General features: G+C 53.7%; 3 protein-coding genes and 6 long non-coding RNA genes across 45 annotated transcripts in view; 5 read left to right on the top strand and 4 right to left on the bottom strand.

Moving 5' to 3' along the window:
• Positions 1-15,504: 15,504 nt before the first annotated feature.
• Positions 15,505-20,226, bottom strand: LOC147366504 (uncharacterized). The gene is made up of 4 exons (XR_015132516.1): positions 20,059-20,226; positions 19,285-19,568; positions 18,660-18,929; positions 15,505-16,981 (listed from the first exon to the last, which is right to left on the bottom strand). It is a non-coding gene; the product is annotated as an uncharacterized LOC147366504 (long non-coding RNA).
• Positions 20,227-30,147: 9,921 nt separating this feature from the next.
• Positions 30,148-43,987, top strand: FRMD1 (FERM domain containing 1). Of its 3 annotated transcripts, XM_086316717.1 has the most exons (14): positions 30,148-30,355; positions 30,717-30,818; positions 30,953-31,068; positions 36,041-36,131; positions 36,594-36,673; positions 36,945-37,027; positions 37,807-37,993; positions 38,449-38,604; positions 38,849-38,914; positions 39,011-39,079; positions 39,672-39,846; positions 40,138-40,443; positions 41,692-41,774; positions 42,038-43,987. In XM_086316717.1, exons 3-14 carry the CDS (start codon positions 31,000-31,002, stop codon positions 42,239-42,241), a joined length of 1,569 nt encoding a protein of 522 aa, XP_086172843.1. In that variant the 5' UTR covers positions 30,148-30,355; positions 30,717-30,818; positions 30,953-30,999; the 3' UTR covers positions 42,242-43,987. The 3 variants fall into 3 exon arrangements, with proteins under 3 accessions (XP_086172843.1, XP_086172845.1, XP_086172844.1); XM_086316719.1 differs by lacking the exons at positions 30,148-30,355; positions 41,692-41,774 and having other exon boundaries at positions 30,715-30,818; XM_086316718.1 differs by lacking the exons at positions 30,148-30,355; positions 30,717-30,818 and having other exon boundaries at positions 30,851-31,068.
• A 6,244-nt stretch (positions 43,988-50,231) lies between these two features.
• KIF25 (kinesin family member 25) lies at positions 50,232-98,414 on the bottom strand. 4 transcript variants are annotated; one of them, XM_086318747.1, is made up of 15 exons: positions 94,545-98,414; positions 86,708-86,773; positions 82,302-82,418; positions 79,552-79,690; positions 78,861-78,967; positions 76,603-76,691; positions 74,904-74,940; positions 67,814-67,881; positions 61,732-61,806; positions 59,272-59,421; positions 54,492-54,668; positions 53,137-53,309; positions 51,874-52,068; positions 51,338-51,493; positions 50,232-50,466 (listed from the first exon to the last, which is right to left on the bottom strand). In XM_086318747.1, exons 1-15 carry the CDS (start codon positions 95,133-95,135, stop codon positions 50,327-50,329), a joined length of 2,280 nt encoding a protein of 759 aa, XP_086174873.1. In that variant the 5' UTR covers positions 95,136-98,414; the 3' UTR covers positions 50,232-50,326. The 4 variants fall into 4 exon arrangements, with proteins under 4 accessions (XP_086174873.1, XP_086174872.1, XP_086174870.1 ...); XM_086318746.1 differs by lacking the exons at positions 82,302-82,418; positions 86,708-86,773; positions 94,545-98,414 and adding an exon at positions 79,921-80,151 and having other exon boundaries at positions 50,232-50,930; XM_086318744.1 differs by lacking the exons at positions 82,302-82,418; positions 86,708-86,773; positions 94,545-98,414 and adding an exon at positions 79,921-80,151.
• Positions 80,127-82,164, top strand: LOC147366502 (uncharacterized). Its single transcript, XR_015133460.1, has 2 exons — positions 80,127-80,256; positions 80,696-82,164. It is a non-coding gene; the product is annotated as an uncharacterized LOC147366502 (long non-coding RNA).
• A 3,802-nt stretch (positions 98,415-102,216) lies between the features above and the next one.
• On the bottom strand, positions 102,217-215,052 carry AFDN (afadin, adherens junction formation factor). Of its 24 annotated transcripts, none has more exons than XM_086318718.1 (35): positions 214,714-215,052; positions 181,505-181,700; positions 178,357-178,472; positions 176,430-176,593; positions 174,279-174,439; positions 170,378-170,535; positions 165,039-165,150; positions 163,600-163,767; positions 156,070-156,164; positions 155,164-155,426; positions 150,670-150,739; positions 149,303-149,421; positions 146,399-146,460; positions 146,091-146,296; positions 144,133-144,153; positions 143,259-143,404; positions 141,259-141,353; positions 140,557-140,822; positions 138,336-138,479; positions 136,776-136,974; positions 134,440-134,543; positions 131,323-131,409; positions 121,463-121,528; positions 121,242-121,315; positions 120,755-120,873; positions 119,189-119,383; positions 118,506-118,597; positions 118,041-118,226; positions 115,875-116,783; positions 113,944-113,979; positions 111,581-111,628; positions 109,090-109,224; positions 106,451-106,889; positions 104,896-104,980; positions 102,217-104,107 (listed from the first exon to the last, which is right to left on the bottom strand). In XM_086318718.1, exons 1-35 carry the CDS (start codon positions 214,816-214,818, stop codon positions 103,954-103,956), a joined length of 5,595 nt encoding a protein of 1,864 aa, XP_086174844.1. In that variant the 5' UTR covers positions 214,819-215,052; the 3' UTR covers positions 102,217-103,953. The 24 variants fall into 24 exon arrangements, with proteins under 24 accessions (XP_086174844.1, XP_086174846.1, XP_086174845.1 ...); XM_086318720.1 differs by having other exon boundaries at positions 176,430-176,590; XM_086318719.1 differs by having other exon boundaries at positions 178,357-178,469.
• Positions 200,889-207,325, top strand: LOC147366500 (uncharacterized). The gene is made up of 2 exons (XR_015133459.1): positions 200,889-201,307; positions 206,851-207,325. It is a non-coding gene; the product is annotated as an uncharacterized LOC147366500 (long non-coding RNA).
• An 11,538-nt stretch (positions 215,053-226,590) lies between the features above and the next one.
• Positions 226,591-233,412, bottom strand: LOC147366498 (uncharacterized). Of its 2 annotated transcripts, none has more exons than XR_015133458.1 (2): positions 233,062-233,412; positions 226,591-227,874 (listed from the first exon to the last, which is right to left on the bottom strand). It is a non-coding gene; the product is annotated as an uncharacterized LOC147366498 (long non-coding RNA). The 2 variants fall into 2 exon arrangements; XR_015133457.1 differs by having other exon boundaries at positions 233,069-233,412.
• Positions 233,413-267,332: 33,920 nt separating this feature from the next.
• LOC147366497 (uncharacterized) lies at positions 267,333-267,963 on the top strand. Its single transcript, XR_015132514.1, has 2 exons — positions 267,333-267,530; positions 267,668-267,963. It is a non-coding gene; the product is annotated as an uncharacterized LOC147366497 (long non-coding RNA).
• A 13,823-nt stretch (positions 267,964-281,786) lies between these two features.
• The window catches only part of LOC147366496 (uncharacterized), an 8,164-nt gene continuing 6,504 nt past the window's right edge, over positions 281,787-283,446 (top strand). For all 8 annotated transcript variants that reach the window (XR_015132512.1, XR_015132511.1, XR_015132513.1 and 5 more), the window contains exon 1: positions 281,787-283,446. This exon is cut by the window's right edge and continues 270 nt beyond it. This is a non-coding gene — a long non-coding RNA (uncharacterized LOC147366496).

Below are 283,446 nucleotides of genomic sequence, written 5' to 3'. Positions count from 1 at the left end.
TGGCGTCCCGTTCTAAAGGCCTGGGGTTGGGTCTGCAGTCCCTGCTTAGCACCAAGGCAGGGGGCAAGCCCTGCTCTCACTGTGAGGAGCAGAGGTTTTGGCTGCAGAAGGCGGGGCTGCTCTGGCCGGCTGGAGGGTCTCCTGCGGGGCAAGACTCCTGGGGGGTAAGGGGGGGGTCTCGGAGGGTCTCCTGGGGGCGCGGTTCCTGGGGGCGGGGCGGGGTGGTCTCTGCTCTGTGACCAGCGCCTCCCTCCGTCTGCAGCCGTGGGGCTGCTCCTCAGGCGGGGCGGCGGCCGCGCTCCCACATGTAACATAAGGCAGGGGCACCTTCAGCCAGCGGTGTCTAAGGAGTTTGCAGATTTATTTCGTGCAGGGTTGGGTTGGGGGATGTTGGTCCATCCACAGAACTGACATTACAGCGATGAGCTTTGTAAAGTTTTAACTACGTTGGAGGATGCCTGGAGGGCTTCCTTGAGGAGAAAATGGCAACCCAGTCCAGTGTTCTTGCCTAGAACATTCCATGGACAGAGGAGCCTGGCGGGCTGCAGCCCTGGAGTCACGAGGATTTGGACACCACTGGACGACTGCACTTGCTTGCCTTCGTGCATGGAGGACCCCCTACTGATAAAAAGCCAACGCTCGTCTCGGTTCACCCAGGCTCCCATAGCCTCAGACACACGTTTTTCTGAATCCCCCCGTCCTCGCCTCTGAAAGAGACCTCTCTCCTGGAGCTTTCCTGCCAGCTCTTACTCCTGATAACCACAGCGGGCGATGCTGCCAGGCACCTCTGCGCTTCCCTGCCTTACCTTCAAGGGCTGAGAGGGAGAGGCAGCCCCGTGCCCGGGGTGGGGGCCAAGCCGTGAGCAGAGGCGCGCCAGGGAGTGAGTGCGCAGGGACCCCGGTGCCGAGCTGGAGGGCGCCAAGGGGACACAGGGGCGGAGCGCAGGAGGGGCCCCAGCCCCCCGGGGAAGCTGGGAGCGGCGCCCACGCTGTGACTGGTACAGGTGAGTCAGCAAGACCGGGGGAGAGGTGAGCTCCTGACGGAGAGGCGGAGAGGCGCAGGCAGCAGTCTCCGGGGTTGGGAGAACTGGGAGGGGCGCTGGGCAGGTACACCCCGAGCTGTCCGGGACACCCGGGAGGAGCCCGGAGAAGCCGTGCAGGGAGGAGCATTCGCATAACGCCCAGGCCATGTTTCCAGAAGGGACTCTTTCACTTAGTAGTGATCGCCCTGGAGCAAAACCTGTGTCCTGTGAATCATCTGCAGGCTGACCCCAGACCTGCTGGGGCCGCAGGGCCGAGAAGGAGATTCGGAAAGCAAGCTTTTGTGGACACTCACCCGCGAGTGGCCACACTGAAGGGAGGACTTTTTGCTACTCGTTCAAGATGGTTTCAGTCACTCAAGCCAGACTTATCCAGTGGTATAATATTTTCCCCCAAGAACCACCCTGCGAAGCTGAGAAATGAGGCTAGAAGTGATGTCATAAAGTTTAGACTGGAGACATTGGAGGTAAAGCTCAGGATGCTTGGGGAACTTTTTCCTTGAATTCATGCAGTCCAGACAGACCCAGGACGTGGACACTGACCAGGTGACGAAGCCTCCAGGATACAGGGCTGTGATGAATGTGTCATCAGTCAAAGGACTCGCCGTGCACCTGGCTAGGACATCAGACAGAAAATGCAGCAAAAATCTATGGTCGCCATATGGCTGCAGACTGCCTGCCACCTCATCCACATCCCCCTTCCTCGTGGTCTCTCTGAGGGGGCCCAGGAGACTCCATGCCCACCCCTGTGCAGGTAGCCATGGCGTCCTCCATGGAATGTCCCTCTTCCTCTTTACACTTTAGAAACTTCCTCAATCTTTCCAGACCCACCTCTTTCCAGGTCTCCCTTTCTCGCCTCCCACCCTTCCCCATCCCCCCAGTCCGGCCCATGCCTTTGGAGTTCCCCAGTCTTTCCCAGTCCACAGGGCAAGGTAGGTCCCTCTTCATCCTCAACTACCGTGGTGGGAAACGGCAGACCTGAGAAAATCAGGCAGCGGCCCTCCCTTACTGCGGGGCCTCAGCCCAGGGGGACTTCTGTTTCTCCTCTGCCCTCCAGGCTGTCTCCTCAAGTGGGCGGAGACCTCCTTCCACTCCCAGCATCCTCATGCATTTTCCCTTCTCTTTCTTTTATTTCATGTTTTTTTGTTAAAAGTTCACCCGTGAGCCGGCGGCACTGAGCCTCAAGTGAAGGAGTGGAGTGTGAGGAGGTGTTTCAGAGCCTGGAGCGCTCACTGCAGCTTGCAGCTTGTCGAGATGCAGATCTTTGAAAAACCAGAGACGCTACAGACTCTCTATCATGCTTGCTAAGTTCCTTCAGTCGTGTCTGACTCTTTGTGACCCCAGGGACTGCAGCCCGCCAGGCTCCTCTGTGCATGGGGACTCTCCAGACAAGAACACTGGAGTGGGTTGCTATGCCCTCCTCCAGGGGATCTTCCCGACCCAGGGGCGGAACCTGTGTCTCACGTCTCCAACATTGGCAGGCGGGTCCTTTACCACTAGAGCCACCTGGGAAGCCCGTCTACCACTGTAGATTTTCCCGTATAACTAAACCCAGAAAGCGCAAGGAACAGTGCTGTCCTCCTGCTGAAGGCAAGTCCCCCATGGACCGACCTGGGAGGGACCGCAGCAAACTGCAGGACTTCGTGGGTCCTGGACCGGTAGAGAGAACCCCGCGCCCCGAGAGGCCCCAGCACAATGCTATTTGCAGGCTTGGACTGCCACCTGCTGGAAACAAGCAGAAAGACGACAAAAGGAAAGTAGGTTCTGCCCAGAGAACCTTCCACTCTGGGCCTTTTGTCCTCGGAAGCCTGGCACCAAGGTGACAAGTGCACGCGCCAGGACTTGTGGGACGGGGAGGGGGCCCGGCTCAGAGCTCAGAGAGACACTGCACCGCCCTACGACTCAGCCCAAACGCCAGGCCAAACGACCAACCGAGCACGAAGAATCCACGAGGAAACCGATGGCCGGATAATCTTGTCACACGGGGAAATACCACAAGCCACACGGACGTGTGTCCTGCGTAAAATCTAAGCACGTGCGTCTTTAGCCTCAGCAGTTTCTCGTTATATGGTGGCCTTTTGTAACCTACTGAGGCGTTTTAAGTACCCTTAGAAATAGGATCCAAATGGCACAATTTACAAAATTCCCAGCAAGCACCTCCTTTACCCTGAGATTGAGTTCTGGTGGAGGGTGGGGGGAAGGTATGACAATGACGATTCTGGCCACAGTGGCGGCCGTTTGTGAGAACTTCTTCGGAATTGCTAACATGATGAAGGGGCTGCTCCTGGGGTTATCTCCATTCTATAGATGAGACTGTTCAGTCACTAAGTCCTGTCCTCTGAGACCCCACGGACTGCAGCATGCCAGGCTTCCCCGTCCTTCACCAACTCCTGGAGCTTGCTCAAACTCATGTCTGTTGAGTCGGTGATACCGTCCAACCATCTCATCCTCTGTCGTCTCCTTCTCCTCCCGCCTTCAATCTTTCCCAGCATCAGGGTCTTTTCCAATGAGTCAGTTCTTCTCATCGGATGGCCACAGTATTGGAGTTTCAGCTTCAGCATCAGTCCCTCCAATGACTATCAGGGTTGATTTCCTTTAGGACTCACTGGGTTGATCTTGCTGTCCAAGGGACTCTCAAGAGTCTCCTCTACAGGTGAGGAAACAGGCATAAAGGAACTAAGAAGCTTATCGACGGTCCCGCACTCCTTGAAGTGGCAGAAAGGGACTCTCCACTTTGGCTAAATTTAGTCCTGGAGCAATTTATAATTTTCACAGGTGTGTGAATCTGAGAATCACGATGTTCCCAATCTGATCCAACACTTCGGAAGATACTTTCCCAAAAGAAGACAACTTGCAGAATGCATCTCCAAATCAAATACAGGATTTGCTTACCTGTGCTGTTTAGGTGAGGGACACTTTACTCTTCATCAGGGAGGGGCTTGAAGTCCACTCCAGAGCTCTCCCCAGACTCACAGCACAGCCCAGCTCTGCATCGCGTCACATCTGAGTGTTTACGTTCTGGGCGGGAGGGGTTAGGTTCACTTCCTTTGATATCCTCACTTAATCTTCAAAGCACTCACAGCATTATTCAATAGCTTCTAAGACACTGCTTGGCAGTTCTATTTAATCCAAGAAATTTAATTAATTGAGGGTTTAGGGTTTGTGGAGACTGGACGAGCTGCGCTATTTCATCTCAGGTGGGAGGCAGTGCGAGTGCCCCACGGAGGCCACACCGTGGGAATGTTTTCTCACTTCCCATTTCCGAAGCAGGAACCTCACATCCTGTTCAGATTAGGAATTAGACAGGAGCCTGCCACGGAGCTGACAGCTCTTGTGCTTCTTAGGAAAATGTTTGGTAACCACTTGGCAGCCAGAACGTACAGAAAAAAGTCATTTCAGCCCACCTCTGTGTTCTCCACCATCCCTGCTGGGCACCACAGAGAAACCAACCCCAAGAAGACCCACGTCTGAGCTCACACCAGCTCGGGCTTGATGGGCTCATCGAGCAAAACTCCCAGCCCCATGCTGGACCCCCAGCCCTCTCTGCAGAGCTGCACCACAGCCTCCCACGTACAGGAAAGGGCCATGCGTGTGACAGAGAATGATGGACGCTGAGGGACGACGAGACTGGGGGCTCGTGTGAGCTACAGACTCAGGTGCCTCCACCTCTCGAGGGCCGTGTGCTCTGGGGCGTGGGCGCACAATGAACGAGGCAGCCCACAGCCCCCACTGCCTGTGCCTCCCTGCCCCATCTGTAAGCCCAGCAGCAGTGGGCCTTCCGGGACCAGATGGTCAGCCTGAGGCCGGAAGTGGACACAGTGTTCACAGGACAGACGAGCCGGGGCCCAAAGCAGATCACCAAGAGCCAGGGAGAAGGGCGCCTAGGCCAGGCTGTGCAGAGGGAAGAGGCGACCCCTGGGGCCACCCACGCTGGTGGCAGGAAGGAACCCAGGGTAGACACAGAGCGACCTCTGGATAGGGGAGTACCCGGGGCCCTGCAGCCAACAGACAGCTGCTCTGCAGCCCAGTACACGGGGGACACCCTGCCACCAGTGCTCTTGGCCCAGCAGGGAGAACAAGTGTCCCAGCTCTTGTCCCCTGAAAGTCTAGAGGTTTCTTTCTCCATCACTGGCTATCCCATGAGAACACATATTTGAGTTTGAAACAGAAGCTATTTCACACATTTGAGATGTGCTAAAATTATTGGTGGATAATGTTGGCAATTTGATCCCTTACTCCTTGGAAGAAAAGCTATGACCAACCTAGACAGCATATTAAAAAGCAGAGACATTAGTTTGCCAAAAAAGGTCCGTCTAGTCAAAGCTATGGTTTTTCCAGTAGTCATGTATGGGTGTGAGAGTTGGACCATAAAGAAAGCTGAGCACCGAAGAATTGATGCTTTTGATCTGTGGTGTTGGAGAAGACTCTTGAGAGTCCCTTGGACTGCAAGGAGATCCAACCAGTCCATCCTAAAGGAAATCAGTCCTGGGTGTTCATTGAAAGGACTGATGGTAAAGCTGAAACTCCAGTACTTTGGCCACCTCATGTGAAGAGCTGACTCACTGGAAAAGACTCTGATGCTGGGAAAGACTGAAGTTGGGAAGAGAAGGGCATGAGAGAGGATGAGATGGTTGGATGGCATCACCAACTCAATGGACATGAGTTTGAGTAAGCTCTGGGAGTTGGTGATGGACAGGGAAGACTGGCGTGCTGCAGTTCATGGGGTCACAAAGAGTCGGACACGATTGAGCGACTGAACTGGATAATGACTCCTCTGTGAAGAATGTCACATCTCAGCTTGGATTCTGCAGCTGCCCCCTCCCGTGTCCTGGGGTCTGGGTCATGGCAGCACTTTGCCCCTTCCCCGCCCCCCTCCCTGATGGGCAGGTTCTGAGCTGTCCAAGGGGTCTAGATGTGCAGAGCCCATGTTTCCCGCAGCCCCGGGTGAGGTCAGCAGCAGACTGAAGGCTCTGTGCCCAGGTGTGGGGGAGGCATGTGCCCGGCTCTATAGTCAGCTCCGTTCACGCGGCTCCCTCTCTCTTGTCCTTGCACTAATTCCTCCTTCCCAGTAGCTGCGCTGGGTTTAAGAAGCTCGTTCAGGGTAAAGGAGTACGTCAAGGCTGTATATTGTCACCCTGCTTATTTAACTTCTATGCAGAGTACATCATGAGAAATGCTGGACTGGAAGAAACATAAGCTGGAATCAGGATTGCCGGGAGAAATATCAATAACCTCAGATATGCAGATGACACCACCCTTATGGCAGAAAGTGAAGAGGAACTCAAAAGCCTCTTGATGAAAGTGAAAGTGGAGAGTGAAAAAGTTGGCTTAAAGTTCAACATTCAGAAAACGAAGATCATGGCATCCAGTCCCATCACTTCATGGGAAAGAGATGGGGAAACAGTGGAAACAGTGTCAGACTTTATTTTTCTGGGCTCCAAAATCACTGCAGATGGTGACTGCAGCCATGAAATTAAAAGACGCTTACTCCTTGGAAGGAAAGTTATGACCAACCTAGATAGCATATTCAAAAGCAGAGACATTGCTTTGCCAACAAAGGTTCGTCTAGTCAAGGCTATGGTTTTTCCTGTGGTCATGTATGGATGTGAGAGTTGGACTGTGAAGAAGGCTGAACGTCGAAGAATTGATGCTTTTGAACTGTGATGTTGGAGAAGACTCTTGAGAGTCCCTTGGAACTCTCTGAGTTCCAACCAGTCCATTTTGAAGGAGATCAGCCCTGGGATTTCTTTGGAAGGAATGATGCTAAAGCTGAAACTCCAGTACTTTGGCCACCTCATGCGAAGAGTTGACTCATTGGAAAAGACTCTGATGCTGGGAGGGATTGGGGGCACGATGAGGAGGGGATGACAGAGGATGAGATGGCTGGATGGCATCACTGACTCGATGGACGTGAGTCTGAGTGAACTCCGGGAGTTGGTGATGGACAGAGAGGCCTGGCGTGCTGCGATTCATGGGGTCGCAAAGAGTTGGACACACTGAGCGACTGATCTGATCTGATCTGATCTGATCAGGGTGACTGTGCTTAAACGTTTCCATCAGCGTCTCTAAGGTCCCCTCTCCTTAACCTCTCAGTATCAGTTTGGAAAGTGGCCCCTCACTCATCTCCGAGCCGTCCTGGGGCCTCCTGGACACCGGACAGTGGTCCAGGGAGCCGGGGCTCCGAGGAGCCACAGGACGAGCCCGGTGCCCCGCCCCCAAGGCCGGCCCCGCCCCCAAGGCCCGGCCCCGCCCCCAAGGCCGGCCCCGCCCACCTGTGCGTGCAGCCCTCCAGCCACTCTGTCCCCTGGGGGCTGCAGTGGCCATTGACGCAGCTCCCACTCACACCTTTGGGCCCAGCAAACCTTCCCGGCTCCTCCCAGGCCCGAGCCCCGGGTTCCTGTGAAGGTTGGAGACCCAGCAGGTCCCGGCCTGGTGCTCTGAGTGAGGTGGGGTGGTCCGACCCTCAAAGGGAAGCTCGCACCCCCAACAGTGCATCCCCCCATCCCCCATCCTGGGGCTGGAGGGACCACAGCCCTGTGGTGGGTGGGGCCTCACTCCCTGGTCCTGTCCAGTGTTTGAAGGAGAAATTCTGGGACACAGGGAACAAGCTTGCAGGACGTGTGCAGGGCATCAGCTTCCGGGCTCTGGTTCAGGAATGCCGCCCGTTTGACTTGTTCTTTGCATCCTTATCGAGCACTTTATTGAGACACTGCAGGCTGAGAGAGTCTGGGGTGATAGAGTTGCAAAGGTGAACAGAATGCCCTGGATCCTGGCTGGGGGTGAGACCGACACTTACCAAACCAAACATGGAACTCAGAAGGTGGAAAGTTCTGGAAGGAGGCAGGAGGGACGGGGACATGGACAGGACCGGCCTTCAGAGCCCGGTGGCCCTCCCGCCTCCCCTCCCCTCCCCTCCCTTCCCCTCTCCCCTGCCTTCCCTTCCCCTCTCTCCTCCCCTCCTCTTCCCTCTCCCCTTCCCTCCCTCCCCTCTCCCCGCTGCCCCTCCCCGCTCCAAATGGACCCTCCCCAGCTTGCCTGTCTGTCCCTGTCTCTCTTTCCTCAGCGCCAGGCCCCTGGCCTTTCTCTCCACCCTAAACCTCTCCTCTCGCTTCTGGATGTACTGTGGACCTGACTATGGCTTTACATCCCCAGTCAGGTGTCTGGCCAACTCCTCAAACAGGGGACGCAAGGAAGTCCCCAGACAGAGCCCCGGACCTGCTGGTCTGCCCCCTGTGGCACTTCTCCCAGCTGCGAGGCCCCCAGGAGGCAGGTTCTTCCACGGCTGTTGATTGTTCAGCCGGAAAGGAGGCAGGGGTGTGGGTCAGGGTCTGAGAGGCTGGCCGTCTGGAAGGAGCGTGGTTTCCTAGAGCCTTGCATGTCAGTGCTGGTGCCTGAGGTCGCTCTTTCTTTTCAAAGCTGCTCTCCTTTCTCTTGGGTCAGGTATTCCACAAGAGAGGATGGGGATGTGGACCCCCAGGAAGTGGGCCCGCAGAAAGGGACTCAAAGTGTGGACTGTGGGGAGAGGGAGGCGGACACGTGGACGTGGACCCAAGAGAGAAGAAAGTTGAAAAAAATCCCCAGAGTGGGTAAAGAATTGGCCTGCAATGCGGGAGACCCAGGTTCGATCCCAGGGTCAGGAAGATCGCCTGGAGGAGGGCATGGCCACCCACTCCGTTACCCTTGCCTGGAGACTCCCATGGACAGAGGAGCCTGCGGGCTGCAGTCCACGGGGTCACAGAGGAACGCGGCTGAGCGACTGGCACTGTCAGTCTTCCTCAGCTGGCCTGCTGCCACTGGAGGGCCCGCACCCACCCACCTGCTGGCTCTAAGTGTGATCCCGCTTTTGCAGCCAAGCGGCGAGTCGAAAAGAGCTGGCTGGGTCTCTTCCCTTGCAGGAGCTTCTTTACCACTGAGCCACCAGGGAAGCCGATGGTCGACTTCAGTGGTGGGCGTTTGGGTGCTTACGGGAGATTTTCTCTTTGTGTATCATCTGTGGATTTGTTGTCGTTCAGTTGCTAGGTTGTGTCCCGCTCTTTGCAACCTCGTGGACTGCAGTACAGCAGACTTCCCTGTCCTCCACTGTCTCCCGGAGTTTGCTCAAAGTCATCTCCGTATCTGTGGATGATCGTGTTAAAAAACCATTTTCAAGGTCTGTGGATCTATGTAAAACATGAGGACTTGTTGGAACCACGCTATGTGTAACTGAAATTTTCTAAGAGAGCAGAACTTTATTGTTCACCAAAAAAGAGAAAAATACGTGAGGTGATGAATGTGTTAATTAATTAGATTTCTTGGGGGGCTCTTTTCACAGTGCTTATGTTTAAAAAATCATGCTGTATACTCTAATATCTTACAGTTTTATTTGTCAATAACACCTCAATGAAGCTGAAAAATATGTATAAATGGGAAAATGTATACATTCCTATGAACCAAAAAAATAATAATGATTTTCAGAGGTTTGAAGGCAAGTGCTACTAAGCTGCCTTGATTTCAGAGTTCTATGTCCGTTTTGAATGCATTGGTATGAACCTAAGGATTTGAAAAGAAAGACATTTTTGTGAAAATCCATGTTGACAAACACTGAACAGCAAAGTTGAACTGTCAGCTAAAACGCATGTCTAGCCTCTGGTCACCTGCCGTCACCGAGGCCCCGGCCACCGTCCATCCGGCTTTCTCCCCCGTGCAGGGCCCGGCCGGCGAGCTTTCCTGGACCAGCGCCTGGAGTCAGGGCACAGGCAGCCCTGCAGGCCGGTCCCAGGGGCTCCCATGTGACCTGAGTCCACCTGCGCCTTGGGGAGACTGGGGCCATCTGTCTGTCCATCTGTCTGTCTGTCGGGCCGGCGCTCCTGTCTTCTCACGGGTGCCTGCAGGTCTCTTCCCAGGATGACAGCCTGACGCCCATTTCAGGGCCTCCCCCACCAGCCTCAGCGGAGACGGGATCTGAGCGGGGGGCCTCAGAAAAGACAGGTTCCAGAGCCTCAGGCCCTGAAGAGTCTGACCAGCGGCTGTCCTTTCTCAGTGTTCCGCAGACCCGAGGAATCGTATGAGACGCTGGGGAGCGACCGGGGCTGCAGTGTCCATGCGCTGGCCACCGCCGGGCTTGCGGCTTTTCTGAAGGGCTCAGAAAGCAAACTCGAAGCTAAAGAGACGTGTCTGCAGGCTGTCCCCCCAGGACCCCCGGCCTGCAGAGGATGGTTCATCCGGCCCCCACCCCGCTCGGCCTCCACGGACCCTGCCTCTTCTGGCCAACAACCACCTTCACTGAAAAGAGGGGTCGGAACTTGTGTCACTGCAACCCAGCAGCAGGGCCTGCGACTCTGGCTCACCTGCCTCTGCAACGGGGGAGGTGCCTCCAGGACAATGGAGCGCTGGGCAGCAGGGTCCACCTGCGGGCCCGTCGCCCCCGCCACCCCTGTGGCCTGCCACCTGCTCCAGCCAACTGGGCCTGGCTCCAGCGGCCTCTGTGGGTCACCAGGTGGCACTCCCCTCCAGGGAGGACGCAGCCCAGACATGTGTGGGGCTCAACCTGTGCCTTTGGGGCTGGAGGCAGCCTTCAGGTGCCGAGCCGCTGGCTGGCCCACGGGCTCCAGCCCTGGCCGAGGCCCCCAGGGTGGTGCCCAGGGACCCCCCAGGCACCGGGAGCTGCAGGAAGCAGCCTGCTGTCCCCACCCTCTCCCCTGCCCCCCTGTGCTGGCCACAGGTCCCAGGAGTGGCCCAAGTGGTAACATCTGGGCCAGGCCTGGGCACCTCTGGATGGACAGAGCGGTGGTGTGCTGAATCGACCCCCGGGACCTGCCTGTCCTGAGTGCTCACCCCCTTCCTCTTTCTTTTCAGCACGTCCTTAGAACTCCCTGCTGCTCTGCCAGCCCCTTAGGAGACACCACACCCCCACCCCAGATGTCTGAGCCATCCTCTAGGTGGGGAGCCCCCCGCCTCCCGCTCCCATCTCCCTAGAGCTGGAAGCAGCTCTGGCCCTGCTCTGCTCTGGCTTTACCCTGAGATCCTCTGCTTGCAAAGCTCTGGTTTAGAAGGCTGAGTGCCAAAGAATTGATGCTTTCCTGTTTTGGTGCTAGAGAAGACTCTTGAGTCCCTTGGACTGCAAGATCAAACCAGTCAATCCTAAAGGAAATCAACTCATATTCATTGGAAGGACTGATGCTAAAGCTGAAGCTCCAGTGCTTCAGCCACCTGATGCAAAGAGCCAACTTATTGGAAAAGACCCTGATGCTGGGAAAGACTAAAGGCAGGAGGAGAAGGGGGTGACAGAGGATGAGACGGTTGGATGGCGTCTCTCAATGGACATAAATTTGAGCAAACTCCAGGAGTCAGTGAAAGACAGGGAAGCCTGGCGTGCTGCAGTCCAGGGGGTCGCAAAGAGTCAGACACGATGTAGCGACTGAATAACAGCAATGAATAGTTCACCTGTTTTAAAAGCTATTTTTTTGTGATTCCTCTAACCCGGCATTCGTATTTGAGACTTCTAATTCTACCCTTGGTATCTCTACTTTTCTTGAGCAGCTTGTATTTCTTTACTCCTTCCTGCAGACTCCTGAGGTCTGTCTTCATCTGATTCCTACTTTATTCCTTCATCCTGTATCTACCTGTGATATTGTGATTCATAATGAAAAATAAGTATTTGGTCTATTCCTGGCACAGAGCTCCTCAAGCTCTTGAAGATCCCTAAGTGATAAACTGTAAAGCTGTCTTTTGTTGTTCAAATTACTTGACTTTAGCAAAGCTTCTAAGGGTGTGGGCTGGTTGCCAGGAAATCAACCAAGTGATTAGAGGGTTAGAACTTTCAGTTCCGGAGGTAAGAGTCGCTGGAGACCCAGTTCAGTCACCAATGGCCCAGGACTGAAGGAATCCTGCCTGTGTAATGAAGCTCCCTAAACCCCAAAGGACGGATTTGAAGTGTCGGGGTTGGTGACCCCCTGGACGCAGGCGCTGGGAGGGTGGGGCACCTGGGCGGCACGAAGCCCCTCCCCCAGCCTAGCCCAGCCCATCTCCTCTGGCTTTTCCGAGTTACAGCCTTTCTTAATAAACCCAGGAATCTCGTCAGTTTCCTGAGTTCACTGGTCACACCAGTTTAGCCGGTTTCCTGAAACCTTGCGCTACTCAAGCAAATTAATAGAAACCAAGAACAGGGGTCCTTGGAGCCCCAGATGTATATCCTGTGGGTCAGAAGCACAGGTGAGGAATTGGTGTCTGACGTGGGGGCCGGGGGAGTCTCCTAGGACTGCGCCCTTACCCTCGCCGTCTGCAGGCTGTCGTTCAGCGGCTCAGATGGTGCCAGAACTGAGTGGAACGGGACCCCAGCTGGTGCTGGGGAGGGCTGGTGGAGGACGCTCCCCACCCCAGGAGCTGGGACAGCTCTCCCTTCCCCAGCAATGCTACCTACCTGTTATTACAGCAGCTGCATTTTCCCACGCCAGGTTTCCAGTCAGGCCTTCCTATGGTTTCTTGGTTTTATATCATTTTGATATCTCTTCTTTATCTGCTTTGATACATTTAACATAATTATTTTAAATCTTTGGCCAATCCACTTTAATAATTTTGATTCAGATCACACTATTGTCTGTTTCAGGGTATTGACCAGCTCATCCTGTTTTGTGAATTTTAAAAGGCAAAACTCTTTTTCAAGTAAATCTTGTCCTATCAGTATATTACTTATTTATCAACAATTACTATAACAAAATCAATTTGTATAATTGTACACTTGTTAAGCATGAAATAATACAAATTTAAATTTTAATCACAATAATTAGAAACTCCATGCCACTAGATTTATAAAAATATAAAATAAATATTAAAATATTTATTGAAATATGCTTTGCTTTGGCTGAGAAAATGTTTTAAGTGCATTTCATTACTTCCTGGCTTCAATATTGCATCTTATAAAATGGCACTTGATTTGAAAGTTTTTATGATGCTGTGGATCACAAGCAATTTTAAGTAAATTTTGAGAAGCTATACTTTCCACTAGCAAATGATAGCTGTATATGTCCCGACAGATTCAAAATCATCCAGAGATATATCCAATAAATCACTGCTGCAAATAGGTCACAGTACTTTAATGGGAGTCATCCGATCTTAGAAAATAGCCTGAAACTTTTAGATTCCCATACACAGCTTGCCCCTCTCCCTCCCCCCCACCCCAGTCAGTGTCATCCTCCGTGTTCAGCCGCAGATTCAGTATAGACACACTTTCTGATCTGGTGGAATGTCAATTCATCCAGTTTCCAGATTTCATAAGTCATCTGGAAAACTGTAAAGGCCATAAAATTATTTCAGTATTTTCAAAACCTTATTTCACAATTATCATTGCTTCTAATATAGAAAAAACTTGATTTTTAAATTTTCTTATGTTTCAGAGATGCGCTGAATATAGGTAGAAAGAGCATTCCTTTTTCTTTTTCTATTATTTTCTTTGTTGGCACATTTGGCATGAAATGTCAAGAGATCTCATCCTCTTTATTTCAATATTGATAGTATTTTGTAAACATGATCACTTTCCTTTCACTGAAATAATTTCTTGTCCATTCAGTGATTTTCAGTGCATTAAAGTTTGGTTCCTGCATCACTTTGCTATAACATTAATTTTATTTAGAATATTATGCCAGATCAGCAGAGAACAAATGAGAATGAGTAAAAAGGTATGATTTTGACTTATGTTACGGAGTCTTCATTTTCACTAATATCAATAAATTCCAAAGGAATGGTGGACCCTGCTTCCAAAAAGCATCTCAGAACGACACGCCCTGCGGTTAGCTCCCGTCTCAACACATCACCCGCCTGCCTCCTCACTGCACGGGGCAGCCCACATCCACGTGGCCCTGAAGCTGGGGAACAGCACCCTTGATTCCTCCTGGACTCTGATCAGTTGGCGGGTCTTTGCACTCTGGCCTTTCCTAGCTTGACTTCCCATCCACTGGAGGCTCTGAGTCTCTAAGTCAAGAGTCTGCCAGATTTAAGCATTAACCGAGGTGTGAATTCACTTACAGACCAGGAGGAGCAGACTCGCCAGCGACTCCTCACCCTGCAATGTCTTGTCACGCACTCAGGGGTGCGTTTCCTGCCCTCTCCCCGCTGGAGGGCATGAGCCCCCCGCCCCCCCCCACCCCCCCAACCCTCCAGGCAGAGAGACACGCCAGGCAGTCTACAAGGACCATTCCTAAAGGGATGACCTTCCTGAAGCTTTGACCTGTAGCGACCAGGCGTCTACAGCGAGGCGTCTGCTCCCCATAGCACCCGGGTTCCCAGGGATGCGTTTCAGCACCCTTCTGAGCCCTGAGGGGAGTTTCCAGCTGGGCTCCATCTGCTTTGTTCTCCGAGGTCAGTGAAACCCCATACGCTGGTCCCGATGAGGTTGCTCTTTGTTTACTACGGAGACAGTGAAATGGTCTCTCCACCTTCGTCACCCCAGACTGGAGACACGGAACGCCGGACTTAAATTTCACTTTGAAGCCTGTGCCCTTGAAGGCTGACACCCACTGGTATCCGATGGTGCCGATAAGGCTGCTGTTTCTAAGCTGGACGTTCACCCAGGCTCCTGGTGGCACCAGGGGACAAGCAGCCACGCCACTGAGAAGGTCTTCTCTCTGTCATTGCTACAGGTAAGACCACCAGAGCTCCTCCCTGTAAGACCAAAGGCCTGGGCTTTGCACAGGCTTTACAGTGTTGCTTTGTTTAACTTCTACAGTGCTGTGTTGGTTTCCGCCATACAACAATGGCCATAATTATACAAATGTTCCCTCCCTCTTGAGTCCCCCTCCTTCCCCCCACCCCACCCGACACGGTCATCGCAGAGCCCCAGGCTGGGCGCCCTGTGCTCAGAGCAGCTTCTCCCCGATCTCCATTTCGCACACAGCAGTCTCTCTGCGATGGTCTGCACTGTTGCATGTTGCTGTGTCAGGCAGAAAAAAGCAGAGAGACCAAATCTCATGGAGCCCTTACATGCCAGGCAATTTCTGAATGTTTTACAGATATTAACTCAATTAACCCTCAAACTCCTCCTTAAGTTCTATTATTACCCCCATTTTAAGCAAAGAGAGATTAAGTAGCCTCAGATCACATAGCACGAAAGTGAAAAAGACAGAGTTTGGACCCCAAAAGTCAGAATCTCTATGCTTAGCCATGGCATAATACCTTCTCTGCCAATTTTCACTTTGGCCAATTGCATGAGAGGTAAGGCTGTTTTGAAGGGGCTTCCCTGGTGGCTCAGTGGTAAAGAATCTGCCTGCCAGTGTAGGAGATGCAGGAGATGTGGGTTCAATCCCTGAGTTGGGAAGATCCCCTGGAGAAGACAATGGCAACCCACTGCAGTATTCTTGCCTAGAAAATTCCATGGACAGAGGAGCCTGGCGGGCTGCAGTCCATGGGGTCACAAAGAACTGAGTACGTGTGCGTGAACACACACACACACTGTTTTGAAAGATATTAAAGTTAAATAAATGTAAGGGAATAATTTATAATGATTTGCTAATCAATTTATTCAACAGGTTTCTGGCTGTGGAAAAGCCTGCTTCCTCTTTGCTGAGTGGTGCCACCTCCCAGAGTGTTGATCTGCTTTGGCCTCAGAGTCCTCCTCTGTAAAATGGGAAGGCTGGTCTCTGCCTTGCAGAATTAAGCACACTACTGAATACGCAGCAGAAAACCAGCATCGTGAAAAAACAGCTTGTCCTCAGCCAGCAGGCTCTCATGGTAGAGTTGGGGCTTGGTGGGGGAGTAGTTCAATTCAGTTCAGTCACTCAGTCGTGTCCGACTCTTTGCGACCCCATGGACTGCAGCAAGCCAGGCCTCCCTGTCCATCACCAATTCCCGGAGCTTGCTCAAACTCATGTCCATTGAGTTGGTGATGCCATTCAACCATCTCATCCTCTGTTGTCCCCTTCTCCTCCAGCCTTCAATCTTTCCCAGCATTAGGGTCTTTTAGAATGAGTCAGTTCTTCCCATCAGGTGGCCAAAGTATGGAAGTTTCAGCTTCAGCATCAGTCCTTTCAATGAATATTCAGGACTGATTTCCTTTAGCATGGACTGGTTGGATCCACTTGCAGTCCAAGGGACTCTCAAGAGTCTTCTCCAGCACCACAGTTCAAAAGCATCAATTCTTTAGCGCTCAGCTTTCTTTATAATCCAACTCTCACCTCCATACATGACTATTGGAAAAACCACAGCTTTGACTAGATGGACTTTGTTGGCAAAGTAATGTCTCTGCTTTTTAATATGCTAAGTTGGTCATAGCTTTTCTTTCATGGAGCAAGCATTTTTGAATTTCATGGCTGCAGTCACCATCAGCAGTGATTCTGGAGCCCCCCAAAATAAGTCTGTCACTGTTTCCATTGTTTCCCCATCTATTTGCCATGAAGTGATGGGACCAGATTGCATGACCTTAGTTTCCTGAATGCTGAGTTTTAAGCCAGATTTTTCACTCTCCTCTTTCACTTTCTTCAAGAGGCTCTTTAGTTCCTCTTAGCTTTCTGCCATAAGGGTGGTGTCATCTGCATATCTGAGGTTATTGATATTTCTCCCAGCAATCTTGATTCCAGCTTGTGCTTCATCCAGCCAGGCATTTCTCATGATGTACTCTGCATAGAAGTTAAATAAGCAAAGTGACAATGTACAGCCTTGACGTCCTCCTTTTCCTATTTGGAACCAGTCCGTTGTTTCATGTCCAGTTCTAACTGTTGCTTCTTGACCTGCACACAGATTTCTCAGGAGGCAGGTAAGGTGGTCTGGTCTTCCCATCTCTTTAAGAATTCTCCAGTTTGTTGTGATCCACACAGTCAAAGGCTTTAGCGTAGTCCATGAAGCAAAAATAGATGTTTTTATTGAATTTTCTTACTGTGATTCAACGGACATTGGCAATTTGATCTCTGGTTCCTCTGCCTTTTCTAAATCCAGCTTGAACATCTGGAAGTTCTCCATTCACATACTGTTGAAGCCTAGACAAACAACAACAACAATAAAAATCACACTGCAAATGAATCTGTGACATACATAACCCAGATCTGAAGTGAGCACGGGCAGAGTCCCAGGGAAGCCGAAATCTTCACCCCAGTGGGCGGTCTTCCTGTGGCCCTGAGGCAGAACAAACAAACAGCCATGGGGTGCCAGCCACTCCTCCAGGTGTTCGAGTTTCAACAGCAAACAGAAATACCCGCTACCTGATGGAGCTTACACTCTAACCGGGGGACTCCGTCAAAATGAAAGTAACTGAAATACTAGAAGCCCACACGAGCTGTGTAGAGAAGCGAGGCTGGGACCTGGTGATGCTGGGCTTCGGGGTGCACACTCGCAGGGCCCTCACCTGCTTCTCTCCGGATCACGACCCCTCCCCTCCCCCGCCACCTTCCTGCGGGCCCCAGAGCAGTGCCCAGAGCACGGAGCCGCGCGCATCGCCGAGCGGTGGCACCCCGCCTCGAGCGTCCCCCCGAGGGAGCCAGGCTTCCCGGACCTCCTCCGCGCGCCTCCGCGGTCTCCGCTGCGCCTCCAGTACCAGCCGAGGTCAGGCGGGACCTTTCCACTGGGCCCCCCGGTGGGCCTGGGCCCGTGTGACCCCGGGAGAGGGGCACCAAAGACCTCCGACCCCGTGCACCTGCAACCCTGGGAAAGGGCAACAAAGCGGACTGGGCAACCTCAGGAAGGTGGGCGGAGTGGGCCGGCGAGGGCGGGGCCTGCCGAGGAGAAGGCGGGCGGGGCGGGGGCGCCTGCCCCTCCCGAGCCCAGGCCCCTCCCCCAGGGTCGCCCCCAACCGCCGCTGTCCCCCGCGGGTTCCACCCTGACTTCAACCCAGCGGCGGCCAAGTTCACGCTGCCGCCAGGACCCGGACCTGGACTCCCGCCCTGACCCTCGGCCCCCCGACCCGGACCCAGATCCGGACCCGGACCCGGACCCGGACCCGGACCCAGACCCTGACCCCGACCCGGACCCGGACCCGGACCCTGACCCCCACCCGGACCCCGACCCGGACCCAGACCCGAACCCGAACCCTGATCCGGATCCGGACCCAGACCCCCACCCAGACCCCGACCCGGACCCGTGAGCCCTGCCTGGACCCAGACTCCCATTCCTGCAGGTGAGCGTGCCAGGGAGCGAGAGGCGCCCCTTCCTGCGCCCTGGCCTGGACCTGGCCGATGGCTGTCGCCTCCGCTGCGACTAGCTGGGTCCAGAGCCGAAGCCTCGGGACCGCCCCGGGGCCTGCTGTAGAGGCGGATTGGGCCGGCTCTGCTGTGGAGACGGGGTCGGGCCGGGCTTGCTGTAGGGGCCGGGTTGGTCTGGCTCTGCTGTATGGACCACGTCGGTCCGGCTCTGATGTAGAGGCGGCTAGGCGCCACCTGCCCTGCGGTCCTTCGGGAGGAGCCCCCGGCCCCCGCCCCGGCTCCCCGACCTCCACTCCCCTGTTGTCTCCTCTCAGCCCAGCCTCTGCTCCGTCCCCAGTACCCCGGCCCCCACCCTCCATCCAGGGGTGGCCTGAAATGCGGGTTTTCGGAGCCTGCTCCTGAGGGCTAGACTGAAAGGGCAGAGATCGTCCTGCAGAAGGGGCACCCAGGTTCTAGGCAGAGTTTCCTGTCTCTTGTTGCCCCCAGAAGCATGCAGAAGGAAACGCGGGGTGCAGGGTACCTGCAGGCCAGGAGGTCGGGTGGTCTTGGAGGTTGTGCATGGTGCTGGGTGCGGGCAGTGAGCAAGGCTACAGAATGACTCAGGCAGCAAGTCGCCAAGCGGAGGGCTTCGGGGCTCCCCTGGCTGTCCAGAGCCCGTTTCTCCTTCAGGTCCCGGGAGACGGCGGGGGGCTGGCAGGCTCTGTGGCCTGGGGGCTGAGGTGAGCGCAGGGGTACAGGAGGTGGTCTGGGGTCTGTGGGCCACAGTCCCTGCTTCCACCTGCCAGGTCTCCTTGAAAACAGAGGGGGCTTTTCTAGGACACTGTCAGCAGGGAGCTGGGCCCTGAGCCTTGAAATGGTCCTGTACCCCCGTTTCTGTGGAACCTTGCCCCCCCCCCCCGCCTCCATTAAAATGTGCCTGGAGACAAAGTGTACCCCACACCCACCCACCCAATCCTGGCGTGGGAGGGGCAGGCGGGAGGGGGAGGGGCGTGCCCAGCCTGTCCCCCCAGAGGTAGCCAGGTGGAGGGCACCCACATGAAGGCCCCACCTATGCTGGGGGCTTGGTCTCACCTGGGGGTGGGGGCTGGCTGTGGGGGCCAGCTGCTTGTTGACAAGAGGAGGCTCCCTGAGTCGCCCCCGCTTACCATGGCCGGGTCTGGCTCCTTCCTCCTGGACTTCCAAGGGTTTTCCCGCACCCAGGATCCTGGTGACACAGGGCACAGAAGCCCCGGCTGCCCGCTGACCTGGGTGTGGTTAGGCAGAGCGGGGGCCTTGGGGTTGGCGTTCTGTTGCCCCCGTTCCTGGCCCTGGGTTGGGCCGGGTGCCAGTGGGGCTGGGGGCAGCAGGTGCTGGCGGAGCCTTATGCGGTTCCTCCGAGAGCAGCTATCATCCGTGCTCACCCTCCTGGACATCGGTCTGGCACCATTCCCTTCAGGGGATGAGAGAGGTGAGCCTAACCTTCAGGAGACCCTCGGCCCCCAAGACAGGCCCCTGGGACCTCACTGTGCTTTGCAGCAGGATGAGGCGGGTGGCAGCCTGCCGGCTGCTTCCAAGGGCAGGGCCTGGTCACCCGCCACCTGACCCCCCAGCCCCAGGGTAGCCAGGACTGGTCTGCCCCACAAGGACTGCTGATGGCACCCTGCCGTCCTCCCAGAAGGGCCTTTCTTCTCGAAGCAGTAACTGCCCAGGAGCCTAAGTCCGCCAGACCTTTCTGTGCCATTCTGCTTTCAACAAGGGTGGGCTGAGCACCGGCCGTGCGGACAAGGGGCAGGCCTGTGTCCCCCAGGCCTCGGCCACCTGACCCCCAGGGGATGCTTGTGTGTCGTAGTGGGCGTGGCTGGGGCTGTCTGGCAACCCCCCCCCCCCCCCCCCCCGCCTCCCCCAGCAGAGGGCTGACCCTGTGCTCGGGCCTGGCAGACCTGCTCCTGTACTCCTGCCCCGTCTGTTTCAGGCCTCGGTATTTTCAGGAAGGTGGTTGTCTTGGAAAAGTACAAGAACTGGCCTCCCCAGAGTCGCTGGCTTCCTCCAAGTGTGGCGTGTCCTTGGCACGCCGACCGGGCACTTTGTACTTGACAGGACCTGTGACCGGTGTGCAACGTGGCTGGATTATGAGGGAGTGGTCGAGTCTCTGGTCTCACAGGCAGGACCTGGGGCTGGGACGTTCTCAGATGACACCTGTTGTCCCAGGGCCGGTGTCACTCAGGAGAGGGTCGAGGCTACCTGATCCTCCCCTCTCCCCATCCTTAGACCCGAGCAGCAGCCTGGGCCAGAGGGTGGGCGGCAGGTGGGGACATCTCTGACTCTGGGAGCCTCGCATTTCCCTGCACCCTTGGGTCCGGGCTCTCCCTCGTCCCTCCCCCTGGGCTCCGCCCCCTTTCCCCTGGGCTCAGTCCCCTCCCGTCCTTCCCCACTGGACTATGCACCCCGCCATGTCCCTCCCCCCTGGGCCCCGCCCCCTTCCCCTGGGCTCCGCCCCCCCGTCCCTCTCCCTGGGCTCCGCCCTCTCCCCTGTCCCTCCCCTCTAGGCTCCGCCCCCCGTCCCTCCACCCTGGGCTCGGCCACCCCCCTTCCCCGTTCCTCCCCGCTGGGCTCCGCCCCCTTCCCCCGGGCTCCGCCCCCTCCACTGTCCCTCCCCTCTAGGCTCCGCCCCCTCTCCATCCCTCCGCCCTGGGCTCCGCCCCTTCCCCTGTCCTGCACCCGGGGCCAGGGCACCGCTGCCCTGCGGTCCACGCCCTCCTGGTCTCCTGCTGGGAGGCCCTGGGCGGCCCGGGGCAGGGGGGGAGGGGGGTTGTTCGGTGAATCAGCTCAGTGAGCAAGCGGGAGGGCGACCGAGGCCGTCACAACACAGACGCGTGGACGACCGGGAGGAGAGCCGGGTGCCCAGCGCCTGGCCCAGCGCTGCAGGGACCGCAACCCTGTGGTCGCTGCACGACCCGGAAGCGGCCGGTGGTCCTGCTCACTGCCCTGCCATGGAGCACCCCAGCGCCCCAGCTGCACCCGCCAAGAGCCCTTAGATGGACACGCGGTGGCCACGACCACGTCCCCTCTGGACTGGCCTTGCGGGCGGTGGCATCACCAAGGGGGCTGTTCTTGGGGTTATTTCACTCAATAACGTAAGGAGGGGGAAGGAGCAGAGGTTTGCAGGGTGCCCATAGGCACTGGCCCCCCAGGCCCAGCTGTCGGGACACGGAGAGCAGGACCGAGACAGTAAGTGACACCGCGAGGCACACACGGGAGGGAGGCCAAGCCTCTGCAAGGACGCGCGCCCCCAGGCCCGCCCCCACGGCGCCACACCCTGCCCCAGGGGACCCTGCCCCCAGCTGTTTCCTCCTTGTCCTCCGAGGCCTCCGCCAAGACCCACTGGAGGCAGCCCCCTCCAGACCCAGCCGCCAGGAACGGTCCGGGGCAGGTGAACAGCACAGTGGATGTTGCCAGTCAGTGCTTTCTTTGAGGGAATCTCCCGGGGTGCACGCCTTGTGCCAGGAATGGGGTGAGCGGACGCCGCTCTGGTGAAGGAAGCCATGGGTAGTTGGTGACAGTACAGCTTGTTTTCCACCCCCCAGAGAGTGACATGGCCCCTTGGGCCTCACACGTGTCCACCAAGCAGCTGGGCCCAGGCCCACTGAAACAGTGGGGCACGGACCTGTGCAGGGAGTGTGGGGCGCTAGCCAGGAGACCCGCCCCTGGGACACGGGAGACACAGAGTCTGGGACACAATCGAGCCCCAGTGTCTGCGAGGCACAGGGTCGGGCCAGGGTGACCGGCTGGGAGAGGCCAGTGGACCGTGGGAAGGGCTGCTGCCGGAGGGAGCGTGTCCCAGGCCAAGGGGACGGTGCTGGGGAAGGTGCAGAGAGAGGTGGGGTCCCCGAGGTGGGGGTCTCGGTAGAATTCTGGATGAGGAGGGGCTGGGCAGGAGAGAGGGAAGGTGAGGTGATGGAGACACGGTCAAGGTTAGAGGCCCCGGGGGGGCAGGGGGCGTTAGGAAGGTTTGCCTGGAAGTGACTCCTCATCCGTTCTCAGACGTCCGGGGTGCGGTGAGAAGGGAGGGGTGTCGGGGAGCAGCCGCTCTGGTGACCTGAGTGGGGAGCTGGGGGCACAGGCCGGGGCTGCGGGAGCTGAGTCAGCGAGGGCTGTGTGGGGAGCGCGGGCTGGTGCAGGGAGAGAGCCGGAGGAAGCCTGCGAGGGAAGGAGGGAGGGGTCTGCTCCCTGGACCAGGCGGGCTCTGGACCCAGGAGGAAGGAGGGCAGGGCCCCCGCCCCGCGCTGTTCCTGGCATCACCAGGGAGCAAGGAGCGTCCCGGGTGCGCACAGGAGGTGTGCAGCAGGTGGGCGGTAGGCAGGGTGCTCTGGAGAGAGAACCAACGGGAGAGACAGAGACAGACAGACAGACAGACGCACCTCGAGCTGGCCCACGTGACCGTGGGGCTGGCAGGTCTGGACCCCACGGGGCGGGCGGCTGGCGCTGCAGCCCAAGTCGGAGGCCGTCTGGGGAGGGGCGTCCTCTCCCTCCAGGGGCCTGGTCTTTCCCGGCCTTCACCTCCTAGGGGGCAGCCCACCTGCGCCGTGGAGGGTCATCGGCTTTAGCTAAGACCAGCTGATCGCGACATCTGAGAATCCCGTCACAGCAGCACCCCGCGCCGGGCATGTGGGCCTGCCGGGAGGACACACAGGGGCCACGCGGCCACGCGGCCGGGCGTGGTCCTGAGCCCTGTCGGCCCCTGCAGGGTTCTGGGCCCTGGGGTCGCAGGGTGCTGGGCCCTGGGGTCGCGGGGCGGCCAGCTAACGTTTGTGACTGGGCCCTGATGAGGTTCCCGCTGCCCCCAGCGGACGCCCACAGATCGGGAACAGCGATGAGGGGAGCAGCACTCTCCACCACTGACCACGCTTTGCTTGGTTGGTTCGCAGTCTCGGGAGTTTGCTGGGTGAGACTTGGACCGGCTCAGTACACGGAGGGCTCGGAGAGTCCCAGACGGCAGGCTCACTTGATAAGCGGGGGACTCAGATGCCGCGCTCGCCGTGGGCAGCAGCAGGCGGGACCGGCCCGCAGCCCACGAGCTCAGGTCCACACAGAGGCCGTAAAGGGCTCCGTCGAGGTCACCTCCCGGCCGTCTCAGCCCTGTGGAGTTGCTGCAAGGCCACCTCCCTAACATGGTCCCCGGTGCGCAAACGGTGGGCAGAGGCTGCGTTCCGAAGACAGGGGTATGGACGGTCTGGGTCCAACCGGTGGTCAGCCAGCAGTCACGCCCTCCACCACGGGGGGCCCGCTGGAAGCCTCACACTCCCTGACAGCCCACACGCATGTGCGTGACCTGGATCATGGAATAAACGGTGTTCTTCCAAGGGCCATGACTGACAGGCTGGCCCAGCCCTGGAGGTCGCCAGGCAGGGCCAGGCTGGGACTCAAGGGAGGGCGCCCCTCCCATAACCTTGCAGGTCCTCGTGGTAGATGCAAAATAAATGGTAATGGAGACCCTTTGGGAGAGGGCACAGCAACCCACTCCAGGATTCCTGCCTGGAGAATCCCACGGACAGAGGAGCCTGGCGGGCTGCAGTCCACGGGGTCACAAAGAGCTGGACACAACTGAAGCTACAGCATGCGGCATGCAGGCCTTTGGGTCCCCCAGTGTAGGAAACCTCTGCTTCTCCAGCAGTCACCCCGCTGTGGGGGTGAGGTTCCTGCTCCGTGGAGCTTGGGCCCTGAGCCCTCCCCTGCCTGGGGGCCTCTGTGTCCTGGGCTGACCCTCACATTCGCTTTGGAACAAGCATGTCAGGATAGAAGCCCCGGTGTCCACCGTGTGGGCAGAGGGCTCAGGGGCAGCACACGCCCTCAGCACATTGGGGCGCCCCCATCCCCGGCAGCACCATCGCTGATAAAGGAAGGCAGGAAGGAAGGACGTGTTACAGGGTCTATCTCAGGGCTTTGGAAGGCCTGGCAGGGTTCCTCCAGGAAGCCTGGGAACCTTGAAGGCAACAGCCACTCCCCTCCCCTCCCCATCCTGGGGACCCCCCCACCTTCCCCCAGGGATGCTAACCCCCCCAATCCCCCCTGGGGCTCCATACAGAATCAGGCCTGCCCCGTGGGGTCCAGGCACATCCTCCGGGCACACCGGCCAGTGGGGACAAGTCACCTAGCTCGCTGGAGGTCCCTGCCAGCAAGTGGGGGGCAACCTGATGTGTCGAGGGTCCCACGCGGAACGAGGGGCCCTGGGGTCACCGCACACGGTGCAGGGACGGCAGCCTCGTTTCACGCCACCCGCCCACAGAGGGGCCCGTCTGTGGGGTCCGCCCGCACCAGAACTCGGCTTCCCTGGGGCAGAAGCAGAAAGCGCGGGAAGAGCGTCCACCCGGGCGGCCGTTCCGAGAGGCTCCTCGCAAGGGCGGGTCCAGATGACTCCGTGGTCTCTGCTCCCAGCGCGTGCGGTCAACGAATGGAGGGTCTGCGAAGCGGCTCTGAGTCCGTGTGATTCGTGTCTCTCGTGTCCTGCTGTGACCTCGAGCAAGTGGAAACCGTGGGTCAGTCCAGGAAATCCGAGGCACCTTGTAAAAGTCGAGAAACCATAAACTCGGAAGGATCCTGGTCAGGGTCTACAGTGACGTACTCCTCGGGGCGTAAGTGCAACGCCCAGCGCGTCGGTCCACCGCCTCTGACAGGGCTTCTCTTCAGCCGGAAGAAAGGGACACGGGAAGCGACCAGACGGCCTTGACCTTGAGTCCTGGGGGGCACACGCAGAGGTCCAGGGGCAGAGAGCAGACAGGGACGGCCCTCGGAGGGGCTCAAAGGCCGAGGACCCCGCTTCTCTCTGGTGGGAGGTGGGAGCCTTTCTCGGCTAGAGTGTGTGATATGCCCCATTTCTGCAAGAACTCAGGGCTGAGGTGTTGAGGGTCCTGGGGTGGGGGGAGCTGAGAGATGAGGATCTGGGAGCCCCCCCGAAGTCCACACTGGAGGTGAGGGGGCTGTGGACCGGGAGGTGTGAGGGGAGCATGGCCTGAAGGTGAAGCCCTGAGCATTTGCTGCCCTCTGGACTTGGGGTGGGAGAAAGACCCCAGGCGAGCCCTGAGGCTGCTGTCCTGAGCCGAGGGCAGGAGGGACGGGGTGCCCAGGCCAGGGGGGAGGGGTGGCCGCAGGAGGGGCGGGGCACCCAGGTGGGGGGCGCGGGAGGGGCGGGGCGCCCAGGCCACCCCCAAGGCTGCTGTCCTGGGTGGAGGGCGGGGTGCCCAGGTGGAAGGGCTCGTCTTGTTTTCCAGTAATGGATGGCCCTGCGGGCTCCGCAGAGGCCTCCTGAGAGAATGAAGGAAGGACCCGCCAGGCGTGGGGCTGCTCGTATCTCCTCCCCGGCAGGCACCACGTGTCCCGAGAATTTCCTTCTTCGCCGAGACCCTCGCACCGGTTTCAGGGCAGAATCCTGCTTTCAGATGAGCAGGCCCACTGTGGCCGGGTCTGCCCTTGGTTCTGCTCAGCCCACGCGGGACTCCCCCAGCCTCACAGGACCCGCGAGCAGGGGCCGCGCCTGCCGGGCACTGCTGAGAAGTGCCCTCCAGCGTGCAGAGGGCTCAGAACCAGCAAAAAATCATGCTACGCCCGTCTGCTTTCAGTTCACCCTGCACAGAGTAAACGACACGCCCCTCCCTGCCTCCCCCTCTGCCCCACACCCACCGGGTCACTTAGGCCAGGACCTGTGGGGCCTCGGGGACCCAGGGACCCCTCCCCACTCTCTCGCTGCCGGCGGCCAGTCTGGCTTTGAACCAGCGGCCAAGCGCCAGCTCCGTGCCCAGTGCAGCCTCTGAGACCAGACAAGGCCCCAGCATGAGGCCCTGGCACCTGGCAGCCTTTTGCCAAAACCCAGGGCACTCTATGCTGAGGGCAGGGGGCCCCAGTGGGGGCAGGGGCTTACTCTGGAGAGCTGGGCAGCGCCTCAAGCTGGAGAGAGGCGCCCAGCCGGCAGACACAGGTGCCTCACGGCCGTCTGTTTGGATAACTCGCTACTCGAAGCTCTAAGCCTTTGCTAATCTTCGCTGACCTTCCCTGTAGCTCAGACGGTAAAGAATCTGCGTTTAATGCAAGAGACCCGGTTTCTGTCCCTGGGTCGGGAAGATCCCTGGAGAAGGGAATGGCAACCCACTCCGGTATTCTTGCCTGGAGAATCCCATGGACAGGAGTCTGGCGGGCTACAGTCTGTGGGGTTGCAAAGAGTCGGACACGACTGAGCAACTAACACTACTGCTAACCCTCACTAAACGCGGGAGAAGGCACGTGCTTCCGCAGCGGAGGGTGTGCCAGACGCCCGCAGACCACGGGCCTGGCTGACCTGCCCCCAAAGCGCCTCGCCCCAGCTCCAGCTCTGTGCGGTTGGGCAAACTGCCCTCTGCACACAGCTGGCCTTTTCTCTGGGTGGGGAGGGTGGGGTCATCGCGGCTCTAAATCCTAGGTTCACGGTCCTGGCTGGGTCAGCCGAGAGGAGGCTCCCAGAGGGAATTCTAAGAATCTGCTATCTCAGCTGAAGGGCAGCTGGAGCCGCGGGTGGGCCCGGCCACCGCTCGGGGACGACCGCTGACTCATGTCCTTTCGGCACCTCCCTGCTCCCGGGCTGCATTGCCCCGGGGGTCAATCCCAGGGGTCCTCCGCCATCCTCACGGGGCTGGTGAGGGTGATGGGCGCTGGTGACTGGAGTGGTCGCAGGCCTGAGCACACCCGGTGTGCCCCCTGCCGCCTTGGCCCCCGCACCCCCAGCTCCCCTTTCTCAGCCTTGGGGGTCGGGCTGACATGGGTGGGGAGTAACTGAGAGCCTCGGGGACCCCCTGCAGCCTGGCCCCCCCGCCGCCTGGCCCCGCCGCCCCCCGCGCCCCTTTCTCAGCCTCGGGGGTGGAGCTTGGGGTCTCCACCCTGTTTCCCCCGTCAGCGCCCCCCCACCCCCGGTCCCCGCCTGCCGTGCTCCTGCGAAACTGGGAGACGGGAAGTGGGGGTGGGTGTGCAAGTGCTGCTCAGGGGACAGCGGCCAGGACGTGGGAGGGGCCAGGACCGACAGGCCCCCAGGACCGCATTCTGGAAGCGGCACTGCCAGGCTGAGTGGTGGGGGGCTGGGCGGGGGGCCGTGGGGAGGGGGCAGCAGGGGGCAGTGATCACGCCCAGGGGCTCCATCCCAGACGTGGGCCCAGGCCCTTGGTGGGGTGAGCTCTACCCGACCTCAGGGGCCCCGCCTGTTAGGGCCCTGCCCCCTCAGCCAGGAGAGCTACGCTCTGACCCGGGCGCTGCCTCTCAGGTCACCTCTGCCCCCGCTGACCCTGTGCCCCTCTGTTTGCTCTGCCCTCGGTTCCAGGCCCCCGTTCCTGAGAGCTGTGTGGACTGGAAAAGGCACGTGCCCCCATCACGGGCCCTCGACCCAGCTCTGTCACCCAGCCCAGTCAGGGCGGGTCCAGGAGTGGGTCCACCTGGGCCCAGGTCCCTTCGCTCGCGGCTGCTCCCGGACAGGGCTGGTGGGACCCGGAGGAGCTGCAGGCCCGGGCGGGTTACTGGGGTGGCAGAGCATCGGGTGTCTTGGGCAGCAGCCCCTGGCGTGTCGTGGGCAGCGGCCCCTGGCGTGTCGTGGGCAGTGGCCCCTGGCGTGTCATGGGAAGAGGCCCCTGGCGTATCATGGGCAGCCATCCCTGGCGTGTCCAGGGCCATCCCTGCCGCTGTGATGGGCATGACCCTCGCCCCAGCGTGTACTCTGTCATGGGGTCTCTGGCTCCGTGGGTCCCCTGGGCCCATGCCTGTCACCGTGGTGTCCCTGGATCTCAGCCTGAGAGTTGCGCCCAGAGGTGCCCTGTGATGTGCCCTGCAAGGGTGGCGGGGTGAGCCCAGGGCTCGCCTCCACCTGCAGGGGTGGGGAGCAGCCCCCCAGTGAGTAGCGCTGATGCTGAGACGTGAGGAATTCCAGCGCGTTCCTCCCCGCAGGGCCCACGGTGGCGCCTGGGCCGGAGGTCAGCAGAACAAGAGGCGGCTTGTGCGCCGAGCGAGTGGACGGCAGGTGCTCTGCCCTCACCCACGCCGGGGCACTGGGTTCTCACTGAGGTCCGGAGGCATACGGGCGCGGGCAGCGGGGAGAGCGCCCTGTCCCTGCCCTTCCCTCCCTCCGGCCGGCTCTTCTCTTCTCCTCAGCTGCAAATGCAGACAGTCCTGGGCACCCTCGGGGCATCCCGCCCGTGTCTCATCACCAGGTCGGGGCTGCTGGGGGTCCTCAGTTCCCAGCAGGGATACATTGGGGAGGCCCCAGCACTCTGCACGCCCCGCATCCGGCAGCAGTGAGACCCCTGTGCTTCCCACCAGGCTGAGTCTGCCGCTTGGAATTCAGAGCCGCCCTGGACATGCGGTGAGAGCTAGCGCACGTCCCTGAGTCTAGCGAGGTCTGCAGTGGGGGTCTCAGAGGCACTGGAGCAGGGGCCTCTCTGCCTCAGGCTCCCCACGGATAGAGTCAGCAAGCCGCATTGCCTCTGGCCAACTGCCCCTCCAGGAAAAGTGGGAATAAAAGTAGCAGCTTAAGCAGCAGCAGGGGCTGGACCCAGCTGCTCACTGGACACGGGGTGGGTCAGGCAGGTGACCCTCGGGGGGGCAAATGCACGTGGCTGGGCTGGGGTGGGGGGTGGGGGCGGGCGGGGCTGTCACGGCCACTCAGCCAGCAGCTCCTCCTCCGGACTCAGGTTCCTTGTCCATAAAGCAAGCCGTTGCGACCATCAGAACCGGCTCCCTGAGGGGCAGGTGAGGCGCTGGCCACAGGCGGCGCTGACTCGTCTCACACACACACTGTCACACTCGCAGACAGAGGGCACGCACACACACGCTTCAGGCACGCTCACGCACGACACACACACTGTCACATTCACACACAGGGCTTGCACACACACTCACTCACAGGGCTTGCACACACAGTCACACTCGCGCTCACAGTGCACACACGCACGCTCTCAGGCACACATCAGGGCACACAGACGCTCACTCTGTCACACTCGCACACGCAGGGCACACACAGGCACACACGCCTGCTAAAGCGGCTTTCCTGGCAGACGATCGCATTGTATTCTGTGCACCTGTGGAAGGACTTTTTGTGGTTTTCTACCATTTTATAGCGTATTTTAATGGCATGATTGAGGTATGATTTACATGTTAAAAATACATTCAAATGAACAATGGAGTGCCGTGCCCCCGCGTCTGACTGCGGCCCGTCCCCGCCTGCGGCCGCCTCCAGCCAGGCAGCACCGACCTGCTCTCTGCCTCCGCTGTGGCCTCGTGCACGTGTCGCGGACTCGTGTAAATCGTGTTCTCCGGTTGGCGTGATTTTTTGACATCTGTCCACAAACCAGCCCTTTGCTCCTACTTACTGCTGAATGGTTTTCCTGAGTCGTTTTGTGAAACCTGTACTTCATGGGCCTGTGTTTTGGAAGCTTTATTTCTGAAACACTCTTGGCAGGCCCATCTCGTCGTAGAGGACGCGGACCAGGATCCAGAACCCGGGGCAGAGCCCCTGTGCTGTGCTCGTTAGCTGCCCGGTGGGGGCTGCCATCCATTCCCGGCGCCTTCCCTGGAGGAAGCCCCGCTTCTGCGCCCCTGCCTGCACCCCCGCGGGTTCCTGTGCGTGTGTGTCCGGGTGCGTGGCTGCCGCCGCTCGGACACTCGTGGAACGGGGCCGTGCCCGTGTCCGTTCTTCCGCATGGCAGGACCATCTGTGGCTCACAGGGCATCACGGGCGGTGAGTCGGGCACCCAGGCGAACGTGCAGGGTCAGGGGGCAGCGTCTGCTTTCCGGCTCTCCAGCCATCTGAGACATCCTCAAGTTGCAGGTTAAAGGGACACACATCTTGGAGGAGAGCAGGGCTGCATTGACCCTGGAGACAAAAGGCAGGGCAGCAGGCTGTTCAGATTCCCTTGACCCCCACAGTGGGCGGGGGCAGGGTGGGCAGGGAGGGGCAGACAGAGCCCAGGCCTTTGCATCTCCCCGCCCACGGCCCATGCCTTCCAAGCCCTGGGGGGCGGGACGTAAGGACAGAGGGAACCAAGTTCCCCGGAACGGCCAGCCACCCTCCGGGGCCTCCTGTCTGTGGCCTGGAAGCCTCTCCCAGCCCCACTCAGAGGGGCAGCTCAGGGCCCCCAGGCTCACCCGGGGTCAGACACTCGGCTTGCTGGCCGGCGGCGGGGGCAGAACCCACCTGTGGGCCCGCCCGTTCCCTGCGCTCCCAGCAGCTGAGAGGTCAGGAGCTCCACTCTTCAGGGTCTCCGGCCGGCACGGGACAGTGATCCCGGCCTGAAGGCCAGGGCGGTCTTCGGGGAGACCTTGTCTGGGGACTGGCCTGGCTACCTCTGGGTTCACCTCCCTCCAGGTGTGAGGGCAGGCGGGGAACCATGGAGACCTGGGGCACCTGCCCCGGGGATGCCCCTCCAGCTCCTCCAGGCTTCCCCGCAGTGGCCCTGGGTCTGCGGTCCACGTCGGGGGCCTTGCGGCCACGATGGGGCCATGCCCAGTCCTCGACCTGGAGGAGGAGGTGGTCCGCCGGGGAGAGGGGTCAGCGGGAGCAGGGTGGAGCTAGCCTCTGTGTTTATTTGCATTCCAGGCATCGCAGCTACTTAGGAGCCTGGACCTTGGCCTGGCCCCATTGCTGGTGTTTTCCCAGCCAGAAGCTCACAGGGCGCTCGTCCCCGGAAGCTGGCAGCTGGTGAGTCTGGGTGCGGCGCCCTGCCTGCAGCCAGACGGCAGAAGAGGGCCCTGTGCGTGGGGACACGCAGCCCCATCCCTCTGGGGGCACGCCGGCTGCCACCGCTTCCTGGCCCTGACGAGTCCTCCCCACAGAAACAGACGGAGGACGCTGGTCCCGAGAACTGTGTGCACCCAGAGGGATGACAGCAGAGCTCCGGGACGTCTTGGTGCTGCTGCCCACGCGGGAGCAGCTGCGGCTGGCTGTGGGGGTGAGCGTGGAGGGGAGCAGGGCCTGGGGACGGGGGGCCGTGAGGGTGAGCGTGGAGGGGAGCACAGCCTGGGGTCAGCAGGGGCCGGGGGTGAGCGTGGAGGGGAGCAGGGCCTGGGGATGGGGGGCCATGGGGGTGAGCATGGAGGGGAGCAGGGCCTGAGGTCAGCAGGGGCCAGGGGTGAGCGTGGAGGGGAGCAGGGCAGGGCTCTACCTGGGGACAGCATGGGTTTGACCTACACCACTGGCCGCCCCACACCCCGGAGAAATGGACTCTGGCTCGAGCCACCTTCATGGGGCATGTGTCCCTCTCGCTCTGCAGCCCCTGGCTGTGGCTGAGGTGGAACACAGCCTGGAGCCCGTGTCAGGCTGTGTCCTGGGGCTGAGAGCTGCCCTCTCCCCCTGCGGTGCCCGCGTCCTGCCGTCTCCCCCTGCAGTGCCCCGCGTCCTGCCCTCTCCCCCTGCGGTGCCCGCATCCTGCCCTCTCCCCCTGCGGTGCCCAGCGTCCTGCCGTCTCCCCCTGCGGTGCCCGTGTCCTGCCCTCTCCCCCTGCGGTGCCCAGCGTCCTGCCGTCTCCTCCTGCGGTGCCCTGCGTCCTGCCGTCTCCCCCTGCGGTGCCCGTGTCCTGCCCTCTCCCCCTGCGGTGCTCCGCATCCTGCCCTCTCCCCCTGCGGTGCCCGCATCCTGCCATCTCCTCCTGCGGTGCCCCGCGTCCTGCCCTCTCCCCCTGCGGTGCCCGCATCCTGCCCTCTCCCCCTGCGGTGCCCGTGTCCTGCCCTCTCCCCCTGCGGTGCCCGCGTCCTGCTGTCTGCCTCTGTGGTGCCCAGCGTCCTGCCTGGTGCCCCTGCAGTGCCCAGTGTCCAGCGTCCAGTGGGCTCATTTTGTTCCGAGGGTCCCATCCCTTCTGAAGCCTCATCCTGGGACCTGGAGGGGTTGGGGTGGACTGCAGGCAGCTGGGTCACAGGTCTGGAATAAGCACAACAGCTGGTCAGGGGACCAGGCTGAGACCTGGGCGATGAGAGTCAGGCCCCTCCCGCCCTGTCTGTGAGTGACCGTGAGGTCCTGCCTGGGGGAGGAGACCGCGGTCAGTCCTCCCAAGAAGGGGGGAAGTCGCGTTTACACAGCAGGTGTCCTCCCCAGACCCCAGAGCCTCCTGACTCTCAGAACAGGTGCCGTCACAGGGCCCGGGTCCTTCCTCCCTCCAGCCTTCACTGTCCACTCCCGGCGTCCCTAGTGGCCAGGCTTCCCCCGAAGTCTCATCCCGAGTCTTCAGGGAGGGGCTCTCACACGAAGCCCCCCCAGCCCCCCCTCCGCATAGTCTCGCCCTCCTCAGCGATGCCCACCGTGCGGGCCTCCTGTGGACACGAGGCTCGGACCCTGGAGCCCCCGCCTTCCCTGCGAAGGGCAGCCCCTGCATGCTGGGCCGGGGGCGTGGGGCAGGGCTCCATCGGACGGTGTCCTGGGGCTCTCATGGCTCAGGCCGTCCTCTCAGGAGCCGTGTGCGCTGCCACTTATGAACGCTCAGCAGGCACGGGGGCACAGCGGGCGCGGGCCCCGGGCGGAGGCTCTGAGGCAGCGAGCAGCCCGTGGGCTCCCAGCAGACGGCCCCGCCGTCTCAGGCCGAGAAGCCGCTGTCTGTCCCCGTGGCAGGGGTGATGTGCGCTGACGCTGGGTCACGAGTCGTCTGTGAGGACCGGCACAGCCCTGGGGACCAAGCTCACCTCCCCACCGCCTGCCCCAGGGACCCTCCGCAGGCGGCCTCGGAGCCCTGCGGGCGGCCAGCACCGGGCATGCAGGCGGGACCCTGCTCGCTCCGCTGTCCCTGGAAGGGGCTCCTGGAACACAGGAGGGACCGGAGCCCGCCCCCAGCGCCCTGACAGGACGCTCCGGGCAGCGGCTGGCGTGCGGGGCGCGTGGGGCCTGGTCTGAGCACACTGGTCTGAGCTGGGGCACGCTGGGCAGGTGGCCGTGGCAGACTCAGAGCCGCCCCGGGGCCTCCGGCGCTTGGCGGCTAGGGGGTCAGTGACGGGCAGGCGGTTCCAGCCGGGACCTTGTCGTGGCTGCCATCGGGACGGGGTCTCCCACTCGCCCTGGATGCTGCCTTCAGGTTCTTCTGCGCCCCGTGTGGCCCTCGGGGCGGCCGCTCTCCCGGGGGTCTGAGCTGCAGGCCCCTCTGACCCGTCCTCTCTTCACCGTCCGGCCCAGGGCAGCCCCTTCCGCACTGACCTGAGCCCTGCTGTGTCGGGCTCTGCCCGCTTCCTTCGCCCTCCCGACACGCAGCCCAGGGGCCCTCCCCAGCACTGGTGTGACTTCCCAGGTGGGGAAACTGAGGCCCAGGGTTGGGGGGAACTGGGAGCCCAGCTGGGAGCCCAGCCCTGTCCCGGAGCCTGTGTGCGAGCTGGCTGGTGCAGGCCTGGCTGCCCCTGCCCACAGGGCAGGGCGGGAAGCGGGGCGGGGCCCCGCTGCGGTGGGCTGCTGGGGAGGGAAGGGGCAGCCCTCACCTGGCCAATGAAGGGATTGATTCTGATGGCCATCCCTGACCGTGAGGAGGAAGCTCCTGCTTCTGTACCTCCTTCCTGGGAACGCGGGGTGGAGGGGGCATGGGGGACGGGGGTGCAGGAAGCTGCCGTCCACAGGGACGCGTCTGTCTCGTGAGCTCAGCTGGCACGGGTGTTCGGGCCCCATCCATGGACTCTGTCTCTCTTTCCTCGCTGCTCCCCTCGCCGGCCCGGCCTGTCTTAGTCAACTTTAGAGGCACAGAGACGTGTCTGGGGAGCTGGCTGCTCCCTGAAGGCTAGTCCTCAGGGAAGGGTTTTTGGTGTTGGTGGTGTTCAGTCGCTCAGTCGTGTCCGACTCTTTGCGACCCCATGAATCGCAGCACGCCAGGCCTCCCTGTCCATCACCAACTCCCGGAGTTCACTGAGACTCACGTCCATCGAGTCCGTGATGCCATCCAGCCATCTCATCCTCCGTCGTCCCCTTCTCCTCCTGCCCCCAATCCCTGCCAGCATCAGAGTCTTTTCCAATGAGTCAACTCTTCACATGAGGTGGCCAAAGTACTGGAGTTTCAGCTTTAGCATCAGTCCTTCCAATGAACACCCAGGACTGATCTTTAGGATGGACTGGTTAGATATCCTTGCAGGCCAAGAGACTCTCAAGAGTCTTCTCCAACACCACAGTTCAAAAGCATCAGTTCTTCAGCGCTCAGCTTTCTTCACAGTCCAACTCTTACATCCATACGTGACCACTGGAAAAACCATAGCCTTGACTAGACGGACCTTTGTTGGCAAAGTAACGTCTCTGCTTTTGAATATGCTATCTAGGTTGGTTGTAACTTTCCTTCCAAGGAGTAAGGGTTCACTGTGTCCTTAGAGCTGCTGCAGACCGTGGGGAGGAGGCAGCAGGAGGACCTGGGGGAGGAGGGGAGGGAGGTGCTAGGTGTGGCCCCGCCCATGTGAGCCTGGCTCCACAGGGACCCTCGGGGGCAGGTTCCCTGGAGGACGCATGTCTAGAAGGAAGGTGAGCCCGACAATGCAGACACGGAGCTCGGCTGTGGCGAGCCCCACAGGCTCCCCGCCCGGGCCTGCAACCTGGGGCCAGCTTAGTTCCAGGCACGTGCACGCCGGGCTGAGCGCACGGGCGGACCCCGTGTTTACCTGCACTGCGGCTTCACACCGAGCGTCAGGAGACAATGGCTGGGAAGACCCAGATGGTGAATCACCATCCTGGCAGGCCGAGGGACCGACCCTCAACAAGTCAGATGGACAGTGGCAAGGCCAGGCCCCCAGGAACTGACCACTAAGAGGCGGGACGCCCCTCTGAAGACGGTGTGGGTGCCCCGATGACAGAGCTTCCCGACGTCCCAGGAGCCACGGCCTCCCCAGGAAGCCTGCAGCAGCATCCTCGGACACCCCGGGCCAGGCCCCACGCTCAGCACGCAGGGCCACTGCACTCCAGCCCCACGGCCGCCCTAGGGTGAACGGGTCCCTGACCTGCGGCCTCCACAGCCAGCCTCCCACGCACAGACTCAGCGCCACAAGGTAGCTTCCATCCGTCGGGCCCAACCACCAGCCCGGGAAACGCAGACGGAGGCCCAGAGGCACCCAGGAGACATGTTGGCCACGGGGACAGCACCTGGGTGCCCCGAAGTCGAGGCCTTGAGCTCTGTCCAACCAACAAAGCAGGAAAACGCTGACATTCGTGAGACCACTGGAAATTTAAACCTGTGGGATGTTTGGTATAATGGGCTTTTTAGGCGGACTAAAGTGTTTTTGGACTGAAGGATTTTTGGACAACGGAAAGCAGAGCGAGCGAGCGCACGCCCTCCTCTGGGCACACGCGGGTGAAGGGCCACTTGGGTTCTGACGGTGCAGGGTGGACACATACCCAGGACGGGCCGCGCGGAGCTGGGAGGGGTGGGGAGGTGGCAGGGCTGGGGGCTCAGCCTGGGCCTGGAGGCCAGCAGGAGGTGCCTGTGGCGGGAGTGCGGCGGGGGGAGCCACAGACCACCCCCCCACACCAGAGGCTCCTTTCAGGGGTGCCCAGGAGTGGCCTAGCGACGTTGGCTTAGGGTGGGGAGGCGTGGGGGCACCCAGCCTCCATCCCTGGAGGAGACGGGCTCTCTCTGGGGTCGGGAGGTGTCGGGGGCACCCAGCCTCTGTCCCTGGAGGAGACGGGCTCTCTCTGGGGTCAGGAGGCATGGGGGCACCCAGCCTCTGTCCCTGGAGGGGGCAGGCTCTCTCTGGGGTTGGGCACCCCCTCCATCTTTCACAGGAGGCCCACTGCATGCAGGGACACCTGGTTGTCAGCCCGGGAGCCTCCGGGGACCCTGAGCGCTGACCCCGCTGGGTGGGAAGCCCCTGAGCCAGGCCCCTGCGCACCAGCTCTGCTCGGTGGTGGAGCCCCTCCTTGCACCCCCGCCCTCCCAGGGCTGCCCTGCTCTGCGCCCTGAGGGCCTCCTGCCCCTCCCACAGGTGCAGGCCACCGGGCATGAGCTCCTTCAGCAGGTGTGCGACCAGACCGGCATCAGGGAAGCCCACTTCTTCGGCCTCAGCGTGGTCAGAAGTAAGCAAGCACCGCCCAGCGACCCCGGGACCCCGGCCCGTTCCCAGGGCAGGGGTGGCGGGCGCTCGGGGCAGACGATCCCCGGCCTCTGCCTGGTGCCCGCCGTGCCGTGCTCCAGGGGCATGGGGGGATTCCTCCTCACTGCATCAGAGCACACACGTGCTCACACAGGCAGTCACACGCACACTTGCACACATAGTCACACACATACTCAAGTATCCACATGCACACACGATCACACTCATGCACACCATCTCACGCTTACATGCTTCTACATTCATACCCATGCACCACTCACACACTTGCATTATACTTATATGCACATACTCGCATGCACACACTCACACGTGTTTACACATTCTTACACTGGTGCACACAGGCACACTCATGGTGGCACTCATGTGCACGCACACACTCACACAGTCCCAGCACGGTCTGCCCAGGCCCCGCCTCTCTTCGTAGACAACGAGCATGTCTTCATGGATCTGGAGCAGAAGCTCAGCAAATACTTCTCCAAGGACTGGAAAAGAGAGACACGTGGAGTAAGTCAGCTCCGGGGCTGCTGGCCCTCGAGTGGCCCGTCCCCTGGGTCGTGGCATGGAGTTAGCCCTGAGGGTGCAGGCGAGTGCCCCGACTGTTCTGGACACTTGCTTTCCCTTCTACCAACGTGACATAAAGCCACGAGCAGCCCGCAGGACGCACGTGGGCTCGGGCTGGTCTGCGGGGGTGGGGGTGGTGGCTCCGTCCGGCGCTCCAGCCGGCGGTCAGCCCCCACCCCAAGGCCTCACTGCGGCCTGCGCTCCACGCTTCCAGCCCCAGGGCCGCGGCAGGCCGGGCGCCCCCTTCGTGGCCTTCCTCGGGGTGCAGTACTACGTGGAAAACGGAAGGCTTATCAGGTAGAAGCTCGCTGTTCTCATGCCGTCCTGGAAGGTGATGAGGTGTCAGGCCGCGGCCGCTGAGGCTGGAGGGGAGGGTGGGGGGCAGCCGGCGTTTCCAATCAGATGCGTGTGAGGACCAGGGTACAAACGAGCGCATTTCAAGCGCACATGTCTTTATGCCCTGGGCTTAGGCTTTTCCCCAGGGGGTGGGGCAGGGTCGGAGGGTTCCTGCACAAGTAGGGGGCTGCTCTCCTGCCGGTGCCCCCCCGGGTGGGCACACTGCAGGCTCCTCCTGAGCTCCTGGGCTGGGTTCCTGAGAGAACCCCCTGGAGCCTGTGTGGGGTAACAGGGGCCCTGGAACCTGGGCCTAGGCCTGGGGGTGAGCAGGGCCTGGGTCCAGGAACCACCCCCCAGCGTGTGAGCTGGGCCCCCACGAGCCTGCCCAGGTGTGCGAGGTTCTGGAAGAGAGGGTGCGATCAGGCAGGTGGGGGGAGGGAGGGCGGCCCTGTGCCATGGGGCCAGTCACGCCAGTGGTGTTAGAAGTGGACTTGGCCCTGGGTGCCCTGCCCCCTGCGGTGCGGGGAGTGAGCAGAGAAAAGGGGCCCACCCTGGGGCGTGGGCGGCTGCAAACCCATCTGCAGGCCGGTCCCTGGGCCCTGCTCACCCGGAGTCTCAGGAGCCGCACGTCCACCTGTGCCTGCCCCGCCGCCAGGCCCCGAGGGCCCGGGGTGACCGGTCGGGGTCCAGGAGGCCGAGGGACGCAGGGGTGGCCCCTGAGCCCGCCCGCCCGCCCGCAGGGACCGCGCGGCCCGGCACCTGTACTACCTCCAGCTGAAGGAGCGCGTGCTGCGCTCGCAGTGCGCCCACCGCGAGGAGGCCTACTTCCTGCTGGCCGCCTACGGGCTGCAGGCCGACCTGGGCAACCACCGCCGGTTAGCGCACGCCGGCCGCTACTTCCAGCCGCAGGCCTACTTCCCGCAGTGGGTGAGGGTCTCTCTCCCTCCCGGGGGCGGGGGTCCACGGGAGGGGGGGAGTGGGGGTGAAGGGCAGGGGAGCGGGTGGGGGTCGGGTCCGGGGAAAGTTCACGGAGGCGGGAGAGTCCACTGGGGGCGGGGGAGGTTGGGGGTCCACAGCGGGGCGGAGCCCATGGGGGGCGGGGTCCACCGGGGGCAGGGAGTCCACAGGGGTGGGGGGGCAGCGTCCACGGAGGCGGGGGTGGGAGGATCACGGGGGCGAGGGGCGAGGGGGGAGTCCACCGCGGGGGGGGCTGGGGGTGGAGTCCACGTAGGTGAGGGTATCCACTGGGGGCGGGGTATCCACGGGGGGCGGGGTGGGGCGGGGAGCGGGAGGAGTCCAGGGGGGCAGAGTCCACCGGGGGCCAAGGCGGTTCATCGGAGAGGGGCGGGCGCAGGCTGGACCAGGCTGCGGTCTCCCCACAGCTCATCGCCAAGAGGGGCAGCGCCTATGTCCTCAGACACGCACCCGCCCTGCACCGCGAGCAGCGCGGCCTGAGCCCCCGGGAGGCCGAGCTGCGCTTCATCCGGGAGGCTTGCCGGCTGGAGGACGTCCCCGTGCACTTCTTCAGGCTCTACAAGGTCCCTGCCGGATGGGGGGGCACGCCTCCCCAGGGCCAGGACAGGCCGAGCCACCGGGGCCCACCAGGACGGGGGAGGGGGGGCAGTGTCCCCACAGCCATCCCAGGACCATGACCCAAGGCCAGAGGGGAAGCGGGAGGAGGCCTGGGGACCCCAACTCAGCCCGCAGACTCCCCGATCCACCAGTGAGGATCTGTGGGGAGGTCCGCGGGCCTCGACCTCACTGACATCTGTGTACCTTTAGGATAAGAAGGAGGACCGACCCACCGTCGTCCTGGGCCTGACGCTCAGAGGGCTGCAGGTCTTCCAGGTGACTGCAGGGGCCCCTCCCCCGGCCCCACCCCAAGCGCTGGCCTTGCCCCTCCCCCGGCTGACTGTGGACGCGGCCGACTCTGCTGTCTTGCAGGAGGTGAACCGCACCCCACAACTGCTCTACGACTTCCCCTGGCCCCACGTTGAGAAGCTGGCCTTTCTGGTGCGTGTCCAAGGGTTAAGGTTAGGGGGTGGGCCTCTGCCCCCAGGGGAGCCTGGCAGACGCTTGTCCTAAAGGGCATTGACCGGGCACGTCATCACCCACGAGTGCAGGCCCAGCCTGAGGTCTGCGTTGGGGGCGGGGGGTGGTCAGGCCTTGTAGACAGCACCCGCCCTGGAAGCGCCCTCCTGAGGGGCCAGCTGCCCGGTTCTTGTCACCAGGAGAACTTCTGCCTCCTGGGTGGGGACAATAAAGGAGTCAGCAAGGGGCCATGGAAACCCTGTACCACGGGTTCCACTTCTAGACCTCACTGCTGGGCCTGCACCCGGCGGGGGCGTAGGGTGGGCACTGGGGGCCGGCGGGCCATCGGCTCCTTCTCAGGCCTCAGGCGCCCCACATGCCGTGGGCCCAGGGGTCCAGACTCCCCCAGCCCAGAGCAAATGGCCTCACGCTACAGTTGCTCTCAGCCCCCCACCCTGCTCCAGGCGAAAACGGAGCGAGACAGAGACTGGGAGGGAGCCTCCCAGCACCAGGCCTGGCGATGCCGCCGCCTGGTTTCCTCGTGAAGTCACAGCCCGGACTCCTGTCTGCTCAGGGCAAGAGGTTCGAGCTCTGGCCACACGGGCAGCCCGCGGCCCGGAGGCTTGTGTACCACACGGGCTGCGCCTGGCGCTCCCGCCACCTGCTGCGCCTGCTCCGTACCAGCCACCAGCTGCACCTGGGCCTGCAGCAGGCGCGCCAGCAGCTGCAGCTGCTCGAGGAGGCGGAAGGTGGGTGCCATCCCCGCCCCGCCTGCAGGCCCTGCGCGCGAGCATGCGCGGTGCGCCTGTGCGTGCGCTCAGGCTGAGACGCGAGAGCCCTGGGGCAGAGACGACGAGGCCGGGTGACAGCTTCCGCCTGGGTTGCGGGCGATGACGGCGGACACGGGGGCCCTGCTCTCGGGTGGCACTTCCCTCCCCCCCACCACACCTCCGGGAGGCCTTGGCTCGCAGGGCCTGGCGGCGGGCTGGACCCCAGGGCTTCCCGCGCTGTTCTCACGGCCGCTGCCCCTCCCCGCACAGAGAAGCCGTGCTACCGGGAGTCCTACGTCAGCGACGCGCGGGACGGCAACCAGGACCCGGAGCCGGCCGGCAGCGGGGACCACGCAGGGCCAGACCAACGTCCCCCGAGTCTCTGCTCGCTCCTCTCGGCCGGCAGCTGCTGCAGCTCCCACGCACCGGCCTTCGAGGTCCACCCCCAGCGGGCGGGGCCCAAGGAGCCCGGGGAGATGTCGGTGGACGAGCCCGAGGCGGTCGCGGCGCTCCCCACAGAGGAGCCCCCCTGCAGCCCAAGCACCAGCCGGAGCAGCCCTGGCTGCGGCGGCAGAGGTGGGCGCGCGGGGTCCCCCCGGGGCCAGGGGAAGCGGAGCCTGCCACCTGGCTAGACCCGGGCTGAACCACCGCTGTGGGCACCACTGGAGGCCAGGGTGTGCGTGACCCTGGTTCCTGGGCACTCGGTCACATGGGAGTCCCTGCACCAGGGGGCGGACGGGGAGGGGCAGGGAGGACTGGGGCTCCCTGCAACCATGGCAGGTGGCGGCCCCTGCCCCCCTGCAGCCGGTCCCTTGTAGGGAGCCGGGCCCGGCCATCACCCCTTGTTAAAGACCCCACCGCGGGAAGGCGTTCCACCAGCTTTCTCTCTTGCTGCCCCCAGGGTTAGCAGAAGTCACGTGAGGGGAGGCCACTGATCATACTCCGCCACTTGTGGGAGTCCCGGGACCAACAGCCCACCCAGCTTAGCATGGTCCTGGTCCTCAGAGATGCTTCCCCAGTAGGTCTGGGAGTGGGGGGCCCTGAAGGGGTCACCCCAGGAAGGTTACACAGACTCTGCCAGTCCCTGGGTGTCTGTAGCACCTTGGAGAGTGGACGTGATGAGTGCAAGGGCCCCGCCACCCGGGTCCACCTAGAGTCACCCAAGGTTAGGCAGGGCACCCAGCACCACCCAAGGCCACCCAGAGTCACTCAGGTCCCTAGGGTCACCCAGCATCATTCAGGATCACCCAGTGATCACTCAGTGTCACACCCAGGGTCACACAGTGGGTTTGCGTCAAGCCGCCCTGTCCACTTCACCTTCTGAGGGTCTGGTCCTCCGGTAAAGGACAGACTGGCCCCATCCCTGAGGTGTTGTCCGAGCGTGTGGTCTGTGACCCAGCGTGAGCAGTAATGTTAGTAATAGTAACGTGGCATCTTCCTGGATGTCAGAGCTTGGACAACCTCAGCAGCCAGTGTGGAAGGATGGGCAGCGGGAACTGGCAGGCGGGCATGGGGGTGGGGGGGGCTCCTGGGGAACCATCTGAGGGGAGGAGCCCAGGTCGCCCACAGAAACCATCGTTTCCTAAAGGTGCTCTGACCCCTCGCATGGGGAACACGTGTGATAGTCTTTGGGGTTGCAGGTGACCTGCAGGAGGGGTCCGAGGTCACAGACTGCCGCTCTGCAACCCCAGGCCTGGGGGTGGGCGGTGTGTGAGCCACAGACGTGCCCAGTCTGGTCTCCGAGGTGGGTCCTGGGGGAGGCCCCCCTCTGCCGGGAGCAGGGGGGTGTCCCCAGGCCCTGTTCACACCCCCTTGCCCCCGCAGCCTCCCCGCAGCAGCCGCTGGCCGTGGTGCAGGTCACGCTGGTCAGCATGAGGGCCCCGAGCGCAGAGGCCACCCTGCACCAGGTCGGTCCCGCCGTGGGCCAGGCAGCTGGCTCTCTCCCTGCTCTCCAGTCAGGCCAGGGGCCCCCCAGAGGGCCTACGGGAGACTTGGTGGGCAGTGGAGGGCGGGTGAGGCTTTGGGGGCGAGGCAGGTGGGGGACTGAGAGCTTGGCCTGGAGTATGGGGGTCTTCCTGGGTGTACGTGTGAGTTAAGGGGGCGGGGAAGTGGAAGGGATCCGGGCCGCGACAGGGCAGCTACGGGACAGCCTCGTGGTCTCTGCCTGCAGGTCCTGGAGGCCAAGGCGGCAGCTGGACACGCAGACCAGCACAGCCGAAGCCTGGGCCACACGCGCCCTGAGCCCGCCCCGCGCCCAGCACCCCGCAGCCGTGCCCTCGGCCGAGCGCTGGACTCCGGGCCGAGGGGGTCCGTGAACTCCCTGTCCCCCAGCCGGCTCCAGAAGGACCAGCTCCCGGAGGAGTTTGTGGTGTAGACGCCTCCAGGGGCTGCTTCACCACCGCGGGGCTCAGTCCACGCCACCCGCTCTACCTGCCTGGGGCTCTGTCCCTGCAGCGCGGCTCTATCCACTCAGGGCTCCACCCACCCCCCGGCTCAGTCCCTCTGTCCATCCGAGCCGCCACCCCGAGGCCCCCACCTCCCTGGCCACACTGAATGCGGCCTCTGGCGCTGCCCCCTTCTCCTGCAGAGGTGTGGGCCACCTCTGACTGCCAGGCCTGGAGGTGCCCAGCAGGCCTCACCTGCCCTGCTGTGGGGACCATGGCCAGTCTGAGCTCCTTCCATCCGCCTCCAGGAGGCAGAAGCCAAAGCTTGGGGGTCTGGTCCCTGCTCAGTGGGGTGTGTGCTGACTCCAACCTGCAGGGAAGGGGTCTTAGCAAGCTTCCCAGGAGCCTGGAGCTCAGGGTCACTGTCGTGGTCGCTGCACTGGCCACAGGCTCCCCAGCCCACCCTGTCTGCAGCGCCTGCCACTCACAGTCCTGGGCCCGCTGGACAGAGGCCCCTGGGGGAGGTGTGGGCCCAGCTACGTAGGCCCAGACCCCCAGCGGACCCCACCCTGTCTGCCGTGTGTACACAGGAGGCACTGGGCCTGGAACCGCAGGGCTGTGTGGACACTGGTCCGGGAGCTTGTGAATCTGGCGACGGGAAGTGGGAGGGACAGGCTCGACCACGGTCCCCTCTGAAGGCACGGAAGGAATGTTCCAGAAGGGAGCCTTGAGTGTCCTCCTTTCGCGTCACAAGTCAGGCTCTGAAGGAGCCAACCCCCCCCTCACCTCCAGCCCCAGTGTCCGTCCGGCCCCAGGCCATCTAGATGTCAGGCAGCCCCGGCCTCTGGTCAGGTCAGCCCCGGTCACCACCACCCCTGGGCCGTTTGTGGCCACCGCCCCCTCCCCGCATCAGGAGGCCAGGCCGGAGGTTGGGGGAGATGGAGCGAGACCTTCCCCTGAGCTTCACCACCTCTTCGCTTGGCATCACTGGCGGCTGAACGGCTGAGTGGAGTTTCACAGGGATTTCTGGAAAAGCACGCTGAGAGACTTTGATCCTCATTGGAGGCTGCACTGTGGGTGTCTGAGAGGCAGGTGAGGCCCAGCGTCCTGCTTGGGGTTGGGCCCGCCGGGTGAGGGGCGCCGGGAAGGCGGGCTGCAGGTGTGCTGTCTCCCGTCAGAGTCAGGGCGGCCGCCCCCGGGCTGAGATACAGCCCCTGCCATCCCACCCAGAGGGCCCTGCATGTGTGGGCCCTTCTTGAAGCCGTCCACCTGAAGGCCAGTGCAGAGGGGCTGGGCTGGGCCCAGCTGGGGCAGGGACCCGCCTCGTGCTGGCGTTCTGTCTTCCCAGACGTTCTGGTGCACGTCTCACCTGCCTCCTCACCCCAGATGGGCCCCTGCCTCCCTTCCAGAGGCTCTGGGGGGCCGCTCTGGGGGGTGGGACTCCACGGGCAATGCCAGCCTGAGGCAGGTGACAGGCACCTGGGTGCGGGCGGTGTGGCTTAACCCACCACAGGTCCTCCGGCCTTCCCCCTTGCAGCCCTCTGCCCTCTTTGGTTGCACTGACCTGTGTGGTTCCAAGCGCTGTGCTCCAGATGGCACCATCCCCCCAGTTCAGGATGGAACCTGAGCCCAGGGGGCAGAGGGTACAGCCCAGTCTTAACTGGGCCTCTGGGTCCTTTCTGTGAAAGCAATCTTGTTTGTGCACACACCGGGCACAAATAAAGAGCTGAATGCTGGCCCGTGTCTGCACCTGGACGGCCCGTGCTGGGTGGGCAGGGAGGCGCGGCCACACTGGTGCCCAGTTGCCCTGATGAAGGTTCCTGGGCTTCACCCTGTGAGGAACCAACTCTGTGTGGCGGAAGGAGCTTGGCAGGAAGGCCAGCCCTCGCCATTGGAGCTTACATTGACCTATTTCCTTTTTTGAAGAAGTGTGACAAGAAACCCACCCTCACCTGTGGTGTGGGGTTGCTCAAGGAGCTGGCCAGCAGGATGACCTGGGCCAGTCAGGGCAGCCTCTCCCCTAGGCGGGGGTCACCCAGGAGGTCAGCTGCAGCCCAGGGAGGTGGCACACGGGGGCAGCCCTCCCAGTGCGCAGCGTGGTCAGCACCAGGGTCCGCTGTGGTGGGACTGGACCTCCGGGGCTGCCCGTCAGTCCTGGGAACAAGGGGTGCCCACACGCCCGGCTGGGCTCCTGCAAACAGGGCTCCCAAGGACACCCATGCTGTGGCCACACGAGCAGGCGGTGAGGACGGTGAGGCGGGGCACCCGGAGCCCTCAGGTGGGGGCGCAGCCCCGCTTCTCTGCGAATTCCTGAGGTCACACCAGGACGGTCCTCGTGGTAGAACACGAGGCCACATCTGCCCTGATCCGGGGTCCACGATGATCTTTTTTCCTTTAAAGGAGCTTGTGGGAGCGAGAGCCCAGCCGGATGAACTGCTTTGCTGTCGCGCAGAGCTGAGTGTCAGGTTGGGGCCAGGACCCACACACACCCCTAGGCGTGCCCGCGTGTGCACACGAACGCAGGCACACGTGATGAGTGGACACGGAGCAGAGAGGAGGAAAGCCCTCTTTAGAGCTTCCGCCCCAGCACGTGGAGTGGGGCCGCCGGCACAGGGCGCTGCGGCCCTGGGGGCGGGGCTGCCTTGGAGGGGGCGTGTATGGGCAAAGGGGCGGGGCTCGGGGAGGGGGCCTGTTGGGGGCGGTGCTCTCTGCCGAGGGGCGGGGCCCGGAGCGGGACATGCTGGGGGCCGGGCTGCCTTGGAGGGGGCGAGTCTGGGCAAAGGGGCGGGGCTCGGGGGGGGGGGGGGTGGCCTGTTGGGGGCGGTGCTGTCTGCCGAAGGGCGGGTCCCGGGGCGGGACCTGTTGGGGGCGGTGCTGCCTGGGAAGGGGGCGTGTCTGGGCGGAGGGGCGGGGCCTGTTGGGGCCAACGCATCCAGCCTGCCCTTCTGTTACCCTGATCCAACCCAGCCTGGCGGAGGGTGACCAGCGCCAGGGCCGAGGGAGGCCGGCCCAGCACCCTGTGTCCTCGCAGACGGAAGCACCAATGCTGACCCGGAAACCACCAGATCTCCGTTCCTATTTCTGCGCTCCCTCTGGGCCTTGTGGAGACTGGGCAGAAAACTGTGCCCAGTGTCCACTCAGCAGCAGGCCATCTGTGGTGGTTGGGCAAGTACGGGATGTTCAGAGGCCAGGAGGGGCCTCGCTGTGGTCGCCAGCCCCTCCCTCAGCGGCCTCCCTCCGTCTCTGCCTACCAGGGGGCAGCAGAAGGCCAGGGCTGGAGCAGGAGAGGAAGGAGGCCTCTTTAGGACATCAGAAAAACCATCCTTTCATTTTGCCTAAATTAGACCAAAGGCCTTTCAGGCAAAGCAGATACTGGAGAGACCCAGGAAGACAGCTGTGAGTGGTGGACGGGCTGTGGTCTTCACAGAGAGCCATCAGGGCTGCTGGTGGACCGACTCACCGTCACCCGAGGGCTCTGCGGGCCCCAGGGCTGTGGCGGGGGGCTTCCTCACATGCTTCCCTCCACACTTGTCAGGACAGATAGGGAAGCCTCCAGGTTCCTTCTGGACCGTGAAGCATGGACAGATGGCTCAGGAAGTACAGGCCAGACATGACCACAGCTCCCCCAGCCCTGCCAGCTCGCTTTTGATGGAGGCAGAGGTCACACTAGCAGGTCATCCTCACGAGAGACCCTAGGGCTTGCTCAGGGCTCACTCTCGGGCCAGCCACCAGCTGCTGGGGCCTGGCAGCCTGCATGCTGATGATTCCTGCCCATTTCCCCGGGGGAAGCGGCTCCCCAAGGTGCCGCCCCACGGGAGAACTGGGAGGCGTCCCCCAGCTATGCTCAGGGGACTCTGGGCAGCCATCCCCCCACCCAGGGCTCCTGCGGTGTAGACTCCCCAGAGCCGGCAGGCGGGGCAGGGCGGGCTGACCGCCAGGCCGGCAGGGCTGGGCCTTGGGCCCTGCTGGCATGTTCACGGGGTGACACCGTTTGGAAAAATTTGCAGAACCAGGACTTTTCTAACCATTAAGTGATTAGGCTGGCTGTGTCTCCACCTAGCTTGCATTCCATGACCCTCCCTGTGGTCACAGTTTGGTGGGAAATACCCGCAGGGTTCACAGTGACCGCCAGGAGGACCCCCTGGCCGCAGGCTTGGCCAGGGGATCTGGGTCACGTCTCGTGAGGACCTTGACCTCTGGTGCGGGGCTGGAATGGCAGGAAGGCAGGCCCTCCCCTGGGGGGTGAAGGGGGCCGGCCCAAACCTCAGCATCAGGAGACTCGGGAGAAAGCAATGTTTTCCTGGGTCAAGGACTTGTCAAAGACACACCAGAAAGGGCGAGGGTGCGGTCAGACAAAGTGGTGGAATGCTGTGCTTATTTGTGCTATTCGAAGGCTTTTTAGAAGCTTTGACGTTATGACCTGATGCTGTCAAGCTTTTCTCTGTGTCTGCATAGCCCGTTCTCTTCCCGCAGGAGGCCGTCACCCTCCATTTACTAACGTGAGATCAGGGGCAGGCCCAGACCCCCGGGCCCACCAAGATCCCGGCTCTCAGAAGGGATGGGTCCCAGTGCCTTCTGCTCCCTGCTTCCCCCATGGGGCTGGATTCCCGTGAACACAAACCCCACTTTCCCCCAAGAGCAAATGTAGAAACATACCCACCATTCATAGACCTCGGCCACTGGGAACGGCCACGGCGCCTCAGGAAACTCATGGCCGTGGCTGGAGGTGGGGGCTCGGGGAGGTGGGGTGGGGCAGGGTGGGGTAGGGTGCATCACAGGACTTGGGCACCGGGCGGGCAGCTCGGCCTGGCACTGGGGGAGCGTGTCCAGGAGGCAGGTTCCCCAAAGTGATGACAAGGCCCCGAAGCAGGTATCGGCATCCTGAGGGTGGGCGGCTTCTACCTCAGCCGTCCCTGCGCCAGGCCCTCCCGGGACGGCAGGACGGGGGCATCTGGGTCTAAGGGGAGGTTCAGTGGACACGCCTGCTCTGGTGTTCGCTGTGCCCTGTGCCAGTGGAGGCTCACTGGGAGGGTCACTCAGAGCCTGGCCCAGGGCCACGCTGTCCCCTGGGGGCACAGACCGCCTTGGCAGCCCGGCCCCGAGTGTGTTCTGTGGGCGGCTTCTTGGCCCCGCGGGGCCCGGGGTAGCTTGTCCCCGTCTCCGGGCGCCTGCGGCCCCAGCTCCCCCTCCACAGCAGATGCAGGACCGGCAGCAGTCTTGCCTGGGAAGGCTTCCAATCCGCCCTCAACCCCTGGTCCCACTAGTGGGATTCCGAGCCTTGGCCAGCAGGCAAGGAGCCGCGTGAGAACCAGGCTCCCTGGAGTCACTTCCACCTGCTTAGGGCCGAGCCTCGACGCCTTCAGGGCACGTCTCAGAGCCGCGGGCAGGGGTCTCAGGCTGGTACCGCGGCAGGGCTGGGGTCCTAGGATCTGCAGTGCCAGGAAGGCCTGTTCCTCAAGCCCACCGCCTCTCATCCACACCCGCTGCTCACACCCCACCGGACACTCCTGGGCGGCGACCGTGCAGGCGCTGAGCCCGGGGCACCGCCCTGCAGGGTCAGGCAGGATCACGCCCGCCGCTTCAACGCCATTCTTGGCAGGAAGGCCACCGTCACGTGAATCAAGGGAAGCTGACACGAGTGTACTTGTCACCGTACTGAGTTTTCACCGTTGTAGAAAATTCTGTCTCCGTGGCTACACTGCTCACGACGCCTGAGTTGTGAACATGAAACTCCCCCGTGGCGCTCTGCTTTCGTAGCCACATTTGTGCCGATGCCGAAAACAGAAGCACATCACGCAGCCCTTCTGTGTAAACTGTCCCGTCTCACCGATCCACCTCCCGTGGAGCTGACTGTCTATATTAAAAACCGCGAGTGCAGACTGGTCCCTTCAGTTCCAGCCCAGCCCCGCCACTGGGGGCGCCTTCTCCCCAGGGCACCCCGGCTCCCTCTGTCCCGGTGCCCCTGTCTGTCTGCCCGCTGCCCTGAGTGGGCCTGGCCTGCTGGCCGCCAGCTGGGCGAAAGCACAGCCTGGAGCAGCAGCAGGAGGGCTGGGAGGCTGGTCAGTGACCTCGCCCTGGGCCCGGCCTGTCAAGCCTGGCATCCTCAGGCTGGTAGCTTCCATCAGGGTCCCACCAGGCACACCCGCACCCAGACAGGCTCAGACTGAAACGCTTTCCCCGACGCTCAGCGGGGACGGGCTGGAAGCAGGACGCACTGCAGCCATTTGGGCCACCAGGGCCACCATCAGCCGTGATAGCTCCAAGCCTGTTTGGGCCTCACATCCACGCCAGAACCCACCGCAGGCCCAGGGCTGGTGGTGTCTGCGATTCCCCTGGGCAGCCCCCTTCCGCCCCCAGCGCAGGCCTCTCCAGTCCCCGGGGAGCCATGTCCTGGCGGCCGGGACACTCGGGAAGCAGCCCCTGGCCGTCGCCTCCAGCGGCCGCCACCCTCCCGTCATGGGAACCCTGGTGGGGTCCAGCCTGAGACACTGGGGGTCACTGTGGAGAGGAGCCCCCCTGGGCTGGGCCAGTGTGTGCCCCCTTCCCGGAGGTGCTGGCTGTGCCCGGCGCTGACCTGGGTGCAGGGAGCGAGCTCCGCCCGTGGCAAAGGTCATGAGGAAAGAGGCTCGGCATACGCAAAGGTGGGATCAAGCCTCAGGAGTCTCCCTGGGAATTCTCGAGCAATCTATCCCCAAAACCAGAGTCTGCCTACTTTCTGCTTTGTGCTCTCACCTACACCTCTGACTTTACGGGGGGCTGTCCTCCACTACCTCTCTCTGAAAAAAGAGTTAGCTTACAGCTCCAGTTAATAATTCCTGGGTGTGACAGTGTTTAACCTATAAACTCCTTTGGAAATCCTCTAGCCTGCCTGAATAGGTTTTTCCGGCCACACGTGATTGTTCAGAGCCTCCCAACTGTGAGAGGCAGGAGATGTTCTAAACTGTCTAAATACAGATTCCTTTGAGCAGTTAAAAGATTGATTAGAAATTGTATTGGTGAAGGGATTTTCACTTGTTGGGCCAATGTTTGCTGCTAAGTTTCCATATCCCTTACCTGCTGTGTCCCTGGCAGTGTATTGATTAATATAACTGGTGTAAGTAGTAGCTTTAATGTTTGTAACCTGGGACCCTTGAGTTAATTTTTTTTTTGTTATAGCCCACCACACCTTTGCTCTGTAGGAATGCAACTTTATCTAATGCTTTTTGGAGGCTGGCGCCTGACTTTAGAATAATCACCTTTAGAGAAAAAGGCCTCCGGGCCAGAAGATGATGCAAATCACCTAAACTTTTGCATATGATAAGTTTGCAGGAAGAAAGCCTGGCTTACTGCATGACTCTACCCCTTCCCCCATTATCCTCTATGCATAACTTAAGGTATAAAAACTACTTTGGAAAATAAAGTGCGGGCCTTGTTCACCGAAACTTGGTCTCACCATGTCGTTCTTTCTCTTACCTTCTGGCTGAATTATTCAGCCTCTTTTCTCCACTGAATTTCCTCACTGAGCTATCCTTATTTCAGCCTCTTTTCTCCACTGAATTTCCTCACTGAGCTATCCTTATTCCATTACTCTTTATATCCTTAATTAAAGTTTAATTAAGCAGTTGTTTCCCGATCCTCGCCGACGCCGTCCCCGCTTCGAATTCCCTGGATCCACCGGGGTTGGACCCCGGCACCTGGGCCCACGTCAACCCGCCCCCGAGCAGACACAGCATCTCTGCCCGGCCGTCAGCGTTTCACCCCATCACTCTCCCGTGAAGAAAAGGGTGCAGATCTGAACCAGAGCGGGACTCCTTCTGGCTCTCAGATCCCTCTGCCCCAAGCCTGGCAGCCCTTGAGGGGAGGGGTTTCTTCCCACCTGCACGCCCCTCCCCCCTCCCCCTCCCCTGCCCCTGCCCCTCCCCTCCCCCTCACCCCCCTCCCTCCCCTGCCCAGACTCCAGCTGCCTCCATGGTTTGTCCACACTTGGCTCAACTTCACAAGCACATTCAACGTGTTTATTTTTACAGCACGTACATTATAAGGAAAAGCCAGGAGCACATTTAAGGGAGAAAGGCCCTGAGCCCGTCACTGCTCCTTCACCTGAGCTTTCTGGGGGCTGGATGGCCTCGCTCCACTTGCCTCGCTCGGGCGCCAAACCCCAGGCTCTGCAGCGTCTCGGCCATGTGCCTCTGGCCTGGGGACACGCACACGATCACCTGTAACTTTGCATCACCTCCTTGGAGAAAGAAGTGACAACGTACAGTTGGGAAGAGCCCCAGTGAAAGAAGAGCATCTCTGAAGCCCAGCTCCGGAGGGGTCGGCCCAGCCCCCCGTGGCCTCCACACAAGCGCTGAGACAGAGGCCTGGGTGCAGGGAGGCTGGGGCCCCGCCTGGTGCTCTGCGGGCCCTGGGCCCCCTCCAGGCCCTTGGGAAGGGGCACCTGGGCTTCTCCCCGAAGTGGAAGCCCCTTCTTGAGTTGCTTGAAGGGCCAGCAGTAGGGGAGGCAGTTTAGAAAAAGACCTGAGATGGGAATAACAGCAGCGAGGCAGAGGAAGGAGGGAACCGCAGCTCGGCCGTGGAGATGCGAGCATGGGCTGTGGGTGCCCACCCCCACCCAGCCCCGCGCACCCCGCGGAGCACCAGCCCCGGTCGGCGTAGATCAGGGGCAGCAGCAGAGCTGGAAGCGGCCCCTTCCTCATCCTGTGGACGGAGCAAGAGGAGACCCTGAGACCAGAGGTGGAGCCGCGTGGTCCCACGGCTCAGAGAAGCGTTGCGGGGGCCACACCCGGGGAACATGGGACCCAGCCCGAGGGGCCGGTGGTGCCCACGTTCCACAGCCACCGGGTCACACAACCCTTGAGACAGCCACCGTGTTAACAAGAGCTGCGAATCCCGGGAGGGAGGCAGAGACCCCCAGAGCCAGCCAGCCCCCTGGGCAGTGTGGCAAGGAGGAGCAGGCCCAGGGGCAGGGGACGGGGGCAGGAGGGAGCAGGGGGCAGGGTAAGGGGACAGGGGCATGGGACAGAGCAGGGGACAGGGGCAGGGGGCAGGGTAAGGGGGCAGAGCAGGGGGCAGCGGCCCCCCGGGCAGCCGTGGCGCAGAAGTACCGAGTGCGTCCTGCAGGAGGTGGGTGAGCCGGCTGTTGCGGTAGGGGATGTGGCCTCTGCCCTCCGCCAGCGCCCCCAGGACGTCCGAGAGGGCTGCCAGGCTCCGGTTTATGCAGGAAGTCTCCCTCAGGGCTGGCCCCGTCACTCCAGACACACCTGGGGGATGCAGAGACCCCTCATACAAGATTCGCATGAATCCTTGCTGACATCAAGAGGCATCAGAAAAGCAAAACAGAGGCAGAATGGGGAGACTGCACTCTGCAGGGCTTCGTGGAGGAGACCCTGTCACTGGACGTCCCCCCATGATGACCTGTGGCCCCGGCAGGGAAAGCCCTGGGGGAGCCGGGCTCCCCTCCCTGTCGGGAGCCTGCGGGGTGGCATGTGAACTAACACTCTGGGCCTCGGTGCTGAGACGGCACCTGGAGGGAGGGGCGAGACTCAGAGGGCATGGGGGGGACGCCACCCCTGCGAGCCCCGCCTGCTCACGGTCAGGACCCCGAGGCCTGGCCACCCAGGGGCAGGCTCCCCGCACTCACCTGCACACTCGCTGCCCGCCAGGTCCACGAGCTGCAGGGTGGCACGCACCTGCCCCAGGCGGTCCGGGGCTGCCCGCCCGAGTCCGTGCCCGCGGGTCCTCAGGGGCACAGGCGGGCTCTGCCTCCTCCCGGTGGCCGGTGACCGGGGTCCAGGCTGGCAGGGCTCTGCGGACGCTGACCGATCTGACCGTGGAGCTGCAGCAGGGGTGTGAGAAGAGACAAGAGACGGTGCCCAAGCTCCCTGGGTCTCTCCCCAAAGGCGGGAGCCCCCCAGTTCTGCCTCGCAGGCCTGCACCTCACAAGAAGTGAGACTCTTCCTCTTGAACATGGACAGGAAAAGGGCCCAGAGACCCTGAAGGGGTCAAAACGTGAATTAAAGTCTAACTCTGCGTGCTCAGTCGCTAACTCACATGACCCCGTGGACTGCAGCCCACCAGGCTCCTCCGTCCATGGGATTCTCCAGGCAAAAGCACTGGAGTCGGGTGCTGTGTCCTGATCCAGGGAATCCTGCACTGGCAGGAGGATTCTCTACCACTGAGCACCCATGAAGCAATGCCTAATCGGTCCCAAGGAAACTAAACAAGCTTTCTTAGAAAGATTTGGTAATGCCCTGTGTTTCAAGTGGCCTCGGGACAAGCTGGGTCAGGACGGTTTCTGCTCCCTGGCCTGAGTCTGGAGTGTGGACGCCCTTTGGGGGTTAGCCCCTGGGCCCTGGGCTTCTCCGTGGCCTTCGTTCCTGAGCACGGGGGCAGCCCTCCCCCAGGACGGATGGTCCTCCACAGGGCGCTGGCTCCCTGAACTTGGAGAAACGTGTATTCAGGGCTCCAGCCCTGCCCCGGGGCCCCGAGGGCGGGAGAGGTGGGGGGCAGGAGAGGGTCCGCGCTCCCACCGGCTCCGCAGGTGATGCCAGCGCCCTGCCCTAGACCTTCTGGCCAACGAGGACCTGGCAACACGCGCGTTATCTTCTTACACGGCTGGAACCCTTTGTATACTGGCGCGCGCCTCTATACCAGCGTGTGCCTGTACACTGGCGTGTGTGCCTCCTTAAACCCAGGTCACAGTCAGAGTGTCATTCGTGATGAACATGTCGCGTTTCCCAGGAAGACGCGCAGTATGTATCCTGGGCCCCCTCGTTCTCGGCCTGGGTCCCCCGGCTCCTGGAGCCCGGCTCCTGCAGACCCTCCCCGGGCTCTGGGTGTGGCTCAGAGCCTGCAGCAGGCGGGCTCCTCCGGCCCTACATGCATTTTTACCATGGGCACTGACCGGGCGTGGACGGCCGCCTGCTGGGCCCGCGGCGGGAGGCGGCTGTGGCCAGGGTCACGGTTATCACCAGGTGGGATCGCGAGGACTCGGCATGCACCGCAGTGGGCTGCTTCGCCCGCAGCTTCAGACCCCCGCCCACGAGCGTCAGGAACTGCGCGGCACTGCGGACCGACCTGCGGGTGCACGAGCGGGTTATGAGGGGCCGGGGGTGGTCAGGGAGGCCCGCCTGCACAGACGCCTCTGACATGAGCCACGTGTACCTGGCTCAGGAGAGCAGTGCGTCTGAGACAGAAGAAAACATAAGAAATCCAGCATTTCACTTAACGAGGTCTGTTGACTTATCTCGTCTCATTGCTTTACCCTGAAGTAATCAGCTGTTTTCGAACCAAATGGAGCTTCCCAATCTTCTCAACATCAAGCCTACTTGAATTTATGGTGTCCTCAAGGACTCCGAGATTTTAAAATATTTGTCTATCAAACCAAATTTCATCAAATTTATGAAATGCAAACTTAATTTACTTTCTTCTTCTAATTGACGAGATAAGCAGAACTTCTGATCTGCAGGAGAAAACGTTTTGATCATGACATCTAACTGATCGTGTCAGTTATCATGTCATAACTGATCATGACATCAGTTAAAAGTTGGCAGTTTGGGTTAGCTCGCGTAAACTTATGGTCAGAGGCGCGACTTCCTTTAGGCTTTTTCAAATGTTAGAAATGACTTGCAGCACGGACATGTGTATGGCCGAGGCCCTCTGTCCACTTGAGACTATCACAACATTGTTAACTGGCTACATGCCAATACAAAATGGCTTTTTTTAAAAAAGAAATAGTCTGAAGACCCTTCCTCCGCTGACTTTGAGACCCCAGAATGGGCAGCATGACCTTGACCTTCGTGCCTTCTCCTTCACGGGGGTCAGTCAGGTGACCCCTGCCCAGAGCAAACCTGATTCCTGAACGTGAGTTTAAGAACACGGAGCTCTGGAGGAGAAGCTGATTCCTTGGTGTATTCGGTAAAATTCTGATATGCCAAGGGACCGAAGGACACTGGTGTCTAACCGAGGGCCTCTGGAGGGTCCTGGGGCTTCTCCACGCCCGTCCCTCAGCCGAGCCTTGGGGATAACGCCTGTCCCACCATCTCTTAAAGAGGATATTTTAAGGCACCATCTAATTTGTCTTCATTATGACTTTAAAAGATCGTTTCTAAAGCAAATTGAAAGTGGAGAACCACACCCTGGGCAAATGAACAGTGAGCCCTCTCTCGGGAGGAGCTCCGAGTCCAACGCCCCGCCCGGCTCTCCGTGGGTCCCCTCGCAGCTGCTGCCACTCGCAGAGCTCAGCACCGGCTCACTCACTGGTAGGTCAGCCCGCAGACCACCGTCTTTCCCTGCTGGGTGGGCAGCACCTGTCGCTTCGCCCCAGATGCCGCTCGACAGCCGTCCTTAGCCAGAAGGTCAAAAATGTCGTTGTTGTAAATTTCCACTATAGAAACGCCCACCTCCGGGCTCCTGGACGGATCTTCTGAAATAAGCCTGGAGGAGGGTGAGACACACAAGGTAACTAAACCGTCAGAGGAACATAGATGACCCCGGGGAGGCGGGGGTCAGAGAGTGACTTCCAACATGTGGCAACCAGAGGCCGAGAAACGGGCTGCAAAGCTCAGGATTCAGGAGCACTGGGCGGCGCCTCACTGGCCACGCAGGAAGAAGGGAACATCCTCTTTAAACTGCAGAGAAAATGACTGTCTTGGGAACACAGTTATTTTATCTGAGTTGTACCTAAATCAATGCTTTCTGCCCTCAAACTCTAAATACACTGTAAAGACGCTTGAGGAGCCCACAGTCGTGACCCAGAAGTCACCACGCCCAAGCCGAGTCCCACACAGAAGCCCAAAGCAGGCTTTGAGCCCTGGTCCAGCAACCAGGCTTGTTTATTTTTAAATCTGTTCCATTTCAGGAAGCTTAAGCCCATGGTGTTGAGTGAATCCCCCTCCTACAATGCCTTTCAACTAAGCCCTCCCCATGACCTCTCTAAAACCCACCGAGCCGCTAAAGAAAACCACCACTCATCTTATTTTGTTTCAAGCTTTAAAGTACTGCATGCAGACTGCGGATTCATGTAAAAGTAAGGACAAGATACACTTGGAGCGAAACCCACGGTCCCACCCAGGAAGCAGTGCCTGCTGAGCCCGGCTCCCTCCCAGCCCCAGTGTCCTGGCTCCGTCCCTTGGACCTAACGCCCCACACCATGTGGTCACTGAAGACCAGGCGGTCTTCTCGGGGCATGACCGTGTCCCTGGCGCAGGCCCAGGAAAGCCAGTCTGATTCTGACTGTGTTTCTCTTGTAAAGACACTCTGAGCCCTGGCCTGGGCGAGTCTTCCATAAGCACTGCTAGATGGACTTTGCATCCGCATCCACAAGACGTCTAAGGATAAAACCAGGATTAGCCTCGTCTAAAGACGAACAGCTAAGGAGATGAAAAAGGAGAATGTGAGCTAAGCTCTCTCGTGAAAGCAATCGCTGGCAGAGTTCATATCTGGATAGTTCTGAGCACTAGGTTTTGCTGAGAAAACTCTAAGCGAATGTCTGAAAAGTGAAAAACCAAGGGGAGCTAATCTACAGACTGTGTGTCCCTCCCGACACGTCAGGAAAAACCCACGTGGCTCCATCTCTCCGAGGGGCCCCAAACCGGAATGAGACGTCTCATCTCTACAGTACCCGGGAGCTCACGGAAACAATTTTCTTCTGTTTGATTATTTGATTTGTTTAATGCATTGATTCACTTGTCCCACAAGAATTACTCAATTGGTGGCAAATTTCAGCAAACAGTGTTAAAAGCTAGTCCTCAGTCTTGGCTTCGAAGAAACAAAGTGCTTATAGGCAAACGACTCCAACGGAGCATGATACGCTTCATATAAAATACGAATAGGCTTCCTGACACGGCACTGCCGGGCGGTCGCTGGGCCCAGAGGCGGTGGAGAGAGGAGGCGACCCCCGTCCACAAGCGGCCCTCCAGGCCTCCCGGCTCTGTGTCCCGGGCTCTGTGTCCCGGGTGTCTGTTCCCGCACGTGTGCCCCTGGGTCCTGACCGCTTCCATTCTGTTGAGGGCTGAATGCGCTCACATGCACGGTTCATATTCCCTGTGCCTCCAACGGTGACTGTGCATGTTAGTCGCTCAGCTGTGTCTGCCTGTTTGTGACCCCATGGACTGTAGCCTGCCAGGCTCTTCTGTCCATGGGATTCTCCAGGCAAGAATACTAGAGTGGGTTGCCATTCCATTCTGCAGGGGATCTTCCCGACCCTGGGATCGAACCTGTCTCCTTCATTGCAGCCAGATTCTTTGCCACTGAGCCACCAGGGAAGCCCTCGGCGGTGTCTAGCAGGTAGGAAAGTGAAGTGAAAGTCGCTCACTCATGTCCGACTCTTTGTGACCCCGTGGATTATACAGTCCATGGAATTCTCCAGGCCAGAACACTGGAGTGGGTAGCCTTTCCCTTCTCCAGGGGATCTTCCCCACCCAGGGATCGATCCCAGGTCTCCCGCACTGCAGGCAGATTTCTTACCAGCCGAGCCCCCAGGGAAGCCCAGCAGGTAGAAAAGCCTTGCAAATGCCTTTGCTGAGAAGGGCAGCTGACCTTAATGTGGAGGGTGTGGAAGGAGGTGGGAGGGGAGGGCGCGGAAGAAAGAAAGAATCCCTCCGGACTTTATTGAAAATACCTGGGACACTTTCCTTTGGTCCCGTCCGCAGTTTTGGATTAGTTATTTTAGGGCAAGAGGTCATATAAACACCCTCTGACGCCTGAGGTCGGGGTGGTTTTGTGCTGGGTTTGGCCTCAGGCCCAGACTCACCCGCCAACATGGCTGCACGTGTTCCTTTCCGGGGTTTGTCTACTTCTGATCAGAAATCAAAGAGGTAGAAAACTTCCCTTGTCTGGACCATTAGTCCTATTTTTGCAAGCGATGGCAGTGAGTCCTGGGCAGGGGGCAGGGGGGCGGGCAGTGAGCCATGCCCACGGCCGCCACTCGGAAGAAGAGTCAATGCTGAGCTGGAAGGCTCTGACTCATTTCATTCCCAAGACTCAAAACGTAAGAAACCCGCTCTAGAAGCAGGTGATTTAAATGCTCGTCGATGGGAGGCCACCATCAGGCGAAGCCGTGTGTCCTGTCTCTGGAGACGCTGACTGTCTGAGCGTTGTCCAAACAGCCTCGCTCCGGCGTTTCCAGGGCCCGCCGTCCTGCCCTGGGCCCCAGGCCTCTGCTTGCCACCCTTGGGGATGAGCTCCGAGACTTGTCAAGGGAACACTGCCCACGCTGGACTCGCGGGACGTTGTGTCTGCAAGTCCAGCTTTGGCCTGGACCGGACCCTCAAGCAGGCACGTGGCTCGCACTAGGATTCAGTGAAGGCAAACTCAGGGGAATGCCGTCGGCCCATGTCCCCGCCGGTCAGGGCTTTGCCTGCCCCCTGGGGCCCCTGCTCAAGAGCGTGGCGGGGGCGCGAGGCTCAGAGCGGGCGTCTCTGACTCCCACTGTCCTGGCCCCATTTCTGGCCTGAGGTCATTCGATCACCTCCTCTGTTTCTGGGCCTTGAAGGTAGGCTGGGCAGGGAGGCATTGCCGGTCGATGGTTTGAGGCCTGCCACAGCCACGCTGTCTCCACGGGTCTGGATGGTTGTCTCAGCAGCACAGGTGCAGCCGCTTTAAATGTGGGCGGGGGAGTCGGGGGCTTCTCCCCAGAGACCTCTGGTCCGCACCGCCCTCCCACCCACTCCCCACATCTCCGGGTCCCTCTTCCAGGACGCCCAGGAGAGCCACGTGGTCCTGCCTGGCTCTCACATGGCGACGCCTGGCTTCCAGCCAGCTGCCTGCTGCGGGTCCCCAGGGAGGGACCAGGAGACTCCCCTGGCAGCCCTGAGGCCTTGGTCTCTCGAACTAGTAAGAAACACTTCACGTGGTCTGTGTCCCCAGAAGGAGGCCTTCGCCCTTGAACCGTGAGCCCTGTGTCTGCGAGAGCGGCTCTGCTGTTCACAGATGTCCCGCCCGCGGAGCTCAGGCCTGGCCGTCGCCTGCCCGGGCTGATGAAACAGCATGGGGTCCCCCGAGCTGGCCTGGGTCCCCAGGCTTTCCCGTGTGCTCTGACGGTCGCCCGAGCAACACCCTTGAGGGCCGCATCCCATGGATACCTGCAGGACGCTTGTGACGGCTGCGGCTCCCCATTGCTGACAGTCTGACCTGCTAGGAAATGGTCTCATCCTGAAAATCACAAGGGGCAAGTGGAAAACGAGAACGACCAAAAAACTGGGAAATATTTTACCAAGGTTTACTTTCAGAGAGGGTTAGTAGAAGCGAATCAACAAGCGCATCTTTTCTGTGCGCTATAATGAAAGAATGCTGGTTCCAAGAGGCACCAAAACATCTGGCTTTTGTGGGAGTTACGTTTCGCCTGATTTTGAGACACTGGAGGATGCCGCAAGGAGATACGGAGACAAAACCTCAGTTCCAGGGGTCGGGAGCTCAGAGGGCACCCGGCCGCGCGGCTCCCTGCTGCGGGAGACGCCTTCCTCCCGGGACTGACGGCGTCCCTGGAAACTTAGGGCGCATGCGCAGAAGCGAGGCCCGCGGCGCACACGGGGCTCCCGGGGCAGGCGGTCACAACGCGCGGAAGGAGGCGTCCGACACGGTCTCAGCCCCGGAGCCCTGCCCCCTGGGCCCTGCCCCCTGGGCCGCTGGGGCCAGCGTTCCCGGTTTCTCCTCGGAGCAACGGTCGGGGCAACCCCGTGACAGCGCGGAGGATGCGGCTCCGTGACCCCCGGGCCTAGTGGGACGGGAGCCTCTCCAGTCGCCCGCGAAGAGGACCCGCGTGTCTGCCTCCCCGGGCGGGGCGGGGCGAGACCCCTCAGCGGCAGAACGGGAGCCCACCTCGGCCCCCCGACGCAAGCAGCTGGCCAGCCGGGGAGCCCTTTGAGAAGCGTTGCCTTACTTGGAACAGTCAGCATTACTGACAGACGTGCCGTAAGGACTCGCAGCGTCTGCGGTGTGATGCCCCGTTCTGACGGGTCCTAAGGCAGGACGGGAGTGGCCTCCCGTCTCAGGCCCGTGTCTGCCGCACCCGCCCTGGTCCTCGCCGCCCGCCCGGTACCTGAAGAGCTCTGCAGCCGCCCTGGGGACGATGCCCGTGTCGCCGCGGGGTTCCGACGGCAGGGCCAGCTCCTCCTGGCAATGCGGGCCCAGCATGGTGAAGCTCTTCCCGCTTCCCGTCTGCCCGTAAGCCATGATGCAGACATTGTACCTGAAATGCAAGCCAGACTTCAGGGCAGAAGGACACGCGGAGGGCCTGGCGCCGCGACCGGACTGAGAAGAGTGTCCGTGTGAGTGATTGCCTCTGAATCCTGCTTCCCGAAAAGCCCGTCCTGCGTTTAACTACACCTGTCTTCGGCATAACCCGCCCCTGTGGCTGTCTGGGTGCACACGGATGGTCATATCCGTGTTCACACACACATGCATCTCGGGACACCTGTGTCTCCTAGGCAGCTCTGCAGTTCCTCACGGGAGACCACGAGGAGACCACAGCCCGCCCGAGGAGTCCTTCCTGAGCCAGGCCCTCCTCCCAAACTCCACTCATTGCAACGTCTGGAGTCACCTGAAATAAGTTCATCTTCATAAAATCAGGCTAACGAGAATGCACACGAAGTTTGCATCTTTGCCTTTGATGTCTTAAACATATTTTCCCCGTTACATTTTAAAAAATAATTTTGCTTGTTTTTGGCCCTGCCGGGTCTGCACTGCTGCTCGGGCTCTTCTCTGGGGGGCTGAGCCGAGGCTCCCTGCTGGGTGCGGAGCGCCGGCTCCTCCTGGAGGCAGCTTCTTGAGCAGCAGAGCTCGGGCTCAGGGCGCATGGCCTTCAGTACTTGTGGCCCTGCGCTTGGTTGCTCCGAGGCTCGTGGGACCTTCCCGGAGCAGGAATTGAGCCTGTGTCCCCTGCATTGGCCTGGGAGGGCCCTGAGCGGAGTTGAGCGGCGGGATCAGAACCTCCGAGTGTGGGGCCTGCCTTTGGGGTCTCCTCCCCCCGGAGGTGGATGGGAGTCTGGGCTCAGCTTCAGCCACTTGCGGGCCAGGGCCCTGCACCTCTGCGGCCACGCGTGTAAAGCTACAGCGCAGACTGACTTCACGTATTCCTCTAGACGCTTCCCCTCTTCTCACGGACCTTCTGGGCTAACAGTACAGGCGGAAGAAAATGTTGAGATCCTTCAGTGGCCCTCGTCCTCTGTGAGGCCACGTTCCCTCAGTTGAAAAGACGATGGGAACCAAATGCGAGGTCGAAAACCCATCACGGGCCTCTCTGCCATCACCCTGCGTTTCTCTTCTCCCAGAGCCGAGAGGACTCCAGGCATTTGTAACAAACCCCCCGGCATCCCACCTCTCACACCTTCCCTGAGAGATGCGCGTGTTTGGGGGTGGGGAGGGGAGTGCCTTTGCTGGGACAGAGGGGCATCTGCAGGGACCTTCCAGACCACTGAGGGATAGAGAGGGGAGACACAGCCCAGGACTCGACATGCGCATCTGCTTCATATTTACAACAGGCAGAGACCATGTTAACCACGATGACATTTTTTATTTCTGGAATCTGCTTACTTGAAAGATGCCTACTTAGGAAAAAAAAAAAGAGAGAGAAAAAGATTCTCCTGTCGTTTCCAACAGAAGAGCTCTTTTTGTCAGATGGACAGAAAAACCCCAGTGCTCCAGCGGGTGGGCCAGGTAGGCGTGAGCAGTGGGCGACACGTGGCTTCTGCGCTGACCTGACTGTTGGGGTCACGGGTCTCCCCACACCCCCTGAGGTCAGAGGCGGCCACACTGTGGCTGGGTCCCACCCTGCCATTACAGTCCCCATTTCACTGGTGCTGGGCAGGCACAGATCTGCCTTCTTCCGGATGCTAGATGTCAACTTCCACATCAACCCCAGATTCCTCAAAATGCCCTGAAGTGGAAAGTCTTGCTCTACTGGGTCTCAGCTAAGCCGACAGAGCTGTGCACGGCACTGCCAAAAGTGACCTTTGTCCCTAGGTCATGGCCACTGCCTTGGGAGCCAGCAGCAGTGTCCACGGGGAGACGCTCCTTCCCACCGGGACAAACCCCTTGATTTGGTGTCAGCCTCCTTAACAGACTTTACAGGAGGGCTGAAATGCACAAAGAATCCTGGAGAGAAGGCAGCTGCCCTCTCAGTCTGAAGACAACACGTGAGACACGTGACTTGAGGGGAGGATCGTCAGTGTTCCTGCCTGGAGGATCCCGTGGACAGAGGAGCCTGGTGGACCACGGGGCACAGGGTCTCAGAGTGGGACCCGACTGAGCGTGTGCGCTCTGCATGCGACGTAACGGGATGATCATCTGGACCCAAAGCACCGTGTTCCTTTAACAGTTACTCCTCCAATCATGTCTCCGCCTCCTCCCAGGAAAGGGCCGTGGGTGCTGGGCCGTGGGTCTGGTCTACACGCGCACAAGATACTCCGACACCAATGCCAGACCCTCATGTAGCAGGGGTGAAATCTGCTGCCGTTGACCTCCCACTGCGATAATCGGCCTTGGAAACGTTTGCACTCACCCATCCAAGAAGGACGTGAGAAGGGGGCACACGTCCTCAAACACCGCTCTCTGAGACTCCGCTGGGCCGTAAACTCTGAGAGGCAAAGGGAACATGGTGCATTATTGGAAGAAAATGTAAGTAAGTAAAGCAAGTGTGAGTCAGTCAGTCACGCGCAACTCTTTACGACCCCACGGACTGTAGCCCACCAGGCTCCTCTGTCTGTGGGATTCTCCAGGCAAGAATACTGGAGTCAGTTGCCATTTCCTTCTCCAGGGATCTTCCCAACCCAGGGGTCGAACCTGGGTCTCCTGCATTGCAGGCGGATTCTTTACCAGCTGAGCCACCAGGGAAGCCCTGAGCTTTACTTTATTATCCAAATACAGAAACCTGAGAAAAACATCCTTGCGTACTTCTCATAGGAATCCCAACACAGTCAATATTCTTTTTTTTTTTCAGCAATAAAAGATTAATTTTATTACTTTTCAAGCTAACAGAGGTTAAAGAAGAATGAGAATTGCTTCCTCTGTTATAAAAATGTAATAAGCATAAGCAAAGTTATAAAGGCTTGCAAAGCAGAAAGAAAAGCAAGCAAGAAAAAAAGGATATCATATAATTATCGCATAACTAAATGAGTTCCACTTAAGTGGGTCCAACAGTAAGGATGTAAAAATCATACTGTGGAAACATTTGATATGTAAAACTTAATTTTTACGTTCACGCTCTTAAAAATGTTTTCCTAGGCCTCAGGTTGGATCAGCTGAACGTTAATACACAAAATGGGACTGGAATGCTGGCTATGACAAGGCAATCCGGTGCGGTTATGTATTTATAAACATGTACGAATAAACCAAAGTAGGAAGTGACTTCCAGAAACCGTGGTTCACTGCACAGCATTGAACACAATGGGAACAGCGCGGGCTGGGAGAGGCAGGGCCGGCGCCCAGAGCTGACGAAGCCACGGTGGGTCGTGCGTGAACCAAACGTGCTTGGCTTTTAAGCTTCGTTTTCTGAAACACGGGTTTTTATTTCGCTGGAACCAAAGCTTTCTCTTCTTTCACTTTCAAACTGTGTCCTAATGCCCAGTGGAGCCAGTTCATCTCTAGAAGCAGGGCTGGTTTTCCACTTCAGGGGCCTTCCTCATAAAACGCTGCTCGCTGAGCGCGAGGACGTTTAGAGCAGTGGACCGTCTGAGCTCTTACTTGTCACCCCAAAATCCCACCAAATAGCAAAAGCAGGAAGAACGGTGAATGCGTCCAGTCTGTGCATCGCCAGCTCCGACAGTCACCCGCCTCCTGACCTCATCTGAACCCCGCCTGGAACCCTCTGCAGCTGACTCAGGTCCAGCTCGTCCATAAGCGCTCCCTGCCTACCTCCGAGGGATGACGACTCTTCAGTAAGTCATCACAGTGTTACCACCGTCACACTTGTAAAAACTAACACTAACTCCTTAATGTCATCCAAGAGGAGGGCAGTATACACATTGCTCCAGTGTTCTGACGGTTTGTTTTTCCCATCGGTTTTTAAGTGTCATTGCAGCTGGTCGCACAGAGTCGGACACGACTGAAGCGACTTAGCAGCAGCAGCAGCAGCAGCAGCTGGCCGAATGTCTTCACAAATGTTCATGGGTGGCAAAGTCCTTCTGAATGGGAAACATTTTAGGCTTCATGCACATCTTATTTAAAGAGACACTGGAGTCCTTCTCACGAAGGAGGAAAGGCCTCTCACAGGCCTGCTGCCTGCTCCGCTACTCAACATAGTACTGAGCCCTGTCAGCTAACTTAGGGACCCTCAGATCGCTGAGCAGAAGGACACGCTGGCTCTGCTCAGAGCCGATTCGGCCAGACATCCCAGCAATCTGAAGCTGAATGATGAGACAGTTACCACATCAACAAGAGGGTTTAGTAAAGTAGCAAGTGGTGCAATTCGTGAGCAAAAACCAACAGCATTCAGGCTTACTAACTAAACGAGCTCCCAGGTATAACGGGAGAAAGATGGTACACGAGATAGGAAAACGAAAATTTAAAAACCCTAGGCAGGAATTTGAAAAGAAATGTCTAAACCCTTTATGAAGAAAACATGAACCACCCCTGAAAGACACGTAATTCCACGTGAATGAGCGAGCAGGCATTCGGCACTGTGTTCTTGGCTATGAAGTCTCACCATGGAGATGTCCCCACCTCACCCAGTTCACTGGGTCCCGTCCCAAGTGGGTCGTGAGATCCGATCCATGTAAGAAATCGGACCGTGCAAGTACCAGAGCCTGTGGGCGTATTCCTGTGTGACCCAGGAGGCTCCCAACTATGATTACGATAAAGGGAGGCAAAGACCTTTTAGGTGGCTGAACGCTATCAGGCGCGAGGAAAAAGATACAAGTGACTGTGAGGGAAATAGAGGCAACTCAATCACAGACAAAAGGTTGATTTCCCTAATATATAAAGTGCCCCTAAAAATAGAGAAGAGCAAATTTAGAATATAATAGAGCATTCCTTAAACTTCTAATCAATTCCTTACATTAGAAATCCTTTCTATACTTTCATGGAAAAACAGCTAGAGATAGGAAGACTTTGCAGAAACACGTCAGAGTCACAGGAAGGACGTTGGACCTGACCTCCAGGGGCACAGAGAGATGCCGTTTCTCCCCACGGCCAGCAGCCAACCTGGGGCCCACACGGGCTGGGGACACGGAAGGTCAGAACGGGGGTGGAGCGGGGGGCGGAACGCAGGCCGGGGTGAGGGGACCCTTCTCTGCTCCTGGCTCCTCCCGGTCAGCTGGCTGTGGAGGCCCAGGGCCTGTGCCTCTGCCCGCCCCGCCCTCCCCTGAGCTGGACGCTGGCCGAAGGGACGGCCTAGCCTCGTCCGCTCCGTGGGTCCCAAATAGCGTCTTGCTCGTAATGGGCTCAGTCGACGCTGGAGCGGCTACACCTAGAAACTACTGCAAATATGTTGGCAGATACATCACAGCATAAAGAGACACACAACAGACAAGCACAGCCAGGAGGCCTCAGCTGCCTGCTGCACAAACTATCCTCAAACAATAAAAGTGACCGATTTTTCCCACTGCATTTTGGGTCAGTTCCTGTCACTTTAAAAATAATACTATTTTCTGTACTCTGGAGAGACCACTTTCTCCCGACCCTGGGTCCACTGACAGTTTCCTAAAAGGCAAGGAGTTGAGTGGGGCTTCCCTGGTCCCGTGGCCAAGACCCTGCATTCCCAGTGCGGGTTCCATCCCGGCTCAGGGAACTAACTCTCACGTGCTGCGTGCCTCAGTGAAGACCACGGATCCCACGTGCTGACTACAGCCCAGCACAGCCAAATAAATAACTGGACGTGACCCTGGAGCCAAAAGCAGCTGCGTCGGTGCCCTCGCAGTGTCCTGGGTCAGAGCCGGGCGGGGCTGTGCGCCTCCCGGTGGCTGATCCCCAGGGCAGCATCGTGCCTGCGTGCTCCCGGGGTCTAAACACCCGAGGAGCCCTGAGCAGACAGCACGGGGACGCCCACCCTGAGGGCCCCTCACCCCCGACCAGACAGCAGGGAGACCACCACCCTGAGGGCCCCTCACCCCTGAGCAGACAGCACGGGGACCACCCTGAGGGCCCCTCACCCCTGAGCAAACAGCACGGGGACCACCCTGAGGGCCGCTCACCCCACCCGAGGGAGACGGGGAGATGCTCCCCTCCCACGTCGTGAGGGCAGACGTTTGCGCTGAGCCCCGTGTCCTCGCCCGTCCAGTGGTGACAGAGATGTGCTAGCATCTCTGTTTACAGTGACAGATCTTTTTGACTCTCCTTCAGGTTCTGCCACATTCGTCTCTTATTCTGAAGCTCTGTCACTTTCAGGGCTGTGAGTCCTCTCAGCGTGGACTCCTTTGTTATTAGGAAATGACCCTCTTGCTCCCGGGTAATATTATTATTTATCTGAAATCAAGCCAAGAGGAAACAGACAGCCTGCTGATGAGGGCGAAAGAGGAGAACGGGAAAGCTGGCTTAAAACTCAACATTCAACAGGCTGAGATCATGGCATCCAGTCCCATCCTTTATGGCAAATAGATGGAGAGACAATGGAAACAGTGAGAGACTTTATTCTCTTGGGCTCCAAAATCACTGTGGACGGTGACTGCAGCCATGATGTCAAAGATGCTCGCTCTTTGGAAGAAAAGCTGTGACCAACCTAGACAGCATATTAAAAAGCAGAGGCATCACTTTGCCGATAAAGGTTCCTATAGTTAAAGCCATGGTTTTTCCAGCTGTCACGTACAGATGTGAGAGTTGGACCATAAAGAAGGCTGAATGCTGAAGAACTGATGCTTTCAGGCTGTGGTGCTGGAGAAGACTCCCGAGAGTCCCTTGGACTGCTAGGAGACCAAACCAGTCAATCCTGAAGGAAATCAGTCCTGAACACTCACTGGAAGGACTGATGCTGAAGCTGAAGCGCCAATACATTGGCCACCTCATGTGAAGAACTGACTTCTTGGAAAAGACCCTGATGCAGGGAAAGACTGAGGGCAGGAGGAGGAGGAGGATGAGAGGGTTGGACGGCACCACCGACTCAGTGCACACGAGTCTGAGCAAGCTCCGGCAGACAGTGAAGGACAGAGGAGCCTGGCGGCTGCAGTCCGTGGGGTCACAAAGAGTCAGACACGACTCAGCAACTGAGCAGCAACAACTTTGATATGAATAGAGTCACTCCAGCATGATTTGTTTTAAATGGTTTGTTTATTTGATTAAATCAGGATCCCCCTATCACAAGTGACAGATAGGTGTGTTAAAGTCTCTCTGAAAAAATGTCTGGTATTTTAAAAGTCCTCCAACAGTGCAGTCTACTTTCTGGGGCCGCAGCCCTGTGCCCGCCGACCAGCGCACTGCGTTGCCGCCTGCCCGGGAGGGCGAGCCCTCACTGGGAAATGCCCCAGCAGCCCCGGCAGACACACCAGCCCCGCCCCCACCAAGTGCTGCCCTGGCGGTAAAGCGTCTGCCCGAAATGCAGGAGACCCGGGTTCAATCCCTGCGTTGGGAAAATCCCCTAGAGAAGGAAATGGCAACTCACTTCAGTATCCTTGCCTGGAGAACCCCATGGACAGAGGAGCCTGGCGGCTACAGTCCGTGGGGTCACAAAGAGTCGCACATGATGGAGCGACTGACATTTTCTCCCCCATCACCTCCCAGCAGCCACTAGAGTTCAGTCTTGTCCAGAACGTCTGTAAAGGAACGAGTCCCAGTGAACCTCTGGGTCTGGCCTCCGCTGCCCACGACGGTGGTCTGTCCTCCCTTTGGGCTGCAGTCCGTCCCCGGGGCCCTCAGGCTCCACCTCCCACCGGCTGAGGACAGCTGGCTTGTCCCCGGTTTTGTCGGTCGTGAGTGAAGCAGCTGTCAACACCCACTGTCACGGTTTGTGCAAACATGAGTGTAAACATTTCCGTGAGTCTTGGGTGAATGCCCGGGAGAGGCTGCTGGGTCCAGTGGTCAGGGGTTTACTCCTCCGCCTGCCATCGCCTTGGGCTGTCAGCGCATTTCCCACGTAACTGGACCTTGAGCCTCCGTCCTTGGAGTGATGTCTGTTTGGGTGTTTTGCCGGCTTGTTCACTGGGCTGTCTGTTCTCTGATTTTCCAGGGTTCTGTGTGTATTCTGGATCCGGTCCTTTGTAAGCTATGTGATTTCCAAATATTTTCTCCAGTGTGTGGCTTGTCCCCTCATCCTCTTAACAGTATCATAAACAAAATAGAAAGTTTAACTTCTGACTCTCTCATGGATCATGCTTTGGGCACGTTTCTGAGAACCCCATCTTCACCCAAGGTCACGAAGGCTTCCTCTATGCACCTTCTAAAGCTGGTGGTTTCAGGCTTGACACTCAGCTTCCACTTTACTTCATTTTTGCCAAAGCTGTGACATCTGCACAAAGACCCTTTCATTTCTGCCCGGGGACGTCCAGTTGTCCCAGCATCACCTGTGGAAAAGACTGACCTTTCTCCACTGAACTGCCTTTGCCCCTTTGCAACCAGTCAAAATGATAGGATGAATTGTGCCTTTTGTTAACCAAACCCTGGTGCAAGGTTTCCATTCGTGTGACTTTGCTCTACCTGTCGTCTCGAAAAGCACTTACCTTTCAAACGTGTATGTCTTATTAATCAAAGCGTGGCCAGGCCGGTTGCACTCCACCAGGACAGTCTCCTAGTAGAAAAGAGTTAAAAAAAAGCAAGCTGTCGTCCCCGAAGGGCTGCATTAATAGTGCTGAGCAGAGGGGGCAGAGCGCGGCCCCTGGGCCAATCGGGCCGATGGCCGCTGCTGTAAACAGGTTCTGCAGGGACACAGCCCGCCCTGTCTGCAGACGGTTTGTGGCTCAGTTTTCCTCCATAGAATGAGTAACTGAGACACAGGCCAAATGGTCCCAAGGACGGTGAGGTTCACTCTGGTTTTTTAGAGGGAAAGCCTGCCAGGCTCTTGATAGAAGCGAGTCAAGTCTACAGAGAGACTCGCACACCACTCCTCCTCTGCCCCGGGCCTGGGCAGCCGGCCCCGGCGGCTCTTTCAAGTGAGGCGGCGTCAGACTTCCCGGGGCCAAAGGAATCTTTCTCAGATATTGTTATAATTCAGTTACGACCGGTGGATTGTTGTTCAAACACATCAACTTTTGATCTGGCTAAACTATTTTCTTACACAACATCCTGTACGGAGAGAAGCCAAGGCGATCTGTGAGCAAGAAAGGAACCTGAGTTTCTCTCGAGCAAAGGAAGGACAAGCCACTGGAGCCGGTTCCACTTCTAAAACAAAACGTGAATCATGCGAACACAACATAGAAAAGGGAAGAATGAAAGCCCCAGAGCTGCAGGGATGCGAGGCCCGGGGGCACCTGAGGTTTCCGTGACAGCAGTCAGAGACGCTAGAGGGGGGCGCGCTCCAAGTCTTACTGACATCGTCTTACCAGTATCACCAACTAACATCAGTGTGCGTGGCGGCCGACTCACGCAGTCGGGTCCGACTCTTTGTGACCCCGTGGACTGCAGCCCGCCAGGCTCCTCCGTCCATGGGATTCTCCCAGCAAGAGTACTGGAGTGGGCTGCCATTCCCTTCTCCAGGGGGTCTTCCCTGACCCAAAGATCAAACCCAAATCTTATGCTTGGCAAGTGGATTCTTTACCAACTGAGCTGCCAGGGAAGTATACACACACGTTAATATTTATTTTAGTAACGCTGGTGTCACACCTATATACGTGTGTGTGTCCGGGCAAGAGTGCTGGAGTGGGTGCCATCGCCTTCTCAATACACATCCAAAATGTGGCCTATTTGGGTTTTTTTGCAGGCCAAAACGGTTTGCCTGTCACCCCGGCCACTGGACCTGGAGTCTGCCCAGCAGCCTGGGCCCCGAGCCCCCGCCCTGCGGCAAGCCTTCATGTTCCTGCTCCCTGACTGTGGGGCTGCTCCTTTAGCACCAGCCAGAATGAATCCCGGTGCCCCAGGAGGTACGGTGCAGGCATGCCCCCCGTCTGAAGACAGGCTGAAGTCTACAAATGCCTCGGGCTTAACCACACAGAATTGTGTGAGAATTGCTAAGGTGTACAGTCTCACCCCAAAGCTCCAGGTCACCATCTGAGGACCATACAAAGCCATGAAGACCACCCCTTCCCCAGGAGGTCCCATGACCCCTCAGGATGCCATCCCTGGGCGTGATCGCTGGATTTAACCAGCATCCGAGAGGCCGCCGAGGGCAGGGCTTCATTTTCGCAGTCGCCGCGTCCGAGTTCTCCCCAGCCTGTCCTACGTTGTCCCCTCACGACACCGCACACCCCGCCTTCTCACAAAGAAGCATCCAGAGTAACCCCTCGTATCCAAATCCTCATGCCCTTGAGCCTTAGACATCCTCTCGAGTCCAGACACCAGGGTTCATCCCCAGAGCTCACTTCACAGTCCCTGCCTTGTGCAATCACAAGGCTCCAAAGGAACAGCATGCTCAGCGTCAGCCATCAGTAATGCTATCTCCCTTACATTCAGCTGCTTCATCATCTATTTCACTTGGATGCAATTCCCTAGGAAGCTTTCAAAGCATATAGGGCGTAAAATTCTTACTCATCAACTCGGTCCTGTAGTCTTAGAGCTAACAGCAAATTTTAATTGTGCTCCCACGTTTTACAGAAAGAAATCTGGGGCTGAGAAGGGTCGCCAGGCACATTCAGGAGGGAAGCCAAGCCTCTGGTTCCCTCGCCGCTTCCCCCCGACCCTGGCCGCTGTCGGGCTGTGTGGGTGGTTTCTAAGCCTTGGACACCTTTCTCTCCAAGGTCAGGGGTCTTCAGTCACGCCCTGGCCCCCCTGCAGCAGGAAGAGTGAGCCCACACTTTCTGGGACGTCACGGCAGATATTGGGGATCCCCACTGCACAGCACACGGCCTCGTGTTTGGGGGTGCTGCTCCTTCCCCTGTGACAGGCCATGAGTCTGCAGACCTGGAGTGACAACCTCTCCCAGGAGGGGACACAGGGTACCTTGACCCCCAAAAGACGGCCTCTGTCACCTCGCCCGTGCCGGGCCCCCTGCACCAACAGTTCCTGCACTCATGTGGCCAAGTCTCAGCAAACCCACGAGGCTAAAATACAGCTGAAGCCAAGTAGCGACTTCCTGGGAGCAAATACAGGCTGGTTCGTACCAGGTGATAGACTCAGAGAAGCTCGGGAATTAGTGAAATAAATACGCAGGCACAGATGCTGAATCACCTTAAATCTCCACGTTCAAAAACAGAGCAACCAGATAGCAAAACCAAAGACCCACAAAACTCACTATAAAAGTGAGAGACAGGCTTCCCTCCAACCTGCAGGCCCCGAGGGGGTGGAGAGGGGTCAGCTGGACGTGAGCCTGGGATAAATCCACGGCAGCAACAGGGTCCTCCCTGAGACTGGACAAGCGGGACCTGAAGCAGCTCCCGGTGGACAGAGATGGACCGGTCGGGCTCCAGGAGGCCAGCAGCGCATGAAAACCCAATGACACGCTTCCCTCCACACGCTCACGACCTCAGCAGGAACTTCACCGGTGGCCTCCGCAGGACGCTGGGAGCTGCCTCTCGGCTTGAGAGCCGATCAGTTACAGGGAAGGAGCAGTGCATCATCCAGCGTCCCTGGTGGAGGGCACCGCCGGCCGGCCAGGAGTGGGGACAGCGGCTCGGTCAGAGGCTCCAGTGAGAGCCCACAGCCCCAACCACCACCTTCTTCATCCCCATGCTGCCGCCCCACCAGAGCCCCACCAGAGCCCCCGTCTCCTGGGATCGAGCTGCCCAGCCAAGCCTGAGGTCCTGACGTCCACTCCTCGGACGTGCAGAAGATACAGCGGTGCGCTGGGCGGCAAGGGCACGCTGTCACGTGGACGGTGGGAGAAGCCCAGGCCCTGGGCCGAGACTGCTGGACAGACCAACGGTCAGGGAGAGGGGGAGACGAGGGAGGAGACTCAAAGGCCAGGCGGCTCGAGGACTCGGCCTGAACGCGGGCGAGACTGAGCCGTGGGGTTAAGGGAGGTGCCTTGGGCAGCAGAGCACAGGGACCCGGAACCAGGCGGGCCGGCAGGCGGGTTTGTAGGAGCTGGACCTGCACGCGGCTGGGGAGGCTGCCCTGCCGGAGCCAGCTTCCAGCAAGGCTCGCCTCAGCTCCGCCAGCACTTCCTTTCTTTCGTCCCCCTTGCCTGGAGCAATGCACAATCAGGCCAGCATGTTCGTATTATGTTGCTTTGTTTTTAATCTTTCTTACTTGGTCCGAGACACGTGAGATGCTCCCAGGCCAGGGATGAAACCCGTGTCTCCGGTGTTGGCAAGCAAGTTCTTTACCACTGAGCCTCCAGGGAAGCCCTTGCAGTGTGTTACTGCTTAATTGGCTTTTTAAGAGACATTATCCTGTATGTGAAGGGCTTACGAACCCATTTGCATTCCCACGGTGAACCTGGGTTAAGGCCGATATTGGCAAAAAACTGTCTCAGTCTCTGAATACAATCTGCCCAGAAGCAAATCAAGCTGGAAACGCGCTTCCACCTCTTCATCCCCTCACGACAAGTATGTTTGGAGAGCTGCCCGAGCCGGAAGCTGAACGGAGCCTCCAGGGAGCAGAAGGGACGCGCGCCTGCCTGTCTGGCAACACAGACGGGCTTCACCACAGAACTGCCTGAAATACCACAAAGAACCTCCAAGAGAAATACAGATGCGGTGAGACTGCAAGGGAGAGCGTCCTCGTGAGGCCGGACAGCAGGAAGGGCCTTCCTGAGGCCGTGATGCTCACACGGTGTGCTGAGGATGTGTAGGGGAGCCAGGTGGGGGTGGGCATCAGGATGGGACGGCATGTGCCAGGCCCTGAGGCGGTGTGGGGTGGGGTTGACGGCCATCGGAGGGACAATGAGAACCCTCTCTGGAGCATTTGTGTTTGAGACGCAAATGGGCCATCTCACGCTCTCCCGGCCAAGCCAGAATCTCTTCCTCCACATCAAACAAGCAAACCAAGCAAGAGACACAATGGGCAGCCCTGGCGACCCAGAGCCGGCACAGAGGCCGACTCCGTCTGGGACGGGCTTTATTTGTAGGCTGAATCCAGAACCCTGCAATGTGGAATCGGATCGCAAATCAAAATCAAGCGCTAAAGGACTTCCCTGGGGGCCAGCAGTGAGCAGTCCGCCTTCCAATTCAGGGCACACGGGCTCGGTCCCTGGTCCGGGGACTAAGACCCCACCTGCTGCAGGGCACGAGCCGCCACAAACACGCAGCTCAGCCGAAAGCAAGAAACGCAGAGCTGCACCACACGCCCACGACAAATGCAAACTCGCGCCGGACTCCTGGGAATAAAAGCACAACGCGGGAGCCCAGAGGGCCAGGGTCACGGGCAGACCACTTGCGTCCTCAGCACCTTCAGTGGCAGGAAGGCCTTTAACAGACGGGTCAAGTGAAGGTGAAGCGTGACTTGGATTCTGCCGGTTTCCTAAAGCACAATCCGAAAGGCCCCAGTGGAAAGAAACTTTATCTCATCTTGATGGGTAAAACATTTTCCTAAACCCTCCAAGTTCCGAGTGTGAAGACTCAGTGGAGTCTGCCAGGACGGGCGGGGACCACGAGGAGGATGAAGATGTAACCAAACCACAGAGGGAGCCCCGTCACTGGGGGCGGGGCTGGGGGGCGGATGTGCCCCCACAGGAAGCTCCCCGCAGGGACCAGATGCCCTCAGAGCTCGGGAGACGTAGGAAAGGCAGTAGCTTAACCACTTAGAAATGGAGGTGGGGGCCGTACGGTCGTCCCGAGGACTCCCTTGACTCAAACTCCTAATGATGAGGATTAGCTGGTCTTCTGCTCAACCCCACGACACTCATACTGAAAGCAGCCTACAAGGCACCAAACAGCAGAAGAAAAGTACTGAAAACAAGGAGTTTAAAATGCTTATTTTATACGGAATTTCATAATCAGCTGCAACAATTTTCATGGTTTCTTTATTTTAAAAAATTAAGCTATCAATCCATTAACTGAAACTACTTTAAAAAGAGTTGCTGAGACTTCCTGTCAGTCCCGGGGGCAGGGTTTGACCCCTGCTCAGGGAACTAAGATCCCAAATGCCTGACTGTGAGGCCAGCAAAAAGAGTATATTTTAAAACAATAAAATAAAATGAAAACAAAAGAGTTGCTCAAGTTTATAATATGTTTTCACAATAAGACTGATTCAGACAACGGGCCTGGCAGACAAGCGCCGAGCCTGAGGGCAGTCAATGCAGCCCAGGACTGGTCACCTTCCAAGAGGCCGCTGTACTCTAAAGGGCCTGGACTTTCACGTTCAATGACAATGGTCAATAACGGAGCTAAAACTGTAGCAATTCATTTTGTGATGGTCATAATACAGCTAGGACATCTTTTAAAACTTTAATTTATGGAGACTTTCAGACACACACAAAATTGGATAGGGCAGGACAGAGGACCCTCACCCAGTATCTTTGGGCTTCCCTGTGGCTCAGACAGTAAAGAACCCGTCTGCAATGCAGGAGACCGGGTCCAACCCCTGGGTCGGGAAGATCCCCTGGAGAAGGGAATGGCTACCCACTCCTGTACTCTCGCCTGGAAAGTTCCATGGATAGGCTACAGTCCACGGGGTCGCAAAAGAGTCAGACACGACTGATATTTTTCACCTCCAGGATGCGTTCACTAGAATCTCCAGTGAAGAACTTTCCCTCCTCAGTGATGCGTTTGCCCTGAAACGAGTTCATCAGGAAGGGCCACAGAAGGTCTCCTTCTTTCTTTATCACGTCTCAGAGTAAAGGACCCACATGCCAGTGCTCTCCCAAGCTGGTCAACGAGATCTAAAAATAGTAATAGCTGTGAACTGAAGGTTTTCGTAAGAGCATGTTATTTTGGTCTGCGTCATTCACCCCCTAAGCTCCACTGTTCCGTCTGACACCCGTGGGTGCTCTGTTAAATAGGCTCTGAGTCCTCCAGCAGGAAGTCCTGACCCTTCCCCTTCCCCTGTCCCAGGCTCGTCAGGACCTGTGACCCATGACCCCTTAAGGAACCCCACCGCCCTGCACCCACTGCTGCTTCTGGCCTTTTCAACAGATAAATGTGAGCAAAGAAAGTGAAGTGAGAGTCACTCAGTCATGTCCCACTCTTTGCGACCCCATGGCCTACACCATCCATGGAATTCTCCAGGCCAGGATACTGGAGTGGGTAGCCTTTCCCTTCTGCAGGGGATCTTCCCAAACCAGGGATCAAACCCAGGTCTCCCGCATTGCAGGTGGATTATTTACCAGCTGAGCCACCAGGGAAGCTCAAATATGAGGAAAATTGGGCTTTAAAGGGAAAAGACAATTATGAGTTCATAACAGAAGTGTCTGTTTTAAATTTACATGACTAAGTTCATTCTTAACTATTCGTTTTATACTTGCACTTCTTTCCTGCAAATGTTAGGACTCACTCATGTGCATGGATTGACGTGGGGGCTGGAGAATTAATGAAAGGGGTGTGGCTTCCCTCCCTTAGAGCTACAGGCGAACAGCCTTATGGGCTCACATGGGACAGGCACCCAACGCCTCACGAATTCCACGTCTGATAGAAATCAAGAAACAGAAACATTAACTAAGAAAGCATCAATAAAGGAAGAGGTGCTTCCTATTCACTCAGCCTCCGAATCACTCAGCGGTGGCATATTTGAACCGTCAGACGGAACGCTCCCAGATATAAAGTGTAAGGAAGATTCACTCACGTCATCGACTGCGTGGACCACTCCTCCGGACACGGAGCTGAGGGATAAACAGCATGGAAGACACGCGTTACGATGGAGCTCCTGCCGCCCCCGTATCCCAGACTTCGGGCTCGCTTCCGGCTCCCCCCTCTCGGTCCCTGGCGTCCTGCGTCTGGGTCTCGACTTCTCTGTCCTTCCCTCCGCTCCCGCTCCCCTCCCCTTATCTTGGCGCATTTTCCCCACACACCTCCGCTCTGTTGGGTACTTTTGCATTCTCTAGCTGTGCTGTGGGACACGTACGTCTACATGTAAACGCCTCCTACACAGACAGCCCGAGTGGGGAGCTTGGGGTGACCGACACAAAGAAAGGCCTGCCGAGGTCTCTGCCCGCAGGAGCCCCAGTTCGCAACCGCAAACCCAGAGAGAGGCGACACGCGCCAGCGCTGGAAGTGAGTAACCGCAAATGACAGGAGAACGTGAAACCCAGTTCACGACGCCTCTCGGGAAGCTTCACCACGCTGAACAGCCCAGGGCGGTGCTGTCTGACAGACTTCTGTGATGATGAGCCGTCCAGCGGCGCACCTGAGACGTGGCCGGAGCAGCTGAGAAGCTACGCGTCCAGATTACTTAACTTTAATTCATTTAGTCACAGACCACCTGAGGCAGGGAGTGACCCCGTCAGGCAGCACAGAAGCAGATTAGTAATGCGACGGGGCCATCCGCAAACAGCACCCAGAGCACATTCACGGAGACGCCACGTTTCGGGACCGCTGGCTGCTGGACCGCGCTGCAGAGTTAGACACTCCACCACTTGTTTCACACGCAGGACTGACCGAGGGCTTCCTAAAGGCCCTCCAAGGCCAAGCGCTGCACTGTAGCTCGTGCAGAGAGCAGAGCGGACGGGCCTTCACAGAAGAAGGACGTGCGGGCGGGGCACCGGGAGGGCCTCGGTGAGTGCAGTCACAGGGGCGGGTGTGAGCGGCCACCGCGAGCCCTCGGGCGGGCCTGGCCCGACCCGGCAGGGCAGAGGACGCTGTGGGCTGAGTGGGACGCGGGCCGGGGAGGCCCAGAGTCAGGAGCTGCTCCGACGGGCCGCCCTGTGGAGACGTCCACCGGGCATGTGTTTCATCGGAGAAAGAAGGGAAAGTCAGGGTTATGATTTTCAAGGAAACGAACTTCAGGTAACTTGATGTCACCCGTCACCACGGACACTTTCTCTCAGTCGGGAGCTGAGTAGTGACCACCCCTGATCTCTGAGGGGCTCTGGGGGCAATCAGAGGGCAGGGACCAGCAAGAGCAGCCTGCACCACTAAAGGCTGCCCGAGCGCCTGGGCAGCAGGGCCCCTACGAACCCCTCTCTTTCTTGCTCAGATGTTTTGGCCGCGTTCAGGCACATTCCAGAGAGACTGGCAGCCACTCACTCACTCTTAGCAAGTCAGCTCCATCCAGAAAAGGGCCTCATCCAGAGACCAGAACATAGGAGGCAGGTGCCGCTTCTGTGCTCTGTCCCTAAACACACACATGTGTGTGCACACAACACACAACACACATGTGTGCACACAACACACATGTGCAGACAACACGCAACACACGTGTGCACACAACACACCACACACGTGTGCACACAATGCACACGCACACAACATACACACGTGTATGTTCACACACACAAATACACGTGTGTGCACATGTACGCACACAGAGTGAGGAAGCAGGTTACCTGTCTGGTGAGACCGGCTCCTGAGCCTCGTCATCAAAGGGCAGCAGAGGGCGGATCCGACAGTGGACTCTGATGTTGCCCTTCAGCTCCTGAAGCAGCAGGTTTCCTGTGAGCCTGGGAGCGCGTGGAACCCAGGGACCATTTCCTCGAAGAGCGTCTGCTAAGGACTTTCCCGAGACGTGAGCGCTGGACTTTCCCACAAGCCTCAACGAGTGAGAAAACCCCGCGGAGCAGGGAGTGTCTGTGTCACCTCAAATGACACAGACGTTTTTAAAAATTCACTCTTACATTTGCTCACGTGGCAGATGATTACCATGGGGCTGTGCACATCGAGAGGCTGCCGTGTAACCGCGCCCCGGGCTAATCTCTCAGGGATTCGAAAAGGCTTCTGAGCGGCTTGTCACCCAGACCCTCCCAGGGGTAGATGTGAGGAGACGATGCAGAAACAGAGACGAAGAATAAGCCCCTGAACCTCCACCAGCACAGCCCGGGAGCCACAGCTGCCTGCACCGGGACTCACAGAGTTGAGGCACCCGCTATCTTAGGAATTCACAGCAGGAGCGTGTTGAGTTTAGCCCCGTGGACATGGCCACGTTTCCACAGGGCTGTGCCTGGGTCCCTCCAACAGGGAGCTCCTGTCTCCTGGGTGAGCTCTGAGTCACCACTACACGCTTCTACTGGAGCCTTTGACCCGCGGCCCTTTGACAGCTTTGGGGCCACACTGAAGGGCCCTTCCTGGAGCCTCTGACCCTCGGCCCTTTGACAGCTTTGGGGCCACACTGAAGGGGCCCTTCCTGGAGCCTCTGACCCGCGGCCCTTTGACAGCTTTGGGGCCACACTGAAGGGGCCCTTCCTCTCCCAGCTTGTTGGAAGTCCTGCTCCTGCCTCCCCTGGAAACCTCCCTGCCTGCTCACCCTGCCAGCCCTCGCTTCTCCAGGGCATGTCCACCGTCCTCCTGACACGGCTGAGATCAACCCAGCCCTTCCGCGTCCTTCCTGAAGCGTCGTGTCGGGGACAAGAAGCACGTCTCTAGGCAGAGGGAGCCCCCTCCTTCTCGGAGGGGGCTTCTGTCTACACCACTGGGTAAACCAATAGCTTCCTTGGCAGCCATGGACACGAATGGCCAGCCCCCACCAGGACTCCACGGACACCCCGTGCCTTGGTGCCCAGGGGACTCTGGAGCCATCAGCTCCTCCTCCTCAGCTCCTCAGCCTTTGGAGACAGTCCCAGAAAGCAGGAGAAATAGCTGCAGGCTTGCCAGATGCCCACAAACATCCCAGGCCAGAAATCCGGATGCGGGGAAGAAGCCGCGGCTTCTCAGGGAGCTGTGCGGACCCTTGGGACCCAAGAGGCCTGGGGAGAGGTGGCCGCTGGACGAGGTGGGGGATGCCCGGAGGCGGCGGCTGAAGGGAGACCACCAGTCATCCGGGGGTTATCACAGCTGCGAGTGACAGGCGCGACCTCCCAGGACAGGTGGGCAGCCAGAGGCAGGTCAGAGGAGCCTGGAGGCCAAGAGACAGCGACCCCGGGGGACTTGTCACCCGAGCTTGGGCTGCAGGTCGGCCAGAGGGCCCACGAGTAGCCACAGTAACGGCGGCTCAGAGGGTGGGGGGACGCCGGCTCTAACTGCTGGTCTGCCTAGAAACGGACCTCGGCCCAGCCAGGTGGTGCTGGCGCTGGCGGGGCCACACCCGTCCCCACACAAGTGCCCGGTGTTCCGGGGACAGGCCAGGTGCAGCCTGCTGAAATATCTTGCTGTTCAACCTGTCTGCGATCAATTCCTTCCAAACTGGTATCTTCAAAGTCATCAATCTGCCTGCTTATTTCTATCGTCACATGTAATTAGGGCCCAAAGAGTCCGGGTCTGGACGGAGGCTGGAGCACATCCCCAGGCCTTGCCCAGCTGTCACCTCTGCACAGACACTGGCTGGGTGGACAAGAACTGGCGAGGAGGCAGGGCCTGCCCCCTGTGCCCGCGAGTGTCTCAGAGGCGGCTCAGGCTTTACTGGGCTCCTGTCCTGCTTGGGGGTCTCCGCCTCTGCAAACTGCTTCCCCATCCACGCCCGCCGGCCCGCCCGAAGGCCCCCCAGGTGCTGGGTGGTCAACTCCCACCACCGCATCGCCCAGCCTGGCCTGGGGGCCCAGCCCTGCCCCCGACAGAGCAGCCAGAGGACTGGGGAGGCGGCGGCCCCTGCGGGGGGACAGGGACCCCCACCCACACTGCCGCCGTTGTCAGGGTCGGGCGGAGGGTCACCCACCGCCAGGGCGTCCTGCAGCCGCCGCCGCTCCCGCAGCTCCTGCTGCCAGCGCTCTGTCACATCCCTCAGGGACTGCTCCAGACGCCCCGCCTCCGCCGAATAGGCCGCTGCAGGCAAGGTCACCCCGTCGGAGCAGCTCCCGAGGGCCCGGCCCCTTCCACCAGCCCTGGGTCCAGTGCGCTGCGGGCTGGGCCCTTGGCAGCCAGGGCACCAAAATACAGCCTGTGCCAGCCTCAGGGAAGGCCCTGGGTCTCAGGACAGCGGCCATGGACGCTCATCTCCATCCTGATGGCCTGTACCATGGTCTGGACAAGGGTGGGGGGCACAGGGTGGGTTCCTGGGGTGCCATGGTGGGGCAGGGGGCACTATGTGGGTTCCTGGGGTGCCATGGTGGGGTGGGGGGTACTAGTGGGTTCCTGGGCACCATGGTGGGGTGGGGGGGGTACTAGGTGGGTTCCTGGGGCACCATGGTGGGGTGGGGGGTACTAGTGGGTTCCTGGGGCACCATGGTGGGGGCCCTTACACAGAGGGCCCTGTTCAGCCACAGGTTAAGGTCAAGAGGTCAAGCGGTCACCCAGAGAGCAGGGACTCGGCCCTGCCCGTGAGCTGTCAGGCCCCCAGCACTGAGGGGGCTGGATGCCCAGGCCCCAGGCGGGCTGCTCGCGGCATCTTCGGTCGGGGTCTGTCTTACCCAGCAGAGCCTCGCAGTGGAGCTGGGCCGTCTGGACGGCCTGAACTATCTCAGAAAGACAGTCCCGATACTCCTCCTGGTAACTCTGGAGAAGACCCCGAGAAGAGGACCGAAGCGCCTCCATCTCTCGTTTCAGCTTCTGCAAAACAAGGACCCACACGACTAACATGATGGGCATGGCTGCTGCTCATCACAGCGCACTCACCGGACTTCCACAGGGTGAGGACACAGCCCGCCCCGGCACAAGGCACAACCACACACGGTCGATCAGACCCAGATCTGGTCAGGCCGTTGTCCTCAACCCAGACCCAGGCACGCTCGCCAGGCACACAGACACGCCCTGGCTCCCTCCCAGCACTGAGCCCAGACCTGGGGTCTGCACTTCACAAAGCAGCCTGGGTGGCTTTACACACTTGTGCAGCTGAAGTGCTTAAGAAAATCAGGTCTTTCACCAGCTTCCGTAGGAAGCGCAGCCCATGGCCCAGTGGAGAGTTCGACTGTAACGATTTTCCGCCTGCTGTTTACTTCCTGCGACAGGGGGCTCCCCTCCCGGGAACAAAGCTCTAATCTACTCCCCAGGCGTGAGAACAATGCCCGCCTGGGTTATAAACGTGCACAGCGGAATTCCAGGCACACAAACACTGGATTCCAGAGCCCCGGGAACAATGCGACAGCCCAGCTGAACAGCACTGAAATAACTTGGAGGTATGCTGGCGCGAAGACCGGTCCATGAAGTGAAAGGACGGAGGTGCTGCCCTTTAATACCAAACGCTTAACTCATGGACCCCTACCTGGGCTGAAACACACGTTCTTGGTCCCTTTCCTAAGTCTTTCTGGCTATAAAGTGGGGACCGTTTCAGTGTGTTTAGGAAACATTTTCATAAAACATCAAAACTAAATTGAATTAAATTATTTTCACTTTGTGGAACGCAGATAAAGTTATATACTTCACTGAAGGATGGATTAATTTTACCCAGTTGGAAGAGAATGAAGAATTAATTCCATACAAACCCATTCTAAATAAACTAATGCAGCTCATGCTGGGGGCGGGGCGGGGAACCACCCCAGGGCAAACTAACCCTATTAACAGATGGTGCTTCTATTGCTGCAATGATGATCTTTTTTCCTTCTAATCTTTACCCAGGTCACACTGTTTGTAACAAAAGGGGAACAGCGCTCGAAAGGCACCCACCCTGGAGAATCGCCGGCAGACTGTGTGCCTCGCCCCCCGCTCCTGCCAGGAGCCGCAGTGCTTTAAAGGAGGTGCTCTCTTGGATAATCTGCTGTGCTGCTGCTAACTTGCTTCAGTCGTGTCCGACTCTGTGCAACCCCATAGACGGCAGCCCACCAGGCTTCCCTGTCCCTGGGATTCTCCAGGCAAGAACACTGGAGTGGGTTGCCATTTCTTCTCCAATGCATGAAAGTGAAAACTGAAAGTGAAGTCGCTCAGTCGTGTCCGACTCTTAGCGACCCCATGGACTGCAGCCTACCAGGCTCCTCCATCCGTGGGATTTTCCAGGCAAGAGGACTGGAGTGGGGTGCCATTGCTGTACAAACACCATTTAATGAGATGTGTACGAGCCAGTTTTCTAACATTTGACGCGAAGCGTGGGTGAGAGCAACTGTGACGTATGAAATTCCACAACCAGGAGCATGCAGCACTTCGCCTTGCGGCCAAGACGCGTTTCCTTCCTGTCTCTGCATGAGGCCTCAATCGGACTCTGAGGTTTAGCCTTCTCTTTAGTTTCGGAAAGCAGAATGCCCACGGTGAACTGCGTCTACTACTGATTATAAAAATGGGAATCATTTTGTCGTTTAATAAACAAGACCACGCAGTCGCCTCTAATGGAAAGTCCACACGTAACACCCTGTGGGGCTTTGCTTCCTGAAACGAAGGCTGCTTGTGATTCCATGAGAGTGGATCGTCAGGCTTCCCTGGTGGCTCAGTGGTGGAGACTCCACCTGCCAGTGCAGGAGACAAGGGTTCGATGCCTGCCCGGGGAGGATCCCACATGCCGCAGGGCAGCAATGTCCGTGAGCCACAACTGCTGAGGCTGTGCTCGAGAGTCTGGGAACTGCTACCGCTGAGCCCCTGAGCCCAGCTCCTGGGGCTGGTGCGCCCTGGAGCATGTGTCCACAGCAGGAGAAGCTGCTGCAACGAGGAGCCCGAGCACTGCAACATGGACTCCGGCCTGAGCTGCTGGTGGGGAGGCCAGAGGCTCCCATGGTCTCTGGTGGGGGAGGGCCCACTTGCCACAACTGGAGAAAAGGCCGAACAGCAACAAAGACCCAGCACAGACAAAAATAAACAAGGAAGTTATTTTAAAAGAGCAGATCCACCGTGATAAACCACAATGGAAAAGAATATTTAGAAACCCGAACGTGCGAATGTGAGTGAATCACTTCTCTGTACAGCAGAGACTAACGCGACATTGTCAGTCAACTAAACTCCCATAACACAAACGCCGCCACGGCTGCTGCTGCTGCGTCGCTTCAGTCGTGTCCGACTCTGTGTGACCCCATAGACGGCAGCCCAGCAGGCTTCCCCGTCCCTGGGATTCTCCAGGCAAGAACGCTGGAGTGGGCTGCCATTTCCTCCTCCAGTGCATGAAAGTGAAAAGTGAAAGTGAAAGCAGAGCACATCTATCTTGACCCGCACGACTCACACAATTCCCCAGAAAATAACCACTCTCTCGACTGAACACAAACGCTCCTCCCGCGAGTGAAGACGGACCCCAGGGAGTCCTCACCTGGGCAGCGAGGCAGAGCCGGGTCAGGGCGGAGAGAGAGTGTCCTCGCCAGGGCATCTGCTCCCTGAGAAGTGCGTGTGTCTCTGCCCTGCGGTCCCTTCCGGTCACTTCCCAGGACTGTGGCCCAGAAGAGAGGAAAAGACAACTTAGAGCATTGGGACAGACACAGGGGCCTTTTCTCTGACGGAGACACTTCCTGATTGTCCGCAGGATGCCAATCTGCCCACCAGGAGCCACTGCCCAGGCCACAGGCAAGCTCAGGGGCCACAGGGCATCAGTTTAGTCGCTCAGTCGTGTCCGACTCTTTGTGATCCCATGGACTGCAGCACGCCAGGCTTCCCTGTCCATCACTAACTCCCAGAGTTTATTCAAACTCATGTCCATTGAGTCGGTGATGCCATCGAACCATCTCATCCTCTGTCGTCCCCTTCTCCTCCTGCCCTCAATCTTTCCCAGCATCAGAGTCTTTTCAAATGAGTCAGCTCTTCGCATGAGGTGGCCAAAGTATTAGAGCTTCAGCTTCAGCATCAGTCCTTCCAATGAACACCCAAGACTGATCTCCTTTAGGATGGACTGGTTGGATCTCCTTGCAGTCCAAGGGACTCTCAAGAGTCTTCTCCAACATCACAGTTCGAAGAAATCAATTCTTCAGTGCTCAGCTTTCTTCATGGTCCAACTCTCACATCCATACATGACGACTGGGAAAACCACAGCTTCAACTGTACAGACCTTTGTAGGCAAAGTAACGTCTCTGCTTTTTAATACGCTGTTGAGGCTTGTCATTGCTTTTCTTCGAGGAGAAGCGTCTTTTAATTTTATGGCTGTGGTCTCTGTTTGCAGTTCTCCCCAGAACTGCCAGCAGTGATTCTGGAGCCCAAGAAAACAAAGTCTGTCACCGTTTCCATTGTTCCCCATGGATTTGCCATGAGTGGTGGGACTGCAGGGCACCGGCCACCGAAACAAGCCTGCAAGGACCAGGCTGGGCGAGCAGGGCCCAGGTCAGCGCTGCTTCAGGGGCAGGGCGGGCGCAGCGGGAGCAGCAATTAGGAGGCCCCGGGGTGAGGGGAGCAGCCCACGGCCGGGGGCCCAGCGGGGGAGCCCAGAGGCCCCCACCATCTCCAGCGGGGGCGGGGCCTGCGGGCGACTCCCTGGAGGAGCCACAGGTGGTGGACGTCGAGGAGGACTTGCAGCCCAGGCGCATGTTCTGAAGGCTCACGCTGGTGCCTGCTGGGAGGACGGGGGGAAGGGGACAAGGCGCTCAGACTGCGGACGGCGGGCCCTCGTGGTCTGGACGTCAGAGCATCACCGTGTGAACAGCGATGGGTCAAACTCTCAGGATGGGACGGAAACACGGGCTCCGGCCTGAGCCGCTGGCGGGGAGGGCAGGGAGGCCCTGGGCACAGCCAGCCAGCTTGGGCTTCCCTTCGTTCCATTTGACTCCCACGGGCTTCTCTAGGTGTTCGCGCTCTCACACTACGTCCTCACGAGCCAGCGGACGCTGCAAAGTTTCTCCGCAGAACAGCAAGCTCACGTCCCCACGCAGTGAGAACGCGTGGTTAAACCACCCATGACCCCGCCTTACCACCTGCCTGGGAGACAGACACACAGCTCAGAAGCCACATGAGAGGTGGGCGCGCATTCCACTCCATCAGCGGAAACCGCTGCTTGTCTTCTGGGGCCGGGCAGAGGGCAGAGGAGATGGCCGGGGGTCCGGTGGGGCATCCCGGTGAGGACACAGGCCCGTCCTGTCCGGAGAGTGTGCTGGGGGCCCACACCCGGCTGGTGGGACTCCAGCCTCTGGGCAGGGGCACAGGGGACACTGGAGGTAATGCCATTTGCAGGGGGCACCAGGACAGAGGCCCCGAGGCGTGTGCTTGGAAGAGGGCACATGGACCCCGGAGGCCAGGCAGGACCGAGCGAGGGCGGGACCAGACGCTGAGCTCTGGGCAGAGGCCAACCGCCCAGGGGATGGGGCTTGGCAGCTGAGCAGCCGGTCTCGCGGGAAGGGCAGCCCTGCCCGGAGCGCCAGGGGACGCAGCCGACACAGTGTCAGACCCCGGAGGGGAGGAAGCCCCCACTGACACCAGAGGCCAGCGCCCCTGCCAGGACGAGGGGCCAGGTGGCAGGGCTGGAGGAGCAGAGGCTGGGGAAGAGGGAGGAGGTTTCAGATGTTTCTCAGGGAGGGCGACCCCCAGGGAGAGGGAGAGAACCAGGAGTCAGGCTGGATGAAGACCAACACGAACACAGGGCCCCTCTGGCAAAGGACATGCGGCTCGTCCAGGCGACTGCGAAACGAACACGGGAGTGAGTGTGAATCCTGGGAGGGCCGCAGTCCCACCATCGGGACGACAGCTGTCTCGGCCTGCACGGCAGGGGGTGAAAATGAGACCACCGTTTCGTGGCAGGTCCTTGAGTGCTGGACACACCGGCGCAGACACAGAGTCTGCTCCCACCGAGGCCGGGGGCTGAGCCAATGGTGTCGGATGCCGTGACAGTATGGGGGATGTGGGCCACAGAGACTGAGATTTTTCTGTCAATTTTCAGACAAGAATACAGGGACTCATAAATGCTCGAAATTTTACAGGCTGTATCTGACATTCTATATCTAATGATCTTACATGTAAAACAAGCAAAAAAAATTGTCTCAATGACAAACTGGAAAAATGGTTGGCATTCCGAAGCTCTCCCACTGGTGGGACGAGCTGTGGTTTGGAGAAGACACTTGAGAGTCCCTTGGACTGCAAGGAGATCCAACCAGTCCATCCTAAAGGAAATCAGTCCTGAATATTCACTGCAAGGATTGATGCTGAAGCTGAAGCTCCAATACTTCGGCCACCTGATGCGAAGAACTGACTCATTGGAAAAGACCCTGATGCTGGGAAAGACTGAAGGTGGGAGAAGGGGCGACTGAGGATGAGATGGCTGGATGGCATCACTGACTCGATGGACCTGAGTTTGAGCAAGCCCCGGGAGCTGGTGACGGACAGGGAGGCCTGGCGTGCTGCAGTCCATGGGGTTGCAAAGAGTCGGACGCGCCTGAGCAGCTGCAGAACAACCACTGGGGCTGATGGTGCAGACACATGTGGAAACCCCAAACACGCGCCGGGAGTTTATTCTCAGGTGTGAGCAGCCCCGGCCACAAGGGGTTCCAGGCAGTGACCTGCCGGGGCAGCCTGAGTCCAGGACGATGAGGCCGGGGAAACGCCGCAGAATGAGTTCAGGGTGTCGCCTTCCATCAGTTCGGGCCAGCTGGAGGCCGAGAGAAGCCATACAATAAGTGTGCTCAGAAGCTCCAGAAAATCACAGACTTGAAGGGGAGCTAATAAATTAATATGCGCTTTGTTTAAAGCTAGTGTGACTAGCCCTAAATTAACAGGCAGTTTTAGTGTGACTACATTTTTTCAGTGAAACAACAGGGTTATCTGCAGGGCGCCGGGAGCCTGAAGCTTGCTTCCCCCGGGGATGGTCGGGGGCCCTCCAGGGAGCGGGAGTGATTCAATGGGGGTGGGTGGGTTTTCTGTCGCCGCTGTAACAGCGCACCCCAAGCTGGGAGGCTGGACTGCGCCAACGTTTTCCTCCCGTCCTGAGGCCAGCCTTCCAAGACCCAGGGCAGAGCTGCGTGCCCTGCGAGGCCCGGGGGACCCTCCCCTCCACTGGTCCTGATGTCGTCAGGCCCCTCTTCTTGAGTCTTCCGCATTTCCCTCCTTTGTCCTCTGTCACCGCTGCCTCCGTCCTACAAGGCCCCACCCCAAATCCAATCCCGTCTGCAGAGGTCTTATCCCTGGTCAAGGTCACGTCCACAGTGTCCAGAATTAGGAGGGAACGGACATCTCTGGGGGCCACTTTCCAGCTGACCAAAGGTGGCCACAGCCAGTCACGTAGGAATAAGCAAAGCAGGATCCGCCAGCGTTCCCCATGTGTCAAAGCGAAGGACAAATCTGCAAGAGAAGTTGGGCAGCACTGCTTTGAGCGCTGCCTCCTTTTTCTCTGGCTGTGGTGAGGGAGGCAGATGACGCGGGTAGAATCACACACAGGTTCATCTTCGGGGCGGACGGGAGAGGTTGACAGCTGACTGCGGTGCTGGGATTGTAGCCGCGAGCTTACTGAACACCGGCCCATACGTTTCACCCGAGTGAATGTCTGGTACCTGCGTAAGTCCTCAATAAAGCTGGCTTTAAAAGCACAGGCAGCTTGTTAATTTATTACTTCCTAAATACTCATGAGCACGGAGATAATAGGAAGTCAGACCTACAGATGGTTCAGCATAAGATACTTTAAAGGGTCCTTGCTGGGGGAAGAAGAGCATCTCAACACTTTCTTCTGCAGAGCCTGAAACAAATCTGGATGCTGAGTCACCACACACCGGACATAATCCATCCCAACCGCGAGACAGGTAAGAGTATTACCTCCGCCAGTTTCAGGTGAAGAAGAGCGTTCTCCGTTTCCAGCTCAACTATTCTCTCCTCTTTGGCCTACAACCAAGGATCCAGAAAGCAAACGACCAGCGTCAGTGACAGTCACCAGCAGCTGCCTCCACCCCCAGAACGATGGCTCACACACAAGGCTGCAAGCTCTTGGCCGGCAAGGAGGGGAGCAGGCGGCGGCGGGGGCTGGAGGGCCACCCGGGGCCCTGGTGAACCCCCGGCCCTTGTCTGCGACCCCAGGGCTCACGTGAGAGCCCCAGACCAGCAGCTAGGGGCTTGCTAGAAGCCCAGAATCTGGGACCCTCCCATCCCAAATGGACCCAAGTCTGCATTTCAGTAAGTTCTCCAGGTCACGGTGGGCACACGCAAGCTGGAAAGGCAGGGCTCCACAGACGCTGCTCATCAAAACCCACTGCTTCTTTCCTTTTATTCACTTACTCAGAATACACTTGTTAGAAACCGATTGTGTGCCAGGGGACCTTCCAGGGGCTGTGGAGTCAGCACCCTTGTGGGGTAACTCACACACCCGTGGATGGAGCCGGTGAGCGGAGAGAGTAGCAGCTCCGCTAGAACTGAAACAGGCAATGTGAGCTCGGACAGGCCACTCCCTGGAGGCGGGCGGGTGAAGGGGGGAGCCCGTGCAAAGGCCATGCGGCAGGAGTGAGCTTAGCAAGCGCAGGCACAGAGGGAAGGCCAGTCAGCCTGGGGCACGGCAGCGAGGGTTCCCTGACCCCTGGAGGGAGGTGTGAGCAGGCAGGAAGGAGCTGCAGAGCTCAGGGCGGAGGAGTCTCAGTATTAGCCACGCACGGATGCTGAGAGCAACAGCTCCTTGGGGGTCTGGGGGAGAGGACAGTGCCAGCTTCCGGGAAGGCGGGCTCAGGCGGGACCCTCCCGCTGGGGAGCCTTCCTTCCCCCAGGCTTTGACGAGCAGCTCACAAGGAACCCGGTCAGTTCAGGACATGTGAACTTTGTGGACATGTGAACTCTATGTGACTGCTGAGAAAACCCGAAACCTGGAGCCATCTAGATTTCTGTTATCCAACGCAGTCAATTTTACCTCTTAAAAAATAACGCCTCAAATATTTCCCTGAGAGTTCGCTTAATCCTAAGATCCCACCAGCTCTTACTTCGACAGGTGCAATGGTCAATGCCCACCCCCAACTGCAGCTGTCCTAAGCGACAGCTCACACACCACTCGCCCAGCTGAGTGGACGATTCAGAGACTCTTAAGTACATTCATAGCTGTGCGACAGTTGCCAAAACTAACTTCAGAATCTGTTGACCACCCCCAAAAGAAACCCACATCATCACCCCTGACTCGCCACACCCAGCGCTGGGAAACCACTCACTCACTTCCAGCTCCTGCATTTCTGCCAGTTCTGGACACTGTAAATAGAGTCATACGAAGTGGGGTCCTCTGTGACAGGCTTCCTCCCCTCAGCACACGTTTTTAAGGCGTAACTGCATCGTGGCATGTTTCAGCATCTCGTTCCTTTATTGCCTGATACTATCCCATTGTTTGGAGGGGCCACACCTGTCATTCACCAGCTGAGGGCCAGCGGGGCGGCCTCCCCTCTTTGGCTGTGATGAACGGGGCTGCTCTGAGAGTCCCTCCCTTTGCTGAGGACGCTCTCCTCAAGCTTGTGCGTGCCTTAGGACTGGCACTGCACGCAGGACCCGTCTGCAGCCGGTGGAGGAAACGCCGGGCTGCATTCATTTCACACCCCCACCCGCAGCGTGCGTGAACTCCGGCTCCTCTGGCCCGCCCAGCTGCCCTCTGTTTTTCTGGTGACAGTCCTCCAGGGAGTGCGCAGCAGCACCTTGCTGGGGTCTGGTCTGGATGTGCCTGGTGGCTGGTGGCCCCGAGCACTGTTTCAGAGGGCAAGCCTTACCCACCCTCAGGGGGCAAATTCCCTCCAAAACATCTGGTCATCTTTGCTGATACCGCTCACTGCTATGGAGTAGAAACACCACTGACTTCTGTGTATTGACCGTGTGTCCCACCACCTTGCTGAGCTCATCTTGTTCAGTTGCAAAGTCATGTCCGACTCTTTGTGACCCCATGGTCTGCAGCACGCCAGGCTTTCCTGTCCTTCACTATCCCCTAGAGCTTCCTTAAACTCATGTGTATTGAGTCGGTGATGCCATCCAACCATCTCACCCTCTGTTGTCTCCTTCTCCTCCTGCCTTCAATCTTTCCCAGCATCAGGGACTTTTCCAATGAATCAGCTCTTCACATCAGGTGGCCAAAGTATTGGAGTTTCAGCTTCAGCATCAGTCCTTCCAATGAATATTCAGGACTGATTTCCTCTAGGATGGACTGGTTGGATCTCCTTGCAGTCCAAGGGACTCTCAAGAGTCTTCTCCAACACCACAGTTCAAAAGCATCAATCCTTCAGTGCTCAGCTTTCTTTATGGTCCAACTCTCACATCCCTAAATGACTACTGGCAAAACCATAGCTGACCTCACTTTTTAGTGCTAATAGTTTTTTAGGTGTTTTTTTGGTGGGGGGACGTGTGAATTCCTTAGGGTTTTCTGTGTATGAGATCATGTCATGTACAAACAGTCTTCTTTCCTGATCCACATGCCACCCCCCCATTATCTTATCTAATCATCCTGACTAATGCTGCCAGGATGAGGCTGGACACAAGCGGGGACAACGAGCACCTTCCTCTCATTCATCATTAAGGACAAGGCCTGATGGTCGCTGTGGGTTTGCATGGGTGCCCTTTATCAGGTTGATGGATTCCTCTCTGTTCCTAGATGGCTGAGTGCTTTTTCACGAAGGGGAGCTGAATATTGTCAAATGCTGTTTTCTGGGTTGATTGAAATAAGGGTGGAGGTTTTGGCCTTTATTCTAGTGATGTGGTTTATTACATTAACTGATTTTTGTTGCTAGACCAACTCTGCATTTGGGGATAAACCCAATTGCAGTTTAGTGATGATGTATAACCCTTACCCTTTATGTACACTGCTGGGTTCCGTTTGCCAATGTTTGTTAAAGTTTGAATCTAGATTCGTAAGAGACTCTGATCTGTAGATTCCCTGAGGTACTTATGTGTGGCTGTGCTGTCAGCGTGATCCTGTCCTCACGGAGCAGGAAGAGTCCCTTCCTCTTTTATTTTCTGGAAGTTTGTGAAAGACTGGAGTTAGCTCCTCTGTAAACATTTGGTAAAAATTGCCATTGGAGCCATCTGGGCCTGGGCTTTACTCTGTGAGGGTTTTTTTCATTTATTAATCTCTTTACTTCTTCCAGCTCTGTTGACATTTTCTAGTTCTTCCTGAATCAGCTTTGGCAGTTTTGTCTTTAAAGCATTTGACCATTTCACTCCAGGTATCTAATCAGTCCGCAGTGCTGCTCACAGTATTTTCGTATAATCCTTTTTGTCTCTGCAAGGTTGGCAGTCAAGCCCTCTTTTATTCTTGATTTTATTAACGTGAGTCTTCTCTCCATCAACCTAAAGCCTTGTCGATGTTGTGCATCTTTTCCAGGAGCTTCTGCTTTTGATGATTCTCCCCATAGCTTTCCTTCTGTCTATTCCTCTTATTTCTGTTCTAATCTTTAGTGTTTCCATCCTTCTTCTAGGTTGGGTCTCATTTTCCTTATCCAGTGTGTCCTGAGGTGAGGTTAGGTCATTGGCACGAGATCTACCTTCTTTTTAAAATATAGGTGCTTAAATAAATTTCCTTGTAAGCTCTGCTTTGGCTGCATCCCATAAATTTTGGTGTGTGGAACCTTAATTTTCATTCATCTCAAAATATTTCCTAATCTCTTTTTGGATTTCTTCTTTAAATTGTTGGTTATTTAGAAGGTGTTTTTAATTTTTACATATTTGTGAATTTATCAAAGTCCTCTCTGTCATTAATTCCTGGCTTCCCTCTATTGCAATATGATAACATACTGCATCTGATTTCTGCCCGTTTCAATTTATTGAGGCTTGTTTCACGGCCTTGCATGCCGCCAGTCCGGGGCCCACCCTGCCCACCACACAGCCCCGCTAAGGTCACCCCCAGGGCAGGTCATTCCTGAACCCCTGACCCCACTCGCACCTCCCCAGGACTTGGTTCCACCTGCTCCGAGGAGACACTCTGGACCCAGGTGAGGCCCACGGTGGCTGGACCAGAATGGCCGACCACACCCTGGAGCCCCATCAGTTCCTTTCCGAGCTGACATTTACTTTGTGAGTATGAATTTAACTCAGATGACCATTATATCTACCACTGTGGGCAGGAATCCCTTAGAAGAAATGGAGTAACCCTCACAGTCAAAAAGAGTCCGAAATGCAGTACTTGGGTGTAATCTCAAAAACAAGAGAATGATCTCTGTTTGTTTCCAAGGGAAACCATTCAATATCCAAGTCTATGCCCCGACCACTGATGCTGAAGAAGCTGAAGCTGAACGGTTCTATGAAGACCAACAAGACCTTCTAGAACTAACATCCAAAAAAGATGTCCTTTTCATTATAGGGGACTGGATGCAAAACCAGGGAGTCGAGAGACACCTGGAGTAACAGGCAAGTTTGGCCTTGGAGGACAAAACGAAGCAGGGCAAAGGCTAACAGAGTTTTGCCAAGAAAACACACTGGTCATAACAAACACCCTCTTGCAACAACACAAGAGACGACTCTACACATGGACATCACCAGATGGCCAATACTGAAAGCAGATTGATTATATTCTTTGTAGTCAAAGATGGAGAAGCCCTATACAGTCAGCAAAAATAAGACCAAGAGCTGACTGTGGCTCAGATCATGAACTCAGTAAGGAGTTCAAAATTTAGACTTGAAGAAAGTAGGGAAAACCACTAGGCCATTCAGGTGTGACCTAAATCAAATCCCTTATGATTATACAGTGGAAGTGACAAACAGATTCAAGGGATTAGATCTGATAGAATGCCTGAAGAAATATGGACGGAGGTTCATGACATTGCAGAGGAGGCAGTGATCAAGACCATCCCCAAGAAAAAGAAATGCAAAAAGGCAAAATGGTTGTCTGAGGAGGCCTTACAAATAGCTGAGAAAAGAAGAGAAGTGAAAGGCAAGGGAGAAAAGAAAAGATATACCCATCTGAATGCAGAGTTCCAAAGAATAGTAAGGAGAGATAAGAAAGCCTTCCTAAGTGAACAATGCAAAGAAATAAAGGAAAACAATAGAATGGGAAAGACTAGAGATCTCTTCAAGAAAATTAGAGATACCAAGGGAACATTTCATGCAAAGATGGGCTCAATAAAGGACAGAAATGGTATGGACCTAACAGAAGCAGAAGACATTAAGAAGAGGTGGCAAGAATACAAAGAAGAGCTCTACAAAAAAGATCTCAGTGACCCAGATAACCATGATGGTGTGATCACTCACCTAGAGCCAGACATGGTGGAATGTGAAGTCAAGAGTGCCTTAGGAAGCATCACTACAAACAAAGCTAGTAGAGGTGATGGAATTCCAGTTGAGCTATTCCAAATCCTAAAAGATGATGCTGTGAAAGTGCTACACTCAATATGCCAGCAAATTTGGAAAACTCAGCAGTGGCCACAGGACTGGAAAAGGTCAGTTTTCATTCCAATCCCAAAGAAAGGCAATGCCAAAGAATGCTCAAACTACCGCACAATTGCACTCATCTCACACGCTAGCAAAGTAATGCTCAAAATTCTCCAAGCCAGGCTTCAGCAGTACATGAACCATGAACTTCCACATGTTCAAGCTGGATTTAGAAAAGGGACAGCATATTAAAAAGCAGAGATGTTACTTTGTCAACAGAGGTCCATCTAGTCAAAGCTATTGTTTTCCAGTAGTCATGGATGGATGTGAGTTGGAGTATAAAGAAAGCTGAGCACGGAAGAATTGATGCTTGTGAATTGTGGTGTTGGAGAAGACTCTTGAGAGTTCCTTGGACTGCAAGGAGGTCCAACCAGTCCATCCTAAAGGAAATCAGTCCTGAGTATTCACTGGAAGGACTAATGCTGAAGCTGAAACTCCAATACTTGGTCCACCTGATGTGAAGAACTGACTCATTGGAAAATACTCTCATGCTGGGAAAGATTGAAGGCGGGAGGAGAAGGGGGTGACTGAGGATGAGATTTCGGTGTTGACCATCTGGTGATGTCCATGTGTAGAGTCTTCTCTTGTGTTGTTGGAAGAGGGTGTTTGCTATGACCAGTACATTCTCTTGGCAAAACTCTATTAGTCTTTGCCCTGCTTCATTCTGTATCCCAAGGCCAAATTTGCCTGTTACTCCAGGTGTTTCTTTACTTCCTACTTTTGCATTCCAGTCCCCTATAATGAAAAGGACATCTTTTTGGGGTGTTAGTTCTAAAAGGTCTTGTAGGTCCTTAGAACCATTCAGCTTCAGCTTCTTCAGCGTTACTGGTTGGGGAATAGACTTGGATTACTGTGACATTGAATGGTTTGCCTTGGAAACGAACAGAGATCATTCTGTCATTTTTGAGATTGCATCAAAGTACTGCCTTTCAGACTCTTTTGTTGACCATGATGGCTACTCCATTTCTTCTAAGGGATTCCTGTCTGCAGTAGTAGATATAATGGTCATCTGAGTTAAATTCACCCATTCCAGTCCATTTTAGTTTGCTGATTCCTATGGCAGAAAGTGAAGAGGAACTAAAAAGTCTCGATGAAAGTGAAAGTGGAGAGTGAAAAAGTTGGCTTAAAGCTCAACATTCAGAAAACTAAGATCATGACATCTGGTCCCATCACTTCATGGGAAATAGATGGGGAAACAGTGTCAGACTTTATTTTTTGGGGGCTCCAAAATCACTGCAGATGGTGACTGCAGCCATGAAATTAAAAGATGCTTACTCCTTGGAAGAAAAGTTGTGGCCAACCTAGATAGCATATTGAAAAGCAGAGACATTACTTTGCCAACAAAGGTCTGTCTAGTCAAGGCTATAGTTTTTCCCGTGGTCATGTATGGCTGTGAGAGTTGGACTGTAAAGAAAGCTGAGTGCTGAAGAATTGATGCTTTTGAACTGTGGTGTTGGAGAAGACTCTTGAGAGTCCCTTGGACTGCAAGGAGATCAGCCCTGGGATTTCTTTGGAAGGAATGCTGCTAAAGCTGAAACTCCAGTACTTTGGTCACCTCATGCGAAGAGTTGACTCATTGGAAAAGACTCTGATGCTGGGAGGGGATTGGGGGCAGGAGGAGGAGGGGACAACAGAGGCTGAGATGGCTGGATGGCATCACTGACTCGATGGACGTGAGTCTGAGTGAACTCAGGGAGCTGGTGATGGACAGGGAGGCCTGGCGTGCTGCGGTTCATGGGGTCGCAAAGAGTCAGACACAACTGAGTGACTGAACTAAACTGAACTGAACTGAGGATGAGATGGTTGGATGGCAGCACCGTCTCGACAGACATGAGTTTGAGCAAGCTCTGGGAGTTGGTGATGGACAGGGAGGCCCCGTGTGCTGCAGTCCATGGGGTCGCAAAGAGTCAGACATGACTGAGCGACTGAACAGCAACAATATTCCTCTTCCTCAATTGCGTGTCCCCCGAGGGCCGGGGAGACAGCCTACTCCTCTTGCCTGATCTCTGACATTTAGCCCAGGGCTCAGAAGACAGTCAGTAAAGTGGTGGTGGGGCGTGGAGGGAGAGACGTCCCTGGAGGGGGGACACTGAGACCCTTCGGGGGTGGGGATGGGGAAGGCAGTGAGCGGGGAGGCGGGGATGCCCACCGCTGGCCCCAGGCGGGGGTGGAGCTTCGGCGGCGGGGCGGGGCTCAGCGATCAGCCAAAACCGGCTGGGGCTAAGTGGTGCCTTGAGTTGAGGGGCGGTGGGGTGCAGGTGGCCTGGGGTCCCGGGTCCCTCACCTGCAGTTGACGCTGCAGCTGCCTCGCCCGCAGCTCCCAGAAGCACCCCCAACGGCTGCTCCGCACTGGCATCGTCTTGGCCTGTGGGCCGTGGGTGGTTGCCAAGGCGATGTGGGTGCGGGGCGGGGCGGAGTGAGTGGGGTGGGAGGGGGGTGCGCGGGTGGACGTGTAGGGGTACCGGGGGCGGGGGCAGTTTGGGGGGGCGTCCAGGGGGGCGGGGGTCCTGGCAGGAGGGGCCCCGGGGGCAGGAGGGGCCCGGGCTCTGTGGCCCACACCTGCCCGGAAGGATGACGTGCAGTGACCGTTGGGCGCAGGGCCGCGTGGATGGAGCGCGGAGATGTGTCTTCTGGCCCCAGGGCCCGGCGGACAGGGCTCGGAAGGCTCTGGGCCGGGCCGGGTCGGTGGGGACAAGGACCCCTGCCCCTCACCTTCTGCGCGGTGACCTGCCTCCAGCCCTGCGTCCTGAGCACTGCAGCTGCGGCAGCTCCTGAGCAAACTGCTGCCCCCGTGGCTTGGGGGCGTCCCAGCCCGAAGGGCGTCTCCACACACAGCGGAGATGAGCTGGCCACCGCTGGACTCTGGGCCCTCCATGCTGGGTGCCCCCGGGAGGGTGACTGCCAGACGGAGGCCCTCCGGAGGCCGGGCTCAGCTGGGATCCCAGGTGAGGCCCCGCCCAAGGCCGCCAGACCCTGGCCCCACCCACCGGCCCCTCTCTCTGCTCTGATCGGTGGGGAAGGGGGTCCATGGTTCCTTTGGCTGCCGCAGGAGACAGGGCTCCTTCCTGAGAGGAGACCGGGATGGAGAAGATGAAACTGCAGCAGCGGGATTTTTCAAGTATCTCATTAAGCAGCTGTCACTACCAGGAGAGAAACACATCACACTGTGTCCAAAGACTGGGGGGTCTGGGCTTTCATGGTCCTGGTGGCTTAGCTGGTACAGAATCCACCTGCAATGCAGGAGACCCTGGTTCAATTCCTGGGTTAGGAAGATCCCCTGGAGAAAAGAGAAGCTACCCACTCCAGTATTCTTGGGCTTCCCTTGCAGCTCAGCTGGTAAAGAATCCGCCTGCAATGTGGGAGACCTGGGTTCAATCCCTGGGTTGGGAAGACGCGCTGGAGAAGCGAACAGCTAGCCACTCCAGTATTCTGGCCTGGAGAATTCCATGGACTGGGTAGTCCGTGGGGTTGCAAGTCGGACACGACTGAGCGCCTTTCACTTTGCTTGAGTTACCTTCAGTTACCCAAACCGTGGTCCTTAAACAACAGAAATCAGCACAGCCAAGGCCCAGCCCCAGCCCCTTCACCTCCCAGTCTGGCTCGCCTGGCGGGGCCTGGTGGACAATCTGCTCACCTCCCAGTTCTGGCTCGCCTGGCGGGGCCTGGCAGACACTGCTCCTGACACTGCCCTTGTGTGTGGAGCCATCCTCCTGCAAAGAAACGTCTGCGGCTGGGGGCGGTGCAGGGTATTTTTTGGCCGCACTTTTCACCTAGTGTTTTTCTCTGTTAAATGTTTTATAGTATTAAAAAAAAAATTCCAGTGTCCACTCAGCTGTATTTAAGAGTGATCATCAACAAGGACCTACCACCTACTGATGACACAGGGAGCCCTACTCAGTACTCTACAGTGAGAAAGGATCTGGAAAGGGAACAGGTACATGTGTGTGTGTAACTGAACCACACTGCTACCCCTGAAACTAACACCACAATGCAAACCACGCTTGTTTGTTCACCAAGTCGTGTCCAGCGCTTTGTGACCCCAGGAACTGCACCACGCCAGGCTTCCCAGTCCTTCACTCTGAGTTTGCTCAAACTTATAACTTATGTCCGTCGATTCGGTGATGCCATCCATCTCATCCTGTCTTCTCCTCCTGCCTTCAGTCTTTCCCAGCATCAGGGTCTTTAATGAGTCAGTTCTTCACATTGGGTGGCCAAAGTATTGGAACTTCAGCTTCAACATTGGTCCTTCAAATGAATCTTCAGGATTAATTTCCTTTAGGATGGACTGGTTTGATCTTGCTATCCAAGGGACTCTCAGAGTCTTCTCCAGCACCACAGTTTGAACACATCAATTCCTCAGCGCTCTGCCTTCTTCATGGCCCAGCTCTCACATCCGTACACGACTGCTGCAGAGACCTCGGCCTTGACGGCACAGACCTTGGTTGGGAAAGTGATGTCTCTGCTATTTTCTATGCACCATCGAGGTGTGTCATTGCTTTCCTGCCAAGAAACATCTTCCAGTTTCATGGATGCAATCACTACCTGCAGTGATTTGGGAGCTCAAGAAGAAATCTGCCACTGTTTCCATTGTTTCCCCATCTATTTGCCACTGGAGAAGGGAATGGCGAACCACTTCAGTATTCTTGCCTTGAGAATCCCATGAACAGTATGAAAAGGCAAAATGATAGGATACTGAAAGAGGAACTCCCCAGGTCAGTAGGTGCCCAATATGCTACTGGAGATCAGTGGAGAAATAACTCCAGAAAGAATGAAGGGATGGAGCCAAAGCAAAAAGAATACCCAGCTGTGGATGTGACTGGTGATAGAAGCAAGGTCCGATGCTGTAAAGAGCAATATTGCATAGGAACCTGGAATGTCAGGTCCATGAATCAAGGCAAATTGGAAGTGGTCAAATAAGAGATGGCAAGAGTGAATGTCGACATTCTAGGAATCAGCGAACTGAAATGGACTGGAATGGGTGAATTTAACTCAGATGACCATTATATCTACTACTGCGGGCAGGAATCCCTCAGAAGAAATGGAGTGGCCATCATGGTCAACAAGAGAGTCAGAAATGCAGTACTTGGATGCAATCTCAAAAACAACAGAATGATCTCTGTTTGCTTCCAAGGGAAACCATTCAATATCACAGTAATCCAAGTCTATGCCCCAACCAGTAACGCTGAAGAAGCTGAAGTTGAATGATTCTATGAAGACCTACAAGACCTTTTAGAACTAGCATCCAAAAAAGATGTCCTTTTCATTATAGGGGACTGGAATGCAAAAGTAGGAAGTCAGATGTCCTTTTCATTATAGGGGACTGGAATGCAAAAGTCAAGAAACACCTGGAGTAACAGGCAAATTTGGCCTTAGAACACGGAATGAAGCAGGGCAAAGGCTAATAGAGTTTTGCCAAGAAAATGCACTGGTCATAACAAACACCCTCTTCCAACAACACAAGAGAAGACTCTACACATGGACATCACCAGATGGTCAACACCGAAATCAGATTGATTATATTCTTTGCAGCCAAAGATGGAGAAGCTCTATACAGTCAGCAAAAACAAGACCAGGAGCCGACTGTGGCTTAGACCATGAACTCCTTATTGCCAAATTCAGACTTAAATTGAAGAAAGTAGGGAAAACCACTAGACCATTCAGGTATGACCTAAATCAAATCCCTTATGATTATACAGTGGAAGTGAGAAATAGATGTAAGGGCCTAGATCTGATAGATAGAGTGCCTGATGAACTATGGAATGAGGTTCGTGACATTGTACAGGAGACAGGGATCAAGACCATTCCCATAGAAAAGAAACGAAAAAAAGCAAAATGGTTGTCCGGGGAGGCCTTACAAATAGCTATGAAAAGAAGAGAAGTGAAAAGCTAAGGAGAAAAGGAAAGATATAAACATCTGAATGCAGAGTTCCAAAGAATAGCAAGAAGAGATAAGAAAGCCTTCTTCAGTGATCAATGCAAAGAAATAGAGGAAAACAACAGAATGGGAAAGACTAGGGATCTCTTCAAGAAAATCAGAGATACCAAAGGAACATTTCATGCAAAGATGAGCTCGATAAAGGACAGAAATGGTATGGACCTAACAGAAGCAGAAGATATTAAGAAGAGATAGCAAGAATACACAGAAGAACTGTACAAAAAAGATCCTCAAGACCCAGATAATCACGATGGTGTGATCACTGACCTAGAGCCAGACATCCTGGAATGTGAAGTCAAGTGGGCCTTAGAAAGCATCATTACGAACAAAGCTAGTGGAGGTGATGGAATTCCAGTTGAGCTATTCCAAATCCTGAAAAATGATGCTGTGAAAGTGCTGCACTCAATATGCCAGCAAATTTGGAAAACTCAGCAGTGGCTACAGGACTGGAAAAGGTCAGTTTTCATTCCAATCCCAAAGAAAGGCAATGCCAAAGAATGCTCAAACTACCGCACAATTGCACTCATCTCACACACTAGTTGGAGAAGGCGATGGCACCCCACTCCAGTACTCTTGCCTGGGAAATCCCATGGACGGAGGAGCCTGCTAGGCTGTGGTCCATGGGGTGGCTGAGAGTCGGACACGACTGAGCGACTTCACTTTCACATTTCACTTTCATGCACTGGAGAAGGAAATGGCAACCCACTCCAGTGTTATTGCCTGGAGAATCCCAGGGACAGAGAGCCTGGTGGGCTTCCGTCTATGGGGTCGCACAGAGTCGGACATGACTGACGTGACTTAGCAGCAGCAGCAGCACATGCTAGTAAAGTAATGTTCAAAATTCTCCAAGCCAGGCTTCAGCAATACGTGAACCGTGAACTTCCTGATGTTCAAGCTGATTTTAGAAAAGGCAGAGGAACCAAATTGCCAACATCCGTTGGATCATGGAAAAAGCAAGAGGGTTCCAGAAAAACATCTATTTCTGCTTTATTGACTATGCCAAAGCCTTTGACTGTGTGGATCACAATAAACTGTGGAAAATTCTGAAAGAGATGGGAATACCAGAACACCTGATCTGCCTCTTGAGAAATTTGTATGCAGGTCAGGAAGCAACAGTTAGAACTGGACATGGAACAACAGACTGGTTCCAAATAGGAAAAGGAGTACGTCAAGGCTGTATATTGTCACCCTGTTTATTTAACTTCTATGCAGAGTACATAATGAGAAACGCTGGACTGGAAGAAACACAAGCTGGAATCAAGATTGCCGGGAGAAATATCAGTAACCTCAGATATGCAGATAACACCACCCTTATGGCAGAAAGTGAAGAGGAATTCAAAAGCCTCTTGATGAAAGTGAAAGTGGAGGGTGAAAAAGTTGGCTTAAAGCTCAACATTCAGAAAACGAAGATCATGGCATCTGGTCCCATCACTTCATGGGAAATAGATGGGGAAACAGTGGAACCAGTGTCAGACTTTATTTTTCTGGGCTCCAAAATCACTACAGATGGTGACTGCAGCCATGAAATTAAAAGATGCTTACTCCTTGGAAGGAAAGTTATGACCAACCTAGATAGCATATTCAAAAGCAGAGACATTACTTTGCCAACAAAGGTTCGTCTAGTCAAGGCTATGGTTTTTCCTGTGGTCATGTATGGATGTGAGTTGGACTGTGAAGAAGGTTGAGCACTGAAGAATTGGTGTTGGAGAAGACTCTTGAGAGTCCCTTGGACTGCAAGGAGATCCAACCAGTCCATTCTGAAGGAGATCAGCCCTGGGATTTCTTTGGAAGGAATGATGCTAAAGCTGAAACTCCAGTACTTTGGCCACCTCATGCCAAGAGTTGACTCATTGGAAAAGACTGATGCTGGGAGGGATTGGGGGCAGGAGGAGAAGGGGAAAACAGAGGCTGAGATGGCTGGATGGCATCACTGACTTGATGGACGTTGAGTCTGAGTGAACTCCAGGAGTTGGTGATGGACAGGGAGGCCTGGTGTGCTGCGATTCATGGGGTCCCAAAGAGTCAGACACGACTGAGCAACTGAACTGATCTGATGAGACTGGATGCCATGATCTTAGTTTTTTTAATAGTAGTTTTAAGCTGAGTGTTTCACTCACCTCTTTCACCCTCATCAAGAGGCTCTTTTAGTTCCTCTTTGCTTTCTGCTATTACAGTGGTATCATCAACTATACTCCAACATAAAAAAAAATTTAAACTAATTACAACATAAAATAAAAATCCAACACTGGACCATTGTTACCATTTTAGATTTGGACCGTTTTTACCTGTATTCTCAGTAAAGAATAAGACAGAAGCTCTTCAAGAGCAGGAAAACAGTCCTAACCTACTGGAGAGACTGCGGTCCCCACTTTCAGTCAGCGGCACCCCGCCCCCCAGACCTCGGCTGTGCCCCATCTCCACCACCAGCCCGCGGGCCAGCTGGTTGTTCATGCTGGAGACCTGGTGTGGGGAAACCCCAAGTATGCAGGCAAAGCCCTGGCAGACACTGACCCCCTCCCTTCTACCACGGGGGCCAGAGCCAGGGGAAGCTACGTTCGCCCTGAACCCCGAGCTCCCCACCGGGGTTGGGGGCGCCCTGACCCACTGCTCGGAGGGCAGCAGCCTTGCCTCTGTCCTCTGCCTGCTGAGGTCTTTTCTCCCAAAGGGAGGACGGTTTTCTTAAGTCTGCCATCTCCATGATTGTAGCGGGTCCTTGTGGTAAACCTGCCAAGTGCCCAGACATCCTCTTTACCCAGATCCAGTTACTGGGTTTATGTAATGAACAGCGCGTCTGTCTCCCACTCTGCTTTGGAGTATCTAGTGGCCAGGTCTCACAGAGTAGGCATTCATCAGGTGTATTTGTTGAAAAAACTGTGCAAGGAGTTGGCTTTTATATCCCAATTTCAAGTCAGATATGTTCCTGGGTAGCTCAGCTGGTAAAAGAATCCAACCGCAATGTAGAAGACCGTGGTTCAATTCCTGGGTTGGGAAGACCTCCTGGAAGAGGGTATGGCAACCCACTCCAGTGTTCCTGCCTAGAGAATCCCCGTGGACAGAGGAGCCTGGTGGGCTGCAGTCCATGGGGTTGCAGAGAGTTGGATGCAACTGAGCGACCGGGCACGTCTGTCTTTCGGGGTTGAGAGTTGGACGCGACTGAGCGACCGGGCACGTCTGTCTGTCGGGGTTGTGTGGGTTTAGATGAGCTGCACGGATGCAGGCATGGAAACTGCTTTTTGTGCACAGTTCCCTCCCGCAAGTCATGCCACCTCAGCTTTGCTGGGGCAAAGTGTTTCCTTAGATGTGTAAATCCCCGAGACCAGCCTTCCATGCACAGAGCAGGGAGGAGCCCCCTTCCCCATGGCTGCCCCGGAAAGCTGCCCAGCGCAGACCCCACTGGCAGAGCCATTCCTGCCACAAGGGCAACAGAGCTGAGCAGCCGAGGATGAAACCAAAGCAATGCTAACACGGTCTCTAAGTCTGTCCTCCTTTCTGGGCGTTATAATACACCAAACACGAATGCTTGCACCTCCAGCGTGGTAACCCCTGGCTCTGCGTGATCTCCAGAGTTTCTACGACCTGAGACCCCCCATTCCTTCATCAAAGTCTTTCTTGAAATCTGACAGCCCCACTCAGAGGCCGTGAAGGTGAATGGCTGTGGGGGTACCTGCTCGCCGGCCCACCCCACCCCCAGCTGGACACACAGGCACCCAAACACGTGTCCCCTCGGTGCAGGGACGGGGCTACCTGCCCTCACGCACGTCACAAGGGCACCCTATTGACACAAGGGGTGATCAGAGGATAGCCTGACACCCAGCGGCTGAGCGTCCAAGCAGCAGCCAAAGGGACTTGAACCCTTCACTCGCGTGTCTGTGCGATCGGGAGAGGGGACGTCCCCAGGGTCTGGGGACACTGCCTGTCACAGCAGTGATGCCCGGTGGGCTGATGAGTGGATGGGAAGGGGAGGCGGGAAGGGGGGTTCTGTTGCCAATGAGTCTGTGAACACTGTTAATATGATAGCGAATACCCTTAAATACATACAAAGTTTATTAAAAATAGGCTGCAAATGAAATACAGTAGAAATGGAAAACTACAGCAGGTCTGATGTCGTCTCCATAGTAACGCACAGTCATGAAAAGCACTTTACACATATTCACATTTGACCTAATTGTCCAAGGACGGCCACATCCACGGGAACGGGCTTACAATCACACATAGAGATATCCCTGCGTGTAAATATTCACACGTATTTGCATGTACTCATGTGTGTCTGTTTTCTATATATTAACAGGATAACAGTTCACCTGCATCTTTCTCTTTAAAGAAGCTGTGGATTCAGTCTCCATAAGGCTGCCAGTGTTCTGAGACGTCAGGAGGCGCAAGCATGCAGATCCTTCATAAACACTTAGAACTGCTTACTCTCTTACTTGACGAGGGAAATGAGAGAAGCACACTTCCAGATACGAACCCTGACGGACACAGAAAATATGTACACGCGCGCTGTAATGAGTTATCTCACAGCTCTGAGGAAAGTGACTTCTAGGGCAGACGCCCCCCCTTCTGGAAGTGTGCGTATCTTCCTAACACACCTATCGTTAAGAGAACAACACGGTGAAGTCACCTAGAGCCGCAGCAGGGCTTGTCATATAGAAAATCTGCTCATGATCACAAAATCACTGACTGTTTTAACATCACATAATACAAAACAAAGTGAGGTCCGTCTCCCCAACACCAGCCACATATTCACAGCTGAGGAAGTGACAGTGCTAACTAATAATTCAATACATGAAAATTAAATAACTCTATTCGAATGTAAAAAAATAGCCTGAACTGCCACGAGTCTCTCTTACAGTATTTCAGTTACAGATGCCATACGCAATGGACCCTTCCTTCCCTGACAGCAGATCGGTATAAATCCAGTTCTCTTCTGAGTTTAACTTTCTGAGGGACAGCCGTGCGCGAGCGTTGCCTACTGAGCTCTCATCCTTCTCAGGTACTTTGGTTCCCATTCACGCCAACACTGTTAGCAGACATCCTCCTTTACAGATTCCCTTGGAAGAGTTGAAACATTTAGCTAACTTTCTAACTTACGCGCCATCTTCAAAATCACTAATGACTTATTGGCATAATAATCATCTGGTATTTATAAAAATAAAATTTTCTAAGCTTAAATCCTCAAAATTGTCTTCTTGGAGAAACTTGTTTTAATCGAACACTAGAGCTGATTTGGAGGGCTGCCCGTGGGGATGGCGCCGCAGCAGTCACGCTCAGGCCCGCCTGCCTCCCAGCTGCGGGCACGGCAGGCCAGCACTCCTTGGCAGGCGCACGTCCACGCGTCTCCCTGAGGCCACGCTGACCCTCCTGCAGCTGCCGCTACATAGCGCGAATGACAGTCTGCGGAGTTCAAGCTACTCTGATTAGTGAACAGCAAGTTTTAGAAAAAGAACAGAAACAGGACTTCTTTGCGCTCCTTGGGGGGAGACGGGGGCGAAGACACATCTCAGGGTCTTCTTCTGCCCCTTTCCAAACCCAGACTCTAAAGAGACTGACTAGAAAGCTACTTTCCTGGGAGTCAGGTCATTAAGAAGACAGTGTCTAGAGACCGTAGAAACGACAACCTCTTGGGAAAGTAAAGCGCGATTTCTTAGTGATGGAGCTCTTCCACATGCCAAGCCTTCCAGAAGCAGGCTCCCTGGGACCTGGGTCCTCAGGCGGCACTGTCACCAGGACCCCGAGGGGCCGGGCTGGGCACAGGGCCACCTCACTTCGTGTTCAGCTCGTTCTCCAGCTCTGTTAACTTGCGAGAGGCCTTGACTTTATTGGAGACGTCGTGGCCTTGGGAGAAAAGGCGCTGGCGCTCCCTGAACGTCAGGTTTTCAGGGGCTCCGGGACCCCCGGGGACATCTGCTTCGTGGCTGCAGGAGGGACAGGCACAGGGTTATTTTTCAGAGTGGAAACCACCCATCAGCAGGTAGCTTGGCTCACGTAAAGGCAGTTAGGTAAAACTTTCTAAGGGAGAGGCTCATTCTTTATTTCATTCCGTCATAACCCTGCCGGGGATGTATTCAAACCCATATGGGAAAGGGCACAGTGTTCTCCTTAATTAATGTTCACTTTCTCCAGTCACACCTGACTCTCAAAAAGCTAGTAACATCAGTGTTAGCAAGCAGACAATCCTTAGCAATTAAGTTTAACTGAAGAGGTACAGTTTTAAAATCCAGCACTTTAATGAGCCCCACCTGCATCTGACAGGCCTCTATCAACATACTAACGGACGGTGGTAACAAGTTACCCTGAGATATTAAAGATGTGTAAGAACGCTTTGGGCATCAGTAGTTCTGACTACACCTAGCTGAGGATGTCTGCTGAACTGCAGGGGGCGACCCTGCCTGGTCCGGCAGGACACCGGGGCTTTACCCGGGGCATCTTGCTCCTCTGGGTGGACGCAGACGGCAGTGCGTCCAGCTCCTTCCACAGTCCCCACCAGAAACCCTGGGGCCCGCGCACCACCCGAGGCAGAACCATACCAGCAACACCAAGTAAACAAAGCCTCTGTGCTCACACAACTCTGTACAGCGAGCAACGCCTGAGCTGACAACCAAGTCTCTGAAATTTGAGTCCAGCCTCACAAAAGGTAGTGCGAGAAAAGAAAAGCGCCCTCAGTGACCATGAGACAGCCGCACAGCACAGCTTCAGCGAGTACCTCTTAGGCGGTCTCTCTCTCGGGTCCCGATAAACATCATGGGCTCCAAAAACTGTCCCAGCAGGTCCCACGTAAGAGTTTGCTCCTTTTCCGTAAAAAGAAAAAGTCACAGTTAAAGTACCTGCGCTATTTCCAGAACCACACTCATGATGAAGATGCAGTGCTCAGGACCTCTTAAGTCCTGAAAAAGAAGCAGCGAAAGGCTCTTCGAGTCAGTGGCAGACGCTCAATGGAAACCACATCCCTGGGTGGCCTGAGCAACCCCCTCACGGCCCTTGCAGGTGCTGAGAACCTGGCCCTCGGCCTTACTATTAGGGGAAACGTTAAGTCTAAGGGAGTAATAACTAGAAAGTTCAAATCAGGTAAAATGTGTAACTGACATGAATTCACAATAAAAATCCACAGACAGCAAAATTTTTCAGATACCCTGACACGAAGAACTTTCTCAGTGGATCACAGGGAGCAAATGTTCTTTTTCAGAGCAGTTACTGAATTCTCCCCACAAAATAAATGGCTATAATTCTTAAAACATTTGGGGGGGGTGGTGGGAAGAAGTCCTAAAACTCCCTAAGGTCTGATACTAATGCCGCAGACACAAAATCACTGACCAGAAACGAGGCCCGAGGCAGCACGGTGTGACTGTCAGACGCCTGGCCTGGGGCCCCGCGCTGCAGGTCAGTTGGCCAGTAACTGTGGGTGAGTGACGCCACCTGCCCACTTACTGAAGAGTACTGTCCAAGATCAAAAAAGGTGACGCCCGTAAAAGCGTTAAACGCATCCCAATACAAGTGCACTAATGAAGACGGGCAAAATCGCAGTGCAGCCCATCAGTGCTAGTGTGCGTCTGTGAACTGCAGTGTCAGCAAGAAAATCGCACACTTCGGAGATCATAACCCAGGTCAGGGTGATACACGCTCCAAACACTCAGCAAACACGGACGGTGCTGCACACTGGGCTCAACAGGCCAGGAGGGACCACAGCACGTCAGGGCTAAAGTGACCCTTCTGCACAGGTGGCAGCGATGAGCCTATGCTTCTTTGCTCCCTTATAAAGAGGTGTCTTTTCCACGGCCGTGTGGGGTGCATCCCGGCACCCCTCCTGGCACTGCGTCTTGCTCGTGAGTCAGCTGGGGTACCCATAGCCAGGGCACAGGAGGGGTCCTCCGCCAAGACTCAAAGATGAAACAGAAAGACCTCTCTTGATAAATTATTGGCAGAGGGAAAAACTTTCCATTTTAATTCTATGTTTTTTCTTAAATTTGCCTTAAAAACGTTGTGTTTCATCTTTTGAGTTTTGATTGAGGAATGCTTGCTTGTTGCCACTAGTAAAAATCAATTGTTGAAAATTTTCAGAATTTTTGATCAGAGTATCAGACAGTCTGGGCTGAGTGCCGCCCACAGATTGGAGAAACGGGAGTTGGAGGAACACAGACAGCAATCACCCCCCACGCCGTGATCGGATCCGGATTCCAAAGCCAGTGCTGATCAGAGGGGACACGCTAGTGAGGGCGCCCTGGTCGGGCAGGCGGTGGGGGGCTGGGCCGCCCCGGCTTTACCTCGACCTCTGGAGTGGCTGGGCCGGGCGGGGCCGGGTTTGGAGGGAGGGGGCGGGGGCGAGCCGGCCCTGGGCCCGGTCCTGCTGGCGCCGGGCGGGGGCGGCCGGAATGGGCCGGCGAGGAAGATGCCATCTGAGACCGGGCGCGCCCTCCGCCCGGAGGGCCTGTCCTGACCTGCCGGCTCGTCGTCCTCGTCCTCCTCCTCATTGTAGGCCACGAACTTGGCGGTGTAGAGGGCGTCCGGGGAGAAGGCCTGCGTCTGCAGGTAGGAGGCGGTGCGCTGGGGCGGTGGCGGCGGGCCGGCGGGCTCATAGCCGCGCGGGAGTGGCGGGCGGCCCAGGCCCGGCTCCTCAGGCTCCAGCAGCCGGCGCTCGGCCTCCTCATGCTGTCGGCGCCGCTCGGCCTCCAGGCGGCTGTAGTAGCCGTCCTCCTGCCGCCTCTGTGGCCGGGAGACAGAGGGCAGGTCAGCGGGCAGCAGGGGGGGGGGGGTCTGCCCCAGGGTCCCCCCAAGCGCCAGCGACTGCCGTGGCAGCGGGCAGCTGGGCCTGGACAGGGAGCTGCTGACACAGAACCAGGCGGAAGCAGGAACGAACCCTGGGCGCCTCTCCTGCTTTCAGTGGGATTTCCACTTACCTGTCGCTTCTGAGTTTAAAGACAAAACCGAACCATAACTAGGCTCTGACTGGCACCTGCGGAGGGCCAGCCCCCGCCCTGCCCCGGGGTGCGTGGAAGAAGGGCAGGCCTAAGTCGCTCGTTTCCAGTGACCAAAGGGGAAAATAACAGGAAACCACACTGTCTCTTCCCAAGGTGACCACCAGTGAACACGCGCCCCCCCAGCCCTGAGTGTGTGTCTCCCTGCCAGACAGGAAATCGGAGAGCCAGGCACAAGAGCAACAGCAGCGGACAGTCCAGTGTATTTCGACACATACTGTACATTTCTTCTGACGTACATCTAGGTGCGCAAACTACAGTTGACAGCGTTAATTTAACATTGAAAAGGGTAACAGCACAGTTTTGTTAAAGATTGACAACGGTTTCAGAACCCAAGAATAAAAGCGAAGAAAGCAGTGGAAAGACCAAACAGGACCACCTGCCTTAAGCTGAGGTGGGCTCGGGGCTGCAGACTTTAAACCCACGCACCTGGGGCAGCCAGCGGCGCGGAGCTGTTGGCATCAGGGGCAGAGCTTCCAGTCCTCGCGTTACCGTGCACGCTTTGGCCACCCCCCACTCCACACGCACGTGCGCGCATACACACACACAGACTGAGCACACACAGTCAGAGCTCTGCCTTCCAGGGGCGGGGGAACGCGCCAGCACACACGCCAGCCTCGTCGCGGCCCTGACCACTTTTCACGCTATGCTGAGCCATCCGGAAGGAAAAGCACTTTCATCTTATTTCCACACAGAATGAGCGTTCCCTTACAGAGGAGATCCAATCTGAACGAGCTCTGCGGACTCTGAGCAGAGCCGTCGGGAGGCCTAGCGCTCCACGAACACCACTCGCGTGGTGACACTTCAGGGAGAGACCACGGCTCATCCTTCAGTTACGTTAAGAGCAGACACAGCCACATGACGTCGTTCTGCCGGACAGGTGTGTGGTCCTCCGGTGACAGAGCAAGCCCCCCCATTTTGGACATTCTATATAAAAACAGTTTATCTGGCTTCTTTTTGCATGGAGCAGTCATGGAAGCAGGTACCCAAACACAAGTGCATCTGACGTAACCACAAGCTGTGAGAATGCACGCTGCAAAAAAAAACCCAATGACGAGAGTTTCCCCACGTGGAGAACAGGCCCGGCCGTCTCCCCATGGCGCTGCTTCCAGGTGGCCGGAGGCACAGGGGAAGTGGACACCGCAGACCCGGGACTGGGGGCTCAGACTGTGAAGGTCCACCTCCTCCCAGGGCTCACTGAAGCACACGGGGTCTTCCCCGAAGCCCAGACGCTCTGGGCACCTCGCAACTGCCCGGGCCCCACCAAGCGCTCGGGGTCGGGGAGGTGGAGGGGCCGCACACGCGCGCGCCACGGGCCTGCCCTGCTCGCCCTGCCACCCCCGGAGCCCACGTGGCTCCCTGCGGCCAGGCGCTCCCGCCTGCACGGAAGGGACCATGTGGACGGCGGCACCGCTAGTACCCTGTCCCTGGCTCCTGAGGTCCGGCAGCGAGCCCAGGGCTGGCAGTGCGCCCAGAGGTGGGCTCTGCACTCCCTGCTCAGATTACATCACGTGTGGTCAGGTTAAGACCTGATTAAAAGGGTTCCCTGACCCCTGGAGACAAACAACAACGTGACTATCTACCCGTGAACACACTAAGTGGAACGGAAACCCCTTGTGCTGTGTTTTCTGTAGGCCACTAGCCAGAATCAGGTGACTTTCGTAAAGAATCGACTCGAGATCCTGTTTGTCCTCCTAGGCTCCTGTCCTTCCCTAGGCCCGACCCCAACGCGACCACTTCCTGGCGACCGGCCGGACGCCACCCAGCGCGGCCGCACAGGCCCCACGGTCCGCAGGCCGGAGGGACGAGCCCCGAAGACGGCGGTGGGGGGCCGGTCTGCGGGCCGGGCGGGCGGCCGGCGCGGGGGCGGCCCTGCCCGCCGCCCTGCCCCGCCCGTGCGCGGGCCGCAGCCCTCAGAGGACCAGGACCTTGTCTTCGGCCTCGCGCCTGACCCGCTCGTCCTCCTGCCGGCGCCGCTGCTCCTCCTGCCGCGCGCGCTCCTCCGCCTCCCGTGTCCGCATCTCCTCCAGCTGCTGCTGCCGCCGCCGCTCCTCATCCTGCAACTGACGACAGGGGCCCGTCAGCCCGCGCCCCGACCAGGGAACGCCCACGGCCGGCGGACATGCGCACGGCCGGCGGACACCCGCATGGCCTATGGACGTGCGCGCGCGCGCGCGCAGCCTAGACACACGTGTACACGCACGGCCGGACAGACGCAACACACACACACGGCACACATGCACGACTGATGATTATGCACATACGACACGCGCACGGCTGAGACACATGTGCACGGCCGACAGACGCGCACGGCCCTCAGACACGCGCACACGACAAACAGCACGGCCGACAGATGCACACGCAAATGACACTGGATACGAACACACACGCACATGACACAGCACACGTGCACACGACACTCAGCACAGCACGGCCCAGACATGGCACACACAGCGCGCACACGACACACGCTCGGCCAGACACACGCACGTGGCACTCGACACGTGCACGCACACAACACACACGCAGGCAGCAGACACCGCGCACACACGACACACGCACAGCTGAGCACAGACAGCAGGCCAGGTCACGCAGTGCCACCTCACAGCTGTCCCCGCCCTCCAGAACCTCAGAGGAGGTGTATCCTACACACTCACACGGCAGCAGGCGTGACACTTACACTAGAACAAACACGCACACCAGCGCGTGGCCGCCAGCAGTCGGACCCTGGCATGCGGAACCACGAAAGCCTGGGCCTCCTCCTGCCTGTGCCCCTCACCAAGTGCCACCATGAAGGTGAAGGAGCTCGCCTGCACTCCTGGCCCTGGTAGGTGGGCCCAGCCGCTTGGCGGGGTGGGCTGGGGGCTCGGGGGCAGGCCACCTGCCTAGTCTCTGGGACCAGGTTTCCAGCTCTCCTTCTGTCCTGGCCCTTTGCCATGCACTCCCTCTGGGTCCTATCCTGGACGGAAGAATCCCTCCCCAGCTCGGTTGTCCCCTAGATGCTGATTTACAGAATCTGAGCCTGAAATTTAAGACAAACCTTATTCTCACTCTCTCCTGCTCCACCTCTGCCAAGTACTGTGCACTGTGTCTGAACGCCTCCAGGGTCTGGGGGCCCCGAGTCCACCTCCCACCAGTGCATGCCGTTTTCAGGTAACTGCTCGTCAAAAAGCATGGCTGCTCTTCTCAAACTCACCACCTGACAGCTTCCAATTCTTTGTTTTTCAGGGTCTGTCTTTTTCAAACAATACAAATTTAATCTCTCTCCTTCATACCATTCAAATTCTTAAGGACATCTTCAAAGTCCTAAGATGTATTGTACCTGGCTTTCAGCTCCTTCAGTCTCCCAGTCACACCTCCTATACGCTACAGGAGGAAAATGCCTCAAGGGACCCGTCAAGGGACCTGGAAAAGCACGTGTGACTGGCAGAGAACAGACTCTTTCTGTCAGGTCGACTTCTGCTGTCACAGCCTAGGAGGATGCGGACTTCTTCTTCTGCACCACAGACCTGGGCTGGGCTAGCACGCATAGCCCTCTAGCTCCCTACCCCAACGAGAAGCTGGCAGAAGTGCCCGCTCCGTGGAGGTGCAGAGACAGCCGGTAGCCGGGATCAGCTCTCTGGAAGGTCTGCAGCACCAGTGGAGGAGGCGTCGCACAGACATGGGAAACAGCTCCCAAGTAAGAGACAAAACACAGCAGCAACTGATCACTAAGTATCTCCAGAAAGACCGCGTATGGAAGAAGGTAAAACCGCAAAATGCAACAGAGGCCCTTCTGTTACCTGACAAAATACAAACCAACTCATTATGTCTTACCTTTCCTACATCTAATTAAAAACAAGTTCTGAGCAAGAATAACCATATACACTGAACCCGCGAATGAATCCTTTCACGTTAAAAAGAAGTATAATTTTAAGAAGTCAGAATAATTTCAATTCTCACAACTACTAAATCTAAAAAGCAAGCACTTTTCTCTTAAAAACCTTCCTCTTCTAAATCCTGATGGCATAAGCAAGGAGCCTTCTCCCTGTACCCAGTTCACTGGTTTCTATTTTTAAAGCAGCGAGTGAACCAGTGCTATTATAACTAAGGCAGTTTTCTTTCCACTATTTGCTAAGCTGTTTTGGTTATTTTCATTTTCAAAACAAACTTTTGTTTTTCACAAATATTCTGCTTTACTCAAAAAACAAGCAAACAACAAACTAAAAACCCAAAACACATAAATGAGAACACAATCTCCTCATCTGCCCCGAACAACAGACCCAGATGCTACACTGAACTGTATAGTTGACTCACGTTTCACAACAGTTAGAGGACACCTCAAATTAAGTCAGAAAGTTACTGACTCTGAGCATCAACGACAAACCGCATGCATAAACACTGCAGCTAAATGGAGAGAAGACGAGCTTGCTGTTTTACCCTGAAGGATGGAGAAGTCGCACGCCACCAAAACAGCCTGGCAGGAAGCTGTATTGGGGGAAACAACATCTCAACAGATCAAACAGTAATTCTTACAGAGAGTCAGCCCAGCCCAGACCACAGTCACTGAAACCAACCATCATGCTGGGATTTAAAAGCAGGATGCAAGCCTAAACCAACTTCTTACAACACTGGTGCAGCCCACATTTCCCAGAAAGGTATTTTCAGGGGTTAAAAAAAAAAACAGTATGCTGAGATTTCTGTTTATATTTTTGTACCACAAAAATACACTAATTTATTACATCTTTAATTTACAACAGAAATCCCATTAAGGCAGACAATCACACTGAAATATCTGAGTATGAAACAGGGTCAAAATACCCCCTGCTTTTTGACATTTTCTCTGAAAAGCAACTACAAGCACACGACCTGTAAGAAACCTCTCTCTCCTCGGGCCTTGTCTGCTTATGCTCCTACCCATTAAAAATATTCACTCTAAAGAATTTCATAGGGCCCCAATAAAGATGAATCATCCTGATTAGCCAATTATTAGGCCGGGACTTTGGGTCCCATCCTGGCAAATGCAGCTCCTGCCTCCTTTCGCAGAGGAATCTGCTCCGGGTTGGGGGGCGGCTCCTGGGGAGGAGGGGCGGTCCCTCACTGGGTGACGCAGCGCTCGCCCTCAGCCTGCAGGGCTCCCTTCCCCTTCTCTTCAGCAGAAGGAAGATACTCGGACCCAGGGCTCCAAGGCAAGCCTCCAGCTGCCGAGACACTGGCCGGGGAGAGAGCCCGAGGTGGAGCTCCCCGCACACCATGCAGACTCCTGCAGCTGGAGGCAGCGCACCAGGGCAGAGTCGGGGAGGGGAAGTCAGCTCAGAACAGGTGCAAAGCGGTCAGGTGGGCGCGTGCGCAAAGGAGTCCAGGGTGGGAGACACAGGATGGAGTGCAGGCGGGGTGCGTGGGCCGTGGGCCTAGAGGCAGCAGGCGTGGATGGAGGGAGCAATGGACACGGACAGCCCGCTTCTCTTGTCACCATAGCAACCAGCACGGGGCGGGTCCTACACCAGCAGCCACGCCTCTGCCCCTGGGGACACGGCAAGAACTCAGCGATAACATTAACACCTTCAGGGTAATCAGGCTAAGAAACCTGATGCCCACAGTCAATATTAACACTAGAAATAATTATCTTTAAAGAAACAAAGAAAAACCCTGAACTAGTCCTTTGAAACAAATATCTCAGTGCACCCCATCCTAACAAATTGTGACTCAGCTGTCACACACCCCACAGACATGGGACTCTCTTGGGGCCCCAGGCCAGCCCAGCCCTCACGCGTGTGATAAGGACATGGTAAGTGGAGAAACAACAGGAGGTGACTGGTGCTCCCCCCTTCCTCCATCCACGGACACCTTAACACACACAGAGGCAGAGAGAAGCACGCTTCCTATCTCTGTCTCACATGGAAGAAAAAGTCAAGCTTAGAAGACACGCCTTTCAGTCACCAAGGAGATGAGGGGGTTCCCCTTTGCAGTGACACTGCCACCGGGATATTTAAATTCAAAAAGCAAAACAGAACGAAAAAAGGAGGGCTGCTGTTTGGGGAAAGGCCATTAAAGTCAAGCCTGGATTCAGAGTCTTCTCAAAGGATGGTTAGATCTGGCCTTGCATCATTTAAAAGTTGACCAGCAATAAAGGCTATTTAAGAGTCAGTATCGCCACCGTGGTAAGAACATAAGTGACGGAAATCCAGTCCTCAAGCACCGTGGACGCTATTACAACCCACTCAGTCTCCCCAGCGTGGACGTGAGACACACCACGGTTACTGCACAATGTGACTGTGTTTTTTGTAAGGAGTGTTTTTCAGCAACGAACTGGCATGGCTGGTAAGTTAAACTCATGTGATATTAAAGAAAACAGAGTAATGTTTACTAGAAATTCCTCTTTCTCTACCAAGAGACAGTTACATCCTAATTGGCAAACAATGTTGGAACCAGTGGAACTAAGCGTCTGATGATAGTTAAAATGGACTTCTAATGTAACAAGAGTGAGTCACTCCTCACTGCAGTTTGCTCTGTGTTTCTGAGTACACAGGAATATACAGTATGAACTTTAGGACTAAAGCTGAGTAAAGGTCAAAACCAAAAACAAACAGTAAGTAACACTTAAAATTAACAGAGAAGAGCAAAGGATAACTACATCTAAACACATTGAAAGGCATGCTTCCAGAGTCAGGGAGCTACATACAGGTCCTGATCTAGGACACCCCTAGGACCAGATCTACTGAAAACATAAAACCACCACCACTAAAGGAAAAGAGGAAATCAGACAGGAAAAAGGTACCCAAGGGAAAGAAACAGGAACATACCAAATCTAGAACAGAGATTGCTGGCATAGCAGTCTGCTGCAGGTAACAGAGAAGGAAAAAAAAGAAAGATGAAGTGTGAAAAACAGGCTCCGTTAGGACCTGGATCCGCCATCAGCACGCCTGCGGTTCTCATGCTTCATCCGTGCTTGAGGACAGCCCAGGAGAGAAGTCAAGACTAGACTGACTTCTAGTGCCCAGAAACAGAAAAGTGCCCACATGGTGTTAAATACTTGAGCTTCATTAGCAAGACACACAGAAACTGAAAAAGTAAACTTTCCCTTAGCACTCTCACTTGGAGACTAAGATCTTAATCTCAACATAATTAATGATAAACAGATATTCTTAACTAAATTATCATAAAGAACTTTCTAAATAGCATGATTCATACTAAAAGGCTTTGAAATATTCAGCGTTTTAATCACTTGGAAAAACTGATAGACCCTCAATAAAAATTTAGTTTTCAGAGAAAAGAATGAGTGTAGAAATATCACAATGTGGTTTCTAACTTTTCACTAAGCAATAAATTTAATCACGCCCACTTGTTTACCACGAGCCTCAGCTTTAGGCTCAGAGTAAGCCTTCTCCCTCGTGTGGGCAGCGCCCAGGGCCACGGCCACAGCAGCCATGCCGGCCCGCCTGCAGTGCGTCCCCTGGGACTGGGTGCTGCAGGCGTGGCAGCTGTGACGGGCACACAGCTCACCACCCACGGACAGGGCCAGGGCGCTGGGCAGAAGGTGGGGACAGCTCAAAGGAGTCTTATGCTCCAAGCAATTACTCATCAAACAGCTGCTCTGTCAAAGGAAACAGTCTTTCTTGAGGAGATGTACTCCTGATGACTTACCTAATAACAGTGTAATAGTTAACATTTAGATCTTTGTTTATGAAACAAGTTTCTCAAGAGAGATTCCAGCTGAGTTTTGGACTAAGTCATATGCATGTCTGTCTGCTAACATGTATCTAACTAGAAACGTACGCGGTGACGTCCCAGGCCTTAAGGGCCCACATTGCCCACTCAGGGCACTCTCTGCCAAGGGTCTAGGGCTGAATTTCATCCTAAGCTGGAAAGATTTGAGGGTCTGACAGCACAGCCACTGGTTCCGGTCTCCAGTACAGACGGCATCAGAGGGGGAATTAGAAACAAAATCCAAAGACAAAAAGGACATGCCCTTTGCTGTCTTTTCTCGCAATACTGCATTATACTAAAAAAAAAAAAAAAAAAAATCACTAAAATTCGTTAACATAAAAGGCTCACTAGCACTTGCTGCAAATTAACACCAATAAGTGCTTCTCTGTCAACAGCTCTCCTGAGAGGGCAACACAGGATGTTAGATTTGGCATTTTAACAGTCTATACTGCCCTAAACTAGTATGGATTTTACTTTCTTCTCTCATGTGATACCAAGGCAACAGAAGTTACTTTCATAAAATGGAAAACTCTGAGTCCTGCGTTCTCAGTCCCTTTACACTACCACTGAAACAATGCTCGCTGGTTTTGTGACACCCCTCATCAGTGTGACAACCGCAGAGTCTGTTCCTGGGGGTGACAACACACTTGACTCTGCGGTTGTGCTCAGCCCCACCCCGGCCCTCCGGGACCCCAGGGAGCCCGCATGGTGGAGACCAGGGGCCGCCCGTTTGCACCGCGGGCACGCGGCCTGGTGCTGCTGTCAGAGGCTTTCCTGCTCCAGGAGTGGAGCCGGGCAGTTAAGAGTCTGGCCCACCCAGCCAGAGAGACCCTGACTCTCCGGCCATTTCAGCCACCACCCCCCATCACGGTGACCACTGGCTATTAAGTAACTGGTCTCCACCAACGCTGGCGAGAGAGCTGAAGCAATGGTTCAGTGCCCCGCGCACCGCAGGAGCAGCTCGCCCTGGTCCCCGGAGACACAGCTCCAGCAAGGCGCCCGCCCACCCGCCCGCCCGGCCCGTTACCCGCGCTCTGCGCTCGGCCTCCAGGCGCTGCATGAGCAGCACGGTGTCCACGTCATCGTCCTCCTCCTCCTCGTCGTCCTCGTCCTTCTGCTTGGACTCCTGCAGCCGCTTCTGGAACTGCCACTCCAGCAGCAGCTTGCGCAGCCGGTCGCTCTCCTCGGCCGAGCGCTCGGCCTTGCCCTGCAGCTCCTGGATCTCGCGGCTCAGCAGGTCCACGATGTGCAGCTGCTGCTGCTTCTCCAACTTCTCGCGCGCATCGCGCTTCCAGGGGTCGGGGGACAGGCTGTCTCCGGAGGCCAGCTCCTCCCTGCTGACCGTGATGTACTGCAGGTCCCTGCGCTCGATGGTACGCGGCTGCTGCTGCGGCTGCAGCTCGCGGATCACCGTGTCGGGCGCGCGGGCGGGCGCGGGGGGCGGCGCGGGCGCGCGCAGCTGGCCCAGCCGGCGCTCCTGCTCCCGGCGCCGGCGCTCACGCTCCTCGTCCAGGCGCGCTTTTTCCTTCTCGTACCAGCGCTGCTGCTCCTCTCGTTTCTTGCGCTCGGCGGCTGCCTGCGCCTGGCCGGCGGCGGTGGCGGCGGGAGGCGGGGGCGAGTCCGCGTCCGCGTCAGCCTCCCCGGCGTAGGACCCGGGGGGCGGCGGTGGCGGCAGGGCCGGGTCGGTCCGCATGGGCGGGGAGGCGGCCGGGGTCTTCCAGCGCCCGGGGCCGCTCTTGGTGAGCGTGGAGGCGGGGGTGCCCGCCTTGGAGGGGGGCCCCAGGTGCTCCTGGCTGGACGCGCCGGAACCCAGTGATGAGCCCTGGGTGGGCCAGGCGTCGCCGCCGTCCGACCTGCGATCCGCGGCTGCCTCCGCCCGCTGCCGCTCGGGGTGGTAGGCGTCCTCGCGGAGCTCCTCCTGGGAGCGGGTCACACGCTGGAGTGAGAGAGGGGCGCGCACGCCTCAGCCCCTGGGCAGCCAGAGACTCCCCGAGGTTCCTCCCAGGAGAAGCGGGCGTCTGAGAAACCGCAGCGAGGCCCGCGCAGGAGCCATCCCGCCACTCCCACGCCAGCACAAGCGGCGGCTGCCTCCGCCCCACAACCCCCGGGGCAGACGGGGTGCAGCAGGAGCCCGCGCCTGAACTGAGCGACTGGACTGGCACCGTGAGTCCGAGGCGGCAGACACCCCTCCCTGCCTTCCAGGCCTGGCCGGACCCAGCTCAACTGGAGTCTCCCGACCGCTGCGATCCCAGGACAAGCGGGGCGACTGCCTCCGCCCCACACCCCCCAGCACCTGAAGTGAGAAAGTGGACTGCAGACACCCCTGCCCCTTCCAGGCCCAGCAGGACCGTCTCCCCACCGCTGAGATCCCAGGAGGACAGTCCCTCCGAATTAGTGGGGCACGTGATTGTCACCAGCCTAGGCTGTGTCTACTTTTATGCGAACATTTAACTTCTTTCCCCAATCTCTCAGGGTGGACGGTCACCTTTCACACACGGAAACACCCCCGACAGCCCCACCCTGCTCAACTTCCACCTGACGGGGCCACAGCCACCTCCCTGCGGCAGAAACCGGGAGCGGGGGTGGGGGTGTGTGTGGGGACAGGTGTGGTGGCAGGGCTGGGTGCATCCGCACGGGCGGGGAGGCGGCTGGGGCCCACTCCCAGTAAGCATGGATGGTTATCCAAGTTACCTGCTAACTTCATAAAATCCCAGGCCCTGGGGTTGGCCCCAAAAGCCCTTCTCTGTGGTAACCCTGCCTGTCCGCCAGAAGCTGCCACGTGCCCCGTACATAGCGCGAGGCCCGGCCCTGATCAGCGGCACCGGTGCCCAGTGCCCTGCCTGCTCCTCCGGCCGCCGGCTTCCTGCCCGCAGCTTCAGCCCCACCGGCAGGACCGGGATCTTCTCTGCTTCCCCAGGCGCGGAACAGCCATGTGCATGAACGCCGTCCCGGCTCTCAGGCTGCCTCCCACAGCCTAGGAACCTTGCCTCGCAGACCGCAGACGTTCATTAAGCGACAATGAGCGCATGTTAAAGCCAGTGCACATCAGGACAGGTCCCCTCCCTGGTGACCACAGAGCCCAGGACAGAGAGGCGGCAGCAGGCCTAGCGCTGCTCTACAGAGAACGCTGGTCGTGCCCGTCTGCCCGCGCGGGCCTCCTGGGGGCTGGGGATGCCCTGGGCCCACCTCTCACCTGGACGGCAGCGCTGGAGTGGTTTCCGTCTGCCAGCACGTGGGGCTTCTCCTCGAAACCCAGCCACTGGCTCTGCGGGGGCGCCACGCGGTCCTGGGACTTGGAGGCCGGGAAGGTGAAGTACTCCCTGGTGGACGTCTGCGTGGGGATGGGGTAGGCTTCGGGGCGGGGCGGAGGCGTCTGCTCCTGCGGACGGGCAGGGAGCAGCGTTTAGCAGTGCGTACCACTGACTGACTTAACTTCAGGGGATCTGTGTTAAAATATAATCTGTGTATTTTAAAAAATGTTAAAAATGTAAAGTGTTCAGTCCTATACCGAGAATAAAAAAAAACGTTTTCTTTGTGCTGAGTTACTAACTTAAAGCTAATTGACCCATTATATTAAAACCCTCACAACCACTGGGACGTTCTCCCAGAGGACGCAGGCACTAGGGGAAGCCCGTGTCTGCCTGCTCATCGCCCAGACCTCAGCGCAGAGGTTCCCCGTGGAGACAGATGTGATCTTGGCTGCTGTTCCGGAGGCATACGCACTCTTCCCGCCAGGACTGGGAGGCTGATCTGTTGGTGGGAGACAGGAAAGAAAGTTCAGTGTTAAATAAGCCACCCTGACGTCACGGCCGGGAGCCATTCACGGGCAGCGCCCGTGTCAGCAGTGTCACTGCAGTGAGGAGCGGAGCACAGACCTAAAGCCCGAGGCCCGCGGAGGTGGGGGCTCTTCAGTAACTGGACCGGAGCCCCGAGTTTCCTGTGTGGACCAGGGCCGGGCAGACACCTCCAACCGTCTGACAAAGGGCCAGACGGGACGTCACGTCAGGCTTTGTGAACCTGGTACCTAGACCACAGCCTCCTACGCCTGCCGCTTCCTGCCGACAGCCCTTCACAGCAGAGAGACTGTCCGTGTCCGCGGGGGGCCGGCCACCCTCTGCCGCATCAGTGCACCTGCCCAGGCACCCCCCCGAATCAAGGTCCCCAAAACCAGCTTTTAGCGCCTGTTAGAAATTTAGTTGTAACGTCTCTCAGGAGAAACACACCCCAGTTGGCTAATCTACGCAGGCGAGAACATTCTTTATTGACTGAGTGGCCCCCCACCCCAGTGGTGAGCAGATGTGTGTGGGGCAGGCCTTGGGAAGGGCCACAGGGCTCCCTCACTTGCGACGTTGGGGCTGGAGCGGTGGTCTGCCCTGTGCTTCATCAGCCGGTCATCGCCCGGCAGCTTCTTGGGCTCGCTGTACTCGGCCCAGGGCGTCTGCGGGCTCTCTGGGGACCCGTTCTGAGCCGAGTTGTTGTACAGCTCAAAGCCTTCGCTTTTTGGTCGGGGTTTACCTGACCCACGGCGCTCTGAAACTGAAGTCAAAACACATTCAAGACGTGGTCATTTGTTATTGATTGTATCTTAGTTTAGTTTTAAAGGCAACATGATTTACCAACATCTAAAATTCCACAGTAAGTTGGTTTCTCATCAGCAGAAATGAGGTATTTTTACAGGAGAGCAGAGTCTATCTAACGACTCTCCAGAAGGGGCTTCAGAGAAAGCGACACGGGGGGAGCAGAGCGCTCTCGGAGCTCGCCTGCTTCGGTGAGGAGACCGCCGTCACCGGGACATCCTCGCTGAAGTGCAAACACCCCTCCCGCACTTGTAAAACCCGCATCAGTTCTTCGCTCACTCAGGGTGTCCTCCTCCTGAGCCGCTCTCATCTGCTGTGGTCACGCACTCCTTACACTTTACTCTGCCATCCTGCTACCTGACAGCCCTGACGTCTGGCTCCAACGCGTTCTCTCAGTGATTCCTAATTCATCATCAAGCTTGCTTCTTTTAAATGACTATAAACTTGGGAATCAAAACACCAATACGTTAAGTATTATGCTATGAAAAAAGCAAAAAAAAAAAAAAAAAAGGTGCCGTATATGAAGGCCGTGCCTCTTGCCCATCTCCATGCGCAGCAGCCCAGGCTCTCGAGCAACCCGGATGAGGTCAGTGTGAGGCCAGGCCCCGGGCTTGCCCAGGGTACCAACCTGCTCACCTATGGTGAGCCAAGGAAATGCAAAGTAGACAGCAATTTCTAAGATAATGGGAGTCAGAACGGTTTTCCCCTGGTTTCTGAACTAATTCTTTAAAAAGCCTGACATTTATATTGACTTTTTTCTGAGGTTTCTGATGTACCTACAAAACCATGATTCTTATCAGCAAATTATTATTCAAAAACTGACCTCTTACAGTGGCCTCGCCCTGTAACAATCATGTCCTGTCTCAGAGCATGTGAGCCGGACCTAACTGTTTATAAACAGTCCTTCAGGAGAGAACTCTGCTTGTTCTCTGGAGACTCACATCCTGTGTCTGCCTGTCAGAGCTGAAAAATCATTCCTCCACTCACTATAGACCGAGTTCCCTGAGTGCTGGCATGGGGGACACTGGGGTCCCCCACAGTCACCAGGCCTGTGCAGGAGAGGTGAGGGGCTCTTGGGGAACCAAATAAATTCACACCATGTCTGAAGGCTGGCTGGCCACACCTAGCCTGGGCCCTGGGAACCCATGAGCTTGCGATCCCGGGCTCTGTGCTCGAGGGCGCTCATCCTCACGCCCTTCTCTACAATCAGGACAATGAACACAACAGGGCCTGCTTCGAAGGGTCTGCGTATTGGAAGAGGTCACGCTGGCTGCCCGGCCCGTGGCAGGCAGGCGCGGCCCGGGAAGAGACGGCCCCTCTGCCCCCTTACTTCTCTGCATCATAGGGGAAGGCTGGTTGAGCAGGGTGGCGAGGCCGTGGTAAATGGCTCCTTGCTTTGCTACTTCAAGCGTCACGACGGAGCTTGTCCTTGTCATCAGTTCTGCTGCCCTGGGAAGAGAGGTCAAGGGTGAGAGTGTGGGCAGGTCCCCTGTCCCCAGGGCAGGCCAGGGTCAGAGCAGGCTGCACCCCGTGGCCCCCGGCTAGTCTGAGCTGGGGTCTCAGGCGTCCTGCCCCTGAGGACAACTCTGCACACAGCTCCTCTCGCTGTCTTGAGAACAGCGAGGCGACCTGCAGAGATGGCAGCACGCACTGGAGGCAAGGACGCCTTTCAGAGTAAAGCAGACACTCTGCTAAGTCCTTTCCTCTGAAGGAGGAGGGCACAGTTTTCAGCGTGGTTTTTTGTCTTCTAATTCCAAAATTTAATGCGAACTACCCCCAGAAGTGCACACTATCATCTTTAAATAAATAAACAGTACCTTTCTTGAGAGAGTCCCACCAGACTCCGTCCGTCCACGCTGAGCAGCTGGTCACCCGCGGCGAGCCGCCCGTCCTGAGCACCCCAAGGCGTGGGCAGGTGAGGAGGGGGCGACAGCGGGGGAGAAGGGAAGGAGGAGGCCAGCGGTGAGCACACTCAGACTTGGGCTTTGGACAAACACACAGCACACTGGGGGTTCCACCGTAACGAACGTATACCCACCACGTCCGCAGCGCCTCCTTTCACAACGGACTTGACGTAAATCCCAAGTTTGTCTTGACCAGCGCCCTAAACAAAGACAAGGAAAAACCCCACGCTGAAAACACAGTGAGAAACGCAACACACAGGAGAAAGAATAAAGTCTGTGTATAGGTGACTGGAGTACAACTCTCAGCTCGTGTTTTTCCATGAAAATTAGAAATGCAGAAACTGTGTTAACAGAATGAACACCTAGGCAAACAAAAGGAAACTCACAGGAAATGTACCTGCTTTGTTTTCAGATAAAGAAAAACTACTCCTGAAATCTCATGGACAGAGGACCCCGGTAGGACAGTCCGTGGGGTCGCAGAGTCGGACACGACTGAGCTACTTCGCTTTCACTTCTCTTTCACTCCTGAAAACTCAGTCAGTTACCAGTCAGCCGACGGACCACAACAGACCCGCCACCCTGAAGGCAGGGACGCGCTTTCTCCCAGTGGGTGAGCTGCGCCGAGACACGTGCAATCATCACTTCAGCACACGAGCAGCTCACCCAGGGGTCCGTGTCCAGTGCTCACCCGCCTCCCTCACACCCTTACTCTCTCACTGCTGTTGTTGCTCAGTCACCCTGTCGTGTCCAGCTCTCTGTGACCCCATGGACGGTAGCCCGCCAGGCTCCTCTGTCCATGGGATTCCCCAGGCAAGAATACTGGAGTGGGCTGCCATGCCCTCCTCCAGGGGATCTTCCTGACCCAGGGATCAAACCTGGGTCTCCTGCACAGCAGGCAGATTCTTGACCACTGAGCCACTGGGAGGCCCTATTCTTTCTGCACACACAGTTTAAAATTTAAAACAAGAAAAATCTTTCTGTTGTAAACAATGAGAGGGACTTCAACAGAGACAACTATGGAGAAAATACTCCGTGTTGCCTCCATTTAAGGGTCGTGTGCAGTCATGCTAAGGAAGTCCTGAACCTACAAGCCCCCGTCCAGAGGAAGCGTGCATAGGTATGAAATGTCATTGGATGTTTCTGTCGATATCCTACAGCTGAGTGTATTTCTTGGTTTGTGAACCTATGGTGTCACAAAAGCAACAATATAAGGTATCACAGAAAGTTATAAGACAGTTTGATAAACGACTTATTGGACACGTTTTCCTACAACGCCCTGGAACTCCATAGTCTCCACCTGAACACACTCCCTTTCCTCTCTGGTCAACAGAATGGGTCCAGGACCGACTGGCGGCTCCTGGTCAGGGAGGACTGAGCAGAGACCCTGCTGTGAGGCTGACAGCACCCCCCGCCCCCCGAGAGCCAGGTTCGCAACTCCATCCCAGACCCACGTGCCTACATACCTGCGAACGGACTCCATAAACGCCCCACGCAGCCCCCGGGTCCCGCCTGGCTTTCCCGACTCCTCCCCTCAAGACCTGTCTCTGTCAGTCTGTACGTCTGCCCGGACCTCGTCACTCGTCTCCTGTCTGGTCCAGACACACGAGTGCCCCCCAGAGGACGCAGCGGTCCTTCCACACGACACAGTGCCCCCACCTGTGCTCCGGGCTGGGCCCCTCTGCCACACGCGCAGTTACTGGGGTACCTGGGAAAACTTGCACTTTGGGGGTACAGTTGAGGTTTCACACGCACACACACACACGTTTAGACACGTGTTTGTATAATCACTCAATGGGTTTCCCAGGTGGTGCAGTGGTAAAGAATCTATCTGCCGATGCAGAAGACCCGAGTGTGATCCCTGGGTCAGGAAGATCCCCTGGAGGAGGGACTGGCAACCCGCTCCAGTGTTCCTGCCTGAAGAGTCTCATGGACAGAGGAGCCTGGAGGGGTTCTGCGGGGCCACAGTCTATGGGGCCAGGAAGAGTTGGACACAACTGAGCGCACGATGAATCAATCACTCAATAAAGGTAACTTTCTAAAGTTTAGCCCGTCTCTTAGCCCAAGAGTCAACAAACACAGCTTCCAACCACCTTCAATGACACCAGCATGGTCTTCCCTGAACCTGGGCTGGGCTCAGGGTCAGATGGCTGAGGAGAACCACCTCCAGGGCAGCCCCTCGGGCCCACCTCCCACACAACCTGATCATACAGCTTCTTCCACACTGTTCTGTGCTTCTGTGTAATCCATGATTCGTTACCTAATTCAGCTCATCCCACAACAGTCACAGAACTCCTGCATCGCCCCACCTCCTTAGACATGCAAACAGACAGCACCCCGCCTCCGACGCAGCTCAGGCTCAGGCGGTTTTCTCTGTGCCCGTCAGACACTGTTTCTGATGGGTCCCCGAAAATCCCTCTTTTCCTGCCACTATGCCCTTATAACTAAACCAGATTTTTTTTTTAAGGCTTTTAATGCATAATTACTTTTTTCTTCTGTTCTCCATCTGACTCATAGAAAAGCAACATTTCTAAACTTCAGATTCCCAGTTTTCAGTGTGAATGAACAGACTACATTTCCATAAGCACTAGTCTTGGGGAGTGCAATACTGTCCTTGTAATTTAAGTAATAAAAATTGCACTTAAATGAGATAATCAATTACCACCATCTATGACTTAAGAAATCCCTAGCAGTAATACCAGCAACATAGTATTTTTAGTAAGGCTGCTGTAAAAGAAATATCAAATACACACTTTCAATATGTATGGATATTTTAATATGAATGAATATTTTAAAAGAATCACATCAAGACTTCCTCCCCCATTTCTGGTATACTTTATAAAAGTATTATTAACAAAGGAAATTTTTCATTTATTTAAGTCAGCTGTAATAAGAAAACTTTAATCTAAGATCACAAAATGGAATGACACAGCAGACAGCAGGAATCCAGTCCTGTCCACTAACAAACTGAGGCCTGGCGAGCGTACGTTTGCTAAACGTCCATCCGTGAGGCGTCCGCGCGTCGCAGCGCCCAGCTCCCAAGGCCGCACTCCACGCCCATGTCCCGCTCCCACCGCTCCACTCAGACCAGCCATCACACGCCACTCTAGAACAACACACACGCTTCCACTCTGCGGACTCGGCATGGACCGCGGCCAGCAGTGACACAGCCTGAACCCTATCGTGTCTTTAAGTAGATAATTTACCACACGTCACATGCAATATACAATTTAATAAATCTAAGTTTAAATATGCCAACAACAGATCCTGTAATATAGATATCTGACAGCCTTATGAAAAATCTGACTGAAGTCACATCTGTAAACAAGCATTAGTTTACATTGTAAATTTCAGAACAATCCTGGCGAGACCCGGACGCTCTCCTAAGACTGATCCGCTGGCTCCTCTATCCAAGCTGCCTTAAGAAATTCTTCCTGCAGGCAGCCCCCTACCCTGAGAGGTGGCCAGCTGCCTGTAAGCAAGCAGAAGCCTCCTGCATGGGGCACCCATGTGAAGTGCAGGCCCACCACACCACCACGTGCCCCCTTCCACCCCTCAGCCACGTTCCTGCCACACACAATGACCTTCTGATGCAACAGGTCAGCCCAAATCCTTTGATCATCTGCCTCCTGGGCTCACCTGCCCACCCACTCACCCCACCTGCCCAGGTACGACGCCGCCCCGGCTCACTCATGTTCCCACGGCACCTCCCTTGTTCCTGAAGTCGGTACAGAGGGCCCTACCCCGCTCCTTCCAGGGGAGCTCCCAAACCCCTGTCGTCAGGCCAGGACAACGTGGTCGATCTAGACGCTACCTGAATGAACACACCAGTTGATAATCCACTATCGGTGAGCTGACGACACAACACTGACGACACCGCAAGCTCCTGGTGCAGAAGTGAGAACCCTGAGCATTTCTGACCGTGACACCCTGTGCCGTCCTCGAGGGACAGCACCCAAGCGATGAGAAACACTGCTTTCTTACATGATGGGAATTTATCTAAACTCTAAGTGATGGTCATTCCTTTTAATTCCAAATAAGTTCAGTTTATATGTCATTGTGACAAAAGATTTACATCTGAGGAAAAAAAGGACCTCAATTCAAAAGACCACCAGCATCTAAAAGGTCTATTTAAGGTTGGCCATAAAAATTGACTTTAATAAAAAGTCACTGAGAAAGCACCGTGAAATATGATTGCTTAAAAAGACTCCTGGGGGTAGGGTAATATTCTAAGAGGTGTCCAACCTCTGGTTGACATCTGAGCCTTCCACATGTGGGCTCAGCCTCACACTGTTTACCTGGTGCACACTCTCTGTGTGACTCACGTCTGCCAGCGTGTCACCAGGCCCGCACACCTGCTTGATTCTGCAGAGTGACTGTCCCTGGGGGGCACCCTCCTCTCTGGCCAGGCTCTGCCTGTCTCTGCCGGTTTGAGTCTTACACGTATTTCACGTGTAGCTCACAGTTATAAAGTGACCATAAAAATGTGTAAATGCAACTAGCGTACAGATAAGTCATGGGTTTTTCTGCAAGTTACTATGAACTTTTTAGCCAACCCAAATACATATATTAAATCGACAGTACACATATTAAACCCTTTCAACCCCAAAGGCCACAACCTTTGACCCAGTGCCTGGCTAAGGTGACCCAGCGCCTCAGTCTGGCCAGGGCAGGCTGGACTAGACCGACCCCGGGACTCAGGGGACAGAGTTGGTGAGCTCTGCCTGGCCCCTGCCCACCGCCGTCTGAACTGGGAGCAGGTCAGCTCTTGGAAGAAACCAAGACACAGGCGCTCCTCAACACTACGGAGCTCTCTTGCCACCAGCCCCATTTCATCTGAATAAAAACACTGCCGACTGCAATAAAAAAATTCAACAAAACAAAATTACTTTCAGAAATATTAAACCACTCATGTCCTATTTCTATATAATAATGTACACACTAGTCCAGTAAGACTGAACTTAAAAAGTATCAAACAAATTCCACTAAGTTCCTCTTCTATTTACATATACACATGATTAAAATTCATTTGCTGGTAACCCTACTTTTTAAATTAACACATAAAAATAGGGCCCAGAAATTACACCTTCTTGCTGCTAAATCAAGGCATCCCACCTGTCATTAAGAGAACATAAAGATGAACTACCTAAGCACCGACCAACAGCCAGCAGAGGACCACGAGATCCTGATGCTGGCGAAGCTGTGTCAGCGCTGGTGTTGGCAGCCAGGAAGGCCAGAGCGCGGGTGCTGGGGCGGGTGCGTCCCAACTGAAACTGGAGTCCAGAGCAAAGTCCTCCCAACTCCAAAGACTGAGTAGAAAGAGTCTACAGTGTCTCACCAGCAACATATAGTGACGACACGGAAATCACAACTGCATCGGAGACACACTGCTGATTTCAGTTTCCCTTATTTTTTTAATGCAGTTAATAGAAAATTTTGATTTACCTACATGGCCTGAGTTACAGGACGATGTTGCCCCCAAACTAAGCTTTTCATAGTAAACCTATGTCATCAGTAACCACAGATACTAACAATAAATCTGTAATTATGCAGATAATTGTGTAAAAACAAAATCTTCCCATAACACAACATATATGCTAACATTATACACCTTGATTTCCAACCATGAGAAGAGTTAACTACAGTATAACAACTAAATGCATAGTGTAAAAAATTTCAGTAACTACTTGCCTAAAGATATCTAAGCTGGGATTTGAAAAAATATTACTGTATTTTTGGTCTATTTGTATTCTTATCTATGGGTCTACTTGTTATTTATGAAATCAAAATGAAAAGAAACATTGTTCACAATTACCCACTCTCCATGTGACAAATCAAATTCCTTTTTAAAACTACCTTCTGAAAAGTGGTGATATATTCCACATGTATCAGGAATGGCAAATTCCACTGGATACCATTTTGTAATTTAATTCCACTTAAATACTAAAAGTACATTTTTAAAAACCAAAATCAAGTCTTCCCTCCCAGAGGCGCTACTGAGGGTAACACGGCAGCGCAGCCCTGTAGCCGCTGTCCAGCCTCCAGGCCGTGGGACGTGGTTTCGGACAGAGCGCCCAGGGGCCACACGCACCAGCCAGGGCACAGGAGGAGGCCAGGGGCCAGACCTCGGACCCGAGCAGGCAGCCACGGTGAAGCACGAGGGGCACGCCTGTGTAAGCCCAGGATTTCATCCTAAAACGCATCTGGGAGCTGCTTTCCTTTCCCTTAGGAGGGAGAGGAGGAGGCCCGAGGAGGAGTCTGCGAGGAGGGGGAGGGGGAGGGGGAGGGGGAGGGCGGCACCTCACCTGAGTTTACCCGAGGCAGGTACGCAGGGACGGCGGGGCTGGCAGGGGCGCCCGGACACCGGCAGAGCCACACGCACCTCCCAGCACAGACGACACGCGCACCTCTCGGGCAGCTGCCCTGCGCTCCAAGGGAACAGCCGCGAGTCTGCAGGCGGCCGCCACTCTACCTTCTCAGGCACCTTGGGAAAGACTGAAGCGCAGGTGCGCTCACCTCCCGCTCAGAGGCTCCGTCAGAGGGGCCCACGCTCCCAACATTCCAGCTGCAATTTCCGACCGAGCGTGGGAGTGTGATGTGACTAACAGCATAAAAACATCATTACAACACAATCCAAAATGGAAAAAAAGGCAGCAGCAGAAGGAAGACAGAGCTGCCAGCCAAAGAGCATGAATCCAGCCTATTGTTCCCAGGCGTGGAAACAGGCAGGATGACCTAAGAGCCAGGCGTGTTTAAAACTCATCAGGCCAGGCCGTCAAGACAATGCTCCGCCGCCTCCTCCTCGGGGTCTGGAGCCGCTGCTTCTAGTCAGACAAGAGTTCTGATTCATGAACAACTGAGGTTCAGACTAGAGGTTCAACGACACCGCCGCGCTCGCGCTCTCTGCTAGGAGTGACCTTACTTCTGAGACAATCGGTGTCAAAACCCAGGCCCAGGACACTCCCCACCCTGGCCACCTGAACAGCCCCGAGAGGTGAGCGCCCCTTTGCCTGGAAGGTCAGGGCTGTGCAGTTTCCTGTTTATGTTCAGTACAGAGGACACAGCGTGTTATCTATCTTCCCATTCTCCATGAGATAAAGGAAGCAAACCACACAGCCTCTGATGCCGGGGCCCCAGATGGGCTGCAGGGGGCCATGGGGTCCTGAAGGGTGCAGGCAGAAGAGGGTGCAAGAAGGGGTCTCCAGAGCGAAGGTGCAGCCTCCCGAGGGTCTCAGAGCGTCTGGGGCTCCGAGACAGAGGTGATGCCGGTGGCCCGCAGGCCTCTGCACACAGACGCCCAGGCAGGTGTGCTGGTGTGGGGAGCCTTGACCCCAGGCAGGGCTGAGGGCGCCAGGTGGGGCTGGGCTTTCTGGACCATCCCTAGGCGGCCCCCCACCACGGCCCTGCACCCGGACGCCCCACACCATCTTTTTCTACGGGAACCACCAAGGGAAAGGAGGTTCTGCTTCAGGAACTAGCATTCCTGTTCCAGTGACACTGTTTCAGTACTGCAACTGAGTCAGTGTGCCAGACAACCTGAGAAACGTGCACTGAAGCCACGACTGCAGAGAGCGAAGAACATTGTCCTTCACACATTTCACTGTGAGGACAGAAACAAACTGTCCAGACCTGCAGCACAGCCGTGTGGGGACGCCACACGACCCCCTGCGCTTCCGGGGAAGGAGCCGAGCGCCTCCCGGGTCCTGACGTGGTCGCTCCCGTCGGCTCGCGGCGAGGACGCACACGAAGGCCCGGGAACCTCGCGCACTGAGCGTGGCTCACACGCGCCGGTCCAGCAGTGAGGAGGCGACACGTCCGTGAACACTGCTTTCACCGTCTCCTTTCTAAGGCACAGCACCTCTTTTAAGCTAACTAAAGATTTTAAAACTTAACACTACATACAGTTAGACCACAGCCAAGACTCAGTTAGCTGTTCATTTCTACGTAAAACAGTAAAGCCTCCTAATAAGTGCCCTCCGAACTGTCATTTTCGTGCCTTCAGAACAGACCCGCGCAGTGAGCACCGCCGGACGGCCCACGTCCTGCCTTGTGGCCACTCTCGTGTCTGTGCTCAGCAGTCCTACAGTCGTGACCACTGTTTCCAACAGTGTCCACCACCACAGTCCATCCTTTTCTTGCATAGAGTATGGAGCAGCCTCTTATTTCCAGAGCCCTGAGAAGCCGCGGCATGGAGCTGCAGAGCAGCAGCACCCCAGGGTGTGAGCACGAGCTCCCAGAGCCGGGGCGTCACCGACAGGCTGCAGCAGCTCACGGGGAGGACAGCGGCCACCGGGGCCCCGAGGAGACTCACCACAGGCTCTGCTCTCCCGACAACGGAGAACCACATCTCTCTCGGGCACATGGACTCTCAGGCGGAACACCACTGCCCGGTCCCCGCAGTGGCGACGGCCAACACACAGCTGGTCTCTGAAGACTGGCCACCGAGGGCATTGAGCAACTCCAACCAGCGCCCAGGCAACCTCAGGCTCTTACGTAACCAGGCAGCTCAGATTCTCGCTTACTTTGTACTTTATTAAACTTTAAAAAGAGTTAGAAAAATAAAAAGGAGGAAACAGTTTCTATTTTAAAAATCCAAACTAAACAGGAAGCGCCATGCCGGCCCTCAGCTGAACGAGAGGCAGCACCCTGACCCCCCCAGCCCCCCGGCAGGCTTCCACTGTGGATGGCGCGGATGAGCCACGGCATCTGGATTCCATAAAGTGGCCGCAGCCGGGAGGGGCGCCGGCAGGCTGACATCAGAGCCCTCCAGGCGCATGGCCCTGAAGCCACAGGCTGACTGGGAAGGCAGAGGACAGAGCCAAATACTGACACAAAGGCCCAGACAGCTCACAGGGAAAAACAAGGCCCCCAGACTCCAGTCAGGGCTACGGGGTGAATCCAACACAGGCCGATGGGACCGTGTGACCTCGGGGACCAGCTCTAAGGCCCCCAGCCTTCTCCCGGGGCTTGAGCTGTGGCCACGCCCAGGGCTCCATGGCTGCCCAGCGGGGGGTGCAGGGTGGGCCTGAGCCCCCGTGGAGGATGTGGCCATCGGCACAGACCCACGCAGGGCACCAGTAGGGCGCCGCTTCGCAACATGTGTAAGCACACAACCTGTTTTCCCTGCAAGTCCCAGAGAAACCACAACTGAGCTGGAGAAAAGCAGATTCGGTCAAGCAGTCAAGCCCACAGATGAACAGACTCTAACATATGCCTTCATGCCTGAGAACGGCATGCTACCCAGTTACCAGGGCACAGTCTTTGAGTTACTTCCTTTACAGCACCTGTAAGCCAACACAAGTCTGTATCTCTGCCTCCTGCCCTCTGGGTTCCACACGCTCATATCCAACACAAGCAAACAGGAAAACACCCCCAGGCCAGCTGCCTGCTCCCGCCCGCCCCACCCACTCCGGCATCCCGAGCACCACGCTCAGGACCTGTATGGAAGGGGTCGGCTCGAGTCCCAGCCGATGGACTGGGCCAGGTGGCCCTGGATGGGGCCCGGGACTGCCTGGGCGGGCCGCCGTGCCCTGGAGCACGCCTGCTGCCACGCTCCGGCCCCGGCTCCAGGCCTGGCATGTTAGTCCTCCCACACGCCCTGCCCTGAGATCGCGGCTCCCACCCGTCCCCTTGCTGTTTCAAACCCTCGTCTCTCTGCGGGGCAAGCTCCTACCCGCAAACCGAGTGTCTTTAAAAGGGAAGAAGCCCCCTCTCCCCCTCTGCTCCCCCCGACACGACTGGGGCACTGCTCCCTCGCTGTAGCTCCCAGCACACCACTCGTCTGGACGGGTGCCCAGCGGCCCCCTGCAGCCCAAGCCTGCTGGGGGACAGGGGCCCAGCGGCCCCTCCACGCACGGGCTCTGGAGCCAGTACCCCGAGAACGCCATGCACACAGCACTTCATTCCCACGCCTGGCCCCTAGACATCAAACTGGACACGCTGCTGACTCAGGCTTAAAGGACAGAGGACGGCAGCCCACGCCCCAACCCCATCCTACCTTTGCAGCAACAATGCTAAGGCCCATTCCGTTCTGCTTTTTGAGGGTCACAGTGATGATTTCAGGTTCTTTACGCAGAGGCTGTGCCTAGGGATGAAGAGAGAAGTTTACGGAGGGCTGAAACCAAAGAGGAAACAGAAGTAGTAAAAGTCAAGCCTTGACGGGGTAACCTAGTAAAGTAAATACCATATTCTTTCTTGACTCCAGAGCCATCAAGAGAATCACCACAAACGCTAAATATTTACATGCTGTTTAAACACCTTAATTTACAAAACAGAACAACCCTGGCATCACCACCATGTAAGAAAAACTTGGTCTTAAAGACAACATTACAATTTTACTTTATTATCTTTTAAAACAAAATTACTGGACATTTTTTAAGGAAACTTAAACTTACTCTATACTACACAGGGGAGGACAGTTATAATATAACAAAGATGCTCTCGCATCTATCTTGTGAAAAGTGAAGTCGCTCTGCTGCTGCTGCTGCTAAGTCGCTTCAGTCGTGTCGGACTCTGTGTGACCCAATGGACGGCAGCCCACCAGGCTCCCCCCGTCCCTGGGATTCTCTAGGCAAGAACACTGGAGTGGGTTGCCATTTCCTTCTCCAATGCATTAAAGTGAAAAGTGAAAGTGAAGTTGCTCCGACTCTTCGTGACCCCATGGACTGCAGCCTACCAGGCTCTGCTGTCCATGGGATTTTCCAAGCAAGAGTACTGGAGTGGGGTGCTATTGCCTTCTCCGGTGAGGTCGCTCAGTCGTGTCTAATTCTTTGCAACCACATGGACTGTACCCTGCCAGGCTCCTCTGTCCATGGATTTTCCAGGCAAGAGTACTGGAGTGGGTTGCCATTTCCTTCTGTGGGGATCTTCCCAAACCTGGGATCGAACCCGGGTTTCCCACACTGCAGGCAGACTCTTTACCGTCTGAGCCACCACAAACCTATCTTGTGAAAATTCAACAGCAAAAATACACTGCCTCAGCCTTCAGGCAGCGGGCCCAAAGCTCAGCGTGCCTGTGTGAGCCTGTGGTGGGGGGTCAACCGGAAGGGATGAAGTATGTGTCCAATAAGGCCAGTTCCCAACAGATCCACAATGAGAAAGGGAAGCCATCCACAGAAGTCACACGTTCTACATACATCCTGCCTCACGTGACAAGTTAACAAAAGAAGAATATCACCAGGCCCACACACTGGGAATTTAGTTAATCATATACGTAAGTATGAAGGCACACTGCCAAAAAGTAGTGATTATACACACAGCTTGTTTATTTGGAACCAAAGTCTGTATGAGAATATTTTAAGGGAAATAAATAAGATCAGGTGACAAAGCTTCTACAAAGCATCAGGACCTAAAATCGACTGAGGGATCCATAAATAAACTAGAAAGATAGAAAAAAAAAAATCAGTGATTCCATCCAAGGTGCTTGCTTTTCTATAAAATCTGGAAACTAGAAATTGCTGCTATTAGCTCAACAACAGCTAATAAAGGGCATGCGTGGCACAGTCACTGTGCTGACAGTCAAGTGTGATCTACTTGGTGTAACAGCAATCACCAGCTAAGCCAAGTGTGGAGATGCTCGAGCACAAAACAAAACTGCTCAGTTTTTCTACTGAGCAAAAACAACTACTTTGGATTTAATAAACAAAACACACGTCCACCGTTGCCTTACGTTTAAGTATTGCCTCCTCACATGACCTGTCTTCTTAGAAACTAGGTGAGAACCAGGTGTGGTTCTGAGTGATCGATGGATAATTCAGGAGGTCACCACAGGACGCTTCTAAAGCTCCAGAAGACTCGTGGTCGTTCTTCACAGCCAAGAGCCCCCAACCTTGGCCCGGGGGGCCGAACGGCCACCACGCCCCCCGCACGGAACACACTGGCCCCCTCCACCACTACCTGCCAGACAGGCAGCCACACCTGCCGGGCTCCTCCGAAGCCTCGCGTGGCCTAGGAGTCAGTTACACTTACAGTGAATGAAATGGAACAAGGACGTTCCCAAAGGAAAGACTTGACTCGTCTGTGTTCTCTGGACTGACGTGCAGTGTACGTAGGAAAAGACAACTCTGGTCTGGCATCCCTTTCTAAGACACGGTGAAGCTCCTTTTCTAGGTTAAAACTCTCTGCAGGAAGCAAGGCAGGGTTTCCCCTAAAATCTATGAGCCAGTAAACACTAATGGGACTGGCCAGTCTTTCACTAAGATACAAAATATTAGTAAATGATTTGGTACATAGCTAAGATAGGGTAGGGGCGTCTTTGGTGGCTCAGATGGTAAAGAATCAGCCTGCTGAGCAGGGGACGTGGGCTCAATCCATGGGCTGGGAAGACGTCCTGGAGAACAGAATGGCTATCCACTCCAGTATTCTTGCCGGGAAAGTTCTGTGGACAGGAGCCTGGCTGGCTGGAGTCCATGGGGTCACAGAGAGTCAGACACGACTGAGCAACTAACGTTTTCACTAAAACAAGTCAGAATTGACTAGAAAATAGGAAACACTTTTATCACAGAAAAATTTTTCTAATAAAACCCATTAAGATTACCATGCTAAGTCACTTCAGTCGTGTCCGATTCTGTGCGACCCCATAGACGGCAGCCCACCAAGCTCCCCCATCCCTGGGATTCCCAGGCAAGAACACTGGAGTGGGTTGCCACTTCCTTCTCCAATGCATGAGAGTGAAAAGTGAAAGTGAAGTCGCTCAGTCGTGTCCAACTCTTAGCGACCCCATGAACTGCAGCTTACCAGGCTCCTCCATCCATGGGATTTTCCAGGCAAGAGTACTGGAGTGGGGTGCCATTGCCTTCTCCGTAAGATTACCATAGTAATGTATTTTAAAAATATGTGTGAGGTTTAACTGTGGGTATCAACAGGCATCATTGTTCCCATCTGGCCTCTCTGTGTGGGCTCTGGGATCTGAACTCCCTGACCAGGACTGAACCTGTGCCCCACTTTGGGAGCTCAGAGTCTCAGCTACTGGGTGACCAGGGAAGTCCCCAAACAAGCGTATTCTTAAAAGCAACATTTGTTTATAGATGACACTTCACAGACACAGCCAAGTATTTTCAAATCAAAAGGAATCAAGTTTCCTTTTCTGGTCCGCCTGCCACCTCACAATACTTGCCAGTTCTGTGTTCTCCCGCAAAAGGTGACTCTCGTAATCTGCACCTTCAAAATATATCGTCCAGGTGCCTGGGGAGCGTGGGTGAGGAATTAACCTGCAAAACCCTGGGGAGAAAAACAGGCAGGCTGTGAGCATGAAAAGCCGCCGCGTCTGAGCCCTGAGCTTCAACAAGGGGCAGCGTAAGGCGTCGGCCGCACGGCGCTTCCCTAGTGAGCTGCTGCGTGCTCTCAGTCTGTAACCTCACTCTCTCTGAGAAGTGAATTAGCAGACATCTAACATCACCTGTTCATGTGAACACAGAACCTGTACACAAATATTTGTATCAGCTTTATTCACGATTAAAATCTATTTGTTTCGGTCCAATGTAATTTCAACACCAAGCAGAAAAGCGAAACTGGTTTCCCTCTCTTCTTCACCCCAGCTTTCTCCCTCACGTCTATGAGAAATTACAGAATTGCACCGAGATGCTTCCTTGCAGATCTATCTCCTCTGCTCGACTAGGAGCTCCTCAGCCAGGCTGAGAACCCCTGACAGACAGAAGGGAAGGTCAGAGGGACCAGAAGGCAGTTTTGGTAGAAGCCTGCCAGCAGGCTCGCCCCCAAAATCAGTGATTTACTCCAGGGGAACAGTGATCCCGGGGAAGGGGGCCTCCTCATTCCTCTCTGTCCTCATTTCCTTAGAGGTCACATTTACATTTTTTCCAAAAATATGAGAACATTTTAAAGAACACCTTTAATGTTTTCAACAGGGACTACTGACATGTTTACAAGACTGAGCCTGCATCATCCCTTATTTGTCAGATCTTACAGGGTCTTTCAGAGATTTTGTGACAAAGTTGTATCACGCACAAACACAATTCTTTTCTCTCAAGCGGTCTTATTAGCACCAGCTGGCAATTAGGAAGAGCACACTGCATGCTGGGCACCCCAGGCGCCGGGGGTCCTGGCTGTCCCACGGGGGTCCTCGCTGCACTCCTGCCCCCAGCAAGGATCACCTGGCTAGCATCTCAGGACAGTTATGAGGCTGTCTATGGTAGATGAGAAAAAGATGTCACAAACACACTCCATTATAATAACGACATAAATGAATTTTATCTAGTTTTAGCCTTTCATTTTTTTAAGTCACTGTCTCAATCCAGTTTTGCTGAAATACCAGCTACACTTTGTTTCTCTTCCCGCTCTTTTAGGGAATCATAATCATCATGGTTCTGAAATGTCGATGACTTAAGACTTGCTGAACGCAGGGGTGGTGATTAACATTTTTTAGCAATAAAGTATTTTTAAAATACTTATTTTATTTTATTTTTGGCTGCACTGGGTCTTTGGTGCTGCACAGGCTTTCTCTACTTGCAACAAGCAGGGGCTACTCTCCGCTGCAGTGTGCAAGCTTCCCACTGCAGCACCTTCTCCTGCTGCAGAGCACAGATTCTAGACTTGAGGGCTTGAAGTGGTGGCAACCTGCTGGCTTGCTTGCCCCGTCGCACGTGGCGTATTCCCAGACCAGGAACCGAGCCAGGGACCGTCCCTTGCATTGCAAGCCATACTCTGAATCACTGGACCACCAGGGAAGCCCAGCAATAAAGTAATTTGTCTATTGTTTTTCAGACACACTGCTTTTGCACACTCAGCAGACTGCATCTTGGTGTAAACTTTAATTCCGCATGCACTGGGAAACCAAAAACTTGATGTGACTTGATTTTCTGCAACACTCACTGCCGTGGTCTGAACTAAAGCCGCAGTATCTCTCAAGTGTGTCCTCCTCCACACGCACGACATGAAGGCAGACAGAGCCAGGGAAACGAGCTGAGCTGTGTCAAGTGCGCCCACCATCACCACACGCACGTGCCCACCCTGCACTGCAGCACCACTGGGGCTCCACTCGGGCCTCAAGACAACCGTGGGGGGGGCACGCGGCATGGCTGCGACCCGGGTGGAAGGTCAGAGTGACGGGGGGCTCAGGGCTCGTCCGGCCCCGCTGCTGAACGCTCTGCTCGGGTGGCACTGACACACAGGACGGATGGAGCCCCAGGCGCACACGGAACCAGAGAGAGGACAGCGCCAGGGCCGGTGAGCAGAGGTGCCCCGGGGTGCCGTGCACACCTGCTCTGACCTGATCGTGACGCCGGGTGAGCAGAGGCGCCCCGGGCGGCCGCGCCACGCCTGGCTCTGACCCCACATCACCACCGACCACATCCCTCCATTCCCCGGGCCCCGACCTTCCCAGAAGTGCACCGGGTGTGCGCACATGGGGTGGCCTGACACACATCAACACACAACGAGCACCAGGCCTGCCGGTATGTGGGGGGCGCGGACTCCCAGGCTGGGAAGGCGACCCACCTCTCTGGCAGAGAGGGTCCAGGAACTCCTGCAGGCCGCTGGGGACGTTCCTGACGACGTCACAGGAGTAGCCATCCTCAGGCAGGAGGAAAGGCAGCTGCAGGTCAGGGTCCTCCTCCAGCCGCACCTCCCGCCCGTCGCTGCGTGCCAGCTCGTCCGCTGTGTTCTCGGCCACGGCCACCACGTTCGCGATCAGGTCCTGCTCAGAAAACAGACGCGGGCTTGGGAGACGCTCGGCGCAGCTGACCAGTGATGACCAGACGCGCTTGGTCACGTGGGGTGTGGCCACACACACACACACACACACACACATGCAGGGTGCCTCACAGAGGGAAAGCCAGTTCATCCACAGCTCAGACCGGCCTGGGGAGCAACCGAGCACTAGCACGGCACACACTCTGTTTGTGCTAAAGATACTATTACTTTGTGAATAAACATCTGTAGTTCTAAATAGAAACTGTTTGATCACAAGAAAATAAGTCTTTTTCCTTTTCAAAAATAATTTTTTCCTTGCACATTTTTAAACGTCAAGTTGCTAATAACCTTATTTTTTTACTTAATGACAGGAAAAAGTTTACACAATGTTAAATATTAAAAAAATACGTATTCCCAAGTTATGTAGAGGTTGTTGCCTTATGATGGGTTTACAGGTGATTTCTGCTTAAGAACTTCCAGTTACTAGATAATGTACATACAGGACAGTTCACAGGGTGAACACCCCCTCTTCACCCCAGGTAGGTGACAGAACCACACCCCATAGAAGCTGCCATCCCTGCCCTGTCCTCTGTCTCAAAGTCATGGCCCCCAGGCTTCTCCCTGGGTCCTCCCGTGTCCCTAAGCCCAGAGTGTGGACCGCGGCTCTACCCTCCCACAGGGCTGTGGTCACAGCCCCCTCCCAACATGCAGCCGCGTCAGGACCCCTTTCAGGATTGTAACCCAGTCTGTCTGGGGACAGTTAGTGGGTTCCAGGTTTTGGCCCCCGCCTTCTGTTGGCATACACTCAGCACTGGAGGTGAAGCCATCCGTGGGATTGGGTCCCCTGCACACTGGACTCTCAGGACACCTGTGCCCAGCTGCTGTTACCGCGGGGCTGTGCTCGGGCAGTGTTTCATGAAGAGCCGGCTGCATCACGCACTGTTCTCTGTGCTCTCTGTTCCTCTGGAGAGATCTCTGGATAACAGACTCTGCTCTGCGTGAGGATCTGACTTCCCCAGGCAGGCGCCTCAGCACCTCTGGGAGGCAGCCCTCGAGGGGGGCCCTGCCCTGCTGCTGGCTGCCGACGTGAGGGGCCCTGGGGTCTCGGGTCACAGTGCTGAGCCCCGAACTCAGGGTGAGGGCAACTTCCTCACTCCCTGCCCTGGCTTTCCAAGAACCTCGTTCCCTGCATTAAATCCCCGTCTACTTAAAACGCTTACGTGGTCTCTATGTCTCGCATGGCGCCCTAACTCCTACAGACGTCAACAGCAAAAGTGACCTTGTAAGATGACTACGTAAACTTTCTCATTCTTTTCTCCTTTTCCCTGCACAGACGCGATGCGTGGTGACCGGCGCCCCACCTACCGCAGGGACAAAAGGCTCATCGGGTGCACAGTGGTAATTCTGCAGTAAGGCTTGCAGCTGCAGTGAATTTAACTTGAAGCAGGTGCTGTTTATATTTGGAATGTCATCAGGTGCGTATTTATCCATCGTAAGCAAAGTGGTTGCCTATGAACAAGCAACAGGAAAACCATGATTTAAAAGTATTTCATAAATATTCCCCTTTATATAATATTTGTGAAACTGAAGTAACTTGCTAATTTGACTTTCAAATGCAGGGTGTTTTTAAGAAAATACATTTCCATTCACATTACTTATATGCGTCAAGTTGGACTCAAAGCACCATCTAGTTAAAGGTGTTAGATAACCTCGTGTGTGCTCCACAGATTCAGTTGTATCTGACTGTGACTCAATGGACTGTAGCCCGCCAGGCTCCTCAGTCCATGGAATTCCCCAGGCAAGAATACTGGAGGGGGTTGCCATTTCCTTCTCCAGGGGATCTTCTTTTATTAAAATTGTATGTATAAGAAGAACCAATAATTTATGTGCAAAAACCACTTAAAAAGCCTTAGAAACTTTAAACACTTATATAACCAGATTACCATTACTAAGGTCTGAATAAAACAACATTGTAATGACCTTTCTAATAACTAGCTGATTCAATCAAAGTAAAAGAGCAGAAATCTCTATACTGTATCTCTTTAAGAGATTGAGAAAAAATACAAAATCACACACTAAAAATAACAAAGCAGGTTCCAGGTACTCCTTTCCGTAACTGCAGAGCACCAGGGTGTAGTCTCCAGGCCCCGGGAAAGCCCAGAGCGGGTGAAGCCGCGAGGACCAGGCTCTCGTGTCCCGCGTCCCTTCTGCCGCTCCTGCCCTCTTCCTGGCGATGTGATGGGTTTCTGAGGGGGTGTGCACAGTTCTCTCCGTCGCCTGTGTTTCTACGGAGGGTTCTGCCTCGGGTCGCCCTGCGAGTAGCCCTGACTTTCTGCGACACGTTTCTGCCTCGGGTCACCCTGCGAGTAGCCCTGACTTTCTGCCTCAGGGTCACCCTGCGAGTAGCCCTGACTTTCTGCCTCAGGGTCGCTCTGCGAGTAGCCCTGACTTTCTGCCTCGGGTCACCCTGCGAGTAGCCCTGACTTTCTGCCTCGGGTCGCCCTGTGAGTAGCCCTGACTTTCTGCCTCGGGGTCGCCTGCGAGTAGCCCTGACTTTCTGTGTCACGTTTCTGCTTCAGGTCGCCCTGCGAGTAGCCCTGACTTTCTGCATCACGTTTCTGCCTCGGGTCGCCCTGCGTGTGGCGCTGACTTTCTGCGTCACGTTTCTGCTTCGGGTCGCCCTGCGAGTAGCCCTGACTTTCTGCATCACGTTTCTGCCTTGGGTCGCCCTGCGAGTAGCCCTGACTTTCTGCATCACGTTTCTGCCTTGGGTCGCCCTGCGTGTGGCCCTGACTCTCCGCGTCACGGCCGAGGGCAGCGACGGGCAGCCATGTGCTAGGCGGAGGTGCACGGCAGGGGCTCGGGCACACACACCAACCTGTCCTCTTTCACGTTCTTTCCTCGTTTAGGCTATTACGGAATACTGAGCAGCGTTCCCAGTGCTACACAGGAGGTCCTTGTTGGTTATCCATTTTATTCCTCGTATTTTTAAAGTGCCAGCTACCAACCATTTTAAAATCAGAGTTTCTCAGGGTATGCAGCTTCATGACACACGCCTCACTGTTCCAGGTGTTTACTCTGCTGATCGCCACCTGTTACGGGCTGTACTGTGTCCTCTGAAATTCACACTGTGAAACCCCAACACTCAGGGGGTAAACCTGGGGTAAACTTCGGACTGTGACCTCATCTTGAGAAAGGATGTTGACAGAAGGAATCAAGTTAACCCAAGTTAGTAGATCTGGGGTCCCTATGAAAGGCAGACGCTGGGGCAGAGATGAGGCCTGAGAGAGGCCTCCTGAAGACCGAGGCGCAGGCAGGATGCTGGAGACCAGCAGCCACAGCGGAAGGCTCAGGAGCTACAGACAGGCTCTCCCTCTGGGAACCAGTGTGCCCCGACCTCAGTCTCAGACTTCCAGACAATGCGCTTCTTTTGTTTAAGCTACCAGATTGCTGTACCTTGTGAGAGCAGCCCAGGCAGACGAGTACACCACTGTCTCATCCGAAGCGCACGTGAAGACCCCGGGGAGGTGCCGAGACGCCCCGGGGGAGTCAGAGATGCTGGGGCCACGCGGCCGGCCCCACTCACCTGCACGATCCGGCTCAGGTGGCAGTCAGCCGCCAGCTCCAGGCCCTGCTTCTCGGCCCAGGCCTCCACGTGCCCGAGCTGCTGGCGGAGGATGGCACCCCAGTAGTGGGAGCAGAGCCCCGACTCGGGGTCGGTCACCAGCCGGTTGAACAGCCACATGTTGATGAAGTGGAAGAGTTGGGAGAAGAGCTGGATGGTCAGCGCGGCATTGACCCGGCAGCGACGCAGCAGAGACATGGCGCCCGTGAGCGTGTGCAGCACGTCGTCTGTGAGGGGAGAGGGCTTGTGGTCAGTGCCCGCCCTGCTCTGCTCGACACCTGCCCGTCCAGCCACATGCCAGTGTCCACCGCACCAACCGAGAGCCCCAGTGGGCCCCCAAAATGAGAGCTGTTCCTGTATGGAACACAGGGGGGTTCGCCATACCAGCAGGACGTCCCGCGGACTCTGATCACACCCACCCCTCAGACCGTGGACGCTGAGGTGAGCGCCCCTAAGACAGCTCCTTAGACCACGGACACTGAAATGACCACCCCTCAGACCGCGGGATGCTGAAACAAAGGCACCTCAGGCTGCGGGTGCTGAATCGATGGCACCTCAGACCGCGGATGCTGAAAACGAGCGCCCCTCAGACCGCGGATATTAAAATGAAGGTAAACACAGAGGCTGGAAGGAGGGGCTGAAGCAGAAAGAGAAAGGCCTAACCTATTTTTGGTCTCTGCAGACTGTCCTCTTCGGGGTCGTCCAGAAAAGCGGGCATGTAATTATTCAGCTCTGACTGAAGACAGTGAACCAGGTACCTGAAAAACATTGACAGTTTTAATAACCTCAGCATGACGCCCTGCTACTATCACACAGGTAAAACAATCTGTACCGTTTAGAAATATTTTCCACGTACGACATCTATGTAATAGTTTTCCTCTCAGGATTCATACCTAATTAAACTCAATTCATTAAACCAACACATTCTACGTGTAGCTATTTATGCTTCAGTTGTGCTCACATACTAGTAAGATAATGCTCAAAATCCTTCCAGCAGGGTTCAGTAGTACCTGAACTGAGAACTTCCAGATGTACAGGCTGAGTTTAGAAAAAGGCAGCGGAACCAAAGATCAAATTGCCACCATCCATTTAGTCATAGAAAAGGGAATCCCACAAAAACATCTACTTCTGCTTTATTGACTATGAGAGAATCTTTGACTGTGTAAAACACAGTGAACTGTGGGAAATTATTAAAGTGATGGGAACACCAGACTACCTCACTCGTATGTGGGTCAAGAAGCAACAGTTAGAACTGGACATGGAAAAACAGACTGGTTCCAAATTGGGAAAGGAGTACATCGAGGCTGTATACTTGTCACCCTGCCTATTTAACTTCTACGCAGAGTGTATCACGTGAAATGCTGGACTGGATGAAGCACAAGCTGGAATCAAGACTGCCAGGAGGAATATCAATAACCTCAGATACGCAGATGACACCACCCTTACGGCAGAAAGTGAAGAGGAACTAAAGAGCCTCTTGATAAGACTGAAAGAGGAAAGTGAAAAAGCTGGCTTGAAAATCAACATTCAAAACCTAAGATATCTCAAGAGGGAGGGGACATATGTACACCTATGGTTAATTCATGCTGATGTATGGCAGAAATCAAATCATTATTTATAAAGCAATTATCCTTCAATTAAAAAAAAAAAAAAAGGCAAAAAACAAGTAAGATCATGGTATCCAGTCTTGGGCTTCAAAGTCACTGTGAAAGGTTACTGTAGCCATGAAATTTTAAAAGACACTTCCCCTTGGAAGCAAACCTATGACAAACCTAGATAGCACATTAAAAAGCAGAGACATTACTTTGCTGACAAACGTCCGTACAGGCAAAGCTAAGGTTTACCAGTTGTCATGTACAGATGTGAGAACTGGACCATAAAGAAGGCTGAGCACTGAAAAATTGATGCTTTTGAACTGTGGTGTTGGACAAGACTCTTGAGCGTCCCTTGGACAGCAAGGAGATCCAACCAGTCAATCTTAAAGGTAATTAGTCCTGAATATTCAGTGGAAGCGGAGAAGGCAACGGCACCCCACTCTACTCTTGCCTGGAAAATGCCATGGACAGAGGAGCCTGGTGGGCTGCAGTCCATGGGGTCGAGAAGAGTAGGACACGACTGAGCGACTTCACTTTCACTTTTCACTTTCATGCACTGGAGAAGGAAATGGCAACCCACTCCAGTGTTCTTGCCTGGAGAATCCCAGGGACAGGGGAGCCTCGTGAGCTGCCATCTATGGGGTCACACAGAGTGGGACACGACTGAAGCGACTTAGCAGCAGCAGCATTCAGTGGAAGGACTGATGCTGAAGCTGAAACTCAAATGGCCACCTGATGCAAAGAGCCAATTCACTGGAAAAGGCCCTGATGCTGGGAAAGACTGAGGGCAGGAGGAGAAGGGGCGGCAGAGGACCAGATGGTTGGATGGCATCACTGACTCAATGGACCTGAGGCGTGTGAGCAAGCTCCAGCAGACAGTGAAGGGCAGGGAGTCCTGGCATGCTGCAGTCTATGGGGTGGCAAAGAGTTGGACATGACTTAGCAACTGAACAACACCGACACTTCTTGATATCTATCTTCAGTTAGGGTGAATAAAAATCTTTCAAATGAGTTCTGAAGATTTAAAGAGAAAGCATGACTGAAGACTTTACAGACATGGGTTCTTACTTAAAGGCCATCTGCACCAAGTGTGCCAGGACGTCCTGTGCATCCAGTGTGATCCGACTGAGGTCTCGGTCCTGCTTGATGAAGTTGAGCAGCTCGGATGCGTTGGCCATCCAGAAGGCAAGGGCCCCTGCAATGTTCTTCTGTTTCTGCAGACAGAAGGCAACTCCGTAAGCAGCCACAGGACAGACAAACAGCACACACGAAAGGAATGCTCCTGAAAAGCTGCCGAAGATAGACCAGTACCTCCCCATTCTCGCCAGGGTACTGAGCACAGATACCAGATACTTGCAGAGGAATTTGGGTGCAGATGCAGCAATGGGCAGTAAGGCCCACTGCAACTTCTCAGGATTCAGGTACAGACACATGGCTGTAGTGAGCAACAATTTATGGCATTAGTGCGGAAAGGAGCCATCAGTCCTACAACACCGAATTGGAGACTGCACTTTATCTGGTAATCTGTGACGCACACACACATGTATCCATGGTTACCCACCGCCACCCTGATACTCGAAGTCACTGGCACGGACACCAAGCAACTTGGTATCAAGTACTGATCTATCGCGTCATCTCCCGACCACATGAGCAGGCCAGGCAACCTCAGATGAGATCCAAAGAATAGGAACCAAGGATAAACAACAAAGAGGAGAAACAGAACTTTTGTCATTTCATATCCACACTGAAGTGCATTAAGCAAAAGTTATGAAATGCTGATAAAGGTTGCACAGTCAAAAAAGGATTTTAGTACTGCATGTTCCAGCTGCTGAATGAGTGTTATGAGCCTCAGTCCAGTTGTTTTGTACTTTGACATGGAAGCAGCATGAGAAACTCAGCTAAGCCAACACAGCTAGGATCGGCTCCCAGCAGTATGTCCTACCTGATCAACCTGGTCTACTTCCTGGAGAAAAACAGACGAGGGGAAACCAAGCAGAACGAGAGAAAGAAACTCGTAAACAGTCATGATCGTTAAAAAAAATCAAAACACTAACATGAAGGCACGACACGAGGGCACGACATTCAGTTACGCTAGTCCACGTTACACACTCCTTGTGGCTGCGAGGAGCTCGGGAAATACAGGGCATAAAGGGGGGGCTTCCTCCTCTTAATGCTGGCACAAAAACGAAGGGAGTTCCTAGACTTCGTTTGTATAGAAGATGTTGCCATGACCAAATGAATATACCGATTTCTTTGAAAGATGTACAAAGACTGGGCTTCCTAACATCTCTGAGCAACACTGTGTGAGTGAGACGACCTAAAGGTACACGACTTCAGAGTCTATTCCCCTGGACCAGCTGATAAGGATGGAGACACAGGAAAGACCAACAAAATCAGTAAGAGTTGAAAACTCTAAAATGTATCAAAAACTTGTATTATTTCTATACTACAAAGGAGCAAATTGCTTTCTGCAAGTAGGTTTCTTATGAATTTAAGATTTTTAATTATTCTAAAATTCCTCCCTAAAAATTCAAGATTCTTTCAATCACACACTGAACCTAAATCTTAAGTATGAAAGCCTTAATAATGTGATTTCACTGCCAGTTCCAGTAAGAAAAGCCCATCAGAAGTGTCTGCTGATGGGAGTTTCATAATCTGAAATCCAAGCACGAGGGAGACAGAAGCCAGCTCTGAACAACAGCTGAAAAGGGAATCCACGTTTGTGTATAAAATAACAGGCGTGACTCGATAGTGCCCAAACAGAAGGAGCTTACTTTTCATCTACTTCCTCCCTCGGGGGAAGAGTCTTAAAACTCCTCAGAGTCACAGGCTAACCACTCACACAGGAGAAACCTTTTTTTGAAAATGTTAAAAAAGCCTTCTATGACAGTTCTGAGGGGATGAAAAGATTAGCTTGCCTCCAACTATCCTGACAGGAAAAAAGCAACCAAATCATCTATTGTGTTGCTTAAGATCACGTACCTCAAGTGTCACAGCTGAATAATGCTGACAAGTGGTTTAGGAAAACTTTTTTAGAAGTCTGTAAATTTACTTTTAAGGACTTTAAAGATTAAATCTTCAAGTTACCTCTAAGTGTGAAAAACTGTTATGCCAATTTTATCAACTACAGGCAAACAGTAATAAAGGAAACGAACCATTCTACCGAGAGAATATGCTAATTTCCTGAAATTTGAAAACTGGTTTACGAAAGAAGTTGAACCTGATTTTCATCGTGAGTGAGAAATGTCATCACATTCACGATACCTACGCCCATGATGGGAAACCCAGAGGCTGACTACCAGCAGCCTGGTGGGGCCATCATCAAAGAGCGAGTCCTTTTTTACAACAACTAAAAGATTCTGCAGGTGGTCGTCAGGGACCCATGGGGCAGGTGATGCAGAGAACTGCTTGGTGGGCGAGGGGTCCTGTCAGGAGGGACAGGGACCCCGTGTGGGCGAGGGGTCCATTGGGAGGGACGGGGACCCCGTGGAGCCAAGCACAGGCACCCACACAGCACTGAGGGCCCTGAATGCGACCCAGCTACTCACTTTATAACGGTTCATTTTACGATACGTGAATTATTTTTTAATTCTCAATGCCCTCTCACACCTAGTGTGATTTTAAGGGCCTTTTTCATGATCATTATGGGACCACACACAAACCTTCCCTTCCCTTAAATTTTGTAGGAAAGAAAACAAAAGAAAGGTTTACATTTCAACTTTGAAAGCTATACAATTTTGGATCCTGCTTATGTAGCTTTTGCTTTAGAAAAAAAATTATTCAGATAAAGTCAAGCATGTAAGCAAATCTGAAATGTTAAAAAAAAAACAACTGACTTAGTTGATTTAAAAGTTATCACCACAGTCATGGGCTGGTGCGGCCCTGCAAGTCAGCGCTTACCTGGATCACCCCTTCCATCATGCTCACCATCTTGTTGACGATGGCCATGACTTTGTGCGTGCGTTCCGCAGGGCTGACGTCGGGTCTGTACTGGCTGGACAATACATACCGACACGCCATGTATAACACGTAAGTAGGTGACAACTTAAAATGGACTGTAGAGCTATTAGTGTAATTTATAATGGCAGATAAAAATGAATCTTCAGCTGTGAAAAGATTTCAAAAAAGAAAAAAAAACCATGAAAACTCAGACGAAGAAAAATGGAATAAGAAATAATTCACTACCAGTAGAATCTGAAATTACTCACAACTTTCCCTGAATTCAATGCTTGCAGGCAGAATCAGGTCAGGCCCGGGAGCATCCTGAGTTCTGAAAAAGCAAAGTGGCCATCTCTTAAAACCAGGTCACATTAGCTAACAGCCCCAACAGACAGTGCGGATTCTGCAACTATTTTTTAAAAGTCAATATTGCATACAAAGTCTTGGCTCATTTTCACGTGGAGACTCTTCCAACATGCGGGTGAGGGAACTGGGGGTCATCCCAGCCCAGCTGCTCACGGGTCAGATCCTGAGTATCTGCTTCTGTCAGGAGAACACACCCGACCACGAGTCAGTTCTTGATGAAGACGCCCTGCGCTGTAGAGACGGGGCTGCCGGGCGCCCACTACCACAACGGCTTGAGTAACAGTGAAAGACACCACTGGGAGAAAGAGAAAGTCTAAACCTCCCTGAGCTTGAAACTGAGCTCTCACACACGAGAGGGAAAAACGCTCTAACAGCCGGACACCACCTGCCATCTCCTGGTCAATCAGACGGGTGGTCCCTGCCAGCCCGGCCCTCGGCTGCGCTGTGTCAGCATCTGTCCAGGCGCACAGCGACGGCACCTCAGGGTGACCAAGACAGCTGACCAGAGGGCTACGGGCCGGCTCGGAGAACCGCAGCAGCTCCAGCAACAGTCTCGTCCTGCCACGCTCGCCTTCTCCATGCACCAAAGGCGAGTAAGGGGAAGATACAACAGGAATCCATTCAAGCTACTATAGATGTCAAAAGTAAAAACAAAAACCTTTTCACCAAATTATGTGCTTCCGAATTTATTACCCAGTCTCTAATTTATTAATTTGGATTTAACTCCATACTTCAGGTATAAAAATGCTCTTAGAATATAATTCAAAAGCTCAATTATTTTTACTATGTCTTTCTTACACTGCCATATTTGTAAACATCTAGAACTGCAGACAAAGCGCTTATTTTTCAATCTAATACCCACAACATGAACCTGGGTACAGTTTACCTATTTTTTTTAATGCTTTATCACTTCAGCAAATCTAATACAAATTAGGAACTTAATTCTCATTGAAAAATCTAAAAAATGTGTCAATGATACTTTAAAAGTTAATCCAATCATTCAAAAAGATTTCTTCCTTAACTAAAATTAGTATTTAATCATTCACTGCTTAAGCCTCTCAGATTTTATGACTAAACCAGTGAAGAAAACTGCAGATGTGAGAAACAAGAGATTGAAAATGGGAAGAACCATGTTTCCATCACTGTCTTCATAGCAACAAAGTAACATTTCAAATAAAAGTTTAATTAAAGTCTTGGCAAAACAAATGACCTTGCAAAAAATTTAATTAAGATATATGCTCATAGATAAAATAATTTCTGACATACAATTAATCATCACATGGTTATTTTGATGCATTATCGTACTACATTTACTTATTAACTGTGTATACTTATTAATTTTTCACATCCTGAAGACATTATGCCATCAATCTTCCCCTGCCCCATCTCAGTTATTTGCTTCTTCAAATATCTGTGGGCTAAGAACCACTATACATACATCTCGATCACCTTATAAGCAGACGGAGGTACGCCACATAGTACTAACTCACCATCCTGAACATCTTCCTCTAGAACACACTACCAAAAACAAGCATGGACACAGAAAGCAGACTACTCATTATTACAGCTAAAAAAAAAATTACAATATAATTCATACTGTAATTATAAAAAATTCAAAAAATAATACTGAATAACAACCAAAAGCAGACAATAAAAACGAGGTAAAAACATGAAGTTCCCATATGAGTCTACAGATTTAATTACTGGCTGCTGCTGCTGCTAAGTCACTTCAGTCGTGTCCAACTCTGTGCAACCCCATAGAAGGCAGCCCACCAGGCTCCCCGGTCCTGGGACTCTCCAGGCAAGAACACTGGAGTGGGTTGCCATTTCCTTCTCCAATGCATGAAAGTGAAAAGTGAAAGTGAAGTCACTCAGTCGTGTCCGACTCTTAGCAACTCCATGGACTGCAGCCTACCAGGCTCCTCCGTCCATGGGATTTTCCAGGCAAGAGTACTGGAGTGGGGTGCCATTGCCTTCTCCGTTACTTACTGGGATGAATGTCATTAAAATCTTAGGAGGCACAGTGCCCTCTGCTGCACAACGTCAGAACTGCACCTGCAACCTGTCGCTCAACTGGTCCCTGAGCAGCCCTGGCTAACGCCCTGGTTACTGGAGCTGCACCGCGATGGTCCGAAGGGCTCCGTCAACAATCTGAGGTCCATGCTTATGGTGATGGTGAGAGTCACACGGTGCCCCCTACTTCCACCTCAGCACCGAACTGAACCATCTGCCCTCCCACACTGAAGTATGCTACTAGCCAAAGGGAAACAGAACCCTGACTTATTAAGGTCCTGCACACTGAAAAATCCTAAGATAAGGAAGTAAGAAAAGCTCCAAGCTCTCTGTTCAAAGGATCCAAGCAAGAACAAAACCCGAAGAAGAAACAACATCCCGTTTGTCAGTCCGTGGAGCAGGGAAAGGGCAGGTGGGCACTCTGTGACTCCTGAACACGCAGCTTCAATGCCACTTCTTCTAGATATGGGTAAAATGACTAGGCTCATCTAAATATAAAAATTACCAAATGATTAAAATCCTCTAAAAATTCCCTTTTTCCTGTTTTTACAGAGTAGCTAGCCTATTTAACATAGCAACATTTTAATTCAGACTATTTCACCTAGACATGGTTGAGGTATAAAGTGAGAGATAAAATTGTTAATTGAGCATTTTCTTTTTTAATTCGGTGACATGAAAAGCAAATACCCGTGAGGTTCTGCCCACATCCCGGAGGGCTCAGCTGGACCTCGAGAGCGGATCCCTGCTCCAGCCCCTCTGTGCCCCCCAGCCCCGGGCACGGGGCCCTGCCCCACCTGCTGTCCTGCCGGCGGTAGTCCAGCTGCTGCTCCACGCGGACCATCGGCTTCACCATCCCCCGCTCAGCGGTGCTGGAGGTGGACGGCGTCCTGTCGCTGTCCAGCCTGGCGGTGCTCTGAGCCGGGGAGACACAGGCGCTTAAACAGAGCACGCAGCCGTGTGTGTGACACCCGGTGTGGCTGGGGATGTGGGCGGGGGCCTGGGAGAGGGGCCACAGCCGCGCACCCGAGCACTCAGACCCACGTCCTGGGCAGAGAGCAAGAGCGCGGCTCTGAACCAGCTGCTCGGGCGTGGGCAGAGAGGGCCCCCACGGCATCTGGACCCCACGCGCTTCTCGGGTCAGAAGACAGCAGAGAGAGCACACGCGCGGTGTGAAGAGGCAGGTCTCTGTTTACTTGTGAGTTTTAAGAAAGGATGTGCAAGCTCACTATGGCAGCGCAAAGCCCGATGAAGAACTAAGTGCAGAAACGGGCTCACTTCCTGCCCTTAACTGACACAAGGAACGGACGCCCACACAGCAACCCACGTGGGGCACAGAAGCCCCACCAAGCAGTGCCCACTGCCAGCAGCCTGTGGCCGGTGGGGATGGCGACCGACGCTCAGAGAACCATCAGAACAGACCAATACAGTCAGGTGCAAAGTTCATGGCAGCAAAACTCTCTGCCAGACTTCTCAGTGCCCCTCCCTGTGGATACTGAGCGCAGGCGCGGAGCCCGCCAAGCAGGGAGTGACCTACACGGCGCGAAGCGCACCGCCCACTCCTCGTATCGCCCCAGACGAGGCTGCACAGCCTGCTCTGAAGACACTTTCCCGCATGTGGTGAACAGCATGTAGTACAATTTTTATGTTACAGAGCAGTGACAGGGAAGTGGAGAGACCCCGTGTCCCAGCCACCAACCAACCCACCCCAGGAACCAGCGGCAAGACAGCAACTACAGAGAAAGAAACAGCTGCCGTCTCAGGCCCAGGTCGGGGGCGGGGGGCCTCTCCTTGGTGGCGGGCGGCTACCCAGAGCAAGCACAGTGCAGGAGAGGAGGGTCCCGGGCAAGTGTGGTACCCGCGGAGAGGAGAGGGCAGCCAGGAGCTGGGACCAGGCTGAGGTCACAAGCGCAGCAGCCGTGACCTCTGGGGTGACCTGATCTGAGCGAGGAGTCTGGTCCTAGAGGACAAGCCTGGGACACACTGCTTGGAGAGAAAGCACAAGCTCCTGGCCTCTGCGGCTGCTCCCGCGGACCGCAAGAGACAGGGTGCCCGCACACAGGCCCCGCAAAGCCCGCACCACGCTTCCCTGCGCGTGTCAGCGGTTCTCCACTGCCACCCTGCCACGTGGACACGGTCCTATCGGTGACGGACAAGCACCCACCTTGCTCGCTGGTAAGGCCATTCCACTGTGAACGTCTCCTCCTAAATCAAAAGTTGTCTCCTGAACAATTCTGTTGAGATAAAACAAAACAGCCACAGAATTAATAGCTCTCAAATGATCAGAGGCAGTCTCTTAATAGTACAAATTGTTAAATAACCCAGTGTGCAAAGATCTTCAAGAAATCACTTTACTATCAGAATATGAATCTAACGAATAAAAAAAACTATACTGACTTTATGAGCTGTTTTTTCCAACATGTACTGAATGCTCTCAAGATCAGAGTTTTTAAAACTAGGAACACAAAATTGAAAAGAAGCATAAAGAAGAAAAGGAGCTCATCCATTGTGCGAGTTTCTTAATTTCCCAGTGTAGCATGGGCCCGTTTGCACTGCATGCTGGGCATGTGAACAATCGCACAGTGACTCTGCCATGACTCTGACGGCAGAGCCCACAACGGCACGGAGCTCAGGGGTGCAGGTGACGAGCACGCGGCCATCGACACAGCGCCAGACCGATCACCCACACACATCATCAACACCAACTGTGGCGTCCTGGGGTGCCCCACCACCAAGGCTCTGAAGACAGAGACCCCGAGTCTGCAGCTAAGAACACACACACATCACGCACCCTTTGAGGAACCAGAATAAGAACAGCAAATGAAGCCCAAGTGTAAATAAATGAAACAGGGACTAAAAAGACAACAGAAACGATCATAAGAGATGGTTCCTTTAAAAGATGAGCAAAACAAACCTCCAGCTAGACTGACCGAGAAAAAAAGAGAGAGGACTCAAGTCAACTGGAAATGAAAGCAAAGATACTACAGGCAACACACAGGGACACATCAGAACACACCACTACGAACAACAACGCCCCAACTGGGCAACCCAGAAGAAAAGGGTAAATCTCCAGAAACAAAATCTTGCGAGACTAAAGCATGAAGAAACAGAAAATCTGAACAGATTAATCACTGGAAAGGAGAGTGAATCAGTAATCAAAGGCCTCCCAACAAACTAAAGTCCAGGACCAGATGGCTTCACTGATGAGTTCTACCAAACATTTAAAGAAGAGTTAACACAAATGCTCAAATGATTCCAAGACATAGAAGAGGGTGGGGGGACAGTTTCAAACTCATTTTATGAGCCATCATCACCCTGATGCCAAAAACAAGACAGGGACACCACAAGAAAAGAGACTTTCAAGCCAACGTTCCCACTGAGCACAGACGCAAACATTTCAACAAAACATCAGCAGACCCAATTCAACAAAATAGTGAGATGCTCACTCACCAAGATAACGGTGACCGATCCCAGCAAAGCCAGATGGTTCAACACTCACAAGTCGATCCACGTGGTACACCACGTTAACAAAAAGGAAGGGTAAAAACCACACGATCATCTCACACACACACAAGGTTCGACAAAACTCAACAGCCATGTATGGGACCCCCCTGGTGGCCCAGTGGTGAAGAGGCTGCCTTCCAATGCATGTGGTGTGTGGGTTCAGTTCTTGGTTGGGCAATGCTGCGGGGCAACTAAGCCGTGTCCCACAACTACAGAAGCCCCTGTGTGCTGCAACTAAGGAAACCCGTGTGCTGCAAGGAAGACAACAGAGCCAAAAAAAACGTTGTTTCTACACACTAGTAACAGTATCAGAGGGATTAGAAAAACAATTCCAATTTATAATTGCATCAAAAAGAATAGAACACCTAAATTTAACTAAGAAAGTAAAAAACAAATACACTGAAAACTTTAAGACATTCATCACAGAGATGGAAGAAGACACAGATAAATGGACGACACTAGATATCTTGTGCTCAGGGACTGGAGAAAGTAATACAGCTGAGATGTCCATTCTACTCAATGTAAGACCAGGAACCATAAAACTGAGAGGAGAACACAGGCAGGACACTCTTTGACATAAATCACAGCAAGATCCTCTGTGACCCATGTCCTAGAGGAATGGAAATAAAAACAAAAATAAACAAGTGGGACCTAATTAAACTTAAAAGCTTTCACACAGCAAAGGAATCTATAAACACAGTGAAAAGATAACCCTCAGAATGGGAGAAAATAATAGCAAATGAAACAGCTGACTAAGGATTAATCTCCAAAATATACAAGCAGCTCATGCAGCTCTACACCAGGACAAAAAAAAAACCCAATGAAAAAGTGGATGGATACACATTTCTCCAACGAAGACATACAGATGGCTATTAAACACGTGAAAAGATGCTCAACCTCACTCATTATTAGAGAAATGCAAACCAAAACCACAAAGAGGCATCACCTCACTGGCTGGAATGGCCGTCTTCAAAAACTGCAAACAACAAACTCTGGGGGCGGGGGAGGAAAGAGAACCCTTCTGCACTGTTGGTGGGAATGTAAACTGATGGAGATTCCTTAAAAAAAAAAAAACTAGGAATAAAACTAGCCCATGGCCCAACAATCCCACTACTGAGCATATATCCTGAGGAGATAAAAACTGAAAAGACACAGGTGCCCCGACGTTCATGGCTGGGACATGGAAACCACCTGGCTGACACGGACAGATGAACAGAGCGCTGTGGCGCACAGATGCAGTGGGGCGTCACTCAGCCACAAACGGGCTGCGTTCTGAGTCAGTGCTACTGCGGTAGATAAAGCTAGAGCCCACTGTACAGAGTGAAGTGGCAAGTCAAACAACAGTATATTAAAACACACACATAGAGAATCTAGAAAGATGGTGCTGATGAACCTATCTGCAGGGCAGCAACGGAGACGCAGACACAGCGAACAGACCTGTGGACACGGGAGGGGAAGGAGAGGGGGGACGAGTTGGCACAGAAACACGCGCATCAGCAAAGGGGAAGCGGGCAGCCGGTTCGAACCTGCTGTGCGAATCAGGGAGCGCAAGCCCGGCGCTCCATGACAAGGTAGAGGGGTGGGGGGAGGCTCCCGAGGGAGCGGACACGCACACCCACGGCTGATTCACACTGATGTGTGGCAGAAACCAATACAACATTGTAACGCAATTATCCTTCAATTAAAAATAAATTTTAAAAAATCTTATTAAAAGTAGTAACAAAAAAACCAAGGTCATAGATACAAACATACCGGTGGTGACCAGAGGCAGAGGTTTGTGGGTAGAGGGAGGGGGTAACGCACAGCACAGGAACCAGAGTTCAGCGGTCATTAAGAGAGCAGTCCTGAGTGTTCTCATCCCAAGGAAAGAACTCCTGTACCTCTGATGGCGAGGACAGCACCTACACGCACTGTGACCACCTCACGTGTGTGCAAATGCTGAGTCCACGCCCCACACCTGCACTGGCATGGGGATTATGTCTCGTTTTAAAGGTATACAGAGATGTGTGTAAAAAAGAAAACACAAGTTACTTACCTAGAAGTTTATGTAACAGTTTAATGTTAGAACAACACTCATCTTTATAAAAGTGAGAAGTCTGCCCTAGTTATGGATGTACATAGAGGTACCGGTATAATCAACTACTAAGCAGTTTCCACTAGTTTTGCAGGAGAAAGATACTAGAGATCGAGTTTCACAGTGGCACCACGCCGACACGATCTCGGCTTACCCAGAGATGTGACTAGACTGGACTAGACACTGCAGCCCCGCAAAGCAGGACCCTCTGCGCCGGAACAGCAGCAGGAGGCCGAGCTCTCAGACGCACGCACATCCTAGCAAGACTGAGACTGACTCTGACGGGGGCACAGACGGCTAACAGAACTGCTCGTGACAGTGATGCTACGACGAACACCATCAGAAGAGAGACGGCACAAAGCCTAGAAGTAAGCCCAGCAGCAGACAAGAGGCGTGGCGAGGAGAGGGCAGGCAGAGGCTGGATCCCCCGCCGAGGAGCCGCCAGGAGACAACGTGGGAGACGGAAGGCCCTGGAGGCTCCAGGGCAGGCCTGCGACACCACGGGGCAGGCTGCGCACCTGCTGGCCCGAGACCCACGCCCACCAGCCTGAACACCGGCAGTAAAGCCCTGGGCCAGCACACTCGCTAACAACAGTCACCGTCAGAGAGGGCGTCTTCCTCCCGGCCTGCAGACAGTAAGTGTTTCCTTTCCTGCCACAGGCCCGTGTCGCAGGTCCTCAGAGAGGCACTAGGTGGAGCCACAACACTTTACGTTCCTTTAAAAAAAGACCGTGTTTTATCACTAGGAACAGAAATGATACATACGTTGCAACAAAATCCAACAAAAACCTAGTTACCTAGATTCAGAACACTGTAACTCAAAGTATGGCTTTAAAGTATCAGCTAAAAGACAAAATTTAAAAAGAATTTAAAAAACCAGCCACAACTTCCAATTTCAAGACGAAGTCAAGACCTTCCTTCCTTCTTCTCTGAAACGAACCCAAACCCAACCTGAACCACAGATGGTGAATTCTGAATTTTTAGAAATTAGAAGACAATAAAACACAGTCCACGGCTAACTCACATCTGCTCTGGCATGATCACACTCTCCAGAATTCTCAAAGGCACCAGTGCTCTTACCCAGACTTATGTCTGGGGCCCTTCACAGTCAGGCCCCCGTCCACGGATCTCTTGGGGAGCGTGTGGTCCTGGCTGGGGTCCACGAACTTGAACACGTGGGACGCCCCGAACTGCACCTTCATCCCGCTCTGCAGCATCGTGGTCTCCGAGATGCGCTGCCCATCCACGTAGGTCTCAGCATCCATGCTTCTCGGCGTGACTGTGACCACCCCGTCCATATTCGTGAGGTCACAGTGATGGGGCTGAATGCCTGAACCAAACAACTGGGAAGGAAGGAAAATCCAAGGAACTTCCATCAAGCATAGAGCATTTAAAACTGAATTTTAAGATTCTGGAGTCCCCCTTTCATGATAAATACAACCTAATAAACTCTGGATTTTTGGTGGTTTCAGGGAACTTCCCTCAATAGCAAAAAAGTAATAAACACTGTCAAGGTAACTTTTATTTTTAGCTTCCAGGAGCTTGCATGCTTATGAGATGATAATGGATCTAACCGGACGGATCACTGGAGTGCTCTGCTGTGGGGAGGATGGAGGAGGAGACGGACACGGGTCCTCGGCCCCGTGGCTCCAAGCTGAGAAATGAGGGCAGAGAGAGCGCGGCCTGCCAAGCTCAGCCCCAAGAGGCGAGGGGCGAACGTCCTCACTCACAGACACCCAGGACCTGGCCCAGTCTAGCCCGAGCGCCGCGCCGAGCGGGAGTGATGCCTGCCTCCCGTTGCGTGTGGGCCCCGGGGATGCGCTTGCCTGTACTGTCTACTGAAGCACCCTATAAAAGCAGCCCCATGTCCCGGGGAAAAGCGAGCAGGCCAGGGCCCTGAGGGGCTGGAGGACCGACGCTCACGCCTCCCGCGCCGCCAGCCGTCAATCTGCTCTCTACGGCCCCGCCCCGGCCCCGCCCACGCACCTGGATGGAGCTGTCGTCGAACTTCTCGGTCCCCACCTCCGTGACGCTGAGCTGAAGGCGGTAGAGCTTTGGCTTGTCTCTGGAGTCAGAACCGTCTGCGGGAGGAGAACAGGCTTCACTGCGAGTCAAATCACAAGGCTCTCGCCACGTGATTTGAAACAAGCAAACGGGCAATCCTTGAAAAGACAACCACTCAGTTCTCAGGGTTTCTTTTCAAAGAACTCCCCAGGTTTACATCCTGCAGTTTAACTGGGTGCACAAAATGCAAATGAAGACACGAACGTATCAGTTTCTGCTTATTACACTACAAGGTACTAACACCAACCTTCCTACCAACCTTGCTTACCGCATAAAAAACGCATCCTGACCACATGGTACTGGACCCATCTGGTCCTGAATGAAGACCAGGGAGGAGATCGGGCGCCTCCAGACTGACCGTTGCCCCATGAGCCCTGCACACAGCCCGCGGGGAAACGCGAGCCCTCTCCCAGGTCCAGGGGCAGACCCAAGGAGGCGGCCCCACGCCACCCGCCGGCCGCCACCGCGCCGAGTCCCAGTAGGAACTGCGGTGAGGCGCCCACCTCCATGGAGCGCAACTGGGGAGAAACACAAACAGAGACTGGAGCTTTCTGTGTCATTTTAAACTTCCTGGAGCCGCGAGACGTTCCCCCTGGCTGTGCATGAACTTCTCTGACCTGATGGGGTTGCCTGGGGGTAGAGCAGGAGGGGGAGGGGGACCACATGCGCTGAGACCCCTGCCCACTGAGGCCCGGACACTTACCCCCCCCTACATCCCAGCTAGCGCAGGCCACTCTGACCCCAGCCCTGGTGCCCAGGCGGGGACGGGCCTCAGCCCCGACACGGCTGCATCAGGACGCGATCCCAGCCCGGACAGCAGCCTGGAGGGTCCCCGCCGCACCGGAGGCTCAATGACTTCAGACCCACTCACCAAGGGGTCAGGAGATGGGCCCGCCAGAGCACACAGAGGATGGTCCCAACTCTCGAAGACCAACACCGGGAGCAGGGCACGCAAGCCGTCAGCACGGTCGCTAACTTGTGAGTGCACAAAGCAGCAGGCTGATGGCAGGTTTCCTATCTGCGAGCTACTGCAGCAATTCTGAGATCGGGTGAAGAGGAGACCGAGCCGGGCTCCATAGACTTCGCCTCGAACAGAGCCCACACGGGGCATCCCGGTGGGAGGCGGCCGCAGCGGAAGCCTCGTCTGAGCCTTTCTGTTTCACCTCCAAGTACTGACTCAGAACAGGGCATCCATCATGTGGGGCCTTCCTGGACGGGCCAGTTCCATCAGACCTGCCGGGGGCGTGTTACTCTGCTGCCTTTCAACACCTCGGGCAGCCCTGGGGTCAGTCCGGGCTGAGAGGCATCGTCAGCCGTGCCGTGCCCCCGAAGCAGCCGCTTCCTCACACCCCCACCCCTGGGCTCCGGCGCAGAAGGGCGTCTAAAATGGTCTCTTTACACCTGGCCCTCAGCACGGACCGTGGTCCACAGTGTGCATCCCGTAAACTGGGACCGGTTAACAGGGAGTAGCTACTAACTAAAAATGGAGAGAACAGAATACTGCAGTGTGGCCACACAGAATTACACTAATGAATCATAAAGAAAGCAAAAGAAGCAAATTAGTGGTCCAGAACAATTGTCTCAATTACAACGTTTAAAAAGAAAACAACAGAAGAATGTGAAAAATGTGTTTAGCGGTGACAGAAAAATGCACAGATGCTTTCTTCTGAAATTCTGAATGCTTCTGAAGGGCATCTTGTGAGCTAATAACCTGATAATACAAACTTTTTTTTACATCAACATTTACAGCCACGAATTTAGAAACATAACAAGAAAGGAGAAGGCGATGGCACCCACTCCAGTGCTCTCGCCTGGAGAATCCCACAGGCGGAGGAGCCTGGTGGGCTGCAGTCCATGGGGTCACTATCAGTCGGACACGACTGAGCGACTTCACTTTCACTTTTCAGTTTCACGCATTGGAGAAGGAAATAGCAACCCACTCCAGTGCTCTCGCCTGGAGAATCCCACGGGCAGAGAGACTCCTGGGGGGCTGCAGTCCATGGGGTCGCACAGAGTCGAACACGACTGAAGCGACTTAGCAGCAGCAGCAAGAAAGGGAGCTCTACAGACTTCCCCATCCTCTCCTTTCTCACCACTTCCCTGTAGCAGAAACCTGCCGACAGGCGGACAGAAACCACCTCTCAAGCCCCTCCTTCCTCACTGCTCCCCAGGAGTAACACGAGAGAGAGACACCTTTACAGGTGTGTCCAGAGTACCCGGAGTGGGGGCCACAGATGCCGGAGACAGAAGGGAGCCGAGGGGCCATGGGGAGAAACGGAAATGGAGGCAAGGAATGTGCAAGGAGCCGACTTCTCCTCGTGGGTCCGCGCCCCTCTCCTCAGCAAAAGCAGTCATCTCAGGGGCCGGACACACACCACAACTGCTGCGTAACACAAACCCTTCTGCGTCCCCTTCTGTAAACACTGCTTGTGCCTGGAGGGCGGGAGCACCCTTCTCCCTTCAAGCTACAGCAGCTCTGGCGTGGCCCAAAGGCGGAGTAAGTCCTCTTGAGGAACCCGACCACACACACCAGAGCTTCTCCCAGAGGTTTTCAAAGTTTTTTTTTAAATTTTGCACTTTTGCCTTAAAAATATGTGTTGTTGTTCAGTCGCGTCCGACTCTTTGCGACCCCATGGACTGCAGCACGCCAGGCATCCCTGTCCTTCACCATCTCCTGGAGTTTGCTCAAACTCACGTCCGTCCAGTCAAACAGGTATGCAACACAATCATATGGTTCAAAACTCAAAAGGCACAAAAAGTCCAGGTGAAACATCCCCACCTCCGCCCAGAAGCAAACCTGCAGCGTCTGCCTTTAGTGGATGGGGCAACCTGACGCCCAGCGTCTCCGGCGCTCACACACCTGTCAGAGACCGACTCGGGGCTCCCGAACAAGCTGCACAAAACCCTGTCAGACGTCCAACACCTGACTAACCGGCGTTTCCTCTGAAATTCACCCTGAATTTCATCTGCCAACTCTGCCAGCACGCCCCCACGCCTAGCACTCTGCCCTGCACGCTGGTCTGCTGCGGCTTTCCCCAGCACTCCCAGAGACCGCTCTGAGCACATCCTGAGAGCGAGCCCAAGGGCGCCTGCATTCTCAGCCGGCAGCACTTCCACACAGCCAGCTCCGCCTCTGCCCCCAACCGCCGCCGGCGGCCGGCTGGACGAAGCGGCTGGGGTCCTGCCAACCACCCTGCGTGGATGGAGGGAGGGGACTCGCGCACCTAAGGACAGCTGACCGCAAGCACGGCCCCGCCGCCGTGCTGCACGCCGGAGATGCACAGTGAGGAAGTGGATGATGGTCACGTGCCCAGAGAGCTCACACTTCAACAAACCAAGAGAACAGTTAAGACATCAACAAAAAAGAAATGTGAATCTTACTGAAACATGACTATCGAGAGAGTATTTTCACTAACTCTATTAGAAAAAAAAATCCAAAAAACTGTCTCCTCAAACAAAAACTAAGGACACTTCAGTGAAGTCGATGACTGTATCATGCGTATTTTTGGTACATGCCAGGTAAAAAAAAAAATGTATTCTCTACTGTTCCATTATTTTACAGTATGAAATTAAAAAACATAGGAAGACATTAGAGTCCTTTTCAGGAATAAAATAACAACTGAAACATGTCTAAGACTCTATTTATGTATTACATCAAAGTAGGTGATACATACTGGGTTTGATCTCTGGGTCAGGAAGATCCCCTGGAGGAGGGCACGGCAACCCACTCCAGTGTTCTTGCCTGGAGAATCCCACGGACAGGGGAGCCTGGAGGGCTACAGTCCGTGGGGTCCCACAGAGCTGGACACAACTGGGCAACTAAACGCAGCACACAGCACAGGTGGTAAACACCAATTGTTTCTATTTTTCTTTAAAAAATGAACAAAACCCCCCCAAACTCCAAGTTTGGCTAGTATCTGATGAAAACCTGTATGATCAGTTTGGACAAAGTTCAACAAACCAATATAAGATGCTACAAGCTGAATAAGTTTTCTATACAAGAACGTACTTGACTATTACATTCGACATGCAAAATATGACATTTAAAATGTAAAAACAGACCAAAGAAATAATTCCATGTCCTATCTAAGATAGACTCTACTGCACAAAATTTGAGAAACAAACCCCAAGTAAGAAAGCACAGCTCTGCTGACAAGAGATGAGTTTCAACCGGGAGAACGAGGACAGCCCTAAGACACCCTGCATCCGGTCCGGACACCAGTGAGAGCCCCACCAGGGGCCAGGGGTGAGTGGCACCACTGGCCGGCCGGCTCCTCCTCTGCAGCCTCCTGGGGCATCACACACGTGGCCCTCCCCACGCACCATGCCCCACCTCTCAGCCCAGGCCCTCTCTCTCTGGGCCTGGGTCTCAGGCTGTCTGTTCCCCGTCCATCTCCTCCTCCCCCGCCTCGCCCCCTCTTCTTGATTGTCTTGGGGGAGAGGGAGTTGAAGGTCAAGAAAACCAGTCTCTTCCTTCTTCACTCCAAATTCTCACTTAAGACTTATCCTGAACAAAGGAACTGGAAATGTCTGCAAAACAAGCTTCTCTTAAATGAATTCTGGATATGGAACAATTACTAGATAGGTATAAAATGAAAGGACATTAAACTCTTAGGAAGCGTTATATTAATTGAACAATGAACACATCACGCATGTGGTCAGTCCACATTGTTCTGCCCGCGAGGCGGTCAGTGCTCTGGTTAAGAAAGCAGTAGGAAGCACAGCGTTACCTTCGGAAGCGTGAGAGCTGTAGCAGGCCGAGTGGTTCCTTCTCCCTGGGGTCGGAGTCATGCACGGCCCCCAGGTGAAGGCCGCAGCAGGACAGAGGCCGTGCAGAAGGCGTGGGGGGAGACAGAGAGGGTAAGCTGCAGGGGCGACCGTGCGCGGGAAAAGCGCGCCACCCGAGCCCGGGGCGCGGACACGGCAGCGTGCTCCACGCGGCGCGAGTGTGAGAGACCGAGGCCCACTGTTAGGGAGACACTGAGACAACAGGTGAGTGCCCGAGGCGGGCAGCAGTTAGTCCAGCGCAGGGAGACCCCCACCCTGCTGGGAGGAGGCGATCGCTTCCACCCAAAGAATAACATGACTCGCTACCCCTGTCCCTCCAAAAGACAGTGGAAGCGTGTACCCACGTCTCAGAAGCCTGGACAACACCTGCGGGCCTCAGTTCCCCCCGCCCCCGCCGAGGACACGTGCTGGCTGACGTGCAGCCACGCGGTCCTCACCCCCGACCTGCCACCCAGCGGCGGGTGGCAAACACCCTCTCATTCCGCCTGCAGACCGTGCTAGGAGCGCTGCAGCCACACCGGCAGGCCAGAGGGCTCTGGGGTGGACGGCTCTGGGGTGAGAAGCCCGTGGCAGGCACCGGGCCTGCCTCCGTGACCCCCGAGTGCGGCCTCCATGAGCAGAGAGGCTCCCCCGCGGCCCCGCACCTGGCAGGGCGGCAAAGCCCTGGGCGCACAATGCCCACCCACTCAGAATGAGACCGCAAATCGCAGGAGGACAGCGAGACCTCTGGCCCCTCTGCACCCGCTGCCCAGGCTTTGGCGGCAGCTCTGCGACCCTGACTGGAGGTAGCAGAGGCCGGGGCACTAACAAGTGTGTGATGCACGCCGCCAGCGTCTGGTGGCAAGCAGGACACAACTGGCATCTGCGCAGGACCCACCCTCTGTTCCTCTACGCCCGCAGAACAGCTCTACACAGTTTACAGCCTGGGAGACGCTAAGTGTGAGATCAGCAGTCAAAACAGCACTTCTCGCCGAAACATGAGTCCCAAGGTCGGGGGTTTAATCTGACTTTTTGCTGCTCCACCTCCAAGGCCCAGAGCAGCGCCGCCACCTAAGAAGCACTTGGGAAGCACTCGTCACCTGCCCTGCCACCACCCAAGTCAGCTTGCTGGTCTGCATTTCAAAACTACCCTATGTCAGCTGCTGTGTATGAAGTCTCTATGGGCTAATACTATTTTCAAACATTTTGGTTTGGGAGAAAGAAAATAATCATTAATTTCCAGCACGTAATGCAGAATTTTAAAGGACAGACCCAAGACCCAAAGACTAAGTTTCAAAACCAACTGCCGTCTCCCAGCCACCATGCACTGCTGCACACGTCTGAGCACCAACCCTCACACCCAGACGCCAGACACGCCAGGTTTCCAAACCAAAGTGTCCAGACGCCAGACACGCCAGGTTTCCAAACCAAAGCATCCATGAACTTTTCAGCCAGAGAACTCAGAGACAGAGCAATACTCACATTTCCCCACAAACAGCTAATCAATTTTAAAAAAAACTTCAGACATAGAAGTTACTGCCTGTAGCACAGGGCCACAGACTATAAACTACAGTCAGTCAAAACAGCAGCCATTTTACCTGTATCAACACCACACCACCCAGAGGACACCCTGCACCACAGGGACCACGCCCATCATTAGTGAGCCATAATTTTGTAAGCAAAAATGAATACTCAGGAATCAAAGAGCAAAACATACTTCCTGCCCAAGGATCCACAGGCTATCTCCGTAACAGTTTGCTTCTAGCTAACCTTTTGTAGGATTACTTACTAAGCTTCATTTAAAAGAAACTCTGGGTGGGAGGGTCGACTCTGGTCTTGATAGCATTTTAGGGTACAGGTCACAGGGCACCATTTTAACCAAATAAACAGAAATGACGCAGTTCAGCTGAATGAGAACGATACACGTGTCACACACGTATCAAGTATGTAAGCAGATTAAGTACATTGTATAACAATGTGTGTGCATAAGACATTTTAGGAAAGTCAATATATTTCTCTGCCTGATGACTAACTTGTAACAACAGCTTTAGCTTAAGACAGCACAACAAACACACTGTCTAGAAGGCTGACCCGAATGTACACTTAGTCTATTAGAAGGCTGACCTGAAGGTACACTTAGTCTATTAGAAGGCTGACCTGATATACACTGAGTCTATTGTCATTTAAAACTACGCACATACCCTTCCTCTTACGCATGGACTTCTTGGATATACAGCTGACTTTACAGATATCCTTTAGGAGATTCATACACTGAGCAACAGTGTAACACATACACACACATCTGCCTCTAGAAAATCTGTCCTGAGAAAAGTATGTCTCAGTTTCCTGATTTTTAGTAGCTAAAGTATTTTACAAGGTTATTTTTGGAAAAAAATTTTTTAAAGGGAGTAGATCATTTAAACATCTCAAAAACTCTCTGTATTCACTATTTAAGATTTTGTTTTTCAATATCCATTTTTGTGCATGTTAAGTTTATTCTTATGCATGAATATACATACCCTATAATCTTAAGGGTTTTTTTAATAAATACCATCTTATGATGGCTACTTTAAAAAATAAATAAATAAATGGTCTTTAAAAAAAAAAAAGGATGTCAACCAAAAGAAAGTCTATCCGAGTAAGATTCACCACAAAGCACAGCACGCCCAGCGTGGCCCTGCTCACCCGGGCTCAGCTCCACGAGGTAGGGCAGCTTCTCGGGGGGCAGGGCGGAGCCGTAGGCCGACCCATCGGCTCTCTCCTTCCCCTGCAGGGGCTTCCCGTCCGTGTGCTTCTTACTTTTCTTTGGGATGTGGTCTGGTGGCCTCCTCTTCAACTGAAAGACTAAAATCCCTAGAATAGAAACTGTAAATTATCAACCGACTCAAGTGAATGTCGATGGACAGCTAATCGACCATCAGCTGCCCAAGGTTCTTCAGGAAAATGCAATTTAACATCTCCCAGGGTGACTCCAGTGGTAAAGAATCCACCTGCCAATACGGGAGATGCAGGAGACCTGGTTTGATCCCTGGGCTGGGAAGATCCCCTGGAGGAGTAAACAGCAACCCACTCCAGTATTCTTCCTGGAGAATCCCAGGGACAGAGGAGCCTGGGGGACTACAGTCCACAGGGGCGCAAAGAGTTGGACACAACTGAAGCAACTTAGGATTGCACACCACTGCCCAAGGCATAATTAAGAAAAGCTCACGCAATTTAACTTTGTGTTCTTGAAAACTCTTGTAAGCAATTTCCCCAAAGCATTTTAAATTAACAATCATGCAAACACGTCATATGCTTGAAAACAACATATTTCAGAATAAATGCTTCTATTGGCAAACAACCCTATGATCAATATGTCCATACACACATGTAGTAACACAGACGCACATTAATACATACACACAAATATTCTTAATTCAATTAAGTCACAATTAAGATCAATTTGACTTTAATAAAGTTTAACTTCATATTGTCCAGAAAAAGTACGAAGCAAGTGTACATTTGAAAGTACCAATCTACATTCAAATATGCCAGGGTTAACTGGCAGTAAGTTTTCACGTCTTTGTCAACACCAAGGCCCTTCACTGAGCAACAGCGAGCTTCAGAAGTATTTCTGAAAGCAAGAAAACTGTTCTCTCGTCAAAAATGCACCTTTATGCCCTCACCGCTCTGAAATAATCAGGAGAAATTGTCTGAGCGGTGGAAAGTCCGGATTCCTTATACAAAATGACTAGAGGATTAGACAGTATTCAGGGTTGAAGGTTATCTTCCCTATTACCACAAGCCTGTCCAAACGTCACCAGTCCGTCTGGTCAGCAGGGAAGGAACCAGGTGCCAACAGGTGCCAACCCCTCATGAACTGACAAGGTGCTCTGGTCTGGCTTCTGCAGGACACAGTGGCCCTGCTGCTGCGTGACGGTCTGTGCCAGGCCTCCTGCCAGACCCACCTGGCACAGAGCAGCCTCAGGAAGAGGAGCCAGCAAGTTCAGTAAGGAGGCGGAAGACGGCCCAGCACACAGTCCTCAAGAGACACTGCCACGCACACCTGCCTCTTCCGGCAGGTTAGACCCTAACCTATCAGGTATCCCAGAGCTAATTCCTTAACAAATACAATCTCTCTTTACCTCTGTCACTCGGCCATTCCCTGAAGATCTGTAAAGGACATTCGTCATCATCAAGGATAACTTCTTTAGCACCTTTTTCATCAGAATGCTGGGCTCCAGGAGGAAGCATGACCTAAGAGGGAATAACAATTAACTGTGACTACACCCAAAAAGTGAATCAGCGGGTATTTAAAAGAATTTTTTGTTTTTGAGGAAATAAAAAAAAAGTCACTATAGAACTGAATTGTTCAAACACTATAAACAATCCTGAAAAACATGGACAAAAATGAGGGAAAAGTTTCCAATAAAAACCTCAGCCAGCTGACCAGAATGCTGTTACTGGCCTGCCCTCTGTCCCGCTCCAAACGCTAGTCGGGTCTGCTCCCTGACACGCTCTGTTGGCAGGCTGCCTGGGATGCTCGACCTGTGAGGAGGCTCTTAAAGAAAGATGACTGCATCACTGCAGACCCGCCGGCCCACAGCCTGCCTTCCACTGTCACACTGGTGTTAAGAAGGCAGTTTCATCTAACACATCCTCTGCAGGAAAACCATCACAGAGCAGCAGCAGAAGAGACCAGCTTCCCTTTTTGTGTACAAAGTTCATTTTTAGGATTAAATTTAGATGCGGTACACGGCGTTCACTGAACAAGGGCTTTACGGCACTGCACGCACGACACTCACACATCTGCAGCGCTGTATAACTTTTTATTCTATTCTAACGGCAAGCAATGTCCTAATCATTGGAAAAACCCTGTGACAGAGAGAAAAAGAGCCAGTGACCAGGGCCCAGTCTCCAATGCCCTGCTGAGTTCCAGTCCATCTCTCAACACCAACCAACACACAACTACAGAAACCAAAGCCAGTCACTGGCACCTGGAGATGACTTTCAAACTCAAGTTAATTCAATAACGTTATAACAGACATTATGCCCAATTACATCATATGTGCATATACCAAGTGGCTTGGACGTCTACAGAACCGTGTTAACTTCTCTCTACACTGCTACAAATCACCCTAAAAAGACGTTTATTATTAATACGACACACCCTTACGCTTAAGTAACTGATATTTTCCTCATAGTGTCTTGTACTAAACGTAGCATCCTGGGCTTGGAACGCATGCTACTCCAGGGTCTGACTTGCACTTGTCTCTTCGGTCTCACACTCTGCCACGCAGCCTCAGAGAGCAAGTTCCTCAGAACTTCTCTGGATTCTCCACCAGGCCACAAGACCCCACGCTGCACTGCACCTGTAACGCGCCTCCCAACTTCGGGGTCCAGCGAGCACCCCCTCTCACCCCTCGGCTCGGGGACAACTCCCCCAGAGAGGCTTCCCCAACCTCCGTGCTCGGCGCAGACTGCGTGCCTGTATTTCTCATTCTTGGCTTGTCTCCCTTTACTGTGAACTCTTTTGAAGGCAGGTCTCAGCTTTGACCTAACACAGTATCTAACACAGTTAGCACAGTACCTAACAAAGAAGCAGAACCTACCTATGCCCTGAATAACTCACTGAAGAGAGAACAGATGAGTGGATGAAGATGAAAGAGCTTCGTATCACATGATCAGTAAGAGGGCAAGAAAGCAAAGGACTTCTATCTCAAGGATAAAAACAATTATCAACCCCTAACTCATTTTGCCTAAACAGGGAAAAAAAAAGAAAAAAATGCTCAAGAACACAGTATTTAGAACAAAAGCCCCAAACTATGCGACCCTCAAAAGAATCATCAAACGATTTCAAAGAGACTGTCAGAAAAAGCCCAAAGAAAGTATTTTACAACTTCATGCCTCTGACTAAGGTGCTCTTTCATTTTCTCATTTTCATCAATAAAATTAGGCAGAAATTAAGGAAAGGAAAACCCACATTATGAAGTCTACTACCACGCAGTCTCTCAAATGCAGCTTCATGGAAGGGAGAATCACTGAACAGACTTAGACACAGTACCGCTCCCCTGGCAGACACCTGGGCCTCCACGCCAAGAGTCAGGCGGCGGTGGCAGCCTCGGGGCCACAGCCTAAGAGGCCCAGGTGGAAAAGGGCCAGGCCTCTGTTCGGCAATGCAGACTCTATTCACACCACTGCTTTGCTGTTTTCATCCTCAGACACTTTCCATGGTGGTTATTAACTGGAAGTATGAGGAAAATGGACCCAGAAAACCCAAATCCTTCAGGTCTGGGAGACACACTAGTGTTATTTCTTTGACATTCTCTCTCTCTCCACTTCCTATTGCTTTTTCTACCTGATCCTCCGTCAGACCCTAAATCTCCCCGTCTCCTGTCTTTCTGTCCTCTGCTGATGTCCTTCACGTCCCCTTTCACCCCTCCTGCTAACACTTCGCGCCCTGGCCCTTCTCTGCAGGCTCCTCCCACAGCACTCTGGTCCATTCCCCCAAGCACCAGCCCAGCCCTTCTGTCTCAAGTCTCAGCTTTTGAACACTTCCGTCTGCTTTGTCTCGTTTATCTCAAGTTCTCTCATCTGCTTGGGCTGGTCTATCTTTCACTTTCAAGGCATTTTCCAGCATCTGTTGAGTCCGGGTCATCCTCTCACACTGACGGCGAGCCCAGGGAGAGCAGGTGGTTCTGGTGAGGGTGCCCACTAGTGAGCCAGGATGTCCGCAGGTCAGAGTTCATACAGGCTGCTCCTCCCTGAGAGATGGTGCCGTCTGGAAGGAATCACTCATCTTCTGGCTGTCGGGACTCGGGGCACAGCCTCCCTCCATCCTCCTGCTTGTGGTGAAGACCTTGCTATGCCAGGACCCCCAACCCTGCAGTGTGACCATGGCCTTCAGAAGGGGAGGTGACAGGACAGCCACAACGGGGGAGGTAGGCTGGTGGACGATACTCCCTGAAACAACTCTCGGGACAGCTTGTCCTGAGATGGTTTTCAATGCTGCCCGGGGAGTGCTAGAGCCCCGTACTCCTGGGTCCTCGGGACTGGGACGCAGGCCCCTCTGCAGGCGGCTTCCCGCCAGCAAGTTACACATGCCTCTTTCAGGTCTTGCGTTCGTGTCTGCGGCCACACCACCCTGAAAGCGCCTGGTCCTGGAAGCTAAGCAGGGTTGGACCTGGTTAGTACTTGGATGGGAGGACTGCGTTCACAGCTCTTGCCATCTCTTCTCTCGTGCCCTTTGTTCTTGTGCATTTACACAGAGTTCTTTATTCCTTTATTGTCATCTCAATGGGATAAAAACATCTGTCTTCTCATCTATTTCCAGCTGAAAATTGGGCTTTACTCATAAAATTATAGATCTAGCAAATGGTTTTTCCAGCAGAATATAAATTCTCAGCTTTATAACGAGAAGAAAAAGCCATAAAACTCAAGCAAGGCCTCTTATTTAACCCCTTCTGTAGCAACACTACCAGCACCGCTGAGAGCTCAGAGCAGACAGCACTCAGCTCACAGCTTGAAAGACTGAACACTGCTAGGGTTCTGAGTCGTCTACAAAGTCAGTGCAAACCCAGCCACAATTCCAGCAGGTTTTATGTAGAAACTGATAAGCTGATTCTAAAACTTATGTGTAAATGCAAATAAGCTGGAATGACCAAAGCAATTTATTAAAGCAAAAGGAAAAAGTGCAATGGGGACTTTATATGATTTTAAAAGACTTACCATAATCTATAGTAATCAATATAGCTTGATGTTGGCAAAAAGATATAAGATATGTAAATGAAACACCAGATTCCAGAATTAAAACCAAAAATATATATGGCCAACTGATTTTCCACAAAGGTGCCAAAGCAGAGAGGGAAAAAAGAAAGCCTTTGTAACAAATGGCCCTGGGTAACCTGGGTGTCTGAACAGAAGTGACTCTAACCTCATACCATACACAGACATTATCTTGAAACGGAACATACAGCCCCAATCTAAGACCTAAAGCTATGACACTCCTAAAATAAAATACCGGTAAAAGTGTTCACAACTTTGGAGGAAGCAAATTCTCATATAGAATAAAATAAGTATAGAATGCTAAAACAGAATTACCAAGTTAGACTTTAACAATTTTAATCATTGAAAGATACCACTTTAAAAATGAAAAGGCAAGCCAAGCCACAGACTGGGAAAAAACATTCACAGCTTATGTATCACACGTAGGACTTAATATACATATAGATCATCAGGGAAATGTAAGATTTTTCAACAATGAGATACAACGACACACATCAGAATGACAGGTAAGATGACCGACCAAACAAAAGATGAGTGCAGAGAGAGCAACGGGATCTCTCGTCTACGTGTGGGGAGCTGTAAGCGGTACAGCCACGCTGGACACGCACACAAGTGCCTCCTGTGGGACTGAGCCCTCTCCTGAGTCTTTACTCAAGAAGAGAAGTACTTCTACGAGAAGACTTGCCACGTATGTTCACAGCAGTTTTACTGAAGGAGTTAAAAAATGAAAACTGGAAACAACGCAAATTCTATCAACAGGTGATGGATGAAAAAACCATGACACACCCACATAACGAAATACACAGTAGAAAGAGGCACAAGGAATCGTCTGAGGGGTCACTGTGCTGACTCGCCAAAACGGACAGTGCTGTGAGCTTTAATGCATGTGAGGTACCATGTGACGTACTGCACCGTAATTAGTCCTGAATAATCTTGCGGGAGGAGGAACTAAGACTAAGACTACCGCACTTTGATTATTTAACAGTCAATTGCTAGGATGAAAGAAAGGAGGACACCTTTTAAAATCTACTTTCAGTGAGATTCTGACAGAAATAACGGTTACAACGAGCTAATACCTACTTGGGACTGACTTAAAGGTGAGGGATTTACCAGAAAGTTTGTCTTACAAGAGAAAAATCTGCTTGATTTTACTCAGTGTGACCAAATCAATTCTGAGGTGTAAAATTTCACTGTTATTTCTTGAGAACTCGGGTCAAAGATACAACCTTCATCTCCAAGAAATTATGGATGGCAACTAAGTCTATCAACCAAATGTTGGTTAGTGACAAACAGCAAACCAAGATTTATTTAAATGTTGAGTTGTTACGTTAAGAAAACAATCACTAAAGCAGATTTTACTAAAATAAAATTGTTACCTATATATTAGTATATACGCTAAATAAAAATTGGAAGGGTACGCATGAAAATGTAAACAGTGCTTATCCTTTGGTATCAGAACTACAGAGAATTTTTATCTTTTTCGATTTGTCTTTTTATACTTAGTTTATAACAAACAGAAACACAAACTACTTTTGTAATGGAGGGAGAATGCTGTCTTTTATACATATGCCCACGGTCTCGGTTTACCAGATTCTAGCAATACAGCAGAGAGAAAGTCAGCCCATGTTCAACTCCCATGTAAAGCACATCTGTCCATGTGAGTACCACATCCGGGCCCGCGTGACCTGCGAGCACTCACACGGGCGATGCAGTAGTCCCTGGGGTTCTCCTTCTCCAGGCCGTACTTCTCCAAGGCTTCGGCCACAGCAAAGTCCGCAGGGTCTGTAGTGGACAGCAGGATCGTCTTGTAGGGAATATTTGGTTTTAAACTATCTGCGTAAATTCTCAATGTTCCACCTGAAAAAAAAAGTTTGACATCTTTAAACACAACTTTTATTTTACTCCAACAACAGAGAGTGGTACACAAATTCCAGCCCCACTTCCTGTTAAACAACACACACGGCAGGGCCATGCTGGCCCAGTGACCCTTAGCCACAGAGAACGAGAAACAGTTCTGCGTGGTAAGGCTGCGTGTGTCCTCTCCTCGAGCCCACGCTGCTTCCATATCTGCTCTCGGTAAAGGACGGAAAGGAGCATCCTGAGCGCTGCCCCTTCTCCACCTGCTTTCCTACATCGTCACCTGCACCAAGCTAGACACCGACCTTCCCCAGTTCCTCGACTTCCTGACCAACAATCTGAAACTTATCCCTTCTACCTGCGAACTCATTTGGGAGGAAAAACTGTGAACTAGAGCAGAGCAATTTGGATACCCGGAGGTTTTCTTCTTTGTATGTTTCTCTTTAATGGACTCTTTTACATGTTGTATTATTGCTTTTTTGGTGTCATAATTTGCTTTCTACTTACAAGATTTTTAAGCCCTACAATTTTAAGTCTAAATAAAAGACTCCCACCTTTAAGTTAAAGACTGAGAATAAAGATCTGTGCACCTCAACTCAAACTCTAAACTTCTGTGACTCCCGCATCTGCTAAATTCTAATGCAGTTATTCTGGCTACTGAATGCTTCTTACACTCTTTGCACACAAGTCTGGTACACACTGCATCATGACAACCTGACAACAATAAAATAATTCTGGTCTCCTAAGATAATCAGCAAGTCCAAGCTAGCATTAGAATGCAGACTTGCTGACATAGGCCAGGAGGCAAGCTATCTACAGACTCACAGGGACGAAGCCCCCCCCCGGCTCAACAATAAGGACAGAGCCTGGACCGGTCACTGTCACAGGCTCTCAACAGCTTGTAAAGGGTAGAAATTAAGGGGAGAAAACTAACAAGAAGGAGAAGTAAAAACTGTAGATCCTTTAGAATGAGTCTGAACTTCAACGGCTGCTAGTTTAACACAAGTAGATACAGACCAATGTATGTAGACCCACAGTATCCACAAAACCTACAAGAAACACAAAAACTCCAAAGAAGGAAACACAAGAATACCACTAAAGAAAATCAACAAAATACAAGGGAAGGAACAAAGAAACGAGCGGAGGAAAACTACGTACACTAGCAGAAAACAAGTAATAACATGGCAGTAAGTACACAGCTATCAGGAATTACTTCAAATGTCAACAGACTAAACGTTACAAGAAAAAAACACAGGACGGCTGACTAGATAAAAAAAAGAACCATCTACATGCTGCTTATAAGAAACTTCCTTCAGAGCTAAAGACACAAACCAACTGAAAGTGAGGGTTAGGGTTAGGGTTAGAAAAAGACAATCCATGCAAACAAACGACAAGAAAGTAGGGGCAGCAATAATGATAAAGGGATACAAATACAAGATGCTGATACACTCATTCACACGCATGTGCCTGTATGTGAACCCCTGACTGTATGAAGCTGATCTGAACAGGCATGGGGAGAGGGCCTGACGGTAACACAACAGCACCAGGGAGCCTAACACCCAACTCATCCAGGGACAGGTCAACAGACAGACAAATGGATACAGTCTGATTTAAGAGGTTTTTACTGTAAAAGCATAATACCACAGAATCAGCACAACAGAAACAGACGTCTCCTTAATCTCTGAGAAGGGAGAGACAGGCGAGAAGCTAACATTTTAAAACTCCTGCTGGCAACTATAACCCGTCTACATAAATACACGTTTAAAGCTAAGAGAGGATCGCTCCCCTTTTGGGGAGATGTACAAAGCATGGCCCACAGAGCAGAAGGATCCAGGGCAGCACACACGGCTCCCAAGGCTGTTCACAGGAAGCTGAAGTGGAAGGGCTGACCCCACGGGCATTCTGAAGTCACTCACACTTGGGAGGCATCTGAGTGCTAAAAATACTCTCCAAGGTGCAGAGACAGAGGCTGCTGCAAGTGACGGCTTCTGACCCGCTGTGAAGGGAGCCGGACAGTGTGTGTGAGCTCCTCCTGAGAACCTGGGGGACCCCCTGAGGCTAAGAGAACGGCAGAACGACAGACTCTGCATTACTCTCTTCCCACCCTGACATCACACCAACCCAGCAGACAGGAGATTAAAGGGATACATTTCTCTAGGTTACTTATTAGACACAAACCGACAGAACACTTCAACTTACTCTATTTAACTGCCTCAGTATTAACACAAACGGCTCTCGTACCAACACTCTGGTTTCTCAGGGCTTCCTGGAAGGTTGCACAGGTTCCCTGGACCGCAACCATCCCTTGAGCAGACAAGCCCTCCTCTCCTGGATGTTTGCCGTTTCTCCTCACCCTCCAGAGGTTTATCCTGTTTCCTCTGTCTGCTCCTCAACAACGGCCTTCATTCCAGGTCTGTATTACCTGCAGCAAGTGTCTTCCATGCCCAGTGACACCGCTGACTGGTTCTCAGTCACCAGGCTGGCACACAAGTGAATGCGGGCTTCCCCTCCAGACGGCCCTGGACCCCGCAGACCCACAGCCATCCAGCTGAAAACGGTGTCCTCCTGAAGGGCTCCCCTCCTCAGAAGACCCCGCCAGGCGCCGGCTGCCTTCCTTCCTCTGCGGGCGCTTGCCCCTGCTTTCTCTCCTACGGCCCGGCCATGAGCGCCGAGTCCGCCCTCGGGCTGCTCTCGCGGCGGACGCCGGCGCCTGCTTCCAACCGCAGCCCCTCACGTGGACCCTCTGCTCCGCTCTCAGAGCAACCGCCCGGATTTGAGGCGTGGGCTACACTGGACGCTTTCTACTGATAAGCCCCCAGCTTGCACTTTTCCGACATTTTTCCTAAAACGTTTACATTTTTCCTTCCTCATCTTTGTAGTTCCTCTCTTCTTCCTTTTTCAATGCATGTATTTTTAAGTCATTTCAAATCCCTGCTGGAACAAGACAGGATAGGTCTCAAAAGCCATCTATTAAATTATTTATAGAATAAGAGTCTCTCAGCGCCCTAGTTTTTTGTCACCGACACTACAATTCCCCATGAAACACATAATGAAGACTCAGCTCCTAAAGGCCCTAATCGCCACAGGAAAGGCCGACAGCGCCGCCTCCGAAGCACCGCAACGTGCCCCTGTGGGAGAGCCAGGGCCGACGACCCACCAGGACGGGCGCTTTCAGGAAAGGCCGCGTCAGCGACACAGCCTTCCAATACAGAGCCTTTCTCAAACAAACGATTACCTATTATTTCCTAACAAGCGAAACTACTGAGGAACTAACTTGTGACTTTACCACACTTATTCACACACATCAGGCGCGTCACTGGACGGCAGCACTCCCGTCAAGCGCAGCAGCGGGCGCGGCGCGCGTCAGGCGCGTCACTCGACGGCGGCGCACGCGTCAGGGATAAGCGGGCGCGGCGCACGTCAGGCGCATCACTAGACCCCAGCACTCGCGTCAGGCACAGCAGCGGGCGTGGCGAGCACCACTAGACGACGCCGCACATCAGGGGCGTCACTAGACCCCAGCACTCGCGTCAAGCGCAGCAGCAGGCGCGCGCGCGTCACTAGATGACGGCGCGCGCGCGTCACTAGATGACGGCGCGCGCGCGTCACTAGATGACGGCGCGCGCGCGTCACTAGATGACGGCGCACGTCAGGGGCGTCACTAAACGGCAGCGCGCGTCATGCGCGTCCCTAGACGGCAGCACGCGCGTCAGGGAGAAGCGGGTGCGGCGCGGGGCCCGTACCGGAGTCTGGCCGCCCGTCTGAGCTCCGGAACTCCTGCATCCTCCTCTCCAGCTTCTGCTGCCGCCGCCGCTTCATGACCACCTCAGGGTTGGAGATGGTTCGCGTAAAGCTGGTCTCAGGCATGTCTTTGTAGACCTCAGCGGCCAGGCGAGAATTCTCACTGTGGGGAGAGAGGGAGTAGCCAGACACACCAGGTGTTCCATTAGAGACCGGCTCACCGGACTCACACGGCGCGCGTCCTCCAGCCGCTCCCGAACCCTGAGCAGTTCTGCCCTGCCCTGGTCTAATCACGACAGATGAAGTTTCTCTCGGTACAAACTAAACCGCTGAACTAGGCAGAAACTCCTAATTAAAATTTTATAGTTGAGTTTACAGAACTTGAGTATTCATTAATAAAACTAAAAGAAAATACGTTTCAGTTATTTCTACAAGGTTTCTCTATCTCAAAGAGATTAAGTGATACAGCATTGCAACCACAAGAAATAAAGAAATGAATATACTTCAGCAAAAATCTGTCTTCAAATTATGTATGCATGCTCAGTCGCTCACTCATGTCCAACTCTGCGACCCAGTAAGTCTTGAAGAACTCACACGGCGTGATTCTTTAACAACTGAAAGACTGAAAAAGGAAATAGCTCCTGAAGTCCCTACAGTGAGTCAAGTGTATAGAATGATGAGTTGAAAAGTAAATATTTAGGTAAGACCAATATACTTGACTAAATTTTGATAAATATACTTTAAAGATTTCATAAAAATCATAAAATAATTTCATTAAATCAGTTAAGCTCTGAATCTATCAAGTTGAACTTAACTCATTTTAAGTAGCTTACTTTCTTAACACAAGTAATTGATCATCCTGTACACTAAATTAACAGAATGGCTATAGCCTAAGTTTTAAACTCTGCTCTTCCTTGACATTTTTCATGTGAGCAACCTTTGTGTACAAGTTCTTCCTCTTGCATAAATACACTGAGTAGAGCCTTACTATGTAATATACTATACTCAAGAGTTCACGCTCATCACACAGGCATCTCTGCCTAACAGATTAAGACCTAAACCCACTCTGATGCAACCCACAGCGGGCTCCAACCCCACTCTAAAATAAACATCCTTCACTGACAAACGGGCAACATCCTCAAGACACATGGAACACTTAGAATCAATCAAAATATGGGGAAAGACTTGAAGAGGTTGCTGCAGCAGAAGTGCATAAACAGTTCACAAGTGTGCAGAGAAATGGCCATGTTAATGGTAAAGCAAGCTGTGCTGACTGGCGCTCACACACACTGCAGGGACCAGACACTGCTCTGATACACTCGGCAGTCCTAAGGGAGGCAGGGGCCTGCAGGCTGGAGACCCTTGTCTGGCAACACAAGCCTGCCACAGTGTATCTGAGCCATTCTTCTGGAATATTTCCTAAGGAAATATTCAAACAAGTCCTCAAAACTAGAAACAAGGACATTCGCTGGAGTGGATGCGGTCAACACCAAAACGAGGCGGTGGCCCTGGAAAAAGCACTTGATGATGGAATGAACTGACTGAGCTGAACACCAATGAGGCTACACGGAGGCCAGGAGATGCCGTGAAGAGCAGAGGCCAGGTTCTCCTCACGCCTCCCTTCTGTCACCCCCTCGGCTCCGAGATCAGAGGCGAAAGTCCCTTCAGACAGGTGAGCACACCTGTGCGGGGGCCAGTACACAGGAAGGAGAGGGGCTGGGTGGGCCCGATGGCGCCTCTGAGCTGAGACGGGGACACCAGCTTTTCTCACCGGTCTTGCCAACCTCCCATCAGGTGTTAAGCGTATCTGAGGTATCTGAGAAACCACTGCTGCCTTAAGGACTGGAACAGCAGCAAGGGAAGGGAAGGCAGGCAGGGATGATGAGAATCTGACCCCATGGTTCACCGGGAAAGGCAGCCCCGTTCGCGGGTTCCCCACGCTAAGATGAGCAAGCACCGCAGACTGGCAGCGTCAGCAACACACGCTGCTTGGCAGATGCCTGGATCCCCTCAGCACGCGGAGCCAGGGCACGCTGGCCACTGAGATGAAGTCACCCCTCCCCCGTTTATCTGGGAGTTTAAGGAGGCCTGCTGCGTTAAAAACATTTGGCTTAGAACACAAAGAAACAGGAATATCTCCACAATTAACTTACGTGTCATCCCCAGAGAAAGGTCTGTCATCTTTCTCAGACGCCTGTCTCACTGCCTCTTTTTCTCTCTTCTTTTTTTCCTTCTTCTCCTTCTTTGAGAGAGTTCTCTTAAAGTTCTGGATGACGCCTTCTTTTTCCTGCTTTTCAGGTCCGTTACTTTGAGCCTTCTGATAAAAGCGACATTATCACTCCACCACTACGACACAGAATCACACAGAGCCGTCTATGGGGGTCTAACCGCACCTTACACGCTCACAGAGCCACCTATGGGGGTCTAACCGCACCTTACACGCTACAGCCGAAAACAGCCACTGGGGCAGGGAAGGCCTGGGATGGGAGATGGGCTTTGTCTCGACTGTGCCAACAGGTACATGAGTGTGCTGATCCACACTCACACACTCAAGATCTCATTTCACCGAGTGAAAATTTCACCTAAATTCAAACCGATAACCAAGGAAGCAAGCACACAAGAAAACCCAAACCCAGTAAGAAAACTGGGGTGGGAATCACACAAGCTTACTTATCATTTTTAATAAATAAAAATCCAAATAATTAGTAACTTAAATGAATGGAACCTAATGGATATACAGAAATAACCTTTTGAAACATTATCTACTTTATAGATTTCCTTTAACATCAGAAGAAATGTCAAGAATAGCCCTAAAAAATTGGCTTTTATGAAGCAAAGTTTTAAGTATTGTGTTTATGCAAAAACTTCTAATTTCTTTTCCAGATCTTTTTTTTTTTTTTGCTTATTCTTAATTTATACCATGATCTGCCTGAAGAAGACACAGAAACAAATTATTTTTTATATGACTTAATAGGCTGGCTGGTAAAGAATCAAAAAAAATAAGTGATTATTTCATGGGGAAAGAAAACTGCCTTCAGCTGTACCAGCGAGCACCTCTGTCTCCGTGCAAGCTGCCTGGGCCCCGTCCAGTCGCCACGACCCCAGGAAGGGCTCCACTACACACTGAGCGGGACCCGGGCCACCAGAAGGCACACCAGCTGAAATCGTGTGCTTAGTCTCTCAGTCGTGTCTGACTCTTTTCGACTCCGTGGACTGTAGCCAACCAGGCTCCTCTGGCAGAAAAAAGTTATCCATTCTTATTTCGTATATGTTTACCACAAAGGCGACAGGTCCCGGGAGCACAGCTGTGTGTCTGGATTTTCCACATGGGACGCTGACGTCACAGACGCTGAAAACGGCTGCCAGAAGCAAGCAGCGGCCCTCTCCCCAGATCCACTGGGAAAATGAAATGCAGGACTTTTCTCAAAATACCCTTAACCTCTGCCTTTGCTATCACTTGTCAACACTGAATTCTAGCCTGTAAGAGGCCACCCGACTCGAAACAGAATTATAATCATTTTAAAGCTATACCTGTATTTCATAAAGCTCTATCTGTATTTCTTTGCCACATGAAAAGCAGCAGCACAGGAATTCCAGGTGTCCTACGAGCTGAGAAAGTTTTAGACTCACTCTATTACAGCACCCAAAGAAACTCAAGGAAGTTTACGAAATATTAACCTTCCATATGATAATACAAAAAAGGTCTTAAACATGCCTTACTATTAAGCTATATCTCCAAGTTCACAGATAAATAGGTTATTCAAATTTTATTTTCCCTTTTGATTCTTATTAAAACATATTTCAACTTTATAATTTGGGGGAAAAAAACCTGAAGCTAATTCCTTGATCATGAAGTCTCTGACAACAGTTTACATAATTCTTCGAAAAGGAGAGAATAATATTTGGGATTATTTCGTGAAATAGAGGATGAAGCAGGGATAAGCTGGGCTACTCTTACAGTACTTTCCAGGAGGAAGGTAAAAGGGCAGTTTAGGGAGAGAAGCGAAGAGCAGAATGAGCCCCGGGACCCTCGATCAGAGGTGGCCCTGGAACAGCATCAGCGAGACCCCCGATTCTCACCTTTGCAGGAACAGCATCGTTCTCGTTCTTAAGGACAAACCTGCCCTCTCGGTCATCTTTATTCCAGTTCAGCTGCACCACCAGGGGTTTCTCATCTATATCCAATCTTCTTTCTTCTTCACAACATGAAAAGAAAAAAAACAAACAAAAAGCCATGGTTATTTAATGGCACTAGTCAATACAACATTACTACATTCTGATACACAGTAAATTTTATGGACGAAAAATGTCTTGTAACCTTCATTACTTGCTGATAGACTGAATGTAATTTAATTCCTCTCATGTGGAAGTGAGCGTTTCAATGACTAATTCAGGATTTTGGTGCTACTATATGTATACCTATCACGTGTCCAGTGCCAGAGATGGCCAGGCACAACTTCCTGACAACATTTAGAATCTAACCAGGAAAACACGAGAAATACACATGGACTAGGAAAAAAACACACGTAGGGCCTTGCTATATGTTTATTTCTGTAAATCAAGTTCTCTCAGATCCAACTGGAAAACGAGACGTTCCACTGATGGATGAGGCTCTTCTCACCTCAGCGTTACGTGCCGACAGACGTGGCCCTGCCCGGCCAGCACCCGTCCTGGCGTGACCCCTACCCTCCTCCTCCCACCTGTGTCCTGCCTCTGGCTCCAAAACGCTCAGTGCTCTACCCTCACACCCCTCCCGCCAGCAAGCTCCACCCCACCGTTCTCTAGATAAAGGGCTAAGAGTCTACTTCCTTCCTTATTTGAAATCTAAAAAGCTCCTGGCAGCCCCCCAAGGGCCCCCACACCTGACCACATACTAGGAAATGAGAGCTGGCAAAGATTATCCAGGCAAGAGGGCAGCAAAGACGGGCAATCACTGTGGTAAAGGAGGCGGGATCAACCGGACGAATCCAGAAGATTTACAGAGGCCTCAGCAAGCGTCACAGATCAGCAGCAATGTTAACTATCAGAATACAGGACAAACCAACTCTGAAGTATTATTGTATCAACAATACAATAAATCGGAGTCATATATCGGAGATTGGGCCAAGAAGTTTGAAATTCCTGCTTCAAACCAAAATTACCAAGTTGCTCAAGTGGCAAAATTTGCACTGGGTTGAAATCCCTCATAGCACATTTTTAGAGAACGAATATTCAGGACAATTAAGTCTAAACTGTAAAACAGCAAAGAGGGAGCTGCCCTGAAACACATGTGCCAGACAACTGCATGAACATAAATAAGTCAGGGCCCTGCTACAGTCTACATCACGTGTGCCTGACAACTTCATGCAGAAAGAGTCAGGGCCCTGCTACAGTCTACAATCTACATCACGTGTGCCTGACTCCATGCAGAAACAGCCAGGGCCCTGCTACAGTCTACAGTCTACATCACGTGTGCCTGACAACTTCATGCGGAAACAGCCAGGGCCCTGCTACAATCTGCAGTATCCTCTGCTCAAGTTAGAACAGCAAAAGCCTTTAGTTTTACAACTGACTTCACACAAGAAATTCTAATGTGGAAAAGGGCTGCGAGTGGCATTTCCACGGTACTGGGCCAGCGCTCTGTCCCACACGGGCTGAGGTGCCAGGGGCTCACTAGGCACATGTCACCTGTCCAGGGAACACGAGCTGAACCTGCCAGACACGGCAGGAACCACTGGTCCCTGCGAGGCTGAGCACCGTCCCTCCTGTGGGCATCCCATCCATGTCAGGCGGGTTTGCTATGACTGGGAACGGCATGAAATCACCGGTTTTCCTTTTATGTGTACTATTTTCCCAAATAACCAGCAAGCTGTTAAGAACATAAATCCTTATGAACTTGTCTGGATCTACGCAGTAAAATAAAGTGTTAAGTATTTCCTTTGGCCTGGGGATGCCACAAAAAATTCCTGACACACTATGGGCTCTGTGACCCGAAAAAGACTGAGGCCCTGCGCCGAGCCCGCTCCTCTAGGACTCACACCCGCGGCCTCCTCCTCTCTGAGGCCCCGCGCCGGGCCACACGAGGTACAGGACATAGGCAGGCCAGCCTGGCTGAGCGTCACCTAGGGGACAGGGCTGGGGCTGGGGAACAGACACCTGCTTGTTTACACACCTTCCTGGTCACTTCATCCCATACAAGTAACTTATCTTACTTTTTAATTAAAAACAAATCTAGCAACGGAAGTTTAAGGAAAAAATATTCTTAGAAAAAAAAATCAAGCCCATTCCATTTTTAGATCTCAAATCCCAACCGTAGATGTCATTCCAAAGACCTCACGTGGTGCTGTTCAAATGACCAACGGTGCAGAAAGAAGAGTGAAAGGATGAGAAATACTATCCTCCTCTCTGTAAGCTTCGTACGAAGATTCTGAGGTAAAAGGAGAACTCAGCCTCAGAGAAAACATCCAAAATCGGGACTATCCTCTCCTGTCAAATCTAGTCGAGGTACAATGTATGCAGGTGGTGCCCCAGTGAGCTTGAAAGAATGATCCGTTTCAAACAAAGAAAGCTATACTTCGGGAAGAAAACTAAATAAATAATGTTCAAACAGGTTTTGTGGCTAGAACTTAAATAGGTATTAAAATAAGGTTTGTGCTATCTGTAATTCTTTATTTACAACATTAACTGGATTTTGCTATCTTCTTTTTTCTGCAGGTGACTCAGTATTTCCAAAGCACTCATAAACATTTAAACATTTCTACATTCCTAAACAGTTCAGCCTAAACTGCCACATGATATAGGATATTTTCAGAAACTTCAAACCTTAAAACAAGGAGAAGAGCTTCCTGACGACCCCTGTTCTTCCCAAGAACACGGTTCCTGTTCCACAGGACAAAGACGCTACAGCAAGACTGACGGTCCACACTCACAGCAGTGGGCTACTTCCGGCTGTAGCACTACAATCTACAGACAGAGTTACACGAAGTGTTTCTGCGAAATCAGGCAGCCCCGTGTATCATCAAGGTATGTTCCAGACCTGGAGAATTCAATGAAGCACTGCACTCCTCATCTCTGGAGGAGAAGGCAACTCCCCAAACTGCACCCGCGAGGAACCTGCTGGAACACCTCACAGACACTCGAGCGTTGCTCCGTTTCACTGCTCCCTCGGAACAGGACGGGGCAGCGGTGCAGCTGGGCCCCAGGAAAGTGCGCGCCTCGCGCCACGGCCCGCGGCCGCCTGCACACTGACCTCCGCTGACGTGCACCTCGTAGAGCGAGTACTTGGGGGACGACAGCATGCGCATGTCGGGGCGGAACTTCTCAGCCAGCGTCTCCAGCACGTCCTGGGTGGTGGCGGTGCTGGACACCCGGATGCATTTCGTGGCGAAGTTCCCGGCGGCTTTATCTTGAAAATAAAACCTCATCACTCCGTGGAACTCCAAATCCTGAAAGGAGAATGAAATGATACATCTTTGAAAAAACCATAGCCTATAAAAAAAAGGTGTCTTCAAATTTAGTCAAGTGACTTGGGACGAGCTATTTACAGTCTGCCTCCCCCTGCGTGGCTCAAGCGTCAGGTCCGGCTGCAGAGCACCTGTGTCAGCAGCAGCTGCCACTCGGACCGGGGCCCTCAGCTAGGGCCGGGCACCACTTGGTCAAGTCTTTATAACCACCCAGTGAAGCAGATGCTACGATCAAATCCCAGCCTCAAGATCTGGCCACTAAAACTCACAAAGCCTGAGTATCCCGTTCAAGCAGGATCAAAGCAAGTCTAGAATTAAGCCTGGATGCACAGAACTCCGAGGTGCACACCCATCTGACCCTGAGGGCCCATCTGTCCCGAGATTTCAAAGGGGCAACGCTAACCCCAACCCCAGCATGAATGTGAATGAATGGAAACTCCCTTTGGCTGAATGTAATTGTAAGTATTTTCAGTATGAACTACTCGCCCCAGATCAACAGGCACAATGTGGATTTTTCTTAAAATTCTTTGTTTTTTAATAATCTTACTTCCAGAGAAAAGTACAATGGATGCCAACCAAGACTACTTCGCGGGAGGCTGAAGCCCACACACAGGACCTTGGGAGGCTCCCTCCCGGGCTCCTTTGCTTGTTCAATCAATTACAGGTTTTATTTAGGCAACACTCTTGCTGTCACCATAATAACAGGACTCAGGAGTTCACACCCGGGCAGGGGCCTGCTGCAACACAGAGCACCTGTGTTTGTCTGGTGGGTCACACTTTACCAGATGATGCTGTGTACCTCGGGACCCCCTGGACACAGCGCAGCTCCCTGCAGACCTCTGCGGACACTTCCAATCCCGAGGCTCCCTGCACGTCCCAGGCACCAAGAGCGCCTCGGCGGGAGTCCTCAAAGCTCCCGTCACGACACGTGACGTCTTCCCACATCCGCGAGCATCCAGAGCCACCCCCGCCCTAAGGGCAGGCAGGGGAGCCCCCCTCACCCTCCTCCTCACAGAGGTCCCTGCGGCCTCAGAGACCGTCACAGCCACTTCTATCTGCATCCCAACCCGCCAGCCTGCCCTTCCCGGAAAGGCACCCTCCAACGAGTCTTCACCTGAAGGAGAGTAAGGGACAGGGAGTATCAGCACGGGCTTAATGGTCTATTTGAAAATTAAACTGGACAAAGACACCTTTGGGCACATTTCCAGACCCTGGGTTCCTACTGTGTCTGCCCGACTCTGCTGCGGGCCGCCCGCCCCCTGTGTTCCCCCACCCTGGGCTAGGAACGCAAGGATCAGGGCTATGTGGGAAGGACAACCCAAACCACAGATGCCGGGGTGAAGCCAGGCATGGGCGCAGGGTGGCAGCAGAGAAAGCAAGTCAGGAGTTGTCTGTCTGGCCCAGGCCAAGCAGCCAAAAATCAGGCTGATAATCATTTTAAAAGAAACCTCTATATTGATGCTTTTAAAGAAACAATTCTCCAGGCTCGATCAAGCCTAAATAAAGTAGACTATTAAAAACTACCTTTGATTTGATTTGCACTAAATAAGCATTAATAAATAGCAGTTCAACTTGCCGGGTCTCCTTAACATCACACTGGAACATATAAGCAGAGTCACTACTGGGCGAGTCCCTTAGTAAAGGATCACATTAGCTTTCTGCTCAATTATTCAGCCAGTTTCAGCAGGTGTGCATAAGTCTACGGAATTTTATCAAAACTGAGAAGACATAAAATCAAGTTCCTGAACGTTAAATTGGGCAGGCAGTGACCAAGCTAACACCCAATAATAACCGTAACTAACGTATGTCACAGGCCATCATGTGCCAGATACGGACGGTCTTCAGCATTTAATTCCCCAAACTAAGAGGCAGGTGCCACCATCACGCCCACTGCGCAGGGGCACAAAGAAGGTCCGGGGAGGCCAAGCGCGAGCCGCCAGCACACAGCCGCCCGGCGGCCAGCACCCTCCTGGCCACCAGTCCCTCCGGGCCAGCGGCGGGACCCCATCGCCTGTGCTCCGTGGCCGGCGCTGCAGCTCGATGCACAGAAAGGCAGGGCGACCTAACAGACTGGTCACTTGGTTCCTTTCCTCAGGGGTCACTTTTCCCGACAGGAAAACTGCCTTCTTTTTACCTAAAGGTATATCCTCACCTTCAGATACATTCTTCCCTGAGAAACACGATCACCCACGGTCACCACAACAGTAATGAACACTGCTCGGAGTTGGGTTACCACTCTTGAAACAGAAGTGTTCTTGTGTTTATCAGAAGGAATACGAGAAGACCAGAAGAGCGAGCGAGAAGGCTCGTTAAGAAATTGCACACACACAGGGTCAAAACAAGGAGCAGAGACGCACAGGTGGAGGTTTGCTTTTCAGCATTTTGCCAACACCTCATTAGTTAATGAGACTGATGACCAATTGGCCTTCTTACCCGAACCAGGAGAAACTCACCCAGACAACCCCAGATCTCCTGTTCAAGCTACGGAGAACCACCTGCTCTAGAGCTTAAACAGGCTAATAACCAGGCTGTGTTCACATTCTTCTCACTGCTTCCAGCATTCCTAGGAAAACCAGGTCCCAGCCTGTAGCCCAACAACGCTACCTGCAACAGGTAATCACCTTTCCAGTTCCCTGGTTTACAGGACCACGACTTTATCTCATACACACACCTATTCCCAAGGCTGCTGCCTCCAAGACAGCTGTGTGCCTTCAAAACACAAACATTACTGTGCATAAATCTGATGGCCGTTTACTCACACTGTTAAAAACAGCAGTAACATTTGATGCCAACAGTTTAGGTAGAGAATGGACACAACACCTGATCACAGGTTTTTAGAGCCGTATAAATACTATTTTTTAAGCTTGTATAAACCACTTCTTAAACCGTTTTAAACCAGCACTGAAGGACACTTTTTAAGACTATTTGCATTTCATTACCTGTAACTTCCACATGACAGATACTCCCGAAGGCTCAGCACCGTCTGGGGGGGACCTCAGCCCACCCCTCCCGGGGAACGCGCCCCGCTGCACACAACCTGCCCCCGGGGGCCTCACGGCACTGCGCCGCGCGGGCGCTGGGTTTCTACAAGCGGAGGGGTGAGGCCCCCCGGGAGGGTCACATGACAGACGGCCAGCATTTCTCAGCACTAAAGTGTTTTGCAGTGGAGGCAGGTATGCACACTTGCAGCCTGCAGGACTATGCGAACGTGACCATTACTTGCAACCAGAAACCAAGCACAGTGGTGAGCCTGCTGCACGCTCTGGACCGAATCCGCTCATCCGGGGCGAGCCGGGGCCGTCCTCACCCGGGAGCACAATCCACGGCACACGCCTCACAGGTCTGCGTGATCCAGTGGTTCTGGTACGGCTCCTTGTCTGAAAACAAAGGCACGCTCTCTCACACATCCCAGTGCACGCCTTCTAGAGGTGAGCCAACCACTGTTCTCCTAACATCGCCAGAGCCGAGGTGGAGTAAGCTCACTGAACGCGGGAAAAGTCACCTTTCAGGGGAAGATTTCAGAGTTTATACAAGTTCTCTGGTCTAAAAAACCAACCCCAATGCACACACCCCACAGAGAACGCACACAGATCACTGCTTTATGAACTCGAACAAACCACCCTGTATCCAACCATGTGAACGTCATAAGTAAGACAATTCTCTGCCAGAAAACAGCCTGCTGTGAAAACCGATCAGCAAACATGGTCTTCAAAGGCCTCAGTTATGGCCTCAGCACCGTATACTTACAACTGTCAGCTTCCAAGGCAGGTTCCCCGAGCGCTTCGCTGGGAGACGCCAGCGAAAGTGGAAACCTACCCAACCCCTTAGTCAGCGTCACAAGGGGATGAACAGTGACCTTCTCCCCACAGTCCTCTGAGAATCTTTAATCTCTATATTTGAGAAGCTACCACACCATGTGCACTGGAGATGTGAAAGACGGTAACGAAGGATACACTAATTAAACCCAAGTAACAAAAGACAAAAACCACATTTGTGATTAAAGATGATGTCTTGATTTCTGCTGTGACTCTTAAGTACTGCACTTGTACAAACGTGAAGTGCAAATGTACAGGAGGCAAGAAGTGAAGTGAAAGTGAAAGTCACTCACTCGTGTCTGACTCTCTGCGACCCCATGGACTGTACAGTCCATGGACTTCTCCAGGCCAGAACACTGGAGTGGGTAGCCTTTCTCTTCTCCAGGGGATGTTCCCAACCCAGGGATCGAACCCAGGTCTCCCACATTGCGGGTGGATTCTTTTCCAGCTGAGCCACAAGGCAAGTAAAGAAAACACCCTTCAAAAAGCCACCTCTCTAGTCCAGGGGTTCTATCCAATTTTGTCCGGGATCCTGCAGCAGACTGGTGAGGCCTATGCTACTGCTCTCAGAATAAAAATGTGAAATGCATAAAGCACAGAGGATTGCAAAGTGAACAATCACAGTGAAATGCAATCATTAGGGCTTCCCTGGTGGTGCAGTGGTGAGGGACACTGGACAGATCACTGGTCCAGGAAGAGCCTGCAGAGCAACTACGGAGCCCCGGAGCTGCACTCCTGAGCCCTCGCCCCCGGAGCCTGGGAACAGCACTCCTGAGCCCTCACTCTAGAGCTCAGGAGCTGCAACTCCTGAGCCCCCATCCCCGGAGCCTGGGAACAGCACTTCGGAGCCCACACTCTGGAGCCCAGAAGCCACACTCCTGAGCCCACACTCTGGAGCCCGGGAGCCACACTCCTGAGCCCACACTCTGGAGCCCGGGAGCCACACTCCTGAGCCCACACTCTGGAGCCCGGGAGCCACACTCCTGAGCCCACACTCTGGAGCCCGGGAGCCACACTCCTGAGCCCACACTCTGGAGCCCGGGAGCCACACTCCTGAGCCCACACTCTGGAGCCCGGGAGCCACACTCCTGAGCCCTCGCCCCCGGAGCCCGCCATTAAGAGAAGCCTCTGCGATGAGAGGCCTGCAAACCACAGCCAGAGCAGCCCTCACTCGTTGCAACCAGAGAAAAGCCCGGGCAGCAATGCAGACCCAGCGCAGCCGATAAAGAATCTTTTAAAAAGTACAACGATTGAAATATTTTTAAAACCTGTGATAGAATATGAGTGGTCTTTATTAACATATTAAGTAAGGTCTAGACCTTATTTTTGTGCATTAAAAACTTTACAACTTCAATTTTGAAGGAAATAGGAGTATAAACTTGTAAGTGAAGAAAATGCTAAATTTCAGTTACAGGCTAATAAAAATGTATTTACTGAAATTAAGATGTCATTATTTTCTCATCCATGGAATGTATCTATAGCCCTCAAGTAAGAAGGCGTCCCTGGAGCAGCTCCAGAGATGACAAACACGCTCGACAGCTACAAGATACTGCCGTTTACAAAAGCAAAACTCATGTTACTTTGCCAACTGGGCTGAACTTTACCCACGGGCACCCCTGGGCCCGATGCTCAGTCGGTTTGAGCATGACATTCTGCACAGGGGCAGTGCAGACATCCTAGGCCCCGTGCACTCCAGGGTGTAGGTGGGCACAGCGGGCAGGACGGGCCCAGGACTGCAGCTGTGGGCACCCCTGGGCTCCTCAGGAACGGCCGTGCGGTGCCTGGACCACCCCTGGCCTCCACCTACAGGATGCCAGCAGCACTCGCCAGCTGGGAGACCAGGTTGCCTCCAGACTCCGGCCTGGGCCCCCGGTGACAAGCCGGGCCCCCGGCAGCATGGCGTTCCAGTTCCCATCCCTCCAAGCGCCCGCCTTCCTGCGGCATGATCCCACTTCTCTCCTGAACAGATTTCTGCTCCAGCATCCGAGCCGCAGTATCCAGACGTGGTCAGTGAACTCCAGGTGCAAATGGACTGCTAAATCTAACATCACACCTGTGATTAACGCGATTTAAAGTGACCCAGCTTGACGGTGACCACCTAAGACTGCTGACTCACAGGAGGCATCAGTAAAATGACAGTTCTTGAGTCGCTGCCACCTTTGTCCACCTGCAGCCTCGCTCCAGCTCAGCACTAGCCTGCTAAACCATAGACTTGGAGTACAACTAATCACCTGTTCCCGGGCTTTCCCCACCAATCAGAGGTAACGAATCTGTCTGTAAAGCAGGAAACACAGGTTCGATCCCTGGGTCGGGAAGATGCCCTGGAGGAGGGCATGGCTACCCACTCAGTATTCTTGCCTGGGAAATCCCGTGGACAGAGGAGCCTGGCGGGCTGTGGTCCTTGGGGTCACAAAGATGTGACTTGGCACAGCACATCAGCTGTTCCTAATTCATCTCACTGTGCTCAGACCCAGCCCTTCAACTCAACAGCCGGATGAAAGCCGTGATAACGTCCAGACACATCGTGACTAATCCACTTCCCTCATCTACAAAGCTGGTAGCCCACTCTCTCAGGCACACACACAGTGACGTCGCTGCGTCCGCTGAGCCGGGCCGATTCCTGTGAGTGGAACCGCACAGCCTTCCCAGCCCTCACTTCCTTTCAGGCTCACCATAACCAGAGGGCACTTCTAAGAACAGTTTGGGTTCATCTTCACAGCGTTAGTACGCACACTCAGTTCACACACTGCTTTCGAAACCTGTATTATGTAATAAACGTCTTCATGGAAACCCACACTTTAAAAATTATAGATGTCATCATAGGCGATTTAAGAAATGTAAATAAAGTTGACTACATAAAAATAAACTTTCATTTGGGGGAAAAAAAGGCATGCAATAAGTAAAGTCCAAAGACAAGGGACACACTGGGGGAAAAAATATTTCCAACTTACATGAAAGAATGAAATATAAGATATATAGAGTCTCTAAAATATGAGAAGAAAAAAAAACCCACTTTAACATGAATTAAAAAAACCTCATGTTCACCAAGTGAACATGACTCAAATAGGAAAAAGGATGAACCACCTCCTTAAAGACAAAATAACTGTAAAACTTGAAAATAAGATCACATTTCTCAATCAAAGTGGTAAAAGTCTAAGAACCCCTCTACTTGTGGGGCGGATACAAGACGCATGTCGACGGTGCAGACCTGGGGCAGCGCTCGGCAAAACCAGCCGCACGGGGCACAGAGTGTCCCCTTCGGTGGGTGTGTCCCGGAGACACGCCGGCAAAGGCGTGCACTGCAGCGCCGGTGATAACAGCAAAGTTCTGGAAAAGACGCGGTGAGGGACGCCGGTTCAGTAAGCTCTGGTCCCTTCACGTAACGGAATGAAACGCTGCCACTACGCCGTGACGCAGCACGGAACACAAGTACCCGTTTCCGTGGACGCAGGACACAACCGTGTGTGCGCCAGTCAGTTCCTTTCACGTGACGCCTGACCACACCTGCAGAAGGAAACCCTCCCTAAAATGGACAAACCAAAACGCTTCCTCGACAGGGAAGATCCCCTGCAGAAGGGAATGCCAACCCACCCAGTTCTTGCCTGGGAAATCCCACGGACAGAGGCGCCTGGCGGGCTACAGTCTAGAGGGTCGCAGAGAGTCACAACTTAGCAACTCAGTAACCACAGCTCTTGTCACTCAAGAAGTCTCAAAGCAAAAGACAAGATGTAAAGTTAAGCGTCTCTAGCACCGAGACTGCTGTCTCTCAACCCTTTTCTCCACTAGAAAGAACCAAGGATCCCTGGAGAAATGGTCTAATCCAGGTATGGTCAGAAAATGGACAAGATGAGTTTGGGACACCTTATTACACCAGAAAACAAAGAAGTTTAAAAAGAAAAAGAAAAACCGTCTAGCCACCAAAAGGTGCACCTGGCCAAATCTGGACAATTTGATTACTAGCAGCAATAATGACTGCAAGTGACGAGACAGAGAAGCCATGAAAACTCCCAACTGCGCAGCGAAGTAAAGAGCAGGGAGAACGCCAAAGCCAAGGTCAGTGTCACCGCCGCAGGCCACTACACCAACCGAGTCGGAAAACAAGCAGCTCAACTCAGAGAGCGCGGGATTCACTGTCCTCCTGCAGCTCAGACAAGGAAGACAGGCTTTTAAACCTCCAGCCAGTCACCGTGAAACAAACGACAGAACTGGGAAATCAGGATTTTTTCAACCCTTACTTGTCGGGCGAGGACTGGCAGGGCCCCAGCCAGGAGGCAGAGGCCGCCACCCGGCCCCGAAGGTGCGGCGGGCGGGCTGTCGGGGCCGCCGCCTCCGCCCCCAGCTCAGGGCCGGCCCCCGAGGCCCTCCTGGACCTGCGTGTGGACCTCAGCTCCATCACGGCTCCAAAGCTACAGAAACAGTCACTCCCCACCGCCGCTGGAAGTGACTGGAAGTTTTGGACAGTGAACTTCAGAAACGGGATTATGAATGTACGGTGTTCTACTCTGTGAATCTTGGTATTTTGCTCCTTTCGTATGATGCATATACAGTACTAATATGCTCAGTTGTTTTTTGCCTTTTTTTTTTGGCTGGAGATACTTTTCAAACTATTTTCTCGTGTTTAAGTATACGAGCACTTGAGAATTTTTAGATGGGAAGTGATGAAATGTCTTCTCTCAGATAACCATGTCCCTAAACTCAGCTTCAATAATAAAATAAGGAAATTTTCTTTTAAAACCTGTTTCTTATATCTGCGCTGAGTGTGAAGTATGTGAAATATTGAGAAGTTTCTAAGTCTGAACAAGGGTAATGCACCATACAACTATATGCAGAAATTGGTAGACTATCATTTACTGTATTTACATAACTTCCAAGTAAATACTCAGCTGCAACAACTGATTCAAAGAAGCTTTGTACAATGTACAATTGAAGTGCTACCATCTGAATCTCTATAGTATACTAAAAATTGAATTCACAGTACTCAACCTGTTCTATTAAAAAAAAAAAAACTCAAGAAACTTATCTAAATGAAAAAATTATCTTCAAATCTTCACTGTCGTACACTGCATTAGTAACCAAATACACTTTGAAACGGTTTTTGAGTCCTTTCCATATTTTGAGGCCTTTCATATCCTTTATGAGACACTTGAAAGGGGGTTGGGTGGGGGGAGAGAAGTTAGAAACAAAATAATCTGGGGGCAGAGGGTGCAAGAGCAGTGATGTGAACACGATCGCCTTCCGGCTGGGGTTTCACAGAGAAATTGGCACCGAGCTTCACTTCTCTGCCTGGTTTGATGGGGGCTCCCGAGCCGCATTCTTGGTGCCAAGCGGGACGTGCGGACCGCACTTCCTGCCTCACTCTGCCTTATCAGGTGAGCACAGCAGATCGGAATGCCGCCTGGTAGCAGGCGAGAGCGAGCCAAGGTGAGCTGCTCAGAGCAGCACGCAGACTTCAGAAAGGGCCGCACGGTTCGGGAGGATGTTTGGCAGCACTGACGCAGAAAGGCACCCAGGAGGGCAGAGCGACAGAGGCAAGACCAACTCCCTGTTCCGCTGGGTTTCCTCGGCGAAACCACACAGGAGAACGTTCGAGAACAGCAGCAACCGCCAGAGTGGACTGTCCTGCTCACCAAAATAACACTTCTATTCCAGAATTTTCCATACTGAAGTAAGTATTACAAATATGTGGGGTATTTAACTATAACGTATTCGTGTATGGGCTAAAAAAAAAGTACATTCTGTAATAAATTCTTTAGATAACTAATGGAATATGTCATAGGCATGAACTCAAAGACAAAGAAACAGAAATACGATGATGAAAGAAAAAAGTGTTAGGTTCCATAAAATGAAAACCTCAAAAACCACTGATTTGTTTTTATATATAAAGTTACACTATATCTTTTAAAGAAGATATTACCATTTCTAGACAAAATCAGAAACAGTAACAAGATTTTTTTTTTTCAGCTTAAAGAGATATGCAAAGCAGAATCAACCTTAAACGAGCAATACTAATCCAGAACGTGGTGCTGGGGACCTCCCCTCCCCTACAAAGCACCTCAACTGACACAGGGCTGAGCCAACAGATCTGAGCTTGTCCTGCGATGAACAAGGACGACCTTCTGCTGGAGCAGACAAAGCGAAACACGGGAGAGGAGAAAAGGCACAGCTAATAACGACAATAGGACAGCAACAGGTATCCATCCTCAAGAAGCATCAACAGAGCAGAAGGAAGCACCACCCGGAGCCAAGCGCTTTCTACACACGTCTGCTGCACTTCTAGACACGGCCCTGTCTACAGACCCTCAGCTGAGCCCAGGACACAGCACGTCCAGCCACAGCCCTACAGGGCGGGCACCTCTGTCTACAGACCCTCAGCTGAGCCCAGAACCACAGCACATCCAGCCACAGCCCTACAGGGCGGGCACCTCTGTCTGCAGACCCTCAGCTGAGCCCAGAACCACAGCACTTCCACACACGACCCTACAGGGCGGGCACCTCTGTCTACAGACCCTCAACTGAGCCCAGAACCACAGCACTTCCAGCCACAGCCCTACAGGGCGGGCACCTCTGTCTACAGACCCTCAGCTGAGCCCAGAACCACAGCATGTCCAGCCACAGCCCTACAGGGCGGGCACCTCTGTCTACAGACCCTCAGCTGAGCCCAGAACCGGTAAGCTGCCTGACCCCGACCACACAGCAGCACCCTAGGGTCAGAAGGCGGATGAGACAAGAAGCTGCACTTCTTTCTCCCCACGAAGCGAAGTTGCCTCTCACCTGTTACCCTGTTGTGAAGAAAGGCTGTAGCCTTCCCACACCCAGTCACACACAGACTGCACAGCCAGTCAGCATCCCACTAGTGGACAGGTAACACAGCCAGCACTCTAACACACACAGAGCGTACAGAAGGGAAAGCCCGGAAAACCCGCACTGAGGCTGTAAAAGGGGGTGGGGAGTCCCACGGGCAAAGGCACTCCAGGTACAGTGAACACCTACGGGCACAAGTTAACTGTAAACCCTTCAGATGGAGCGCTGAGCATATCCCTGAAACAAGAGAGAAAAGCTATAAAAACGCAAGTCGAAGGAGAAGACCGAGAAACCCAGCTACATTTTAAGGCTTTAAGTCTGTGACAAAACACTGTAATAGACAAAAAAAAGATGAACTGAAACATACTTGCAACATACACATAAAAGATTAGTATTCAGAGTTTACAAAGATTTCCTACAAATCAAGTAGAAAAGGACAAACAGTTCATGGAAAAAAACACGGACAAAATGTGTAAGTAGGCGATTCAAAGAGAAAACCAGAAGGACCACACACACAAGAAAACACGCTCACTCACTGAAACCAGGTTAATAATATTAGTCATGATTCTAGCTTATCAAAAGAAATCTGAATATCCCGAGGATGCGGGGACGTCTGAGGTCTGGACCGTAAACTGGCAAACCCATCTCAAGATCAATGTGGCAGAATGTGCGTCTGGCCTCTGACGGAGAAATCACATGTCTAGGTGTCCTCCTGAACACCGCCCCGGCCCAGAAGACAGGGACGAGGGCGCCCTGGAAAGCCTGCTCTGTAACAGGGACGACGCTGCACAGCTTGGCCGTCCCGATGCAGGAGCGGAGATGCGGGGCAGGGCGGCCATGCAACCGCTGCAACACTTGAAGCTCTGCCCTGGCAGCCTCAGGCGGCCGTGCTCTCTGGAGGCCGAAAGGGGGCAAGACGGGCAGGAGGGGTGGCTGTACTATAACTCGACATCCTGAGGCTGCCCGGCCGCCTTCAGCTGAAAGACACCTCAATGATAACAACTACACCTCCCTTGTTGATTTGGGAATTAAACAGAGCAACGGGCCAGCTGTGTGTCTAAACCTCTGCTCGGCAGGCGTCGCGTCAGAGGTGTGAGCTCGGCAGTGACTCGCGGAGGAGGTGGCCAGGAGGGCCTGGCCCCCCAAGCAGAGCCCCCCAACAGCAGAGGCCCCAGGACGCAGACGGTGCTGGGGCCACGAGTCTGCTGGGGGCCGGCCGGGGTGCCGCAAGACAAAGGCTCCCTGCGTCGTGCAGTAATAATTCCCACGGGGTGGAGAGGAAGAAGTGGGGAAGGAGGGGAAGGATTGTCTGGAAGGAAGGAAACAATAAAAACCAACACCCAGGGTCAGACTTCCAAAGCTGGGACACAAATCAGCTCAAAGGCAAAGCCCACTTCATAGTAACATTTTTAAACCACATTAAATGCAAATGTTCAGTAAAAACAGAATAGCAATCTATAATAAATGTTTTAAAAAGACATGAAAACTGTAATTTAGAAACAAAAAAATAGACTCAGAACAGACACTAAGCCCAGGGGATAAGATGCTTCTGTCTTCAGCTAAATCATCTTCACCCCCTCCAACTCCAGGTGATGGGGAAGAATAGCAAACAGACTCTCTTCTCAGGGACTTGTGATCCAACAGGAGAACCTTGCGACAGGCGGACACCGACAAGCGAGGCAGAGGGACCAGTCCCCGGAGCCGGAGGGACCCAGTCCCGGGATGCAGAGGGACCAGTCCCGGGAGCCGGAGGGACCCAGTCCCGGGATGCGGAGGGACCAGTCCCGGGATCTGGAGGGAGGTGCGGCCAGCAGCGCGTCTGGAAGCAGCAGGACCGCGACGGTCTGGGCAGAAGGAGACGGGGCGGGCGGCACCGGGGCTTCTCAGGACGGAGCGCCACACCGGGCTCCGGCGGCCACGGTGCTCTCCGGGTGACAGCTCAGCCGCCTGAGGGTCTGAACGGGAAACTGCACCACTGAACTGAAGGTTGAGAAGCGCACAGCCCAGACTGTGCCAGCAGCAAGACGTGCTGAGACGCGAAAGATGCCAACGATGCTTTGGAGGCAGAGCCGCCAGACTGGGGAGGGCTGAGGCCTGGGAGAACGGGGGAGACAAGAATGGGGCAAAGGGGCACCAGCAACCGAGACAAGGGGCAGCCGGGTGGTCCTCTGGCCAGGAGGCTGCAGGAGTCGCTGAGTGGAGAGAGCACGAGGCTGTGGGCACGGTCCGCTCAGGGCAGTGTGGGCGCTGGGTGCGGACGCGGCCGCTCAGGGCGGTGCGGGCGCTGGGTGCGGGCGCGGCCGCTCAGGGCGGTGCGGGCGCTGGGTGCGGGCACGGTCCACTCAGGACGGTGCGGGCGCTGGGTGCGGGCGCGGCCGCTCAGGGCGGTGCGGGCGCTGGGTGCGGGCGCGGCCGCTCAGGGCGGTGCGGGCGCTGGGTGCGGGCGCAGCCGCTCAGGGCGGTGTGCGCGCTGGATGCCCCGAGGAGGAAGGAGCTCTCGGGGAGCAGAGAGGAGGCGGCAAACCGGGGCTCCTCCACTCGGCACAGGAGAACGGACCGGACCCCGGGGCCAAGTGGAGACAAAGCCAGGGGATCGCATCAGAGGGCCTGGAGGTGATGACCGGGTCCTGGCAGCCCGAAGGACATTAGTGACCCAGACAAAAGCCGTCTGGGTGAACTCGAGGGTTGGGCCCTTAGGGTAACAAGCAAAAAAAAAGTTCTAAAATTTCATTTACATCTTTAAAATTAGACAAATGACATTGATAGTTGCACTCCACTGGTCACATCCACAAATACCCAAACTGGCAAAACAATCACATAATCACTGGTTGTCTTCACAGCACAGAATGGTTAGCAGAGGTAAGCAACTCTAATATATACACAGGCAACCTTGGAGCTCTAATGAAGACTTTTACAATGAGGACTCCCCTGAAGACGCCACTTACTCCGTGACCAATATACCACTCTCCCACACACCACAGAGAAGACTAAAAGATAACTCCAGGAAACAAAACCACCTTTTTTTTTTTAAATGTTAATCTCATTAGAAAAGACCTTGATGACAGGAAAGATTGAAGGCGAGAGAAAAAGGGGATGAAAGAGGATGAGATGGTTGGATGGCATCACCGATTCAATGGACATGAGTTTGAGTAAGCTCCGGGAGTTGGTGATGGACAGGGAGGCCTGGCATGCTGCTGTCCGCGGGTTGCAAAGAGTTGGACATGACTGAGCGACTGAACTGAACTAAATCATTTTTTAACCTATTATTTTCTCTACTGGGATGTTTGCAGACATAAGTTGAAAAAAACATTGTATCACTAAAAAAAATCAAACAAATTAGAAGGAAGTTTTAAATAGTCAGATAACCTTAACTATTTGCAACTACCAATAAGGCTGATTTGTCCAAGGCTCGTGGCTTAATTCCAAACTTCTAAAGCTCATTCTCTGGTTTTTGGAAAGGTTTTAAGTTCATTTATGTGCTGTATGTGCTTAAGTCACTCAGTCATGTCTGACTCTTTGTGACCCCATGAACTGTAGGCCAACAGGCTCCTCTGTCCATCAGATTCTCCAGTCAAGAATACTGGAGTGGGTAGCCTTTCCCTTCTCCAGGGGATCTTCACAACCCAGGGCGTGAACCCAGGTCTCCCACATTGCAGGCAGATTCTTTACTGTCTGAGCCACCAGGGAAGCTCATTCAGTTCAGTTCAGTTCAGTCGCTCAGTTGTGTCTGACTCTTTGCAACCCCATGAATTGCAGCACACCAGTCCTCCCTGTCCATCATCAACTCTCAGAGTTCACCCAAACTCATGTGCATTGAGTCGGTCATGCCATCCAACCATCTCATCCTCTGTCGTCCCCTTCTCCTCCAGCCTCCAATCCCTCCCAACATCAGGGTTTTTTCCCAATGATGTCAGCTCTTCACATGAGGTGGCCAAAGTATTAGAGTTTCAGCCTCAGCATCAGTCCTTCCAATGAACACCCAGGACTGGTCTCCTTTAGGATGAGCTGGTTGGATCTCCTTGCAGTCCAAGGAACTCTTAAGAGTCTTCTCCAACACCACAGTTCAAAAGCATCAATTCTTTGGCACTCAGCTTTCTTCACAGTCCAACTCTCACATCCATACATGATCACTGGAAAAACCATAGCCTTGACTAGACGGACCTTTGTTGGCAAAGTAATATCTCTGTTTTTTAATATGCTATCTAGGTTGGTCATAACTTTCCTTCCAAGGAGTAAGGGTCTTTTAATTTCATGGCTGCAATCACCATTTGCAGTGATTTTGGAGCCCAACAAAATAAAGTCTGACACTGTTTCCACTGTTTCCCCATCTATTTCCCATGAAGTGATGGGACCGGATGCCATGATCTTCGTTTTCTGAATGCTGAATTACTGCTAAAAAAGAAAAATATACCCCTCATATCCAAAGTAGTTCCACAATGAAAATCCTTAAGACACAAACCTATCTGTGTGAGTCTCCTCCTGATACTATAAATTCTGGTGGTAGAGAGTCTAATAGAATGGAGCCTGATTTAAGAAAAAAAGACAGCCCACACTCTTAAAAAACAGGGCCATCACTAAACTCAAGAGAATACAGGCCGCAACTCAAGCTAAGGCAATCACGATTTTAAAATAGGTGCTCCCTTGATTTTTTAGTTACTTTTCAAGTACATAACAACGAAGAAACAAATGACTAGTAAAATACATCCACTGATGGATAGAAAATTAAAAGACCAAAATGATTAAATATAAAAAAAATTTTTTTAATACAGGATAAAACATCAGTATGTTTTATAAACAGCATTTGTGCAAATGGAAGAGATTAAAACAAACATCCCAAAAGAAAAAAAGACATGTCACATAGAAAGTGTAACGGTCGATGAATTTGTGAAAGACGCTCCTCCTCGACGGTGACCTGGGAAATGTGAAGTTTGAAACCAAGGACTTTCTGTCAGGCTGAGAAAAGATGAATTCCCAGCAACAGGGTCGGGTGAAGGGTCACACCCAGTGCAGCAGCGTGCGAACTGGAAGAGCCTGCTAAGGTAAGAACGGCAAAGGCTATCAAAACGCTCCATGTGTCCACCCCTCCAATGCAAACTGCTTTTGGAAATCCATTTCTATTTTATAGATATGCAACTACACAGAGATAATTAGGCAAAATACTCACAAGAACAGTACTAAAACAGTGTATCGTAGAGAAAAGTGTGAATAATGTGACTCCTACAAGGAATATTACATCGCCATTAAAAAACAAGAGCATTTTATGTAAGTGTTATAAAAGTGTCCATAGCTTCCTTCTAAGTAAAAATAACCCAGGTACCACTCACCTAAAAAAGCTTACTGTTAATTCTTCAAGAGCCACTGCCCCCAGGGGGTTCTGCTCCTAAACTCAGACACAGACATTAACACCGACGCAGCCACCGAGCTTCCAACTAGAGATGGAGCTCCAACCAAGAGGGGCGCACGCAGACCTTACAGTCACTGAGTTCTGAGTGTGCACACACCATCAGGCACAGCCCTTACCCGTGGCCTCCTTGATCTCAGGATAATGGTGCCAGGCTTTATCACAGGCCTTTCTTTATTGAAAAAATAAACAGAGGACAGAGTCCAATGTGAAAATACAGCGCCAAGAAAGAGGAGCCAGATGAAGTCACCCGTGACACCAAGGAAGGGCAGGAACACAGAGACACCGTTACAGGAGGTGGGAGGCCAGCGAGGTCGCCCAGCGTGGCGATGAGCACATCAGGGCTTCCCTGGGGTCTCAGATGGTAAAGAGTCAGCCTGCAACGCAGGAGATGTGGGCTCAATCCCTGGGTCGGGAAGACCCTCTGAAGGAGGGAATGGTTACCCACTGCAATACTCATGCCTGGAAGAGTCCATGGACAGAGGAGCCTGGTGGGCTACGGTCCACGGGGTCACAAAGAGCCGGACACCACTGACCAACTAACACTTTCACATCAAGGCCATTGGAGAAGAGCAGATCAGCAGGGGAGGACCGGACAAAGAAAGCAGGGGTCAGGATTTTTTTTAATTTTTTCAACTCTGGCTAAAGGATAACTGAAAAATTCTTTACGAGATGGGAATACCAGACCCCCTTACCTACCTCCTGAGAAATCTGTATGCAGTTCAAGAAGCATCAGTTAGAACCGGACATGGAACAACGGACTGGTTCCAAATTGGGAAAGGAGTATATCAAGGCTGTATATTGTCACCCTGCTTATTTAATGTCTATGCCGAGTACATCATGAGAAACACCAGGTTGGATGAAGCACAAGCTGGAATCAAGATTGCCAGGAGAAATATGCAGATAATACCACCCTTATGGTAGAAAGCGAAGAAGAACTAAAGAGCCTCTTGAAGAAACTGAAAGAGGAGAGTGAAAAACCTGGCTTAAAACTCAACATTCAGAAAACTAAGATCATGACATCCGGTCCCATCACTTCATGGCAAATAGATGGGGAAACAATGGAAACAGTGACAGACTTTAGTTTCTTGGGTTCCAAAAATCACTGCAGATGGTGTCTGCAGCCATGAAATCAAAAGACGCTTGCTCCTTGGAAGAAAAGCTATGACAAACCTAGACAGCATATTAAAAAGCAGAAACATTACTTTGCTGACAAAGTTCTGTCTAGTCAAAGCTATGGTTTTTCCAGTAGTCATGTATGGATGTGAGAGATGGACCATAAAGAAAGCTGAGCGATGAAGAATTGCTGCTTTCGAACTGTGGTGTTGGAGAAGACTCTTGAGAGTCCCTTGGACTGCAAGGAGATCCAGTCCACCCCAAAGGAAAAATCAGTCCTGAATATTTATTGGAAGGACTGATGCTGAAGTTGAAGCTCCAATACTTTAGCCACCTGATGCAAAGAGCTGACTCATTTGAAAAGACCCTGATGCTGGGAATGATTGAAGGCAAGAAGAGAAGGGGACTACAAAGGATGAGATGCGTGGATGGCATCATCGACTCAATGGCTGTGAGTTGGAGCAAGCTCCGGGAGCTGGTGATGGACACAGAGGCCCAGCGTGCTGCGGTCCATGAGGTCACAGAGTCGGGCGCGACTGAGGAACTGAGCTGAGCTGAAGGGCCCCACCAGGATTCCCAGGTTGTGCTCATCGTGAAGAACCCTCCTACCCGTGTAAGGAGACAAAAGAGACACAGGTTTGATCCCTGGGTGGGGAAGATCCCTTGGATCTTGGCAACCCACTGCAGTATTCTGCCTGGAGAATCCCACAGACCTGGCGAGCTACAGTCCATGGGGCTGCAAAGAGTCTGACATGACAGAAGTGACTTAGCACACACGCATGTACTCAAGGGGACCCCCACCTAACTAGTAGCCAAGTGCAAACCTGGGATGACCCTGAACGGCTCTCTTTCGTCCTCTGCTTGCATGTGAGCTGCGGCCTTCGTTCCACGAGACGAAGGCCCTACACCTGATCAGTCTCCTGCTGCCAGGCCGTTCCCCCTTCGCCCTGTGGCCTCTGCTGCCCGGGAGGGCCGGAGAGCTCAACTGCAAACGTCATCACCTTCTTTCACCTACAATGTTCTTACCTTGGCTTACAAGGCCCATAAGAAGCCCACCTGTTAACACGTGCAGCTCCTCAGTCAGCGGCCAGCGCCTTGTTCAGTTCAGTTTAGTGGCTCAGTCATGTCTGACTCTTTGCGACTCCATGGACTGCAGCACACCCGGCCTCCCTGTCCATCACCAACTCCCGCAGTTCACCCAAACTCATGTCCACTGAGTCAGTGATGCCATCCAGCCATCTCATCCTCTGTCATCCCCTTCTCCTCCCGCCCTCAATCTTTCCCAGCATCAGGGTCTTTTCCAATGAGTCAGCTGCACGCTTGTACGTCCAGATAAACACAGACACACACGATTTTCAGCCACTAGGCCATGCCGCAAAGACAAACAAACCCAAGAGCCCAGGTGCCCCGCTCCCAAGTCTCACTGCTCTCACCACGACACACCTCTCTATTCCAGGCTTCCGCACCCGCCCCGCCTGGGGAGAGGGATGAGCAGAAACAGAAGGTGGGCTTGGGGCTTAGAGCTGTTGCTCAGGGGGCCGCTCACGGGCCAGAGCAAGGCACACACGGTCAGGCCTGGTGCAAGAAGGCGAGCTCCCGGGACCCGGGTTCAGGGAGGCGCGGAGAGCCCCGAGGAATGGCGTGCCCGTGTGTGCACGGGCCCACAGACAGACTCAGCGGGTTCTTTCTAAGTCAGCTTTCCACGTTTTCTACAAATTCCTCAGGATTCAGAGCGAACATTTCCTGAAACGCACTGTGGGAAGCTGTGCCTACGCCCCAGGAAAGGCTCGGCCCAGGCGCTTCCCAGCCCCGCACGGCACAGGGCGCGGCCTGCAGACCTGGGCGCACCCCCCACAGGCTGCGCCCCTGCAGGCGTCTCCCAGCTCACCCCAGCCCCACGGGCATCAGCTGAGCACGTACTTGCTCAGTGAGTCAGGCTCTTGGCCAGGAACGCCCTCCGCGGAACCACCGAGAAGGTTCCCTGTCATCCGAAGATCCACGTCAACAGCTGCGCAGGGCGCCTGCCCCTCAGGATCCAGACGGGGCGCGCACCGCGCTCCAGACACACCTCCCCATGCTCTTGCACACTCAGATGGGAGCCGCTGCGGAAAGCACAGGCGTGCACGGGGCTCGCAGGGGCCGGCCCGTGGAGGGGAGCGCCAAGGGAGCTGCAGCTGGGGGCCGGGGGCCTGCTGCCCCTCAGGGCGCCCCGGGCCCCTGACGCCGGGCAGCCCCTCACCCCCACCCCAGACGGCAGAGCAGGCCGCCTGCACACAGCGCCTACAGCACAGCGGGCACTTGGAAAACCACCCTGAATCAACGACCGCTGCACCGGCCCAATGACAGACCCGAGAGAAGGCTTAAATGTCATCCTTTTAAAAGCACTGAGCCACCAAAAAAATAAATAAACAGAGAGATGCCACAGAAGCAATTTCTCACAACACTCAGGCCCTGAGGTAAGTGCATAACCGTTTCTGAATTTTTTGCTCAGACGTTCATAGAAGCAAACGGCAACTACCACTCTATTTAATGTAAAATCTGCCCGGTTTCTCAAGATTCGAGCTGCTGGTACCAATCACGCGCTTTTGTAACCACACACACTAATATAAAATGTCTAAAAATGTCATTAGACTAATACATGGAACATTTCTGAGCGTTGGAAACTTGCTTAGAAGCTGTGCAAACCACAAACGTAGTATTTGGTAGTTTAGGACACTTGGTGAAAAACACTAATAACCTTAACACTAAATTACATTTTGTACTGCAATATGAGCCACAAGACTCTAGAGGCAAACGCAATCTCAAAGTGGTGCAGACACAGACAGCGGGGCGGGTGCCAACCTGAAGTTCCCTGCGTCCAGCCATCCCGGGAAACCAGCTCAGGGAGCACGCCGAGGCCGCTGGCCTCGCAAACCCGGGCAGCAGACGTGCAGCTCCCCAAGTCAAGTATTCAGTCCCTGACTCGTAAAAGAAAAGCACACTCAGCTCCCACCGAGGAAGCTCCTCCACGCTTTACTGTCTCCTTCAAGAGGAGGAAACAGGCTCCTGAGCAGAGAAGGAAGAGCGTGATCTGGGAGGCCCCCTGAAACGGCCGTTTGGTCTGAAATCCTCCCTTCTATGTTGGGAAGGGCAACTATTTACTCGGGAGATGTTAGTTAGAATCGTCAGCAACAAGCAGGGAACAGCTCCAGAGAACTCTGCTGAAACCGCAGTGTCACCTGGGGGAAACTGCTAGTTAATATGTAAACAGCACCCTGGGAAGGCAGAGTTAGCAGGGCAAACAGGTTTCGCTTGTCACTCCATTTCAGGCTCAGACCAGGGAAGGGCCAGGGCCACACCCGGACCCAGGGGCGGGAGGCCCTTCAGGAAGCAAGGGGCCAGGTGAGGAGACACCGGACCCAGGCCGAACCCTGCGGCCGGAGCAGGGTCTCCATGCGGCAGGACCCCAGCCTCGGGGAGCGAGGGCCACCTGTGCCTCCCTGGGGACAGGAGACTGCTCCATCTCGGACACGTTTCACACTCCAGCTGCTGGTGACCGTGCAAGACACAAGCTGTCCAGGTCTGCAGACAGCGAGAAAAGACGGGCGGCCACTCCACGCTGACCACACAGCACCCTCACCCATCTAAAGACAAGGCACAGCAAGGCCTTCCAACCGATACACTCACGTTTATCTCCAGGTTGGTGCAAAAGCTAGCTGCGGAGTGGCACTGGCCACCTTCCTGACGCTGGACACATTGTCAGATACGGCTGCCACACATCTCAGCGCACATCTCTTGCTTTACGTTCTTTTTGCCAACGACTTATTACCTGCTGTTTATTTTATATTTATTTTAGACTACAGAAATGATGTTAGATAAAAATCAAATTCAAGCGATTTTTTTATTCGCGTTCAGAATGGGTTGTAAAGCAATGGAGACGACTTGCAGCATCAACACTTTTGGGCAGGAACTGCCAACGAACATGCAGCGCAGTGGGGGGTCCAAGAAGGTCTGCAAAGGCGACAAGGGCCTTGAAAACAGGGGCAGAGTGGCCGGCCATCGGAAGCCGACAACGGCTAACTGACAACGACCATCAAAGCTGATCCTCTTACAACTACATGGGAAGTTGCTGAAGAGCTCAGTGTCGACCACTCTACAGCCGTTCAGCATTTGAGGCAAACTGGAGAAGTGAAAAAGCTTGATGAGTGGATGCCTCGGGAGCTGACCAAAAAAACCTGTTATTTTATTTATTTATTTTTATTTATTTTAATTGGAGGTGAATTCCTTTACAATACTGTGATGGTTTTTGCCATACATTCACATGAATCAACCATGGGTGAACATGTGTTCCCATCCTGACCCCCTCCCCGCTCCCTCCCCATCCCATCCCTCAGGGTGATCCCAGTGCACCAGCCCCGAGCACCCTGCATCGAACTGGACTGGCGATCTGTTTCACATATGGTAATATACACGTTTCAATGCTATTCTCTCAAATCATCCCACCCTCGCCCTCACCTACAGAGTCCAAAAGACTGTTCTATACATCTGTGTCTCTTTTGTTGTCTCACATGTAGGGTTATCATTACCATCTTTCTAAATTCCATACATACGCATTAGTATAATGTATTGGTGTTTTTCTTTCTGGCTTACTTCGCTCTGTGTAAGAGGCTCCAGTTTCATCCACCTCATTAGAACTGATTCAAATGCATTCTTTTTAATGGCTGAGTAATACTCCATTGTGTATATGTGCCACAGCTTTCTTATCCATTTGTCTGCCGATGGACATCTAGGTTGCTTCCATGTCCTGGCTGTTGTAAACAGTGCTGTGATGAACACTGGGGTACACATATCTCTTTCAATTCTGAAAACCTGTCATTTTAAAGTGCTGTCTTCTTTTATTCTGCAACAACAGTGAACCGGTTCTTGACTGCATTGTGACATGTGACAAAAAGTGGATTTTATAAAACTGGCGATCACCAGCTCAGTGGCTAGACTGAGAAGAAGCTCCAAAGCACTTCCCAAAGCCAAACTTGTACCAAAAAATTCATGGTCACTGTTGGGGGTCTGCTACCGGTCTGATCCACTACAGCTTTCTAAACGCTGGCAAAACCACTACATCTGAGAAGTATGCTCAGCAAATCGATGAGACGCAGCGAAAACTGCCAACGCCTGCAGGCAGCACCGGTCAACAGAAAGGGCCCAGTCCTCCTCCACATGTGGCCACGCTCAACCACAGGTTGCACAATCAGCACCTCAAAAGCTGAACAAATTGGGCTACCAAGTTTTGCCCCATCTGCCATATTCATCTGACCTCCGCCATTTCTTCAAGCATCTCAACAACGTTCTGCAGGGAAAACGCTTCCACCACCAGCAGGAGGCAGGAGATGCTTTCCGAGAGCTCCTCAAACCCCAAAGCACGGATTTTTGTGCTGCAGGAACAAACAAGCTGGCAAAAATGTGTTGACTGTAACGGTTCCTATTTTGGTTAATAACGATGCATTTGAGGCTAGTTATAATCATTTAAAATTCAGTCCAAAATCGCAATTACTTTTGTACCTACCTAATAGAAGATATATATACATATACATGTAACGTTTCATTGTATCATACCTCTGGTTATTCCTTAAAATTATGCCCTAAGTTGTTCTACTTATAAATTATTTTTCTAAAAAACCTGCAGGCACTGTTTTTGTTGCAGTGATCCTACACCTTCAGAGTCCGCAGTGCTGAGTTACAGGAACACTCTGTTCCAGAACCATGCAACCTGGGCAGATCACTGCCCCCAGCTTACCAGCTGTCCCCCACCTACAGGACTGCTCTGAAAACTAAGGGAGGTGATACGGGCAATGCACTCACACGAATGTCAAGCGCACAGACACTACACACCCACAGAACGTTACCTCTCACACCTGTCATCACAGCAACCTACAAGGCTTTTAAAAGCTGGATTCCCGACAAAAACTGTAAACTTAATAACATGATCAATAACAAATGATCCAGCACTGGGTTAAAAATGTAAGTAATTAATAACTAAGTATGTATACTTCAAGCATTTCCCAAATGTTCAAAAGAAACACACAATTTTCATAATACAAAGAAACCAAATGCCTTAACTCCTTCATGTCTAATAACATTTTCAAGAATATACTTCAAAAATAAACCATAAAACAACATCATAAAATTTTTTAGTGCTTTTCCAGATTTACTGGCCTTAATTTTACTGTTCTTAACATTTCCAAATAACAATTTAATGAAGGTTATCAGATCAGATCAGATCAGTCGCTCAGTCATGTCTGACTCTTTGCGACCCCATGAATCACAGCACGCCAGGCCTCCCTGTCCAACACCAACTCCCGGAGTTCACTGAGACTCACGTCCATCGAGTCAGTGATGCCATCCAGCCATCTCATCCTCTGTCGTCCCCTTCTCCTCCTTCCCCCAATCCTCCCAGCATCAGAGTCTTTTCCAATGAATCAACTCTTCGCATGAGGTGGCCAAAGTACTGGAGTTTCAGCTTTAGCATCATTCCTTCCAAAGAAATCCCAGGGCTGATCTCCTTTAGGATGGACTGGTTGGATCTCCTTGCAGTCCAAGGGACTCTCAAGAGTCTTCTCCAACACCACAGTTCAAAAGCAGCAATTCTTCGGCGTTCAGCCTTCTTCACAGTCCAACTCTCACATCCATACATGACTACTGGAAAAACCATAGCCTTGACTAGACGGACCTTTGCTGGCAAAGTAACGTCTCTGCTTTTGAATATGCTATCTAGGTTAGTCATAACTTTCCTTCCAAGGAGTAAGCATCTTTTAATTTCATGGCTGCAGTTAGCATCTGCAGTGATTTTGGAGCCTAGAAAAAGTCTGATACTGTTTCCCCATCTATTTCCCATGAAGTGATGGGACCGGATGCCATGATCTTCGTTTTCTGAATGTTGAGCTTTAAGCCAACTTTTTCACTCTCCACTTTCACTTTCATCAAGAGGCTTTTTAGTTCCTTTTCACTTTCTGCCATAAGGGTAGTTATAAAAAATGATTTTTAAAAACTGAAATCAACAAGTTTGGCATAAAAACACACGAATTATTCTATGAAGTCTACAAGGCCACCTTTGCCAAAACAGAATTAAAAACATATTTCAAAATACTTGAGGTCCTCAACATGAACCATGGTGAAGACACTGTCCACAGTGCTCTGGGCAGGACCCTCCTGAGTAAGATAAGCCCAGCTCATCTACAAAGGAGCCGTTCACAGATTCACTAATTCAGCAACTCAGGTTTCAGATCTGTATTGTATTACTCTGGCAAATTAAAACAACATGTCTATTAATAAATATGTCTCATTCTGTGGTTAAAAACAGTGCTCCATCAAAACGATTTAGTAATACTACCTATAAAAAGAAAATGGTCACCAAAGCTTCAAATGAACTCACACCTCGCCATGAAAGAACAGCACAACATATCTGCGGCAGAAAGTTGCCACTAAGTAGATAAATTAATCTTAAGTGTTGGTAATCTTTAACATAAATTCAATATTCTCATATTTTGTTTTCGCCATATGCATTTTTAAAAATAGTATGCTCACATACTATTTATAAGTATTAAAATCCCATGTCGTGCACAGTGGATCTTAGAATATAAACACTAATCTGTGCAGTCTGTCTCTCTCCGGAGAGACAGTAACGCTATGGGGGAGCACAGCCAAACCCAGCAGGAGAAAGCCCTCTCAGGGTCGGTCGCTGCCATCTGCAGAGCGCAAGCTTGGAAGGGGAGGCCTGGAAGCACAGACAAGTGCCAGAAGCCAGAGCCCACATCAGCAACACAGCTACCAACCAGGTTACCTGGAATATCAGACTCCAACGCTCAGAACTAGACACTGACCAGGAGGAAGTGGGCCACACCACAGCCCGAGTGAATCAGAGCAATGAAACTTCAGTCACCCTTCAGCTAGGTTGTAGCCAGTATCTCTCAACAGCAAAAATGTACATGCTTGCATCTCACAAATTCAAATTTTTCTATTTTTCCAGTAGTCATGTATGGATGTGAGAGTTGGACCATAAAGAAGGCTGACCGTGAAGAACTGATGCTTTTGAACTGTGTGGTGTTGGAGAAGACTCTCGAGAGTCCCTTGGACTGCAAGGAGATCCAACCAGTCCATCCTAAAAGAAATCAGTCCTGAATATTCATTGGAAGGACTGATGCTGAAGCTGAAACTCTAATAATTTGGCCACCTGATGCAAGGAATTAACTCACTGGAAAAGACCCTGATGCTGGGAAAGATTGAAGGCGGGAGGAGAAGGGGATGACAGAGGATGAGATGGTTGGATGGCATCACTGACTCGATGGACATGAGTTTGAGTAGGCTTTGGGAGATGGTGAAGGACAGGGAAGCCTGGTGTGCTGCAGTCCATGGGGTCGCACAGAGTCGGACACGACTGAACGACAACAAATGAAAATAGGTATTATTTATAAATAAAAATAAGTAAATATATGCAAAATAAATGAATGTATGTTAAAACCTATCTTTCTATCATAAGGAGAATTACGTTCGACTTTAAATGATATGTATCTGTTAACTGTATAGCCCTAGTCCGAAAATACCAAGAATATAGACTTTAATATCTGCCTTAGAATGTTTCAAAAATGAGCTGAAACCAAAGCTCTTAAAAGCAATCACCAAGTGTTCCAGGCAGAGCTCACACCAAGGCAGGAGGCCCTGGCCCCTCTCAGGTCCGCGGTGAGGTCAGACGCGCTCCTGGGCCCGCAGGCGCTGGAGCCTCGCAGCGGCGGCCGGCAGGCGGGCGGCTGGGGCAACCCACGGGCTCACCGCGCCGACCACAGTGGGGCGCCCGTCCCTGCGGCAGTCACGCCTAAAGAGGGCCCATCTCGCTCAGGCCTGCCTCTGGTGGAGCTGGAGGGACGATCAGTCTTACCGGACGTGGACTCAAGCACCTCGGTCCGGCACCCTACTTGCTGAAGTGCAAACCGCGCATGAAGGACTAGGGCTGCTCGTCAGAGCCCAGCGAACGTCCCGGAAAGCCCGTGGGCAGCGGACCAAACGAGGCACGTTTCTCACGGAAAACCACGTCCACCTCGGAGAGCTGAGGGCGCACCGCGGCTTCGCGGGCTCGGGGGCTCGGCCTCTCCTCAGAGACCAGGGAAGCGAGCCCCTTCCTGCAAGGGCCGCCAGCGACCAGCACACCTGAGCTTGGACAGGGACTCCGATGTCCGAAAACGGGTCTCCACCACCGTGCTTGGTGGTGCGGGTTTAGCCACCAAGTCGTGTCCGACTCTTGCGACCCTATTGACTGTAGCCCACAGGCTCCTCTGTCCATGAGATTCTCCAGGCAAGAACACTGGAGTGGGGTGCCGTTTCCTTCTCCAGGGGATCTTCCCGACCCAGGGCTCGAACCCGGGTTTCCTGCATTGCAGGCAGATTCTTTACCAACTGAGCTAGGAGGGAGGCTTCCCAACACTTAAGATTTTTCTAGTCAATGTTGACATTAACAAATGGGCTTTTTATATGGTTTAAAGAAATGTATCAACATGTGGGGAAAATCCACATAACTCAGAGAACCTGTATTTTCCAAGCGGTCAGTGCTCCGTGGCCCAAAACCACACGTGGGTACAAGACCCATTCAAAGTGCAAAACAGACAAATGGGTGTTAACCGAACAATAGGAAAAAGATTTAAAACAATCTTCCAACGGAGAATTAGTACCAGAAACAGAAACACTTAGGCTCAAAGCAGAAATCTTCATAAAACTGACTCTTAACTTTTATTATCCATGTCTTTTAGAAATAATCACGCCAATAATGCCCCCAAGTATTTGCCAACACAAAAATACATTACAGTGAAAAATGTAAGATAACCTAGGAACTCATTAAGAAGCTCATGTATAATAATGATACACTATAAACTTATATAAAACCAGGGTAGATTTTACAAGCTTTTTTCTGTAAATCTGGAGCACTCAGAAATTTATTCAGAAAATAATATCAACACCTACCTAAAAATAATGTCTCTGCGAGACCTCTTCCCAAGGCCCAGAACTAAGTGTGTATGTGGAGAGGCGCGTGCTTTTAGGAACACAGTGCTTTTTAAATATTTGACTGTGCTGTTGCTCCCAAGCCATTTTCTCTACCAACCACGTAGAACTCGTCCAGACTCAGAGCAGAAGGGCGAAACTGGCAACGTCCAGCCTCCACACCAAAAGCCGAGAATAGCAGCACAAGAAGAAATTACAAGTTAGAAATTGTGCTGGCTCTCCTGCAAGACTCAGGAAATAAAAAGAATAGTAAGTCACCATGGGAAGTACCACTATTAGCCGACAAGGATACAGAGAAAGTATGTTCTTTAAAGGAACAAATGGTTTAAACTAGTGGAGAGCGGGAGCCTGACTTTCCTTTAACAGAACATGTGTGAAATGGAGCAACAGAGAACTATTAAGCCGTGACTCAGAATACGGCAAACCCACCAGACAACAGTGAGCATGAGCAGAGCGTCGCGGGCCAGGCCCTCCACGCAGCTCTCGGGCTGGGCTGGGGGGCTGCAGGGAGCTAGGGCAGACCCGAGCCCCTGTGGAAGCCCGGGCCCCGCTGTTTGCACCGCGGTCGGGGGCTCAGACAGACTCAAGGGTGACGCGTCCTCCCCCAGCGTGGGGGGCTGCGGGCACGCTGCTTAGTCTCTAACCTACGACCGCAGGTCACGCACCTTCCCGCCACTGTCCTGGGCATCAGCACGGTAACTGAGTGCACCGGAAGCAAGACCAGCCAGGGAACCAAAAGCAACAGAAAAACCAGGAGCGAAGACCGGCAGACTCCACCTGAACAGGTCTTCACTGAAGAGGTCAGTTCAGTTTATGTTACATGAGTACTGTTCGCGTCTATTTTATGTATAATAGAGGAAAGCAAGCCTCTACCAAAATAACTGCTATGTTATCTACTAGTGTTTTCCGATATTACATCAAGTTCAAGTCTGGCAAAACTGTTTATAAGCAGATTAATCTATGCCACCAGAATAATAACCAACCACTAATAATAATGCTTTATGTACCACAATTACTCAATTAAATCCCTATTGACATAACCCTAAGCCTTCTTCTCTTAAACATCCCACCAACTTGGTATCATATCCTGGTTTTCTGTGAATCAAATTTTTTCGCGAATATGAAAGTTCTGCTATTCAACTGTTGCTGCTGTTTGGTTGTTAAATGGTGTCTCTTTGCAACTCCAAGGACTGCAGCATGCCAGGCTTCCCTGTGCTTCACCGTCTCCCAGAATTTGCTTAAACTCATGGCCACTGAGCTGGTGATGCCATCCAACCATCTCATCCTCTGTCACCCCCTCCTTCTCCTGCCCTCAATGTTTCCTAGCATCAGGGTCTTTTCCAGTGAATCAGCTCTTCACACAAGGTAGCCAAAGTATTGGAGCTCTGTATTCTACTATTAACCACAATCAAAATCTGGCAATTCTAGAAATGCCTGTATTTACAACATTTACATTCCATTAAGTCCATAAACCACATAAAGGAAAAAGTACTGCTTCGTTGGCAGGAACACAGCAAAGTGAAGCTGGTCGAGATGCAGCTTCAAGTCAAGGTAAGGAGACAGCGGTGCCCTGACCTCACACCCACAAACACAAACCACAACCAATTACTACAGAAGAAAAAAAAAATTTTTTAAAGGAATAGAGATGCCTATAAATACTAAAAACACATCAGTGGCAGCTGCCTATCTCATCACACACTAGTCACCAGATCTTCCGAAGTACCAAGGTTTAATAACACAACTGCTGTTTCCAAAATAGTCTCAAATATAGTTAAGTTGTATGATAAAGCATAGTTACAACCTAAGCATTAGTCCAAAGTATAGATTAAACTCTGTGCTTATTTGCTCAGTCATGTCCGACTCTTAGCGACCCCATGGACTGTGGCCCGCCAGGTTCCTCTGTCCATGGGATTCTCCAGGAAAGAATACTGAAGTGGGTTGCCATGCCCTCCTCCAGAGGATGTTCTGGACCCAGGGATCAAACCCAGGTCTCCCACATTGCAGGTGGATTCTTTACCATCTGAGCCACCAGGGAAGCCCAGTTCAAGCTCCAAATTATGCAATTACTACGACCTCATCTGAAGACTTCCTCCTCCACCTCTACTGACAAATTACGAGTTGTTTTTCACACGCACCCCTGGGTGGTCTGGGTCGTATGAAGCACCACGTTACTTCTCCAGACTAATCAGAGTACCAAAGTATAACATATCCACCTTCAGTAAAGAACAGAGGGGTGTCCACAAAAATTCTAGGTTAACCTTTTTCCCATCGATGCCAAAAAAAGGCAATGAATTCACTAAGTAATACGTATCTCCCAAAAGTGAAGTGGTCAGCCAACTACGCAGCACAGGCTTTGCACTCAGGTGTACAGTTTATGCAGAAGAATAAGACACGAAACGACAAATATTTAACCGTCTAACAGACAATTTCACTAAGCTTTTAAAAAGTTCACTTCCCTGTGTAGTCAAGAATAAAGGTACACAAAAAGGAAACCACATTCAGCATTCTTTTCACAAAGTATTCACTGAGCACGCACCATGTGACAGACGTGCCATTGACATTTCAAACAATAAAATGCGAAGCTCTCACCTTCATGCAATCAGAGAATGATTCAGACAAAACCAGTGGCTACAATGACAAAATGAGCTAAACAACGGAACACCCAACAGCATGCAGACTTTTGGGTAACCAGAGAAGCCTTCTTCTGAGGAAGTACAGAGATTAGCAACAAGAACTGCTATGATAAATTATCAGAAACCCCTAAAAGAAGTGAAGGCTTAACGTTAAAAGTAAGACAAGGACAGGCGGGACTAAGAAGCTCTTATAAGCATTATCAAGCACTATAGCTCTCCATGGTAATCAAGATATTAATTCAGCTTAATATCAATTTCTTGGTGATAAAGCACTGACTCTAAGTTTAGATCACCAACTTTCATTTTAAATATAATCAGGGATGAAAAACACACAATGATAAAATATAGTCTGTTTCTTCTTTGGAAGCCCTTCTGCATACAAAGGTGAATACGAAGCAAACTTAACGAAGCTGAAGTTAGAACATATTCTAATTTTCTTTAAAGAGAGAGTAATCCAAAGAGCCAAGCTTATCATCTCCTTAAACATAAACACCCCAGATCAGAAGTTAGCAATGCTGCCTGAAACCACCAACCACAGACGGTCAATAGTTCTGTAATTTGGTAAGAGGCTTCTCTGGTGGCTCAGACCAGAAAGAGTCTGCCTACAATGCGGGAGACCGGGGTTTGATCCCTGGGTCGGGAACATCCTCTGAAGAAGGAAATGGCAGCCCACTCCAGTACTTTTGCCTGGAAAATCCCATGGACAGAGGAGCCTGGTAGGCTACAGTCCATGGGATCGAAAAGAATGACTTCACTTCACTCACTGTGATCACTGTAACCCCTCCAAAAAAGCCGCCAAAAGAAAACAAACCAACAACTACACTCTCGTATATGTACATAAAAAAGATTCTCCAAATATATAAATACGTGCCTTACAACTTATCTTTACAAATCAAATTCTGAAGTACAGTTGCTCGACATTTACTGACCATAATAAAGGCCAGTATGATGTTACATTCTTATAAGGAAAATTATTTGTGATGGAGAAATAGAGTGAAAAATTCATTGTTTCCCAGATATTAAAAAAAGTTCAGACAAAAAAGTTTAGATAAAGCAACTCAAATCCACTGGCTTTAAAATATTGATTTAGGGAATTATTAACTTTAGTTTACCTTCATGATAATGAAAAACACATGCTAAATGTGAAGCTTAAACTTCCAAAGGCCAGAATAAACAGACACACAGCAGGCAAAGGCTCTCCAGAAAACAAAGAATACAAGTGTAAACCAAGTACCAGACATAATGCAAGAGCGGAGAAGACAACACGGATATTGTAAAAAGCCAACTTATTTCATCAAGAAACACTTTCTAATATAATCTTGGAGGACCATTCTAGACGTGTTCAGGTGTAAGCAGGGAGGCTGTTGTGTCTTGTTGCTAAGTCATGCCTGACACTCCTGCAACCCCGTGGACTGTAGCCCACCAGGCTCCTCTTTACATGGGACTCTCCAGGCAAGAACATTGGAGTGGGCTGCCATTTCTAAATGAAATATATAATCATTTGCCTGAAATGTCCTTCAACTTTTGCTTTGCTTCAACATCTGCATAGCAACTTTTCACCCGCAGAATAACCAGAAAAAACATAGTTCTCTGAATGACAGGCCAGTTTTACTTTAAAAACTACTCAGTGTATCTCAGAAAGGACAGAAGTCTCAACCGAGTGCTTAAAAACAGAATTTAATAAAATCAACTGTGTTTCTGATTCAGGATTTTTTAAAATGCCAGTGCATTCAGAATCCCAAAGAGTAAACTGAATTATCTATCACTAAAGTGAAAAAAGATTCCTTTTCTCAACCAGAGTTGGGAAATTTCTGAAAAAAAAAAAAAAAATTATAAATAGGTCCATTCAAACAGAAAAACAAAACTATGTACCAAAATATTTTACATCTGAATTTTTTAAACCAGAAAAAAGAAAAATGAACTCATTATTCTGAAAGACAACATAATCCTGAAGGTAAATGACTGCACGTCTCTTTTCAAAGACCTGCTAATAAACCTATGAATGAACACAACTACGCATTATTCATTTGTTTACTAGCACCTAACTCATAAAATCATTAGAGAAGGTGAGTTGTGAACCAGGAGTAACTTATCAATTGGCAACCTGAACCTAATAATTCATATTGGCATTCAACTACGTATTAAAACGAATGTCTCTGCCAGTGCAGACGGAAGAAATGGATCTCCCCCCCTCCCCCATCATGGGCAAAATTAAGACGCTGAGACGCTAAAAGTCAAGTTTGCTCAAAACTATGAACTGGGGTTTAATGATAAGGCATTCAATTTCATGAGAATGCTCAAATTCATCCAACAGGATTGGGGCCCCAAAGACGGCATTTCAGTAAACAGTATTAACTTGTAATTACCTACTGGGACAAATCAGAAATAGATGCTAGTAAAACCATTCCCTAGGAGGACACGAGTCCCGGGTAAGGTGTCTCTCCCGCGGCTGGAGGATGGGCTCTCAGGGTCCCTCCCTGAGCCCTCCCCTCCACGGCCCTCCCACACCTCTCCCAGACCAACGCACTGGGAGGAGACCTATTTAAAAAACAGAAAACTGCTGGGAATTCTTTCAGCCTCTCTGCCACAAACAACTACCATTGTCCCAGGCCAAAGGCAAGCGAGATTTCCTCCTTTTCCAGGAGCACACCCAGGGCGGGCTACCCCCAGCCAGGCCCGGAGCCACCGTGCGCGCCCCGCCCTGCGCCCCTCGCCCCTCCCCAAAGCCCCCCCCCCCACCCGATCTCCCCGACCCCCCTCCCCTCCCCCTCTCGACACCCTCCCCCTCCCGACCCTCGCCCTCCCCCTCCCCCCCGCCCCTCCCCCGCCCAGCCCCCTCCCCTCCCCCCCGGGCCCGCGGCCGCGCGCACGGCCGGCGCGGGGAGGGGCGCCCGCCCGTCCACCTGAGCGCCGGCAGCGAATGGGAGGGACCGCCTCTCCGGAGTTCAATTCCGGGCCGCGTTATCAGCGGGGCCGCACGGTCGGAACAACTTCCCCGACATTCGCTGTGCGCGCCGGGCCTCCGAGCCCGGCGCCGAGCCCCGCGGCCGGCCACACGCCCGCGCGCCCCGGGGACAAAGGTCCTCCGGGCGGGGGCCCCGCCAACCGCGTCCCCGCCGCCCCCCCCCGCCCCCGCCCCGCGCCCCCCGGTCCGGGCGCCCCCCGCCCCGCGCAGGTGAGCGCGCCCCGCCCGCGCCCGCGGCCCGCACCTCGGTGGGCTGGCTGATCTCGAACAGGTCCAGTCGGTTGGCGTTCCAGTGCTGGATGATGTCGGCCAGCTTCCGCCGCTCCTCGTCGCGGCCGCCCGCCGACATCCTCCGGCCGAGGGGTCGGCTCGGCCGAGGGGCCGCGCGCCGGGGTCGGCGGGCCCGGCTCGCCGCCTGTCCGCCTCGGTCCCACCGGCCGGCGCCCCGCGCTCCCGGCTCCGCGCGCCCTGCGCCCCCCGCGCGCCCCGGCCCGGCCGCCTCGGCTCTCGGCTCCGCGGGCTGCTCGGCCGCGTCCGCCGGCCCCGCGTCCGCCGCCGGCCGGTGTGAGTGCGCCCCGAGCGCCCGCCCCGCGCCGCCCCGCCCGCCGTGCGCGCCCCCGCCCGCGCCGCCCCGCCCGCCCGCGCCGCCGGCCTCCGCGAGGTGCTGCTGCTGCGCGCGCGCCGGGCGGGGCTGGTCCCGGCGGGCGGTAGGGTCCGACCGCCGCGCCGGGCGCGGACCGTGCCGGATGCAGAGGCGGGTACCGGGTTCAGACGGGCGGGCCAGGTTTAGGTGGTACCGGCTTCGGACCGACGGTCCCGCGTCAGATGGGCGGGCCGGGTTCGGACGGTACCGGGTTTGGACCGGCGGTAGCAGGTCCGACCGGGGTATTGGGTGGGCGGGGTTCGGAGGGACAGTACCAGGTCCGATCGGGGGGCCGGGTTTGGTCCAATCGGGGGGCCGGGTTCGGAAGGTACTGGGTTCAGACGGGCTGGCTGGGTCCATATGCTGATGTGTTGGGTCGGCCGGCCTCGGGTCGGGCTCGTGGGTGGAGTTCGGATGGACGGTACCGGGTCCTCCGGGCGGGCCGGGTTCGGCCAGGCGAGCTGGGCTGTCGAGGCCTCCGGGCCAGGACGCGCGGAGCCCCTGTGCGCGCTGACCACACGGGTCCCGCAGCGCCCGACCAGGCCAGCACCGGGGTGACCCTGTCCACCCCGCCCGGGCCTGGGCCCCCTCGCCCGTGTTTGTCCCGCGGTGTCCGGGTCACGTGTGGACCGGAAAACCTGTCCTCTCCCAGCACAGGCTTCCAGCCACGGGGGAGGGGGTCCCCCGAGGTGCCCCCGCGGGGAGATGCTGCCTGTCTACTGCGCGGGCGCCTCTCAGGCTCCCGGTGTCCGCGCAGACCCCACATTCATTTCAGGAGCAAGTTTTGTCCATTTTAGGAATGCTTATGTCATTAGGGGTTTTTCAATTGCCTCTCCCCCGTGCCCGCCCCCTTAAAAAAAATAATAAACTGGCCGCAGAACACCTGTCAGCAGACAGATCTCCGTGCTGCGCGGGGCCAGGTGAAACCAGCCTCCTGCCTTATCTGTGATGTGTGGGAACAAAAAGCCCTCATCTCTGAAATACCACGCCAAGTGATGAAAACAGCGAGCTGCGTTTGACAGAGCCTCTTTATTTGTGTCATTACTTTGTCCTTTGCAGCGTGGAGACGATTTTCCTCTCCACCAATTGGATTTCTTCTTTTCTGGGAAAGATGAGAATTCTATCATCCCTGCTGGGTTTTGTCTTCAGCTCTCTTTTCTGCAGCACTGGTACAGTTCAGCTTCATAAGGAGGCTTTTCAGCAGAGAAGCCTGCGGTGTTGAACCAGTGCCACGGGGGGATGAATTCTTCAATAGATCTCTGGCCTCCTTTCTCAAAATTAAAATGTGGTGACTTGCAGAAAAGCATATGTGTATAAACAGCACATCCCTGTTCCGACATTCTGTTCCTTTATGCCTTTTAGTTCCTGTGCTTCTTTATAGACTCAAGTCGTTTTCTGTTTTGAGATTTTGGTTTTTTGTTTGTTTGTTGTGGTGAACATCACAGTGTCCATACAGCTCAGAACTGTCCAGCTAGGTTGCACGCATGCCATGTGGGTCATCAGCTATACTGTCAGCTGAATTCTAACAGTAAGAGCTTTATTCCTGACGATGCTGTTAGCAAGGATCACTTGGCTGTTAGAGAAAAAAAAATGAGTTTGCAAAGCTGGCAGTTAGGTTGCTGGTGTCTGAAATAAGTACACGTGGAAAATTTAGTATTGCTGGAAAATAAAAATGGGCTCCCTGTAGTGGTGTTTTTGTAATAAAAATATAAAGCACACACGAAATGCCTACAGTTTGATGCAGAGAAGGCTCTAAATCAAAGCTCATTTTTATCATTTTTTCGACTCATTAAAAATCCCCATTGGTGTTATGAGTGTATGAGCATATAGCTCCTCTGTCCATGGGAGTCTCCAGGCAAGAATACTGGAGTGGGTTGCCATTTCCTTCTCCAGGGGATCTTCCTGACCCAGGGATCAAACCTGCGTTTTCTGCTTTGGCAGGGGAATTCTTTACTGTCTGAGCCACCACATAAGCCCATACAGTTCATAGGAGGTCCCAACCAATGTGAGTTTCTTGACAAAGGTTTAAAAGCAAGGTGAAACCCATAGAATACCTATGATTCTTAAATTGTGTGTGTGTGTGTGTCGCTCAGTCGTGTCTGACTCTTTGCAACCCCATGGACTATAGCCTGTCAGTCTCCTCCGTCCATGGGCTTTTCCAGGCAAGAATACTGGAGTGGGTTGTCATTTCCTTCTCCAGAGGATCTTCCAGAACCAGGGATTGAACCCTGGTCTCCTGCACTGCAGGCAGATTCTTTACCGTTTGAGCTACAGGGAAGTTCTTAAATCATGAAGACCCCTATCTATTTAGGCCATGAAAATTTAAGGGTAACAAATTCCTCTGCTAGTTGTTATTGTTCAAGGCCCAAGAAAATGTGCTGAGCCATATGTTAATTTTGATGCCACATTATAAGAAGAATAAGTGGGCATGCCCTCCATCTTCTGTTCTCATTGCACTGCTGAGTTCTGATACATTTCGGAAATCACATGTAAGTGCTATTCAAGAGATGCTATATGAAAATTGAGTTGTGTGGGGTTTATGATTAATCCTGCAGTGTAGATAAGAACTGAGGCGTGGAATGAGAGGCCAGACTGAAGCTAAACAACTCTGCACTGGATGAGGGTGAAAAGATTTTTTAATCTGAGTCTATTTTTTAAAATTAATTTTCCAATTTATATATTTACCTTTTGTTTTCCTTTTTAAGTATTATTTTTAGCTACATTTTAAGAAAATTAAGAGGTCCTGTTTAAGTCAACACTGACCTACCAATAATTCTAAATATCTGTAAAACAAATCTACATAAAACCTTGCAATGTCATATCTTATATAAGGACAAATAAATAATGATAATTTTAAAATTCTGGTTAAGCTTTGAACATTTAGAAATATTTTTTGAAGCATTATGAAAACCATGTTCTGAGACCAACCAAAATGAACTTATTCCTGCCCCAGTTGTCACAGGCTCTGGAACATAGAAAATGCCAGGGAGAAGATCAGGAGCTTAAACCACCTCAGAAGAAAAAAATGATAGAAATATATTAACTATGTTTAACTATATCAACTATATTTAATGACCTATGGGTCATTTTCTAGCCACCAATAGATTTCGTATTTCAGTAAATTAACGAAATTTAAAGTATTTCATCCTGTAATTGTACTAAGCATCTTATAAGCTTTTTCTTGTAGATGTCAATTCAGAGGATCATCTTTAAACGAAAAGTAAAGGGGTATAATAAAAGTTCAAACAGGGGAATTCCTAGGGTAGAGCACCTTCCTTAGTAGCCTAAAGCAGTGAAAGTTAATTTAGTTTGCTAATCTAAAAGTTAGGTAACCAAACTCTTCCTTTGCCTAACCCATGGCTAGGAAGGTCAGTGCGGTTAATTCAGTTTAAAAAAGAAAAAAAATTCCAGAGGATTAGATCTCAAGAAATAAAAGTAGGATATGTGTTACTTTACTGGGTAAATGGAGAAATATATACTTGAAAGAAATATACTTTATACTCTCTTCCTTATATTCCAATGTTCCTGATAGTTAAATTTTAGATTACGTAGAGTTCAAAGAAAGCAGAGCCATAAAAAGCCCTTAAAATGAGAATTTAATCTTATTTATTTAAAAATATGTATATATACATATATATATTACTAACTCAGAAAGACTTCCGTGGTGTGTGTTCTCTAGCGTTTTTAAACTAAAGATAATGCTGAAAAAAAACATCTATTTATATAAAACAGATAAATAAGATGTTTACACTGAGTATAAAGAAAACGGCCCGTGTGTCCATCTGTCTGTGTCTGAGTGTATGTCAGATTGTGTGTGTGTGTGTGTGTGTGTGAGTGTCTGTGTGTCTGTGTGTATCTGCTCTGTGTGTGTAGTGGTAGATGGAGAATTTACCGCATGGACACTGCCCACTCCCCCTCGTGATGTGCTGTAGAGTGATGCCATGTGGTGACCCCCGGTGACCAGGCCTGTCTTGCAGTTCCTGACTCTGCCCCTTCTCCCAGCGCTGAGTGCAGCACCGAGCTCTGCGCACAGAGGGGGTCAGACCCTCACCCCGACTGCTGAGCGTGGCACGCTGTGGGCCGCCAGCACAGCATCCACAGCTGCCGGCCAGCTCCCCCGGGCCAGCACTCGAGCAAGGGGTCTTCACGAGGCAGGGTCCTCAGCCTGGAGGTCTGGGAAGCTTTCCATCAGCTTTTGCCTATTCTCGTGACCACAGTCCCGGACAGTGGAGCTATGAGACTGCCTCATTCCTAAAACTGAGGTCTTGAGGTCCTGAGCAGCTTCTGTAGGAGTCCGTCACCCGACTGCCACTGATACAACAAAGCAAAAGAAAATGTAGGAGACTATGGAAACTAGGTTCTGTGATGAACTGAATGTAATAAAGCTGACTCTTGCAGCAATTTTCACAGGCTCCAGAAAACAAAGTGTCAGGAAAAAGATCAGTGACTTAACAGACCTAAGAGGACAAATGGTACAGATACATTAACTGTTATTCTCTGTGTCTCATACCATGTTCTGCTAGAAAATGGGTGTTTATATATCGCATATATATATACACACACACACATATATATAACACTTATGGATATAGGTATGTAACCTTTTATATGTTATATATAATTGTATGGTATATGCTGAGATATGGAATATGTATGATTTTGCTGGAAAACATATGTTTGTTATTTTTTATTGAAGTATCCCTGGATATACTTCCCTGGGCTTCCCCTGCGGCTTAGCAGTAAAGAATCTGCCTGCAGTGCAGGAGACACGGACATGCAGTTTCAGTCCTTGAGTGGGGAAGATTCCCCTGGAGAAGGGCATGGCATCCCACTCCAGTATTCTTGCCTGGAGAATCCGCGTGGACAGAGGAGCCTGGTGGGCTACACTCCATGGGGTCCCCAAAGAGTCCGACACGCCTGAGCGACTAAGCAACAGATATGATGTCATGTGTCAGTGGTGTCACGTGGGGTTTGTCTCTCTCTCTTCTCTTGGTCTGACATCTCTAGTTGCATCCACGTTGCTGCAAATGGCGTCACTTCCTTCTTTTCGTGTCTGAGTAGTAGTCCGTTGTATGTATGTACTGCCTCTTTTTTATCTGTTCAGCTGTCGATGGGCATTTAGATTGTCTCCGTGTCTTGGCTGTTGTGAACCATGCTGCTGTGAACATATGAGTGCGTGCATCTCTGAATTACAGTTTTCTCTGGGCATATCCCCAGGGGTGGGGTTGCTGGATCACACGGTAACTCTCGTTTTCTGAGGACCCTCCATACTGTTTTCCCCAGTGGCTGCACCAGCTTTCGTCCCCATCAGCAGTGTGGGCCAGTGCCCTTTCCTCCACACCCTCTCCAGTGATGGCCATTCTGGTTGGTGTGAGGTGGTACCTCATTGTAGTTTTAATTTGCACTTCTCTAATAATTAGTGCGGAGAAGGCAATGGCACCCCACTCCAGTACTCTTGCCTGGAAAATCCCATGGACGGAGGAGCCTGGTAGGCTGCAGTCTATGGGGTCGCTGAGGGTCGGACACGACTGAGTGTCTTCACTTTCACTTTTCACTCTCATGCATTGGAGAAGGAAATGGCAACCCACTCCAGTGTTCTTGCCTGGAGAATCCCAGGGACGGGGGAGCCTGGTAGGCTGCTGTCTATGGGGTCACACAGAGTCGGACACGACTGAAGTGACTTAGCAGCAGCCGCAGCAATAATTAGTGATGTTGAGCATCTTTCCATGTGCCTACTGGCCATCTACATGTCTTCTTTGGAGAAATGTCTGTTAAGGTCTTCTGCCCATTTTTCAATTGAGTTGTTTGGTTTCTTGGTTGAGTGGGATGAGCTGTTCGTATATTTTGAAGAGTCAGCCTTTGCCTGTCCTATCATTTGCAAATATTTTCTCTTATTCCATCGGTCTCTTTGGCTTTTTTTTTTTGTTGGAAAACATTTTTAAATGCAAACTCCCATTAAATTGTACTTCAACAAATAGAAGCATACCAAATGAAGGAAATGCATATTATTAAGGCTTTAGCAGCTTCCCTTGTGGCTCAGAAGGTCAAGAATCTGCCTGCTATGCAGGAGACCTGGATTCAATCCCTGGGTTGGGAAGATTCCCCTGGAGGAGGGCATGGCTGTCGACTGCAATGTTCTTGCCTGGAGAATCCCCATAGACAGAGGGGCCTGACGGGCTACAGTCCATGGGGTTGCAAGGAGTCGGACACGACTTAGCAACTAAGCACAGCACAAACACAGCAGCAAAAATAAGATAAACCGAAGAAGAAAGTAGCCTGTGGCCTGCCAGTTTCCTCTGTCCACGGGAGCCTGGGAGCTAGCTCTTCCTCACCCACCAGCGTCTCTGGAAGCCAGAAACACCAAACCACAGGTGTTTGCTCGTGCAGCACAACTTAAACAAGACACTCTGATGTCTGCAGTAATTCCGTGAGACGTGGAAGGCCTGGGTCAGCTTCTGTTACGATGGTGCTACAGGTCTGTGCTCAGAGACTCCAACTCTGATTATACATGAGTGACAGGTGAAAAGTAAAGAGAAAATGTAAGTTTAGAGGTCACTTGAGACCACGTGGCCATCACTGCAGATCGGCGTCTGGACAGAGGTGCACAGCTGTTGAGAGGGGCCTGGGTGGGCAGGGAGGAGGGAGGAGGGTTCAGGATGGGGAACACATGTATACCTGTGGCAGATTCATTTTGATATATGGCAAAACCAATACAATATGGTAAAGTTAAATAAAATAAAAATTTTAAAAAATAACGGAAAAAAAAAAAAAAAAAAAGAGAAAGGGGCCTGAGGAACCGACCTGCTGGACCTGGGGGCCTGAGGAAGTGGATCTGCCAGAGCTGGGCTCCTGTCAAGTCAGGGACTCCAGAGCACACCCCAGGAGGAGAGGAGGCCTTGATCCATCCTGCGGCCTAGAACTGAGCTGAGCCCTGCAATGGCTGCCTCTGGGAGACGTCCAGTCCAGAACATACTCACTCCAGGAGGAGGAGCCCTGTGTGGGCTAGGGCAAGGCCTGTGTTAGCCAGAGAGAGGGGTGAGCGGAGAGGCACCAAGAGACCAAGGGAGATGGCCCCTGACCTGGGGTGAGCTGACAGACCCAACATGCCGAGGCCCACGTGTGACCAGCTGCTGAAGGACCATCAGAAGCAGCGATCTAAAGATGAACTCACTCGAGGAAAAGTAGTAGAACATTCTAGAAACAGTTTTAAGTGTTTGGGAACCTTTTTTAAAAAATTATTTATTTACTTGGCTGAACCAGGTCTTAGTTTTGTCCTGTGGGATCCAGTGCCCTGGCCTGGGACTGAACCCACGGCCCCTGCACTGGGAGCTCGGAGTCTCAGCCGCTGGGCCACCAGGGGAGTCCCACTATTTGGGAAACTTAAGGGAATGTATGATGAAGTAAAATCCACAAAGAACTCAAAGAAATAAAGCAACACATTTACAAAGAACCAAATAGAGATTCTAGAAATGATCCATGAGGGCGTTGACGTAAAAAAAACCACCATAGAAGAAAGAAAAGTGTTGAGAAGCACGTCTGGAAAGCAGAATGGGAAGAAAGAGGCTTCTAAACGTAAGCGTCTGTGAGCCTCAGGTTGGCTGGTGGAGTTCAGTCTCATCAGCACTCCAGGGGACAGAGGAAACGCAGAGCAGCCATAAACGCTGGGGAGTTTCCAGAATGCGAAAAATGAGCCTCCAGGTTAGAAGACTTTCAGACTCGGGGCAGATACAAAGTAGTGGAACTGCAGAGCAAAGGTCAAGGTGGAAACAGACTTAAAACAGAGGGGAAAGGGTGGAATCAGAGACAGGACCCAGATGACAGGTCCCGGCTTCGGGGGAGCAAACCGTCCCTGAGCACACGCGCCGCTGGCCGCGGGCGCCCCCTCTGCGTTCTGCACGCCTCTGCGGTCCCGTTTCGGGTTCCGCACTCGGGCGCGTGTGGGCGCGTGTCTGTAGCAGCCCCGCTAAGACGTAGCTGTGCGCACGGTCCAAGTCACAGACAGCCGCCGTCACTGGAGCTGCATCATCACAAAAGCGTTTGCTGGGAGCTTTGTTTTTCAGCTTCTTACAGAAGCTTCAGTGAGACACACTGGGGTCATAAGAAGACGCTCTTCTCCTCCCGTCCCCATGACCCAGCTCCAGCGATTACCACAAGCCTGCTTCATGGACCCTCTGCCCTCTTCCCTCATCCCCAGATTGTTTCAAAACAAGAACCAAAAAATAAACCAGAGAACTAGACGTATTGATTCATTACTATCTTAGATGTATTAATATCTTCAGAAGACAAGGACTATTAAATATTAAAATACATTGGTTCATTCACTCAGTCATGTCTGACTCTTTGCAACCTTATGGACTGCAGCACGCCAGGCCTCCCTGTCCATCACCATCTCCCGGAGCTTGCTCAAACTCATGTCCATTGAGTCAGAGATGCCATCCAACCATCCCATCCTCTGTCATCCCCTTCTCCTTCCACCTTCATTCTTTCCCAGCATTAGGGTCTTTTTCAGTGAGTCAGTTCTTCGCATCAGGTGGCCAAAGTACTGCAGTTTCAGCTTCAGCAACAGTCCTTCCAATGAACACCCAGGACTGATCTCCTTTAGGATGGACTGGTTGGACCTCCTTGCAGTCCAAGGGACTCTCAAGAGTCTTCTCCAACACCACAGTTCAAAAGCATCAGTTCTTCAGCGCTCAGCTTTCTTTATAGTCCGACTCTCACATCCATACATGACTACTGGAAAAACCATAGCCTTGACTAGACAGACCTTTGTTGGCAAACTAATTAAAACATATTCCCCTAATATTATTGTCATACTGTGAAACTGAACAGTCATTCCTTAAAGTCATCAACTATCAACTCAGTGTTCATACTTCAGAGGACTTTTGAAATCTCTGTTTTGTCTGCTCAGTCCCAGACGCAGAATCAAAATGCAGGGCTAAGCATACATGATTCTGGGAGTAGGTCTGATCATCACTGGCTCTGATGACCAGTGAGGTCCTTTCTGACCTTGAGACTATGACTTTCCCAATGTCACACGTCTACAGTGACACCTCTTCTTTCTCCTGGGTGAAGCTGGTTCCCTTGTATCACTGAACTAGCCTGGAAATCAGTTTTATGCGTGTGATCAGAGGTGCTAGAATGAGAAGGTTGTTGCGGAAAGTCAAGCCCTCAGGTGTGAGGTCCATCTCTGAATCATAGGATAGCGGATCACTGTAGCTCTCTTGAGGCGCAGTTTCCTCAGTAAAGAATAAACTCCATGATGGCAGTGACCCCAGCAACCCCTCTTACAGAGCTGATCACAAGCTTTAAGTTAAAGTTAAGCATGTGAATGCATTCCCCAAGTGCCTGTGGCTGTAGGAACACCTTCGTTTTACTTTTGAACGCTGGCATGTGAGTGCTCAGTCCCGTCCACTCTTTGGGACCCCGTGGACTGTAGCCCACCAGGCTCCCCTGTCCATGGGACTCTCTAGGCAAGAATACTGGAGGGGGTTGCCATTTCCTTCTTCAGGGGATCTTCCCCACCTGGGGATAGAATTCACATATCCTGCATTGCAGGCAGATTCTTTACCCACTGAGCCACCTGGGAAGGCCACTGAACGTTGGTCCTGCAGGGGGTTAGAAAGGTACATGAAGAGGAGGAAAGTCTAGGGGAAAAAAAAAAATGTTTTTTTTTAACAGACTTGGATGGAAGTGAAACAGTACAGAAGTATTCACGCTTATGTGTGTGTGGGGAAAAATCATTAAATTTTAACTTTGTATGCAAATTTGAATTATTAAAAGACACTACATTAGCACTTCTGTTTGCGTAGAGTACTGAAGCAAGCCTTGGGAGGGTTTCAAGCCATAGTATGTGTAAGAACCAACAGACTGTATTGTCCTTGTTTGGGCTGTGGTTCACTGTGATTGTTTCCACTGCAACACTGCAGTCGGTATATACTGTACATGTTTAAACGCTACATCCTAGACGTGGGGGAGAGCAAGCGCGTGCTCACCTCCTCCTCCTGAGTTCCTCAGCCACCTTCCAGCTGGTCTCCACGTGCGGGATTCAGGGTGCCTTGCTGCCCACCCCCGCTCCTCTGCAGCCCCCGTCCCCACCCCACCCCACCCCGGCACAAGCCTCCTGGGAAAGCCTGGCTCAGGGGCGTGTCCCTCTGGCCTCAGGGCCCTGCCTGCCCTCTCCTGCTCTTCCCTACCGGGCTCCCAGCCTTACAACTCTGGTTATGACTCTCCCCACCTGAGGGGCCCTTCACACACCCTCTCCCCAGGCCAGACCGTCTCCATCTTCCCAACACGCTGCTCTGATCATATCCCTGTCCATACCAATAAAACCAAGTCATCCAAGTAGACCCAGCCCAGTTCCTTTTTTTAGCTCAGTTCCTACTGTCTCACATGTGAGTTCCAGGCAGGTTGTCCCCGACTCCATCTTACAAACACCCTCTGCCCCGTACCTCCCAGCTTCACTCATCCCTCAGGGGGAAGGCCCCTTCAGACCCACTGCTGGGGTCCCTCACCATCCCCCTTAGACCTTAGCACCGAGGGCTGGTTTCTGTTTTCCTCTCTCAAACATGCAGAATGTCACCTTGCATGTGTGAAGTCAGGCAGCTCACGGGACTTGTTTAGGTCAATGAAAGGGTGTGGACTTAAAGTGTCTCTTCCGGGAGGAGGGGCCGGTGAGTGATCATCCAGCCCTGTTTGCCCTGCCGGCAGTGACTTAGTCCACGTGGGAATGAAGGCTGCATAAAGCCAAGCGGCCGTCTCAGCCCCAGCTGACCCTGCAGGGTCGCTGAGCCCCGCGGTGGGTTTGAACACGTCAGTTTAGGGCCGCTTATTATCAGGGCACAGCCTGGCCTGTCTGCAGAACCGCCATCGACTTCCCGTCACAGGTGGATTCGCCCTTCCCACCAATCAGACTGCGGGGTCCCTTCTCCTGTGGTCTGTTGCTCGATTTGTGGTCATAACCCAGGGTGACCCTCTCTGAATGTCAAACTGCCATTGGCTACTAATGCCGAACCCTCTTTCTTTTCAAAGTTTCTTTTTGACCTGTGGACCTTTTTAAAGTCTTTATTGAGTTTGTTACAATATTGCCTCTGTTTTATGTTTTGTTTTTTTAATAGTCAAAAGGGACAATGATTTTATTCATTTAAAAAGATTGTTACTTGCTTATACACTGATGTGGACCAAAAATCAGAACTATTTACAAAGGTATTGTAAGTAGTCTTATTTCTGTTTTCCACATCTAACCCCCATTTCACGTAAGTAAACTATTTTTTTTTCGTTTCCTTTGTACTTCGAGGGTGTTTATGCACATACTATTATTAAATTGCTTTCTCTACATTTTTACACAAAAATATCCCCTGTTCTGCACAACCCTAAAGTAATCCCAGAGCGTAAGATTTTATTTTTATTTTTCTGCAATTTATAGAATAATTACAAGACTGAACAGATAAATTTTTATGCCCAATAATTTTACCAGTTTGATTTCTTCTAAATAAAGCACAGATATTTATTCTTTAAGGTAGTTAACAAGGCAAACCATAGATATAAATAATTTGATAACATTATTACTCAATAATCTTAATTTCTAAAAAATTTTTTAGATTGATTTTTATATAAATTTATAAAAATCAATTTTAAAAAGCCAAATATGTATCAGAAAAGTTGAAAATCATAGACTGAAAAAGTTTAGTTGTTAATATAATGTCTCCAATTACCTTGACCTGAGTCTCTAACTATTTTGAAATGTGGAACAATTTTTGGTGTCAAGGGTTTTCTTTTTCTTTTTTGGTTGGTTTAATGCTTGCTTAAATATCAAGGACAGAATGAACAAACGTGGAGTAATGCACATTTTAGATGGTTGTTGTTCAGTCGCTCAGTCATGTCTGACTCTCTGCAACCCCGTGGACTGCAGCACGCCATGCCTCTGTGTCCATCACCAACTCCCTGAGCTTGCTCCAACCCACGGCCATTGAGTCAGTGATGTCATCCAACCTTCTCATCCTCTGTCGTCCCCTTCTCCTCCTGCCCTCAATCTTTCCCAGCATCAGGGTCTTTTCCACTGAGTCAGCTCTTTGCATCAGGTGGCCAAAGGATTAGAGCTTCAGCTTCAGCTTCAGCATCAGCCCTTCTAATGAATAGTCAGGACTGATTTCCTTTAGGATGGACTGCAATCCAAGGGACTCTCAAGAGTCTTCTCCAACACCACAGTTCAAAAGCATCAATTCTTCAGTGCTCAGTTTTCTTTATGGTCCAACTCTCACATCCATACATGACCACTGGAAAAAGCATAGCTTTGACTAAACAGACCTTTGTAGGCAAAGTGATGTCTCTGCTTTTTAACATGTTGTCTAGCTTTGTCATAGCTTTTCTTCCAAGGAGCAAGCATCTTTTAATTTCATGGCTGCAATCACCATCTGCAGTGATTTTGAATCCCAAGAAAATGAAGTCTGTCACTGTTTCCAATGTTTCCCCATCTATTTGCCATGAAGTGATGGGACTAAATGACATGATCTTCATTTTTTGAATGTTGAGCTTTAAGCCAACTTTTTCTCTGTCCTCTTTCACCTTCATCAGTGAAGTCACTCAGTCGTGTCCAACTCTTTTCGACCCCATGCCAGGCTCCTCCTGCCAGGCTCCTCCATCCGTGGGATTCTCCAGGCAAGAATACTGGGGTGGGTTGCCATTTCCTTCTCCAGGAGATCTTCCTGACCCAGGGATTGAACCCTGGTCTCCCACATGCAGGCAGACGCTTTACCATCTGAGCCACTGGGGAAGGTGGAAAGAGGTTTTAGATTAGATGGAAGGAATTTGTTGTTTGGATAGTAAGTTCTCCTTATGTGTTAATACATCCTGAGACCGTGATTCTCTCACTAGGCTAGCAGAGAGCCGCAGAGCGGTCAGGAGCACGTGCATTTCTAACCCCACAGTACCAGGTGGTGTGCAGTTTCAGTATTTCATGGATGTAGTTCTCATGAGAAGCTTAAGTATCATTAGTGTCTTTTAAAGCATAAATGTCAGCAGTTTATTATGAGATAATTTTCTATGGTTGAGTCCTTCTATTTCCTTGGGATTCTGGAAATGGTTTTTTTTGTTTAATAACAAGATTTTTTTCAAGAAGCAATTTTTAATTATAAATTTCCCCACACCATTATTAATTGAAGAAGACAAAATTGCAGTTTGAATTTCAATATATATAGTAAGTTGACAGTGAATGATGGGAAATGTTGAGTATCAGGTTGGGAAAACAAAGAGACTCACATTATTAGAGTAGAAGATGGGCTTTATTGATATTTTTCAGGAAGTTCAGCAAATTTTTAAAAAATAGTCACTTTATTGAAATGTAATTCACATACTATAAAATTCACCTTTACGAGTGTACATCTCAGTGAGTTTTCATACACTCAGAGTCGTGCAAACATCACTAGTAATGTCAGAGCATCTTTTCACCCCCACACCGGTTAGCAGTCAGGCCTCATCTTGCCCCACCCCTGCCACCGCAGTGAACACTGGCCTCTATCTCCACTTTGATGCCTGCTCTCCATGTCTCATTTAAAAGGCGTCATGCCGTATGTGGTCTTTTGTGGCTGGCTTCTTTCACTTAGTATGTTTTCAAGGTTGGTCCATGTTGCAGAACAATTTTAAAATGAAAAAGGTTACCATACAAATCCTATACTGTGATCAAAATATAACCATTGCAATAATAGACTTAGTTATTCCTACCCAGTGTGTTTTGTACATAAGGTGCTAATATTTACAATGAATTTTATAGATTAAAACATTCTTGCCTTAGTTCATTTTGTTGAAAAGGGAAAAAAATGTTGCAGGGTAATGATGTACAATTAATATTTCTAAAATGTATTCTTAGTCAATGAAGAAGTCTTCCTAAATTATTAAATATAACTAAAAAATTGGATAATGTATTTTGAATGATGTAATTATTAAATTGAAAACTTTCATTAAAAATAGACGGTAACTCATCTTGCTTTTCTATACAAATTAAAAATGTGAAACTTCACAGCTAACCTGAGAAGCTTTAATTTGGAAACATTCAGGCCTGAGGTTCTATGAGATGCCAAGATTCTACTTAAGTCTCGAATATTCACAACACACACGTCTGGGGAGGGGAGGAAATGAAGATTGTAATGGATCACAAGGCAATAGCTTGACTGTGGTGATATTTCTATGGGTGTGTATGTATGTGAAAACTAAAAAAAAGTATACCCTTTAAATATGTGCAGTTTATTGTATGTCAGTTATACCTCAGTAAAGCTGGCAAAAAAGATTCTCCCCTATCGGAAACCTCGATCATGTCATATGTCTACTAAATGTGCCCTTGGTCAAAGTGGTTTCCTGTGTGGTTTTCACTTCTTGAAGTAGTTAGGCTTAGGCAAAAATCTGGCTACTTTTTTCTTTCTGATCCTTTTTAAGTAGATTTCATTTTGGCAACTTTGCTGCTTTTTTTTTCATGGGCAAATATAGCACAAACATGTTAGAAGTAAATCAGCAATCAATATTGGAAATAGAACATACGTTTCAACTGTGTAAAATCTTTCTCTGTGTCTAGAAATGAAGTGTACTCTCTAAATTTAAATATAATTTTTTTAAAGTGTTGTCTGGTAAGAAATCCCTGCAGAAATGCACACATAATAATGACTTAGAAATTTTGTGTAGAGACCAGAACAATCAAGCTATTGAGAAATATTAACATAATATTATTGACTTTGCAAGAAAAAAAATTGCACAATGTGCCCACATTCAGGTGCCACATCCAGTAGCGCTGAAAGTGGCCTGGTCTGAAGACTCCAGAGCTGGGGGGCGGAGTCCCAGAGCTGGGGGGCGGAGTCCCAGAGCTGGGGGCGGAGTCCCAGGGCTGGGGGGCGGAGTCCCAGAGCTGGGGGCGGAGTCCCAGGGCTGGGGGGCGGAGTCCCAGAGCTGGGGGCGGAGTCCCAGAGCTGGGGGGCGGAGTCCCAGAGCTGGAAGGAAATTGTCAGGATGTGCCGTGTCTCTGCTACAACTCTGATTCCCCTACTGGTTTTCCTTCTGTTTCATGTTCTACATGTGAAAAACGCAGGATGGTAGTGCCAGGCTGTGAGGCCTGTTTAAAAGCATTGACAGTAATAGACCTGTCACTGAAAAATCTAGATACTCAGGGAGCTAGGAGGGAAGATCTGGCGTTTGTGGTATACAGCCTTTTTGTATTACGATTTCTCGCTCACGTGGAAGGGTGCTGTGCAGCTATCTGGTAGAGACGAGTGCAGGAGTCAGACCCACTTGCACTGGAATCCTGATGCTTCAGCTTCAGCTTTGTGACCTCAAGCAGCTCAGACGCCTTCCTCGGTGTTCACTTTGTTCTTGTTGCTGTTCACTCACTAAATCATGTCCTACTCTTTGTGACCCCATAGACTGCAGCACGCCAGGCCTCCCTGTCCATCACCATCTCCTGGAGCTTGCTCAGACTCATGTCCATTGAGTCAGTGATGCCATCCAACCCTCTCATCCTCTGTCATCCCCTTCTCCTCCTGCCCTCAATCTCTCCCGGCATCAGCGTCTTTTCCAATGAGTCAGTTCTTCACATCAGGTGGCCAAAGTACTGGAGTTTCAGCTTCAGCGTCAGTCCTTCTGATGAATATTCAGGGTTGATTTCCTTTAGGATGGGCTGGTTGGATCTCCTTGCTGTGTTTGATTTATGTATCTGTAATAACTGGAAGCAGACTGCCCACCGTCAGGACATGGTTCTCGCAATGATGGAGCACTGATGTCCTTTGTCACAACCGTCTTTCCCAGGATGAAGGTGGAGCAAACAGTCTGGAGGATGGAGCAGCTCCCTCCGTCGAATCTCAAGGGGCTGATGTTTGTAGTAGACACAGTGTCTCCCTCTGGAGTCGGGGGCAGGTTGCTTGCAGCCCATCATAAAAGACTGGGGGGGCTTGGAGTTGGTCCCCCGGGACTCAAACCCCCATGGGACTTGGGGGTGGGGGACAGAGGTAAGCATGGAACTCAGGCTGCCTGTTGAGCTGGGAGTGGTGGGCCCTTTGACTCTGATCTGGAGGCTCCTGTCTTCCACCAGCTTTCCTGGCACTGTGCCAGGCTAACCCTCCAGCTTCCACGGAGGGTGAAGCCTCGCCCGTTCCCCATTGCTGATGCTCACCTTCAGGTTTTGGGGAGGATGGGCGGAAGCACTTAATCACCCTGGCAAATGCTAGTCTCTCAAAGTCATGCTCCCTTCTTCTCTGACACCAAGAGCTTTTTTTTCACTATAAATACTTGTCAACTCGTCCTTCTTTCAGGTTTCAGTTGATACCCATAATTAGATTCAAGTTCCATATCCTAATTATCCCTCTGGGCACACAGGCAGACGAAAAGGAAGTGCATTTTCCAAGGTTTTCTCGCAGCTCAAGTCGGCTGCTCAGGTACCTCCGAGGGTAGACTGAAGCTTTCGCTGTCGGGTGGTGCCCGAGTATGTGGTGTCGGGACCTGTTTTAAACGTTATCCATCAAATGTGCACCTTGCGCAGTACAGCACGTTTGTTTTAAAAAGAAATGCGCAAGCGAAGAATGTCCATCACGCATTAATTTTGTCCTGTGTTTCTTGTTGTACAGGAAATAGAAGAGTAGGCTGTGAATAGACCAGGAAAAGAAGAACGAGAACTCGTTCTCGAGAAGGTACAAGCTGACTCCCAGGGCTCGCCACGGCACCGCAGTGCGACAGGAGACTAACCATGTCGCGTTCTTGGGGTGGATTCTCCTGAGAACCTCCCAAGTGCTGCGGCGGCTTCCCCTGTTTCCAGTTCCCGTTTGAAGACAGGGCGGAGTCCTCCTAACTTCTGTGACCGCATCCTTGCCTGCTGGACCTCTCCCAACACTGGATATTGAGCATGTGTAAGATCACTGCCCTACAAGAGTTCACAATGTTTAAGAATTCTTGCCAGAGCTTCTCCTAAAAAAAATTTCACAGAGAAATCGTGAAATTACACCACGTGATATAGCATTTCTTTGTCAAAAAACATCTCATTGTAGCTTCTGTTGAAGGAAAGCATCCGCAACCACCCAGCTGTGCCGAGTTTGGTCCCAGTGAACCGTGTCTTTGTAACGTGCTTCTGGGCAATTTCCTTTCGAGCCGCTCTCCCAGATCATACACCTGTGAGCCTGATTTGCACCTTGTTTGTCGGAGAAGATTTGAGTTTCCCTCTTACTCTGGGACACGTTTCTGCCTGCGAGCGCCTTGTTCGCATCTGTGACGGATCTGGCTGCAACCGGGCAACGAGCGACAGCAACACGACGTGTGGGGGTTGCCCCCTTTGTTGTCCGAGAACAGCGGTGTGATCCGCCGTCTGGGCGAGAACAGACCAGAAGCGCCCAATCAGGGCAGCCTGGGCCAGCCGGACCCTGCCCCGCGTGCAGGCTCTGGGCAGACGGCGCCTGTCTTCCCAACACTCAGTTCTCTACGCGTGTGTCCCCCTCCGCGTCCTCGGGAACTCACTGCTCCCCATCCTGGCTGGCTTGTAGAGAGACTAGAAGCAGGATGTTAGGAAGCTCAAGGCCTGGCCTCGTGAGGGTCCTCGTGACGTATGGACGGTGGAGGAAGGGACGACACGGTTCCTAATTCCTGTGACTGCCTGCTCTCAGCCAGCCTTCCCTGGCCCGCTCTATGCCCCGGGCGGGTGACCTGCCCCGTGTGAACTGCAGGCGGCACAGGCTGGAGGGTGGGGGGCAGAGAGAGGGTGGGGTCTCTCTCTCCTCTGCTCCCCAACTTCCTGCCGCCTGGCAGTGGCTTTATCCTCTGGACTCGGCTCTGCCTCCGTGCTTCAGCATCACTGGTCCGTGTCCTCCAGTCTGGGAGGTGGACTGGGGGGCCAACAGGTGGTACCGCTTCCCTGTTGCTTAGTTCCGAGCGGTCCGGAAGCTCCATCCCCCACCCCGCCCTATATATTGAGATACATGTTGAGATACAGACCGCATACCGTACGGCTCACGCGTGTACACCATGCGGTGGTTAGGGCTCCATTCGCAGACTCGTGCAGCTGTCACCACCAGCAATTTTAGATCTCTGTCCGCAGCCCAGAAGAAACCCCACGCCATCCACGGCCACCCCTGCCCCACGCCTCTGGCCCGAGGGAAGCACTGCGCCTCTCTCCTTCTGGACGTTTTGCACGAAGGGGCTCCTCCCCCATCTCCCCTCCCTGCGTGTTCCGGGGCCCTGCCCACGCCTGTGTAAACAGTGCCTCCATAGAACTCTCCTCGGCTGAACCCTTAGCCGCGTGCCACCCTTTTGGCCAGGAGCCCACTGGCTTAGAGTTGCATGCCAATCTGGTGTGAAAAAAAGAAAGGGAAATTGATTTCCCAGCTCTGGGCATCAGGTGGGTGACGCCCTTACTAAAGAAGTGGAAGCAGAAGGTGTCCGATTGGAGTCACCCTGATCAGCCACAAGGTGCCTGCTCAGCGGGGGCCACCCTGGTGCTCAGGAGCTACTGTAGCCCCGCGGCTCCGTCCTGAACCCCCACCCTTCGCCCCCGGCCCCCGCCCCCCACCGCAGAGGCCCAGCTCAGGACCAGAGGAGGCCCGGGAGCAGCCCAGGCTCTCTTTGCTCCTTGCAGGGCGTGAAGACCCCCCAGCCCCACCCTCCTGCCCCCATTACCCTTCAGACGCCTTTAGCTGCGTCTTCCAATGCCCTTTTCCCGTCCCCATGTCCCTGGCCTGCCCAGCCTCCATCCCACGGCGTTCTGCACCGCAGAAGGCCGGCTCCGGTCCCACAACAAATGGGATCAAGTTTGCAGAAAGGGGAGTGAAGGGGAGTGAACCAGTGGATGGAGCCGTGGCCTCTTGACAGGCTGGGGGCTCCATGGGCTCTAGCTTCTCCACTGATCATGGAGTTAGCAGAAGTCTAGATGAATTCTTGGGGGATCCAGTGCTGATGGACAGAAGGAAGAAGGGAAGTCCACCGAGGAGACTGTTCGGGAAGACGCGGGAAGCATTCCGGGAGAGTCAGGGAAGGGCCGTCGGGGTCCCAGGGGGGACCCTGCTCTCAGATTTATCAGTTTTGGAACTCATGGGCAACCAGCAAGGACAGCTTCTCTAGGGAGTCAGGCTTGGTGAGTTTTGTTTCCCTACTAGTTGGGAGGTCGGGAATCAGATTTCAGCTCTGTGGAGTGTGAAGGAGTGGAAGGAAAGAGTGGAAGTCAAATCAGGAAGTGCAAGGTTTTAAGAAGTTTGGTGGCAAACGCAGCAGAATAGAAGAGCAGAGTCTGAGGATTTCCAAGGAGGCACCGTGGAATGCATCCCAATGGCGACGGGGTGGCCTCAGAGGAGTGGAGAGCGGGGTGAGGACGCAGAGGGGACGGGAGGGAGCACCTGCCCCACGGTCTCCATTCTGGCCCCACCTCCATGTGCTGCGTCCCGAGGAGGGGCTGGGGGTCTCTCTAACAGCAGCAGCACCCCTCAGCTTCGGTGTTTTCTCTTTATCCTGAGCCCGCTCTGTCCTGAACTTCCCTTCACTCTCTCTAATTCCTTAGCCATCACATTTCTTAGCCGACAGGCTGAGATATGAAATCTGTTAAAGAAACATACAGCAAGAAGTATGAGGAACAAGAAAAACCATAGAACAAATACAGGATTTTAAGGTCACTGAAGTCTGGAACCACTGACTGTGGGTATGAAGCACCCTCTCTAATTCAATGGCTATAAATGACATAATTGTCCAAAAATTACTCTCTTAACAAAGGCACAGAATCACACACTTCAGTTCAGTTCAGCCACTCAGTCGTGTCTGACTCTGCGACCCCATGAATTGCAGCATGCCAGGCCTCCCTGTCCATCGCCAACTCCCAGAGTTCACTCAGACTCATGTCCATTGAGTCAGTGATGCCATCCAGCCATCTCATCCTCTGTCGTCCCCTTTTCCTCCTGCCCCAATCCCTCCCAGCATCAGAGTCTTTTCCAATGAGTCAACTCTTCGCATGAGGTGGCCAAAGTACTGGAGTTTCAGCTTCAGCATCAATCCTTCCAATGAACACCCAGGACTGATCTCCTTTAGGATGGACTGGTTGGATCTCCTTGCAGTCCAAGGGACTCTCAAACTTAATAAAAGGTTAAAGTGTTACGTGTTTCAGAATGCAGAAAAAAGGTTTCACACATTGCAAACTGTCTAGAGTAGAGAAGTGTTAGCCCTTGTCCCTCCCCATCCCCATCCCCATGTAGGCTGTCACGAGCATGGGCTGCACTCACTCCGTCACCCAGCAGATCCCCCCTCGCCGGCTGGCTGACACGTGTGATGTGTGCTGCTCCGTGCAGCTCGCGGCTCATCCCACCCTCTTCGAACCCTCCCCGCCCGCCCCGTGTCCACAAGTCTCCCCTCTGTGTCTGCATCTCCACTGCTGCCCTGCAAGTAGGCTCATCTGTACCATCTTCCCAGATTCATGCCTTTGCCTGGCAGAAACCAACACGATATTGTAAAGCAGTTATCCCCCAGTAAAAAAAAAATTGATGTGAAGAGCTGACTCATTTGAAAAGACCCTAATGCTGAGAAAGATTGAGGGCAGGAGGAGAAGGGGACCACAGAGGATAAGATGGTTGCATGGTATCACCGACTCAATGGACATGAGTTTGGGTGGACTCCGGGAGTTGGTGATGGACAGGGAGGCCTGGCTTGCTGCGGTCCATGGGGTCGCAAAGAGTCGGAAACGACTGAGCGACTAAACTGAAATGAAAAAATTTTTTTTAAGTATTAGCCCTTAAAGGAATAAGTTTCCACTGTTTAGAAAAATAAATCGTGTGAAAACGTTCAGTCTCTAGTAACGCCCACCAAATCACGTGTTGGCACCCCAGTGGTCACAGACAGTGCGGAGCGGAGCAGCGGGTCTGGGCGGTGGCCCTGGAGCCTGTGGCCTCGGGGCCCTGGAGCCGCACACCCGGTCCCACAGGCCGCCAGCTTCCTGGGCTGGACCCTCAGGGGTCGCCTGATCTGTCCCAGGCCCTCTTCTCAAGAAAAAAGAAAAAAAGTTTTTAATGGATGACTACTTGCCAACTTGAGTAACTTGAAACTTGGTTCAGTTTGTTACGAGATTAAATTTAGGTGTTTCAGGCAGATGTATCCAACCTCAGGAGCTCTGCCTTTCAGCTTTCCTCTGTAGGTATGAAGAGCGACATTGTTAGCTCGGATCCCGGCCCTGACAAGGAGCCTCCAGCACGCTAGGATGAGAGGTCCGGCCTCCGTCGAGGGACCCTCTCTGACCCCACCCAGAACTGTCTTCCTCTTCTCGCTTTTCTCACTGTGGCTTCTCGGGTGTGTCTTCTGGGCTAGAATATAAATGTTTGCAGAGCATAAATGTCTCCACCTGCGCACCACCTTTCCTCTGTCACAGGGCCCTTCCCATGACCCTCTGTGTACTCTGGGTGTCTAGTTAATGCTCAAAGACGCGATCCGATTGACCTGCAGAACCCGGCCTGAAGCCAAGAAAGCCGGCCTGTTTAGAGCGACAACATACCGTTTGCACGACAGTCAGCACACTGCTTGTTTGCTCCGTCTCACCAGTAGCTGACGGAGACGTCTGCACCCATCGGGAGATGAGCCTGCTGATGGAATGCGGAGGCGTGATGGAGGCAGCTGCGCGGCCAGCGCGGCACTCAGCAGGGCTCCCAGCGCCTCCATGGGGTTGCCCTGCCTCCCTGGACGCCCCTGGGGTCACTGAGGGGCACAGGAACCGTACCCCAGCTCCCTAGGCTGCCAGACGGTGGAGAGGGCTGGCCCCCTTCTCCCACTGTCTGCTCTTGTCTGCTGTGCACAGCTGAGTCAGCCTCATCTCCGTCACAAAGCGAAATTTGAAAGAGTGAAGGTTATGGGTAGAATCTGAATCAGCAGGAGACTTAATGTCGCTCATTCCAGAGATGGGGAAAATCTAGTTATTGATCTGACTCATCCTCCTCAAAAACAAATTCACACGTTGAGCAATTCGGACAAATGAAGGGTGAAGTTAACCGTCTGCGGTACTCAGAACCTGACCTAACAAAGTATCTCCAGTTTTGGAGACCTTCAGGACCGTGGGCAAGACTTCAGTTCTGTTTCGCTTGGCTGGTGAGAACCACTTACCTTACGGAGTTTCTGTTTGACCTAAGAAGGCTTTCTGTCTTCATCCATGAGGGGGACAGTTTATCTGTGGGTCCTACACTTTTCTGGAACTCTCCCCTGAGGGGTAAGCCCCACATTCGGCCCCACATGCGTGTTCCGGAGCATGGGCGCCTCTCCCCGCTCAGGTCAGGACCCGAGGTGAGGCCGTGGGACGCCGCTCCTGTTTCCACCTCAGAGCTGGAGACTCGGGCGCGCAGGCCGGAGTCGCGGTCAGACATGTGCTTTGCCCGGGACCACGTCCCCTCAGCAGGCCTGGCATAGAGACGGCCCCAGCTGGAACAACCATCAGCCCTCCCTGGAGGAGGTCAGAGGGCTGGTTTTCAGCAGCGGGCAGGGCTCCCCTGGGTCAGTGGCCCTTGTCATGTGTGCAGTGAAGGCCCCGTTCTTCCCGACACCCCCGGTTCCCAACCCCCTGAGCCTCTGTCCTCTGGTCCCCGGGGACCCCACCGATGCCCTCTGGCCCCCATCCCCACCTTCTGGCCCCCATCCCCCCTAAGCCTCCATCCACTGACCATCTGCTGCCCCCCGGGTCATCTCCATCCCCCTGAGCCTCCGTCTGCTGCCCCCGGGTTCCTGGGAGGGGAGGCCAGGGGTGCAGCTCCTCCTCGGCTCCGCTCTGGCCCATCTCACCACTGCCCACTGTTCTCAGGGATTTAAATATTAATACTAAGTCACAGGCCCTTCTTTAGTTAAGAAAATGAAGTTTCATCGGAGTTGTTGCCACCAGGTCAAGAGGGACGGGGAAGATGGAAAACAGCCGGAGAGCTCTGTGCTGAGAAATGGCGGGCAGACATGCATTGAGCACCCACTGTTTACCCCTCGTTGGTGTGGGTGCTCAGGGACCGGCCATCACTGCCGGTGAGGGGCAGGGCCTCCAGGCTGCGGGTGGGAGCAGGGTGGCTGTCCTGAGCCCCGGCGGGCAGACAAGACCGCCAGCTGGAGCTGCACACTCCAATGAACATTCAGGCCTGATTTCCTTTAGGATGGACTGGTTGGATCTCCTTGCCGTCCAAGGGATGATACTCAGCATCTAACCTTGGGGAACTTGAGCCAAAACCCCAAGAGGGCTGCTTTGAGATTCTGAGACGTTGGAGGTGAGGAGGACTTTGGTCATGTTCTTATCAAAAATTGCTCTGAGTACTGTCATAAAAGGAAAGCAAGCTGTGGCCTCAGACAAGGCCATAAAGCACGGATGTCGTTACAGCACTCACGTGCGTTTCTTTTCAAACGGCCGAGGGGGCTACTCAGACGCACACCTTGGCCAGCAGGCTGCACACCTGGCAGGCCCGGCCAGGATGCGGTCAGTGGAAACGGGGCTGGCAGGAAGGGATGCACACAGGATGCTTTATTTTCCTCGGCTTTTGCATTTTAAGGATGTGGCTTCAGTCGTCTGACTGCCCTGTGGAGGGCGGCCCTGCGGAGAGCCGTGGAGACAGCCGGCATGCCTGTAGGCCTTCTGATCTGTGTGACAATTCTCACTCCTTACGGAAGTAATGATGCACAGAAAAGGGTCCTCAAATCCCCAGCGTGGTGGGGTTCACAGGCCCGGCACACCTCCCTGGTCAGGGGAGACTCAGCCACACCCTCGGACCCCGGCGCCTCGCCAGCCATTTCCAGGCTCTGTCACCCCAGCCCACCCTCCCCTTCCTGCCTACCCTCCCCCCTTCCCTGCCTGCCCTCCGCTCCCCCTTCCCTGCCTGCCCCCCCCAGTCCCTGCCTGCCCTCCCCTCCCCCTTCCCTGCCTCCCCCTCCCCTGCCTCCCCTCCCCTGCCAGCCCTCCCCCTCCCCTGCCTGCCCTCTCCCTCCCTACTTACCCTCCCCCTTCCCTGCCTCCCCTCCCCCATCCCTGCCTCCCCTCCCCCCTTCCTTGCTTCCCCTCCCCTCCCCCTTCCCTGCCTACCCTCCCCCATCCCTGCCTCCCCTCCCCTCTTCCTTGCTTCCCCTCCCCTCCCCCTTCCCTGCCTACCCTCCCCCTTTCCCTGCCTGCCCTCCCCTCCCCCTTCCCTGCCTCCCCTCCCCCATCCCTGCCTCCCCTCCCCCCTTCCTTGCTTCCCCTCCCCTCCCCCTTCCCTGCCTACCCTCCCCCTTTCCCTGCCTGCCCTCCCCTCCCCCTTCCCTGCCTCCCCTCCCCCTCCCTGCCTCCCCTCCCTACTTCCCTACCTGCCCTCCCCTCCCCCTTCCCTGCCTGCCCCCCCCCAGTCCCTGCCTACCCTCCCCCCTCCCTGCCTACCCTCCACCCTTCCCTGCCTGCCCTCCCCTCCCCCTTCCCTGCCTACCCTCCTCCCTTCCCTGCCTGCCCACCCGCCCCCAGTCCCTGCCTATCCTCCCCGCTTTCCTGCCTGCCCACCCCCCACCCCCAATCCCAACCATGGTGCTGACTTCTGAAAGTTTTTTCTGTTTTGTTATTTTTCTGTATTTTTCATTAGTTTTTTTCAGGTCTTAGTTAATTTTATTTTTAAAATTTTCTAATTGTTTTTAGAATTCACTTAATTTTAATTGGAAGATAACTGCTTTATTACATACTGTATTGGTTTCTGCCACGCATCAACATGAGTCAGCCATAGGTAGACAGAAGTCCCCTCCCTCATGAGCCCCCGCCACCTCCCTCCCTTTCCTGCTCATCTAGGTCGTCACAGAGACCAGATTTGTGTTCCTGACTCAAACAGCAAATTCCCGCTGGCTATCTACTTTGCATATGGTGTATACGTTTCCATGCTGTTCTCTCCACGTGTCCCACCCCTCCTTCATCCACGGAGTCCATACGCCTTTTCTATGTCTGCGTCGCCATTACGGCGTGTGCGCTAAGTCACTTCAGTCGTGTCCAGCTCTTTGTGACCCCATGGACTGTAGCCCGCCAGGCTCCTCTGTCCATGGGGTTCTCCAGGCAAGAATACTGGAGTGGGTTGTCATGCCCTCCTCCAGGGGATCTTCCCGACCCCGGGATTGAACCTGCATTCTACATTGGCAGGTGATTTCTTTACTGCTGAGCTGCCAGGGAAGCCCATACTTTATTGTTAGGGTGTTTTTTTAATTTGCATTTAGCAGTCTAGAATCTAAGCATACAAGTCCTTTTATAAAACATTTTATTTTTATTCATTTTCATCTTTATACAATTCATTGAGTTTACCAGTAAGAAAGCTGCATTTTTCTTCAATTATGTTGTAATGCAGATGCTTAACGAACTAGAGGGGCATTACTTTTATAGTTGTAAATTGATGAGGTTTGATTACAATTTGCTTTAATCGGATGTGAAAGTAGATAATCATGGGTGAAGCAGGTATTCGTTAAATCAAGCCATTTCACAATCATGAAAATTGTCTAGTTGAGGCTTCTCACTCATGGGCATGCAAGAGGGTGAGAGGGTCTGGATGAGTGCTGAGCCTTCCTCCTTCCTGCCTGATGCTTCTCCAGCGTCTTCCGTCCATGCCCCGCCAGCGCAAAGCACGTGCACCCTTCACAGTTATAATTTAAGAGAAATCAGACGGGATAAAAAACACGGGACAAAATGCATTCAAGGGGAGACCCCTCTGACGTGGGTGAGCGGCAGAGAGCGTGGACCCGGAGCTCAGCCGGCCGTAGCCTCTGACCGGGCTGCCGGGCACCTGCTTTCAGCCCGTCTCTGCAGGAGAGACGTTAACTGACGCGCCACGTGCTGCAGGTCCCAGCCTGTGCCCTTAGTTACCTCGATTTTCTCCTTCAAAACACATTACTTTAGGAGGTTTAAAATCAAAACATTAAAATTTGGATGTAAAGAGGAAAAAAAGTAAAATTAAATTACATGTAAATAGAAAAAAAAAAAAATCACTGCTAGGATTATGTTAAATGCCACACAATCAAGTGCCCACCCTTCAGGAAACACTGAGAAACTATCCCCCAATACGGCCACAGATCACCAGCTGCTCTGGGGGGAGGCGCCCAGAGGTGGGACAGGTCTGCCGTCCAGGACATCAGTCTGGAAAGAGGCGATCTCATCCATGAGCTGTAATGACGGGCGGAGAAGCGTATGTGTAGACAGGGAAATATGCTTATCCTGAGCGTCCGTAGCATACGTAGGTCAGCTGTGTACCAAGGTACAGATTCCGCCTTGATTTCTGATTTGTGTTGAATTTATTCTCACCTCAGGAAGACTCTGTAACCACTAGAGCCCAGCAGAGAACAGGGCGAGACATTGGGTCGGGGGATGTTCGGGGCCGCGGTGGCCTGTGGGTGGCACGGGAGGGGGTGTTGGGGAAGCAGGCAGGGCTTGTGCAGGGGCCAGGAGAGCTCACGGGCACAGGCCCCACTGGGCACTGGGAGCACACACCTGTCCGAGTGCAGGTGACCCGCTGGGGCCTGTGCAGCTGGAGCGCGTGCGGCCCAGGCCGGCCCTCGGCCTGCTGGAGGGTCCCACTCAGGACGGCCCCAGCACACACCTGCTGGGAGGTGAGGGCGTCAGCACCTCGGTTTGGAAGACCCTGGTCCGCTGTGCCATCAGGAGCTTGAGCCGGATGTTTCCTGAGCTGCGTGATGTGTCTGTGAGGATCCGTGACTTTGCAACTGAGATTCTGAGCTTAACCGAGAGCCGGAAGATGACAGGTGTCGGGGGAATGAAGGCAGAAAAGAGGACCCGAGGTTTCCCTGGCGGTCCAGTGGTAAGGATCACCAGCCGGTGCAGGAGACGCGGGTTCAATCCCCGGTCCGGAAAGATCCCACGTAGCTCAGAGCAGCGAAGCACTGAGCCTTTGCTCGGGGCCTGGAGCTGCGACAGCTGAGCTCAGGAGTGGCAGCTGGAGGGGAGCCCACGGTCGCCACAGCCGGAGAAAAGCCAGCGCAGCGGTGAAGACCCAGCACATCCCAAAGTAAACAAATAAATCAATTTTGTTCAAAGTTAAAAATAAGTTTAAAAAATAGAGGATCTGAGCCAGAATGCAGGAGACTAAGAATCTATAGCAGACCACGAGTACAGGAGCTTCGATCCTCAGGTTTTAAACAATGGGTTGGATTTGGATAGAAAGAGAACACAGCTGTTAAACAGTCAGAGCTGGATTGATTATAAGCTGTTAGCCACTCAATAAACACGCTCTTTATACCGTTACCAAGGATGTCTGGCATTTTCCCTGCTCTGGGAATCAAGCTTGCTCAACATTTTTAAGGCGTAGTTCACCCAAAATCAAGGACTTTTTTTGCATTTAAAAAATGACCCTCTTTTAAAATGATAAATGTAATGAACACACATTATTAATAACTTGGAAAAATAGTGTTTTAAACTGGGATAACATTGCCCGTTAATTCCACCTTCTAGGAGGGGACACAATACTTTGTAAATTTTGTTTCAATCTTTTTCTGTGCAATAGAACTGGGATAATGCAGCGTGTTGGTGACTCTCAGAGGAGGGGAGAGGTGCATGTTAGAATCAGTGGGTGAACTTTTAATAAATACAGAGACACGGGTAACTTTGATATGCATTCCTGGGGAAATCATTGTTGTTTACAGAGATCTGAGCCTGCTTTTTTCCTCTCCACTTTGTCACAAACATTTTCCAGCGTCAATAGATACTTTTCAAAATCCGATTCTTTAAATGACTATAGTTTTCTACCAAGTGGAGGAAAAAACACAATTAATTTCTCCCTTCTCCTGTTCTCGAACATTTAGGACCCATTAGAGGGTTTTGTTAGTTGAATTATTCAGTTGTTGGATGACTATTTTAAAAGCTGTTGTGATATTGAATAAAATAATGAAAAACCCATTTTTTTGTGGTGGCAGGATAGGAGGGTGATCAAAATATCCAAGACAACTATTTTATTATTGCGTAACCCTTGGCTTCCTGCTTAGCTATTTTTCCAGATTTCTATTCATTGTATAAATATGACTTGTGTTCTGACTTCTTTCTCTTCTCGTTGTGTCATAAATGTTTTGTGTGCTTCTGCGTTGTCTTTATTTTCATTTTTAACAGCTCTGTCTTCTGCTATAATCTATCCTAATTTTGGTGTCTGAGTTGGGCCATCAGTGAAAGGATGTCCCAAGTAATTTGTTGTTTTTTTGTTTGTATTGTGGAGAAGGCAATGGCAACCCCCTCCAGTACTCTTGCCTGGAAAATCCCATGGATGGAGGAGCCTGGTAGGCTGCAGTCCACGGGGTCGCTAAGTTGGACAAGACTGAGCGACTTCCCTTTCACTTTTCACTTTCATGCATTGGAGAAGGAAATGGCAACCCACTCCAGTGTTCTTGCCTGGAGAATCCCAGGGACGGGGGAGCCTGGTGGGCTGCCGTCTATGGGGTTGCACAGAGTTGGACACGACTGAAGTGACTTAGCAGCCGCATTGTTAGTAATGCTGCACAAATACCGTTATATCCAAAGCTTTGTACCTTTCTAAAACACTTTTTAAAATCTGGCCGTGCCAGGTCTTAGCTGCAGCCTGCAGGCTCTTTACGCGTGGCTTGTGGGATCCAGCTTCCTGCCAAGGGATTGAGCCCTGGCCCCTGCACTGGGACACAAAGCCTAACCACTGGGAAGTCCCCAGACTGTGTGCGTTTCTGATTCTTCCTTGGATTCACAGAACTGGAGTAAACAGGTTACAGCGTCTGAAATTGTTAAGTCTCTTGGTAAATTCACATTCCTTCTACCTGTGTTTGAGAATGTCTGGTGTATCAGATCTTTACCAAAAAAGACCTTTATCAAACCAATAAAAACCAAATGAATACAGTATTTTCAATGACTAATGGATTTCTCATTGTTTTGATAGACTCTTCTTAGAATTTTAGAGAAGGTGAATACTATTTGATGTATTTGTTACCTATTTTTCATGAATTGCCAGTTAATACTCTGATCGCATCTATGTCATGGGGATTATCTTTTACTTATTGATATTTAAAATAATCAAACAGAAATAGTAATGCTTTGTTTATTATGTATAATTCAAATATTTTCTTCTAATTTTCATTTGCTTTTAATTTTGTTAATTGAGATTTTGACTGCTAAAGATTTTATATTTTTAGGTAAAAAAAATCTGCTACTCTTTTGTTTATGGGTTTTTTCTTCACTTTTGTGTGTTAAAAAAAATAGCCTTTCTGGGAATTCCCTGGTGTCCAGCGGTTAGGAGTTGATGCTTTCACTGCCATGGATTCAATCCCTGGTTGGGAGCTAAGATCCCGCAAGCTATGCAGGGCAGCTGAAAACAAAACAAAACAAAACCCTTTTTCCATCAAAAGATCATACAAAGACCTAACAGCGTTGTCCTTTTACATCTGACTCCTCACAGTCAGTGTATAAATATTATTTATAATGTATCCTTTTTACATCTGACTCCTCACAGTCAGTGTATAAATATTATTTATAATGTATCCTTTTTACATCTGACTCCTCACAGTCAGTGTATATGAATATTATTCATAATGTACAGTTATAGAGTCCCTTCACAGTGATTAATAAAATGATATTCTTTCTGAGATTGTTTTTGAGTGACTGATGTGCTCTGAACACTGAATGAAATTGGCCTTTGGGGGAATGTGGTTGTTCACTAACGGTCATAGGCTTGGTGCAGCCAGGCTGAGAGGTGAAAGTGAAGGCCGCTCAGTCGTGTCTGACTCCTTGTGACCCCATGGCCTATACAGTCCATGGAATTCTCCAGACCAGAATATGGAGTGGGTAGCCTTTCTCTTCGGAGAAGGCAATGGCACCCCACTCCAGTACTCTTGCCTGGAAAATCCCATGGACGGAGAAGCCTGATAGGTTGCAGAGCATGGGGTCGCTAAGAGTCGGACACGACTGAGCGACTTCCCTTTCACTTTTCACTTTCATGCATTGGAGAAGGAAATGGCAACCCACTCCAGCGTTCTTGCCTGGAGAATCCCAGGGACGGGGGAGCCTGGTGGGCTGCCGTCTGTGGGATCACACAGAGTCGGACACGACTGAAGTGACTTAGCAGCAGCAGCAGCAGCAGCAGCCTTTCTCTTCTCCAGGGGATCTTCCCAACCCAGGGATCAAACCCAGGTGTCCCGCATTGCAGGCAGATTCTTTACCGTCTGAGCCACACGGGAAGCCCAGGAATACTGGAGTGGGCGGCCTATCCCTTCTCCAGGGGATCTTCCCGACCAGGAATCGAACCGGGGTCTCCTGCACTGCAGGTGGATTCTTTACCAGCTAACCCCCAGGGCAGCCCGCAGGCTGAGAGTTAAATGCGTGCGCAGATTTCGCAAACACAGCATTTTGAACATTTCAGTTCTGAGCCTGACGAGGCGGGACGAGAGGGGAGACTGGAGTCTGACGAGGCGGGAGGAGCGGGGAGACTGGGGCCTGGCGAGGCGGGAGGAGCGGGGAGACTGGGGCCTGGCGAGGCGGGAGGAGCGGGGAGACTGGCTGGGATGTAACCTTTGAGCTTTACAGTCAACCAGTGTGGATGATTTCAGAGGGACTGGCAGGGGCACCTCTGGGTAAGAAGTGATCGTGATCGGCCTCTGCGGTTATAAACTGACGGGCCGCAGAGGATGAGAACCTGCTGGGGACGCTCCCGCCATGGGGACCGGTGCGGGTCAGACTCGTGGCTGAGGCTCCTTCTGGAGGCGACCCTGCAGGCAGCCGCACGTTTGACCCCGGCCAGGTGGCGTCTACAAAGCTCACCCCAAGTTGCCCTTTGTTAATAAGGAAGCAGGGTTTTTCTTCCTCTCCTTTTTAAAAAAGCCTGTATTATTCGGGTTGCTTGCCCTTTGGGCTCCAGAGTAACTAGTGGGCTTTCTGGGGACACTTCATAGAGTCACCTCTGCTTACCATGAACCGCGCATACACGTTGGGGTCTGGGAACTTTGCTGGTGGTGTCTGAGCGTAGGAATACAGGACCCACTCAGAAATGAAATGAAGATAAATATTTTTAAACATTCACAGGTAAAACACTAAAAATATTGATTAGAATGATTTTGAATGCTCTCGGGTCAGTGGCTGGTGGAAGGTCCGGCTTGAGAGATGGACGTCCACAGCCGTGTCTTGGCCTTGGGCTGGGGTCAGAAGGGAGGGAGCCACGTTAATCAGCCAGACACCAGGTGGCATGAACTTCGGCTTGAAAATGGGTGAAAACGGAAGGCTGGGAAAACATTTGGGGAAAAAAAACGGAAGGCCAGGAAAACACATGGGGAGAAAAAACGGAAGGCTGGGAAACATACGGGGAGAGAGTCTTCCTCTTCAGATGACCGCGATGTTACACAGAGATACCGAGACAGACTTGGTAGAATTCCCAACTCAGGACTGATTGGACAATGTCCTCCCTTTTCATGATGTTGGAGTCGTTAAAGAAGCTGATCTTTGTTATCAGATTTTATGCAAATCTCCAGGCTTCTGATAGGATTTAACGCTTGTTTTTCCATCAGCTATTTTAAAAAGGTAAGTTTAATTCGAAAACAGAAAGCTCTCCTTTCCAACTCAGTATTAACACTAGCAAATACGTTAATCTCTGAAGTGTTCTCGTCACTATGCTTTCAAAGGAAATGTACAGTAGAAGTGTAAGCGAATGATTTCTTCTAAAACATGCCCTGGAGGAAAAAAATAGGTGAAAGCACTATTTGTCACAGTAGCTTTTATTGGACTTGAAACAGAACATTCTGGTGCATCCTTTTAAATTTCTAAAATGTGCCCAAAGGTGAGGGTTTTTGAAGAAAAAAAAAAAAACAAAAAAAACCACACCAAAACTGGCTCTTTTGTTCCCTTCAGGCAAAGATGGCTCCTGGTCTTGGAGGGAGAAAATGCAGTGAATTAGTTTTTCATTTCCATCCTGGTTGTGCTGCAGTTCCTGCAGAGATGAGAACTGTGGGTTCTTGAGACCAGAGCCCCCCACCACGGAATCTTAGAGCTCACAGCAGACTGAGGGGACCACTGCCCCTCCCCCCCTCCCTTCCTCTCTGTCTCCCTCCCTCCCTTCCTTCTGTGGACCAGTACTTAACTGAGCACCGTTTGCCCATCTGCCTCTGGTTAATCTTGGGACCCCAGGCACAGTTTCTGCCTCCAAGGAGCTCACCACTTGGAGGAGGAGAACCAGAGGCATAAGCAGGGAACAGGACTCAGGGTGACAGTCTGGGCTACACCCTGACACATCGCAGTTGAGAAGAACTTTCTGTTCCAATGACAGTCATCTCTGCCTCCATTCCCCCATCCATGGTGCTCGCTTGCATTCCCCGAGGGCGTTTCTAGGGGGTGTGGGGGGCACCCTGCCTGTGTAGCTCACCCCAGCCCTGTCCCTGGAACTCGTCATGGAGGCGACCTTCCTCCTGGGGAGGTAAGGGCCAAGGTCTCCCTGCTCTGAGTCCCTGTGGGGCCTGGCTCCTGTCCCAACCCGTGACGTTGGTGGAGGTGAGGCTGTGTGACCTTCGAGGCTGGGGCATGGGGGCAGCAAGCTTCTGCCCGGCTGTCTGTCCATCAAGACCCTGCCTTGGGAATCCGGCTGCCATGCTGTGAGGGGGCCCGGGCTACATAGACAGGCCACATGCGGGCGGTCCAGCCCCCAGGGCCCCAGCTGACACCATCATCCCCTGACCGATGGGTGGGAGCCTTCAGACGGCCCCAGTCCCAGCCGTGACGGAGCAGGTCGCACCTCACAGCGACCTGACCCAGAGAACAGGGGGAGCGTCATGGTCACTGTTGTCTTTGAACCACCGCGTTTGGGGTCAGCCATCACCTGGAGATAGATCACTGATACAAAAGAGCTATGACGTTTTTAAAACAGTTCATCTTCCGAAAGCTTAGATTTCACTCGGAGGGAGAAGACGCACTTGTGAAATAGCTAATGAACAAGCGTGTGACTAATGTAAATGGAAGAATTCAGAAAACACCTGCCTGTCATGCGCAAAGGTGGGAGACGGAAGCCAGGCAGGCTTTGGAGAAGGAGGCGGCTTCAAGTGTGAGTTTGGCGCCCTGGGAATTCACTGCAGAGATGAGGGAATCGGATCAAAGCTGAGTTACAGCAGGACAGAGTTTTTAGAGAATTGCTGCCTTTCTAGCCACAGTGGGGGACAAAGGAAGGGACGTGATGTTTACTAACGACACCCGCTTTACAAACACTCACTCCTTTAATGTTGACACTTGTCTGAGGGGTAAAGTATTTTTACCCCTATTTTTTGATGAGGAAAATTGAAGTTCATAAGGCCCTGCTACTTTTCGTCAGGTTACACAGCTGGTAACAGAGCTGGGGTTATAACGTAGGTCTGACTGACACAAAGGTCTTCGTCTTTTTGAAGGTGATGTGAGAGTGGAGTTACCAGGTAATCGGGGGAGGGCCAGGTTTTGAAGGGCACTGGGAGGTAAGCAGCAGAAGGTAACAGTCCAGGCCGCTGGTTCTCAAACGAGGCCTGTGGGGCGCTGGGGAACCCCAACGTCCTCGCGTGTCTGCAAGATCGAAACCGCTTCATCGTAACTCTGTGTGAACATAAAGCTGAAAATAAAATCGTATGCGTAGGAAGAATACACGTGCTGCTCGGCTTTGTCGCAGTGTTGACAGAGGCCCTGGAGTCACCGCACCCTCGCACTAAGCACTTTGTGGAGAATGCTGCCCGTTTCAGCTAGGAACGTGCCGTGGTGAACCTCACTAGGCCTCAACCACCATCTTTACACACGTGCGCAGAGGCACGGGGCGGGTGTGCACAGCCGTCTGCAGAAGCGAGGCGCCGTGGACGGTGGTCTCGAGGGCTGTTTGGGTTGCAAGCTGCACGCCTCACTTTTCGGTGGAACATTCTTTCCGTCTCTTTTTACTGGTTAATCACCTGAGTTTTGGCCGCACTGCGTCTGCACTGCTGCTCTCGGGCTTCCTCCAGCTGCAGCAGGTGGGCGCTGCTCTCTCGCTGGAGGGTACCGTCTTCTCACCCGAGGCGGGGCGGGGGCCCTCCCGTTGGGAGCACAGTCTGGGGGGCAAAGGCCCCAGGTCCGCGGGCTGGGAGCACAGGCCCCGGGCACGCAGTCTGGGGGACTCGGGCCCCGGGCACACGGGCTGGGGGCACAGGCTCCAGGCACACAGTCTGGGGGGCACACGCCCTGGGCACACAGTCTGGGGGGTGTGGGCCCCGGGCACACAGTCTGGGGTGCATAGGCCCTGGGCACACGGGCTGGGGGCACAGGCTCCGGGCACACAGTCTGGGGGGCATGGGCCCGGGGTACGTGGGCTGGAGGCACAGGCCCCGGGCACACAGTCTGGGGGGCGCGGGCCCCGGGCACGCGGGCCTCCAGCAGCCCGCCAGCTTCAGCAGTTGCTGCTCTTGGGCCCTAAAGCAGAGCCCAGCGGTTGAGCTGCACAGGCCGAGCTGCCGGGGTGTGATAAGTGCTTCTGGAAGTCTGCTCTGTGAGACGTCGGGAAGCCCCACGAACTTCTGTTTTACTTGTAAGAACGGGTGACAGGGCCTCCGGGCGCCCGGCAGACATTCGCCGGAGAACAGGTGAAGCGAGGTCTCCTCAAGGGGAATCGCTGACACTGGATCTCGGCAGCATAAATTTGAGGCTTTGAGTGAAAATTAGAGACGGGAAAGGGCAATGGAGAGCAGGGGCTGTAGGTGAGACCATTCCAAAGGCAGAGACGGTAGAGCCTGCAGAGAAGATACCCGGGAAAGGAGCGGCGGCGCGCTCGGGGAGCTTGACGAGGAGATACCCAGGGAAAGGGCGCGGCAGTGCGCTCGGGGAGCTTGACGCTTGGGAGCCTTTCTGCTATGTGTCAGCTTGGTGAGATGGGACCTGCTGTTCTTTCAAACGCCTTCAGACGCGCTCGGGCTGCTGCGGGTATGCGATTAACATTTAAATAGGCCGGCTGTGCGCAAAGCAGGTGACCTTGGAATGTGTTGGGCCTTGGCCAATCAGTCTTAGGAGAGCAGACTGTGATCTCCTCCTGAGGAGTCCTGCCTCCAGACCACCTGCCGGCGCAGGACTGGCCGGGTCTCCAGCCTGCCGACCTGGTCCGTGTACTGCAGGCCCGCCGCCCTCGGGTCACGGGGCCTGAAATCCCTGTCTACATGCGTGTTGGTATTGCCTACCGGTTTTGCTTCTCTGGGGAATCTTGACTAACACGGAAGTGAATCACAACAGTAAAGCTCTGGAATCATTCCTATGATCAGGCAAGCCGTGGGCGATGCCTTAGTGGAGAGATCCCCACAGCACTGACCCGGAATTGTGAACTGGGGTCTGGCGGCCACCAGCACGGCCAGTTGCGCAACACGCAGATGGTCGAGCCCAGCCCTGGCCTTTCCAGTCCGTGTTTGATCTGAGAGGCATGACCACAGTGTCTTCATTCAGAGACTGGAGTTCGGGGTCAGACCCAGAAACGGGCCTGCAGTGGGTGCCCACCCTCAGCTGAGCTCCTGAGCAGGGTGATGATCGGCATCGTCACTTACTGAGCCCAGGAGAGGACACGTGACGTGTCTTCCAGGAAGACTGAGTGACATTTGGCGGCTTCTGCCATGGGGTGGGGGTGGGGTGTAACAGAGCCCGGACTCTGAGAAGCATTTCCTCCCGGAACGGAAAGTGGGGGTCTGGCCATTAAAGAGACAAGCTCAGTGGAAAAGCACTTTGCTTTATTTCAGAGGCTGGCAACTGGGGATGGGAGTGGGGAGGGCGGACTCCTGTCCAAAGGCCGACTCCCCACCCCTAAGAGTCAGCGGGCAAGAGCTTTTCCAGGTGAAGAGAGGGGGCTCCCTGCAGAAACAGTGCAGTCAGCTCAGACGGTCATCTTGAAATGGGTCACCGGTGGTCTGACCAGCGTCACCTTAATCACGTACAGCTAGTATTCAGTTCCAGGGTCGGTGTGTTCCCATTTCTTTGAGGCCAGCTCTGGGAACTGCAGCTGCTTATGTTATGCCTACAGTCTGGTCATCGTGCAGTTAACCTCTCCATCTGGGGGGGGCGGGGTTTCAGTATCCGTATGACAGCTCGCGGGACACGGCTCAGAATATTACCTACAGCCCCTGAGGAGAAGCTGACGGTCCTTGACCTTGCTTACCGACTAGACTATTATTGTTTTGTCTTGTTTGACTACTTTTCTTTGCTTCTGCATTTTCTCACTTTGCTGATTAAACTTATTCTTGGCTGAAGTTTTTCCACAGACAAAAGGCAGGCAGAGGAAAGGGGGTCTACAACCATGGGGGCCTGCTCGGTTTTACTCCCCTGCCGGCCTTTGCCAGGCCTGGTCCCTTGAGCCTGAGCAGGGCTGAGACCACGTCGCTCGGTGACTCAGCCCGTCGTTCACTTATGCACCCACCAAGTGTTTCATGAGGGCCTGATTCCCGATGGTGCAGAGTTCTGGGCTGGAAGGAGCCACTGGTCTCCTACATACATGTGGCCAATAGCAGGGGTCACATGCTCTGCTTGACGGGCTCCGTGGTGCGTGTGCAAGGACAGAGTGCCAGGAGGAATTTCAGTCTCCTGACGCTGGATCCTCTCCATTCACTCTGAATAGTGAAGCTCGACACCCCTGATCTTCAGTACAGGTACCGAGCAAACAGAGCGATGCTCGGACAGAGATTCGGAATCTGCTCGTGACCACTTGACTCTCAACTGTGGGCGAAAGTGAGAGCAAGTCTCTTGAAGAGTAATTGCTGGCCCTGCAGCTGCTCAGACGGAGACCCAGCGTTTCTGTTTCCAACACTCCCCTCCGTGGCGACTCGGGGCTACTCAAGCGGGCCCTTCTCTTTGCCTCTCAGGATGCCAAGATGGGTGGACGGCAGAGACAGGTGACTGGCCAGCCCCTGGAGACACGTGGCTCTGCAAGTGATGAGCAGCATGTGGAAGGCCGGCTCGTGGACCCTGCCGCCTGGATGAGGAGGAGGACGCGCGTATTTCAACACTCGGGCGTGTTTGTGTCTGTAGGACGATCCCTCACGCCTCACTGGGAAGACACAACTAAATCTTAGGGGACGATCGGCAGCAACAAACAGCAACCCAGCAGAGAAGCAGATGTGCGCAGAGTGAGGGGGGCCTGGGAGCTGCAGGCGTCAGTGGGGGTGTGCCCTTCCAGAGGCCGGCCCTCCGCACCGGTCTGCTGGCCCAGACCACAGGGACATACCCGGCACTTCAGGCCCAGCTCAGAGGCGCCTGCTCCACGATGCCCTGTCCGGGCCATTTTAGCCTCAAATGCGCCTTTTCCTCCTCCTATCGCGGCACGGTCGCTTCCACTCGCGTGGTGCTAAGCACTAAGAGTCCCTCTATCGCTCACATCTCCCTACTGCTGACTTCCGGCAGGCTCGCTCAGGCCAAGCACTTGCAGCGTTATCTAGAGTGTTTCCTGCACGAGGGGGCCTCGCACACCTGGTCCAGAAGTTGGAGGAGACAGACTGTGCAGCTGGGGGAGGGGGCCCGTGGGCTTCCCAGGGGCCAGGCTGTTAGGGGGCCCTGCCCTGGCCTTCCTCTGGTGTGTAATCCCAGCAGGCCGTGGCCACCTGAGACCAGTTCCCAGTCTGTGAAGTGGGCACCCAGGCACACCCCTGGCCTGCTGCGTGGGGAGGTGGCGGGCCACACTCATCACGGAGCCCGGTGGTCCCTGCTGGGAAGTGGGGAGAGGCCGGGGACGTGGTGGCGGCCGGAGCCTGGTGGGACCGGGGCCAAGAGGAGACAGGAGGCGGGCGTGGCTGGCGTGCTGGGTGGAGGTGGCACCTGCAGGCTAGGGAACAGGCCAGGCGAGCTGGGGCCCCGCGAGGTCAGCAGTTACGAGGCGGGAATCTTCCTGAGCGTGGGAGAGGCCTGGCTGAGGGGCATCCGGGGGCGAGGCTGGCTGGGACTTTGCAGGGAGGAGCTCAAGGAGGGGTGGCGGGAGTGGGGATCAGGCTGTGAGCTGCCTGCTCGGGTCGGGGTGGGGAGAGGAGCTGGAAACAGAGCAGGGGCCCTGCAGTGGCTGGAGGCCCCGCAATCCCAGTGCAGGCGTGGAGGCTACAGAGAGGAGGCGGCGGCGTTTTCCCGGGGAGGACGGGGCTTCCCAGCTGCTGAGCACCAGCCTGGGGGCTGGGTCAGTGCTGACGCCGTGAGGACCTGCCCGCCTGCGGCCCGGGGGTGTCGGGGCCGGGAGCTGACCATAAGCATGGTCCCTCCTTGTCTGGGGTTCAGGGACCGGGGGAGAGAGGCCCCTGGGACGTGAACACGACCTTGCAAGGGTAACTGGCCCTGCCGCCTATTCAGAAGCAGCGGCCGCTGGGTCAGGAAGCTGAGAGATGTTGTTCTGAATAGAACAGGGGACAGTTCCCGCTCCTACATGATCAAAGTAACATGCGCGCGCTTCGCCCTAGTTAGGGCCCGTGTCCACCCACCAGCAGCGCGTGCTTTGTGTGCTGTGACTGAGGGGAAGCCGCGTTTAGACGGACAGGCCGCACAAGCCGGTACTTCTTCGCTAGGACCACGGCTCGTGATCTGTTCACCTGCATTTGTTTAAGCTGACACTTTCGCGTTCTCTATCTGAATTTTCTCGTTTGCATCTCCCCGGAGATGCCCTCCCTTCACTGGGCCCCCAGGACTGGCCCCTGACTGCCCTTCACTCTCAGGACTCAGGGAGACACGATGTCCAGTCAACCCCTCAGCCTCCTGTTCATCCTCCTCGGCCAGGGTCCTCAGCTCCAGACCTGGGGGCCCCTGGAGCCGGTGGAGCCGCTAGAGCCTGCGGGGTGCACAGGGGGAGCACGGGCGGAAGGTGGGGAACTGCAGGAGCATCGGGGCTCCCGGGCTGTGGTCCCCGGGGTCAGCGGATGCTGTGGGTGGATGATGCTACCCTGGAGGTCACGGTGACTGCAGATCTGATGTCAACCCCAGGCTGAATGCCCGAGAACTTCTCTGAGGCCGATAAAACCCTTGCTCCCCACTCGCCTCCAAAGAATAGTTATAGCAAGTCTCCCACTTCTGTAAAGAATCCTGCCCAGTTTAGCAAATCTATTCTCCGGGTTTCTCAAAAAAGACTTTCTCATTCCACTGTACACAGAACGCTCTCATTCTCTATTCGTGGGCCAAGCTGAGAACTAAGTAATTGCGGAAAGAAATATGTATAGTGTGGGTCCTATGCATCTAAATATTTAGACAGTCGAGAGAGACAGCAAGAAATTCCAACCCTGAGTAATCACGGTGGTGCCATCATCCCACGGCAAGGTTAGTTTGCAGCTCACACCCGTAACTGTCACGGCTTCAGTTACTCTCCCGCCTGCCTTCTTCTGTTAGGATGTTGGGAACGTGACCATGTGGAAGGCACAAGAGAAACAGAATCTTTGTTAAAATCAAATACTTGAGTTGGATTGTCAGACCCCAGTTAGCAGAGAGTTGACTGAAGTCAGGCCTTTAGTGGGCAAATCAAAGGATGAGTCGCCGAGTTTGCAATCGAGCCTCAAGTATGCAGATAGGAGGTGCCCGGAGGGCAAACTGTGCCCGGAAGAAGGCTCGCTTCTGGACGAGTGGACCCAAATGTCAAGGCAGTGGTGCCGAGGACGAGCGTCTGGAGCTGGGGCGGGCACGGCATCGCCAGAGCAGCTGGTGCTGGTGGCTCCTTGGGGCTGAAGGTGAAGCGGGCCCTCTGGATTCATCTCCTCGCTGCACCCTCGGAGCATTCACAGAAGGCAGCTGGGCAAGCGGCTTGAGAATTCTCACTGGTCCATTTCCTGACAGTGTTGATGCAGTGCTCCTGGGATGATGAAAATGACCCATGCCCCTCCCCAGGACAAGACTAGCAGTCTGGGCCAAGTGCCCAAAGAGGCGTGATGGATACCAGGTCCATCCCACGCTAACACCCCGCTGACCACAGAGCAGGCAGGCCATGCCAGCCTGTGGGCTAGAGTCTGGGGGCGGGTGAGGACAGAGGACTGTAGCCAGCTCCTCGCTCTGCTAGCTGGATGAAAAAGCCACCTGCATGCTCTAGAGGCCCGCCCTGCATAACTTAGTAATCTGCCGTCCGAGCGCCAGCTGTGCACTGGGTTCAGCCCTGCAGTGAGCGACAGGCCCTCAGGAAGGAGCTGAGGGCGAGGACACCAGGCTGCCTCCCCGGAGGGTGGTCACCAGCACGATGGTGGCTGTAACAAAGTGAGTGTCGTGTGACACCACAGTGGTGTGAATTCTGATGGAGATTCATCGCTGCCGCTCGTTACAGACGTTACAACCTCTATGGATAAAGTCGCCTCCTGTTTCGCTGTTTTCTGAAACCCTGTAGGCTTTCCTGCAGTGGCTCACTGAGTTTCTCATGGAAGTAGTAACTGCAGATTCAGAATGAAATACTGTCAGCACTGATCTGGGCAGGTGTGCTAACGCTCCCTTCCAACCTCATGAGCATGTCCTCTGAGTCTTTCAAAGACCAAGGAAGAGACGCTGTTTTCAGATCTGCCACCTGGAGCATCTGTGGATGCCACGTCATACCAGGCTGGCTTGGAGCAGGATCTGACATATGCAAGCATGAATTAGGAAAGCCCTATTTCTGGAATTGAAAGCAGGTTGATTATTTCAACAAAACCATCGGCATTGACCTAAGTATTGGCGCAAACGGCGCCAACATTTGTTACAAGTGAAACTGCTAATCACCCGGCTAATCACCCGGCTATTTTAACAAGAGGGTAATCTTGTTCTGCTGAAGGCATAGTTTATATAAAGAATATTTGTGATAATTAATGCGTAAAAATTGTAAAGGACATCATAATTCAGTTTCATATCATAAATATTTAAAATAATAAAAGCATAAATATTTTTATTAAAGGATGTTGATAATCAAATTAAAAAATGTGGAGAAAGTACTATCATAATCTCTCACACCTCCTACTCTGTGGCTGAAATCAGGCATTTCAGACATGAAATATTTACTAGAACTTTGAAAAAATAACATGGACGTCGCTGAATCGTTGTCATCTGGATTTTTGACCCTCCTGACTGAAAATGTGCACCTACTGAAATGTGAAAGCAAGTTTGAGAAAAATCTAGAAGCCAAGCCAGCAAAACCTCTGTCCCTGGGTCATACTTCATCTCTTTCACTTAAGAATGTTGTGGTACTATATTTGAAGTGCAAAACGCAGGGCTCTGGAAATGGTTTAATGGTGTGGTTGATTTCGTGGTTCTGGAAGGGGTAGATGTAGCTACCCATCAATCATTATTCTTAACACTTGAAAAAATTTCAGAGGAAACCCCTCCCACAGAGAATAAATTGGAAACGTATGATCGGTGTCCATGTGTCACAATTACACTGTGATTGTAGTTTAATTGCAATTAATTGGAGAGAGAAAATGTGTCACTTCTGCTAATTTTTATAAAAATTTCCAGGTGTTTTAATTTAGATCATCTAAAATGACCACATTCGATTATATCCGAATGATATAATAAAATATGTAAATTGATCACGTTACAGCTTTTCTCAAAAAGCTTCATATTTGTTTCATCCACCAAGGAAAGAGCAGACTGATGAAATCCTCTGTCTGAAGAAGTAGGAATAAGAATAAAGGAAATCGGAAGAAGATCTGGATCTTAGCCTATCTCCTGTGTGGCTGGAGGTACTGTAGCATTTAAAAAACGTATCAAGGTAAGTTCAGCCTCTCTAACAAAATTTGTCATCTGAAAGAGGGTAAGCATTTTATTTTATTTTATTTTTTTTAATTTTTATTTATTTTTATTTTTTTTATGGCCTTTGATAAACACTGTTGCTGCTGCTGCCGCTAAGTCGCTTCAGTCATATCCGACTCTGTGCTACCCCATAGACGGCAGCCACCAGGCTCCCCCGTCCCTGGGATTCTCCAGGCAAGAACACTGGAGTGGGTTGCCATTCCCTTCTCCTGCCCACCCACAAAGCTGTCAGTACTTTCTCTAGTATTGCAAGAAAGACATTTCAGTTATGCAGGGACGAAGAAAGATTTCAGACGTGCACTCCTGTAGGTGGGACCCGCCCTGGAGATTCAGGTTAAAACTTCAAAGCAGCCCCACTGTCCCCAGAACTCTGAACTCCCCTCTGAGCTCTGATTTCCCGCCTCACAGCGCTTATCACCTTTAAACGCACGTTTTCCTTCCTGTTTTGCTTGTTTTTTGCTTCTTTTCTTTACACTGTGGGCGTCCCTGGGGGCTCAGCGGTAAAGAATGCACCTGCAGTACAGGAGATGTGAGTTCGATCCTTGGGTTGGGAAGACCCCCTGGAGGAGGGCATAGCCGCCCACTCCAGTCCTCTTGCCTGGAGAATCCCATGGACAGCGGAGCCTGGCGGGCTACAGTCCCTGGGGTCACAAAAAGGGCAACGAGACTGAAGCGACTGAGCACGCACGCACTCCTCTACACTGTAAGCCCTTCAGGGCAGAGATTTGTTAATGTTATTGTTGATTTTGATCACTCATGTATCCACGTGCTTAAAGTGTGCATCACCCTGATGGGTGCTCCATAACTATTTCCTGAGTGAGTGAGCACGTAAAAGAAATAAATGAAGTCATGAAGGAAAAGGAGAAGATTATGCTCAAGAGAAGAAATCAGACGTGGAATTTCCAATGAAAACGTACGGTGGCTGGTGCCCGTGGAGGAGCCAGCAGCTCACCTACAAGTTACGGGAAAAGGTACTCGTGGTTTAATGAAAAAAGGGGAAAGAAAATGAAACGTCAAGGCTTTTAGGTTAAATAAGCAGGGTGACAACATGCAGCCTTGACGTCCTCCTTTTCCTATTTGGAACCAGTCTGCTGTTCCATGTCCAGTTCTAACTGTTGCGTCCTGACCTGCATATAGGTTTCTCAAGACGCAGGTCAGGTGTTCTGGTACTCCCATGTCTTTCAGAATTTTCCACAGTTTGTTGTGATCCACACAGTCAAAGGCTTTGGCATAGTCAATAAAGCAGAAATAGATGTTTTTTTCGGGAACTCTCTTGCTTTTTTGATGATCCAACAGATGTTGGCAATTTGATCTCTGGTTCCTCTGCCTTTTCTAAAACCGTCTTGAACATCTGGAATTCACGGTCCACGTATTGCTGAAGCCTGGCTTGGAGAACTTTGAGCATTACTTTACTAGCATGTGACATGAGTGCAATTGTGCGGTAGTTTGAGCATTCTTTGGCATTGCCTTTCTTTGGGATTGGAATGAAAACTGACCTTTTCCAGTCCTGTGGCCACGGCTGAGTTTTCCAAATTTGCTGGCATATTGAGTGCCGCACTTTCACAGCATCATCTTTCAGGATTTGAAATAGCTCAACATTCAGAAAACGAAGATCATGGCATCTGGTCCCATCACTTCATGGGAAATAGATGGGGAAACAGTGGAAACAGTGTCAGACTTAATTTTTTGGGGCTCCAAAATCACTGCAGATGGTGACTGCAGCCATGAAATTAAAAGACGCTTACTTCTTGGAAGGAAAGTTATGACCAACCTAGACAGCATATTCAAAAGCAGAGACATTACTTTGCCAACAAAGGTTCATCTAGTCAAGGCTATGGTTTTTCCACTGGTCATGTATGGATGTGAGAGTTGGACTGTGAAGAAAGCTGAGCCCCGAAGAATTGATGCTTTTGAACTGTGGTGTTGGAGAAGACTCTTGAGAGTCCCTTGGACTGCAAGGAGATCCAACCAGTCCATCCTAAAGGACATCAGCCCTGGGATTTCTTTGGAAGGAATGATGCTAAAGCTGAAACTCCAGTACTTTGGCCACCTCATGTGAAGAGTTGACTCATTGGAAAAGACTCTGATGCTAGGAGGGATTGGGGGCAGGAGGAGAAGGGGACGACAGAGGATGAGATGGCTGGATGGCATCACTGACTCGATGAACATGAGTCTGAGTGAACTCCGGGAGTTGCTGATGGACAGGGAGGCCTGGCGTGCTGCGATTCATGGGGTCGAAAAGAGCCGGACACGACTGAGCGACTGAACTGAACTGAACTGAAGGCTTTTAAATTCGGCATTCTGAAACTAGATCAAATGACACGTGTGAAGTTCCATGGAGAAAGAAAATTCAGCTGGCTATTAAATATGACAGCCCAGGAACCAATTATCAAGATTCAGTTTAATCGCTGAGATGTTGAATTTGCAAAAATGTCCGACAGCAGTCTTGGGGATGGAAGGAATATTTGCACGTGACGGGTGTTAGCGTCACGGGTGATCATGCAATTCCTGCCCTGTGAGCTGTGTCATGGGTGTTAAAGAGCTAGCGTCGCCTAACAACGGTGGGGGTGCTTAGTATCGGTGCTTAGTGGGGAAGTTGGGAGGGTTTGGGGGGCCCCATGTGGATCGTGGCTCAGTCAGGGGCATCTTATGGGAACAGCTTTGTCAAGTAAGCATCACACCAATGTTCTCAGCTCCCTGTTGGCGATTTGGAAATTGTTAGGTTGGATAAACGATTTGGGTCACAATTCATGTACCTTGGTAGATGGTTGTACAAAAGGGTGTTCATGAGATAATGATACAGTTTAGAGGATGAAGAGGAAGCTCTCTGGTCCCTTTGAAGCATATGCTGCTTTCCGTATTCAACTGCTTTGCTGCTCAGTCACCTGTTTCGAGGCTTCCTCGCTGCCCTGAGCGTCTCTTTGGTCGGGACCAGGAGCAGTGGTTTGTGACGACTCACCCGGTGGGTCTTCATCTTTTCTGAAGGTGCTGCCATGCTCTGGGGCCACCTCCGTGCCTGTGTGGGGCATCAGATGAAAGCGACCACAGAGGCTCCCGGGGCGACTCGGGGCAGAAGTCACTTGGTCGGGCTGCTCTGGCCTGGAGGTGAGGGTGGCATTTGAACTCCCACAGTGGCGGGATCTGAGGGCCTGACGAGGGGCACCAGCTCATCCTGTGAGGCGGCCGGGGGCTGGGGTCGCTGGAGCCTCGGCTCAGAGTGTGTGCCGACCGCCCTCCCAGGCTGGGGTCCTGGCCTGGAGGGGCGGGGTGCATCGCCGGGCTGGGTGGGCAGGGAAGGGCGGAAACCCGTTCGGGTGCGGGCGGGGTTGCCGGCCTGTCCTTCCTGGGAGGACACCGCGTCCTTCCCGTCAGGCAAGCTCATCCTTGGAGTCCTGCTGTGTGGGGCTTGGGTCAGAAGGCCTGCTTCTGGGGTTCTGGCTGCCTCCCGGGGACAGGGGACACCGAGCCATGTGCGGTTTGCAGGTGGAACAGGGGGCACTAGCTGTGTTAAGGCAAAATATTTCACTGAAATGGAGGCAAACCTGCCTTGTGCATTTTTAGGGGCGTGCCATGAGGGAGAGCCACGTCAGACACACTTCTTATGTTACAGCCGTGTGTTAGAAGGGAGCCCAACTGGGTATTTCTCGAGTCTCCATTTGGTCATGCGGCCTGTTTATTCAGCTGAAACTTGGTCCCCGCACAGTACTGAACAGATTCTCGCCAAATTATTCTGACGATCGTAGAGGAGGACTAGAAGGACTGGGGAGGGAGAGAGGCCATCTCCTGAGAAAGACAACGTTCACGGGAGACGAGACCAGCACCATCTCCTGAGCTTCCAGATCCGCCCAAGCGTAGCTGCAGACTCATAACCTGAAGCAAGAAAGAAAGACTCTGGAAAAATAGCGTGTGCATTTTCTGATAGTTTTAATAAACTGGGGAGGAAGTAAGCGGCCACCGAGGAGACCTTCCGAGGCTGGAGTCGGGGGTGGAGGTGCCCAGTGAGGATGCCGGTGTGCACGTCATGCTGGGGGCAGAGGGGGCCGTGGGAGTGCTCCCGGAACTGCTCCCTCTAACCCTCATCGCAGCCCGGCTCGGTTGGAATGCTGGGGAGTCCTTTCACAGCGGCCACCAGAGACCACCCCGGGGAAAGCCCAGGAGCCCAGCATGGCTGACACGTGCTGACCAGCCTCTCAGGGTCCTTCCAGCATCAGTGATGCTGTGCCATGGTGACTGGACCAAGGACTCATGCCGGGGAGACCGTGAGCCCTGGGTGACTTGCTGAGACTCAGCAGCCCCGTCAGACCTGCTCTGACGCCCTCCAGGCTGGCTCTGCTGTGTACACCTTCCCACAGGGCCAAGCGCACCCCCATTCCAGACAGGAGACCCCAGAGGCGGGATGGCCTGAGCCATCTCTAGCTCCCAGCCACCCTTTCGATACATAAATTGCCAGCTTCCAGGGCGTCTGGGGCGGTCGCAGCCCTGCAGGCTGAGAGCCAGCGAGCACGGTCATTGCGAGTGCCCGTGGGGAGCACAGCGGTCACCCGGCCAGCAGGCATCACTAATCAACACAAACCAGATGCCTGCTGGATGCCCCGGGCACTTCACACACAGACACCACAACTCGACGGGACATTGCGTCTTTCCCAGTTTACGGGCCTGCGCTCCCGGGCATAGAGCAACTTGTTCAGGCAGGTTAGCCCGACCAAAAAGTGTGAGCCCAGCAGACTAGAAGGCCACCCCACCCGCCTCTCCCAGGCCTGGCAGGAACCGCAGGGTGTCCGCCCATGTGGGAAGGCAAATGTGCGTTCCCAGGGTCTGCACACAGGTGACGGTGGAGGTCAGCTCACAGCCTGGTCACCAGGGAAAGCGTGCTCAAAACGAGCTGAAATCTGAGGTGGACGTCAGACTGACGGAGCCAGGTCAGCAAAAACAGTTGGGCTAAGTGCGTGAAGTGTCCCCTGCAGAGCAGGTGACTCTTGGGCATCCCTGGAGGGCGCAGTAGGCGGGGAGCGTGGTCAATGAACGAACCCAGAGTCCGTGTCGGAGTTGGATTTGGAGAGGTCGACTGCGAGGCTTGACCAGCACCTCTCCCCTACTGAGGGCTGTGTCCTGTCTCTTACTGGCTGGGTCGGGTCGGGGCTTAGAGCACCCCGGTATCTCAGTATCTGACTGGAGGACGATGGGACCCTCACCACCCACCCTGTCCCCCACGCCTGGATTGGGAGCAGAGCCGGCCAAGTGCCAGAGATCAGGAGACCCTGCCCGCTGAGCCTGCCTGCCCTGGAGCCAGAGTCACCCGCAAGGACCAGCTTTGCCGCGCTGAGGACGCAAAGCTTCATTCAGTCTGGCTGTGCTCTTACGCACACACTCTTCCTCTTGCCTGAGGCCAAGCGAGTTCCCAGTCTTGTTTCTGCCCCGGGTGCTGCCTCGTGTTTGGAGCCCGGACGGTGAAATTCTTCTCCAGGAGACCAATTTTCTGATTAATTCAAATGTCGTGGGGCCAGCGAACATCTTTGAAGATGACGGCGTTTGGAGTAACTCGCATAGAATTAGGAATCCGCTGGGAAGGAGCACGAGGCCTCCCAGGAGTTCTGCCAGGATCCAAAGCCTGTCATCTTAGAACCTCCTTCGCCAGCCACGCATTCTGGTCTGCTCCCCACAGCTGAGCGAGGAAAGGCCGAGGACCGAGTCCGCCGTGGCTGCAGCGCCCTGGCCTTCCCCCTCCTCCGGCGGAGGCCAGGCCAGCTGCCTCCCCACCCTTCACACCGAGCCCTGTGCTGCCTCTTCCAGGAAGGCCGCCCTTCAGGCCTGTGGACACCCCGGCGTCCACCACCAGCCTTACGGTCCACATGGGGCTGGAGCCGCTCCACATCCTTGCCAGGTAGGCATGATTGCCCTAATCTTTTCTCTTTTTTGGGGCCATGCCATGTGGCATGCGGAACCTCCACACCTCGTCACATGGCCACAGCCCCCACAGGGGGTCAGGAAGACCAGCCCCCCATCTGCTGGGAGAGAGGAGGACCTGTTCACGTCAGTGAGCAGCGCCAGCCGCCCCCTCCGCACCTGAGCAGCATCAGCCCTTGATGTGATGTCCAGAAGAGCTTAGCTGGCCAAGCATTCACTTAACAGGAGATGAGGATCTTGAGATCGGTAATATAAAACACGGATGACAAAGGTAGTGACCTTGTCTTAAAATCAGGAGGAAGGGACTTCCCCGGTGGTTCAGCGGCGAAGACTCCAGGCTCTCGATACAGGGGGCCTGGTTCAGTCCCTCGCCAGGGAACTAGATCTCACAGGCCACAGCTGAAGACCCCGTGTTCCACAGCTAAGATCCGGTGCAGCCAAATCAATGAATAAACATAAACACAAAATCAGAAGGAAAAGCGAGATTACTTTTTATCTCTCTCATTCTCATTGTTGGCCTTCGGCTTTGTCCGCTGGGCAGCAGCCGTACAGAAGAATCTTAAGGTAGATCAAGTCGGTACAAAGAAATGAAAGGCCAGCACAGCTTTGCAGAACTCTGACTGTGCTGATTGGCGGTGTTGAAACCCCTGGCAACCATGGACGTCCTCTACCGACCAAAGCTGTTTCCTCTCCTTTGCACCAGAATGAAACACGGAGCCTCCATGGTGGACTGGCGCTCATGCTGTCTCCTGGCAACAGTCACGTGCTGACATGTGAATTTACGCTGCTGGTAACAAGACTGAGAAAGAGCTCACAGTGCATTGTTGTATTTACAATAGGAACCGGCCCGGGAATGCGAGTCTCATTGTCACAGGGCACGGTGCCAAGGCTGTGGGGCATGAGATGCGCTTGGCTGTGATTTCACCCAACGAGGCAATCAAGCCCTTTGGTCACTCTGGCCCTGGTAATTGATCACAAAAACCCAATTAGTATCCTTCCGTCAATGAAGTTTAAGCCTTAGCAAAAACGCAGTGTTGTCTAGAACTAAGGTGGAGTTTGTTGGGAAAGGAGAAAGGCTTTCGCGGGGAGTGTAAGGATTGTGTTAAGTGTGGAGCTAACAGGAGAATGAGGCTGGGATGGGCCCCGAGTGGGGTCGACGGGGCAGACGCCTGGGGAAGCTTCCTCCGGGGCCGCATCTCATCAGCCTTCCATTTCGTGTTTCCTCCGTGTGTACAGACTAACGTGTGTGAGAAGGCACGCAGCAGAGCTTGCCATCTCCCATCCTTCCCTTTGGCAACGTGTGTGGGCTGCTGGCTCACCTGTAACCCAGAAGACCTGCTGGTAATAGATACACAGATGAATGGATGGACCGAGATATGGACAGGCAAGTAGATGGGCAGATGGATGAACAGATGGATAAATGGACAGCTGGGTGGATGGATGGGTGGATGGATGGGTGCGTGGAGAGTTGCATGGGTGGATGGATAGGTGGCTGAACAGATGGATAAATGAACAGCTGGGTGGATGGATAGGTGGATGGATGGGTGTGTGGAGAGTTGCATGGGTGGATGGATGGACTGGCAAACATGGATTAACCGGTGGATAAAGGATAAAGGAACAGGTGAGTGGACAGCTGAATGGATGGACAGTGGGAAGAATGGATGATTGGATGGAAGCATGGATGGATAAACAACAGGCAAACAGATGGACAGATGGATTAATGTTTGGATGGATTAATGGATGGGTGGTTGGAAGGATGGATAGACAGATGGACAAATGGATGGATGAGTGGATGGGAGGACAGGTGGCCACTGAGTGGATAGCTATAACCCAGTGTTCTGGCGAAGGGAGACTCTAGCATTGAGATTAAGAGTGAGCCCCATGGAGCCACACTGCCTGGGTCTAATTCCCAGCGATCAATACACTGACCACGGTCTTGTCGGGCTGAAGGGCCTGGTCTTCTCAACGTCTGATGTGAATAAAAGCAGGGCTGTTGTGAGGATTATGGGAGTTAACACGTGAAAGTGTGTGAACAGTCTTCTGTCTCCTCATGAAGGTTAACCATTCAGAGCCTCCCAGCTATTTGGCTTCTTTGCGTCAGCTGGGCTGGAGGAAAATCGTGCAAACCCCACTCAGGGAACAGACCACACGGCCTCTGGACAGAGGGGCTGAGTTTTCCTAGTTTCAAAGTGTTCCTGTCCTTTGACCTTGGCACTCAGAGGCTGACGGGAACCCTCGAGCCTGTGGTCTGGCGGAGCGGGAATGGGTCTTTAGGAAAGTTTCCAGCCGCTCTTCACTGGCTCCCACTCCGCATGTTAAGGCTCCAGGCGGGCATCGAGCAGATTCTGCCCACCGACTCCTGCTTTGCTCCTCTGTTCATCCGTTCGCCCCTCACAGATCCTTGCTAAGTGCCTGCTGTTTGCCGGGTGTGGCTCTAGGAGCCATCACGGCAGCCTCACGCCCTGCGTCAGGCCGTTTCCGTAACACCGTCTCCCCCGCTCCACTCCGTGTGGTCCTGATGCTCGCCAGGCATTCCGGTTGGGGTGTGGGTGGCCCAAGTCCAGGACCCTCTTCTCCCAGAACTGCGAGGAGGAGCCAGCGGGTGGCCAGACGGGGCTCAGTCCCTTCCTTCCATGTCTCCTCCGCAAACCTCATCTCAGTTTCCCCCCTTCACGTGGGGCCCTTGTCTGCGGAGCTGGGATAACTTTCCCAGGGGTGCGGGGGTGAGACGGGACATCAAGACCTAGGAGGAGACTTGCGCTCCCTGACACCCAGGGCAGAGGGTGGTTACATCGGGGCTGTGGGGCCCCGATACTTTCAGTCTGTATGTGCTTGGGGAAGGGGCACGGTGGGTAGGACTCCCTGCTGGCAGCGTTCAGACCACGCAGGTTCTGGCTGGACTCTCAGGACGAGGGCGCCCCGTCTGGATAGGAAGCAGAGGCCGGCAGCCCCCACGCGGAAGGCCTTCGGCCTTGAAGATCCCTTCCTGGGGCGAGCCCTGGTGTGACTTCTGCTCAAGGCAGCTGAACGTGGAGAGGGACCCTTGGGGGCAGGAGTGAAATATGCCTGCAGGCTTGGAAAGAGGAAAGATGGATGGCACATTAAGATGAAAATAACCTATAAACCTGCAATGAGCGGATCTGCGCAGAGCCATCTGTGTGAAGGACGGGGACACGACTTCTCACCGGCTGCAGGCCCCACTGCCTGCATCCTGCTCCCTTGTCCCTGTGCCCGGACCCGCACCTGTCGCCCTCTCCGCCTTCGTCCCGGGGACCACAGAGGCCTGGCCGTCCCCTGGCTGTATCACGGCATCCTGCGTGTGGTGTGGCCGGGCTGGGGAGGGGGGTGGCATTAAACATCTCCTGAGAGCTTTGCCAAGTGCTCACGCCCACCCGTATCTCAGATGCCTCTATTGTGAACAAATCACCCGGCTGACCCGTGGAGGCCCCGGCTCTGCTTTCGTCTGAGCATCACAGTGGATCACACTTTCCAGATCCGGTGAGCGGCCCAGCTCTTCCGGAGGCCAGACCCTTCCCTGAGCACCAGGCCGCACCCCCCGGCTGCGCAGGGCAGGAAGCAGCAGTTCCAGCCTCCTTGCCTGCATCGTCCCCACGTCTTTCTTTCCTGGTCTTCCCAACTCGCGCACGAATGTGCAGCTGTTTCTCTCCTCTCAGGGAAAAACAAAGCCCCCCAGTTCCTCCTGGCCCTGGTGCCTGCCTCTCCTGTCAGCAGACTCCCTAAAGGCTTGTCTCTGTCTGAGGTCAGAAGCCCCCGTGTGGCCCTGCAGACCCGGGCCACCCCTCTGCTCTGCCGCCGTCTCCTCCGTGCTGCCTGATCCCAGGTGTGATCTGTCTTCTTGACCTTGAACCCTGTGAGCGTCTGGCCAGCAAGCCAGCCCCGCTCTGGGCACCCCCAGCCCCCACCGTCAGGCTCCTCCCTCTCGGCCTCCCCTCTGGCCCTGGTGTTCAGCCCAGCCTTCCCTGCTTGTCCCTCCTCTCTGCCTGGGGGTGGGTGGGTCTCCTCTCCCCTAGAGGAGCATCGTCTCTGCGCTGGTGACTCTCAGTCTGAGCTCCAGGACAGCCCCTCTCCCGAACTCCAGACCCACCTGGGCAGCTGGCGGGGCCCCGGGGCCCTCTGCTCAGGTGCCCAGTGGACATCTCAGGACGCATGTCCCTTCCCACCCAAGCCTGCACCCCGCGCCTACCATCTCGGCTGGGGTGAACCCGTGTTTCCGCCATATGGACCCCCTGGGGGGGCGTCACCCTCCCATCACAACCTCCCATCCCACACGCCCACCCGTCAGCAAGTGTGTTCCCTCCAATCAGAAGACACTTGCAGGCTCCCCGTTGGGATGACTGCACTGATCTCCGCAGAGTCCTCCAGGCCCGTCTTTAGTGTTTCAGATGAGGAGGGAGACCGGGAGGCGCAGCAGCTCCCGTCCCCGGGGCGGGGGGCGTGTCAGCCCATCTCCGCTGTTCCCTCTCCAGCGCGTCCTCTCCCAGCCTGGGGGCCTCAGCCGCGGAGCAGCGGGTCCCAGCTGTGATGGGAGAGGCACCCATGCAGACTCAGGACACGTGGCCGGTGCTCTCTCCGCGGCAGCCTGGCTGTGGGCACTGAGCACCTGCAAGGCCTCCGCACGGCCCTGAGCTGCGGGGACACCCCCGGGCAGCGGATGGCCTGGTGCTCACAGACCGCTTCTTCCCAGACTCCGACGCTTCGCTCATGTCAGAGACATTGAGGCTGACGGCCAGCGCTCAGGACGTGTAGCTGCTGACTTCCTAACGCCGACGGTGGCTGGTTAGGAGGACGACAGATGAAGAACCAGTGAGAACCGCCTGGAGATGGCCGTTCACCGTCCCAGCGAGAAAGGGAAAGGCCCCCGGCACCCGGGTGACCCGCAGGGGTGAGAAGGGGCGGGGGTCTCTGTGCCCTGTGGGGAAGGTCTTTGGAACGCGGTGCTAAGTGAGAAGCAGGTTACAGACTGTGTCTGGGAGGGGTGCAGAAGAAGCTGCTATTAGCATGACTCTCGTTTGCTTACAGAAACACAGCAAGACAGGTGCAGGCCCGAGGCAGGTGCTCAGTTTCACGGGGAGGCGAGGGCACTGGACAGACGCGTTTGGACGCTGTTTGAACAGTTCACCGGTAAACACAGCTACGAGTGAGGTCACAGCTCAGGACCTGGGTCTTGCGTCTCTTGCTCTTCTTGCCCGTGGCATCCTCTGAGGCCCAGCCTAAACGCCAGCTCACCCCGACGCCTCCAATCAGGTCCAATCACTGGCTCTCAGCCCCTCCGTGATGCACCTCCTAGACGTTTATTAAAGCGTTTATTTCACCCAGCCTTGCATGAGAGTCAGTAATTAACCTGCCTGTCTCCCCTAAATGATAGATTTCTCGAGGGAGAGAACCGTGTGTTATTCATCGCAGCGCCTCGCACGGAGTGGCTGACTGAGCAAATATTTGCTGGGGGATGAATAACTCAGGGGATCCCCCGGAGGGCTCACACCTGGGCGCCTGGTTCTGAAGCTGAGTCCGTGGCTGGGTGCTCTCTAGGATGGACTGGGACGCCCGGGTTCTATCAGTGCCTGCCTCTGGCTTGACTGTGGGATGCCGTGGACACTGGGTCCCGGGGCGTACTCTATCCAACCCTGGGGCTGTGGGCCGGCAGGCTCCCTTTGATCCACTGAGTCCTGTCCCAGGGAACGGCCGTCCGATTTCCGTCATGAAGGTGGAACACATATTCCTGCACTGCACTTTCCCAGTTTACACGGACGTGTCTACACATGCCAAGTAACTTGAGAATGTCATCAAGTAGGAAAAATGTGATGTTCAGCGAATGAGAACAGCAACAGAATAATAATAGTCAACGAGGTGGTGACGCAGTGGTAAGGGATCTGCCTGCCAGTGCCGGAGACACAGGAAACGCCGGTTTGATCCGTGGGTCGGGAAGATCCCCTGGAGAAGGAAATGGTACCCACTCCAGTGTTCTTGCCTGCGAAGTTCCACGGACAGCGGAGGCTGGTGGGCGACAGTCCATGGGGTCACAAGAAACCGGACACAGCTTAGCACGTACATGCTCAAAATGAGACGTTAATTATGGATCGATACTCGATCGGCTTGACTGAGTTCTTGTGCTCAGAAACTCTGAGGGCTTCTTATGTGAGAGGTCAGTGGGCAGGGTGGCCGGTCACCCCGCAGCACGGCCCTGGGCCTGAGACGGGAAGGCTTGGGAGGGCTCTCCTGGGAGGGTTCACCCGAGGGGGTACCGGTGCTGAGTGCTCTTTCTAGAAGACATGTAACCTTCCCACACGACCACGTGTCTTCCGACAGCGCTTCGCATCCCGAGACCCCAGGCGGCAGGGCACGGGCTGACAGCCTTCCTGGCCGGCCTTTCACCTGCCCGTCTCCTTGGCCCCTAAAGATGGCCACGTTTGCCCCCCAACTCCAGCCAGGTCTGGGGGAAGCCAACAGCCCCCGCTTCAGAGGCACCCCCTTTGCTCTCAGCGATTCAGGGGTGTCTGACCTTCCAGGCAGGCGGGGCCTTTCTAACTCAGCGCAGGAGCCCGGGTCCCAGGGGGCCTGTGGTTGCCCCCAGCTCTGCAGGCCGGCTCCGTTGGGTCAGCGTCTTCCATATAAACCACGGTGTCATCTAAGCCTCACCTCCTGTCGGCTTCGTGTCCGGAACTCACCACCGTTACTGATGTTTGTGCAGACCAGTTCCCACCCTCGAGTCTGCGATCCAGGCTGTGGAATCCCCGCACGTCTGTGTAAGCCCCCCACACCACGGGCACCAGCGGAGGTGAGAGGAGCAGCAACCACACCGAGCAGCTCGCGTTCACGCCTGACGAGGGCTTTCTGCTCGTCACACGCCGGCCCGGCCTGTGTCACCCCCGTGTTCTCCCCGCCACACCTGAGGCGCCCACAGCCATCCGCGTCTCGCAGGTGAGATTGCTGAAGCCCAGAAACGAAGCCGCTTGGCCCCGGGCCTCCAAGCCCCGAAGGGGCACATACCACACGTCAGCCCTTCCACACCCGCCTGCCTACGCCGACCTCAGTGACACACTTCATTAACCTGAAGCATTTTGCCAACACTCTTCAAAGGGAGGAAAGCCCTTCTGAGAACTAGACTGAGAGCTGGTTTAAAGTTGTAAAAAGAATTAACAAAGGAAAGCCTGGAAGTCAGTTGTAAAGCTCAGCATTTTGATCATGAACCTGCAAGTTTGCCGAGTCCCCGGCCGTGGCTGGGAGGGCGAGCTGCAGCTGCGGGAGCTTATCTGGGACCAGGTTGGCTGGTCCTGGCCCTCCCTGGGGCACATGTGTCAGGACACACGGGGCAGTGGGCTGCACTTCTGGTCGCTGGGGTCAGGCCAGGAGTCCTGAGCCTATACTCAGTGAGGGCCTGCTGCCTGGGCCCCAGCTGCCCGGAGTCCCTGAGGAATGCAGAGTCTCAGGCACCCCGGCACACTGCTTGGAATCTGCCCACAGGATGGTGGGGTCCTGGGCACGTGGACCCTTGAAGGGTGGTGTTTTGAGCACTGTGCAGATTTCTGAGGTCCCTCTAAGCCTTGAAGAAATCTCTTCAAGAAAATTCGAGATACCGGGAACAGTTCAAACAAAGATGGGCACAATGAAGGACAGAAATGGTATGGACCTAACAGAAGCAGAAGAGATTAAGAAGAGATGGCAAGAATACACAGAAGAACTATGCAGAAGAGATCTTAATGACCCAGATAACCACGATGATGTGATCACTCACCTAGAGCCAGACATCCTAGAATGCGAACTCAAGTGGGCCTTAGGAAGCATCACTACGAACAAAGCTAGTGGAGGGGATAGAATTCCCACTGAGCTATTTCAAATCCTGAAAGATGAGGCTGTGAAAGTGCTGCACTTAATACGCCAGCAAATCTGGAAAACTCAGCAGTGGCTTCAGGACTTGAAAAGGTCAGTTTTCATTTCAATCCCAAAGAAGGGTAATGCCAAAGAATGTTCAAACTATTGCACAGTTGCACTCATCTCACATGTTAGTAAAATAATGCTCAAAATTCTCTGAGCGAGGCTTCAACAGAATGTGAACTTCTGTTGTTCACAGAACTTCCAGATGTTCAAGTTGGATTTAGAAAAGGCAGAGGAACCAGAGATCAAATTGCCAACATCAATTGGATCATAGAAGAAGCAAGAGAGTTCCAGAAAAACAACTACCTTTGCTTCATTGACTATGCCAAAGCCTTTGACTGTGTGGATCACAACAAACCATGGTAAGTTCTTAAAGAGATGGGAATACCAGGCCACCTGACCTGCCTCCTGAGAAATCTGTATGCAGGTCAAGAAGCAACAATTAGAACAAGACATGGAACAATGGACTGGTTCCAAATTGGGAAAGGAGTACATCGAGGCTGTATGTGGTCACCCTGCTTATTTAACTTACACGCAGAGTACATCATGTGAAATGCTGAGCTGGATGAAGCACAAGCTAGAATCAAGATTTCGGGGAGAGATATCAGTAATGTCAGATATGCAGATGACACCACCCTTATGGCAGAAAGTGAAGAGAAACTAAAGAAACTCTTTATGAAAATGAAAGAGGAGAGTGAAAAAGTTGGCTTAAAACTCAACATTCAAAAAATGAAGATCATGGTATCTGGTCCCATCACTTCATGGGAAATAGATGGGGAAACAGTGGAAATAGTGGCTGACTTTGTTTTCTTGGGGTCCAAAATCACTGCAGATGGTGCTAGTAGCCATGAAATTAAAAGACGCTCCTTGGAAGAAAAGCTATGACCAACCTAGACAGCATATTAGAAAGCAAAGACATTACTTTGCTGACAAAGGTCTGTCTAGTCAAAGCTATGGTTTTCCCAGTGGTCATGTATGGATGTGAGAGTTGGACTATAAAGAAAGCTGAGTGCCAAAGAACTGTGTTTTTGAACTGTGCTTTTGAACTGTGGTGTTGGAGAAGACTCTTGAGAGTCCCTTGGACTGCAAGGAGATCCAATCAGTCCATCCTAAAGGAAATCAGGCCTGAATATTCATTGGAAGGACTGATGCTAAAACTGAAACTCCAATACTTTGGCCACCTGGTGAGAAGAACTGACTCATTGGAAAAGACCCTGATGCTGGGAAAGATTGAAGGTGGGATAAGAAGGGGATGACAGAGGATGAGATTGCTGGATGGCATCACCGACTCGATGGACGTGAGTCTGAGTGAACTCCGGGAGATGGTGATGGACAGGGAGGCCTGGCGTGCTGCGGTTCATGGGGTCGCAAAGAGTAGGACACGGCTGAGCGACTGAACAACAACTCAAAACCTTGCAGCCTCGTGGGTCAGGCTCTCTCTGGGGTCTGGGGGCACAGAAGCCAGGCTGGGGGGCTCGTGGGCAGCCTCCTTGGCAGCAGGTGGTCCCCACTCTCCTGTCCCTCTCCACCCCGGCTGCGGTCTGCAGACAGCCCAGAGCAGGAGCCATGGCTACTCTGCTTTCTCCTCTGTGGTTTAAGGCTTGAGATGACTTGGATCTTGTTTGTAGTTTTCCTCAGTCACTATTTAAGTGGAAGCTCAATTGTTTGTTCAGCAATAAAACTTGTGGGGCAGCAGAGCTGATGCCAGGGGCTTGTCCAGAAGTGACTGGATGGGCCAAGATTAAGGTGGGTGAGACAGGGGTGGGGGTGGGGGCTGGGCCTCTGGACTAGGCCAGACTCCTCCATGTCCAGATCGGACGCTTGGCCTGCCTTAGGGCTGTGGGGTCAGCATAAGGGTCCACGAGGCCGGCTGTCTGTCGCCGATGGTTTGGGGGGAGAAGGCAGGGTCGGGCTGGTCAGTGCAGACAGAGGAGGGTGGGTGGGCACGCCGGGAGCCCTCTCTGTACAGTCAGCCCGCCTGCAGGAAGGGGTGGGTGAGGAGGACGGGGCAGGCTGTGACCCCAGTGCCTCCGGTTCCTGACCCTGGGGTGCAGGCGATGGGGGTGCAGGGTGGGGCGTGGGTGGGGCAAGACGCCGTCCAGGTACCGCCCTGCTTTGTGGCCGCACGTCTTTCTGACCCTGCGTCTCTCGACAGACCTTTAGACCCTCATGCCCTGAGGGCTCCAGGTGCAGAGGACCAGGGCCCCAGAGAAGGCCCACGTCCTGAGCAGTGAGGCTGAGACGAATGGAACAGGGCCTTGTGTCCGCCTCCAGGCTTCCTGCCCAGCGACCTGGCGTAATAGGAGCGCCCAGGGCCCCCAGAGCCGAGCTACATGATGGACAGGCAGACGGAGGTCACGGGCTGCGTCCTGAGTCAGCAGAGAGGCCTGGGTCCCGACGCCCCCATCCACTCCTGCCCTGCCCCCACCTACCCAACCGCCCTGAACCAGCTGGCCCAGCCCTGTAGGAAGCTCTGCTCAGAGACGCTGAAACGACAGGCCGGTCTGACCGGGTCTCTGGGAACAGCAGAGGAACCCACAGGCACTGTCTGGTCCATAATCCAACTCCTGTGGGGCTGGTCCGACAGCAGTAGCCTCTGCTCAGAGGATGGAGCGGTGGGATGGCCCGCCTGGGAGCATTTCAGGAGATGAACCCGAATGAATTCATGTGCAGAGTCAGAGTGCAGGCACCTGGCTGCACGGAGAGGCGGGGCCTCTGCCCGCTGAGCTGCACCTGGAGGGCCCTGGGCATCTGAAGACGCCCGAGAGAGGGTGGAGGGGGAGGTGGGCAGGCGGGGGGCGGCCTGTCATCAGCTTGTGGGGCCTGGGAATTGACCACAGCCCAGGGAGGAGGCCTCCGAGTTGGCTTGGCGCCACCGTGCCTGCCTGGAGCAGATAAGCGAGGGGCTGTCACGGCGGAGACTGGTCCCAGGAGAGAGTGACTGCCCGTGGGGGGAAGCGAGGGGCTGTCACGGGGGAGACTGGTCCCAGGAGAGAGTGACTGCCCGTGGGGGGAAGCGAGGGGCTGTCACGGGGGAGACTGGTCCCGGGGGAGAGGTGAGGACCCGGCCCCCAGCGCTCCGTCTCTCTGGAGGAGGAGGTGGAATGCCACCTCCGTCTCAGGGTTTTCCGGGCTCTTTGTTGGACGGGTGCCGCGGCTGGGAGCCCCGCTCCAGGGAGCACTGCAGGCTGGCCGCAGAGGCGTCAGGCGGCCTGGTGCCACATGTGTGCGTCTGACACGGGATCCAGGAAGGGGCTGTCAGCTGCTTCCATCTGCGTTGGCTTTTCTACCTTTCACCTCAGTAATAATCGATACCTTCAGCCTCGCTTTTTGAGGACTCTGTTCATTGAATTTATCCACTTGGGTCTGCATTTCACGTGAAAAGTTTTGTAATAACCCCTGGAACACAGAAATCCATTTTCTTTGTGCACAGAGGGAAACCTGGCTGAAGTTCGTAGAGACTAGGGCCCCTGTGGGTCGGGAGGACCCCTCTGCCCCGTGGAGAGCCCCCGGCAGGCTGGGCAGGGGCAGAAACTCACTGAGAGGCCCCAACACCGCGCCCACTCTCCCGGGCGTGATCGGGACCTCCAGGCCTTCTCCACAGCCCGGAGCAGATGAGGCCTCAGACCATGCCTTGCTTACAGTGCCGCCAGCCCCGGGGAAGGGCCAGGCCTGTGGTCTCTGGCAGTGGGTAGGCTGCCCCGGGAAAGCCCAGCCCTGCTCAGCCTGCCCGCTCCGGGAGCTGCCGCCCCCCGCCCCAGCCTCTGCCTGCTCAGCAGCACCTCAGGGCTGGTCAGCGTCTGGGGGCCGGGGGAGTTGGTCAGAGCTGCAGAGGACTCTGGGAAGCCAGAAACGACGGGAGAACACTGAAACAGCAGTCTCCAGGTCATGGATGTGAGTTTCTAAGCCTCCTACCCCGGGAAGGAGCTGGTCTCCTCACAGCGGGGTGGGTCTAGGTCTGTCCAGGGCTGGGGGTTTGTGAGAGAGAGTAGATCTGTACACGCACCGTTTAAGGGTGCATCCATCCAGATCACGGAGCCTCACACCTGGCGCTGCGATTCTTTGTGAAGAACAGGGAGGGGGACCAGGGCTCCCTGGAGGTTAGGGTGCAGGAGAAGGGGGTGGGGAGGGCGAGGGGGCAGAGAGGGTGACCCTGGCCCCACACCCTGCCCCTCTGCCCCTCTGCCCCTCTTCCCCTGTGCACCTCTGCCCCTCTGCGCCCAGCATCTCCAGTGTGGCCTCCGGACTCACTATTCCTCCCTTGGATGTGGGCACAGATCCCTGAATGGATCCAGCTAGGCGGGACCTGGTCACTTGCGCAACTTACTCCTGAAATAACAAACATCCGCCTCCCCAGTCCCCAGCCGGCCCCGCCTCTCCCATGGGAGTCAGAGTCTGCGCTGGGTGGAGGCGTGGACGCCGTGTCTGGCACTTCCAGAAAAGCCAGTCAGGCAGACCCGCCCTCGGTCCTGGGGCCGCCAGCAGGCTTCTCGCCCAGAGTCTCTGTGGAAACCCAGGGAGGGAGTCCACGGGGTCCCGAGAACACAGGGGGTTTGCAACCCCAACCTCACCCAGGATGGAAACCCGGGAGGTCATGGCTGTTCAGACTCCCTGGAGTGAGGGCAGAGAGCCAGAGCCTTTCGGATCGTGAAGGGACCCAGGCTGACCTCACGTTCTGATGCCCCCCACCGGCTGCATGCCCTCTGCCTGGCACGCGTGCTGGGCTCGCAGCCTCACGTGCCCGCCCCCCGCAGAGCAGGAGCCACACCCGCCAGGCTGAGGACACAGCGGCTCACCTTACGTTTCTAATAAAAAAGCTACCGAGACAGTTTACAGCTCATCAGAAAACTGTGGGTTCACAAGGGTGTGTGGAGGCCTCCATGGGACGGGTAACTCGGGGAGGAGGAAGCTTGTAAACAGAAGGTCTTAATCGACATGGAATTCCAAGGTGAGAATAAATGATGCCACCTGACATTTATGCCATCAATTCTTTAAAAACAAATAAAAGTAAATTGTGAGATTTTTTTTTTCCTTCGAAGACCTCAGAAGGGAGGGAGATTCAAGAAATACGGGACATGTGTACACCTATGGCTAATTCATGTTCATGTATGACAAATCAAACTCATGTAGTAAAGCAGTCATCAGTCAATTAAAAATAAATAAAAATGATTTTTTAAGAAGGCCTTAGAAGATGCCGCTGAGCCTGTGCCCACGCGGACTGCATCTCATTTCAGCAGCCATCCTGAGGAAGCACCTTTCTGATCCGCCGAGGCTGCCGCCCGCACAGTCCCCAGGGCCCTGCACACTTGACACCCTGCAAGGCTGCCCCCAGGTCTCAGGTCCTCAGAGACGCTGCGGCGTGGTCTCCTCCCCGCTCTGAGCCTGATCGCGTCTCCAAGGGGGCAGCAGCCGAGGGCTGGTCTCGAGGCCCCCAGGGGCCCAGGGCTGACCTCGCTCCCCTCTCGTCCCCCTGGTGGTGCTGCTCTGCCCCGTTCCTTGTGGGGCCAGCCCTCCACAGTGGGGACGGATGAGCAGCTTTCGCTCCAGGACACTCGGTGTCGCCTCCGAGGGATGCGGACAAAGGGCGACGTGATGCTCAGGGCTTGACGCAGCCCGGCCATGTGAGCCCTGGCATCGGAGGAGGCCTGGCCGGTCTGAGGGCTCCTCGCCGCCCAGGGTGCTTTGACTCCGGAATCTCAGTCCCAGGCTGGGGACTCTCAGGCCTGGGGCCCCAGTGCTGTGGAGCTTTGGGGAAGACATTCCTGGAAGGCGCCAGGAGCAGGCGGGCCACAGAGCCTCCGCTTCGCTTCTGTCTGGGCCAGTGGGCAGTGAATAGAATTAAGTGACATCAGTAAGCACAGAGAATAATTGCTGAGGGCTTGCCGCCCATGTGCTGCAGGTTCCCAAGATTTGGGGGCTCCGAAGAGCGGAAGCCATGTGGGGACGTGGGCTTTCCTGGGGTTGGGGTCAGGGGGCGCACAGCTGCAGGGCATCCTCTGCCTGACGATGGGGGGCTTTTCCCTGGACACAGTCAGGCCCCTCTTTCACACCCACTCCTCTTCCCTCCCAGTCTCACTCACGCATGCATGCACACTCAAATGCACACATGCGTGCACACACAAATACTCTTACATGCATGCACACGCACTCACATGCACACGCGAGCACACACACAGGCACACGCACAAACGTGAGTGCACACATGCACACTCACACACATGCACTTGCATGCACACAAGTACACACATGTGCACACATGCACGCACACACTATCACACACGTGCATGCATGCGCACATGCATGCTCGCACACACACATGCACATGTACTCTCGTGGACACACGCATGCATACATGTACACACACGCACACATGCATGCACACACGGGCACACACTCTCACATGCATGTACATGTACTCACATGTGTGTAGACATGCATGATTCACAAGCGTGCGTGCATGTGAGTGCACATGCTCGCGCACGCACATGCACACACATGCACGTGCACACATGCACACATACATGCACACATGTACGCGCACACACACACACACATGTGAACCCCACCACCAAGTCTGACCGCAGGAACAGAGTAACCACCACGATCACATGTCCCTCCTCTCTCTGTTCTTTGACCCCTCCTCTTCCCGCTCCCTCTTCTTTCTTTTCCTTTCTTCAGTCTTCTCTCTTTCCTTCCCGCTTTCCTTCCCTCCTTCCTTCCCTCCTCCCCTTCTTTCTTCCACAGCACAGACACTAGTTAACACAGTAACATGGGGCACAAAAAGAAGAGTTTAAAAGTAAGACTTTGTTGTCGTCTCTTTACTGAAACACTGTTAATTCAAAAAGAATATTTTTACGTTGTTTGAGTTCAACATTTAAACCACCCCGCTGGTAAACAGACATAAACTGACACTGTTCTAAATACATTATTTATTTTGTTTAAAAATTTACAACAAGCCCATCAATAATGCATCCGACTGGAGAACATTCACTTGCTTCAGGCCAAGCACCAAAACGCCAAATTAGACTCAGATTTCTCACCACTGCACCCTCTGCAGTCAATATGCTCACGAAGCCGTCCAGACAAAGGCGGGCAGAGCAACCCCAGGACGGAGCAGACGCGCCTCCCCTGCCCGCTCCGCCCACCGGAGAAGCCTCAGGCCCCCCCGAGCTCTCCGTGTGCTTGGCAGTCAGTAAACACGAACACCGAAGGCTGAGCTCCCGAAGAGCTGAAGTCTGCACAGTCATGTCCAAAGGAGTTAAGACCTTTTCTGGGGGAGGACCGTCCAGGGAAAGAAATGTACACAGATAGCTATTGGTTTTTTCCCATATAGAAGTTCGTAAGGATAATCTTAAAATTGCTCTTTACTAAAAAAAACCCCAGAGCACAGGTCATAAAATCCAATCATTAAAATATTCCAAACAGCGAGGAGTCATTTGATAAACTGTCTGCTTACAGCAGCCCAGGCGTCTTCCCAAGCCCCGTGTCTGGGCCGATTGTGAGACAGGAGCCAGCCTTGGGCACGCTTGCTGTCCCCAAACCACCGCGCGGTGACCAGCCCCAAAACCCACCCCCTCAGAACAACCCCCGAAAACACGCCGCCCAGAACGAGGCGTGGCCCTGGAGGCGTGAGGGGCCTGGCCGGGCCGACACAGACGTGGGGGTCAGGGCTGCCCCCGGCAGCGGGGAGCGCCGCTCCGGGGACCGCTCTGGCGTGCCCGCCCCCATCCTGGCCCCGGCCGGGTGTCACTGTTGGGATTCGGCAGAGGAAAGGCCTGGAGGAACGCCGGGCCGTAAGTGCTGGCCCTCCTGGCTTGTGTCATTGAAGAGCTCCCTGGTTGCGTGTCCGTGTTCCAGCAGCAGGTTTGCAGCTCACGTGGACACTTTTATGGGTGGAGGCCTTGCGGCAGAGACAGGGCACATATTTTCTGTGAAAGCCGAGGGTCTCCTCTGCGCTGGGTGAGGGCGGCCCTGCTTCCCACCGAGGCACTGACCCTGCGTGCCGGCAGCCGTCTGGCTGGGGAGCCGTGGGGGCCAGCGCTGGCTGGGATCGTGGTCACCGCCAGCCCCAGGGGTCCGGGCCAGCTCGACCTGCGGGAGCTCCGGGGAGGGTGATGGGGGCCCGGCCGGGGTTTGGGGGGCTGGCTAGATAGAGCGAGATGGACGGGCCTGTGTACGGAGCGCCCCCTTTCTCTAACATGGGCTTCCCTGGGGCTCAGACAGTAAAAGATCTGCTTGTAATACAGGAGACCTGGATTCAACCCCTGGGTTGGGTTGATCCCCTGGAGAAGGGAATGGCTACCCACTCCCATATTCTTGCTTGGAGAATCCCATGGACAGAGGTCCCTGGCAAGCTACAGTCCACGAGGGTCGCAGAGTCACACAAAAAAGAGAAGCCAAATATTTAAGTTTTTAAATGGAATTTCATCACATAAAAGCACTGGCAGACCAGCAGACCTACGAGAGAGATGCCCCGCCTGGGGCCCGAGTCCAGCCTTCATTCCGCAGATGGGACCCCGAGGCCACGAGCAGCGGGCGGCCTGTCCCGGGTCCGCAGGCGGGTGAGGCCGGGCCCGGGTGGGGCCCCGATCTCTGGGGCAAATGCCAAGTTCTGTCTGCAGGGCTGGCTGATTACTATACTTTGAATCGGCCATCTCTTCCCTGGAAGGGGCTAGCTGACCTACACATTCAACAACGGGGGTAGACCATTGCCCTGAGCGCTCGTGGTCCTTAAGATTTAAATATGTGAAAATATTTTAAAAATATGTACATATGTCAGTTAATATACTCACGTATTATGTAAGATTTTACTAGTTAGCGTTAGCCGCTCAGTCATGTCCAACTCTTCGTGACCCCATGGACTGAAGCCCCCCAGGCTCCTCTGTCCACGGGATTCTCCAGGCAAGAATTCTGGAGTGGGTTACCATTCCCTTCACCAGGGGATCTTCCCAACTCAGGGATCGAACTCACGTCTCTGCATCTCCTGCACTGCAGGCCAATTGTTTATCATCTGAGCCACTAGGAAAGCCCCTAAGATTTTACTATATTCTAAAAAAAAAAAAAAAAAAGAACAGAATAGAAGGTTTTACTATATTCTATTATTATTATACGTGATTTAAATATGTGTGCTCATGTTACAGGTTTGAAGGGAAATAAATGCCTCAGGTTCCAGCCCCTGGTCCTCTTATCTGCAATATTCCCATACCCTCTTGGGATTCTTTGCAGATGAATGAAAGGGGTCATGGAAGACTTCCATCACTGATACTGAAGAAAGAGATAACAGGAGCCTGACAAGCCCTCTGATAAGGAGGCCGGCGGAATGCCTGGAATTCCCTCTGAGTCCACATCCTAGCCTGCAGGCAGGCAGCCAGGCCCAGGAGGGGGAGACTGGCCTGGGGGCTTCCGTCTCAGCCCCGACCCCATCGTTCTGTGCGACTTTCTGTGGGTGGGGCATTTCTGGCCCTTATCTCTGAAATTAGAAGGCCAGGCTGCTATCTCTCTATCCCAAAGCTGGTAATCTCTGGAGTCTGAGAGATTTCAAATACCTGACCCGGGGCCTGCCATGTGACCCCAGCGGGCAGCGGGCCTTCTCTGCGCTTTGATTTATCTGTGAGAGTCATCTGTCTGGATGCACTGAGAAGACCCGGCCGTGCCTGCCTCCTGCACCCGACCCTGCAACCCAGGCATCTGCCTTTGCACAGAGCTTGCCCAGATGAAAGCTGGTTGCAGAGCAAGCGTCGATGATGTAACGCAGCTGTCCAGATGTGCAGAATGTGGGGCGATGACCACGACACCCCACACCTGCCGGGAGCGCCGCGCTGTATTCTGGGGGCAGGGAGTCCCGCTGGTAACAGCTGACGGCCTCCCCGCTGGCTCCCTCCACGAGTAGGATGAGGTCAGGGTTTGTGGAAAGCGGCGAAGCCTGTCCACAAAAACAGGCACGAGCGCACGCACACCCTGATTTGTACCCGGAGGCTTCATGGACGTGAGGAAACCTGTCCCTGGACCTTGGTGGCTTTGGGATGTCCCTAGGAACAGCTGGTCACTTACAGCTGCCGCGGACCCAGGAGGGGCTGACGCTCAGCACCCTCACTTTGTCCTGGAGATGTGGGGTTCATTGTGGGTGATTCAGGGGACTGAGGGTGAGTCCCTGCCACTGTCTATGGCCTCCTAGAGGTTCATGGGTCCTGGTCTGGGGGGTCCCCACATGTGGGACACGTACGCACAGCAGTAACACCCGAAACCTTGACAGCTGTTAGCCACAGAGTGTCCTTTGTCCTCAGAGTCCAGGGTTCAAGTTCAGGGCCTTCGGACTCCAAAGCAGCTGCCCACATGCTCATCAATAACAGGAATGTTTAACATCAGGCTGGAGTCGCTGTGCTGTAGGGAACCTCCCTGCCTTTCTGCTCATGGCTCCCGGGGACGTTTCTCAGCCGTGAAGTGATCATGGCGCTTTCTTCGTGCTGGTTCTCAGCTCCCAGCCGGCTCTCCAGTCCCAGTCTCCTCTAGGGTCTGCATCCCCATCAGGGCTCGCCTGGACTGAGCAGCAGATGCTGGCAGGGTGTCTAGGGGCCCAGGCCTGGTGACTCCCGGAGACTTGGGCGCAGATGCCCTGGGTCGGGGATCCCCGCCGGGCCTGGTGGCTACTCAGCATGGCAGCCGGCCTGGGGAGCCAGCAGAGCTCAGGTCCTCGGCAACCCACCCCCAGGCCAGAGACCTCCTGAGAGCAGCTTTACCCTGAAAAACGCATTCAGCGTTCCATTTGTCTACATGAAAACCAGAATCAGTGTCGCTCTATGAACTCCAGCGACACATGTGAATCCCAACTAAACCATCTGTGCTCATAAGCACAGTGAAGAGGAAGGTTCTTAGACAAAAGCGGGTGGACCCTGTACCCCGACCCCCCCAACCAGAAGGGGTGTCCCCACGGGGAGGAGAGGCCTGGCTGACAGGACACCACTGCCCAGGGCGGCTTCCGGGGCTTCTCACTTGGCCAGCGAAGGAGACAGGTTCATGCCACCCTCGGAGAGGGCATCTCACAGGTCCATCGCATGACATTGCTGGGGGCAGGTGGGTTCTCGGCGTGCGTCCAGGTGCTGGGTGGGCGCCAGTGGGGGCTGCCTGGTCCAAGAGGCGAGACACACGCACAAACCGGCCCTGTGGGCAGTCCTGCTGCAACTCGGGGGCGCAGAGTGCTCCAGAGCTAAGGAGGGGCCTTTCGGGCAGTGTTTACAGACGGGTGAAGAGCAGAAGCAGGCACCCCGGGAGGTCAGAGGCCAGTGGTGAGTGTGAGCCACGCGTCTGAGCCGCGGAGGGTGAGGCAGGGGCGGGCACAGGCCGGGGAGAGCCCGGGAGGACAGAGGCCAGTGGTGAGTGTGAGCCACGCGTCTGAGCCGCGGAGGGTGAGGCAGGGGCGGGCACAGGCCGGGGAGAGCCCGGGAGGACAGAGGCCAGTGGTGAGTGTGGGGGCCACGCGTCTGAGCCGCAGAGGGTGAGGCAGGGGCGGGGACAGGCCGGGGAGAGCCAGCCTGGGCTCGAGACCGGGAGCCTCTGGGTCCAGCTCCTTGAACAGGGGTTTGTTTTGGGGCCGGGTCCCAGAGTGACTGGGGTCACACGCCCAGGGAAGCAGACTCCAAGGGCCTCCGGGGACCCCCCCTCCCAGGAGAGGGGCGTGCGGCTCCCGCGGGGCAGGCAGGGCCGCAGGAGACGCACGTGGTGGGGACGACCAGGGGCCAGGTGACTGCCCCCATCAAGGCCACGGGGCCAACCCTGAGCCCCCGTGAGCGGCCCGGAGGGGCCATACAGAGGGCAGCTTCCTGGCCAGCCACAGGCCTGCTCTGAAGCCGTGTGCAGGGGTCCTGCGCTGCCTCCCACGTGAGGCAGGCGGGGTGAGAAGGCCTGCACTTGTCACCGCCCATCCACACTGGCTCGGGTGTGCAGGCTGGGCCACTCCCCCAGCCCCTGCAGCGCTGTCTCCTCCCCCCACCCCACCGCATCCCCCACCCCACCCCACCCCCATTCCCATCCTCTGATTCCCACCCCACCCCACCCCCACCCCCGTTCCCATCCTCTCACCCCCCACCCCACCCCCACCCCCGAGGCCCTGCGGAGCCGCCACCCCGTCCCATTGTGTGAGGACCACGGCCCGCCCCCGCCCCCCATGAGAAGCAGCTGCTTCTGCCTTCGGTGCTTTGTGACCAGGACTCCTGAGACAGCGCTTCCCACAAAAGGCTTGAGGACACACGCCCCCTGGCCATGGAGGCTGCAGGGCCGCCCCTGAGGACTGGGGCCAGCACGCCGAGCAGCAGGGGGGCCAGGCTCCGGTCGGGCAGCCGCTGGCAGAGGCGGGGGATGGCACAGACATCTCCGTGAGCATGAGCAGTGGGTGTGGGGCAGCTTCTCCTCCACAGGAACCCACGGGCCGGCCGGCCACCCCCAGTGACCCCAGGAGCTCCCAGCTTGTCAGCCAACCAGGCGCCAGTGCCGTATCGAGTCAGGAGCGAGGCTCCAGAGTTCTTGTCGCCTCTTCTCCCTGTGTAACCCAGACCAAGTGACTTAACTTTTCAAAGCCTGTTTGTCCATCTGTAGAATGGCCTGCTGCAGCAGTGGAGCTGCCACGAGGATTCTGCAGCCCTGGAGACCCCGGGACCAGGCTGCCTCAGCACTGGGGGAGGGTCCGTCCCCAGCACTGGCCTGAAGCTCAGTCCTGGCTGAGCCACCTCCCCCGGGAGCTTCCTGGGCCTCGCGGGAGGGTCACTCTACACGGTGTCTGGTACCCAGCGGGCGCTGATTACAGGGAGGGCAGGACTGAGAGAGCAGACGGAGCTGCGCGTCTGTGATTACGGCCCATGAAGCCAGCGCAGCGCCGGGAGGCCCAGGGTCATCCCCGCCTGCAGCTCAGCCCAGGGTGGGGGTGGTCTCGGTCC

This window comes from Bos grunniens, chromosome 9, assembly GCF_055505025.1.
Source record: "Bos grunniens cultivar Pamir isolate PY7600 chromosome 9, Bosgru_T2T1.0, whole genome shotgun sequence".
NCBI classification, from domain to species: Eukaryota; Metazoa; Chordata; class Mammalia; order Artiodactyla; family Bovidae; genus Bos; species Bos grunniens.
The sequence above is the reverse complement of the archived record's forward strand: the minus strand, read 5'-3'. Positions and strand labels throughout refer to the sequence as shown.

Excerpts from the sequence above, each read along its gene's own strand:
- KIF25 (XM_086318747.1), bottom strand. The coding sequence starts at position 95,135 with ATGGAGGGCCCAGAGTCCAGCGGTGGCCAGCTCATCTCCGCTGTGTGT. Across the intron at positions 82,419-86,707 it reads TTCACCTGAAACTGGCGGAG|TCCTGGGAAGTGACCGGAAG; the intron begins GTAATACTCTTA and ends TCTGGGCCACAG. Across the intron at positions 50,467-51,337 it reads CCTCCTGCAGGACGCACTCG|GAGGTGATGCAAAGTTACAG; the intron begins GTACTTCTGCGC and ends TCTTTCTCCAAG.
- AFDN (XM_086318718.1), bottom strand. The coding sequence starts at position 214,818 with ATGTCGGCGGGCGGCCGCGACGAGGAGCGGCGGAAGCTGGCCGACATC. Across the intron at positions 136,975-138,335 it reads ATGAGCCTTTTGTCCCTGCG|GACCTGATCGCGAACGTGGT; the intron begins GTAGGTGGGGCG and ends TTTTCTGAGCAG. Across the intron at positions 121,529-131,322 it reads TTAGCATTGTTGCTGCAAAG|GGCGCTGGTCAAGACAAACT; the intron begins GTAGGATGGGGT and ends GTCTTTGTTTAG.
- FRMD1 (XM_086316717.1), top strand. The coding sequence starts at position 31,000 with ATGACAGCAGAGCTCCGGGACGTCTTGGTGCTGCTGCCCACGCGGGAG. Across the intron at positions 40,444-41,691 it reads CCCTGGCTGCGGCGGCAGAG|CCTCCCCGCAGCAGCCGCTG; the intron begins GTGGGCGCGCGG and ends TTGCCCCCGCAG. Across the intron at positions 41,775-42,037 it reads CAGAGGCCACCCTGCACCAG|GTCCTGGAGGCCAAGGCGGC; the intron begins GTCGGTCCCGCC and ends CTCTGCCTGCAG.